The 211,979-nt window shown below is 39.7% G+C and overlaps 2 long non-coding RNA genes across 6 annotated transcripts; one reads left to right on the top strand and one right to left on the bottom strand.

The window, feature by feature from the left end:
- Positions 1 to 12,427: 12,427 nt before the first annotated feature.
- On the top strand, positions 12,428 to 211,151 carry LOC148641748 (uncharacterized). Of its 5 annotated transcripts, none has more exons than XR_015929825.1 (8): positions 12,428 to 12,627; positions 13,155 to 13,210; positions 142,426 to 142,571; positions 142,793 to 142,864; positions 142,964 to 143,015; positions 177,941 to 178,041; positions 209,066 to 210,421; positions 211,096 to 211,151. It is a non-coding gene; the product is annotated as an uncharacterized LOC148641748 (long non-coding RNA). The 5 variants fall into 5 exon arrangements; XR_015929827.1 differs by lacking the exon at positions 12,428 to 12,627 and adding an exon at positions 12,830 to 13,016; XR_015929826.1 differs by lacking the exons at positions 142,426 to 142,571; positions 142,793 to 142,864; positions 142,964 to 143,015 and having other exon boundaries at positions 12,429 to 12,627; positions 209,066 to 209,141; positions 210,273 to 210,421.
- On the bottom strand, positions 178,837 to 180,451 carry LOC148641749 (uncharacterized). The gene is made up of 2 exons (XR_015929806.1): positions 179,736 to 180,451; positions 178,837 to 179,179 (listed from the first exon to the last, which is right to left on the bottom strand). It is a non-coding gene; the product is annotated as an uncharacterized LOC148641749 (long non-coding RNA).
- Positions 211,152 to 211,979: the final 828 nt, after the last annotated feature.

Here is a 211,979-nt window from a genome sequence, read left to right as displayed (position 1 = left end):
TTACCTAGTTTTTTACATCTACACATTTTCCCAAACTTTTGTTTTCTTTTTGTTTGCTTCCAGACATGGTCTGGATGGGGACTTAGAAAAATTTACACAGACATCCAGACTCCTTTAACCCCCCTTCCGGACCCTTCTGTGTGAAACTATATGTGTAGTGTGTTTGTGTACTTCCTGTATAGATAACTGCAAGTACACAAACTGGTAACTTACTTCAAATGTGTCCAAAGTGTGGAATCACTGAAAGCTGACTTAAAAACAGGAAAGAGAGAGTCAGGAAACTGGTTATGGTAAATCTTTTTTACTTACCATTACAGTGGCTCAAGCACATGTGTTGCCTGCTCTTGTTGCACCTCATTTAGTGAACACATTTTTTAACTCTGAACCTGACAACCAAATTCTCCAAATGTTCACTCCTCCTGGTGTTCATTCATAGAAACTGAACGTTTCTCTCCTGTGATGCTACAATGACCCTTATTTAAGGGCAGCTATTGTACTGTGTACTTAAGAAGCAGAATGCAGTATACTATTATATATTATTGCTATATCTGTGCAAGCTCAAAAATTGAGTTACAGCGTGAAACATCCAGCATCTGGTGTAATCTTATTTTCAAGACTTTATAATCTCTTGATTTAAAATTGCAATGGGACTTTCATGTATATCCCTGGTCTATATTTGTCATTCTAATACAGGGATATTAGGGATTAGGGATACCAAATTTGTCAGACATCAAATTCAGAGACAGCACATAAAGAAAAAGAGGAACCCCCTAAGAAATATTCAATAGTGAATTTAAGAAAAAATATATTCATGTCTTGTAGCAGGCAATAAATTCTGCACTCTATTATTTGTGTAAACTTAGCATTATCTCCATTATTCCAGCTCTGTGGGGGTGTTTCCTGTGTTAAAAAACTACTATCACAACAAGTGGTCCTGTTTATAAAAATAAACAATGTTATTATAAGGCATTTTATTACAAATACCTGTATTTTGAACAAAAAAGTATCAGCCATCAGTGATTCTCCCCAGGTGATTCCGTCGGGTTTTAAATATAAATAAACAGAAATTATTACATGAGAGTATTTTGATCTTTTTTTGGGAAAACAGTTAACATGAAAGGTAAAGTAAAATATCAGAGAAACTATAGCTTGATGTTATCAACATCTCAAAAAGTGCTGCACATACTGATGAAATGACTGCTTTCCAAAAAACATTTAATTACATTCTTCCTGAAATATTCCTGCAGTATTGTGTGTCTTTGTTGGCTGAAATGTATTTCCACTCTTAGGGCAAACAGTGTGTTGCTGCCTTCTCAGACCTGCTAGCTGTGAAGCAATAGTCATATTGTTAACACAGATTATGTTGACCCAGTGACATTGACAAGACATTGTCACATTACCTTGGTAGAATGTCAAATGTGTAAGAGTACATGCCTAGGGACGCTTGTCACCACGGCTGCATTTAATAGGTTTACACCATGAATTATTTTTAGATATACACGTGCATGGCTTGTCTCCATGTTGGGGAGTATTATTGGCCCCACTGCAACCAAGAAGCAGCCAAACTCACTGATCACCAAAACGTCTCTGGCTGTTTCTGTTCTGTTCATCTGAAAACCTTGCAAAAATAGTCAGTGTTTTGTGTTCAAGCCTTGTGCAAAAATAAATTATACTGAGACCTATCCAAAGTCAGAAGTAGTCTGGCTTGAATATGGGCTTTTTCTGAAGCCTTAGCTGGAAATTCAACTAGAATTAAACATGAATGTGCTTCCAGGTCCTGGTCTCTCAGTCACCCCAAGAGGAAGGACTGCTTTTAGGCTAAGAGGTTGTCACTGTGCTCGCTGTCTTGGTCTTCCCCCAGGGCCCAAGCAAGCGAAAGGAAAGTCAGCTCATGAAGAATTTGAAAAGGCTGCATTATTGTTGAGGCTAGCTACATATCTCTAAACCTTTTAATGTAGACTCTCCCCAAAGCCACGGACAGTGACAAGAGTGGTAACAGCAATAACATGTGCAGATTGTACTCTCGACATAAAAGAGGCAAACTGTCCGATTTGTAACTAGCTGTCAAGTTGGAAAATATAGGGAAAAGAGGACAATTCTGGGCAGCCTAGTGGCGCAGTGGTTAGCATTGCTGCCTTGCAGTGCTGGGGCCCTGAGTTTAATTCCAGACCTGGATGAATGCTGTCTTTATGGAGTTTGTATGATCTACCTTTGTTCACTCGGGCTTCCCTCTGGGTTCTCTGGTTTCTGCTGCCCTGTAATGGACTGGTGTTCCATCCAGGGTGTGATCTGCCTTGTATTCATTGCTGGCTAAGATAGGCTTTGTCTCCCACATGACCCTGCATTTGAAGACAAGGTTAGAAAATGGACAGATGAAAGAAAACTTGGAGTGCCTTGTAGTTCCCAAAATACGTATATTTGCAGAGAAGAAGCTGAAGCATTGAATCAATGGGAGAAATGATGACAACTTAGTTTAATTAACTTCAAGCTACAGATAATTTCTCTTAATTTTGCAGTTAATGTTATATATTGTAACAATCCAATTAGAAATGGCCCCTATTACCCACTCACTGCTCATGCCCTTAATCTTTTTGACATGCTACAGGCCCTGCAGCAACACACAGAAGAGTCAGTGCTGGTTAGAGGAGAGGTGTGGCCCTCTCTGATGTCACCACAGGAAGTCACAGTGGTTGCTGTTTTGCTGGAAGCCAAGAGAGGCCTGATTGGCTAATCCTAATCCAGCTCCCCATGGTGCCATGCCCAGTGTACACCACTGTGTCCCAGTCACAGTTGGCTAGTATGCATCCCTCATCTTCTCAGCAATTTCAGAACTGGCATCAAAGTCTTCCTAAGTGAGCCATAATTTATTGTACTGTGCTTGTATCAAAGCATATAATGAACATTCATGTTAACACAAGTTAATTGATTCTAGCAAGTGGTAGTTAATATTTTAAGTGCATTGTGAAATACATAAAATATGAATGCTTACTTTTGGAGCACTATAGAAATCTATGCTATGTACCAAAACAGTACGCTTTCTGGAAGAAGTTTGATACATACCATAAATTAACAAATTACATGACTTTATACAGGTGCTAAAACTGCTCTCTAACAAAACTCTAAAACCATGTGATATTGATCTTCTTTTCTGTACCTTATCTGGGCCCATGATGTTGCAGGCTTTAAAAGGTCAGAAAAACACAAGATTAAGAAAAAAAAAATGTGTTTGAGACCACGAGCAATTGCAATTTTTATCCCAAATGTAAAATAATTTATTTAGTAGTGATTGCGGCTATTAAGAGAGAAATAACATATAAGAAAGGTGAGACAAAAAAACTAAAATTGAAGGGTGACTGCCAGTTATTTGAACTGGCTATGGAAATGAGCAGCCCAAGTATTTCCTCGGGCAATGGATGGCCTCTCCTAAACAGTCAGTAACCTCGGCCTGTTCTCAACCTTCCTTCTCCTGCTTGTCCCAGGGGTGCCTTCACAGACGGAAATGTGGTCTTCCTTGCCTTTATTTGACAGCCACGTTTTCAGCGGCCTTTCATGTTATGACAGCTATTGGAGTGCTACACCCTATCGCCACTTGCCGGGCATCTGGGGGAAAAAAAAAACACTTTCCTTGCTTTTGAACTTTCCGCCTGTTTGAGAAACATAACTTTGGATAGCTTCACAGAAAGCGAACACAAGAAAACCACCTAGTTTCTTTTGGCCATCTTTGTTATCTGACCTATGGCTAATCTAATGCTAGATTAGATTATTAGGGATTATCACTCATCTGCTGCTCAAGTGGCATTTTAAACTTTTGATGCTTTGATATGTTTATTTTCAAGTCACTGCGTTTCTGTGAAGGTTACTCAAAGATGGGAAATTCTCTGTGTATGATTTTCTTTTAATTGTTAATAAAACAATTTCTGATACAATACATATGATAGACATGGAGACATACGTGTTTGTCCAGCAGTTGGACTGGGAAAGAGCCGTGTCATGGTAAGCAGTCTGAAGCAAACCTGTGCAGCTCAGAGCCGTGGGAACGCGGAGGGTGAAGATGTGTGAGAGCTGGAAGGGCCCGCGGATCAGGAGAGCAGTCGGTGAGAAGAGTGTGGGTGATGTGCAGGAGCACTGAGCAGATCTCTTCGTTCACACTTGTGATTCAAGGCCTCTCTCTGATGCACACTCCCCCTCCTCCCCATCCACCCCTTCTCTCCTGTAACCCCCTTTGTGAAGGTTAGACTTAAAAGCCCTGCTCTCTCGTGTAGTACATTTGTAAAAAGGTCTGGGTTATGGCAACAGTACAAAGAGCTGCAGATGCCTTTTTGCTCTGGGTCAGCACACAGATTTACACAAGGGGCAGAGGTGTTAATGCTACAAGCGGTAAAGCCGTACAAGATGTTTTGAACTTAACATGCGTTCTCCACCCCCCCCCCCGCCACTGCCTCCCCCATCACTGAAGTACAAGCTGGAACCACTCTTGGGATCCACCAAGCTCTTTGAAAATGTCTTGGGGGTGGCCACTCTGATTCAGGCCATCTGCTTCCCTGTTAGATGCATGTAGTATTCCTTCACACTGACCCCTGCTGGTGGATGTGTGACATGCACCGTCCTCAGATCTCTCCTGAATTGCACTTTGCATCGCCAGCATTACTACAGATGGGTTCTATCGTCTCCAACACATCTTCTCATAGTTCACTAATAGATCACGCTGTGAATGTTCTGTCTCTAATTTAGTAATAACATTTGATGTTTTCCCTCTCCCTCATGGAACCTGCCATCTACAGGCTGATAGACATTGCACTTCTTTTGCCTCTGTGGCTGTAGATGGGATATCCAGAAAATCCGTCAGTATTTCGAGATCATGCCTTAGTCCAATTTTTATTAAGATTTGGTATTTGTTTCCTGGTACAACATTTATTGCACTTGGTGTATTAAAATGCTATTGTAAATGGATATTTATTTTATTATTTGAAGTTTGTAAGCTTAAAGGAAACAAGACAATATAATGAATGCAACAAAATGACATTTTTAAAACAAATAATTAAACAAATTTGTATAGCTATATTTAAACTAACAATTTGTCTAAATGCTGAAGCTGGGCATTAGAAATTACATTTGAAGTAAATTTATCACTCAGAAACTGTCTTTTCAATATTAAACAGTTCCCTTATTCTGTGTAATACCTCTTGTAGGTAACACAGATATAGCAGATATAGTGGATAGTCCTGAATTTAACGTCATCAGTTGTTCAACCTACTATTGTTGAAATGGGATTTTGTGGGTTTTTAAAAAGCAACAAATATCCAAATGTCAGTCATTTTTTATATATTTTAATCTATGTAGTGTCTATAGTTTTCAATGAGATTTTGTTTATCTAAATGGATGAGCAAACTCATCTAGTTCTGATAATAATAATCCCATTTTAACTTGGAAACAAAAACTTACACATGATCTATAGCAGCAAGTCTTGTTTGTGTATTAAAAGTAAGCATTTTCACATGCTCCACATGCCCGCACTACATAGCATGGCTCTCCCTGTGAAGGTTTTGTCCACAACTGGGTTTCATGAAGAGTTCAAACGGTCAGGCCACTTGCCGTTTACAAAGGCCAGTGTCTTCTGTGAGACCTCTGCCAGAACAGCCATGTCCTTCGAAATGCCTGCATGCTGTTACTGTGGGAAGTTTGGAAGGACATTTATGCTCCCTCACTGCTGTACTGTTCCATGACTGCAGAGGGAGAAGTGCCACTGGTTAGGCACTTTTGTGAAGGCGAGAATCCCACTTCAAGCTGTCATCCCATGAACCCGAATCCACCAACATAAGCGCCACACAATGAAATGAGCGCCAACACAGTCTTCCATAGAGGGGAAATAATGAAAACAAATGTTGGTTCAATCCCCAGTGGGGCAGGGGAGGAACTTAGTCATCAAGCTAATTTTATTCTTGTCTGGCCGAAAGGCTCCATTTCCTCTGGGTGTTTTTATAGACGGGGGGGTGCTTGGAGTTGCAGAATGATGGATCTAACTGTCTGATGGCCGGATGGCAGATGCTGGCCTGTAACTGAAGCTCAACGCCACCCCCACTCCACTCCCACTTGTGGCCTTGCTCAGTCCAGCTTGTTGTCAGAGAGAGCAAGGTGACAGGCCTTGGGCTGCTCTTCCTGTAATGCCCGGATTTCATAACTATGAACAGACGTGATTTCTTTTGGATTTGGGCAAGAGGGACGAGTGTGTTCAACATCTGTCAACAGCCCACACCCCGCTGTTTAACATTTAACTCAGGGCTGCACAATTCCAGTCAGGGTCACACTCCTTAAAAGTTTCTTAGTTGTAAGTCACCAGCACCTAAACGATTCATGGAAGGTGTTAATTTGGGCCAGTGAAGCCAGTAACTAGGCAGGCTATAAGAGATCAAGCTGAATAAAATCTGTGGAACCTGCAGAACTGAACTTGGGCACCCCTGGTTTAATTGTTTATTTAATTGTCGTGAATGAATGCAGGCATCAGTGACACACAAGAGAGACAGGCCTGTACTGGCCCACAGTCTAATGACTGAAATCGGGTAAACACCGAAATAGTTACACACCGGGTTGAAAGTAAAAACGACAGTAAACGAAGATTACATTAAATAACATGACTAAATAGCTTATTAGAATATAAGAAAGGTTACAAAACAAAAGTATGTCATCTAATTAATTTGGCTGCTAATCAGTAATTAATCCAAGAAGCTAGTCGAGCCATTTCATTTTTTTTTTTAATGAGTCAGTTTTTGATAGATTTCGGCAATGATTCCCAACAGGCTAAGGGGCATATTCTGAGAACTTCCTGTTACCCTACGGTGAGTGGGAGAACGGTGAAACATTTTGCCCACTCTTTCCCCCAGTCCTCAAGAAATGAAAGCACTAAAGAAAGAAATGAGAGGTAAAAGAGCTGTTTTCCTAAAATTTAGTCAACAGTAGCCAGGCTTCTCAAAAAGAACAAAGAGCAGAGTGCTGTTTTTGGTGTAGATAACCTTGACAGAAGTGTCTGAATCGGCTGCTGGAGCAGCTGTGAGTGAATGTGGTTTTTTTCCCTCTCTTCTATTTCTTTGTGCGTGAAATCCATCAAAATCACCGCGAATGGGGCCGGGGGGGCGTGGGAGGGGGGTTAAAGTGAGAGCCAAGGGATGTGAGGATGTCCTTTTATTTCAAGTTTCTTTGACAAATGCTTTATTAAACATGTTTAGGCTTCGGTTTGTACCCTTTTCCCTTCTAATACGGCCCTCAACCCGCTGGAAATTACTAAGGCTCATGCATTCATTGATTTGTTTGTTCACAACGGCAAGCAGAAAAAGAAACATTAAAAGGCAATTAATATCTTAAAATGGCAAAAAATGGGATCTTTTTAAACCTCCAAGGGAAATGCTGCTATCCACAAAGGAGCAAACAGTTGCTGCAAACATGAAAATGGGCACTTTTAGAGAGACACCGACTTTCCCCAGCAGACAACTGAAGGGCAGATGCTGTTTCAGAAACAAAGGCCATTTGACAACAGCATAATTAATGTGACATCACCACACGCATTCCATGCAGAGGAAAGGCTTGCTTAAGAAATTCTTGGGAGAGAACACATTCTTCTACAACTGGTATTTTGAGACACTTCTGAGTGCCTTTCTCATGCACTTATCTTGTGAGAGGCACATAGCATGATCACAACATGTTTATTATATTTAATTCTCCTAAGCAAATAAGGAGATGTTCTATATGCTGCATTGGAGGTTTTTATTTTTTCCCTAAAAGTGTATTTCCTACAATGGTAAGAATGGAGAACAGTTTGTCTTTTGCTGAACTTTTGTAGCATAGACAGTTGACAAATGGGAAAATGAACAGCTTGAGGATGACTTTCTCTTAGCAGAACTGTTCCTCCTTTACATCTGAAGTCATAATGTCATGAAACAGGAAATAATGCACGACAACAAACAATAGGCAACAGTCATATTGCCAGCATGGCCCACAGATGATGAGAGAGAATTGATTACCACAGGAAATAGGCTGTTGGTCAGCTTAACCCAAACTGAAAGCAATTTACCAAGGCTATTTTCCATCATCCCATGGCACTCCAGTGTGAAAAAGAGAAAGGTAATATGACCTTCCTTTTATTCTCCTGTCTGTTTTATCTAGACTTACAACTGGGTAACAATAGATATTGGGAACACAAGGCATCACTTTTTAAAAGGTTTGTTCTTTAATGTTTGTTCCAACTGTTGATGAAAAAAATCAATTTTTGTGTGCTGCTTTTATAATCTTCAGGTCCTGACATGCGACCAAGGTACAACTTCAGCTCCTCCTTTATTAGAAGTAATAATAAAAACACAAGAAAAAAGAAGAAAACGATACACTTCTCCATGAAAAACGTGAGTACAGCAACACCAAGGTTTGCAGTTATTAACCTTGGTTTAAAAACCACGGCAAGAAAATATTTGTAAAGCCTTTTTGTTTTCTGTAGGCATTGTGACACATTGTTTGAAAATGGCAGGGATGTGACAAACATTTGAATTACTTTGCAATATGAGATTTGACGCTCTGTTCAAAGTGTAAAATGAATCATTTTCATACTTTTCTTAAAGACTGAGAATTTATCTTGTGCGGTAGGTATATTAATTTTGTTGGACAGGCACATACAAATCAGAATCTTATTTTTGCTAAATAAGATAATGATAAAGAATCTTCCAGTCCTGATGTGTTCTACCAATTGGACTTAGGTAAACAAGATATTATTCCTGGATTCTTCCAACAAGCACTCTAGTGGGGGAGAATACCCAGTGACTGAACAATTGCTGATCTATTGCCCATCCCTAAAATGGGTGACAAAACATAAAGCGTAATTATAGATTAATGAGTCTTAATGTTTACATTTAAAGTTAGGGAAGCAATGATTAAAACTGAACAAGGTCATTTATATGACAATAGGATTATAGGGAACAGTCAGCACTAATTTAGAAAAGCTAGATATTGCTTAACATGTTAGAGGACTATGAACCAACATGTTCAGTAAAAAAATACAGGACAAAGATATTATATGGTCTTTCAATTTAAAAGAATGAAAAATCTTTTTTTAGATTGAGAACTGGTTGCTTAATTACAGTATTTGCATTTATGTAGGAATGGATTCCAAAATGATTGGTGTAGCATCCACCTGGGTGACACATGGCGTCCCATTGTATACCAGCATCCCAAATACACAGCCAAAATGGTAGTAAAGTGAATACTTACTTCACTAGGAAAATAGAACATCACTTCTTTAGGCAACAGAAGTGCAGGAACAGCGAGAGGAGACCGTAGGCAGAAGAGGATTTGACTTGAAATCAGACAGGCCAGGCCAGCACAAACCCTTCTTCACTGGGGCCTGGTCCGATACCATCTTTAAAAATGTGTTAAGGTGCTTTAAATGGTGCTACAGATCAAGTGTGAAACTTCAGAAAGGCTGAACTTATTGCCTTAGTATAGACTTTGAAGCTCATGGGACTAAAATCACACGCATGTACTGTAGGTGTGAGCTGAACACCGGTCAGATTTTACCAAACCAATTTCATGAAGCCCAGCCACTTACACAGAACGTGATCTAGTATGTGTTGCATAGGTTGAGTCATATTTGACCTCACACTTCAGTTAATGGTGTGATTCCCAGTATTTGCGGTCTGAGTCGAAACAGAATGTTATCATAAGGAAAAGTAGGCTGGAATTCATACTTTGAGCCTTAAAAGGCAGCAAAGAAGGAGCACACTGAAGGCCTTGTTTTCAATGAGTAAGAAGATGATTTTGAAATACACCTGATTGATTTAGCAGTAGAACATTCATCTTTTGTGTAGCAGAAGGGGCCAGAAGTGTTTCTTAACACAGTGTGACAACCTTTGGTTTGCTAATCTGGGTTTTACACAGCATCACCTGTGCCATCATGCTATTCTGAATGAGAAGTCAAACACTCAGTGTCCTATTTTGAATTATTTTATTCAGCTTCATAATATGCTGTAATCAACTTTTAATTTTTAATCATTTAGACAATGTGTTAAAAGTGCAGCATTACCCATTTCTAGACTAGTAATTTGTATAAAATAATTAAGCATGTGGTTTGATTTATATTTTAAAAGCTCAGGTAGAAAAAAAAAACATAAAGCCCTGTGATTCTACAGTGCAAAGGTGTGAGTATCTCTCCACCAAAAACACAAAAGTCAAATTGGTTACACATAGAATTCATACACACCTGCAGTCATTCACTGACCTCAGACTTGGCCTTAAGCTGTACAAAACTGCATAAGCACCTCTCTGTGAGCATAGGAACCCAATTCACAACGATTCATCTTTGGAGTTCCTTTAATTCCATCTTTGTAACCTTTTAAGAACCCAGGTTTATCAACTAATGTTTGCAAAGCTACATTCACATAATGAATCACTCGAGAGCACAGACATGAGAATGAATTGAGTCTGGATTGGAACGTGTTTCAGGACTTGCTTTGTCAAAATCAAAAGGGGTGAAATCAGAAAAAAGACTGATAAAGTGGTGCCTCACAGAATAACATCATCTAATATTACAGTCATTGGTCATGCATGATATATCCACAACATGTCTCTATGCTGCTGCTGATGTGCTGGCTTGTTTTCTTGCCTGCATTGACAAAATCCAAGTAAAGGAAATGTCTCCTTTTTGGTTTCTAAATCAGATGCCCATCTTAGTTAAAATCCAATATAGCACCTTCCAAAAATCCAATTCTGCTCACTGTGGAATTCCCCATTTCTAACTTTGTGTGCAGTTTTTTTCTTCAATTTCCTCATTTCATATGATTTCCTATTTCTTGATGATTTCTAATAAGATTGAAATATGCAGAATAAACATGCTTAATTAGAGAATAAAGATAATCCAACTGGGTTGATCAACAGCTGGTATATGGTTCCACTGCTTAAGCTTGTTTGTGAAAAGCACGAGAGAAACATATTTGTAATTCAAATGGAATATTAAATGGAAATGAGTTTGGTTTTATACTGTACCAGTATCATGAGATCCTGTACAATGTTACAGATGTGTTTACTTATTTTTTGGCCTGTTAGTATATGCGCATGTTTATGTATGGCTTGTACAAGTGGTACCAAACATTTCACATTATTGTCTGCTCCCAGAAATATACTATTTCAGTATGAAGTATTAAGGACTGCAAGTTACATCTACATCACATCTGCACTGTTTCCAGGCTAGATGTGATTTTAAAAATATTGTGTGAACATTGCAAGGGACACATTTAAAAAAAAAAGACTTCTATACACAATTAATCTGCAGATTCCTACCAAAAGATGCGCAGATTTAAGATAAAAAAGGAAATCAACAGCAAAAAAAAAATTACATGTAATATATAGACAACAGCACACCCCATTACTGCAAACATTTCTCATTTCTCTGCAGCTGCCAGTGATAATTATTTGGCACTTTTTCTGGGTGTTGTTCTGCTTTGCATCGTGGCCACGTGGAGCCCACGGCGTCATATTAAAGGTGAACAGAAGGACAGTGCCACCTATTGCACTTCCCTTACAAGCAGGGTAATAAGCTAAACAGCCAAGGCTGCCTGAAAAGTGAAAGCGGCCTGCTGACAGACAGCCAGTGCTGAAGAGAATGAAATCAATTAAGGCTCATCGAATCAAGAATTCATGCACGCTAAACAGTGAAAAATATTGGCTGGGACTGTCAAAGCTGTTGGGCTGAAACCATGCCCATGGTTCATGGCCTGCTTTTTTCCCCAGTGAGTGCATAGCCTCTATGCCATTAGGCAGCATGCAAAGAGACCGGGCAAGGACTTCAGAGGGTAACTTGAGGGAGCTACCACAAAGACACAGGCTCGCTTTCTTTAGATTGAGGTCCTGAGCTCCATTCCTGGAGACACTGCCTTTCTCATTAGTCTTTGCTTCTATCCTGACATGCAAAAGTGGGTTACAGATTCTTCACCTTTAATCAAGTCCATCACAGGTACACTACCTTGAAACAGGATCTTAAATATTTTCAGTTTGGAGTATCATAGATTTCCAACTTGGAAAAATTATGAGATGAATTTCACTATTTTATTTCAATTGCCAGAAGTTCCCTAATGCAATAAATATCCATATGCGTGTGCAAGCAGACATGGATGTACAAAGATGACCATTTCCATCACACAGGCTCTGAACCCCCACACCAGCACATTCTTTAACATGAATTTGTCAAAGACTAAGGTTCTACAGTACGTTTTACCACAAAAAATGGTCAACTGTCTCAGTAAAAAAACATCTAGCATTCTGTTGAATTAAACGGATGTAAACTGATCTCTGGAACTATTATGTAGTGTCGGTGTCTTGTAGAATTTATTGTTGTTTACATAAAGTTTTGACTAAAAGCGTCCCCAACAATAAATTCACATACAACTTAGATGTGAGAAAATATGACGATCTAAAGGTTATCACTACTTTGAATTTGCTGATACTGTCAGTTTTATTTCACTGTCAGCAGCTATTTTAGGCTTTAAACAGGTCGTCGCTTCTTCTTCAAAACCTTCCATTTTTAGTTTCCCACGTTCAATTTGCTGTCAGTGCGCATGCGAAGTCTCTTCACCTGTTTCAGCAAATTTTAATTCGAAGGTAGGTTACACCTGGAACGAAGGAAATTTGTGTTTTAGAATAATAAGGTGCTTTAGTTTGAAAAATAAAACAATACAACAATAACGCCACACGCCCCGCACATGGATTGTGCTATTTGTTAGTTTAAAAGTAACTTTTAAACAATTAAAAAAGTTTAATAACTAAACAGCGTCTACCAAAATTGTTTACAGTAAACGCCGTTTGTCAATATTGTAGCATGCGACAGAAAATAATTGAATCCTATTAAGCACGAAATGCCGAAAATGTATATTCTAAATAAACCGGATATAGCTGAATTGTTGGACTCTGATCCACGCATGACTTAAAATGTATTTTTGCCATTAAAATTACGCCAAACTGCAAAAGTGGCCTCTGCGTAGTTAAAATTAGTACGTTTTTTTCTTTTTCAAGTTTATGTCAAAATAGAGTTAAATAATATCGCTTGTGATACAATTTGTCAGAACATTACTGAATTTTGAAGACAGCGTACACTTAATTTAAATCGACTTTTTATGTCTTTTATCTAGGTTTGTGTTTTGCTGTTTGTTGGACCTCTTGGTGAAATGACCGATTTTGCAAAACGGTAAGTCCTTCTCGAGTTTATCATGACTTCCATGTAGCTTAACTTGAATGTTTTATGTACTCTTCTTACGACAGGAACTTTTGGGCACCCAACAGTTGTCAGATAATTCCATCGAAACAGGCAATTGTACCAATTAAAATGATTTACATGTAAATGTGAACGTATTTACTTCACTGCTGTGCTTCGGTGCAATGTAATTTAGGATTTTGTTCTGTGGTTTCGGAACAATGTGAAGGAAACTTCACTATAATCTTGTATAAATTACTCAGTTGTTTGTGTTGTATTAATATAAAAACATGGATGTGATGCCTAAATAACATAGATTCAAAATTAGAACCAATATTTCTTTTGTAATTAGAGTATACCTAGAATTGCATTAAGTTGATTGTAATACAAATATCTCATCCAATAAATTCCATGAGATTAGTCTGTTTTACTGGTGTCTACACTAAAGATAATTAACTCAAATAGTTTTTTTTTTCAAATTAATGCTTAATTCACAGTTTATGTTCTGTTTAACTGCTCAAAGTTTTAAAATCATAACCAATCTCGCATTTATAAATCCAGTTCTTTACTGCATCCAGGTCTTCCTTTGCTGTCCTTTACTAATTGTATACTGCTGATTGAACTCAGTTCTGCTGTAGAAACAACAATAAGTTTAAATAAAGTTCATTATTAACCTTCAGGTTAAACAAATATCCCTGTCATTGTTACATTGTCATTTACTATTGCTAGCCTAGTACCAAAATATTTGAATGGAAGTCTATGGTCTTCTGTCAGGAAACTTACAAGCTTTTAGCTTGAATTAGACTTGAAATGCACAGTAGCATTGTGTACCTGTGTATCTGCCCTGCAATGTTCTGGGAACATTCCTATCCTGAATGTAGGCCCACCTTGTGACCTGTGTTTCTGACTTTCTGGGTTGCCGTGACACTAAGTTTTTCTGATAATGGATGGATGGCTGCGAATGCACGTTTTGTGAAAGGTGAGAGATAGTGGGACGTGTTACAGAGTGGCCCCATGCCAGAAGATGACATAAATTTCCTCTTCTAACTCTGCAAGCTCACTTTGCTCTTAATGTTGACACCCCCTTTCCTTTAGTGCTGGGCTTCTACCCAAGAATAACTGTAACATATGCTGACTGTTGTGATATCTGTTTGAGGGAGACCTATCTCTCTTAGGTTTTGGGTTTGAAATCTCTTTTCCGAAATAATTTACAAATTTAACCAGATCTGATTCCACTGTCCTGAGCTGCAGTCCAAGTCTGTATTACTGATACTGCTCTGTCTGATTCTGTCGGTCACATGAGGCTTTGGGTGGGGTGGGGTGATGCTGTCTTGGATTCCTGGCATAAGCATCTTTGCCCAGCTGTAATTGCCATACTCATAAACAGTCTTTATCCCTCTTAGATCTGATGCTATCAAAGTCCATCGAATGATATCCTATCTTTCAGAGGCTGCTGGAGCCAGTTACACTTCCAGATCTGCAGATGACAAGCAATTTATTTCAATTCCAGTTAACCAACAGGCTTTCCTGTTCTAATTTCACAATAGCGTGTACAGTCAGAACTGGCCACGTCTCTCTGTTTGTGGGTGTTTTTTAAAAAAAAAAGTTGTAGCAGCCTTTTGTAGAGCTGTGACTCTTGTATGAAATCTGTCTCATTTCCATTACTAGTCCAGTCACAACCAGATTGTAGCCATTTGATATGTTTGTATGGGGATTTAGGGATGAGCGTTGTCGTGTTTTCTGAGGGAACATCTGGTGAGGGTAAAAGGTTATAGTAGGGATCCCAGCCCTTTACAGCATTCCTTTCAAAGGATAAATCACCACCAAGTCACTCCAGAATCCAGGAGGGTTATTAACTCAAACCTTACAGTCATGGCTCCAAAGTCTTTTATATAGTTAACTTGGATGAATTTTAAATACTGGTAGAGCCCACTAATTACCACATGAAAGCAACTGAAATTCCCTTTCAGTGAAATGCCTGCTCTGTTTTTCAAAATAAAAAATTAGTTTGTCCTAGAATTGATTCACTTGCATTTTTAAATGGATTTTTTTTATTATATACCTAACCAATCTGTAATTGTGGATCTGAGATGATGATTCCTGTGAAAGAGAATGAGTTGCAAACATGCTCCTCTAACATCCCCACCTGCAGGGTGACTCATTACTGGATATGTTGGAAGCTCCATAGTGCCCAACAGGAGAGTCGGTGCTGAATGGAGGAATGGTGCTGCTCTCACTGATATCACTGCAACCTTATTGGTGCTCAGGAAGTTGCTGTTTGCCATAACGCCAACACAATCCTGACCAGCTAATCCTATCCCAACTTTGGCTGTGCTTTTTAGACTGTGTATAACTGTCTGAATAGTCCCTCTCTTGGTTAGCTAGTGACATGACTTGGATTCAAGCTTACCATGTGAAGTGGTAGTATTTTCAACCAGTGGTTAATTGCCTTAGGATAAAAAATATTCTTATGTGAGGAGTGTTTTCATGTTTTTTGCAACTGTTCATTTTTGTAATGTGCGGTTTCTTGCTATAAGAACATGACTGGACTGGCGAGTTCCCTGTTAGTCTGGTTTTCTGTTCCTGTGATTACTTTGAGGATTGTAAAAACTGAGCTTCTGTTATGTCAAAATGCTGACTTGTATATAAACGTACTGTTGGCACTTTGAGAAGAAAGCAAAAATCTTGTGACTTTCTACACTTGAAGACACAAGGCAATGATGAGTAAGACAAATGTCAAGGGCTGTCAGATTTGCAGTTTGTGCTGAGGTGTATTATCTCATGCAAAGTTGTCACTGCTGCCATAACACATAAAACATTTCCATTTGTTCCCAAAAGCATTATTGTCTGCTTAACTTCTCTTTGTTTGCGCCATGCCGAGACAAGAGCATCAGTTCCTAAACAGCTTTCAGTTTACAGTTGAAAAATTTACTATGTGGTCAACAAACCTGACACACAGATTGTTTGCAATGAGAGCGATGGCTGAATTGCTTTTTGGAATACCAAATCTTTTACATGCTGTCCTTGTTTGCAGCTGGAAAGTGTTATGTAACACTGAGGTTTGGCGGAAGCATAGAAAGGATTTGAGAGTTCATTTGAAGTGTTTCCTTTTAACTGCATGAAAATGGAGCTCCATTGACATGACATTATGTGTGACATGAGTTGCTTGTATATATCCAAAAGAAACCAAAAAGACAGTGGTTTTGTGCATGTATACAACCCTCCTCCACCCTGTGGTTTCAATTAATAACTGCGATTTGTGAAGAGATAGACCCTGGCAATGTGGTTGCGTGTGATGAAATCGGATGTCAGGCACGTAGTAATGCTGCTTTTGTCAGTCTGTATGTAACAAGTGTGGAAACTTAACATGAAGAACAGCTGAAATCTGCAGTTTCTGGTGATGTCATTGTGTTAAATGGGAGGCTACCGTTCTGTGAATGTCACCATACATAAAACATATTTGTAATTGAAGCACTGTGGCTGCATTATACTGTATGTATTTTAAGTCCAGCTTAACAAGACTTCTTTCAATCCTTCTTTAAAATGTGTTGCCCCCTCACATCTCCTTAAATCTTGCAAGTTTTATCTTTATATTCTGTGCATGATCTCCTGTCAGGGTACAGATAGTCAGAACCGTCGGTCTCCAGGTTTGGCAGCAGTACAATACCCAATCACCGTCGAACCACGGTGTATTGGGAAATCAGGCTTGGAAATGGCCAGAGCCCATTCTGGGGTCAGAGTGTGAGGAAGCTGCCATGAGGCCGAATGGGTGCCTTGGTGGCAGACTTCACACCCTCCACTGACCAGGAAGCACTTGACAGCTCCCAGTGCCCTGCGTGGCGCTAATTTCCCATTTCCTTCCTGCCAGGCTGCATGTAAATCACCCTTCCCCTCCTGGTGAGCTCAATCTGAACTAATTTCCCTAATGCTGTTTAGACTATAAACCCCTCTCTCTGGAGACAGAAGCCTCTGTTTGCTTGCAGCATAATCCTGGCTGACAAAGTTGAGAAACACAGGCAGTTGGCAGCCATGTGTGTTCGTAGTGCCATCAACAGGTGAGACTTTCAGGCCACGGGGGGGGGGGGTTGGTCACGTGAGGTCATGGGATGTTAAATTTCCCAGATATTTCTCAGGTCTGAGATCTTCTTGTAACATTTCAGGAATCTTTCAGGAAGGCTTTCTGCTGCCGAGCTGACTCCTGGTCAGAGTAGTGCTTGTCATCTGAGATGTGAAGTGGGTACAGTACAAGTACGGGTGTGGGGGGAGGGATAAGCAAAGATTTTTATAATATATGCAAGACTAGTGATAAGAAGTGGTGTGATGGAATTAAATGTAATACCCTTTAGGCAATGTTAATGAAATAATGTGTATATCTTATCTTGCCACTAAATGTCAAATACTACATGTGTGAAGAGAATTTCCTATTTTGAGGGGTTTCACTTCATAAGCAAGGGCTTCCATTTGTGAGTGGAGAGCATCAGTAGTGGTACAGGGCATATAAGCATTGTTGGCTATATGGACAACAATGAGAAGAAGAGATGTGATATCAGTGGACAGAGCCCAGTCTGTCTGTGCTGAGAGACAGAGTGGGGATGACAGGTGTCAGAGAGGTCACAGATGACAGACAGATAGCTCAGTGTGGCCATCATGGGAGCTGCCATCACTGTCCCGGAATGTGGAAAACAATTTAAAGAGCACTCGTCTTCCTTTTAGTGTTTGTTTACCGTATGAATCGAAACCTCTGTGATTTCAGATGAGAGTAACATTCCAGCTCTTCATATACAGGTACCAACACCATTTCACACATTTGACACAGCTGTGGACAGTGAGTCTGCTTATGAGAAAGTTTGCCTGAATAATATGTGTTTTCAGGTGAAGTTGAGTACATATACTATGTTGTTATGGCTACATTTTACTGTAAACAGTCCAAGTTGGATTAACACGGTCAACAAGAAAATGAATAGTTTATATGCATCTCTTCAGGAGTGACAGAAAGTCCGGGCCTGAATACATGGAGCGGTGGCTCTGTGGCTAAGGATCTGTGCCGGTTCAAATCCCGCGAATCCTACTCCGTTGGGCCCCTGAGCAAGGCCCTGCTCCGAAATAATGAAAGGGGGCTATCAGGGGCACTGTATAAATGGCTGCCCCCACACTTCTCTCTCCCCGCCTGTGTGTCTCATGGAGAGCAAGCTGTGGTATGTGAAAAGACAAATTCCTAGTGCAAAAAATTGTATATGGCCAATAAAGTCTTATGATAGTCAGCATTGCTGCCTCGCCAAGCTGGGACCCTGGGTTCATTTCCCAGTCCTTGGGGTGCTATCTGTGTGGAGTTTGTATGTTCTCTCCATGTTTACCACAGTTCAAAAACATAGCGGTACGTTAATTTGCTTCCGGAAAAATTGGCCCTGCTCTGAGTGTGAGTGTGTATGTCTTTGCGTGTGTCCTGCAAAGGACTGGCATCAAATCCGGGGTGTACCCTGCCTTGAGCCCATTGCTTGCCAGCGTAGGCTCTGACTGTCCTGCGACCCTGAGGTGGAACTAGCGATTAGAAAATGGATGCATGAAATATGTGATCTAAAGGATGTGTCGCATAAAAGCAGAATTTCCCAAAGGGCCACAAGAGCAGTGTGCATATCAAAGCTGTCAGAACAAGTAAAGGTGGAAAAACAAAGAGGCTGTAAAATTGGAATTTTAAAATGCAGGCTTTTTAGCCACTGAACCATGGAAAGACGTTTTATATAGGCATGTTTCTCTGTCCCTTGTTCTAAATTTGTTAATGCCTCACTATGTTGGTGCATGTGACTTTCTGCATACAGTCTTTTCTATATGCCTGTATCAACAGCTCAGAAGTGGTCTAGTGAACTGGATGGGGAGTAAGACTGGACCGCAGCTTCTGAAAACAGTAGTGGTTCTGCTCTCCGAAACCCTGGGGAATATATGTAGCATTAAGTACCTTAGACCATTATTCATAAAGGTCAAAATGCTACCTCTTAATAATGGTGGATTAATGCCATGATTAACTTTAACTACAAAAATCAAAATATTCTGGCATTTAGTGAAAAAAATATATTGAACATTTTCTAGAATTTTCACACATTAAAGTAAATACTGCATCTTTACAGTGAATAACATCGAAGTCAAATTTTGTTCACATTTTTGTATTCTTTTGTGAGGCTGCACACCTTCCTGAGGATTATTTAAGGCCTCTCTTCAGCTCCTTCTGTTATTGGTCTCTTTCCATGCCTCTTTATCATTTCCTGTTTAGTGAAGCAAGTTGCTCTTTCGTGATTCACTTCTATATGTGAAGTCAAAAGTAAGAATCTTGTGCTTACAGCAATCTAATTGAAAAATAAAATAAAGCAACACAAGCAGGCAAATGGAAATGGTAAAATCTAAAACAGTGTACAGACAGTGCAAACCAAGCAGCTACAGAGACAGCCTGTTGGCAGCAGTACAATCCATGTTAACGGAGAAGAGGAGCACCAAGGAAACCACACAGCCAGTCTGAGTCAAGGACACACTGAAGCATGCAGGTGAGAGCTGAACGACCATATGATGTCTGAGGATGTGTTTTGAACAGGAGCCAAAAGTTGGTCAGTGATGAAAAGATCGAATATCTCAAACCGTTCTTTGAACTTGTTTATTCTGTTGTACATCCTGTGAGGAATTAAAAGCCTTCAGTAATGAAGAAATACGATGTAAGCTGTAAGTGACTGCCCAGTCTACCTGGGATGTAAACATATTGCTTCCTAACTGACAGATTGTGTTTTTAACCACTTAGGACTAAGAAAAACAGAGAACAGAGAAACGGAGAAATGCAGAGAACATAAATAAAGGTTTGAACTCCTGAAAAATAATGGCTGCTGCCCCCAAGTCTTATTATGCCAGAAAATACCCTTAGATCAGTTGTTGCGTGCATCTTTTCATGTAGTATGTTATGTTATGCTATGCTGCGGTCCAGTAAATGAAATGAATTTCTGTTGCATGTTTCTCTGAGTGAAAGGGGGCTCCACCCGCTCCCATGTAAAGACTTCTCCATGCCTCTCGTATGTCGTCCAGGGCTCTGTTAATGTGATAAATGATCCTGCCTCCTTGCCTCTCAGTGGGAAGCACGTTCGCGCTGCTGGGCCACTTCCCAGCTGAGATGGATGGGCTGGCCGGTCACAGGGGCCCCTGCTGGGAGTGATTTCTGACCTGCTGGGAGGATGACGCGTAGCGCGAGTGTAGCCACTGAGAGCGCATTACTCAATCTGGTGCTAAACGCCTCCAAAGACCCCCTGTATTTACAGTGGGCTGCAGGTCCTCCCCAGAATGGGAGGTGCTGAAAAACAGCAACCAGCTAGTGGTTTTGTTTCACTCCTCCATTAATGAGGTCTAACTAAAAATTAAGATTGAACATGGAAACTTATTGGGGCTACCACATGAATCGATTTAATAACAGTTTTTTCCTTCCCTATTTTCTTTTTTATCCCCTTTTCCACAGCTGTGTCATTTAATATCTACAGTATGAATAATTTCTCAACATTTTTAATTGCCACTAGTTCTGTTTAGGGAGTGTTAATTGAAGTTGTTAATGTCAAATTTCTTGAAAGGTCTTAACGATAAAAGTAAAGTTATCTCATCCCAGATCTTTTATCCACTGTATTTTTGTGTACAGCTCTTCCACCCCTGTTTCAAATTTTGAATTACAAATCGGAGCACATAATCCCAGTCCAAGCACATGCTAATTATCTGTACTAACAAACACTTAAGTGGTATTTCATTATTTAGCAAGAGCCCTGCTGCAGGTCATGCCACTGTACGCTGCTCAGAAAGTTAAGATTGTAAAAGGGTGTGCAGCATGGGCTCGCTGCGATGTCACGGACTGATGGATGACATTCCGTGCTTTAGTCAGGAGCCTGGGCTATTCCTCCAGTGTCTGGGGTGGGTTGAACTGGCGACGCGCACAATAATCCATCTTTCCCCAGCCAGTGTCTGTTCAGACCTGCTAACAGTTGGGATGACCATTCAACAGGCAAAGAAACCCAGACATCAGGCTGCCAAGCTCTGAATTACAGATCGGGTAACTGGAGTGAGCAGGAGTGCTCTGCTCTTTTGTTATTCCTGGTAGTTTCTGTGGCACAGGAGCATGGTGGCACCCCTCTCCTCCAGCACCTGTGAAAGATAACATCTTGTGAATGACGTTAGGCAGTTTACTGTCGGCTACTACATCATCATTATGAAGTGTGGGAAACTGGGTTTATTTAGGTGCTTCTGCAAGGGTGCAAAACCTGTTTATCAATATGACATCAAATTATATTAAGTGTAACAGTTTTAATCTTTAATACTACTTTCTATCATCTTGATGGCTTCGTTTGATTATATTCTATATGGCTTACTAATACTGAGCGCTAATCTGCACCTGAACTTGCTTTTTCTCGGAGAACATAGACATGCAGTTGTGAATGCACGAACCTGCTGAATAGAATAGGTTTACTTATACTAACTGATTTGTGCCAACCTATAGGTACTTAGGATAAGAGCAGTTTAGGATGGATGATGCAATCTGTGGCTCCTTACATTATGGCTAGATCTGACTGAACAGTTTTTTATGAGCATGTGCCAGGCAGTTTAGAGGATTAAGACTCTGGAATGTTAGAGACTGTAGGTTTAAAAAGTCTAAAAAAACAACTTCCATTTCATTAGCCTTTCCTCCTAAGTGCCCAATGGAATGGGACCTTTAAAGACAATTGTCCTGTGTCAGCAGAGCTGGAGGGTCTCATATCTTCCTGGGTATTTTGCAGTTCTAGGCAATGGAAGACGGGGTCAGAACAAGAGAAAGGCTTATTAATTCTGCAAGGTGCCTTCTTGTTGTATGACAGTAGAACTGTAACTGGTAAACCATGAGGTGGTAATTGCAATTATGAAAGCTTTGTAAACTGGAAATAAAGCTTTAGTGCTTTTAGCCGATGTTTTTAGTATGTTTTAGTCTATTTCTTTTTTTAAACTGGATGATGCAAGAATCTGTGTGTACGAATCTCAGCAATTAACAAGGATTCAAAATGTGATCGAATTAAGAGCTTATATCTTCCTATTAAGTATAGCTACAGCTAAGCTTTAAATGAGATGTTTAGCTTCCAGTGTTTTTTGCACTTTGCCTTATTATACAGTGCTAAAAGCAAAGCATTATCCAGCATTCCTTTGCCATGGCATTGAAACAATTTTAATATATATTTATACTGTAAATTCAGGTTTAGTACATGTAAAATGGAAACTTAAGACAACTGCTGTTACTAATGTTCAAAATATTCACATAAAAAGCAATATGGGGGAGTGGAGGGATCTTTGAAAGTGACATACTGTAAAGGATTGAGACATGAATTGAACTTGGTGGTCATTTACTACAGTGACTGATGAGAAGTGACTTTTTGATGCAACATTAAGGAACTACGGCTTTTGCTTTTTTCTGGTGAGCTGTAACTGAAATCATTGCTGTTATTAATAAGTTATATCTGAACATAAAATATTTACAATGCTTAAGCAGTGGAGTTTCTCTGTAGAAGAACTCTCAATGAAATAGCTCCTTTTGTTAGTTTTATCCATGAACCAAGGCAGGCAAGAGAACTGAACTGCTCTATAGTGGGTGTAGGTTTATAGTTTTGTGTCTGTCTGGACGGCCTTTACATGCTTCTGCATGAGTTGTGTGGAATTATATCACTTGATATGAGATAACATGACAGTTACTGTAAGTACTACTGATAAGAAAAAGGTACTCTTAATGGTGGCATCCTTTTAATTAATTTCTCTTCATGATAAAAGAGAATGCATGGTCATTAATTTTTTTAAATCATGATTGTTGTCTCTTTTGTGGAGTTTCTAATGTAAGATTTTATCAATAGATACAAGAAATAAGGCAGTGATTGCAGCCTGGGCTTTTATAGACACGAGTCTCAAAGGGTATTAAGAGATTTCAGTAAACATTATTTGTTTCTTCATTTCTCTGCTGAAGCTATTTCTACAGCCACTTGGAAATAGCACCTGAAGTGACCTTGTCATCTTAGGAGTGTTATCTTTCTCTCTTGAGTTTAAGCCTAGTTCCTACAGTCGGAATCTGGCCCAGTTCAAATCTTCTGGATTCTATATCCGTTCTGGTCCCAAGAGAGTATTGGGAATCTCTGTGATTTAGTCCATGTATGCTCTTGTAATACCCAAGCCTGTTACAGCTGAAATACACCCAAACACAGCCATGAAATCCAGGCTTCCTCAGTGACTGTCAGACATGCAGTTGTTGTAGTTTGTATAATGTAAATCACTGACTCGAGTTTCTTTCATGTTGGTTACACCCTGCTCCCTGCTTTGTCCCATTGTTGACATGCCTTAACAAATGTGTCCTGATCTTTGAGACGGCACAATGAGTGCCAGGGTTAAGCTCCAGTATTAAATACATGGATCTTGGCCAGACATGAAAAGTGGAAACTGCTTTATAAGTTTTTCATATGCAGGAATCTTTGTTCTTCTACTTCATTTGCGTAATACTGAGTAAAATGCATTGTGCGCTTACTGTACAGTATATAATTTACATTGTTTCTGTGCTCTGTTTGTATTCACCAGCCACAAAGAGGCTTTAATTAATTAGGTTATTAATTGAACAAGAACGATCTAATAGTTTTTAATCTAATAACAATCTAATAGTTTTTTTCCCCACCAGGTATGAAGTCAGGTATTATTCTTCATACACACACAGCCTGTATACAATATTTGGTTGACATTTCTAATTGTCTGTGGTTGTGTCCAGGTCTTGCACTGATTTTAAGAAAGGTAAATTAAGGTCTTTGTATTTGAAAGTTGACTGAAGATAATAAGCACACATTTTTTTCAATTTGTTGTTAGCTTTTAATTCGTTTTTCATCACAGCAGTTGCTTTCCTGGGAAATTGATGGGATATTGGGAAGGTTAGAGTGTCGCTTAAGACTGAGTGCAGCAGGGACGTTGTGGCTCTGAGTGTTCGGTGTCATCCCATCTTCACTGGTTTACCATTTACTGTCTCACATCTGTGCCACTGTTTAGGATTGCACAAAACCTGGAAAATGAACTGCGCCTGTTTTATTTTGATATTCCACACCTCCTTCACTGTGCACTAAATCATTGTCTCTGTGGTAAATGCATAGTTGAGAAACTGTCAGGATTTGTTTTTCACAGTGGAGTCATGTCTCAGCCATGTTGTGTATTCCAATGGCATTGATTGACCTACTTCTGACTTTTCTCTGCTTCAGAGAAAATCTCATGGCACAATATACGCACATGTCTTTTAATTAAGCAGGAGGGTTTGCTTACAGTGTCTACTGGCACTGTCACTACAGAAATCTTTGTGCATGGAATGGATAAATTTACTTTGAATTATTCTTTTGTATAGTCATAGCAGATCCATTTTTACTTTATTATGATAAAATTACCTTTTATCTTTCTATGTATGTTTTCATTAAAAAAACTATCCTTTGTCTGCCATCAAGAAGTTTGACAATGTACACTGATAAGGGAGATTTGGCCTGTGACTTCTGTAAAAACCACAGAGTTCAAGTTTCTTTGTATTTCTATTTGCAGAAACCATTTGCCTTTTTTCTTGTAGATACTACGTTTAGAGTCAGTTGGTTCAAGAAGAAAATAGGAAATTATTTTTGTAGGAGTCTACCTACCCAATGAAGCGAAACAAAGGTCAGGCTTAAAATAACACTCTGAATGGAGGGGTTAAGTCATCTACTGGAAGCAGTTGTCCAATTTCTGTGTAAATGGCCAGACGGAAGACGGAATTAATGTCACAACAAATGTCGCATTCTGACACAGTGCAGTAAGGCGCCAGAAACTTGAGATCTGAGGGTCGGAGTGTCAGGCGCAGCTGGAGTTAAAAAATCGGACGAGTTAAATCAAGACATGAGGCAGTAAAGCTGGGAGGATAGGGGTGAGCAAGATGGCAGACTGCGTCAGTCACCTCGTCGGGAGGGGGTAGCCAGATAGTCAATAGAATGGTCAATCATTCTTCCAGAAGTTATAGATCTAATATGGGCTAAAAGGCCATGGTGCAGTGAGGCTCAAAGGCAAGCGCAGTCGTGGATGAGACTCCTAGTGTGGAGAGGCAAAGGAGGGGAGGGATGAAGGCAGGAAGTCGGATAGATATGGAGAGGAAAGGGAGGGGCTTACCACAGAAATTTAACTCTTAGGAAGATTCTGTATCTGCAGAGGCTCTTATTTATTTCTCAGATAAACTACAGCTCTTTCTATACCCCAGAGTTAGTCTTTGTTGACCGGGACAGCCTCTTACTTGATACAAGCAGCATTCAAATTTTTCCATGTAGAGGATTTCTCTTTGAATCACAGCATTTGCAGGAACCAGTCCTAAGAAACGTATTGGCTACACAAATATTTGCAAGAAATTATGTAGAGATCTGGAGCTGTCATGGAGTTGAATTTCTTGCTTTTCAACTGAGACTTCATTATTGGACAGTTTTCGGGGTAACAAAACCCCCGTTGCATTTATCACCAGGCAACAGATTGTGGGCTACTACCAACTAGCATGAAATTAAAACCATTCATTGAGTCAGCGTGTCCAAAATCAAAGATCCCTTCAAATGTTCATTTCTTTCAGTTTGTGCTGGAATAATAATCCGTTTTATATCCCACACAAACCATATCGCTCGCTGTACTTGAACAGGCCCGCATGTTGAGCTTGACTGTGCTTTCACCTGGACTGCACCTGCCTGGAGGACCCATCGCACAGCCCCTGTCCTTCTTGTCAGATCCTCACCCATCACCCAGCTCATCACTTCACTGGCACCGAGCTGCTCAGACACCCCAGAGGTGATGAAGCCAGCCGAGCCACCTCTGGAGGCAGCAGTGCCGGGCCTGCCTGATGGAGAGAGGTGTATGTGGGGGAATCCAGAGAGTGCTCATATATTAGCCCGTTCTGAAAGCACTTTAATTCAACACTCCTGGAAGTGAAGGTCAAACAATAGTGTTGGCAAGTGCTTGTTAAACCGAACTCGGTACACCTAACAGCAGATACAGTAACGGTGCGCTACTTTTCAGTGTTCAGTGTGGGACGTGCACTTTGAAATCTATTGAAAGCAGGTGGTTAAATTAAATAGAGCTGCCTTGTACTTAGCCTGCAATGTGACTTTTATTTTTGGTGTGAATTAATCTCATCATGGAGTCCAAAAGCATCCTGTCTCTGAATTTTTTGGCATATTTTAACTTATGTACAAAACAGAAAGTGTAACTTCATGTTCTGTAACATTTTCTGCATCTCTAGTGACTGGAATTACCGAACAGTAATTCAGCTATGCAGGGTTTCTAAGGAGTGCTATGCTAGACCAAGGATTGCTCTTCATAAACCCCATTGTACTGTATGATTGAGTGTGCACATTGTATGACTGCATATTCTTAAAGCAGCGTTAGTTGGACGATTCTATCCAGTTTATAGCTTATGGTTCATAGATGACACCTCAAAATCTACATTTACATGATGTACATAATCAGATAAAAGATGCCAAAATACTTTTTTTATATTTTTTAATCAATGCAACACCCTATTTAATAATTTAGTTTTTGCTTTACCATCTTTTCAAGAGTTTGGTTGATTACAATCAACCTGTGCTTTGTTCTCACGCTATCATTGCTCACACTATATTTTGCAGAGCGTTTTTTTTTACCATTTAGAAATTTGTGAAATCTTTTGGGATTCTGTGGGGAGAAAAAAAAACGGCACAAGATTGAAAGAAAGTTTCAAAAGTATACTAAGAGTATTTCTCCTCAGATAAAAAAACAACGAAGTCCTTCTTGGTTCGATCAAGGATGCGCCTTGTCATCATCATTCTTTTTTTCTAAACTTCATTTGAACTCTGAGGCTTTTTGAAGTGATTCAATGTGAAGTACTTTAGTGTATAAATGGGACTGCTTCTAACCACTCATTCACAATGGAGCAGATGCTGTATGAAGAAATGCTGGGTCTGTTGTCTTTTTTCTGGGCTATAAACATAAAAATACTTTTCCTATAGTTGTCTCTTTTTAACTTCAAGAGACAATGAAAGTGATCTGTTACATGTAATAATGCTAAAAGCAATACATTTTGACTGCAGTTGTTTTCCTAGAAAACATAACAGAGTTCTAGAGAGATTTCCAGACTTTAGGTGGATTTTGTCTGTTACCACATGCAGGGAATTCATGTCCAGTAATTGAATGGTAGGGAGTTGCAGACTGCCTGTCTGTGGTTCTTTGTGAGTCTCGTCACAGAGGTGCTGTAATGGCGTGCGAGATGGTTTTACAGAAATGGTTCTGAATAATTCAATTGATGTTAATGGCTGAACAGGGTGCAACCTCATCCCTGAGCCTGGAATCACTGCTGTGTCAAAGGTCACCATGCTTCTAAATGTCTTTTTCCTCTACAGACATATACACTGATGTCCAGCCTGGTGGACAGGCACTCTGATATCAGGGCACTCTGGCACTCTGCTGATGATTTTCCTAGAGGAGCTGTCATTGTTGACAAATGAGACTGATTCTAAATCTTAATTTATACCAGATTAAGTAACACTTTTTTCTGTTTGCCAATATTAATATAAAGTCCCACTGGTCTCATAGGCTTTGCCAAAAACAACTAAATATGTCTTGAAGTGAATTGTCTTCTCATTTTAGTAGTGACATTGTGACTTAATATATGAAGGAAGAAAGGTACCTATGAAATAATAGCAATGCATTCAGAGCCAAGATTTAGTGTGTTTACATTGGTAGCTCCAATTCCTTTCATCAGCTCCATTAACCTCAGGAAGCAGCTCAGGTTTACTCAGAGTAAAGTCCCCCTGAGTTTTGGAAAGAAAAACTACCGTCTGATGAGTTAAAATGTAATGCCAGGCATGGGCTTAGGCAGCCAGATGCAATGCCAAATGAGAAGACATGGCAATTTTAACCAAATTGGATAGATAATGGTGCTAAGGTTATAATTCCTTTGTACTGTGCTTGCTAAAATATTGTCATGCAATACTAGTGACAATATATTGCATGACAATACATGCAATGCTATAAGTGAATGGCATAAAAATGCAAGACTAAATGGTGGTCATTGCAAACGATTGCTTTGTGTGATTGCTTTGTTCAAGGACTTGAAGGGTTGTGTTCTTGGTAGATGTTGGATCTGTCATTGTGAGAGCTGTGACAGAATTTGAGTCATCCTATGTTGTGAGCTCTGAAAAGAAGTGGACAAGAGTGAAAGTCTCCTCAGGTGGTTTTATCTCCAAAGGTGGTTAAGCATACCAGTGGGACAGTTAATGCTATACATTATTGTGGGAAAAATCCCTCCCTTTCTATGCTGATGTGTACTTGATATAAGTTTGTTGCTAAGATTAACTTGGATTCATTGTCGTTCTTTATCTGTAGTATTCCACTGATTTAATTTAGAAATAGTTTTCTGGTGTGATTAGATTCTGCACCAGAGAACTCATACTGTGCTATTTTATAGTATACAGTATACATATATAAACTGCCTGAAGAAATAAATTCAGGTGAAAGATATTTTAGTTTTACATATCAGCTGATTTTGATAACCAGGATATAGGTTAGATCATAGGGATTTTCACCTGTGTAGCCCGTTTTACTGCATATGTTTGTTTTGATTTAAATCAAAATGAATTTAGAACACGTTCAGCAACATAAGCTTTTCTTACTTGGATCTACAGTTCTACTACTTTTTAGTTAAGATTAACTTGAAATGAAGTCATTTAGAGGTGTTTTTGATTCAGACGAAGATGCAGGCTTTTTTTATTTTATCAAAAGAGTTTTCAGTAAAGCCAGAAAGAAAATGGGTAGGAGCCCCTGGCTACAATCCAGACTATCCACATATCAGCTCGGTTTTGTTGCCACAGTGCATATGGTACAAGACAAACTGTCACCCCTTTTCTTATCTCTCTCCCTTGAAATAGATGATCGAGAAAAAGCTTGTTTGCATCCTGGCAGCAGGCTTCAGAGGGACTTAGCGCTGATCGGGGAGGAGATGGTTAGAGAGCCACACAGCCGCTCGCCTGCGCGCCTTCACTTTCTGTCGCTGCTGCGGTGTTGCTGAGGGGGACAGGGACACTGCTGTGCCCGAGCTGCAAATTGATCAAATTGCAGAGGCGAGACTTTCAGCCAATTATCTGGGTCACATCAAGATCTCCACAGCCCGTCGGCGATGTGCATGGAGGTGCAATACTCAAGGGGCGCGTGCCTGTGTGTTGGAGGAATCTGGAGAGCTCTAGGATTTCAGTAGGAATCTTTAATTACGGAGGATGAGTTTCAGGTGTGTTTGAGGATATTAATAAAACCTTCAGTGCTGTATCTCTTTTGGACACAGTGCCTAAGCTTTTGCTTGAAATTGGTCACAAATTGGTCACATATATGAACTTTAATATTTCTTATTTGGAAGTATCAAATAGATGACATTAATAGGTAGCTGTAGTTCTATAAACATTATTTTATGGGACTACGTGAAATAGTAACAGGTTTAATGCTGATGTATAGTTGCATAGGCCTCCATATAATTACTAGATCTAAGTTTTTACTATATGGTTGCCTTTTGTTATGTTTGTATAATTATTTATCTGCTTCCATCTTTAAAGAAAGCACAGCATTTTTAAAGCTAGAAGGTTACTCCTGTTTGACTTGGTAAAAATCAAATTGCAAAGATATTTTGACAGCAATTTTTTAAAGTATTGAAGCTGTGCTTTCACACGCAAGCATCCATTTTGCTGAACAGAGACACCTTGTTGTGATTCCATTCTTTATCCGATTACAGACGTGTGTGATCTTTTTACAGCTCTTTGAAAGGATGGATACAGGAGTTGTGATTGTTAGCGCACAGTGCTGTGTTAGGTATAAGAGGCAGTGTAATTGGTTTTCCTGGAGGGCCTCAGTGGGAGACACAATAAGGCCCGTCTTCGTGTCATTGTTCCTTTGCAGAAACAAACTGAAGGTCTAGCAAACCCTGAATCATACGAAAAAGACCTGTAAGAAAGTTTTTTTTTTAACACAAAGACCTGTATCATTGATTCTTTTACTAACAGCTAAACAGTGGCTACAGTAATGTTGTTTTAACAAAATATAACCACCAGATGCAGTTTTAAAAGACTGGGCAAAGGTGATAACTGTACAAGAAAGCCGTTGGCCCAGGGTGATCTATATTTTTCTTTGAAGTGTCTGATGGGATGGTAGATGTACTAGGACACATCAGTTGAGAGCAGTATCAACACATCCAAGTTCTGTATTTATGCAGCTATGTGAAATTAACTTGAAGCTGATTAAAATGTAACTCTTGAGTGTTGTGTGATTACCTGGCACCTCCAGCAGAATTCACCAAACCATCTGTTACATTACTTTAGTTAGCGGATTCCACAGAAAGAAGGCTGCTTCTGTTTCACCTTTCGTCTTATAAGGCTTTTCTTTCTTGAGCTGCTTGGGTTCCGTAAATGTCAAACCAAATAGGCTGCATCCAAACCTTGAAAGTCTGCAGAAAAGGCAAAAGTCTGCAGTTGTTGATGCATATTGAGCATTTGAGGTTGAAATTCTGGACCAGCGCAGTAGCCCGGCTTCACTGTGACATGTAACTTACACACTGGAGCACGTAGGAGAACTGGGCTTGGGGCCACTCTGATGGCCATATTGGGGTGATTTCAGATTTGTGATTCGTCTTTGCCTGGTGGAGCCATCCCTGCAACATTGATAGATGGGTCCTGCAATCTCTGAAGGCAGTTGTCACCATGGTCATGTCACTTGTCTCAGAGATCTTCAGGGCTTGTGTCATTCAACCTGTGTTTGCTGGTATCATGTGTATAGGCACTGGATTATGAGCAGTAAGACCGCATTGAGTCACAGCACAGAAGCATTGATTGGACATTTGACTGTGAAACCTCCACCATGTTTAAGCTGCTATAAGAACAGCAATTGTAAACTTTTATAAAAAATATGCTCCACTATCCTTCATGTGTTGCTCATGTCTTTACACATGAAGCACAGAGAATTTAGCAATGCACATTAAACTTGGATAGGTACTAATGACAGTTGTGGGACTTGGTATTTTATTTTAGAATCATTGATTCACAGTACTCAAGCAACAATGTCTTTTTTCCCCCAATTTTGCATAAAAATTAATCTTAGATTTTTAGAGAATGATTAACAGAATTACATTAGGTCAGTACATAGTGCACCGTATACTCATGCATCACGTTTTGTAAGTTTATGTAAGTGTGTGAAGTTAGGAAGTTATACGTGCTGTGCTACCATAAAACATGAAGCATTTATATGCTTTCTGGAAGTACTTATTGGACGGCGGAGTAAATGTGAAAGCCCAAACAATCCTGTGCTAGAAGGAGCCACCAATAATGGAAAAAACCCGCCGTTAATTTAAGGAATGTCTCTTCGGAGTCTGTGACCACAAGGCAACTAGAGAATCAGGGCACCTAAAATTAGTCTGATAAGCATCTGAAGTTAAGTTGCCTCTTGCCTGGCTGACATTTCCTATGCAAGGAGGCACTAAAACTAATTTACAGTCGGCACTAAAACAAACAGTGACTGTGGTATCTGGGTCTTGAGTGGTAAATGGTAAATCCCCTGGGATGCAGGAGTTCCCTGCATTGTGCGGTAATTGTAACATGCTCTCGGGAGCGTCTCGGAGCCGCAGGCCAGCGTTTACCGCCGCTGGCCCCCTCGGCCGGAGCTGGCAGGCTGGGAACGCTGGCAACTAATGTGCTGGGAGCACTGGGCCACCGCTCGCCTTCTAGAAAACAAAATGGAGCTTGAACACTGGACTTGGAATGGACTCTCCCAAGCATTTTTTCCCCATTTCATCTAGCTCAGTTTACATACTATATCAAACGTCTATGTGCAGAGTGGAGTACTGTGCACCGGGGCGCATAAGATTTTAAAGGTCAGGCTTTATTTAAACATGACAAAAGGTAAGTTTGACTACACTTGGCTGATGTATAGTGCCCATACACCTGGGTTGTCTGTCTTGTGTACAGTATGTGAGCATGTATTATACCCCTAGTTCCTGCCTGCTTTGTGACTCATATTTAATTCCTTATTCAACCCTTTGAATAGCCTTAAAACTCATTGTTTGATCTGTGGAGGCTTAGTGAGCACAGGAATTGGCACCTTTACTGGTACTTGGTATTAAAATGTTGAAGTGCCAATCACAGGTACAGGATCTTAGTATGCAGACAGGGCACATAGCATAGTACAACATCTCAGTTTTGACACACCTGAAGAAGGCTCCAAGGCCAAAACGTTGTGTTTCCTTTCAGCATGGAGTAAACCCGATACCTGTTCCTTTGCAGCCTACGCATGCTGAAACAGCTCCCTACTTGAACTTGTCCCAAATTACTTTAATGCCTTTTACATCATGCTCCTATAATTTCAGATGTATTTTCAAAACATTATTTTCAACTTAAAATCGTTACATGCTGGGTGCCATCCCTCTCCAAATGTTGAAAGCAGTCTCTTAAAAAATAATAGAAGTGTCATTCAGGCTCTTGTTTTGCAGCATATCTTTCCCATACTGGATCACTTATTTTGAATATTCAGTTAACTTTGTTTATTACAGTGCACACTGGTACTTACATCATCGTAGAATTCCTCATTACAATTACTCCCTTGCTGATGTTAATATTCATATACCTGGACAATGATCCACTACTTGTATGAAGAGAGCAGATTTTTCCTCACATATGAAACAGCTTGAGTGCAGCAGCCAGAAATTCCGTAGATGCAGTGCGATTTCAAACGTATGTTTTCTTTCGCTGTATTATTAATCAGGCTCCCTTTCATGTAATAAGAGAAAAAGGAAAATATAGAATTTCATGTCAGAGAGGCAAATCTGAAAAAACAGACTCTGTGACAAGAAGTCTCAGCGTGTGGAGCAGGCTGTAGGACCACATCCATTGATTTAAAATGTAAGTTTTTTTAAAAAATCTTGTGTCCTAACCTTATTAAAATGAGGATGTTATAGGTCTTCATACTGATTTGGCTGAATTTTATTTTAGTTAAAAGTATAGTGTTGCAAGTCCCCCCAGTCAAAGGAGAACTGTGCCCAAAGTATTTCAACTTTAGAAAAGTAACACATTTTACACTTGAACTTTGTTTTATCTAATTAGTCTGTGTTTGAGATGTGGAAGGGGGTGGGGACAACAGCTCTTGATGCTGTGTCCACAGTAAATGTTCCTGTACAGAATCAGAAAGGATCAGGTTTGCTGCAGGGAGGTGAGATTAAGGAGTTCGACAGCAAAGTTTCTCACATTTCAAAGTCCTGGCCTGCAGCAGTCCTGGAAATTTTCTTTAAAAAGTGTCTAAAATGCGCATTAACATGAAGAGGATACATGGAACAGCACTCCTTTTCTCTGGAGAAGGGTAAACTGAGAAGCACTGTCTCCTGGATGGCTCTGTTTATTTTCGTCTTTTGAAAATTTCCTATTTCCCCTAAACTCTCCTGACAAGCCGGACTGCTGCTGCGGATGTGGGGGACTCCGGTTTCAGAGGCTGCCGGAGTGGGTGGGATGGGGGCTGTTTATTGTAGTGGGCCTGCTCCTTCCATTCCCCAGAGGAGAGCAGGGAATGGAGCTAATCTTCAGCAGCATCGGATGTATCCCGGTAATGTAATTGCCCTGCCCTCTGGGCGCCATATTACCATAGATCTGTTTGATAATCTCACTCCAAGGAAGGGCCATTGATTTAATAAAGGTTCAGCAAATGAATTTGACTCCTCTGGCCTTTTTCACTCACTTATAAACAGCATATAGGCTGCCTGAAATTTTTCGGAACAGGATACACTGAGGCAAATTCTATGAACTATCGACACAGAAACAGTTTCAGCTCTCCACCATTTTTATTTGTCTGCGTGAGACCTTCATAAGAATACAGTGGTCATCAATCTCTCATTATATACTGTGAAGTTCTAGAAGTACTTTAAACAGCACCCATACGCTTCACACTTTGACAAAAATAAATGTTCATGACACTACACCTTGGGAATAAACCAATAATACATTCTTGCACTGATGTAAATACAGCACTTTGATATACTGTTTTGCAACCTGCTGTCTAAAAAGTCCTTTAATCCTAATAGACATTTAGGTGTGCATTAATGTGTTACTACTACTTTTTCATATTCTGTTATATGAAAAGTATCAATTCAGATAACATTATGTTGAAGATGTTTGGACTTTATGTACATTATATCTTCTCTGGTGTGGTGTGCAGAGTAATGCTCCAGCTCTGATTTGCTCAGTTCGTGCTGAAGTGGACACTTTCATTTGGTAGTTTATGAATGTAATCATTATTTCAACAGAAGACAGTTTACTTTATTTCAATGAATAAAAAATAAAAGCTAGGCTGTGGAAATGTGCAGCCTTCTGTTTTCTGTTACTGTACAGAGGATTCCTTCATTTTCTTCTCATTCGTTTTTAATTAGTAATTATTAATAAGAGAAAAGGCCACTTGACCCAAACTTAATAGCAATACCAAAAATGTGCCCCATAAATTAGAATAATACTACAGCAAATAATCCATATTCTATCATGCACAATGCAGTTTGGCTCTGGTGTGCTTTATAAGGCGTGTGGAGACAAAATTACCTCCATAGATGCCTAATTAAGTTACAGATGCTGTTTTTTTTCCTTACTACCCATAGATCCTCACCGCTCTCTGATGTGAAATATCCGTTAGAAGGAGATGGACAGGATTACCAGTCCTTGTGCATTCTGGGCACTTTTTAAGAAGAAGAAGAATGCAACCGCTTTTCTATCTGAACTATGGAGGTGGAGCATGCTCATCATTACCTGTAGTTATGAGGCTTAAGTCTGCATTTTCACGAAACATTCATTAGTCCTCTGACCAACCCACAGCTCTCCTGAACCTTTTTAAAAACGTCAGGCAGTGCAGTTATCTTTTACGATCTGCTAGAGAACTCTAACTCATGATAGAAACTGGGAGCAGGGCTTTTTCTGCTCAAACTCTTCTTTCCCCCTATTGCGCACCAACCCTAGTGTCGGGACATGTAAGCGCTATGTTCTTTGTTTTTACACAACAAATGTGGTTTGACAGTAAGTACTGGTAGATCTGAAGTAGTGAAATGGTATAATGCCTGAACAGCTCTTGGCATCGATCTAGGAAACCAAACTTAACTCTTTTTTTGGATAGTTCTCATTTAAATGCAATTACATTACAAGATTATGGCACACTCTCGTGATCCATAATGGTTTAGTGGTAAGAGTGATAACTTGAAAGAATGTCTGCCCCAAAATGAAATATGTTTTAGGACTTGCTTCAGACTTCAATCTACTGATATACTGTAGTTGACAATTTTAATCCAATAATTGTATGAATTATAGGAGCTGGAATAAATGTAGTGGGTAATGATTAGCTTTAATTTTTGTCTGCCGTGCCCCAAACACTTGCACATAATTATCAGTTTTTTAACAGCCTCAAAACATATTTTGTTTAGTTTCAGGCAACCTATAATTTATTGATGTGCAAACCAAATGAAATGAATCTGATGAGATTATGTGAAAAAAGTTGTTTAGCTGCAATTCGTTTTTTTAATATATGTATCTATAGCCTTCCACTACTATTTGCACATTAACACAAACTACTGTGTAAATTTAAATCATGCTGGAAATGTCAGAAATCAGATGTAAAACACAACAGAATTCTTTTTTCCCGTTATTTATAGCTGAGGGGTGGTCTGATCTGTAGTACTGATTGCGATGGTAACAGAATTGAAACAGTAAATCTCTTTGGAACCTTGTAGCATGTAGAAAAACCCGTGGATATATAGTAGGTGTGACCCTTAACTGTTATGTAAGGGTGGGAACAGGATGGAAGAGGAACACATCCACATATCGATTACTATCATGTCCTTTACCCCTGGTCTCCACCCACCTTGTAAAACTAAACATGACACACAGCAGACTTCACAGGAACACAAACACCTTCTTTACATTAAAAATGTAAATGTACCTTCCCTGGTGGTCAGAAAAGTTAAGCTCCCCAATAGGGGTTATACAAGAAAGGTTTTAATTGTTTTATTAATTTACTAAACTTAATTGGAACAGTAGACATATACTGTATTGTCTTTTTCTGATAGTAAGTATTTCAGGTTCCCCTTAAAACTTAATATGCAAAAAGTCCAGTGCCGAGCTACATTTGCCTTAACTTCTAGGGCAGATCAGACCTTATCAGATGTTTCAAGAATGGGTATGATGTGTAGATTCTAAGTTGCTGCATCTTTGCGATACCGTAGATTGTAAGAAAATAAAAATAAGAATGCAGAAGTCATGACTGAAAAGATCCAGGTTCCAGTGCTTTCTGGTTTAAACTGTTGAGTCTACATAATGTAGAATTATCCACCCTTCCATTTGCCTCAAACCTCCTTATACCTGGCAAGAACTGCGGTAACCCAGAACCCATCCTGGAATCACAGGCCACCAAGCAAGACTACACCCTGAATGGAATGCCAGTCCGTCATGGGGTGCACATGGAGCGTGTACAGAAACACCACTCAGACAAACCTGCATGTCTTTGTGAGGCAAAAGAAAATCGGAGCACCATGTGAAGTGCCAGTTGGAGTAGAACATGCAAATACCCAAAGAAGCTGCTTCAGTCCAGAATCAAATCCAAGACCCAAAAGTAGTTTGGCCCCAGTGCAGCAGTTGCCTCTGTGCCATCCATGTGTAATCATACTAAAAGAATTTCCAAACAGGATGGAAAATGCAGGGTTTGCCACAGAAGGGTTTGGAAGTGGATTTGGAAAGAGCATGGGATAGATTATTTCTGTACAGTTTTGTAAGCTGTTATTCTGGTAACTGTGTTCAGACACATTCCTTTCACTTATGCTTTACAGTCCCTTGCCTGTATCTGGACATCTTACCTTCATCAAAGGTCCCTTTAAATGTTCCCATTTTGAATGCCTTCGGCAGAGGTACATACAGATTTTCTCTTACCTTTTTGCTACCTGTTGTTCCATAATCATCTTAATAGTGCCTCCTACTGCTTCTCAGTTTATAGCTTTGACCGTTAGGACTTCAGAAATTCCCTGCACTCGGTCTCTTGTCCTGCATGAGGGTTGTCATCCAGAACACACCGAACACACCTGTGAAGGATGCAGTGCAGATGCCATGGTTGTGGCTCTGGAAGCTGAGTTTATCTCGGGGCAATGCCGGTAGAGAGCCTGTAGAAGCTGGTGTCTGCTTGCTCACCCCGAGCCACGTTGCGCTGTGTGTAGTGTGCCGTTAAGCTGCGTCTGAAAGCAAACCCGGAATGTCTCGGGAGCGATTCTAAACAAGCTCTGAAGACAAGAATATGGAAAGTGACAGAAATAAATGTAGGCTGGAGGAAATAACAGCACAAAGCGGTCTGAAATGTAACTGCAGCCCCCCAGTTGAAATCATTGCACTGGCATGGTGGCCAGAGGCCCTTGCAAGAGCTCTCTACCTTAGCACAGCACTTGTGCTCTAATACTACAAGTCTGACATCCAGATAGTAGATGTGAATGCCATGTGCGTTCACTTGCCATAATCGTTTATCATTCCCTTTTGGTTGGGGGGCTCCTTGTGGTGTGAGAGCAGCAGTGCTTTTATAGAACTGCAGTACCAAGGGCCTGGGCATGGAGTGCACTTATCTTGTAAGGCAACTTCATGAGCAATTCTTATACACGTTTAAACTGGTTTGTATTGATTACAGTTACCAACTCACTGTAGGTGTTGGCTTGAATCTGAAAAAGGTCAGTAAGACTTGCTGCATTTTTATCATATCTACTGTATCTCATATCCATATCTATAATGCATCTAATTTAAATACATACTGGGTTAGTCTCACAGGGCACTACAATTGTTACCAGTCCTTTGTCACGTGCAGGGTGAATACACAGGAAAATATACATTGTCCACAATAGTGTTATTGGAAAATCTATGTTTGAAGGGGTAATTTGCCTGCTTGTACCATACAGTAGCATGTGCATGTGAAGAATGTGCAGGCTGTTTGTATAAGGAAGCAGAGAATGTGTGGAGAGGGATATCTGGAACCTCAGTCAGTCTTCTCTGAACAGGGGCAGCTCGGATTAGTGGTCAGAGTGGGATGTGGACACCTGGGTGGAAGTCGATGGGTTCAAATCCTTGTTGTGGACACTGCTGTTGTAACTTTAAGAAAGGTATTTTACCTCAATTGCTTCAGTCTGTACAGCTGTGTAAATGGGTACCAGTGCCACTATACCACCATGCTGCCTGTAATGGTTCTAATACTAGTTAACCTTCTAATGAAGAGGGGAAGGATCAATCTTGTGTGACAGGGAGGTGCCAGATTCACTGAAGAAGCTGTGTACCTGTCTGAACCAGTTTTCTCTGAGCTACTTTTCCTTGCCCAGCAAGAGTCATTTAATTAAGGATTTATATGCTGTTTGAAATAATGTATCACAGATTTAACATTTTAACATTTAGATTTAATTACTGATAATTGTTCTGTGTGCAGGAAACAATCTTATTTTTAGTATTTCTGTATATTTGTATTATTGATTTCCTTTAGTTTGACGTTTCTATGATTATGCAGTATTTCATATTTGTTACTGCTGCATGATACAATTTGCTGCACGATACAAGTGTTCTACATTTTTTAGGTCCTGGAAAAGTGTTGTTACACAAGTAAAACGCATTTCCTCCTCTTTATTCTCATCTTCAAGCAGTGTCCTTCCTGAAAGACATAAAATATAAATTACACTGCAGATGTGCTATCTTTTGAGTATGAAATGCATTTTTTCTACCCTGTCAAGGTCTGTTTAGATTTTACGAGAATGAAATGGGGGAAAAAAATAAATATATTTCTCGATATTCATAAAAATACATTGCAGAACCACATCAAAATCTTTTCTTGGAGAAATAAAGCTTTTTGGAAAATTACATATACCTGCTTCTGTAAAGGCAAACCTAGTTTGTAATCTGCTATTTCATTAGCTTTTGCTATAAGCTGTCAAAATAATAATAATAGTGACCATGGATCTATTTCTCTCCAGCGTGTATGCTGTGACTTCTTCCCATTCTAAACTATTAGAATGATTTATTACTCAGAAACACTGTTAGAGAAACTATTTGCATGAGGTAGCGTTTTATGCTGCAGTGGAGGTAATGAAGTCACAAAGTGGCCTATGTCCTAGGAAAAGAAACCACATTTGAGTCCATATGTTTTTGACATGTATTGCTATGTTTTCAAGAGCTGTCCAGCCTGGTCCTGCATGACTGGTGTCTGCCGTTGGTTCCAGCTCAGATCATTATGACTGGTCCGTGGCTTAATTGCACCGGTTTAACTGCTTTAAAGAGATCTAGAACCCTGCAGTCACACTGGTCCTTCCACAACAGGATTTGGCAGCCCTGGTGTCTGCCTTTTTTTAGGTGTTTTCTGTAAAAGGGCTGAAATTTGACTAATCGTGAAAGAATAATTCATGCGAAGGATGAAATGTGTCAATAAACCACTTTTGTATTTGCCATTTGTAACATAACTAAGGGTTAGTATTCAATACTTGCCTAGATATACTTCCAGATGAAGACCTACACCCTTATTGATAATCATTTGCTGACCGGGATAGAACATTGTAATTTTAATTGTATTGGTTAATTAAAAAAGGCAGAGGCTTTTGTAGTGGTTTAGATTAAACATAACATGAACATTTTTTTCAGACTTTATCACCTGTTTATTTTATTCGGTTGCTAAAGTGTATTCATACATTTAAACAAGTAGGCCTGTTTAGAATATACATTGACCCTTCCAATTATCATACCTGACAAAGGTGTTAAGAGTTCCAGGTAAGTGTATAGGCAGTGGCAGTAAAGATTTAAGCACTGCTTTCCTTTCTCTTTCTCCCAGTGCTTTGTCTGTCCTCTCTGGGGATATTAAAACTCTCTCTCTCTTAAGTCACTTAAGGAAATGCAAATGAAATGAAGGGTGTTTGCGATGGAGGGAGTGAGGGGCCAAGAACTGAAAAGTTTTGTCTAATGCTTGCTTTCACTGTGCTTGTATCCCGCTTGCTGCTCCACTCGGAAAGCGAACACAAGTCTCCTGGTATCGTGGTAGCAGCAGGGATGCAGTAAACCGACTCTGATTTGTGCCCAAAGCCATCAGCATCACACTGGTTAGGTTGTCAGCCCGGGAAAGCATCAAAGCCATGTGGTCGGGGTCTGCTGTCACAAATAGTAATAGATCTCATTTCAAAGCAAGGACCTCTGTTGTTTTAAAGTCTACCTTTACAGTGCTCTGCACCTTTGTGAAGCCCACTGTTCTGCACACCTGCCAAGGTAACTCCTTTGATAAGGAGTTTCTCCAACCATAGAGGTGTGAGGAACGTGAAGCACAACCTGTTTGTCTCCAAAGTTTTTTATGCCCTGTCACTGCAGAAAGCAATTCACAGCTATCATGTGACAGATCATCCATGCATAACACAAAATTCAAAGTGCAGAATTCTGTTACGGAAGCAAGTATTTGGTTTTGGGCTGTAGCTGTACAGAAAGAGGGCTTGTCATGTGTTGGCACAGGAATATTGAGGAGATTCATGGTCGCTGTGGGTTTTGAATAAACCTCAGCTCTTAATGACCTAATTATTTGTTCTGTTTTTAAACTAATTAAGACAGTAGTTTTCAGCTATTGATTTCACTAAGGAAGTGGAGCTGTACAGCTTTGATCAACACGAAATTCAGGTCAAAAATGTGAATTTAATGTGAAGTACAAATTGTGCTGAAGAAACAGAAAAGAAAGTTACTGGAACTTTATGCATGTTTTTTCAGTACGGGATAAATGTATAATATCCAGTACATGGTGCTAGCTTGTAAATACATTTTAATAAAGAGAATAAACCATTCAGCTCATCTTGCTCATTTTATTGCTGGTAACTAATTGAAGGCTCTCATTCATCCATTCCTTGAAGTGCCTCCTGTTCAGTTTTATTTGCACTTCCCAATTTCCTACTTTGGTTCATGTTTCATTGATTCTGAAGAAAGCCATTAGGTTTGACTTTGTCAGACTTGGAGGATTTTGATTACTTGAAGGGGGTCACATAGTAATCTTATCAAGTCTAAGGAGGGTCATCTCCTTTATGCTGTCAAAGTAGGACATTCCTTTAAGTCTAATAATTTACAGAGGTGAACGAAATAATGGAAACACCTAACAAAAAGGACAAAAAAGTATTTTGAAGTAACTGTTTTTCTGCTGTGAAACATGTCCTCAAATCAACAGTTTAATATGTCAGTTACTTAACCAAAATAAGATATTTGTTGCTTGAATTGCAGTTAAGTCAGTCACATAATGGTCAAAATTATTTAATGTGCCATGGGGAACAGTGTCAAATCATGACCTCACATTAAACAAGGCAAAACAGCATCAAGAAAGAGGAATTGGTTACAAGTCAAAGCTCACTAATGAGGATATATGGACACTTAACAGAATTGTTGCTAAAAAGACCAAAACAACAGCATCATAAATGACCACAGAACTGACTCTACACCTCTGTGATCAAGTCTCAACAAAAGCTGTACGTTGTGAGTTTCACATCACTGGTATTTATGGTAGGGCTTCCTTCAGAAACTGCTTGTAACCAAGGCTAATGCACAACAGTGTATAACCTGGTGTAATGAACACAAAACTTATTTTGTTATTTTGTTAAACGTATTTCTCAGCAGTGGAATAAAGTAATATATACAGTATGTGCATGAAATATAAAATATGTAAGCTTGAGTCATCTTTTACTCTTTTTAGCCATTCTGAGATTTTCTGCTTTCTTCCTCTTGGGTTTCATTGGACATATGTTTTGGGTCAATGTCATAAGGCATGATGAAACACCACTCAGTGAGTTGACATTCTACATAAGCAGATACAATTTTTGTTCAGAATTCATTCTTCTGCTGCCATCATTAATTACATTATTGATAAAGATGATTGAACCTGTTACAGTAGCAATGTATGCCCAGGCCAAGACATCCACCATGCTTCAGTAGTTCAAAGATGAGCCAGAAGTGGTTGGAACAAATGTATATTGACAGACAAGACCAACACTAAGCCAATCTATGAATTGGCTTCATTACTCTGTTCTCCTCCCCACTGATGGCTGATGTGTGGGGAGCGTTCTGGCGCACTATGGCTTCTGTCGCATCATCCAGATGGGGCTGCACATTGGTGGTGGTGGAGGGGAGTCCCCATTACCTGTGAATTATTGTGAATAATTGTAAGCAATTATTATTAATACAATGGAAAGGTTAAATTGCGGAGAAAGACAGGAACTCCAGAACTCCAGGAACTGCTTCAAAGAGCACCAACTCATTTGAAAAGCATAGGCAGTATCCAAATCAAACAAATGTTTATGCATTATAATTAAAGTTGTTGCTCACCTTTATTGTGCAAGGTTCTGATAGACATTTTATGATTAAACATGAAACAAATTTTAATGAGCTGTTTAGTTCATACATTATGTGTCATTACTGTGCTTAGGAATGGGGACATCATCTCATTATAAATCATTATCACAAAGACCATATATTCTAGCTGAGAGGATATATCACAATGAAATTCCTCACGCCTACTGTACAAGCTTGTACAGTTGGGAAAATATCTAATCGCTACACGTTAAACACACCCTTTGGTACAGGAAATCTGACAGACAATATGTCAGTTTTAATTAGATATGCTGGAAATAAGGTCTTTGAGAAATGAGTTTTGGTGCCACTTTAAGTTGGATAGAGTTTCCTTTTTGCCTCTGGTTAAGATAAATGTAAGAGGTAACAGAATCGACTGAGGAGAACCTAAACATATTTTAAAGCTGAAATGAATATAGAGTTTTTAACCTGAAATGCTGCAAGATGCAGTCTTGCAGTGCGCTTGTAGAACAGCGTAACAATCTGCTCAAATTACAGAGGGATTGGTGAGTACTTTCTGTTAGAATTGCACCTGAGCCTTTTCGTTCTTCCAGGAAATGAAATAGATCGTTCCGCTCTTATAAAGTGTTGGTTTGGCAATGCGTGGATCTGTAAGATTTGTTAGGCTGCATTCGTTTCTGTTAAAGACAAGCTTGCTGGTTGTGCCTACGAGAGAGCCCGCAGCACAGTCTAAAGTGTTAATAACCAGTTATGTGATAAAGTTCAGTGGTTTTGTGGCTTTCACATCCTACCAAACCCTCCAGGAATGCAGCCCCCCACCCACATTTGAGAACCCTAAAAGCCAGTTGGTGATGTATGTGTAATTACAGTGCAATTAGCAGCGTTGCCCAGAATAAATCATCAGTCACTTCAGCTTTGCCCTGCTTGTTGCCCGTGCCACAGAGCCTCCACTCAGTGTCTCCGTTACTGTGCTTGCTGCTGTCCTGTGTCCCTCATTACTGCGATTTGTCATTAAAACATTAGCAAGGCAGCAAAAAGCGAATAAGGTGAGAAGGCATGATTCACTTACTTTTGTTGTCACTGTATCATTTGAAAGCGCTTCCTGTTGGCATGCAATTATAGATTGTGTATTTCTGCATCAGTTGTTAAATCAGCGAAACATTTTTATAGCATATTAAGCTGGGTGCTTATATCTTACATCTTGGCAAAAATGGGTTTATGTGTATACAGTAAGTAGTATCTGTGTCTCTGTACTGTAAATAAGATGTCTGGTTTTCCCTTCTAGTGCTAAATGCTATTCCACCTAAAATGACCTTATGCGCGTAAACAGCATTTCCTTTCCAGGCATCAACCTTCACAACGTGATTTTTTTTGGAAGCTAGTTTGTGTAAGTGAGAGGGAAATGGCTAGCTTTTTTAAAGATTCAAGAAAAATGCAGCTCTTCATGTGGGCTGATTGATTGTGTGTCTGGAGGTAATGGGTTTACACATGTGGCTTGTGTTAGCTGGCATTTTCACAACATTATTAACATTTATAATTTTGGATGACAAAATTTAAATTTGGAGCTTTTGTAATTAAGTATCATTGACTTATACACCTTTTTTAACTGTATGACTTTCCATAGTAACTGCAGAGCTGAAAACAATAATTTTGGCTGAAGAGGTATTAATTGGTACTGTTCCTGTTGAGTGTTTTGGGAATGGCCTTCAGTCTTACACATGAAAACAATGTTCCTGTCAAACAATGCACTTGATTTTTAAAAGACTTCCACTTAAGGAAAACTGAAAATATTTGGGATGTATGAAAAGGGATATTTAATGCATACAGACTCCACATGGGAAGACAAAGAACTAGTATTAGGAGCAAACAAAGGAAGAGACTTGCAGAACAGCGAGGCAGATAGGGAAGGACAGAAGACTAGATAGACTGACCTAGGCAGAAAGATAGACAGACGGATGAGACAAATGCTTATGACGCACTGCCAGCTCTGTTTTTACTTCTTCTTCCCCTTCCCTGCTCTCGTCAGCTAATTATCCAGAATTAGAATCTTCTTTCACACCAGTGGTGTCATACTGCCTTAGTTTTATTTGTCAGTTCTCATGATTGGGTGCTAAACTCACGACAGCTGACGAGCAAGAACCAAGTGAAGACTAATTGCAAGTGAAAAGCTGACAGGCCTGACAGTGCGAAAAAGCCCTTCTTTTGGCCTGACAGAGGACAGGGGCCTTGGCGGTGGCTAAGGATAGCTGTGGCAGGGCGGGCAACCTATTGTCCCCTGAAGCGTGGATTTGTCCTGACCCGAGGATGAGAGAGCGGAGTGATAAAGCCAGGCATCACTAAACAGGTAGGTGCGAAAAGCGGGGAAAATGAATCTATTCTCCAAGGGCACGTCGGCTGCAATCTCCTTCAAGAGCCTTCAGCATTGACACTCCTTGGCTTCCAGTGAGTCTGTCTGCATGTGTGCGTGGAGAGCTGGAGGACCTGAAGTGCAGAAATCTTTCTTTCCTGTCAGGCAGGTTAAGCGTTTGATTGCCTTTGCTAGTGTAAAATCCTCCGCATACTTAGCCAACAGAATCTGTCTTTGAACTGCAGTGAAGTAGCTAGACTTTCCTCATGAAGTGAGGAGTAAAAACCTGCAGAGAAGTATTTCATCACCAGAGGAAGCAAAGTGCAACCTGCCCTTCCAAACAAAATTCACTATTTAATAACTTCCCGACTGAGTTTCTGGTTCAGAATGTCTTTCAAATATTGGCGAGTCCAGGCAGAATTGGAGCTTTGAAGTGTATGGCCAGAGATTCAGGCTCTTGTTTCACGATGAAGTTGTCTCTTCATGATAGTGATGATTGTGCTAGTGTGCTTTTTAAGTTGGCATTTGTACCAACTCATCATGTGTTATTTACGTGTATTGAATAGAGCAGGTGTGTTACACTGGCTAAGTTTCCCCCTGGCCCTTACCAATCATGGCCTCCTAATAATTCCTGTCTATCGATCGGTTTCATCCCTCTTTTCTCATCCTCACTAATAGCTCATATGTGGTGAGTGTAGTGGTGCATTTTGGCTGCCATAGCATCATCCAGGTGGGGCTGCACATTGGTGGTGGTGGAGGGGAGTCCCCATTACCTGTAAAGAGCTTTGAGTGTCATGTCCAGAAAAGTGCTACTCAAGTGTAAGAAATTGTTATACACAATTTCATTTTGACTCGCTATGAGGTTGCTTTGTGGTAGACAAAAGCTTTATTGATGGATATGGAATTAAGAGTCATATTCCATTCAGAAGTATTTCCCACTTCTTTACCACCCCAAATTGCTTCTATGCCATCATGTAAAGGTTTCAGGTTACTTTTGAACTTTACCAGGTGTCGGTAAAGCTGTAACACAATTTTCTATTGTGCGGATTTTGTAGCTTAAGTATTTCCAATTTGCATATAAACCTGTGTCCATCTGTTTTAATTCTTAGGTTAATGAAAATGCATTTTAGAGGTAGAGCTGCATTAAAAATGTGGCTGTTGCTGCACTTTACAAGTTTTGAATTTCAGTAATACATATATATTTTAGATCAAGATCCACTAAAGAGATGTACTTAACTGCAGTTATGTGTATGAGGAAAAGAGCATGGTTAAAATTTCATTTTCTTGAGACCTGCAGGTGAAACTTTGTAACTGAGACGTGTTCATTTCAGGCCAGCAGAATAGGTTGGAGTATCCCCAGAAGTCAAAGGCACATCACTTGAATTGTTACAGATAATGAGCTCTTGGTTTACCAAAATCATCACATCAGTTTTGACAGTCTCTAAGGTGAGATTCAGCAATCAAGATAGTCTGAAAATGCTTTTAAGTGCGACTGCTGTGATAGGCAGATGTCTTGTACATTGCTTGACGTTACTAGTTATTTATACGAGTCTTTTCTCCAAAAGCTCCCTTTGGGGTGGCTGACAGATGAAAGACGCTTTTCTTCATTCTTTTGTACAAATATCAAGCAAAAGCCTGAGCCTCTCTCTCTCCCTCCCTCCCCTTCCGGCCCTCAGCCTCAACCACTTGGCTGTGGAAACAGATAAATTTTGAAATTTGCTCAAGTGGTTGTTTTATCAACAGCAGGACCATTACCTTCATCCTCCCCGATGGGGAGGGAGGAAACAAAACAATAAAAAAGCCTAAGAAAAGACAAGAAAGGGGAGCAGGGAGCAGAGAGACAGCTGTTCTGGGGGTTACCAGGAGCTTTCCAGCCATTAACTTCAGGCTAAGCCGGCTCTCCCACTTGAAGCACACAAGGACTGGAGAACACATGAAAAGAAGCAACAAGAGCTTGTGTTTAATGCATACTGTTCAGAACTGGGTCCACAATGGTATAGAAAATGCTGTGTATGTGGAGGGAGGGGGGGATTGGGAAAAAGAGAAGAAGGGGAGAGCTCTACCTCTTTCAAAGGCAGGATAAACAAGGAAATGAGTCAGTAATCATTTCCAGAAATTACCTTCCGTCCTCCTCTCTTCAGCAGACACTTAGCCCCCCATTCATTAGGGACTCTGGCCTGATTAAAGCATTTCGGCATGAGAGCTGAGCCCGCAACAGAAACTTGGGGCTCCTGGAGAGGGCATGGGCTGGGGAGCGGGAGGGGGTACAAAGGGGAGCCTCTTACCCCACCTCCCATTCCTAATCGCCAAAGCCACTACACTGCCCCACTACCATTATTCAAACTCCCTATTCAGGGGGAGAGAAACAGTGTGTCTCAAATGCTGCTGCTTAATTAGAGGGATGGTGCATCAGGGAACAAGGTAAATTACAGCACAAATGTGAAATCTCTTTAAATTTTTTGATTCCCTCTTTATTTACTTCATTTTACTTCCTCCCTTTCTATGAGAGGAAGAGCATAGGAGAGTCTTACTTACAGTTTGACCTAGTACTAGTATACCTAGTATATTACCAGGATGTTATGATATCCAAGACCCTTACAGTCATGTCTGTATTGTTTTCAGGCTCCTTGTTGTGGGTTCACATGGTCATTGCTCATTAACCCATGAAACTGTAGTGAAAGAGAGCAGAAAGACATTCATGTTTTGAAACGTCACCCTAACTTTGTGGAAAATCCACAGCATGCTTCAGTGTGGTAGAAAAGGGCCTCCTTTTTAAAATATATTTTTTATAGTGTTGTGATTTGTTAAGCTGCACGTTTTACTTGACTACAGTTGCCCCAGATATGCTTTCTGTTCCACCAGAAACAGGTGTTTTCAGCATTAGCATGACAAAATGAAACGCGTGTGCCTGGAGAATAGTAATCAGGACAAAGGTTCAATTTGTTCATCAAAAATAAAAATGGATTTAAACAAGCACGTTAAGAAAAGAAAAATCCACCCTTTCCTCTCAAGAGTCTTGAAAGCTGTGGATTATTTCACTATTTCAACAGGCTACTTATCATTGCTTATCCCTTTCCAATTACCTTTTTGACAAATTCCGTTCCTCTTAGAGAACATTTCTGTAGCGGAGACGCAAGTCGGTCTTGTTTGAACAGACTAAAATTTGGGATTTGAGTAATTGCTGTAATACCTTCTGCACTCACAAAGGAAGTGGAAGAGTGACGATCTCAAACGATTTCTATGAAAATGAGCCTTTTCAAAGGCACAGTGATTTGAAGAAAAGAAAAGGTAGGGAAATGATTAACATACTGGGTGAACGGAATAAGTTAACAAGCAGTCTCTTTTTTTTTCTTCTCTTCATGCTAATTGTCAAGGTGCTTTTAGTCTAATAGCCTCTCTGAGCTTGGACAAAATAATTTCTAATTTTTTAACTGTAATCAACCTTATACACTGTAAATCCTAGATGTGAATTACAGCTGCTTCTGTTTGGAAAGTCTCAACGCAACACAGCCTATTGCACTATCCCAGGTTACAGAGCAACACTACATGCTGGATGGGATGCCAGTCCATTACAGGGTGCACAGTCAAGCACAGGCAATTTAGAGATGCCAGTAACATAGCCTGAATGTCTTTAAAAGGTAGCAAGAGCCTGAAAAGAGGTAGTCCACATGAACATGCAAATTCTGAAAAAGATTTTTCCTAAAAGTCATTTAACCTACCTGTGTGTTTCTGGACTGTGGGAGAAAACCGGCGCACCCAGAGGAAACCAACGCAAACACATGGAGAACATGTAAAACTCTGTACAGATAATAATAATAATCATTGCTTAAACTTATATAACACTTTTTCTGGATACTCCACTCAAAGCGTTTTACAGGTAATGGGGACTCCCTTCCACCTGGAAAACCCCAAGTCCGATATTGAAATGGTAAGGTAAGAAATGACTTAGAGAAAAATGTAAAAAATAGTTCTATCTGCATTAAATAGATTTTTCCTAAGAAAAGTGTCTCAGTTATCCTTTTTGTATAAATGATGTCACAACATTTGTCTCAACTTTTGTCTGTGACTAATCAGACATACTTGTAGTCATTGACAATATCTGTAGTCTGACTGTTAATTATGTTGGAGGAATGTGGCATTTTTCCTAAAATCAGTGATCTTTTGTCTTGAAAAAACTCATCACAGTTTGAAAAAATCATTCAGAATGGGCCCATGATTATTTTATGGGTCTTTTAAAAGTTGACCAGGGCTGTGTCATCAACAAATTTAAGTTCCAATCCAAATCAGATTGAGCCCAAACAATGTATACAAATAAGCTAATTGAGAGAAAATGGCATGCACAATTGTGTTAATGTGATGGCAGCACAAGTAGTCACTCTTAATAGGAGTCTATGGCTATCAGAATTGAGCCATCTTGTTACCCTGATGGAGCTACTTGTGTTAGATTCATTAGGTTCTGTAGAGTTACATTAATCCAGTATACAACGACAATGGGCAATTGCACGCAAACAATTTACTAGGGTTTTCAACTGCAATTAATAAAAACGTGAACATAGTAGCAGCACCAGCAGAGGAGTAATTGTTCCCTGGCCATATTTTCTAAATGATCTTCTATAAGAAAAGCCACTCCCGACACACACACTGCAGTACATCTCTATACTAAAACCCAGGATGTGCTGACAAGGAGCCCCAGCATCATCCTTCGGCTGCTGTTTGTGGCTATATTGATTTCATTAACCTGAAAATCTTTGGAACTCACTTGCTTAAAGGAATGCTTATTGAGCTGTTCAATCGAAAAGGTCTACCTAATGAACTGGAAAGATGGAAAACTCTCCCCAGCCCCTGTCCAAGGATCCAAGTAGATTACCTGCTGCTTGTCATCTCCTTTTTCTTAATTTTGCCTTCAGGTTTATATTGTACCTATATTATATGTCTGTGTATATGTTGTGTATAGTACAGTACATAGAGGAAGATTACTGAGGATTTGATTTAAGAAATTCTGTTGGGTTTTCTTTTGTTTTGGTTCTAATAATTTGCAATCCAAGAACAACGCAGTTCCTGCACGTAAACTTGGCATTCGTTGATGCATGCTTAAAATGTGAACAGCAGAAGAAACACAAAAGTCTCGAGTATGAATTACACATTAAGAAATTAAGAATTTATTTAGGTCTGTCACTTCTCTTGTCATTACTTAGAATACTTGGAGAATTGTATTTTCCGTGAGATTTAGCCATTGATTACTTTGTTAAAACCAAGTGAAAAGCCCTACAGTACCTTTGCTGCTGTACAGCTGATGCCAATACACTCTGCAAGTAAGCACTTTACTAGTGCGCATTATGGAGCTATAGCTTTTAGTGGAGTCTGACCCGTTACCTACAAAACCCCTGAGGTCAATAAAAGATGTGTACTGTACAGCTACCCTTCTTAATAGAAGAGTCTTTTTCTCACTCCTTTCAAGTGCTGTGGACCTGGTAAAACTTTATGAGAGGCTGTGCATGAATGATTTCCACTATGAAATCCCTTTCAGAGTCAATCCGTTTCCTTCCTGTGATGTAATGATGGGACCTGCAGAGCAGAGAATGTCAGTCTGGTGGTTCGGATCATAAAACGTTGTCAAAAGTGGCTTGACTTCGTGTTTTCATGTTCAAGTTTCCTGTTGTTGGAATGATTCGGTTTAGGTTCTTTACCTAAACATGTAAGTAAATGTCTACATGTAAGTAAATGACTAAATTAACTGTCTTTTACATCGTTAACAGCATAGCACAGTGGCACAGTGGTTAGCGTTGCTGTCTCACAGTGCCGGGACCCTGGGTTCAGTTCTGGACCTGCAGTGCTGTCTTCACGGAGTTTCTGTGTTCCCCCCATGTTCTTGTGGGTTTCCTCCAAGTGCTCTCGTTTCTGCCACAGTGCAAAGAAATGCTTGTAGGTTAATTGTCTTCTGAGAGATCTGATCCTGCTGTGGATGTCCATGTGTGCCCTGTGATGGACTGGCATCTCGTCCAAGGTGTATCCTGCCTTTTGCCCATGGCTTGACGAGACCTGTCTCTCTGCATTGGATAAAGCAGGATGGATGGAGTATATCAATTATGCTGATTGCTATGTTCTACTTGTACACTCAACCCCTTTTATGCTTTATCCCATTGTTTTTCCAAAGCCAGTGATGTTTTAGTTTTGAAGTGATTTGGTTAATGAAAAGAGACTTATGAGCTTCTGTGGAATGAAGATTTTCTAAACAAACATGTAAACCTACCTAATATCTTCATGGCTGATGTCGTGCACAATAATCGGTGACATTAAGAAATGTCACTGAGTGAAGATAGGCTTTGCAAATGGCTAGTATTGATTGCATGTTTTGTTCATGTAATTGCAACTTTGTATTGTCTGGTTGATTTCTGTTGTAAAATATTAAATACTGAGTATACTGTACCTTTCTGATATCTTGAGACTACTTCTCGGATATTTATATATATCTGTCCCATCTGGAGCATCTGAAGTCTGAGAGAGTATGCTCTGTTAGTATTGGGTGTGAGATTCTGTTTTCTGACCTGCAGTATAGGTATACTAGGTTTATGTTATAAAGGAAGCTGATGATTAGTCAACATGAAAAATGATAGAAGGAACATGAAATCCTGAGCAGCCAGATACTAGTATATAGAAGATATACATTTCCCTTTTAGAACATTTAAAATTTGAATCTTTATATATTCCCTTCCCTGTGTATCAAAGGAATATGGGGATATTTGCAAATTAAAGTCTTAACCTTTGGAATGTAACAGTGACCTTCCATGTTTTGCTTGAGTTTTGCCAAGATGTACTGCGACCAAAAACCAGTTACACACTGCATACAAGTGGACATGTTGTGTTACAGCAGGTTTTGGGCCTGTTTTCACAAGAAAGCATTTGTGTTTTATTGGTTACATCTGACATGGCAGGATTTTTTAAGACATTGTAGAAGTAGTGGTAAAAGAGGCCCATTTTATTACATAAAGAGCCTCTTGTGATCTTGCTCGTATTTACTGGTGCTCTCTCATCACGTGACTTTGATGTCTTTACTTGCTCGGAGCCCTATGGCTGCCTTTACAAGCAGAGGAGAAAACGGGTCAGGACTCTACCATGAAGCCTCAGCTGGCAGAAAGACAGTGGCTGGTCTCACTCCGCTGGAAGGAAGAATTAAGAGTTTTCACGCTGTATTCACAAACGCACCCAAGGCACGCGGGGAAACAGATGCAACACTGAGCCAATTCTATCATGGCTGAGGCATGTCATGTATTTCACAATAGGGTCCATGTGAAGTTCTAAAAGGTGTTTTTGTGTGGTTTTCCTCTGTGGTATTTAACCTCTAAGAGTATTTAATTTGGTGAGAGATTTAAAAGTGAATGTTGTCTGTATATTCAGTTGGTGGAAGATGTAGTACATAGCACAGGAACAATTTAGGTCTAGCGATGCATGAATCACCAGTTACTGTGAAACATTACTCAATCTATTGACTGGAGATTGGCTATTAGCACTTGGGTACCAACTGTAAAGATGAACAAGCATGATAGGGGTCAGACATATGGATGAAAACATGGATGATGTTAAGAAATGTATTTCCCGAAAAACTCATAACTAGCAGAAGTGAGGATGCTGTAAACATAAAGCCAATTACTAGATCAGGGGTGACCTTTCTTATAAATGTAAAGTTACCAAACACGACTGGCACCTCTGTAAGGAAGGGGTATGTGTTCACTTGTTGCATGTCATGTCCTAGGCTTTTCATATCTCACAGTTTCTACAGATCATACACCAGTAATTGGTTGTGTTTTCAAAATGTTAACAGGTATGCATGTTTGAAGAATATATATGCAAGAGACCCAGCAATCTTCTTCTGCTTCTGTTAACCCAAACATCTGTCCAGTTCTTCCAAGAAGAAGTATTTTACTGAAGTACTATACGTTTATCTTTAATTGATGAACGTTTCCATCATTGGCTGCGTAAGCCGTGGTGTGCATGAATTTTTCTGCTTCCCTTCCGGGTAGATTATTTACCGAGATGCCTGACTCTAACATTATTAATTTCTTCTCAGGAGATTTTTCACAGCTGAAAGAGGAAAAGCTTTGTTAAGCCTCTCATGAAGCAGGAGCAACAACATGAGATTGTGCAAAACAAATATCCAAGAAATATTAATAAAAATTACTGAGACAGAGGCCTTATCAAAGTATCTTTGGAGTGGGAGAGCATGTACAACCCTGAGTCTTCTGAAACGAAGATGCATTCCAGTTTTGCTTCCTATCGGTTACTGCTTTGTGTCTTTTCATGTGGTTTAGCTGTGGTTTTAGTGGGCACTAAAAACATACCGTTAAAGCCGGTTTTAAAAGTTCCTAAGAGCATTTTTCCTCTTGGGGGATGGTACTTTTAACCACGATCAGGTTTCATATGACATGAGTTCACCTGAGTAAAAGAATTAGTGCAGAAAAACTCCCACACATTGAGCTCTCCCTGTAATAAACCATCAGATTTATTGTTTTAAATAAAAGGTGGGAGGTGGCATACTGTATCTCCGTCTCTTGGGTCCTGTCATCTTGTGATGTAGTTACATATTTAAAAGTAACACTGGCAGTATTGTCTGCCCCCCAAGAATAAAATAATCCATTTTAAAAAGAGGGGTGACTATTGTCACTTCTCTGTGTATCATTAGACATGATTGCTGCTACTAATATATATATTGTCTGCTTAGAAAGTTTGCTTTTAATTGGGGGAAAATGCACGTTACTTTGCATTATCCTTACCTTATCGTACATTGTTTTTTTTTACCTGAGAGATTTGGGGTTCCAAAGCCACTCTTTTTTAGAGTAACTTTCAACATCTGACTGAATGTTAGTCGCTCTAGTTAAGACGGCTTGTCGGTCTCCAGCGGACGTGCTTCTTCCGTCCTGGAGAGGACCGTGGAGATCTGCTTCCCTCCACTCTCCTGCTGCCCCTGCTCTGGCAAGCCTGCAAAGGTCAGGCCACAGGCCACAAGCAGCCAAAGGAGGAGCTGTGCTTTCTTCTGCCAACATCTTGTAAAATTGATTTTTATTTGCACTTTTCGTCTTTTATGGTCCCGTTTTTGCCTTTGGAAGAGCATTTGAAAGCAGCAGGGAAAACAGTAAACAGAATCCTTCAGGGGGCCAGAGGGTGGAGGGGGGTGGCGTGAGACTTGGGGGGCGGGGAGTGGGGGCACCGAAAAGGTTAAGTTGAGAAAGGAAAGGTTAGCTGTTTTAAGGAGTGTTTTTATATAGTGTTCAGGATAAAAGTAATTAGTTAAGCATGAACTGACATGAGCTTTTAAAAAGGAGAGTTCAAGTGGACGTGAGCCATGTTTCTTTGGATTCTTTGCAAGGCAACAGAGGGAGACAGTTTCACTGCAGTAAAAGTGTACTCGTATACTCGTATTGTGTCTAATTAATAGTTGGGAAAGGGTGTCCGTTAAATCACAATTGTTTTTTCAGTCCTAATGCACACTATTTTATCTGAATATATAAACTATGGTTTAGATGCACTTTCTGGATCCTTTCACTTTTTTGAGCAATTGCAATCACCACAGTCAATCAAAATTATTCCAGTGTCTTTTTTAATCAAAAATATCATATCAAGGTATTTATTTTATGTCATACTGTAAACATAGTGTATAAAATTCGCTAAAGCATACTAAACAACACATTTGGAAAGCAATTGGTTTACCCCTGTAGGCCACCATTGACATTTCTGAATTTTATTATTTGTACATTAATTCCCAGCTAATTCTGACTTTCCAGACTGAATTCCCCTTTAACAGATTTTGTCCATTAAATTCAAAGCTTCTTAAAGCAAAAACAGTTTAACGGACCTTATAAAGGTGATTTGCACAGCACTGTGTTATGTTTTCATTTAAGCTGTATTTTCTGTGCTTTTAATAAAATAAATATATATATTAAAGCATGCACAATTGGTATTATTATAGTAGATCATTTGGCATTTCAGGTAAGGATAAACACCAAGACTATCCATTTATGCAACTTGAGTACTCCTGTGTTATTTTCAGCAAAATTAGCTGAAAAATTGAATGGCAAAACTGAAAATTAAGTGCTTTTAGTTTTTTTGAGAAGGGGCATTGCTGAGACTACAGTATGTATCTTTGGAACATACAAGTCATCCTGAAATACAATATCAACCAATCTCTGTAGCAGAAACCTTTTTTAGCAGTCCAGGAACAGGCAAGTGTTTTACAAGATATATACTGTATTGTACATCAAGTGTTTTGTAAGTCATTGTAGATCACAGGGAGCCTCAGATGTGACTGGCCTACAGCTTTTAAAAGTCTGATATCAGCAGTCAAATATTTCTTATCAAATATTATATTTAATCCTGTTTTTGCATGGCTGTTATTTCACCTTGTCATGGAAGGGGGAGTATTCTGTAAATTACTGCCGAGCAGGAATCTGCGTGCATTTACTCAGCAGCTTGGCACCCCTGTCCTGATGCTGCTGGAGCGCTGGAGAGAGACGAGTCCGCAAACAGAACAAACCGAGACATGTTTGAATGGATTACGACTGCGCTTGGCTCATCAATTGAAAAGCCTCTTACCGTACAGGACTCAGATAGCTTTGTTTACAGTAAGCAAGTTATCATCTTGACAAATCCAATCAAGACTCCAGACCTTCACCCCCCCCCCACCCCCCCTCCTCACACACACACACCCCTCCCTTCCTATGGTGTATGTCTGCTGTTTCCTAGGTTGATTACTAAAGCTGCTTGATACCACTGTAATCGGGAGAAAATGAATCTGCATGATTACTTTATCAGCTGATCCAGTCCGATGGGATTCATTTGTTGAGGACATGTGGGGGGTATTTATGACACCCTGACCTTTGACCCTAAACTGCTCCTGGCTATTGCAAGCATGTGCCCCGGAGTTTCCATCATGCTGCCGAAATCATAGGTTCTCAGACCTCTCTGATCTTTCTGATTTTCTCCTGTACTCCAATCTCCAGTTATTTTTGGGAATTCCTTGTAGCTCTTTAGTGATGAGAGCCACTTCTTTCCTGCACATTCCCAGGAGAATTAAAGACGCGTGCGGTATACAGGCACTGTGTGCGCTCTGGTGGAGGGGCACACCCCGACTTTGTCTCTTTTTGTTGTGGCTGTCATTTAAATGGTTAAGGGAAAACATAAAGGACTATCCACCCTCAAAATCAAATTTATAATTTTTTAACATATGGAGTAGGTTTACTGACCTGAACATGTTCAGATTTATCTTATTTCTAACAGACGGGTCTAGTCTCGTGGATGTCTGGAGATGGTTCATACTGGAGATTTCCGGTTTCTTTTGGAGTATTTCTCCTCACCATTTCATTAAAAGGAAGCGGCACTTCTGGTTACTTTCTTCTAACTACATTCCTTCAAAGTGTCCTTCCGTTTTATCTTCAGCAGTTGAATAACTGGAGAAAAACCCCTCCTGCCAGCACAGTAGAGACAAATAATGTGAAAATTCCTCCTCCAGGACGTATTCTGTCTCACTTTCTTGATTCTCTTCCACACTGAGATGAGACTGACCCAGACCTACCCAAAGCCTGTGGGGTTAAGCCAAATATGCAGCAACAGTCACAGTCCGCTTATGTCCTAACGTAAGGGGTGTCTGCAGGATAGGGCCCTCCTTCTCTGGCCTTTCTGGGGCACAACACCTTTAGTTATTGATTTGTCATAAAAAAGGGGAGCTCATACCTGTAACCCTTTCTCCTGAATGCAGGCATGGTGGTGGAATATTTTGTCATCAGGGACGTCATACATCCATTTTCTAACCACTTCTTCCAGCTCAAGATCCTGAGGGAGCTGGGGCCTTTTTCCAGCAAGCGGTCGGTGCCAGGCTGGGTGCCCACTGAACGAGATGCCAGTCCACTGCAGGGCAGACACACACACGTTCACACCTACAGTAGGACCGATTCATCTGCCAGTGTGTCCTGGGACTGTGGGTGGAAACTGGAGCTCCTGGGTGAAATCAACTCTGACCTGGAGAGAACATGCAAGCTTCCCGCAGAGCAGCATCCCCGGTCCTGAATAAACCAGTGCCCCAGTGCTGCAGTCTCCTCTGTGCCAGCATGCCACCCAGCAGGAACATCATCGTTTTTAATTTGGTGTATTTAGTTATGGAGACTTAAAAATACTGTAACTTTACCGTGAATACACCAAAGACCAATCCCAAACGAAAACTGAAATCTTTGTCATTGTAAGTTCCATAGTAACAATCCACTGATTATTGCTGATCTCGTACCCTTCCCCTGTGTACGATAACCACAGAAAGCCAGAAACACAGCCCAGTTTTATTTATTTTTTTGTGTGTAAATCTCGTACGTAGCACCATTTCCATTTCAGGCCAATTTAATGTAAGGTGATCAAAGCATGAGAGAGACGTTTTTTTAGGCTTGCTACAACTTGCATTTTGATCAAATTTTTTTAAAAAATCACTGACAGTCCAGTTTGTGTATCTGAACCAAATGTTGCTGGGGAAAGTCTTTAACTGGATTAGTGGCCAAATGATTCAGTACACCGCGATGGCTGCCAGGCTATACTGTACATGCAAAGCTCTTGCCAAAGGGAATGCCCCATTTTGTTTTTGTTATACAATGTGTGCATTTCGGTCTGTCAGTCAGTGCTGTAAGTTGTTTTGCCATCAATTACAGACCAGCTTCACTGCCAGGGCTGAACTTTGGCCTTGTAGTTCAAAGCCTGTCAGTGAGACATGCTGTTGAAAGCTTGTTGTCTGTTGTGTTCAATTAAGCACAAAAATGTACATGCAATGTCAGAACTGCCACCAGGAGGGAAAAAAAGAGGAAAATCAACATTTGGTTGTGTTGATGTGCAAATGCCTTTCTCAGCCTTAGCAAAGGATTGCAGGAGCTAACCATTGCTAACAACTAAAGGCAGAGCTGAACAGGAGACATATGTGAAATGTTAATTTAATCAGATTTGGCTAAATCACGATAACCCAAATATTTTTCCCTATTTTAGCATCTGCAGTTTTTGTTTCACAAAATATGTAGATACGACATGCTTCTTTAATAAAGAAAAACTTTCTGCAGTTTGCCACATTTGTTTTGCATTTTTCCATTTTAAAAAATAATTTGTATTTATTGTATTTGTACAAGATTTTTTATTAAGTTGATTGTGGTTTGGGCAGCACGGTGGTATAGTGGGTAGCACTGCTGCTGTGCAAAGCTGGCCCCCGGGGTTCAGTTGCAGACAGGGGTGCAATCTGTGTGGAGTTTGTATGTTCTCCCCTTGTTCACGTGCGTTTTCTCCCACCGTTCAAAAACATAGTGGTAGGTTCATTGGCTTCTGGGAAAATGGGCCCTGGTATGCGTGTATTTTTGTCTGTCAGTGCTCTGCAGTGGACTGGCATCCCATTCATAGTGTGTCCTGTATGCGTTTCTTGCCCAGACAGGCTCAGGCTCACCCGTGACCCCGAACTGGGTGAGGCAGTCAGAAAACGAATGGAAGGATGCTTCCTATTCATGTATTTCCTCTTTTACCTGTGGGCATGTTTTTAATATAGTTTATCCTGTCTGTTTCCCGATAAAATCCTCGACTGTTGCATTAGCAGTGCAGTTTTGAACTCACCGAAAAGATGAATTATAATGATTTGTTGCGTTTGTATAGCACTTGGCATCTAAAAGGACCCTAAAGTGCTTTACATATACATATAGATACTCTTCATCCACCACTGGAAAGCAAGACCCGCCTGGGCGATACCTGGTGGACATTATTCTCCAGCAACCCCCGCTGCTCAGAAGATCATGCAGCAAAGTAGCAAACTGCTTCACCAGCTGAATTAAGGAGGTGGGGGCTTTAGACAGGTCACCTAACCTCAATGCCACTTGTTCTCCATTCCTACAGCTGTGCAGTCCATGGCACAAGCGGGCTAATGACATACAGTATGCAGACTCAGACTGGTCCACACACTCATTCTGCGCTCTGAGCAAACCTCTGTAATTGCTGAGCCATTTAGTAGTCGTTTAGAACTTATCACATCAGGCTCTCAAACTTTTGTCTGAAAATATTTTTAATTAGAGGCTACTATTTTGGCACATAATGGCAATGTTTGCACTTAATTCAAGCTATTTTATTCATCCCTAAAGGGGGCATTTTAAGCAGCAAGCAACACATTCCAAATAAAACTGGTGCAAAATATATCGCAGCATTTCCAAGAATGTGGCTTGTATTCATATTGCTCCCTTCAATGAGTGTTAAACAGACACGCCTTTCAACTGCTACCACAGATGTTACCCTTTCTGTATAATAGTGACATTTAGTAAGTGTTTGTGAGAACTGTTACCACTGATGCAGAGTGAGGAAGGAAGATTAAGCTGGGACTTTCACCCTTTCTCAAAGAAGTCTTTGACAGCACAGTGCAATAATGATCAGCATAGAGTGTGCTCATGTTTTAATTTTGTTATTGAGGAGGTGCGTGCATTCATTGAAATGTTAAAGTGGATGAATGGAGTCTCAGTGATGACTCGGATCACACAGTTCTAATTGATATGTTGAAGAATGAGTGTTCTTGACCAACTGTGTGGAAGATCGGCATTCTTGCACAGCTACGGAAGCAGGAGCACTTCACCTCCATCTCTGAAGCACTTCCAGGTCAATGCTTTCAGCATTTGTTAGAACAAACAACAGTACAGAGGGGCACAGCTGCTCAGACACAGCCCCTAATCCCCCTACCAGAAATAAACAGAACAAGAAACAATTTCACCAAGTCCGCATTCCAGTGTCAAGAGATAAACCAGAGTCATTCAACAATTGTGTGCTTTGTCTTTTCTGTTTTGCTTCCTGTAGATGGAAAGAGCCAGTATTACAAGCTACAGTCAGGCATAATGCCAGCAGGTGGCATGAGTTTCCTCTGAGATTCCTGCACACCTCTTTGTGGACCTGAGCACCCTACCTATCTAATCTGTGTTGGTTTCATAGGCTCCAGTAAGCACTTAGACTGCAAAACCTTTTTCCCTTTGCAAAACCTTGCGGCCAAAACGTTGGCCAGTTGTGGGTGTGAGTCACATAATGTCTTTTTTTCATAAAATACCTGAAAGGCATGTGATGGGGATGGACAATGCTAATTCTCAGGCAGTAGTTTGTGATCCCAGGATCAATCTGAATGATGAACAAGCCAATTTTATTATTTTTCCTAATGAGTCTCCTATTCAATTAATTTGGAAAATAAAATTGTTTTATTACATGCCAAATACTAATTACAGAAATATATTTAAAAGAAGAGTGTGTGCGTGGCATGGTGCCACAGTCATTAGCTTTACTACCTTGCAGTACTGGGGCCCTGGGTTCATTTCTGGGCCTGGCTAGCTATCTGCATGGAGTTTGTATGTTCTCCCCGTGTTCATGTGGGATTACTCCAGGTGCTCTGGTTTCCTCCCACACTCCAAGGACTGGTAGATTAATGTGCTACTGGGTAAACTGGGCCTAGGGGTGAGTGTGTACAGTACATGTCTGTGTCTGGCTGCCCATAGATGGACTGTCCAGGGTGTAATGTGCCTTGTGCCCGTGGCTTGCTGGTATAGGCTTCGACTCCTTCTGATTCAGGGTCATGGGGAAGTGGTTAGAAAATGGATGGATGGAAGAGCAGATCGTGTAAAACTGGATAAGGTCCTGTATAATCTGTTCTTACTGTTTGTTGACACTGTCCTATTATCATATTGCATCATACACTGGTATTAGATCACTATTATCACTGTTTGTTGTTCTTCATGAAAATCTTGTTCAGACATCCGGAGCTCTGACTGTATTAGACAGTGTATTTGTCATTTTAAGTGAGTACTGTAGTATATTACTTGCTGGTTAGTCAAGTAGGCTCATTGCATATATGTCTTTACGTCTGATATGCTGTGTATTACAGAATCACAACTGCTAACCCATCCAAACCCCCTCAGCTCACCTCCAGTATGTAATTCTTTTCAAATCCAAGTTTTCATTTAAGAGAAAGATTAAAGATTTGTGCGAGGATTAGGCCAGCATCATCTCCCTGACGGCCTGCAAATCTACACTTAATCTGTTGTTATACCTTTCCATGTGCTTCTTCAGTTTAATTTCAAAGAAGGCAAAAGGAGAATAATAATCGTTCAGAGTCATGTAATCTTTCAACTCCATGACAAAGATCTTCCAATGACAGACAGTAATACTTAGGATTAGAGACGGTCGCCCTGATCTTCCTCTTTTCACATTTTATTAATCTGGTAGGGTTGTTGCCATTCCTGATTTTGCAAGGACAGGCTTGGACTCCATTATAAGGACAAACTTTTTTTCAAAGCAGGGCTAGCTGGCTGTTTTAGGCAACGTAGTAAGAAAAACTTTCTTTAGAGATGCGGGTATTTACCACTCCTGTGTTTGAGTAATGTTAGGTATTTAAGTCATCGAGCCTTGGTAAAATTTTGTTTTTTGCTGTTTCTACAAACTAAGTACCATATAGGTAGAATAGAAATACTGGTCTTGCAAGTGGCTCATCCTGTGATGTTGTTGTTTGCTCAGACTTCAATCCAGATATAGTTCGTCAGAGCTGAGCAAATTCTCACTGGGATTCACAACAATTATCAAATGCAAGGGGATTTGGGAGGATCCTGGATTCATGCACAACAGTGGCAGCTGTGTCTTATTGAGCTTACAATGTGGTCAGCTACAGTAGAACCGCTGCATCCTCTACTAAAGAAGAACACTGATCCTAATTAATAATTTATTTAACTATTGCTATTACAAAACTTGCATTTGCACCTATTTACAAGTGGGGCAGTCTGAGGTGTAGCAGCAGTGCTAAAACCTGTTGTCTGAACCCGCAGCCTTCGAGTTTTGACTTCAAAGCCCTAAGCAATGTTCCACACTGCTGCCTCACAGGAAATGTGCTCTCATCACTGATAGAAGTTCAGGTAAAAACTTGAGATGATAAAGTTGAGATGTGAAGTTTTTACTTGCTGGAAGGCTCTTATGCTTCATGCTTATGCTCCATATGATGGATGTACATACTGTAGTCTTTCTTGTGCTGGTAGAGGGCTTGAGCAGAGGTGCTCAGCAACACCAGGCTAGGAGAATTACAGAGAAAAAAAAAACAATTCACATTCTAATGACAATTGCAGTATGTTTTTGGTGTACTTAAAAGACCCAGTTTAATTAGTTTCAAAGTCAACATTTAGGCTTCAGAGAAAGGGCAGAATAGACTGTCCACTGTCAATTCCAAACTGGGGGTAGAAATTTAATTGGTGAGTCCAAATTTGGAAACCAATAATTGAAAGAAAGCACCATCTTAAATGTTGCAAATCTGTGCAATATGCTTTTTTTAAACTGTGGCGGTCCTTCAATATTTACACTTAAACACCAAAGTTCTACCCCTGTTTGTTACAGAATATGCTCCTCACTGAGGAGTGAGGTTGTCATGGAAGGTGTAGTTTTAAGCACCTGGAACATCGCAAGCTCGGTCTGTGGACATAGCTGATAGTACAGTACTGTGATAATCAGTGGAGAATTCAGACTTCTGACTCCCACTTGATCATATGGAATAATACACTAAAAGGTTTGACATGGCAGTCTGTGTGAATGCATCTTTTCTGGAAGTGGCTACAACAGCAGTTCTCCTTGGTAATTTGAAGTATGGCTTGTTGAATTAAGAAGAGAAGAGAGGCATTCATTTCCAAAGCATAGCTGCTTAGGGGAACTAAGACTGCCCTCTCAAGCAATTACAGAAATCTCTATTTCTTTAATCATCTAAAATACCTTAAAGAGTAGTCAGCTAAATGTGACCTTCCCACATGTAATCATTTGCACCTCAGGAGTTTTAAAATTATTGCTCCATTACTTTAAATACAGTATATTTTTTTAGTAACAGACTATCAAGGGCAATGTTTTCAGCAGAATATTAGACACTTTCATTCCCTAGTGTCAGGCACTGAATGCAGGGAGAGCTGATGCAGTTGATAACATAAGCCTGTAATCACCAGAAAGGCCTGCTTTTCTCAGTATCAGTGAAATCATAGTGTCATTTGATTCCATGGAAAAGCTCTTCAATAAACCTATAATTTTATCTAAAGAATCCATCAATGCTTAAGTTTATTAATGGACTGCTTTCCTGAACTTGAGTTATCACATCAAGATACTACTATCTAAAATGAAAATGAAATGCATTAAACAGGCGAAGCGTGCATCAAATTCTGAACAGCCCTTTACCTTTAAGATTTCTAGTTCTTTTTTCTCATTGTGAAGATGTATTATTTTTTCATATCAGGGCCTATTTTTTAGAATCCAAGGCTCAGCGTTAGTTTGAGGTCAACAGTATGGCTTTAATGGTAAGAGCTCTGGACTTGTATCTGGAGGTCTGTTGACTGAAATCCTGTGAAGGGCACTGCTAAGAACAGAAAGGTTATAAACGAGAGGAGGGCATTCTGACCACCTGGTAGGAAGTTAACTGATCCAAGAATTTCATTCATCCATTTCTAGAAGGAAGTCAGGGCTTAGGCTTTGACAACTTGGATGGGTAGCGTGTTTCTTCCATCCACTATCCTTTGGGTAAAAAATGCCTCCTGTTCTCCATTTTAAATGCACTTCCTCCTAGTTTTTACATATGAAACAACTTTTAACTTCAGCTGATTTATTTTTAAACATCAGGTAGTTATGCACAAAGCTCCTTCATGAAACTAAAAATCCATTGATGTCTGCAGAGAGGAAGGAACATCAGATATAGTGTACAGTACTGTAAGTCAGAGGGATGGTCCCATTGCTGCCTTGCCCAGCAAAGCAAGGTTTGCTCAGATTACTGAGTTAAAATGTAAGTCAGTTTGGATAAAAGTTTCAGCTAAGTAAAGTTAATATGATCAAAAAAAGTTTAAAATTGGAATTTAGAAAGCTTTACACTGCATAAGTTTCATAAGTTCTGGAAAGATTCCAGGAATAGTGCAACTGCTGTGTTACATACTAAAAGTATTTATCCTTGGTATCTAATAACTCTCGTGGGTTAAGCCATACTTACAGTGATTGCTTCTCTCACAGAATACCTCCTCACATTGAGAGGTGCAGTGAAGCTGATGTGTTGCCTGAGGTATAAGCTTGTCGCTTAGACTCCACACTGCTCTGGAGGATGTTGGCTTGTTCTAACACACCTTTACATGGCATCCAGCAACAGCTGGCAGGATTCACCTGACAAAACCTCACCGCCCACTCTAGGCAGGGACTTTTACTGGCTCAGATGCTGGGGGGGGGTTGAATTTCCCAGTAGCACCAGCATGTCTTCCTCCAGTTATGAAGCTTCAGCTTCAGTCACAAGATGGAGCACCTAGGGATTGTTCCGAGGAAGGTTGAGGAGAGAGTGATGGCTGCTTAGATGAGTTAATATGCCAAGTTTCTGACGGAAATTCATTGGGATCTATTGACCTTCAGGTCAGAAGCATCCAATCTAAGTCTTGCACTGACCTGGATTTCAATTACTTAAATTCAGGTCGGTATGTGCTTATTGAGGCATATTCTTTTTTGTGGTACTGAATAACTAAAGATTTAAAAGCTCTTTAAAAAAAAAGAAATTGACAGCCCTTGTCTGTTTGAACATCTTGTTAATAGGAGGCTGACAAACGTTGCTTTGCCAGATAGCCATGTCTCGTGTGTAATGTACTTGTTTCCTTGTGACTTGTCAGGGGAAAGCTAATAATAGATGGACAAACTGTCACCTAAAATAAAGGAGCAGCCCCATTTTAATAATGGAGAAATGGCTGTTCCAGGCAGCACAGAGGCAAGAAAGTGAGCCAAAAATGTAATTATATGAAAGTCTTTTTGCTTGCGGATACTAGCTCAAAGGGCTTCGTTCCCAAGCCACTGGCCCAGGTACGAACAATAGGCAAGGTCAGTGTTTCAGCTTTCAGCTGTTAGCTGTGCTCTTGGTAGTTGATACAAGCACCTGCCTTGTGTAACAGTCATTACCTAATTGGAGTTCCCCCAGGGATCAAATCTATACGTACTTGCTGAAATGATGTTGGCATATGTTGCTCTTGGTCTTGAATAAAACACAAGGGAGCTGATTTGAAAAGAAAAACAGAGTGCTGGCTGAAAAAAAGAGCTTTGCGAAGCTTGCTTTTGAGTTTTTGTGAATGTGAAGCAAACAAATGAAACTTTGTGGTTAAGAAAGCAAACCTAACCCTTCAAAAAGAACCTGCATTAGAACGCAGAGGTACATGTACTCAATTTGTGCTTTTATTTATCTGTAATTTAAAGGGACGTAGTAAATCTTTAGGGTCGGGGAACTTTCTTCTGGCAAATGGAGGTGGCTTTAAATATCTGAAGCTTTTTTTTCCCCCTGAGCTACCTGCTCTTTCAGAATGCAGGCATATTCGGTTTCAGTGAATGACATAGGGTTGGGCAGCCCTTGTCTTCCTCGTCTACCACACCGAAGAAGCACTGTGTGGAAAAATACTTTTGCCAAGGGAGAGGAAAATAACACATTTCCTTGATGGAACACAGCATAAGACCACGTACTGTACTTCAGACACGAGTGACTATCGTTTTAGATTGCATGGTTTGTCAAAAGCAATCAATGGATCTTTTCAAACTGCAAACGTGGTCTGTAGGCAACAACAATCGGACCAATTCTGCAATGACAGGCAGTCTGGGAGCAATGCGATGGTGCTCTTGCTGCCTAGCCACAGTACTGCAGGGATACTTAAGCTAATCACTAACAGCTAAGCAGTGATTAAGCTGCTTGCTTTACTACTTAAGGGAGAAAAATGATGAGCTTCTTTGAAAAGCCTGCCCAGTCCATTCCAATGCAGAGCCCATAGATCTTCATCTAAATCCTGGACTGTAGTGAATGAGAGAGAGTTCAGCAAATCATTTCTAACCCCTCTCCTCCCCACACACACACCTCCTTGCCTCCAACCCCCCAAAAACCTACACACATTAAATATTTTATTACACAGCCAAATCAATTGAGGCTTATCAATAACAACTAGGGTGTAAATCACTGGGTTGAGCAGAAAAGGGGGATGAGGTGGGAGGGGGGTGCAGGTCCCTAGAAATCAATTTTCACACATTAGAACTATTAGCTTATTGAGAGGTGGGTGACAGATTGGCCCTGGAAGCAAAGGGGAGCAGTACCTGTGAAATATAAGTCTTTCCAACTGTGTATTGATGAGATGGGCTCAGAGTGGGGAGGGGAGGTAGGAGGGGGGGAGGAGGGACTGTCTTGATTAATGGAATGTGTACAAAAATATAAGTCACTGAGACGCAGAGGGGAAAGACAGGGCTTAGCACAGCGAATCAGCAGACTTAGTAGGGCGGGCAGTGCCTCCCTCCCCCAGCACAAACTTAATTTAAAGTGCTTGCGGAGTTCTAACTGCTAATAAACTTAATGCAGTAATTTAAGGGAAAGCTATAAATGAGAGCGCTTTCCATCTGATAATTCAGCCACCCCGACGCAAGGGAAAGCATCTCCCTGCCTGTGGCTTCATCTATCACAGGGGACAATAACCTAATTAAGGGGGTAAGTTTGATTTTTGTTTTTTTTTTCCTTTGCTTGGAGATGAAAGAGCAATGTGGCTGAATTACAAGCCAGGATTAGTCTAAGGTACATTATTATTTTGGAACTGCTTCAGCCTCAGTGTTAAAAAAGCAGAATAAAGCCATGTGATGTCATCTCGCTATAGTCTCCACTAATTCATCCCCTAGATACCTATAACACTGGTCAAGTGGTGTAATCTGTATGTACTTGTGAAAAGTGGCCTCTGCAGTGTTTCTGGCTGCACTGCTAGTGTGTTTCCAGGACTGACAGTGTGCCCCTTGTTGGCCCATTACACCACATGTGGGATAATAATCAAGCAGAATTCCACTCTAGCAATCATTTGTACAGTATTCATCTCTTGATTTTAAATCACTTGGAGCAAAAAATCAAGCTTTTTCATTCCCAGGAGCCATTTCCCTAGACCTAGTGCCCACACATATACAAATCGTCCAATCAGTTTTGTTCTCTATATAGTGCTTTCAATCCCAAGCATCCTCAAGGCACTTCGCCTTATTTATATTTATATGATAAAAACACACTGCAGTTTACAGAATATACCAAACAAAAACATAACTGAGGAATTAAAAGAGAGAGACTAAGGTTTAAGGGTCACCTCAAACATACATTAAGAAGAGATTTAAAAACATTGATAAAAGCTGTGTTTCTAATATGGTCTGGAAGATTGATTCAAAGACGAGGGGCTGCCACTGAACAGGCTCAGTCCCCTAATGTACAATATGAAATCCATGGAACATGAAGGAGCCTCAGATGACAAATCCAAGCACTAAGACCAGAGCTGCCAGCGAACTTGCCCCATTTCTCTAAAGAGCTCATGACTTAGTAATGAAACCTGGCGTGACTTCGAATCCGCATGGTGTTGAGCTATGAGATCTCTTCTTTTACACCAGCAACCTGGATGAGGGGCAGCATCATCTTTTGCTTATTCTTTTAAAGTGCCATTTTCTCAGGGACTGTGAGTTGTATATAAATAGTCGGACGTTCTGTACATACTGTATATAAAGTTAGGTTGAAATATGTTCCTATAATCATCTTAACCTAATCTAACGAATTGTCAAATAAGTCTCAAGGTGTAATGCTTTTTTTTAAGGAGCACTAAATCCATCCATCTTCTAACTGTGTCACCTAATTCAGGATTGTGGGGGAACTGGAGCCTGTCCCAGCAAGCAATGGGACAATTAATAAATCCAAAGACCATTAATATTGCACACAAGAGGAGGTCATTCAGCTCTTCTTGCCCATTGCTTGGCCTCAGTGTTCATGACACTGATCCACAAGCTTAGCGATATCTATCAGCTACTTCCTTGAGGGAGCCTGACCTGTCAGCTACAGCAGCATGAAGGACCAAGAGCTGTGTAGGAACATATGTTTTATATACAGTAGGTTTGTTATTTCTGAAGACCTCAGGTGGAGAGCCACTGGTCTCACCCTGAAGTGACAATTGGAGGGTTGTGTTTGTCAATTCAGCTCTGTTTGTAAGGAAAGGGCGAAGGATTGGTTGAAAAGCACAAATGGCATGCAACTGAAAGAATAATAAAACATTTGGAAATTTCCTGTTATTTAATGACATACAGGAGGTTTTTATTTTCTATTGTCAGACTGATAGAGTTTGACAGTTGAAAGATATCTAATTTGAAGAGAAAACTTCTCCTGTTGCAGCTGATTAAGTAATTTTTTCCATAGAGCTCTGGTTGGCGTTGTCTTGCTCTTCCCACCTTTCAATGACAAGTACTAGTTAAAACAAAGTCTGATTTGCTTTTAAAGTCCAAAGAAAGGAGTAAAAGAATGCAGAGGCAGTATAATACTGTTGTGACGCTATCATTTAGTGTTCTTCATCCTTAATAAAGAGAAACAGGCCTTTGTGCATGTTAAGTTAACAGAATAATAGAAGGCATGGCTTCACAAGAGACAAGCCCCGAGTGATCTAGATCCTCAATTTGCATTTTCAGCTGGTACTTCTTAAAATCGCCCAATTTTAATGAAGGAATGTTCTTGGACTAAGTACGAGAAAAACAGAGGGCCCAGAAATGAATTTGAATGCATCTCGTGATTGACGACTAAACCTGATGTTTGGATGCAATTAATCCACTCATATTAATTATGATATTAAATTAAGGTGTAAACAAGTTGTATATATTTAGATTTGTTGTGTTTTCTCTCTTCTCTTTTCAGCATGGAATAAACCTATTACTTTTTCCTTTGCAGAATATGCATGCTGATGCAGCTACCCATCTGAACTAATTTTAGATCCTGATGCATCCTACTTTTAAAATACTCTTGGGATACTCTTTGTTTTTTTGGCCACTTGTTTCTTTTATGCTGCAGACTTGTTTTATTATGCATTGATTTGCTTACAATATATATTCACTGCATACCTGATGCCAAATATGTATAAAAAAAATAAAACCCATTCTTTTAATATGGATATTTAAATCTGTTAACTGCCCACAAACATAAGCACTTAAGTTAAAATGTTATTCATTGTTGAAAAATAATAGCACAGCCACAACAGTTAATTTAGCAAATTACTTTCAGAATCCCTCTCATTTTTAACCATGTCAAAAGGCTACAAAAAATTAATCTCTTTAGGAATGGAACTAAAGGACGTAAATTGAGGCAGATTTTATTAGGTTTAAAATTTGCATTAAATCCTCGTCTGTTAGTCCGGCTGACAGAGTGACTGCAAGTTATAGGTGTCAAAGGTAGTTTAACAAGCTCATTGACTTTGAAAGCTGAATGTTTTATTCACCTGTTTTCTGCCCCGCAAAAATATAAATGTTCAGATTGGTCAATCCTATTTATGTACAGTATATGCTGTTGTGTTAGACAACTAGAAACTAAACCTTGGGGTTATCAGTTTTTATTATCTTATTTTTATAAGTAACTGGTCTGATTCAGCTGTCCATCTCTAATGATCTTCAGTCAGGGTGTTATTACACCTGCAACGACAGTTCAGAACAAACAGCGATATTTCCTTTCAGAAAAAAATGCCAGCCAACATCCAGAGGTCACCCCCTTTAATTTTCCCTAGCGGTTTCTAGCAGTTTCCCAGTGGATAGCAGAGTTTACACGTCACCACTGAACATTTATTTCCGATGGAAGGGTTTACAAAGACTGAATACATTTTTCATGGAGGGGGAGTTATTGAAATCGTGCAGTATTTACGAGTGACTCTTGTGTATTCACAGGCAGTAGTTGACTTTATTGTACGGGTCATGAGAAGAGGTTCTGAATTTAGTCAACACTGATGTAGCGATTGAGCTTTTTCCACAGGCAGTTCCGAACATATTTGGACATTTTCACTGAGTGGTGTGTTTTGCAACACACTGTTCATAAATGCCTTTGTTGGAATTGTTCCATGGAAGATTGTGCTCGTAAATTGTACGGATTTATTCTGACATGTCATCAGCAGTGGAACAGCTCGTGTGTTCCATGCCAGAGGGGAGTATCTGTATACTTTTGGTGCTTCACTTTGGTTTTCTTTATTGAAAACAAAACCAAACAGATAAAACGTTGCTGGTGTTTTTATTTAATTCAAAAAGGACTTAATGTTAAAACTAGGCTCATCCTTTTTTATCGTCTGGCTTTACCTTCTAGTCTGCAAAGAAAGCAGAAATGAATTAGGGATTAAAGATTATTTGTTTTTTGTGTAAAAATACTGTAAGTTTCTTGTGTATTTATGTATATTTATGTATTGTGTGTGTATATATAACTGGAAGATTCTATAGGTATTAATATAGTTCACTTTATATATGATGCCAAAATAGAGTTAGCAAATTTACAAACACGGAAGAAACACCAATTGAATTGAATGAAATGAATGTATAAACTTCAGGAGTGGGTAAACACCTGCCTAATGCAGACAAGCTTTGTGGTCCACATGTTGCCAGTTTCAGCCTGGGTTTTGTTGCCTTCTGACTGTGGCACCGATTCCTTCCGTGTTGGCACAGAACTGAAAGAACACTGTTGAGGTGAAATGCCATAGTAATTATCACCAGGGTTGGCTAGGGGCTCCTTTGGTGTTTGTAAAAGTGTGACCCCTGTGCGTTGTTAGCTGACAGGAGTCTTGCAATGGTGTCAATAAGAGATGATCTGTTCCCCAAACTGGTGCTGCAGAGCCTGAGGAATCAAATAACTGTGGCAGGTGGGTGTGTCAGACATGTGGTTGTAGGTCTTTGTTCTACCTGTGCTGAGTTGTAGTTTTGAAAGTCACCTGTTAAGCAATTGGCAGTCATAGATTGGGTAGATGTGTAGCATTAATTAGTGAGAACAAAAATAGGCTAAAATAAAAAAAAACTTAAGCATTTTCATTGAATGCTTTCTAGCAGTCCCATGTGGTGGCCAAATATCACAGCTACTTGCTCATATGCATATCAACTGCAAATTGAATAAAGAAATCAGTTGAAAAGCATGCATCTTTTCACTCCCCACCCCTAGTACAAACGTTGTGTATTAGCACAACATTCAGTGGCTTGCAAGTTAAAACCCAATCAAAAAACATGCTCCACATCAGCTGTTTGTTGAATATCAGGAGTTGTGTAAAAAATAAATAGAAACAATGACGCCTTTTTGTATCTGATTGTAAGGAGTAGAGCACACAAAGCAAGTTGAAGGCCTCTTTAATCACATTTCTCAGTCTGGCAGGCCTTTCTAATATACAAGAGTAGTTTTTCACTGTTGGAAATGCCAATATCGTCTTTATGACTTGAAAGTGAATTGGATGAGTGGAGTTACTTTGGAAAATATCATCTATCCCTGGAGCCGAGCCCTTCGAGAGCCCCAACCTGTTTTTTCAGTTTTTAATAACCGCTGTAGGAGAGTTGGAAAAAGCACTGATCTGCACAGAGCGCAGTTGAAGCAAAGATCAAATGAATGCAGTCAATCATTGATCAAAGATCAATGCAAAGATCTGCATTGTAGATACATTTTTGAGACAGCATGTGGATGTAAATGTGAAATCTAAATCTCTTGACTAGTATTGTGTTTTCCCTTTGCAAAATGTAATTCCTATTTCCTATGCAAACCTGTGGAAATCATCAGCATCAGGGAAAATTAGTTTACATCAAGAGTTTTCCTGGAAAATATTATTGAATTAATTATTAATTAAATATGAATTCAAATACCAAACTGTATATGGCACATATGTGTATGTGTACATAATACTAAAGGTGAGAGTCTTGGCATTAGGTATGACAGATTTTATAAACCATTAAGTGAAGAGGAGTGTCTGTTATCTTGTCTAAACCTGCCTGTGCGTGTGAGTTGCTTCTCACAATTCTTTTATTGTATTTTCTGTTTAGTTAGTGCATAGAACAAAAAACCTCAAAACAAATTTTGAGCCTGAACTCCTCTAATTTAGTTCGGTGATCCTTTTAAAAGATGTCTAAATTAATTTGCTGAAAGCCCTCAACCTTTTAAATGATGCACACAAGCAGAGAATACCAGGGCTTAAACAGTGACTTATATTAAATACCTAAATCCACTTGAACTGTTGACCTGGGCAAGGAAATTATGAAATACACAGATGAACAACTCCGCAGGGAAGATTACATGTATTTATATATCATGATATTGAACAAATGGATTTAGAGTGCGCTGTTCCACCCCAGCATTATGAATCTGGTTAGGTGGAGTCAAGGAGGATGTATACTCTGTTGGCACATTTGTGGCTGTGTCTGCTCTGATGTTTCCTAAAAGAAAAACCATGAGAGAATGAATGTTTCATCAATATACAAATAAGCCATTACCATTCATATCTCTCTTTGTTTTCAAGATGATTCCTCTTTGACAGAAAGCTAGCTGAACATTTTCCAAGAATCTGAACTACAAGACTCGAGAAGGTACTGTAGCTGCGTCAGCATGCTTAGACTGCAAAGGAACAGTGTAGCAAGGTTTATTCCAGCTGTTTTCCCCCTTCCCCATATCTGAGGAAGGCTCTACAGCTGAAATGTTGTCTCTTTTCTTTTCCTTTCAGGGCAGAATAAACCTTTACCTGTTCCTTTACAAGCTGCAAAATATTATTTAACTAGTGCGAAGGACAGATAATTAAAAGCCAGTGCTGCTACTTTTAAGAGGTGGGTCTCAGTAAAACAAGCATGTACACAAGCCATAAGGTAAACTGATCTTTTATCTGCACAGTGGTGGAAAGACAAAAAAAGCTAGTACTGTTCAAGTTCTAACTAAATTACGATTTCTTCATAAATACTCTCTCTGTGAAATAAAAACAAAAATATCAAAAAGTAGCCCAGGGCACTCGTGTTCGTGGCTTCCTGGCCTTTCTTTTCTTCTCCCTCTGGTGCAGCACGTATTAGAAGAGTAGAGTATTAGAGTAGTAGAAGTGGACAACCACTTGAAACCACCACTTCCCGGTTTTCAGTTATCATTTGACCAATTGGATGCCACGAATTAGTCAGATGACTGAGGATGCAGCGTGGAGCAGTGGAAAGGGCTTTTGGAGTCCTAACCACGCGGTGGGTTCCAATTCAGATGTTGTTGGGATGCGGCTTTCTTACCTTGCTCAAGGATAATATACACACATTACTCCAGCAATTCCCAAACTGTATAAATGACTCTTCAGCTTATTACAAATGAGACTGTTTTAATTTGGCTTATATGGTTAAAGGATGGATTACATTTAAAAAATATATAAAATAGCTTGTTCTTAGGCCATTTCTCTTTTTTCATGTGCTTTAGCAGTGCCTTTTTAGGGGCTGTCAGCTGGCTTTTATATAATACTGGACTGGAGATGACACAACATTGGTTCATTTATTACCTTCTACCACGCTACGAGAGCAGAAGTTAATCTAAGTGGAGTTCTTAATTTTCTTAATGTTAACGCAATGTTAACAAGATGTCAGGTAGAGTCCTGAATTCAGCACTCATGAATTATTGGGTTTAGTTTTCTGAATGCAATATAAAAGTAATTCTAGTCCAAATACTAGATTTAATATGAATGCATGTAACTAGCTTTATGTGATTTTCCCTTTTTCTGATGTCATGTATTTTTGTCTAATATTCCTTCAGATATAAGAAAAATTTCACTTGCTATTGAATATGTATTTAAAATATTTACTCCAGAAAAAATTGGGTTTGTCTCAAGTAAATGAGATCAGCTCCAATTTCACAACTTTTTCATTTCATTCATTTGCTTCGGTGTTTTGCATCTTATTTGGTTAAATTCTAAATCAATAACTGCTTGAAAACACCCTACGGGGTGATACGGGAAGTGTTGCCCTCTATATTATATTAAATGTTTGCGGGAAACAGCTGGCTTGCGTGGTTCTGCTCAAATTAATAAAATCCTTGGAAGCATAAAAATAGTTAAAAAAAGTTTTAGCAGCTTGAGAGTCCCCAAACACTATCATACACTGTGTACTTTAATCTCCTGGCACAGAAGGAAAATTTCAAAAAAGAATTTCATACTTTTTACTTTTTATCAAAACAAAAATAGACATAGTAGGATAAACTCATTTTAAGTAGTTCTCAAGCATGTAACCCCTTATGAATGAGAGTTTAGAGGTGTGCTGTCCTTCTGTAGCTACATACCCATGAGTTATATTTCTCTTTTTGTTCTGAGAAATGTATTTTCCTTCTGTGGTTCAGCTTTTTAATTTTGCAGACTTGGCACCTGCTACTATAATACCCAACACGAATCAGTGACAGCAGCGTAGTACACTAACAGGGTTGACAGTGCTCTACTTTCAACGCTGATGATAGAAGATGTTTAGGTCTCAGATGAAAAACAGAGAACAGTGAGGTCGACAAACTAGGCAGGACTGGATGGGACTCACTTAATATGCTTTGCAGTAAAGAAATCCCCATTTCTATATCTGAGACTGAGTGGTAACAAGGCACATTGTGCACTGTTCAGTCGGCATCTTTTCTGCCTCATGTTTCCTTTGCCCAAAGTCCAGCCCTGCTTTTGAAAGTGGCTGCACTCTGTGTGTTTCTCCGCCCTCTATACCTCCCCAGCGCCAGTACCTCTGACTTGTTTGTGTAAAAGGACTATAACTCGTTGCTGGTAGTCATTTACAAGAAATGTTTAAGCATTTCATGCTGATATACGAGTATAAAAAATTCATTTGATCATTCACTCTTTTGTGTTGACTGTGCAGAACCTGTGGATGGCTGGCTTCGCCATAACCATATATCAAGGTTCCTCTTCCTGAAGACCAGTTGTATATCTTAATGTGCAGATCAAAGTACTCAATGAATCGATGCCTGATTCCTGGCTGTTTTATTGATAACCTTTACATGAGTAGTGTCTCTCCATTTACTGCATTAGAGCTCTGCCTCTTGAAAGGTTTGTAATCGTATTGACTTAATAATTGGGATTGGAACAAAGCCACAAAACAGGTACTGCAAAGTAAAAAAGACAGAAGTCTTAAAAATATCAACACCACATTGAAGAAACAAAGACCTTCCTAAAAACTAATGCTGCAGTAAAGCAGAAAATTACTGGCCCTTCCTGTCCACACTTCTTCTGGCTTTATCGCAGTTTGGGTTAAGTAAGCATGCATTACCCTCAATAATTGATACATTTTAATAATTATGCATATTCAGTTATTTTAAAAAGTTATCTAATCTTGATAAAATACAATGATCACACAGTCTCCGATGTCTTTTTAGCATCTTTGATGTCTTTTAGAGTCATTGCATGCCATTCAATTGCAAAAAGACTACACAGGTAATCCAGTATGTTTCTGATTATGCAAGAAATCCCCATCCGTTTGCCCCTTGAATTAGACACTGCTGCAGGGACTTTAACTGCTAATGTATAGACATTCAAATACTGTATATATGGTACTGTTGAATATCGGTTTCCATATTTAGCAAAATATTCAACCTGGAATCCTACCAATCCTACCAATCCACTACCTGCTAGTCACCTGTAGGAGGTAGAATGAGGAAGTGTAGGATGATTCCTCCCAGCTTCTGACCTTCGAGCCTTTTATATTTTAACACATCCCTGTACAGGAGGCTTAAAGCTGGTTGGAAGGACTGCACGTTTGCAAGATCACTTGACAACGTATTCCTGAGAAATCAGCAAGGCACTGGAGGTCCAAATGAATGGGCAAAATCAGAAGATAGGAAATCAGATATCTGAGAAAAAGGGGTAAAAGAGGCTGGCCTGTAAATCTCTGCATTTCTCCTCAATGCTCATGACATAATGTGACATGTGGAACAGAGATGTGACATGGAGACCCTCTGATTCCTTCAAAGGCACAAACCAGTAGTGCTGTGTCAGTGCACATTGGCCCGCAAGGTACTTTAGCTGATGAATGGCACGTGAAATCCTGAACCGATCAGTGGCCCCTATTGTAAATCAGGTGCCACCAATCTTCCCGCAATGCGAATTTGAAAAGAATGGAGCTGCGACACTGAGCAACGTAGAGGTCGCGGTATCATGTTAATAGCACACCCTGCCAGTGCTTAAACCTCCTGTGATTAATGTTAATGCTCCTGCTAGAGGAACAGGGAACCAGGGTCACAAGGGATCGATACTGTCACAATCAAAGTGCTCCACGAGGGCATGCATGCCACTGACAGGTCAAGAAAGGTCCCCGTGGCCTGACATATACAAAGTCATTATCTGAAAATTCTTCACTCTGCCTTGGTGGTGGATGAAATGGGTCTCCTCCTAAATGTTAAGAATACTTGAAGATGAAGAGTCCTATACATCTACTGTACATGGCTTTGCCTGGACAATACTAACATTGATTGAATGAGAACACAAAATGAATATTGGCTTGAACTCAATGCTATTTTTGGACTTAAAAACACATAGTAAAGAATCATTTTGAAACTGAAATTAATAGTTTTTGGATAGAACATTTCTATAATACCTATAGTATGATGTGGTCATGTCCTTTCAAAAATTGCTCAGAGGCTGCAGAAGTAGAGGATTTTTTACACCAAATATCAGCATTAAAGAATTCCATATAGAAGTCCACTTCAGGTAATGGTCAAAATATAGGAAACACTTGAGAAATGAGCGTACAAAGTTTATTGAATGCAGTTGCTCCGACACAGTTGTGCTTCCTGAGTTAATAAAGCAGTTAATATCCCATCATGCTCAGGGTCATGTATAAAAATGCTGGACCAGCTTCCCATTATCTTGGCCACCATGGCTAGTATAAGAGATTTCAGAGACGTTCAGAGAGTGGTGAATGTTGGGGCACGTTTGCCAGGAGCTTCAGTGATGTAAAATAGCTCTCTTGGCAGATGTTTCACAAGGAACAATGGCTAAGATCATGTTGGCATGGAAGTCTGAGAAACAGACATCATAAGCTATGTGGCAACTGTGGAGGAAAAAGCATGCTCCTTGCCTGTGATGTCCGTGCATTGGTTCGAGAGGCAAAACAAACAAGCAACTCTGAATCAGTTAACTGCAAATATCAACCTCAGGCATGAGCAGGCAGTTTCATCAAGTACAGTCCATAGAGAACTTCACAGAGAGGGATACTATGGTCGGGTTGAAGTGCATAAACCCCTTATTAAACCTGAAAATACAGTACACTTTTGAGAATCGAGTGGTGCAAAGAACACAGGCACAGGCTTGCTTGCTGGTCTCTGGGGGGGGAATACAGTGGAAATACTGTCATCTATAATCTACCTCTCAACAGCCACACGGTGATGTTTCTCATCTTTTCTAAACACGATCTTTTCAAGCTGACCTAAGTCTTGAGACACTCGCTGTACTAAAGCTAATGTACTAGTTCTGTTATAAATATGGTGACTCACTGATTTCAGGCTACCGCTGCAGCTCCATCCAGAGATGGCAGGACCTTAGCCCATGAGATCACATGATAATATTCTTTCTTAGAGAACATCTGTCACGTTCATTAGGTTACCCATGAAATATAACACTTTTCAGGGCAGCTTTTAAGAGCACCATGCAGTTCTGTGTAAGATAAGCCCATTAACCAAAAAGTATAACAAAAGGCTTAGTCACCTTCCAATTTTGTGGCTTTTTATTTTTCAGGAATTATGAACTTTTCAAGACTTCCTTTTATACCTACCCAACTGAAAAGTGTCAGTTATTGTTTAAGCTTGCAAGTCTCATGCCAGCATAGGAGTGATGAAGACCACTTTTGCTGTCCTTCAGTTCCTGCAACATCAAGATATTATTTTCCTCGCTCATGTGAAGAGACCAGCAGTCTCCACGTCAGCTTGTACTGTAGCTTTATTCTGATGTGTTGCAGCGTATGATTTTCACTGACAGTATAGCAAACTCACAGGCACCCAGCTAAATCACAAAGAGTTTGTCTTAAGCAAAAACCCAGAAATACCCTGGCCTACTCAAACAACATGAATAGTGCTCGGGCACATTGTAGAATGGGATCTGACATTTTTACGAGGAAATACTGCAAGTGAAACTAGAAATCAGTCACCTGATAACACCCAAGAAACATTTGTTGCTACCAGTAAAGCATTTGCTCTCTCTGATTGTGTTTACATTTTCACTTCAGACTGTTTTTCACAATATGGAGACAACAAATATTGAATGTTTGCCGTGATTACTGGGTTCTGCTTGCCGTCTGCTTAGCAGAGTCAGAGTCTGTCACAATCTGCAGGCCTTGTGAATTTTCACTCCACGGTTTGCCTCTAATTTATCCCCTCCAGCAGCTTTCCTCTTGCATCACTCTTTCTCTTTAAAGTGCTCAGATCAGAGCCAGAGCAGTTAGGACTCCTCAGGAAGCAAGGGTAACAATCATTCATAAAACTCAGAAGTGAAAGATTAGATTCTGCAAAGTTTGCTTGTTTATGCATGCTATTGATTGTGGAAACTATAAAAATTGACAGCTAAATAAAATGTGAGTGGCAGCTGCCCTTCCATAGCCCAGCTGATCAATGAGATTCGACTAACTGTACTGCACCACCCTGGAGCTGTGTCAGTAGTTTTCTCTTTATTAGGGCAGGGAGAACTATATGTGATGAGTGAAACTGCAACACAAACTGGTGTGCCATTTGCAAATTACACTTGTGCATGTAGAAAAAAATAGACTTTATGTAAAATTATCCCCACCCCTCTGCAATATGGCCTTTTTGACTCAATGAAAGATATTTTCTGTGTGTAGCTACTTCAGATTGCAGTTCAACATACAAATATATGGTGTTGAGAAAACTGAATGCTTAGCATTTTAAAATTTATAATTAATGTGATGTTAGACAACAGAATGAACATGGTTCAAATTGCCTTTTTGTATCTGTTATATATTGCATTCCTCTGATGTCCTTATTACAGTATATGCCCTTATTACAAATGAGGCTGTATTAGTATGGATTTTGTCATCTGTAAGTGCACTGGTTACTATGCAGTATGAAAGTAGTAGATTTAAGTAACAATAATGCAGCTCTCCTGTGTGTATTAGCAGTAAAGGATTATAGTCTTACTTGTATTTGCAATCACATTATCTTAGCAAGCTACAGTACATTGTTGTCAAATTTGATGAAAGTATCCTCTCATCTTTGAATTATGAAGTATTATATTTTAATCCTATCAAAGTGACACTCTTTAAAAGGTACTGCACATCCGGTATGTGGGGAAGATGGCTTTCTTATCTTGTTACAGTTAATATTTGGAAGGGATTCTGAGATTAACATGAAAAGATTAAATTTTATGTCCAACAGAGACTCGAGTACTTGTATTTACCCCTTGTGTACCATAGATACAGTACATACATCTGTTTCATTTAAACACAGGAGGCCCACACTGCCTCTCAAACGCTGCGGCCCTGCAGCTCCTATACACCTTTTTAAACCATCAGCAACATCAGGTCTTGTAAGAGTGTTGCATTGTTCCATGCAAATAATTCTGTTCTGTTAAATAAATAAAATAAGTCCTGTTAAAACAGATAGAGGGTCCCCATGTCCCTCAAGGGCTAGAGAGTTCTAAATTATTTTCTGAATTATTATAAAATTATTTTGTTTTTTAAATTATAAGAATGGAGCAAATTGTTCTCTGTTCTATCATATCTTTTTCCAAAAATGGCTTGATGTGTGGGTGTCATGGAGGCACAGGTGTTAGCATTGCTGCCTTGTGGTCCTGGGTTCAATTCTGGACCTGGGGTGCAACTATATCTGCATGGAGTTTGTACAGTATGTTCTCCACATTCTCTTCCTCTATGTTTTTCATCTATACAATAAATAGAGCTAACTCTATAAATCCCTAATTGGGTTTGACAATATCTCACAAGTGCATCATAAATGCAGTACAGTCTTCTGACTGGTCAACGATTTGCCGGTTTGTGAGGTCCAGATGTTCCAGGTCCTGAGTTCTAAAAACTCTTATTTTCTAGCCAAAGAAAGATAATACCTCTGATGAGGCAGACTACATTTAGGACAGCTTTTCAAGATCTTAACAAGGACTCAGCTGAAGTTACATCTGCTGACATAGACTTCTGCCTCAACCCAAGAGCTTGGCAACCCATATATAACAGCTGCCTCCATGCTAGATCACAACTAGAATCTTCTCAACATCACTGCTCCTGTCACCATTAGCCAGTTGCCAAAAGACTTGAAAATGTGCTGGTGATGGAAGATGCCTGTGTATGACAAAGTTTACTATGGAGAAACTGTTGCACTCCAGTTTTCACACACATCTGGACCGAGTGTGATATTGGTTCGATGACACAGAGACCAAGACAAGTGGAGGCCTTCATCTTCCAGAACAGCCGTAAAGATATTTCAGGTGGAAGAGGATCTACCTCTTTTTCAGCTGTAAGGACAGGGTTCCTAGAGGACTTTGTCATTGGAATTTGGGTATGTTTGGAATTGGATTTACTCGATTTTTTTAGAGTAATGGAATGATATACTGGTATGATAAAAGAAAAAAAAGTCCTGGAGAAGATGTAATAAGATGTTTGATACACCCCAAAGATGAAGACTGGGTGCAGAAACAATAAAAACAATTTCCTCTGTAGATAATAAGGTATCCTTTTCTGGATATGCTGTTTTAACTGCCTTGACCTCCACACTGGGCTAGACAAGTTGAGATGGACAAGTTACATCAATGAAATTAAAAATCCAAGTTAAAACCCCTTGCACTGTTTCCAGTCTCTGGGCTTCTACATCCATAATGGAGACGGATGCCATTAGAAAGACAGTTTTGCCTTCTTAAGATGTTTTTTTTACACCCTTCTAGTTAGTCAGCAGAACAGCTAAGAGAAAAGAGGCACATTAAAAGCACTCATAAACAAGAGGCCAGTGATTTGTCATCCCAGCTTCTACTATTTTTTTTTGCTGATTGTGTTCACTCAGGGCCCTTGATGTTAACAGTGTGAATATTTATGTCCAAAGGTGTTTTCCTGTTCTTAATGGGTGCTGTCTCCACTGAGATAAACAAGATGGTTATGGCTGCATTAAGAGGCTATGGATTAAAAGGGGCTTGCAGTGCCAGAAGTGGCATTAAGGGCTCTTTATTATCAAATCATCTTCAGGTACACAATGGATGTGGAGGAGTCCTGTTAAAATGCTTAGAGAGTGTGAGAGGGAGCCAGAATTTAACCCTGTTTTAAAAAACCCTTGCCCCCTGACCAATTGGATCATTAGCATGCTTGCAAATGAGTTACTTCTCCACTTGATGGAATTGTACTGTTTAATTGCACATAGCATAAGCACAAAGAATAGATCATTCTTAAATGGGGACAATCTGAAATGCAAACAATGCAGTGATCAGTGATGTGGGCTCAACAGAAGTTTGGGTAATCTGTGTTAAATAAATTCCGACTCCATTCTGCAGCTCCTGGATTGTATTTTTATTTTCTACTTAATCATTTTATTTTCCTTAAGTCAACTCCTCAGAACAATAACACAAGTTCTTATATCTCAAGCACAATGTGTATCTCAAAACTACACTTTAATTGTGAAAATTGTTGCAGTATTCCGCTACTTGATCTGTTTAATGTCGGTGAAAGGCCAAACAGCAATTATGGCTTTAATTGCTATGAAAACTGAGATTGCTGTGCTCGATAATCATGTGTTGAGTTTTGTGTTTATGGACGGGATGTTGACTGTACCATGCGCCATGTCACTCAATAAGGGAAGGAAGTCTGAAAGCTGAGAGTTGTCTCCATTAACTGTAAGAGTCCTTTCCTATTAGGGGACACTATTTGACAGGAATGTTTGAAGATATTTCAACCGTCAAGTAGGGAGTGGGGGGTGTTTTCTAAAGAGCACTGGCACCACATGAAGAGAAGATAATTGTTCAGTTTTATAATTTTCTCTTGTAGGTAGTGCTGATGAAAAGTTGATGTTATCTGCTGCACTTTAGTTTGAATGTGTAACACAAGATAGCATAGCTACATCCAGAGATTTGAGAGAACACTACAACTCAGACACAATTCTGCTTCTACTTATTACATTTACAATTTATGAGTTAAAAGAGTCTTTTAAAACATCTTTCTGTCCATGAATGTTTCTGCTTGCTATTAATTTAATGACATGAAGCAAAAATACAAGGCAACAAAACCCGCTGTATAAAGATGTTGGGAATGTGTGCTTAGATTCTGAATATATTAAAGTTTAACAATCATTAATAAAGAAATTATAAGATGCCACTTGGTTTTTGTAAGATGAAGTCATTCTGAAGAACATTTACAGGATTTTTTTAAAGTGCTGTTTTCTTGTGGTTATAGAAACACCCTTTTAATATGACCCCCTCCCAATTTGAAATGGAAATGTAATAACTGTATGGCTTGTGTTATGATTAGTACTTAAGGGCAATAGATCCCAATAGTTGGTCCAAGGCATACCCATTAATGAGCGCAACAGTGATTGAGTTAGTGTTGATTTGACACTGCTTCTCTTGGGGGGAGAAGTGTCTTTGGGACACCCAGATTCTCTTTCTCTTCACTTATGTGCAGATAAGAGTGGCACCCTCTCGCAAGTCTTTCTTCATGTTAGCATCAAAATTGGATGCCATTGACAGAAGGAGATAGGAAGATTTAGTTTTATCTTGCCTTTTCAACAGCTTTCCTGTTCTTTGTGACGGTGTCAGCAAGATCAAATTTATAGCACTCGCGACATGACAGGTTTAATCGTTCACCTTCCTGTTGTTCTTTTGAAAAAGGAGAACACAAATTGCATATCCAGACTTCATAAATAAAACTGCCCTCTCACATGTAGTTGATTAGGTAAAGAATATGCACAGTATTGTTAGCTCTTAAGTGATGAAGAAATTGTGCGCTTGAGACAGAGCAACTGTGGGGATTATTTTTGTTTTAGAAATCAATTCCTGACCCTTTTTGGTCAAAAGTAATTGAACGCATGACCTGAGGTGCTTGGCAAAATTTTTGCTTCTTTTCTTGGTTGTTGTTTCTGGTTAATGGAGAACACCGATTCTCCTAGTAAAAGGCAAATCAATATTAATTTTACTGTTCCCACAGGTGTCAAAGGGGAAAGGCGAAATAAAACTGAGGAAGTCCATTAGGTGTAATCCGCGGCTGCCCTTAAATTATTCATATCCTCTAGCCATAGAGCACATTTTCTCTTTTAACCATTTAAGGCTATGCCTTGCATTCCCTGATCCATTTGTCAGTGAGATCTGGGCACTGCAGTGAACATCGTATTTGCATTTTAGGATAGGTCAATGGCTCCTGACTTGTACTTTTCCAGCTCTTCCCCTCTTTGCCTTTCCATAGCAAGCACCATTTCAAATCAGTGGGATACAGTGAAACTATAATGTAGGAATAAGAATCGACAGATTACAGGAATTTACGAGCAACTCGCAAATCATCAACACAGTTTGGTGCATTTTCGATTTCACGCTGTAACATGATGTTCATACTGTTGAAAGCACCTCCGTTTGTTTGAAGGTGTGTTCCAGACCCAACACTGCAGACACCAAAAAGCATTGTCCAAAATAATTTCTCTGGGCCTGCCTGTTTATCCTGGGCTCATCTATTATTGAGCAGGCTGTGGTGCTTACTGCTAATCGCTCAAAAACTGTGGGACTGGGGCTCCTTAACAACTTTAATATTTCCTAAAGAGCCTATGGTCAGGAGGTTACCTGTTCTTTTAATTTTGCCACTTCTTTGTGACTGTTATTTTGTGGGAAGCAATCCTTTTCTGTCATGGCAACAAATTAGAGGGACTGTCACTTTGTCATTTTCTTTGTAGGAGCTGAAAAATATCACTTAAATGAACTGTTATTTAGAAAAGGTTCATTGGGGTGTAATAATGTACTTAGTCTGTGAAGGCTGGCATCTGTACATAACAAGCAGATTATCAAACTCATAGTTGTCTTGAATATATTCAATTATGGTTGACACTGTGGTGCAGTGGTAAGCATTGCTACCTCGCAGCACTGGAGCCTTGGTTCAATTCCTGGGGTGCTGTCTGTGTGGAGTTTGTATGTTCTCCCCATGTTCATGTAGGTTTCTTCTGGGTGCTCTGGTTTCAGAGTCAAAAGACAAACGGGTAGATTACGTAAATTGGCTTCTGGGAACGTTGTGTGTGTGTGTTTGTGTCTGTGTGTGCCCTGCGATGGACTGGCGTCCTGTCCAGTGTGTGTGTGTTTGTGTCTGTGTGTGCCCTGCGATGGACTGGCGTCCTGTCCAGTGTGTGTGTGTTTGTGTCTGTGTGTGCCCTGCGATGGACTGGCGTCCTGTCCAGTGTGTGTGTGTTTGTGTCTATGTGTGCCCTGCGATGGACTGGCGTCCTGTCCAGTGTGTATGTGTTTGTGTCTGTGTGTGCCCTGCGATGGACTGGCGTCCTGTCCAGTGTGTGTGTGTTTGTGTCTGTGTGTGCCCTGCGATGGACTGGCGTCCTGTCCAGTGTGTGTGTGTTTGTGTCTGTGTGTGCCCTGTGATGGACTGGCGTCCTGTCCAGTGTGTGTGTGTTTGTGTCTGTGTGTGCCCTGCGATGGACTGGCGTCCTGTCCAGGGTGTGTCCTGCCTCGTACCCCTTGCTTGCCAGCACAGGCTCTGGCTCTTCCGTCACCCTGTATTAGATAAACCGGTTAGAAAATGGGTGGGTGGATATTCAATTATGTAATTCAACAAAAGAAGGAAAAAAGTATAAACTACAAAAAACTGTATGTTCTGTAGGGATGTAGTGGTCTGTGACGGTTCTAATCCACGGCAAACTCTCAAAATGTCTGGGATTAAGCACGTTGTTTAGTTAGTAAAAGTCTCTCCCTTAACTGTTCTTGTTCACACGCAATTTGTAAACCTGAAATTGCAAACATTTTCCACGTGAAACAGGCTGATTCATGCAGCTGTGTTTTTACTTGATTTGCCTTGATTTCACTCTGCTTTTTACATGAAAGGCCTTTGCTGTCTTAAAGGTCAAAACTGTTTCATTCTCTTTCAGGCTGCAGGTTTCTAGAGCTGCCCCTCTTTCTGGAATGTGCAGTATGTGTCAGCCGGGGTCTTTGTACAGCCACTGAGATTCGTCTGTTGTGCATTCTGTTGCTAGACAATTGTACACATCTCTCAGAGCAGATCCATTGGGTCTGGTGAATCATACGTTGGGCAAGATGAGTGCTGACTTGAGTATTTCTTTATTTCCTTATTTTTTCTGGGTTTTTGTAGGTTTGTGATTGTGCTTTGGAGCTAAATCTCACAGTGTGGAAATACTTGACGATGAGGAAATGTGAATGAGAGCAGTTTTAGGTTTTGCTGCTTCCACTTTATGCACATTGTGTGATGGAGGGCTGTCCTCCTCAGAGTTCTTGTCTTTAAGAGGCTGAGATCTGAGTCAATATGACAGAAGCGGTGCTGTCATATTTATTATGCTTTTGCGCACCAGACGAGCTGCCAGCACATCTCCCTGCTCTGCTGTAATTAGAGCCAGTTCAGAGAGTTTAAAGGATGACTATGATGTGTGAAAAGCTGACAGCGGCATGCAAAAAATGAAAATGGTGTTGCACGGCTCCATACTTGAATAGGCTAGGATCTGAACAAAATGGACACTAGTGTGAGGCACGAGTCTGTAAATGGAATACTAGTGCGAGGCATGAGTCTGTAAATGGAATACTAGTGCGAGGCATGAGTCTGTAAAAGGGACACTGGTGTGAGGCATGAGTCTGTAAAAGGGACACTGGTGCGAGGCATGAATCTGTAAAATGGACACTAGTGCGAGGCATTAATCTGTAAAGGAACGCTAGCACAAGGCATGAATTTGAAATGTAAGGTATTATTGACTGACATGTTTGACATTTCTTTTGTTTCATGCATCTCCATCTTTCTGCAGAATGCTGTACAAAATGCTTGAATATTGTTATGAAAAATAAAAGTCTTGCCCTGTCTGTAAGATGGAACAATATCGTTAGAGACTGTTGAATCTGTTGTGGGATTCCAGTGGTTTTAGTTCTCTGTACCTGGAAGTGTTTCCTTTGGAAGTGGTGTTCAGTTCCTGGCAAGTGCTTTGTATGGAGATATTTGCAAATCAGAGTCAGGGGCACTGTCAGTTAGAGACCTTCCAATTCTGCGTTCATCACAGCACATTAGCCATCTGCCCATGCCAATAAACACTGTGGAGATATCGGATATTTTCCAGGACATCTTAGTCTCAACATGAGGATATAAAAGTGCAGTACATCTGAGTGTTGGGAGTACCTTGTGGGCATGGACACAGTAATGATTTACTACTAAATGTCTCATGAACAGCAGCGAGCAGTAGACAGGATTGCATGCTGCCTTGCAGCTATTGTTAATTTCATGCCCTGATTGCAGCTGGGGGGAGCAACTGGGTGCTCTGTCTTTTGTTTTAGATTCAATCTTGGATTGGGATTCGCCAGAGAAACTGTGGAAGTATTCACAGTTTGTCCTCAGTGTCTCCTGGTCATTGTGTTGAGAAGATTGACTAATGCTATAAGGGACATTACTCTGATTAAAAATAATGTTATTTCATAATGTTATTTTTAGAACGACAAAAACATATACAAACGGGTAAATTTAATTAAGATTTCATCATAAAATCCTTGGGTGTGATTGCCAGGTACTATGTGATGAAGACTGCCGATACAAACGTGCACTTTAAACTGTTCCAGACTGAACAGTTTGCGACATGGATTTTCCCACAATGACTCTGGGTCCTGAGACCTGTGAGAAGTAAACTTGTCCTGTAAGCCCTACAGTTCCGTGCCTATTAAATTGTTTTGCAATGCGTGTGGATGGTTTGTTTAGTCTGTACCGTAGGGGCGTGTTTTGTGACTGATGGCTAAAGAATGGACACAGTGTGGTGAGATGGGGAATGTGTGGGAAGACGTGATGCTGGACAGTGTATATTTTGGGACGATTCACAAGAATGCGCTCGCCTAAAAGTGTGCGAATGGAAGGCTTTTATAGGAGTCGCTGCTGTTAATTGGGCTGCAGGCAGCTCACTAAAGCAGAAGGAAATCAGAGACGAGAAAAGAACAGCCACTAACTAGATGGTTGTGGTTTCAGGCGAGGTGGACCAACCTCCATGCCCCATGGGAGCATTGAGAACGCAAGTTTTCAAAGGCAGTTTGAGTGACAGGAGACCTCCATCATTGCCTCCCCGCCACGCCTGCAGGGAAGCTGATTTGTCACTGACAGCACGGGGCAGATGAAGCTATTGTCTTGTTTGTCTCTGAGTGTACGTCTGGGTGAGGTGCTCCTGGATGAGGGGTTGAGGGGAGGTGAGCTGTTGGGGGACATGTAATGTGTGTGAAACCCAGAGCCCTCCTGAGAGAGGTCAGCTCGAAGCCACCAGCTGCCATGATTCACAGCTCAGGAATGTGTTTCCTAGACCTGCTGGGGGATGTGAAACTGCTCAACCACCTCTGGCGTAGAAGTCTAGCAGCCTGTCCTCGTGAGAAGGAGGGCCCGTCGTCCCGTTTCACGCCTCACGCCTCACCACCTCTCTGGTTTCGAGCAAATGCAGATGATCATTCGCTGGCCATATTTGCATCCGGTAAACGAGCCTGACACCCAGCCTCGCAGGGCAATTGCATCAGTTCTAAAAAGTTGTGATAACCAGCTGATTTGTACTGTATCTGCCCTTTCATTGGCAAAGCCACCTCAACCCCATGTGAAATCTCTGCTAGCAAACCTTGGGGTAGGGAAAGGTAATTTCCATATCTGAGCCTGAACATCTCATTGGGTCAGAGATAATTATCCTGGTTTCCATGGAATTAAGAAAAAACAATATGAGACCCCCCCCTCTACCCATCTACCACCCCTCCTGACAGGACAAAGTCCATCAGCAACGCTTGTCCCAAGCTTAAGCAGCTAATACAGCTGGGAGGACTGGAGCAACTGGGGTAAAGTACCTCACTCACCAGCAGTGTCCAGAGTAAGGACTTGAACCCACAACCCAGCAGCTTTAGGTCCAGGGATTTACCTACTACGCTATGCTGTGGGGAGTGCAAACTGTTTCACAACAACAGCACGTTCTCACGGAGCATGTGTGTTTTTTATTTTTCGGTAACATTCCAAAAGCAGTTAATAAAAACAACTTGGATCAGTGTTAATCAGATTATATCAAGTTATTTGGTCTTTTTTGTTGCTTTATAATGTGCAGACTTTTACTACATTCAGAATTTAAATTATGTTTTCCTTTCTTTCAGTGATCACTAAATTACTCGAAAGGACATCTTTTCCTTTAATAGCTTTTTGCATTTTGAGAGATGATGTAATGGGTAAATTTTGTTATGTGCCACTGGACATTTTGGTTGATTAAAAGCAGGGATGATAGTCTGGTGACGTGGCCACTTTTACAGTGAACATTAGTCTGCTTGCAACAAAAACTACAGAAGTGAGCAATATTATGTTCCACATTAAAATAAACTGATTGGCATTTATTTTGATTTTTCGACCTTGCAGTTTTTTCATAATCCTCTACTGTTAATCAACTCTGCTCAGCTACAGTTTTAACCTTTTCTTGTGTGAGAGCCAAGGAAGCACAGAAGTAAAAAAAAAAACATTTCACTTACTGTATGTATTTACAAAGGTTCTGTCAGGAAAATCCCTTTTTGTACCAGGTGCAACAAAAGTGGAATTTGATTGAACGTACATTATATAGATTTCACATGATTTCTTTCTGATAGGATTTGTCATCAAAGGGATTTTTTTATAAATGGCAGGAATAGGCAGTTCCTATTGATGTGTGCCCATCACTGGAAGCAATAAAAGCTGTAACGCATGCTTTGCACCAAAATGCAAAATGTCTCTTAGAAACTGGATGTGCATGTGTCTGTTCACACGTCTTTAAGTCCTTTGTGCCACCCACTATTCAAGCTCACTGGGGATCTGGATATCAGGATAACTATCACATTCCCATCGCGCAAGAAAGCCGGAGCTACTGTACACAAGCAGCAAAACAACGTTTGTGGTCCCGCTGGAACGTGGGCAGGAAAGTCCCAAGATCATTGCAGCACTGCACTGTCAGGTTACCATAACTGGAGGGATGAAGTGAAGTGCTGTAGCAACAAAACAGCCCTGACCAGACCATCACATTTGGATCCCAGCATTTTTTTTGTTAGCGTCTCACTGTGCAACACACTCCCTGATACCAGTCAGACATCACAAAACCTTAATTCATTGCTGAAGAGGATACTGTTGGTGACTCTTCCTGTGGTGTTGCTCCTAACAACAAATGCTATTGCATTAGTGAAAACTGGGGCCCCTCTGTGGTCCCTGGCCTACCACTTCATGGTAAAACTGGGCAGGATGTTTCACCTGGCCTTTCAAATGCAGTGAAACTGGTAGTATGAACACTATTATGAAGAAGGAACATCATGATGTATTAACCTTGGCAATCTGTTGTAACTTGTGACTTATTATTGAAGAAATACAGCTTTAACATCTGGCCAGATTAGAGTTTTTTGACTGTGAACATACCTTACAGTGAGTGACAGGGTGCTGAATTAATAATGTCACGGACATGTTGTTCTCTTGATAAGTGGACAGTACTGGTTGCCGTCTGTGTTTTTTCTTCCCAATTTTCTCTAGGATTGACATTCAACAGGCAAACTCACCGTACCACCTGTCACTAATGAGGAGATTAGGCCTGGTGTATATACAACAGACTGTATCACTTCAGTAGATTATTGGTGACGTATTAATGATCAATTAGTCAAAATGACGCAAAAACACATAATCACTATTCAAATGCTGAGAACCGTTGTGAATAGCTAAATCCACCTCTATACCATTGTCTAATTTACTTCAGTACAGTATATACTGCAGTATGTATGGTTAAAAGATATAACTCTCTGAGTTATATCCCTCTACTGTGTCCAGTGGATGCCTGTACCTTCTCTTTGAATGAGAAGGGCAAAAGCACTGTCAGTGAGCCTTTAAATTCAGCTCTAGCCTCCAGCTGGTCAATACCCATGCCGCCCACAGAGAAACTGGGACCCATTTGTTACAATATAAAAACAAGAATTAAATGCGTTGTTGTTGAAATGCGAATGCTGGCTAGTGGGTTCTTGGGCAGGGGGCCGTGAGAGGGCTTGAGCGCCTAGTTTGAAACTTGTACTTACTGTAGCAACCTTTGGCTTGGTTTCATCACGCTCAACTCTTTTTCCATCCAAGACCCCATCAACCAGATTTGAATTGTGGATAATCGAATTTGCGACTGTTAAGTTCAAAGATGTTTTGACCCTTCTGTGTACGTTAGGATTGTAAAAACATTATGCATATATAGTGATACGTTTCCTTTGACACTCGTTTTACATCACATGAAAGTGCTTTGGCTGAACACTGTGATCATTATTATATTCTTACGTTCAGATTTTATTCTTCTTTCTAAGCACTGCTCTCTCCCTGTGCCTGAGATGCTATGTAGCTATGTATGTAGTTATTAAAAAAAGAATATGAAGAATAGCCCATGAACGTCTTTAATAAACTTTTCTACCCTTGTACGAGCGGTGAGATTGCTCTGGTGCTGTCTCCAGGGTGGACATCAGACCTGACATGGACTGATGAAGTTTGATTAGATGCCATGTCTGCTCCTGGTGAGTTGCAAACGAGGGGTCTACAGGGATCGGGGAACGACAGCGCGGAGAATTAGGCGATCTCTCAGAAATAATTCAGTTTCCCGCTGCCTGAACACCTTTCTGCGCCTCACTTCACGAGAAGCTGCTTCACTTTTCCCCTTACACTCCCAGCTTTCCCAGCTTTATTATTCATTAATTTATTTATCCTATGTTCAGTTATTTTTATTTATGCCATACTGCATAAAGCTGTTTTCAGTCCTCAAACCTTCTGATGAGTCAGAACAGATTATGATTTTTTTCCAGGATAAACTACTCAATCAGGGTTAGCATTTTTTAATGCTTGGTGTTCTCTGTACACCAGGCATTAAAAAAATCTTCTGTTGTTATCACCACCTTTCTAAAGGAAGCTGCGTTATTACCTGTGTTTGTTCCCTAATAAGGGTCTAGCTGGTGCTCAGCTCGGGCATTTCATGAGTCTGAAAACATGAGCCATTCAATACATGGAAACTGTGATTTGGATGGTATTAAAAATCTTTTTCATAATCATTGTACAACAAACAAATAACTGGCTTGAATAGTATAACACCTCACGTTCTCTTGAGTCTGTGTTGTACATTTTTATCTTATCCTCTATCATTTTCATATGTGGACATGAGCCAGAAAAACACCATTGTTACAGAACAATAAAGGATCTGTTAATTGGGTAAGGTTAGGATTGCAGCAACTATAAATGTGTGTCTTTACTCATAAAACCTCAGAAGCCCTAAAGCAACTTATTAGGGGACGTTGAGTAACTTGTGATAGGAGAAAAAGCAAAAAGGTATTTGTATCATTTGCTCCAACAGCAGCAAAGAAGTATTATAGCACAGCTGGCTCACAGATGCTATTAAAAGATGTAGAAATTCGTCATACAACCTTGTTTTGTAAAATTAAAAGAATGTACAAAAGTTGTTGAATATTTTTGGACCAAGGTAAAGTGAGCGTGTTGCCGATTCTGTAGGACGTCTGTTAGTCAATGCCTTGTTTTGTGTTGTTGTGTGCCCTTATCTTTAAACTAACACAATACACAGCTGGTGTATTTCAAAAGTGACGATCTTCTGTTTATGTACTGTATCTCCTATATACTGTATTCCTTCTGTCCCTTTCTATTGCTTTTCTGTAGTCTGAATGTAGTGACTATTATATCATTTTAGATGGTGTTAAAGCTGTGTTAAGTAAAAAGATTACAAGTCAATAAACTAAGCCCAGGTTTTCATTCCAGTACCTTTGGACCCCAATTTAATAGAACCCCAGTTCACTTGAAAGTTGTTTTCAGTTCAGTCACTGGAATAGCTCAAAATCCTTTGAGTCTTCATGTTAACAGAAATTAATGTAAAGGTATATGCGGAATATGTGTTTGATAAGAGCACGCTATGCATCCAGAAGTACGGCTTGACTAAAAATCTGCACACTGGGAATTAGCCAGAATCAGGAATGCCTGCAATAAGAATTCATAGTGTCTTATTTTCAAAGCATAGTGCTTAAACACCAAGACAGAACACTGATTTCTAGATATTATTAAACATGACTCAAATTTTGTATACACTTGAATCCCTTGTACTATAAACTCTTGCTTGTGGTTGATGCTGAGAAACACATGTGGGTTGCTCATTCTAATAACGTAAGGCAACAGAGAAGGCAGGATAAGGTTACAAATAAAATGTCCAACAACAAAGGTGGCTCAAGCAGGCTTTTGGATTATTTCCCTCCGAGCTTCCGATCAGCACTGCCTTCTACCCAAGCTTGCTGCTGCTAATGAGGAGGCCTGCTGCCGTCATCCATGATACACAATTGCCTATCAAATATGGACAGCCCTCAGAACAGTTTAGCTTTGCTTCCTGCGCCAGCTTTTCCTATGTGGGATGACGGCTTATTAGAAATGTCGTCAGGCCACCCAAAGTGCAAGTCGGGTGGGTAATGTACCAGCAAATTCCATTAGCACTCCAAAGACGGAAAATCAGCCCTAGCTACTAAGCCTTTAAAGGATGTGTATCTGTTATGGCGACATCTATTTATTTATTTAGTAATGTGCATGTCACATGTATACGCATAAAGAACTTGCTGAAAACCCTTTTTACCACACTAGATGAACACACTTGTGCAAACTCTCCTACACAGACGCAGGATCATCTTCTTTGGAAGGCATGTTAGTTGCAGTCTTGAAAGTTCTTGGTGTGCAGATATAATTTGTGACATACTAGTTTGTAGTATTTTCTAGAGTTTGTACCGGGTCATGTACAGTGTGCTTTTAGTAACAGTAATACCTTTAGTAATATACAGAGATTCTCTGTTATCTATTTTAGGTTTGCTGTCGCCTCATAGACTAACTGCTTTGCATTTTGTTTGGGACAGATTGGGAATGTGGCCTTCCAGGCATACTGTATACTGAAGCTGAAAAACAATAGCTGATGTTGCAGAATGCTACTTGATGAACTTTTCACCTTATTTCACTGGTGATGTTACCCATCTTTTTACTTGTCATCTCTTCAGCCATAGGCACATTTTAAATCAAGCCTTTTCAATTGACGGACCTTAGATTACTATGAGGAATGTACAGTAAGAAACCAGTAGAAGTCTACCAACTGTAGATGGTTCCATATTTCAGCATTCTGTAATGATTGTTAGCTAATTAATATTCATTCTCAGAATTCATAGTATTTTGTATATACTGTACATCTGCATATATATCTTTCTTTTTTTATGAGACACAGTATTGGTTAGATATGTGAAATCCTTAAACCATGTCTTGAAAAGGTTCAAGGCTCGAATTGGGGAGGGCTTTTTTTAGTTTTAAAATGTATTTGCATGTATCACATTCAAATTTCGTACTGGTAAAGTAGTACTACTGATAGTCATGCTTTTCTCTTTCATGTGTCCATGGGCGAAGGCAGACAATGAAACTTGTCCGAGCTGCTGTGGAGCCTTGAAGTCCCACAGTGTGAGATTACGAGAAGCCCCAGACTGTGGTAACGCTGTGCGTTGTAGAAACAGCAGGCCAAAGGAACCCTGATTGTCAGCACATCGAACACGAAAACCTCAGCACTTTCTCTTCGGCAGGCTTGCATTTTCTGGGCAGATCTGGGCCGTCGCCCCTTTAAGATGCTGTCACCCCTCGGCCCGGGGGGCCAGCCACGATTGGGCTGTATCTTGGACTTGACGGCTGGCGTTCGAGCCACCAGACAGCGCAACCCGTGCCCCCCCCCCCCCCTTCTCCTTCAAGGAGCCTGCAGGGTTCATCAGGCCTTGTTTCTTCTGCGGCAGGCCTGCGCGGAAATGCCAGCCAGAGCCTGTGCCCCGTTGTCATGACAACTGGACCAGTTCCACCAGAGCCACGTTCCGTCTAATCCTCCTTGATGGGTAGGGAGAACAGTCAGGGGGAGAGGAGTGTGTGTATTGGGGGGGGTGGGGGTGGGGGGGTCATGATGACTTCCTTAAAGAACAACAGCAGGCATGCTGGGTGGCATATGCTTTCTGTCTCAAAGTTCCCAGTGCGGCAGTGATATGTGTAGAAAAAGCAGGGTTTCAGCCCTGCAGTCCTCTCCACCGTACACATCATGAGACTCAAACCCCCCTCCCTTCTCTCTCCTTACTGCCCAGCAGAAGACAGATTAAGACATGCTTTAAACATGACCCCTACAGACATTTACAAACAAGGGCACTCCTGTAGTTGCATTAAGACGTCTCCTCTACCCAGTGGCAGCTGAGCAAAGAATTACCTTCAGACTCTGAAAGCACCAACGTGGCCTTTTCTTTAAAGTGATAAAAGACTCTTTAACGTGATTACACTAAAAGCATCTTATCTGCGTCATAATAATCATTGAAGAGTGATTGTACATTTCACTAACCTGCGAGCTGTTTCAGAAAGTGCTGTGTTACTGAAACTGGCCAATTCTTTGGTGTTTTCAAGACATCTCCTATAACACATTTTCCTATTAAGAAATCGCAGTCCAGAAGAAAGAGCACCACCTACTGGTCCACTTACAGCAGCCAGCTGGTTTTCTTTGGAGGTCTCTAATCCCAGTAATTACCAGGCTCAGCCTTATTTAGCTCTGAGATCTGAATGTGATCACATTAGCAGTCGGGTACAGCTGTATCATCATGCCTCTTGGAATGCTGTTATGGAAAATTGAACATTCGGCAAAATATCTAAAGAATCGCTCACACTTCTCATTTCAAGCAGGGTTAATCAATTCACTGGCTACATGCAAACGTTACTGTATCTGTCCATTAATCATCTCGGTTTCAGTCTGTATCAAACTCAAATGGCTTTTCAACCTGTGCACCCCTGGTATCCTTCCTTTTTTCACTCTTGTTTTATTAAATCGGTGTAGTTATTTTGTACTTCCAGTAAAAACAAAACAAAATCAGTATGCCAATAACATTTAAAAAATGCAAAAGAATCTAGATCCTTGAGTTTCTATAGTTTAAGAAATTACCTGTCTGAAAACCATGTTTCCATTTTGTCCAATTAAAAGCTCTCCAGCAGTATCCATGGGACAGAGAACAACCATGTATCTCTCCCGGTATGCCTGGCTGCTCAGGTGCCCTGTGTTTGAATCTAGCTTGGTACTACAATAAGGTGTTAATTGTAGACATGAAGGCTAAGTAATTTTGCTGCTGTAGAGATACAGCACAACAAGTACTTAGAGAGAGAGAGATGTCCCAAGCCAGTTTAAGTCCATTTATTACTTGGATAAGAATTTGTTTGCCAATTGGCAGTTGTTGTACAGTAGCTAGTAATCAGAATTAGGTAGTTGTAGGTTTGATGCCACACATAAAATGCACTCTACGGATGTCATCGTATATTGTTGTAAGCAAGCTCTTTTGGGCAAAGACCTTTTTGATCTAATATAACTTTGTTGTTAATTTGTTGTAAAGTTGTAACTCTTCTTTTTATATTATTAAACTTTTACAAGTGTTTTCCACTGAAATCGTGGGGAGAGAATGTGACTATCTTGGGTACCAGACAGAAGAATTTCCTGTTTGAAGAACACTTGCAGAGCATACTTCAGTCTTTGATTTCCAGGTGCCAGTGAATGGATTTGTAGGGCTTGAAATGAAAGTAGAAAATGCCACTGCTGTGGACAAAGCGAAAATGTTACATTTTGCACTGTGACAGGGAGATGCATTTCATATGGGGAGTGGGGACGGGACACCGTATGCTCGTGAGGACAAAAACAAAAGCAATGACACATTAGCCTTTTCGTATAAATGACCTTTCCTCAGCTCTTTGCTAAGTATGCCTTGCGTTGCGCTCTTGTCTGCCAGCATGCCTCGGGCTCGGCTCAACCCAAGCGCTAGAATCTCTCCTCGTCTCCCCAAATCTCCCTTGACTAAATGTCAGAATTACACATCTCCCTGCTTGCAATGAAGGCTTTAATTAGCGCTTGTGTGTGTGTGTTTACCCTTTTCCTTCTGAGAATTCTGCAACTCCTGAGCCTTTTTCACTGCAGGCTAGGGAAAAAAAAGAAGCGAGCGAGACCTCTTTATCATGGCCTGAGACTGTGAGGTTTGCTTCTGAACACAGCTAATGTGCTGGCTAAACTGAGGGCTCACATTGAAACCACCTTGACTGCTTCAACAGCACAGGAAAATGAAACGAAAGCAATCTATGTGGGTTAGACCAACTCTTAATGAAGGAATGCACAAGGCTTTTGTGTTCTTAGTGGTCCTGGGATCTTTTTTTGTATTTGATACCAGTCTCCAGTGTGACAGGAAGCATTTTAGTGGAATTGCTGTTATAGATTTTACAGATCTTGATATGCATCTAATATCTGTACATTAGCATTAGCAGAACTTAAAGCATTAAGAGCCACAAATTGAGCAGCAAAGTAGCCTTACCATTAGCACTGCTCTTGGGCTGTGTGTTGGCTTCTGGCCTGGAGCATGATCTGTGTGGAGTTTGCATGTTCTCTACATAGCTGTGTGAGTTTTCACTGGGTGCTCTGGTTTTCTCCCCTAGTCCAAAGACATGCTGTCAAGGTTAATTGGTATCTCTAAAGTTTATGCCATGTGTTTACTGTACTGTATGTGTGTAGCTTGCGATGGATAGACATCCTGTCCAGGGTACTGTCTGTCCTGCCCTGTGACTGTTGCCACCCAGGTCATGCTTTGGCTTACTTTGGCCCTGCAGTGGAATCAGAGGCATTGGGCAGAGGAAAACAAAGAACTGGAAACAAAGCTGGACCGTGAGTGAAATAAAATGCCCCATGTTGTTGCCCTTTTCTGATATCTGCAGCAACAGAGGTGTCAACACAGACATTCTTGTGAGTTCTCAACCAGTAGAAAACTGAATATAAATACTGACAACTTAAAAAGGTTGTCATCTTTTATCAACATTATAAAATGTTATAGGTGTATTATATACTAAATTTATATTAAGTGGGTCTTTAAAATGTGTTAAACTCAGGTTTTCAAGGAATACTAGTGGTTGATGCTGAGACATCAATGTCTTGTAGCTTGTCCAGTCTTAGGTGTGGACGCCAGCTGAAGGGACAGGACATTGCCTGCTGTCCCCTTCCTTTCACAGCATTGCTCTTTCTCGAGGTCAGCGCAGCCGGAACAGCTAAATGAGCATTAAGAGCTGACATCAAATTTAACAATGGCTACAGTGAAATAGGTCTGGGGGTGCAGTAGCCCGGGGACGCAGCAGTGTGATGTTAATGTTGAGTAATAAACACATCCTCCCAGCACAGCTCTGGCAGGCAGTGCCACATCGGCAGGGGCAGCTGGAGCGAGTGTGGGGGGATTCGCCACCGCAGTGACAGGGCCCACTGTAATCCAGTGGCCCGGGGAGGAAAGAGAGAGCAGAAGTAATGTGGAAAAGACGCATTTCTGAGTGCGATCAGGTAAAGGCACAGTGAAATCGATGCATGGGAATCAGAGGATGGCTTGTGTGCGTGGTCTGGCTGCAGAGCAGCAGAAAGCATATTGTATGAGATTGGGTTGGATTCCCAGCGTGGGTGGAGAAATGCACGATGGGTGATGATGGCAGTTCATGTTAAGGTTCCTCTCGGGGTTGCACTACCATGCTGTTGTGCGCGGTGGGCAGGTGACATAAACTACTGTAGCATCCCTTGTGTGCAAACACAGGGTGTGATCTCTTTCATTGCTAATTCCTCCCGGATCTCTTGTTCTCTTTCTGAATCACTAGTATTCCCTTTCCTGAAATACTTTTTTATGAAATGTCTGCAGTTTATATTGTAAGTTATGCCTATTCCTCAGCTATATCTATATCTATGGGTTTTCTAACATTTGAGCTTTTTCGTCTCTAATCTTCATGGTGCACTGATTGTATATAAAGCCCAGTACATCCTGCTGAACAAAATAGAGTCTGCTCCCCGTGAAGCGAAACAAGCTTGGAATCAGTTGTCCTGTTTCACAAGGGGAGTTTCTTGGTTTTAGATTATAGCCAGCCAGTGTCCTGCATGCACATGACGAGCGGGAGAGCTGCGGCTGACAGTGTGCAGACGACTGGAGTCCCCCTTGATCTTCACAGAACAGTCCCAGATAGATCACAGAATTGCAGCCACGTGTGGCGGGCTCATAAAAGCACCGAACACAGACCTTCATATTACATGAGCCCAGAGTGGATGTGGATATGGTGCATTCAAATTAAATTGCTGATACATTTCTTTAAAAAAACATATTCTAAACCTATACTGATCTGATTAAGGACTGAGATGTGCTGGCACTTACTGTATTACTTCACAGTGTCTCCCATCACTAATGTCACTGTCTTCTAGTACATGCGCAGAAGTACAGATTTTGCAGTTATTAGAGCCAGTTAATAAAAAATGTCAGACCCTTTTTTGCTTCTTTTCAGTTGTACTTAAGTTTATTTTCCCATCTGAATCCATTGTGTAAAAAGGAAAGACCGCTGTCATTAAAGAAGCTTTACAACTGGATGGCCTGTGTGATAATGATCTGTGCTACTGCAATTGTATTGTACAGTATGGCACACATGTGCTGTTCTAAATTAATGGAAAAAGAAGCTCTTTCATTAGAAAATGTTTATTTTTGTATCTTTCTGTAACATGCAGTAATTAAATTTGCTCCCTTCTCTTTTGGTTGCTAACAGCTACTTGATCCAAGGGTGTCATCTTTCCATTTAATTAAAAAAGGCAGGTTTTAGCTAATGACGTAGCATTTGAGTTAATGACGTAGCTTTTTACAGACTTCCACAGCCTTTGTGTGGAAAAAGTGCCGACTGTTCTCACTTATTAGAGCATTACCCCATCGTTTCCACTTGTGTCCTGTGGTTTAGGCCTCCCTGTGGACCGAATTAGACCACAATCCAAACTCCTTTTTTCATTTTGTTTTCAAAAGTGTTAAGTGTACATTCCCACAAATTTAAAGTAGTCTAGTTCATTTTTTTCCCAGGTTGTAAAAAGCCAGCAGTGAGCACCAAGACAATGCGTCTTACATGTCTGTTTGAGCATATCAGGGACCCCCTGTTGGGTTGTCACTCGACTCCAAGGATACAACAGCTCTGGCAGTCACCCAGTCCAGCGTGACTAGTGGACTGGTTTTGTACTGGTTTCTTCACTCCAGGGTAGCTTCTAATGAAACCCCACGTCCATTCTAATTAAACTGAATGCTGGGGAAGGGGCATAACGAACTAGAGAATAATTAGCATTTCTGGAAATTGTGCAGCCAGGGTGGCAAATATGGAAGGACAAGTGCTGAAAACAAGGCGAGCAGCATTAAGTCCACAGTCACTCAAATCTGTGAACTTGGCCAGCGGCATTAACACTAGGCCTGTGTGAAAACAAATCTGCACTGGTGGCTTGCAAGGCCTTAGCCATCCCTGCTGGGTAAATTAAAGAAATAATGAAACGGCAGTGATAAATGAATCCATAAATTGTCAACAATGAATCCTAATTCCTTCATTTCTTTCACTGTTATGCACAGCATGAGTAGGCTAGGTCACTCTGTGACGTGATAAGAGATGCATGCTTTCAGGCAAAATGTCATGGGTCTGCAGTGTTCGCCTCCCTGCATCTGTGATAGTGGGATAGAACTACGATCACCTTGGCTTTCTGAATGAGAATCACACACCTTTGTCTGACACCTTTTGAAGAGACTGAAAGTTTTTTTATAAGTACTCAAAAGTAGAGGTAAAGAAAGTGAGGGTACATAACTGCCACTTGTCTTCGAGTCTGATGGGGTTATCCATCCAAAAATGCATGGGTTTTAAAGCATAAAAAGACCATACGTTTTCAGCGATTAAGGTCAGTTGTTTGGCAGAAATATTTTAATTCTGCTATATCCTGTTGGAATTAAAATAGTAAAGTTTTGGATTCAAAGTAAGTGGGCCACTTGTTTCCATTTTTTCCAGTCTTTGATATTGTCAAATTAATATTACGTTACCAAACCGGTAATCATTTGCACAATACTGGATGTTACAGAGTCATTAATTTGCAAACAAATATGTGCACAAAAAGGCATTTGTCCCTTGGGTGACCCTCGTGGCTTTTGACTGTTTTCCATAAACCCAGTGGACACATGGGTGTGAAGACCAGTCTGGGACCCCAGACACGGCTTGACAGTTTGAGCAGGTGTCTCAGGAGATATCTCATTTTTTAGTGCAGAATTTTGAAATGACAATCTTCTGGATCTCAACATGCTCGATTCCTTCCCAGATGTTCTTCCTCCATCAGAGTCACTCAATTGACATAATCTTCCAGGCGCTGAGATCATTGTTGCATTTCTTCACGTTTGGCTTTACAGCCTTTTCGGTGGCCTCTCCTGGTGTGAATACCTTGGCTTAGATGAGAGAAGAGAACCTTCGTTGAGTGTCTAGCGTCTGACATCAAGACAAAATAATATACCCAACGGATCTGATTACAAAAGATCATAGGTTTAATTCCTGTGGTGCCTGCGTGGGACAGAACACTAATGTTGTTACAACTCTACTTCTATTTCATGCATGTCTATAAATACTGTATAAGCCAAACAGCCCTAGCCCTTCGAAGGTTTTCTGTCTGTTGTCTGTGTTTCAGTCCCATCTGGTAAAGCTGGATGATGGTTGCGCAGTAGACCATCAGTTTGGTTTCAGGAGGGCAGACACATACACAAGCACAAAGGGACCATTTAACCTGACTAACCTCCCTTAGGGAGGTGGAGAAAACCCATGTGAACAAAAGTAAAGAATGTATACCTCACACAGATGCCACTGCTATTTTTTTTCTCTAAGATGTATGTTATTTAACTTGTTGTTGTTGCTGCCGCTGTTCTGTGTTTTTGTTTTTGGCGTTTCCTCAATGTCTTTGTATAGGAGCATACATGCAAATAAGCATTTCATTGCACTTGTGCACATGACAATAAACTCCACTACTACTACAATGTGAAATCAGGCCAGTGTCCCAAGAGCTGTGAGGCAGTATTACATGTCTTCATTTACATAAAACAAACACTTTTCAGCTAAAGAAAGCCACTGTTTTCAAAATGCAGAATGTTTTTGTTTGGAAAAGGGGCATTAGAAATATTGGATGTTCCTGCAGAATTTAAGCTTGGGTGCCTACTGGTAAAATGACAGCTTAGCATTGTGCACGGTCTCGTTCTCACTCTTGAAAAAACAAATATAGCTGGAGAAGGCTGTCAGCTCTTTTCATTGGACCAGATGGGTTGTGAAAGCTGTGCCAACCCAGCGAAGGTTCCTGTTGTGTTAAACAAGAAGGCAACTTGTTTCCTTTATGGTTATGTGACACTGTGGCTGTACTGTAATATCTTGTCTTGCTTGTCATCAGAATAACATACAGTACCAGCAGCACTGATTTGTGAAGTAGGTTGTGCACACTGCATTTCGAAGCATCTAGTCATGCTGGATGCTAAAGTTGAGTTATGTGAGGCAGACCGCCATTTCACAGTGGTTGTGTCATATCAGAGTGTTTAACAGTTGAGGCTGGCTTTTGCAGAAGGGGTAAGTTAGTTTTCTCCTTTGGAACTAATCTTCATTACATGAACTTGTATCTAGCACCCTTATAGAACACAGACACAGCCTACAGCCTGGAGATGATAGGACCCACTTCTGACCAGCAGCACATGGACTGAATGTGTATGCTGTAGCTGGTGGGGTGCTTCAGGGATGGCATACAGCAGAGACCCCTAAGGGTCTAACTGCGTTTGACACACTGGGAGCTGCAGTATTTCTTTATGCCAGCTGAGACAGAAGCTCTGCTCCTCCACTTCAGAGGAGATTTGTTGTTAGCTCTTGTTCCTGTAAATCACAATTAGCAGTTCAAAAACCGCATTATGAATTCCACCAGTCGTGTTTAAGACTAGGAAAAGACAAGAGGTAATGAAATAGGGGTAGCCCGTGCAGTTTTCTTGTTCATGGGTGCAAGATGAAGCTACAGTAAGTTTAAAAGTACATTTTGATGTACGTGGCTTGATGCTGATTTTGACTAAAAAGTTGGATTGAATTCCGTAATAGGTTGATTTTGAGAAAACTAAAATCAATGTGTTACACAGGTGATCTTTTTTTAGAAGGAACTTTTGTAGTGAGCTTTCCATATACTATGTGGTCAGCAATGGAAATAGCCCCTATTACTTTAGACTCAAAAGTTTTGAAAAATAATAAGTATCTGTTATTTAGCGATATGAAATGGAGTGCGATAATAGATTAAAATCTAAATTCACTGGAATTGTAGTGGAATGATTTATATGCAGACACTTTGAAAAGCTACATTAATAATGTAAATAAATGCTTCTACTTTGTTTTTTTTATTCTGCTTTGTATTGGTAATGTAAATAAATAAACGTTTACATAAAATTTAAGGACTCCGTGATTTGTAAATTTGGTTAATATTCAAGCAGATCTTTTCACAATACTGGCAAAGAATGAAGAATCAAAACTCTACATGCATTTGTTTAATTAAATCACTTGTGTTCACATCTCTACAACCTACATTTGCTGTGGTTTTTGAGTCTCTTCCTGAGCTGTCTCTTGTCTTTCTTTGATGTAATCTTTAGCTGTATTTGCAATACACTTCAAACCCAATTTTGTGACAATTACTATATTGTCAAACCTTTTTATTTACTTTACCTATTTGTTTTTGTAGTGTGCCATGGGGGAATATTTTTCAGTGTCAAAGAAGAAGCCAGATAGACCATAAATGGTTTCATTCATGTATGTTATTTAGTGGTGCATTTCAGGTTCAGGCAGTGTGTCCTCCTGTGGAACTGGAGTGGCATTTAGCATGTCCTTGCCACATAGCTCACCCGTGCCAGTGCACAGTTCTAGAGCTTTTTCTGCCAGCTAGTTCTCTTGTAATGTGTTCCAGAAAGAAGAGGAAACATACTGTAAGTGTTGAAATCTTCAATGAAAGTACAATGCCTGCATGTGCCTGAACATCACAATGTTAGAATACTTCACAACTGACTGAGACAAAGCAAAATAAAACTACAGTACTTAGAATGTACTTACGATTTGCTTGATGAATCAAATGTTTTCATTTCACATTTTTCTACAGTTTTATACAACATCATACTGTAACAGATAATATTACTTTCAGATTAAACTGTATGTGTCCTTATGTTGTAATTGAATACTTGGACAATATAAGGTGTGCATTAGTATATATTTTTCTGTCACATTGATCGAAAGGCACGTATTTGGTATGATGTTTTTAAATCCCGTCTCTCTCTATGAATTCTCTTGTTTCTGTTTACCACCCATTGCCCTCAATTTCCCAGGCAGTTTATAAATGCTCATCCACATAAGGATGTTCTATTTATTTCCGATTATATTGCCGTTAGTTAAAACACAGCCAATTGCAAAGAGCAAAACCGACATTAAAAATAATAAGCGGAATTGTGCGACTCGAAGCAGAAAAACTGGACCAAAACAAAGTCACAAAAGGGCACAGGACTTTCCCTTCCGAAGTTTGTTCTCATTACGACTTTGAATAGAGCTCTCATCATCTCGATCAGCATCAGCATCAATTTCATTACATGGCATAATCTAAGAAATCATAACGAAGACTCATTAATGTACCTATTATAACATTAAGAAAGTGCTCCTATTAGAAAAATGCCTCTAAGCAGCTCAGTTTGTATAAGATAGCAAGGGGAGGCAGCACTCATGTTTTATTCCATGTGGCGTGTAATACAATTAACCATGCGAATGTTTCAAAGTACCCCAGACACTCCTTCTCTGCCTACCTCCATACATTAATGTTGCCGTGTCACGTTGCATGTGTAACAAGAGGGAGAACACGTTGGTTTTTCTTTTCAATGCAGGCTAAGGGTAAAAAGTTAAGCCTTGGGCTAACAAAGAAACACACAATAGTGGCACTAATGTTGATGAGTCCTGATCACAGACTCTGGTCATTAAACTAATAAGGCTGTATTCAAATTAAGCAAGCCTTATCCTTTCTTCAGCAACGTATAAAAAAAGGGGCGCAGATTTCGGTCAAAAGTCTTTTTCGTTACTTGGCTTGCAATGTACATAATTAGAAGAGGCGCTCCCATCTAATGAATAATTATTTATTGTCTTTCATGCGTAACAATCTCTTATTTTCATCTTTTCTTTCCCCTGCATGTTAACCTTTTCTCCCATATTGTTATTAGTTTTGCTGATGATCCTTATCTTCAGGAAGGCTGATTGGATGTTATTTTGCGTGCCAGAGCATCGCTGCAAATTCTAATTGCTTAAAGGCCTGTACTGCATTTAGAAAAAAAATGGTTCTTGAAACAAAAATGATTGCCCTATTACAGTGATGAAGCATTCATAAATGCTTTATTTTTTACTTTTTGTCATTTACAGTGCTGTAGTAAATGAAATGTACTCAATGCATACCTCTCTTCCTCTCGGTTTTTGCTCTCTGGACTGTTTACATTGGTGTGTGCACTCCTGCCCACTCTTCACAGGGACTTTTTTACTACATCTGGTAAGTTTGCACAAAGATATTGTCATGGAAGTACTTGAATTTTAAATGTATTTTCTTAAGTTATTTGTGTAGCCACACAATTGTTAAGCTGTTGAGATTGAGCTCTCATTTACAAGGGGTTATTTGCAAAAACACCACAAAAACATTGACAATGAAGGCATAGTATGAGCTTAAAGTCCTGCATGTCTTCAAAGACCACAAATAAACTGGACAAAAAACAACAAAGGTAAAATGCAAAAGCACTTGTAGAACATGCAGTGAAAGGTATTTTTCTGCCCCCAGTAAAAGCAAAAATTGTATATAAATTGACTGTTTTTTCCATCTCTCTGGTTAATGCTGTCACCATTTTTGTATCTGCATTTTACACTGTCATCACTCTCTTGATTTGCTTCCTCTCCTTGAAACTGAGCCTGAATGTCTACTTTTTACCAATCTGTAAAATACTGAATCATCTGGAAATTGTTACTGCCACTCCATTTTAATCTGGGATGATCTCTAATTTCACAGGCTGTGAAACGAAACAGTGTCTTATGGATGCTTTAAGTTACCAAAAAGTGAACAAGTAATAGTATAACTTTTATGAAAGGACATACTTGTACAATGACTTTTAGCAATGAAAAATATATGAGTAAGCAAATTGATTTATTTTTCAACCTTTAATTTCAAAACCTAAATGGAATGCCAATATTTTGCTGATTTCTTGTAAGAACCAGGGCATAAACAGGGCATTCCAGTTTTTACCCACTTGAGTGCCACTACTTCTGTGTTCAGTTCTTTTACTGGGCACTTCTCTGAGCTCCTCGATCATGCTTCTGCTTGGGATGTAGCATGAAGTTGAATGGCAGTGTAACACTGAGGCCCAATTAGATGGCAGACATTAGACCAATAGGAACATCTATACTGTCTGTATTAGCAACTACACAAAGTAGTAGCCTCACAAAAATGGTTTTGCAGAACTTGCAAATGATCAGGAATGCTTTCTTCTGAATTTGCTTTACTTAATGATAATAGTACGACCTCCAGTTAATGTCAGATCAACACCTCCCTTTCATTTCACTTCCAAGTAGCAGGAAGGCTTAATTTTGGTTCAGCTTGAATGGGGATGTATAAAATAGTTTGGAAAAAGTCTCTAGGTTAACATTTTGTCTGTACAGCTTCTTTTCGTTTCCTTACTTTAACATGTGCCTACAAAGAGATGTTGTTAGAATAAATATTACAAAGAGAGCAGCAAAAGGCTGATAAAAGTCCTTCTCTGGCATTCCAGTTTTTTGGCTAGAGTTTTTTTTTTTTTAAAAGACAGTAGTGCAAACTAAGACTTACAGGTTGCGACAGTTCCCGAGGCCATGGTGTGATGGCGGAGGCTGACAGAGTGCGCCTCTCTGGGCTTCTGGACGGACGTGCCCTGCTGGGGTGTTCCGACAGTAGCTGCTCTCTCCTGACCTTGTTATGCTCCGTGGCCCCCGGAGACAGAGCGGTGGGCGGACTGTGAGGTTTGGGGTTCGGAGCTCAGAACCCCCACGGTATGCATTGTCCACAGACACTAACGCTCTCCGACGAGGAGCTATTGTGAACATATTCTCCAGGCCTGCGCCGCTAACCGCTCACTGAGAAAACCTGATCAAGTCAGGCAGGGTGAGCTGACCTTTTACTGTGGTAAAACTGTTCCAGAGCTCCCATCTTCTCTAATCTGGGATCACGATGTCCTAACTGAGAGACAACCCTCAGGGAGGTCACGTAAAATCAAACAAGAGACCCGCTGTCACAGAAGAGGACTGACAGGCTTTTCACTAGCAATAAATGCAGAATGATCTGTATTTTCAAATGTTTCAATTTTTATTTTTCAATTTGTTTCAAAAGAAAAGCTCTCCCGACACTTTTTTTCATTATTTGCAGCTTTTGGAAGCTTAACCTGTACTGTTAAAATATGTTTTATGAAGAGAGTTTTAAAATTTTCTTTCTTCAATTCAAAGAGATCAGAAGGTCTGGGGGGGGAGATGTTAGGAATGTAGGAATATGAACTGCCCCATAAATACCAAATCCCCCCAAAATGCCAATTTGCTATCCTCATCTCTGTTCCCTAACTCTTGTGCTGTGAGATATGCAGATTTTCTTTTGGCTAGAATTTTGTTTCCCTCAGAAATCAAATGAGAAGACTTCCAATTAAGCTTTGAACACAGTACTGTAAAACATAGCTTCAGAGCTCACACAGAAGTGTCCCATCTGCTTACAGTAAATCAGGGATGTGTGTACCTTAACCTCATAACAATGTCTGATTTATGAAGATTTAGCTCACATTACAAGACACCAAAACCAAGATGCGACTCCCCTTTAATCTTCTATTAAAAGAATAATGTCAAGTTTTTTTCTTTAAAGAGCTATCACACTTAGAAATGAAGTTTTGTTTGTATTCAGAGGTGATAAAATTAGTTCCATATTTCCTAGATGGTTTTTAAAGTTTTGTTTTTATTGAGTGAACATCCAACATGCTTTTTAATGTTGTTTCTGACATAAACAAAAATCAAGATGAGCCCTGAATTAACTCACACAATGTGTTGGATATGAAATATTTTTAAAATTTGTTAAAAATTGACTTTTTAATTCATAATACACTGGGCTGAGCAAAAAAAATACTATTTGTAATGCATGTTATGTTCAGTGTGTGTTTTTGACTTTTGATCCTGACTTTAGTCAGTTCAATTTCTAAAATATACTTTAGCTTTGTCTTGATGGCCTCAAGAAGTATTTCAAGTTCTTAAGACTAGATTTAGATCAGCTAAAAAAGGAACAATGGTTTGCACCTTGAAGGTGTTTAAAATGCTGTCATTAAAATTGCATCACCATTTACTACCGGTACAGGATCTCCCTCAGTCGCCCATCCAGGCACTCTATAACTGACAGCTATTAATCTGATTGGCACAGATCCTCACCACAAATGAGGGCAGGCTGGGTGTCTGAGGAATCCAAACCAAATGACGCATCGAATAGTGCTTGGAGTTTTACAATAGAGTTCAGCAGTGAACACTCCTTGCTCACTTTGAAATATGTATTTTAAATCTTGCATTCTTGTGTTACAGTATTTGTCGGTGGCAGACAGAGAGAAAAAAATACAAAAACATTCCATTAGTTAAAAAAAGTTTGTTGTCTGTTTTTGCAGAAGATTGGGCAGTGGAACAAGGCATGTTTAACCAAACTGGTAATGACCTTCTGTGGGCATTAAGTGCATAGCTGTGACATGCGAAGTACCATTTTTAAGCAGACTGTAGTTTGATGAAACCTGAATCTTCTCTAGTCAATCATTGCATTGAAAAATGCCAGAAAAATGTTCTTGTTTAACAAGGAACTCTGTTTTGACACTATAGTGAGACCTACTGAGTTCAAAATTAGTTGACTAGTGTTTAAGGTATAGGATGCAGAAACCTGATTCTGATGTGCTGTAATTCCATTGTTACTACAATGATATCTACCACGTTTTGCATCAGTTGATCAAATGTTTTCTTAGGCAGAATCCTGATTACATTGGTGTGTATTTCACAAAACAAGTGGTAGCCCCATGTGGGCATTAGAAATGACCGGGGCCTGTACAGTTCTGAAGCTTAAGGTATGGTAAAACATGTCACATTTGAAGCCAGTCAGTGCTGAGGTTTTTTAAAGACAATAACATATAGCGAGGAGAGAGGTTGGGTAGACAGGTGCTGTTCTCACACAACAATTTACATGGACTCAATTGATAGGTTTATAAGTAGCAGAATTAAAAATAGATACATGGTTGAGAATGAGATGTAATTGTTGCAGCTTAATGAAAACCCTGAGGTCATTACACAATTCAACTGACAGATGGCTCTGGATTCCAATGCTTACTTTATCATCATCTTACCTCACTGTCAAATTGTTGTTTATTACGTCCAGATACGAATTACTATAAAACACATTCAGTGCTTTCAGTGTATTAGTACTTTAAAATAAATATCCAAATCTACAGTTAATGTAGATTAAACATTTGCTCACCAATAAGTGCCCATTACAATATAATATGGTACATAAAACTTACACATGTATATCTTTACATCATCATTCATTTCTCTTGAAAACCCAGTTTGAGAAAACCCAGTTAGAGACCAAATGTCCATTTTTGGTTTGGTGAACTTGCCTGCTTAGTTATTGCTGTTTAAAAGTGGTAACTCAAGGAAACTCCCCTAAAGGCAGGGAAGGTCTGTGCCTTTTCATAATCTTTTCCCCAAATATTTTTTCACGGGTACACATGATAATATTGCAAAGGAACAAGTAATTGGTTTATTCCATTCTGAAAAAAAGAAGGAAGAAAACACAACATTTCGGCCGTGGAGCCTTCTTCAGGTGTGAGAGAGACAAGGCAGTAGGCAAAGGTAATGTAGCGGGAGAACAAAAGTTGGGAGAGAGGAGGAGCGAGAGGCGGGAGCAGGGGACAGAAGGAGAGGCCAATCAAGAGGTGTGAAGTCAGAATAGGTGTAGAGAGGTGTGAAATTAAACCTCCAATGAATATTGTAACGCATACGGCCGCCATTGCAGGTTGTGCGAGCCGGCTTACCAGCGTGGTGACGTCGCCGCCCTTCCCTGTGGATGTCAGGGACCACAGCCATCGGGCTGAGGGGAGATTTCCCTTTAGCTCAACTGGCTGGGTCCCTATTGAGTGACGCCGGAGACCTGGGTTCGAGTCCCCAGCGGTGAGGAGGCGGACCTGAGGCGGCAGTGGCGAGGGCGCATACTCACGTGAACCCGAGAGCGCTACAATATTATCTGTACAATGAAATGAGTATTTTGGCTCATGGACAAGTTCAATGGTAGGGGAAGGCAGAGCACATGGCTGCCTCTTGTATTTTCGTTGCGTTTATATTGATTTTTTTATAATAATAACCAAATATTCATACCATGCAAAAAATGCATTTTGACAAGAAAGGCAGATACATAAGTGTATAATATTGGAACATTTTTTCTATATTTTCACAACTTAGGCAGAGACTACCTTGCCTACCATAACCTTCCTGAACATCTCTGAAGACAAAGAAATGTTGAATTTTGAGAGCAAAATGGCAGCCAGGCAGCTGCTGTGGTCTTTGGAGTGTCTTGTCGCTAGAATGATAGAATGAAACCTGCCAAGTTTGGAACTAATTTGTCAAACTGGCCTTGGTCAGGAGCAGTTTGAGTGAGAGGCGTAAGTGGAAATATTACCACAGCAAGTTGTGAGGGGTGAAGCAGAAAAAGCTTGTGTTATTACTGAAATCTGTCAATTTTCCATTCCGTTTGTGTTGGTTGCCTGTGTTGGTAGTGGTTCCAAAGATGAGGGCAGCTTGAGAGCAAAATGGCAAATGATCTGTGTCTGATCTTAATGGTATGCTTAGTAGAATGATGCTTACCTTGCGTTGGGGTTAATTAGTGTTATAGTTTTAAATAGTTATAGAAAGATTAAAAGTTTTAACAGCTGGGCTTAGTTTTACAGATCACGTAACAGACATTATATCAACAATGAAGAAAAATTACGGTTAGATGGCATTTACTGTACGTAGTAACCTCATTTTCATGCGCATTCCTTCTAGTGGTTAAATTTGGAGTAAATTTACCAAATACTGTTTGAGCAGAAGCAGTTTGCCAGATGGGCTGCATTTCTCCTAATGGTGTATAGCTATAGGTGTAAGGTTTTTACTTCCTAAGTAAACAGTTAACTTTACTTGCTACAGTAAGTACAAATCTTTGCACTTTTTAATGAGCAGATTTTCTTCTTTTAAAAAGATTTATTATTAAGGTTGAATTACGTGGCATAAAAGAACAGTACAGTGGTATCCTGTTTTTGCTCTTTAAAAAAAAAAAACATCACTTTCTTCAGTGTACCCAATTCACAGTTCACCTGGCAGAGCTCTTTGAAATGTCTTATTTTTTTTCCATCTGGGATATCAAGGGATGTGAGGCACAATATGGAGTCGAAACTTCAATCTTGAATTTGGAGCACGGCTGGGGCGAAACATTTAATTCCACTGGAGGCGTGGGCTGAGGTCACTTGAACTCTTACACGTGCCCTGGTTTCCTTGTTCCCAGAGGTAAGTAGGCGAGTTCCTGTGATTGCACTGCGTTTTGCTCAATGCTAAACGCCTCCTTCCTTGTGCCCAAGTCAAAGAGAAGCAGACATCGGGATCTGACAGCAGGTCAGAGCGCACACGGCTCGGCACCCTCTCTGTGCAAGCCACTCAGTGTAACATTTGCTTTGTGACCCCTATCATCTGACATCTGGAGAGGAGGGGGGGGTGTGGGCTCTCTTCTTTTGGGGCTTCAGGTTGGGCTGAAATGGTGTTCAGATGACACGAAGTGCACCCAAAGGTCATCGGCAGCCCCTCACCCCCCGTCCCATCGACACACACACACCCCCTTCCAAAATAACACCGAGCAAAGCAGTTCTCTCAACTGCTTACAGATGGATCCCAGTAGATATTTCACTTGCAAGCTGCAGGAACCTGCTGCTTTTAATAAAGCAAAAGGTCATTTCCAATCTGCCTTGCTCCCTTAAAAGGTTTTCTCTGGCGGGGAGTTCCATAAAAATTCCTCAAAATCCAGCATAAAATCCTACAAAATTCCAGAAAAAAGGATTATCCACTTTGGGGGGGGTTGAAAGATATGTTGTGCCACCAGTTGATACAGTAAGCCCTAAAAGAATTAGCAGAAAAAACTGTCGGAAGTTTAAGCTTGCTTCCGGTTGTTTAGTAGAGCAGCAAGGTCTTCTGGACTACAACTGGTAAATTCAAAAGAGAGTCTGCTAGAAATTAAAAGTGCTGAACTCACTTTACATTCAAAATAATGATAACTCTATGGCTGTCAGTCAGAGTGAGAAATAATTTGGAATCTGTGCAGAGCTGCTCGCGGTTGTCAGTTCCTGAGTTTGATTTTTTTAAAGAATTTATAGCTCTGGCAAAAATGCAAACTCTGGATCTCGTCAAAATGTTCTGCACAAGCCAGCTGTGATATAAAAATAATGCATAGCCTGCCACTGAACTTCAGGTTCTCTTGTGCACACATAAAAGATTGTCATTAGTCTATATTTGTATTGTCTTGAAGAAATCCAAATATCTTATCAAGAGCCAAACTATTATTAATATTTGCAACTTGATTAAATCCACTTGTATACTCTTGGGCTGCACGTCTTTTATTACTTGTGGAATATGGGTTGCATGTGATTTGGATACTAAGCCCTATTGCCACAGTAAAAAAGTATGTCTTTTCTAGAGGAAATCCTTGAAGCCCATTCATGGTAGATAGGTTCCTTTATTCTTTGATTAGGAATCACTGCTGACCTAAATGCAGCTGATGAAAATTAATTAAAGAGGAAGAAACGTGAACCTCTTGCTCAGTTCCAGACCTGACAGATTTTCATCAGCCGTTAAGAAGCTTCACTCTTGGCTGTCCGGAACTGGCACCCGAAAGCCTCATCAAAACGCTTCAAGTCCTCAGAAGTGGGGAAGTGCAAGACAGAATGAGCCAAACTTGACAAAAAGATGAAGTCTTCGGTCATCTAATGACGCCTTCTCGACAGTAAGACACAATGGAGCTGAGACAGAGTATTTTCATGGGCTGAGGAAGCTTCTCATGAGGAATGAAAAGGGAGGGTGGTGGTTGGGGGGGGCGGGGGGATCTTTGTGAAGATGAAGTCTTGGCCATCAATAAGATGTGAAAATCTGTCACTTTATTTCACTGTTCTTGCTTAGCTTTTCCCGGTTGTGTGTGCCTATTGATTGACAACTGGCTCCAGACCACTCAGGCCTCTTAAAATACCGACCCAGGCTTTGTGTTTCACCCGCTGAGAGGCCTTGAGCCCCCCTCTTGTCTGTCTCTCCGCGCCTGGCTCCAGCAGGCCCGCCCTGCTTTCCTATTCACTTTCACCTCCCTTTGTCTCCTCTGCCCAGGCAGTCTCTCCCACTCTTCCCCCGTGACTGACAGGCCTCAACGAGGTGGAGCTGACAGGTTGTCACACTAACAACACTGATGCAGAGAAATAGGCCGGGCTCGGCCGGTTTCATTTCTTAGCAGTTTTGTAGCTGTGAAATAAAAACAGTTGCCTCTGTTTTTATTCTTCATTTTGAAAACATATGCTTTTCATTTTTTTTCCAGTTGTAAGATATCTGGTAGATAATCAAAGGCAGGTTAAAAATGCACATGACCTTTAAAGTAAATTCAGTTGTGCCCCCAGTTTGGGGGACAACTGTGAAATTCTTTTGACAAAATGAGGGAACAAATCTGTCACTGACTTCCTAGTAGGAGAATCAGTTTTTGTGTACCTGTTAATGTGCTAAAAGAAAGCAAACATTTTTAACTTTGTAGTCTGATATAATTTGAACTCAAGGTTTGGCTTAAGACGTTTTTTATTTTAATGTGGACCTGACCGTGAGTTTCAAATTCAAAAGCAGAAAACAAATCACAAGGTTGATGACCACCAACATAGCCTCTATAAAACCCTACTGTGGAAGTCAAGTAAAGTTAAAAGTTTTCTGTCACTTAAGGTGCTAGAGTAGAGAATTTCATAAATACCTCTATCCTACATTTTCATGAGATAACAGATAATCCTTGAAGTGCCAGCACGGGTCCTTCAAGCCTTAAATGGCTTGATTTCAGTTTGACTTTTTAGGAAAGCATTCTTAGCTATGGGCCCAAGATCCTGACTTACCGATACTGACAATGGATGTATGACTTTCCAAAATATTGGGAAAGTTCAAAATTTTCTGTGGATAACACAAATTATGTTACACTTCATTTTGTGGATGAAACAGGATTTCAAGCCATTGTTAAATGATGCTTTTAAGCTCTTGAAATACTTTGAGACTGATACTGAGTAATTATCCAGGCATGCAAAGTGAACAGCACTTATTTGATTATGCGCTAAATGCTGTGGAATCAAAGGTACTGTGTATCAGTTTTAAGATTTTACCTACTCACATTCTTATTCAGCAGTTGTTGTTCTTTGTTGCCTTTTCTGCTTATATTGTGATATTGTTTTTAAGATATTCAGAATCGATTTCTTTAGATATCTAAAAATCTGTTTGTGACTGGAAATGCATGAGGTCTACTCTCAAGGGATGAGATGATAAATCATAGCATTCCTCCAGACTGCTGCCCCGAAAATAAATATCTCTAATTTAATCACTGTCGGCTGGCCAAGAGGGTGAGAGGTTAAGTTGTGAGTAAGTCCAGTCTCTGTGACCCTCCCTGACCAGGAGTGAAAGGAAAAATTTTGCATGTGTCTCAATAGCTAAAAGGTTAAGAGGTCAATTTGAGAGAGGATTCCTTGTTCACCCTTCTGTGGAAGAAATTTTATTTGCCAAGGACCTAACTAATAAAACTAAGTGTTTTTTTAGTGTCTCAGTGGAAGAAGGGGCATCGTTCCAGTCGTGTGTGTTGGTAACTGGAAGAAAGGATGTCCAGCCTGTCTTTCACTTGCTACAGGGGTCAAATGTCTGGCTGAGTGTCCAGATGCAGAGACATAGAAATAGGACTCGTTTATTGCTCTGTTTGATAAACATTTATACAATCATTTACATGATTTAATGTATATATTATGTGAATCAGGGATAAAATCCAAATGAAACATTAATTAAAATCAGTAAATTCAAATAATGAATGCAAGTTAACTTACAGATAAATTGCATGTGTATTGTCATCCAGGAAACAACTGAGAGAATGATGCAGTTGGCAAAAATATTTACAGTATGACTTTCAAGTGCCACTGAATTATTGTTTTAGGGAGTTTGCTTCCTATTGGCAAATAGAGGAAGTTAAGGGAATAAAACTCCATACTGAACTGGCAATAAAATTTAAAGAGATCTGCACAGCAGAGCAGGAAGCAAATGTTTTAAGAGGCACTCTAGTCTTGTCTGCTGCTGCCCCAGTATGAGAGAGGCAGAGGTTGGGTGGAGCTGGTCAGAGAAAAGAGGAAGGCCTAGCACTGTGTGGGCGTTTGGGAGCCTTCGGACATTTATAATCCTTACCTCAGGCTTGGGAAAAGGTTACTTCTTTGTGAAAACTGCCACCAAGAGATGCCCCGCTTCAGTCTGGGTTCCTAGTAGGCGTGACTGTGTGGATAGGGTGCCGTAAATCACTGAGAGAAGTCAAAATCAGGGACAGACAGCCTCAACATCTAAGCAAAATTTAATGACACCCATAAATGTTTATGAGCTTTTCCTGCCTCTGAACTGGGGACTTCGGCAGTGATCTCTACCAGGGGTTCTATTAAAGTGAAAATGACCTTCATTTCATTTTTTTTTTCCACTTATACTTCACTATGGCTATGGTTATTGCTGTTCTGAAACATCTTACTGTATTGTAGGCTTGGCACACCGCAAGACCTGCTGCTGGGCACAGCCACAGATAAAGCAGTGTTTGTATGCTTTCATGCTCTGGCTATCCATCCACACAGCGAAGACTGTAACATGCTTGTTTCACAGCATTCCATGAAGCAGAATGACGGTATTGTGAGGTTACAGGTCTGTTGTACACAAAGCTAAGTAAACGAGTATTAACAGTTTCTTCTCTATGCATAAGATATTCACAGAAGGTAAACAAGCATTAGTTTGTAATATTAGTCTGCAGATGGGCCACATATCAAGGCAACAGACATCTGCAACAGCAGCTTTCCTAAGAATGGTGTCTATATACAACTTTATTGGTAATAAAATGAAAGGTGATTTGGGAACAAAGAAACAAATCCCTGTAGGTCACAAGAGCACCTAAAGTATAGCTCTACCTTGTAAGAGGAAAAGCCCCCAAATAAGCAGCTAATTAAATTTATTAAAATCAGTTCAAGCAAGAACAAAAATATTTTTGTTTGGATGGTTTCACCTCCCTGCCCTTTAGAGTGAGATACTAGCCAAGCAAGGTAATCCAGGTTAGGAAGTTGGCATTAAGGGCGAGACCTTCCCTCCCAGCTGGGGTGGGAGGAATCAGTCATCTGTGGGTCAAGGCTAGCTATTCACAAACTGCTCTGGGGTGACCACACCTAAAGATGTCAGGAAGCTGTTGTGCAGAAACCTGGTGGCTTATTTTGGCCAGGGGCTGAAGGTACCAAACCTTTTCTTCTTTATTTTTTTGGAGGGTGAGCCCTTGCCCATTGAGGATGCTGAACCTCAACCTCTCAAAGTACGTAGTGTCTTTGGTCCTTAGAGCACGGGCAGACACCTGCGACTGCCCTGTGGGGGCTAGTCTGACTTCCTCAGAGGATCTGGGTCATCTGCTGGCATGTGCCATCCTCTCAAAGCATCAGAGATGTTCTCTAGGCCCACCTTGGGGCCTTTCCACCCAACCTGTGCAGATTCTGCTCACACTTCTGATACACTTGTTGTGTACTCTAAGTACCTTTCCATGGCTGGCGACAAGCCACCAGTTGTGAAAGCAGCAAACTGCACTCTGGAATAATTTTTCCAAAACTGGTGCCAGTCCATTTCTTTAATGTCCAGGGGCAATGTGGGAACAGAAACAAAACGCTGCCACAAGAGCATATTCAAACCTGCTTCACAAGAGGAGAAGGCCAAGAATGCAAAATACAACAAACTTAAACAACAAACTAAACAGTTACAGGTACTATAAACAAAAACGGAATCATGACCTATACAGTAGGTCAACTGTACGATGTAGTGGTCTCATGGATCTAGACTAATACAATAAATGTACTGTCAGCTACTGGAGTTTCTTCTCTTCCTGGGTTTCCTGATGTACGAGGATTATGAGCCCTCAGATGACTGGGAAGAGAGAGGGAGAGAGTTAAATAGGCGGAGACACAGCTGTAGTGAGCTAAGCAGAGCTGACAAGTGACTCCCACTGCAGCTGTGACTGATCAACACCCCAGAGAGGCACTGTCATGTCACACAGTCCTTTGAAATGGCCCAACAATTCTTTCTCCTCTTCTGTTTTTCACATTATTTTCATATACTGCTGCACAGAACTTCAACTTATTGTACAACAAACCTCACATGGTCATGCCCACAGTCCGTTCTGTAAAGTATAGGCAGAAGCCAATCTCCCAGGTTATCACCATTTAAGGTATGGATCTCAATTGTGTTGGTATAAGACAGCGTATAATTAAATTACTGTTGCATCCGTTTTATTTGTATCTGAACATATTAGCACTGTTCTCCTTCACCACATTATCACTTAGAACCATGAAACCAGTGAAGTTGCTAGCATATGGTGTGAATATTTTTTCATTCAAAAGGGGGAATCTGCATATTGTTATCCTTAGTTGACTTCAGTATGTTTTGAAGTATAGTGAAATAGAGCCAATTTTAAGTAAACAGAATTGTCTAATGCAAACCACATGGTAAACATGGTGTGCAATTATTGCCTGACTTCATTGGAAGGATTTCCATTCTGATATATCACACTTAGGTAGGTGTCAGAAATGCTGTAGAAGCCAACGCTGTTAGTGCCAGCTAGAAGTTCAGCTGCAATATAATCTTTGCTGTTTGCACTTTAAAGCCCAGGTATTCATTACTACATTCCCGTGCAATGGTAATTATCCGATAGCTATCTAGAAGAAGTGATGCAGGACAGGGGAAGCCTAGGTCTGCAGGCAGAAACAAACCATAGAAGAGAGCTCATGGATGAACGGGGACTCGCAAAGGGCAGGTGGGATGTTGGTGAATGGTGGATCTTTCATACATGCTTAGGATACCCAAAGCCAGGCCTGTTATTACTCTCTTGCCTCGCAAATGATATCTGCCTACAAATAACTAATTTTCTGTTTGAGCATTGGAGTTTGCAGTAAAAAATGCTGAATGCCGTGTGATGTATGCTGTAAGAAGCACTTGTATTGCAGCAATATTTAACAGCTTTTAAAGGGTGTGAATACTTTTGCAAAGCACTGTATGTTCAAAAGAGCTGAGCTGTGTGCACACTGAGCCCTTACAGTCAACTGCAGGAAATTATGGAAGATTTCTATTTTTCAAGAGAACCTTCAGTGGTTGACGCCTGTATTTTTCAAGCAGTGTGGCCCTAGTACAGACTTCAGCATCCTGTCAGTGAGACCTCCAGAGGAGCCATTAGTTGTGAACTATTAAAAAATATATAGTAAGTTGTTAATTCTTAAAACATATTAGTCCTTGATTTAAGGCATTTCCTGTTAATCATTTTCTTTTCCCTGTGTTTATAATCGAGCAGTGCAGGCAGTAGGGCACAGTTCACCTGTTCTTCCAGGTTGTCCGTCTGTCTGATTTCTCTTCAGCTGTGTGTGGCACCAGCTTGTCTGAGTCTTCCACTTTGGCTCCAGGATACAACCAGATGACTGGCCTTAACCCACACAAACACCCCACCCCAAACAGCCTTTGCCCAGGGCTATTACTCCTGTTTGCAAACACTTTACTCAGATTAAAGTGATGTGTTGTAAAGCCTGTTTCACAGATAATGCTTTTGCTTCTCTCCAGTAGCCCACACCAGTTTGAATTAATGTGAGCTGTTAAGTGAGCCTCTGACACGCAAGTCAGTCTCTTAGACTAAATACAATGTGGGTGTTAAAGCCAAGCTTTTTAAACTGCTTAGAAATCCCTCTTTATAAATTAATTTATTAGTTCCTGTCTTTTTCTGTGTAATAGTTTGTGAGTGGTATTGCAAAGCAAAATGTTCAATAGTTAAAAAAGCAAAATTCATATTGTGATAGGTAACTATCATGATAGAATTCTTCTTAGCATTCATTTTTCCACTCAAGTCAGGTTGATCAAAAAGGGTTGTCTTTGGTTTTATAAATGAGACAGCACAGCACTTCAGTTTTCTGTGTCAGTTTTTCCCAGTTGAATTGTGGGAGGCAATATCGTTACACAAGAAGCAGTAGACAATATAACCGCAATACTGTTAACAGGGAGTTAAAACCAGAAAGCTGCCCTGGTGGAGGTAAATACTAGCACATCAGAAGGTAATGGGTTTACATTTATAAAATCTGCTGCAACCATGGAGTCACAGAGGAAGTTAAACATCGGGAGGCAGGATCTGAGCTCTGTCACTCCGGAATCTGGCTGAGGTGGGGAGATTACTGATTAGATGTCCCGGTAGCTTCATTTGCCAGAGACATCTAACTAGGAGATCTGAGGTTTACAATGGCTTCCGTTGACAGGACAGGAGCTGATTATGCAATCAGTGCTGCCCTGTCCAGCACACAGTGATAAGCAGCAGACAGGCAGCAGCAATAGGTGGGTGCAATGAAGGAGCTGGTGTGCTTTTGACAAACTTATCCTGTACATCAAAAATGACTGCTGACTGCAGTGACAGCAAACAGCGCAAAGACCACAAAACTTCACCTGACCGAATTGCAATTCTAAAACAAGCCAGAACAAAGTGTGCAAAAACCTCCTGAAATCAGCAAAACTCTGCAGCAGGACCTTGTGAAGAGTGATAATCGTTTCCATCACTTTCAAATGGGCCGTGCGGTTCTTCACACAGCACAATTTTGGCCTTTTTTGTAATTTGCTTCCGTGAATTTATTATTTTTAGCTTTTTAATTTTTTCTATACTTATACTGTACTTTCTATATATACTTATTATACTTATTAGGTCTCTCACACCCTTCGTGTCCGGTAAGATGGTCGGCATCATTCCATAGCAGTTCCTATTGTCACAGTTGCTCTAACCTTTCTTTGAGTACCGTGATGCAAGTTGGAGAACAAGAATGAATTCCTTTCAAGCCAGAACAAAAATATTTTGTCAGGATTTGCTGAACCTGTAAAATTTCAAAGGTGCCTGGCTAGCAAAAAAAATAATGTGGTCATGGAAACAAAATAATTTGGAGAGTTCTGGTTCTTTATGTAATTGGAAAATGTACAGCACAACAAGTTTTGCGCTTTTGCAAAAATCCATGTAATGTGTTTTATTTGGAAGCACTCAAAAATGTTTCACTTTTTTGTCTATAATATAAATTGCAAGATTGTGCGATAGTAGAGCTCTCATGTTCTCACATTTTCAGAGTGCAGAGTGACAGCCTGTGGAAAAATATGCTTTTCTTATTAGCTTCCCACACTGGATGTTTTGATTAGTTCTTTGAGCAATACAGCACCGGTGTTCATTTCTGGGATTAGAATTAATGACCGTGTAAAGATCCAGAATTAGAAATTAAGGGGAAGTATAATTTGAGAAATCAACTTAAAAATAAATACAGATTTAAAATCAAATGGTCAAATGCTACACAATTATAACATGGTTTTCTTTTTAAAAAATAATACTTTGAATTTTGATCTTTGTTTTATATCTTGGCAGAAACAGAAACTAAGGGTCTCCCAAGATCCTGAGAAAGATTTAGGAAGCTTTTGCTATAATGTAAAGTTTCTGCAAAGACCTCCTTAGGGATCCTGATATACACTGAAAATTATATGCAGTCTGTTTTTTTTAATTTGATCTTTTTGCTTTCCTAATACAACAGTGTTAACTCCACAATTAGAAGCATGCCCTAGGTCGTGCAGATTTGATAGTATGTTATAGCAATATTTGTAGTTATAGCAGTAAACACTGGAGGGCTGAAGCACTTTGTCGTTTCCATTGCAGTGTGCTCTGGGAGAGAGGGCAAGAGATGAGGGAGGAAGAGGGAACTTGTTACATCGTGTTCTTTTTTATCTAATTCATATGTAGGGGGAGGCGCATAATTGGTAAACTGATGATGATATATGTATGTTTGTGTACAGCAAGTTTATGGATATATTTGGCCTTGGAGTGAGATGTTTAGAAAAATCTATAAACCTCTCGGCGAGACTATATTTCAGCGAGAGCGAGCTGCCTTTTTTCCTCTCCGCTGTCTCAATGTGAATGAGGCAGTGGCTCCTGACTGTCTGCTGCGCCCTCAGCTCACAGCACACACATTATTTTTAACCCGCTGCTTCCGAAAGGAAACTGGGACGCTCGCTCTGTAGTTTCTCACAATGGCTCTCACCCCTCTCCTCTCCCATCTTTATAGGCTTGTGTCACGTTACAGGGTTAATGCAGGGCAATGCTGTCAATGGAGTCGTTAATGAAACGCGATGTCCTCATGAAGAGTGCACGAAGATGTCGTGACTTCAGTGTAAAAAGGTAGAGAGGGGAAGCTGGAGCTCGGCAGGAATCCAAGTCGTAATAAAGATTTTAAATTTCAGTTTTATTGATCACTGCACAGGCATCTGTTGTGGAAATGATGTACTCACACTGAAGGGCTCAGTTTTTTATTATAATATTCTGATTTGCTGTTTAAGAACATGAGAATGGTTACAAACATGAGGAAGCCATTCAGCCCATGTACTGTAGCTCATTTGGTACCTTAATTGATCTAAGGTTCCCATCAAGACTTTTCTTGAGGAAAAGCAGTGGTATTGCCTTGTTCTAGACTCCCACAAGTTTTCGTGCCAAGATGTTCCTTCCATTTTCAGTGTTAAGTACCTATAGTTTCCATTCATGCCCTCAGTTTCTTATTTCTGTGTTTTATTGCACTTGCCATTGTTAAAGAATGCTTATCCATTGTCACTTATTTTAAGACACATTTGTATTCAAGTCATGTAGATGAGATATTGAAATGTCTATTCACAATCTCAGTTGTGAATTCTGAACTTTAATCAAATCCCTGCCGAAAAGGATAACATGTTAGGGAAACAGGTAAAGCACCAAAGGATTGTAGACCATAATAATTCTTTTTATATTTCATGTTAGATTCGCTTTATGGTTTTTACTAGGATGTGACTTAAAATTCTTCTCAAATTAATAATAATAATAATAACATCACTTTATTAACCCTTTACAATTTCTTGCATTAGGAATTAACTTTCGCATATCCCAGCTTGCTCTCCATGAGACACACAGATAGGGAGAGAACGTGGGGTCAGACCTCAGGGTCAGCCATTGTACAGCGCCTGTGGAGCAGTTGGGGTTAAGGGCCTTGCTCAGGAGCCCAACGGAGTAGGATTCCTCTGCCGGCTGTGGGATTTGAACCGGCAACCTCCCAGCCACAGGCGCAGATCCTTAGCCTCAGAGCCACCGCTTTGTGGTGTTTGAGAGTGTGTTGGTCTGGTTTTAAACTGGACAGAGAGAAGTGTGTGGTGGAATGGTGTATTGAAGAAATTGCAATTGTGCTGTAGGATATGTAACTGCCTGTACAGCAAACAACTGTTGTTATTCAAAAGGAGAGAATGAAGCAAGTGAAAAATTGAGTTTACTGTATATAAGCGTATACCTTGCCAGTTCAGGACATGGGATGAAATGTGATGTCATCTCCTGCAAAGGCTGATAATACATTTTTTTTTTACCATTGTTTTCGACAGTGTTCTCTGGTTATGCTATGTTTTTGTACAGAAGAACAAAAAATATCTTGGTTTTTAAAGCATGACTGTCCCTCATATTGAGGGGGTTGTTCCCAATTATCTGAAACATTGTGTTATTGACTAGGTCGGCTTTATTGCTTATAGAGAGGAGCTGTGCGCTAAATTTGTTCATGCATTACTGTCTGAAAGTGAAGCCTCCTGGGTATTTAGGAGAACCTTTGCAATGCAAGATGAGTGATTACTCACTGAGAGCAGAAAATCAAATTGACTTAAAGACGCCGCTAATGAAATCAGATTATGGCTTGAAAAGCCTTGCTTTTCAATGCCACAACTACCAGGAATCGTTTGGCTTTGAAAATGTATACCCTCTCTTGTAAAAGAAGGAGATTTAACTCTGATATTTAGCAATGAAGGTTGAGAGAAAATTGAACGTAATTAATTCCAGCCATGGCTAGGTTAATGATGAAAGGACTCAAAGACATACCATAGTTGCAACGTGTACAAATGTTTCTGTTTGTGTTTTAAAGAGTTAAAACAACAAGATTGCTTTGAGGTATGAAGATCTTTGAATTAGCATTTGGGTTTTGGATGTTGGTAGGTAATATTAAAAGATATAGGTTATATTTTGACACTTATTGATTATTTTATTTATTAATCTTGAGCATTATGATGACCTGTTGCAATAAAAAAATCACTTTGCAAAGTAAAAGCTATAGCAAATTGCTTCTGACTTGTTTTATGACACTCATTCTGAAATGTAATTCTATAATTAACTAATTAATTTGTTTTGTCTTTTGATCCCAAAGTTGGCACTGAGTTTTGAAGGATTGAAGTCACATACTGTATGTCGGGAAACCTTTTTTGTCTTTGAAATTGACATTTTGTACTTTTTCTGCACTGTACTAAAGAGATCAAAGCCATGCCTGTGTATATAAACCATTTATGTTACTAAGTTTATTTTTCCAGCTATGTTAATCATCATTTGGAAAAAGATGAATTTCCCAACTTAGAAGCTGATGCAAACAGTCAGAAATATTGGCTGTGAGGTACAAAAGCAGGGAGGATTCATATTTTTCACACGCTGGGTAAAACGAGACAATATTTTTTTAGCCCTGGCTGAGTTGTCAGTTCCGTCAATTCTTGAAGGAAATCACCTTCTTTGGGCCGTGCATTGTATTTTTAGAGAAAAAAAAAAAGTGGAAAGTAATTTAAGAAGGACTTTCTCACTGCGGGCTAATTTTAGGGCTGTAAGTGAAAGCCAGTCCTGTCTTACTCTGGTCTTCGAATCAGGTGATTCTAAATCCGTCTCCTCCAGCTGCATGCTCAGGGCATGGGCTGGCCCGTGGCGCGCCAAGGAACAATGCCGAGGCTCTTTGGTGTGCGTGGCCTGCTGCTATTTTTAGTGACCTTGTCTTGACATCCCTCAGCACGCCTCGCTTATTTGGTTCAAAGAGCTGATAATTCCTGGAAGCAGCCAAAAAGGAGAGACTTTCCTTCTTGGAGACAGTGCTCAGAGCCAAGATGGAGGTGGTCTTGGAAACCTGGCTGATGTAGCAGACTTTGTTGCGGGGGAGAGAAAGCAGGGGATAGAGTGTGCGTGTGCAGAAGATCTCGGAGTGTCCCGGTGAGGGGCAGCAGAAGGTCAAACTGGCTTTGTGATGAGGGATTGGAGGAGCTAGGATAAGGGTGGAAATGATTTTAGGATCACACTACAAAGGGGAATATACATATAAGGGACTTTTTGCATGGTTTCATACAGCGGTGTCTATCCTCGAAGTCAATGCGGTTCTTTGGACCCGTAACCTAGAGTGAGCATACTAGAAGACAGTTATTACAGTTTTTAGAAAACCAAGGGTAAAATGTTCAAGCTGTCAAAAGCATTGTGGTCAGGTGGTTAAACTAAAGATGTTTTACATTTTCATCTCCTGTGGGCCACTTACTGAACTTCCTGACTATAAAAATGTTTACAGCCTTCCCTGCATGATAATTACTTTTTTGTGCACTTGAATGCTGTGACCTCTGACATTTTCACCTAAATTTCTTGTATATGCAGTTAGAAGATATTTCCCAAGTGCTGCATCAGTGTGCGGTGGTTGCAAATAAAGGTTAATTCCTTGCGAGAATTTGAAATAAGACACACACCTTTTTGGCTGTTGAGGCCACTTGTATTTCTTCTTTTACTTTTCAGCATGTACTGTAAGTAATATTTACTTGTTCCTTTTAGAAGGTATGGTAATGACTATAGTTCTGTAATTTTGCTGGTAATGCTGAAGCGCCATGTTCTATGAGGATAATGAGATTGTAGCAGAGATTTCAGCTTCATGATTAGTGAGCTGCTGTTCCGGGGGTCTTAAAAGTGTATTTTAAATAAGTTTAAACTGTGCTAATCTATGCAAGAGGAAGGCTAGACCAAAACTGAAGATTCTTGAGATCCAAGTCAAGATAACTTGAGTGTGTGTGATTAATCCTGCTGGTCTCGACTCTTTCTGCTGTTGTCCTCCTTCCTGCTGGGTGTTTATATCTACCATGAAGAGAGACAGACTGCCTGACAGAGATCAGCTCTGTGCCGTATAGTGTCCTGCTAGCGTATAAATGAAGCCAATTGTTAGATTGGGACAGAAAGGGGAAACAGCTCCACTTCCACTGAGGTCCCTGAGGGGAAAGAGCTTTATAAACATATGACTCTGACCTGTGCTGCCTCTATCTTAGCCTCTTCTGTCACGAACTTCGTAGTGCTGGTGGCGTCACTGGGTCTCCCAGAGATCAGGGACTCAATTAACACTGAGCTCATTCCAGAATCACCACCCCCCTCCTCCTCCAGCTCTGTGCCACTAATTCTCTGCCCCTAATACAATCCCAGGCTTAACCCACAAACTGTGTAGAAAGACAAAAAATCAGTCGAATTTTAGAATGTGCAATTGCACCAAAATCATAACGATCCAGCAAATGTATTTTTTTTACATTTCCGTCTGCTGAACTAACTGTTAATCTGTCCATATCCTTTTTTTAAGTTTCATATGGAAACACAGTGATACCCATAATAACTGCAGCATAACCTGATTTTTCCTTCCTATCAAAACATGCCAGACTGGTATTTGGCTTTAAAAGGCTTTAACATGACTCAAATGGTAAGCAATTCCTCAGACTTTGTTTGTTCATCACTTAATGACCCTGATGGTAGAGTAATAGCAGAAGACATTCCAAGACCATTGTGTTTCCTTTACACGACAACTAAAAACGTCATTTTAGTTTAATTTTGAGGTTAATACTCGGATGGGTACTGCATGCACTTTTGGACCAGCGACAATGCAGTTGTTTGCAAAGGAAATCCAGTTTCAATCTAACAAAAGTATGTGGAGGAGTTGATTGAATTGGCATTACTGGTTCTTGAAGCTGTTTCTTTCTGTGTGTAGTTGGCAGCTGGCCACACTTGGAGACTTTAAGCACCATGCAGCCTCAAGTCTCCAGCAAGTTAGGAACATAGGTTTTCTAGGACATCAGAACTACACACCGGAAGGGGGACATGTGTCTGTTACTAGCCTCCTTTCAATTTGATATCTTAATTAGTTTTTGGAAATGTCCAGACTCTCAATTTAAAGTGAAAGAAATATTTTAAGCAGAGCAACGTCTTTAAAGAGAAAATAATCAACTTCCACTCCAAACCTCTAAGAACGATCGTGTTTCATTTCCTGTGCCTTAGTCCCCTTTAATGGCATTACCTGTTGAACCCTATTAAATTAGAAACTGCTTGATTAAAAGGAGCTGGCTGATGAAGGCCAGGTCATAAACGCCGCTTAGTTTAATTTAATTTATTATTAACAGTAATATTTTTTCATTAAAACCAAATTATTTCATCTGGGAAAAGTATAAGTTTTGCCTTTCTTTTCCAGAAGCTAAATGCATGTGTGTGTTGGGGGGGGTTGAACATTAATGACGTTCATTTTGCATTAGACAAAATATATGGAAGCGATAAATATCATTCTAAAGATCTTGTCGAGTCCGAATAAGAAAGACGTTTACAATGAGTTTTATTAAATACCTCTCATGTACTGTACTGCAGACAATCCACCAATTTTTCTGGGGGGGTGGATTCAGACATCAAAAGGGAAGGAATAAAAAGTTGAATAAGTGAAAACAGAAAAATGTCTTCCCAGAGGAAACACTCAAAAAGAAAAGTTTATATACTGTAATGCAAAGCTTGGAATCCTAGTGTAGACTGAAGACCAAGAATGACACCAAGTGTGCATAGCGCCTCATTCAGGGACAGTGGATTCAAGGCTCAAGAATGAATGACCGGGATAGTCAAAAAGAAGATCGAATACCATTTCCAAGTGCTGTCCCAATTTGCTGTTTGTGCATGAAAACTGGATCATTGAAAACTGCCTTTCAGGACTTAAGTATTGACACAAAAACTATTGACTGTCCATGTTCAAGTGTGGGAAGAATCTACCATGGACAGAAGAAACTAGAGGAGCCTAATGTACTGTATAACAACATCTCTGCTCTACAAGAGTACATCAAGATAACACTCCACCAGTGGTACCTGCAGCAATATTTATCACGGGACTTCTGGAGCCCAAAAATGGTCCCATTGGCAGTATGCAAGCTCAAGGGAGAAAGAATATGAGCATGTAAAGAGTAATTATTCATGAAAGGACAGAGGACAAGTGTCTGTATGTGACCTTCATTGTCCCTTTTCAGATGAAGAACTCTCCATAGAAACAGTGATTGATACCTGGTGTGGATTGATAATTGGTGTAACTTTATCTTGGCTTTTGTCAAGGGCTGTTATGGTCTTAACATTTGTGGTTTTGCTCTTTGTATGGACGTCCACAACATGTATCAGCAAATGTATGCTGCTTCCTAAAGAAGAGGGTTAAGGGTTCTGCTAGAAGTGACCAGTCTGTTGCAGGTGGTGAACATGAGATTTTTTGCAAGACAAAAAAAAGGTTAGATGCAATACTTAAGTGCAAACACAAGGAATGTATTTGATCATTTTAATTTTAAAAGATTTGCTTAATTTCTCATAAATTTTGTTTTCATAATTATCTACATACATTGATAGAAACTGCGATTCTATAGCTCATATTTTCATATTTTTAAAGGCCCAGCACCTTAAGAAGAAATGGCAGTATACAGAATATACTTCCAAGTACTAGGCCGGCAACATGATGTTTTATTTTTTTTGCAAGATATCACAAACTTGCCAGTTCATTGAATTAGTCATATAAAAGACATCGTAAAACCATATCTTATACAATAGCTCCTATTTGGCCATACTGTATATGCCCTAAGAAGACATGCATGAGGGGCATTATAAAGTAAGAAATTTGAAAGAGAAGATCTTCCTTTACACAAATGGGATCAGAAGGGTATAAATAGGAGAGATAAAATAGATCTTGTTTTTCAGAAAACATAGGCAAAAGCACACAATGACACTCATCGGTAGCCTCATAATACTAATATCTTATGATAGACTGGAGGTCCCTGTGACTGAAATCAAAATATTGGAGTAGATCATAGGGTCTTTTCTCTCTAAATTGCTGCTGGGATTAACATTTGTCCCATTTAAAAAAAAAACGTAGCCCCTTCCAGTACCCAGAATGCTGGGTATAAAAGCACATGAAAGCAATTGCATTGAAATCCCCAGTTATGTATTTTACAGTTACTGAAACAGGGCGGTTGCTGAGAGGTTAGAAATACTGTAATGGTGCTAATGATACTCTATTTTCTAATTTCCTCCTAAATGGTTTGGAAATCATGGAATGGAACATTAATGTGCTCTATATGGCTCATGGGGACATGGAAATTTGTCAGATCGCCACAGACACTTGTTGTGTTAACTGAATTTTTTTTGTTGTTTTCAAGCCATTTTCCATAATGGCTGAACACAGGTTATACTTATACAGCTCCTCTAACTAACCCATGAGACTTGTACAGTTCGATAGCTGGGAGGCAATCTGAGATCAGGCTCTCAAAATGGGTCTCCAGGGAGATGAACCACAGCTGTAATCTACCCTGGTGATTCGAGAATGCTTACTGTCACAGAGTCCCCATCGCTAGTTCTAGGTCAGGCTCATACACCCTTGGCTGTCAGGGGTCAGGCTAAGGGTTCAAGACTAATGTTTCTCTAATTGCAACTTTGGAGCTGAACAGGGCACTGTTGTTTAACTGCTTCTGTTTCTCTGTAGGCTCTGTTTAATGCTGTCCTCCAAGACACCAGAGGCGTGATCGGTAGGACATTTTGTAGTCCGGAAAAATGTAAATGTGTATGAAATGTAGCTGCATTAAGGCAGTTATCTGGCTTATCGGATATTGTTCTTTATGACTTTGCTATCTGTTCATCTGAGATGCTTTGTGAAAGTGGTGTGAATGTTATTTGCTAATGGGTAGCCACTGATTGTTATCACTTTAAAAGCCCAGCTTGCTGAAATTATCATTTCATCTCATCAAAGTCATTTTGTTGCTTTGCGTTGCTATTGTCAGTCTAGTCATCTTCAAAACAGAAATCCAGGCTCCAGATGCAATCGTATCAAAGGTACGGTATATTTCATTTTTAGTACAAAAGGTTTATACTATTCCTATTTCTTGTGATGGCAGAGGCGCAACACAGTTAACCTCCCGCACGCAATTACTCGCTTTTAACATTTTCTCCCCACTGACTGGTTGGCATCCATTCTCAGTCTGCTTGCCCTGCTGAAGGTCATGGCTTCAGTTCATTCTTTTATGTAAAATGATTTCTGTATGCAAATGAGGACATGTAGTTTTGTTTCAGTGCCTATGTACTGTATAGGTAAAGTCTGTTTACACCTTTGGAGAAACTGAACTGAAGGTCCGATCAGGATTTTGAATCTCAAAAACACACTGAAGTGAATATTATTTTTTTCCATGGAAATGATTTGCGTATCAGCAGTAGAGGAAACCAAGCTAAGTTCCGTTATCCAGTCAGGCATCGGTACAGTAGTTCAGGCCTGGGTCACATCACTTAGCTGGCTGTGACTGAGATTTCCCAGTTTGGCTTTTGTTGAGTAGATCTCTCTCAGTATTCGTCACAAGGTGACTTACTGTGTGTGGGCAGTGGCAATAATAAGAAAGGTGCCAGTCCTCAGCGCTACCTCACCTGTAAGGTGCCTGCAGTGTGAACTGATGACTGAGGACATGTCAGGAAAGTGTGCCCACATCATGTGATTGCTGGAGAGCCAAGTGTGAAATGGTTAGGAATTCCAAATATAAGAGCAGGTACATGATTTAAAAAAGAAATAAAAAGTCCCTCTGAGCTGTTTCTCTCCCCCTTTTCCCATGGCATATTGGTGTAATAGATAAAAAGACTTGGAATGTAATCCAAAACCTAATCCAGTAATGGTCTACAACTGACCACTTCCACTCAGAAACAGCAAAAAGATTTTTTATTTTTATATCTGACTATGTTGTACTCCTTTTTGCAACTCTGCTAGGTTTGCTAACACAACATAGATATATGTATAATGCATTATAGACTCCCCTATTTGGGTATTTCTCTGGATATTTGGAGCTGCACATGCGTGACTCTTGGAAAAACACTAAAGAAAAGACTCCGCATGGTTTCCATACAAACACACCATCCTTTTGAGCATTCTGACTCTTGGGGTCACTGCCCAGGAGCAGCGTCTGGAATCTGGAGCGGATTAAGAGACGGGATGGGAAAGGTGTATCACTGGTAATTACTCTATGACCTTTTGCTCCTTGGAATTTTTGCTTGGTGAATAGCTCAGGAAGACCTGATGTCTTAATAAAGGAAAGACAGAGGCCACAGATTGCGGGCATCCTTTCTCTGCAGCAGGCCAGCACAATGGATCCTCTTAGTACCTACGCTAATAGCTTTTGGAACCCAGCGACTGCAAGCCCAGGGATCAAGGAGTCGGTACACTGGGCCTCATTGTCAAAGAGCTTCTTTATCCTCCTCCGTCTGCACCCCCTCTCTCCCCAGCCTTCAGCACACTGGTCTCCCCCTTTTCCTTCCAGCCTGTCCTCTTCCCCCGATCAGGTGACACGATTAAGAGTCATTATCTGAGATTGTCTGCCCCTCTCAACCCCGGAAGCCCAGAAACCAGAGGATGCATCTGACAGGACATGTGACAAATTGAACACGAAGTGGCACAAGGGATGATGATAAAGGCAGAAGACAAGGGCGCGATTCCTCGGCCCTCTGTCAGTAAATGAGGTGCCATATTCTAGAAATGTGCTGTCCGTTTGAAGTAAAAACATTTTAGTTTCCATAAATCCACAGCAAAAACAATCGACAATTTTGTAAGTAATAGTACAGAATTTAAAAATAATCTGAGAGCAAATACTGTAACTGTGTGGGACACGTGGAGTTCGGCTGTCATTGCTTTTGCTGCATGGTCTAAAAAGATTGGTAGTTTTGTTGAATTTATTTTTTAATTTAAGATTTAATCTACAATGTGTTTTTTGCACAGTACAGTATACTATTTTTGTATCACTTTGTATTATTCACGATGGACCCTAAAGACAATCACCATTCTAATGTGAGAAGACAGGCAATTATTGATACAGTACAGTATTTGAAATACCTATGATTAACTTTTGGTTAATTACTTGCACTCATATAATTTTAATAGAAAAAATCAGATTCCAATTTTTAAATGCCAAAAATGTTTTTAATAAGAAGGTGTAGACTGATCTCCAGTGTTTGATAAGCACCTTTGAAGAGCAATATTTGGAAAGGTGATTTCATCTATCAGAATGTTCTTTGTACAGGTACAGTAATAAATCTGTTTAAATGTGGAAGGATAATAAAAAAATTAGGACACACACCATGCTCATACTATACCTCCCTGATGTTTAAATAAATATATAAATGTTTGCCTTCGGAGAATGAATATTTGATGAGCGCTGCTATTCAGACAGAGGATGCTTCTTGTGTTCCAGTGATTTGTTTTAACTGGATACAGTGCTGTGGCTTTTGTGCAATGGATTGATTTGGTGCTCCTGGAGACTAGTTTAGAATCAAGTTCAAGGTGAATGCCTTTTACCTTCAAGACCTGAGAAACTGATATCTCTAAGGTAGTCCCAGTCACATCCTTGAACGAATACTGAAGAGCTCTCAGTAACCACTTTGCTTGTCCGACATTAACCACAACAACAAGTACTTCAGTTTTCTCTAACTGTTCTTCGCATGTGCTTCCTATAGAGTCTAATACTGAAAGAGAGCTGCTACAGAAAACACTGCAGTTGCCCCTATCAGAAAAGCGATATTATAGTGAATACTATATTTTTAACTCCAATTTAAGCAAAGTATTTAAGTATTTAAGCAAAGCCTTCTTTTGAAGATGCAGTATAAGACTTTAAATTTTCAATTTTATTTTCAAGATTGTAGTTAAATCTAGAAAACTTTGCCTATTTGAGCGGTTTTCTCAAAATCATCATCTTTAAGGTTAATTTTTCAGGCTTTAACTCATTCTGGTTGTTTTGTCTTAGAGATATAATAATTTTATGATGATATATTTGCAAATGTTATTAATTACAATGTAGGCTTTAAAGTTGTGCTTGTCAGTAAGATTGGTAAATTTATGTGGAGGTATTTCAAGTTAAAATGGAAGAATCCAGTTTAACAGTATAGTATATATTTCTCGCCTGAGGTCAAGAGTTGTCAGTCATGTTCACAGCACACCTTATGTCCACAGTTGTTTTGACTTGTTTTGCAAGTTGACACACAATCTGACAGAAATCAGTCACTTCAAAGGCATGGGAAACTCATCCCATAGGACTAGGGCATACAGTACTGTCAGTACTAGCCTTCCAGCATTAACATCCAAAGTCCTGCTGCCTCATTCTGCACAATGATTTTCTGTGAAATCCAACTGAGGTGGCGAATTTCATATCCAATGGAAATTAAGTCATTCTCACTGAAAATCCTGGACAATTGTGCAAATAGGAAAATTGTGAAGTTTGTCTAAATTGATTAACAGCTTCAGCTTGTTCTTTCTGCAGTTTCAATTTATAAGACAAAAGGAAGAACTAGATGGTATTGGTAAAGCACAAAGGAGATTTTTGTGCTTGACACTTCACAGTTTAGATGGAATCATGGCTCTTCTTAAGAAACAGCATTGTTTTCATGCAATGTTCCACAGTGTACATTAGAATGTGTACAGGCCAGGATCTTATTTTCCAAGAAAACACCACACATATGATGTCTTTTCTTCCAGATTTCCAACTCAAACTATTTAAGGTAATATGATGCAAAAACAAATAGCATCCATGTGTTTATAGCTCCGTAAATGACAAATTGCAAAAAGACTCCAATGCTTACTGTCTACAGATGGGACATGGGTATTGAAAGTGCCTGACCTTTATGTGTACTGTAGCTGGAATAATGCAGCTGTCCTCAGCCCTCTGCAGGGAAGAAGGGAGACACCTGCTGCTGGAGATGTGCGTGTCCCAGCACTGCACTCACTGACTAGCACAAGCTCTTAGATCTTTAGCACAAGCAGTCCTACCCCCCTTGCCATTTTGTTTCATTTCCCTTCATATCTGATTTCCACAAAAGCTGTTAATGAGGCTTTGGCAAAGACATGAATCTGATAAGGAAATGAAGCAGCACTCCCCCCCCCCACAGATAAAAATAAGACGCACAGGAGAGAATCCGGCAGAGGGGTAATTATGTTCAAGCACTTCTCAGAAACCAGTGTCAAAATCCTGGAAAAAGACATTTTTTTATAGTGCTTCACGGCATCTCTGCAGCACATGCAGTAAGACTGGTACAACACTTTCATTCTGTAAAGAGCTCTATCTTGATATGCAGGGCTGTGTCTGAAAATAATGGAATGAAAGGGAATGTCTTATTCACTGGAGTCTATGACTAATATATGAGAATTTGAAGATCGCACAGTAAACAGCATTTTGAAAAAAAGTTCAGCTTTGCATTAGTCATTGGATGGCAAAATCCAAGAGACGAGAACCTTTAATGAAGTGCCTGTGGTTTGTCCCTTTCATGTAGGGCACGGAAGAAGTGCTTATGCAGAGGTTAACATTCTTACTTCTATGGGGACAGATTTGTGGACGGTTCCACAGTTCTGTTTTAATAAGGCATTAGTTTCTAGTTGAGCAAAATAAAACACCAAAGCAGGCAATCCTTCTGGTGCTACTTCTACTGCAGGTCCCTGTCCTCTGCTCTGGGATTGAAGCAAGGCCAGAATTCGGGAATGTGGCACCTTAAGTCTTCAAGAATCCACTTCTCTTCCTGGTTAAATAGCCTGTATCTGTTTCTCACTGTGATTATGAATGTTCTGCCTTTTAGAAAAGCTCTAACGTAGTGTATTTCTAACAATTAATGAAAAAGGCCACAGCATTGGACTGGTTTATGGGAGGTTTATAAATGACTGTATTGGATTTTCCATGTACTGCTTTTTGCTCTGATACAAGACTGAAGTGAGGAGCACATTAGGTCTTTATCTCAGCAAGCTAAACTACTTGCTTGCTCCTGTAGCCTGGCAGTGGGACAATCCCCTGTGAATAAAGGTTTGATAGCAAACAGAGTGGAAAGTGACACAGGAAGGGAGGGCGAGAGGACGTGGGCTGTATTGAAGGAGTTAAGGGTTGTGGTTGTGATGCTGGCCAGGGCACACTTGCTGCTTACAACATGCGAAGTGTGGACAGGCACTGTTCTTTGAGATCCAGGATCCTGAGCAAACTATTTTCAAAAAACTGGAAAGCATGGACAATGTGATGGCAATTATAAATGGCTAACAACTTTGATGAAAGCTGGCAAGGCCTCTTAACAACTTCACTTGATGCCTGTCTGGGCTAGTAGTGACTTGTCTGCCCTGCATGTCTGCATATCCACATGCTGATATATACAGTACTGTTACCTCAGCAATGCTGGCTACAGTATATGGCATCAATGTACCGAGAAAATATCTTTAAAAAATACTGTGATTTGTCCCTTTCATTTTTTGATAAATATTTGTCAATCAGCACATTTTTTATATCATGATAAAACAGATAAAGATGACTTTTTCTGAAACATTGTGCAATACTGTTGCACAATGGGAAACATTATGGAATTGAAATACATTAAGTGTATTCAGACTCAGTTGCATTTAGTAAAGGTAAGTGGAACCATACAGGGTTTAAAATACAGTTGTGTCTAAATTGTTCCATGATGGTAGTGTAGCTTGCCAGTGTTTCAATAGGAAATAAGCAGGGAGCTCTAGAGAAATAAAGCTTCAATGAAAACTACTATACCTGATCAATATGTCTTACAGGATTGTGCAGTTTAAGAAACCTTTTCTAGGAATTTGGTTTAAAAAAGCAGACAAGTTTGTTTTATAGACGTTAGTCTTCTCTAGATTTTCATGTTATTCATCATAATTAGGCCTTTTTACAGATTGATGACTATATAGTGGTCCATCTCAGTTAATAATTCATATGATTCCTTTTAATCTTTCTGGTTCTTAGTACGCCTGGATTTTCCATTCTCTGAAAGTCTTGAAATTGAACGTTTGGTTTTGGAATTTCTTCAGATTAGCTGGATTTCTTCTGTTTTCCTGCTTTGGCACTGCTCCAGGAAAAAAACCCTGCAAGAGCAGCAGGTGACTTCTGTATGTTTCTGTGTTCTTACACAGTTTGCTGCAGTTTCGCACAAGAATGATGGAGGTTTGGCTGTCCTGTGATGTCAGTCAGCATATCTCAGGCAGCAAAGCTTGTGATGTTTTTTATTTTTTTTTAGCTGTTATTTTACAGCTCAGCAGTTTTACTGAATAAGCACCATATTACTGAGAATAAATTATTTTTTAACCTGATAATTGTAAAGTTTTTCCTCCATAAAAATCACATAAAACATACAAAACTCTTCTGTGCTACAGTATCACTTGTGCATCCTTAAAAATACACTTCAGTTCTCTTTAAAAAAATGTATGAGTCCATCTTTAAGAAGATATAAAATTCTTCGTAAAATGTTTTAAAGGTTTGGGCTGCTCAGAATAAGTTTTATATACTGTACTGTATGTGCACCTGTCTCTGTCCACATAAAACATCAAGTTCACATAGTAACCTAAATATAAGGTAAATTTAATCCTTTTTTTAGATTAAAAATCATAACAGTATTTTGTAAAGTGCATTTTTTGTAAAGTTAGATACAACTTGAGTAGTGTGATGGTGCAGTGGTTTGCATTGCTATCTTGCAGTGTGTGGGCCCTGGGGTCAGTTCCAGACCTGGGGCACTTTCTGCGTGGATTTAATGTGCTCTCCCCATGTTCATATGGATTTCCTTTCACAGACCAGAAACATACTGCTAGGTTATTTTGCTTCTAGGAAAATTGGCCCTACAGCTCAAAATTGGTGTGAGTGTGTGTATGATAGTGTTATTTCTGTACCCCGTGATGCACTAGGGTGTACCCTCCCTTGCACAACTCTGAAATGGAAGTGGGTAAAAAAGTGATGGATGGAGAGATACAGCATACGGTAATCTCATTTACAGTCAAGTACATTAGTCGTGTATGTTACATGAACTGTAGGCTTATAGTACTTACTGTATGTATCCAGATCACACTGATGTAAATGCAAGGTATACCTACCTGTATACAGTACCCACTCCATGTCCTGTAACATTTAGGCGTTTACCACAAAATCAAGTTACTGATGGTGTTGAATTTGCTGGTAGGGCAGTGACATGGACTAAAATGATGTTGTTTCATTTAGAAAGTGAAGATGCACGCTTGCTTTCAGAAGTCTGCACTATACAGTTCATTTCAGATCTCACGGCAACGCAGAGTGTGGTCTTTGGCTTCTGCGTGTGGAGCCTCAGGTCAGATCTGATGAATGGCATTTCATGTGCCATCTGATCCATGTCAATGTGCTTTCCATGAGGATGTGTGCATTACTGAGGTAAATGTCAAGCTTTAAAGTCATCAGATCATTCTTGCCACGCAGTTCCACTGGACTGTATGGTACAGGGGTTCACGTCCTCCTGCTGGGGGCATTCAGGAAAATCATGTCTGAAACTCCAGCAAAGAAAAATTTGCTCTTGCCGCCATGCATGCTAAGAATCCAAGCTGCATATACTGTACAGGTACAGTATCTCTACAGTCCTTAAGAATAACTGGCATGCTGCTGCAAAAATCCCTGCATTTACAGATTGCGTAAAAAACTACAGGGAGAAGGTGCTTTAAAACCTGAATTAGAGCATCTTTGTCCAGTGCCCAATGACGGTTATAACCAAAGGTGTGATTTTTGCATTAGAATACATCTTTCGTCCAAAGCCAGACTACACTCAAGTCTCTATATAAGAATGACATTCTAAACTGCTGCTATTTGCCAATCAAATTCCCCTGTTAGCACCAGGTGGTTCTAATTAATTGACTGAAAAGTAAAAAAGGGGAATCAACAGGAAAGTTCCACCTGCTTTGTGCAGTATGTATAACAATAAAATACTGTCTCTATTAATGTTTGAATAGAGATGCCTGTGTCCCTTGATGTAGTTTGAGCAATACTTTGCAGAATGTGGGGGTTGCAAAGGTTTTTTTGTCTTCTAAAACAATGAAGCCTGTACTATGATTTTACTAAATACATAACACATAAGTTTTGCCTTTCATTTCTTAGTTTCGGCTTTGCATTCTTGCATTCTTGCGTAAATAAGAATCATAGCTGCATCTGTTTTCCTCATTCCTTGCATTGTGCAAAGGCTGTATGTACAGTATATTTTTGCGAATCCATGACCTGAATCTACAGTATTAGGCTGTTTCGTATAGAAAATTAAAAACACCGTTCTTTGAAGGACAGATTGTCCCATTTGGGGTTAATATCAGTGCTCTGTCGTGGACATTTGAGATGTTTTTTCTGACTGCATTAATATGCTGAAGATAAAATTCAAAATTCTAATTGAATATCTGCGTGTGGTGTAAGGTTTTTTGGCATTTAATTTAATTTAATAAGTTTGCTTTTCTTAATATCTATTACATTATGCATTTCTTTAAAGTTTCTAAAAATGTACATCTAATGTTTGTTTTTCTTTACTGTGAACAATATCTGTACTGTACCCATTCTTTCACCAGATTTAGTACGACTTTATTTCTGCATGAATTGCTGGGTAAACGATGTGAATCCAGTATAATTTCACGAAGAATGTTGCACTGCTCCATAGTCTAGCTACATACTGTACAGTAGCTGTTGTTTTTTCTTGGCAGAAGGAAGTGTCAGTTAGATAATTAAATTACTGCCCCCCCTGAGATCAATAGGCATTGATCAGAAAGCATATTTTTGAGTCCATTAAAAGTGGGGTATTTAGCGGTAAGCAGCTGAAGTCCTTGAGGGCCAGAATCCAGTAGGTTTTCATGATTTGTTAAAATTATTGACAGTTTAAGACTGGCAGAAAAAATACATCTGATTGAATCTTAATTAGACAAATATAACCCTTCTCCACCAGTTTTCCACTTTTGATTTTTCGAAGAGATGTAGCCACCCAGCTAGATTCAGGACTATTGCCCCTGTTTTACTGTGAAGAGACTGCATGTAATTAACTAGAAAGAATTGTAAATATTATCAGCTATGTTTTCTGTGATGCATTATGCCCCGACAAGGTGCACATTACCCACAGGAAATGAAATCTTTTCATTTCTTCCTGAACATCACCAGAGTTAATAGCAGGTCACTGGCCGCATACACTGCACGTTTGTCAGTCCAGTGGTGCAAAGAGCAGTGGAGCAAAGTGACACAGCCAGATGAATCATCCTTTACCATGTTCTCAACACAAATGGACAAGTGCATGTTTGGTACCAACCTAAAGCACTCTACAGCCCTGAGTGCTTGGTTATAACAGTGACATTTAGTACACTAGTTTTCTTAGAGGACAAAGTCAGTGATGTTCTAGAATGACACCTGAGACAGTTCTGTGCACCTGCATCAACCAGGTATGAGCTGATTGCCGTTCTCATGGAAGAATGGTGCTGCATCCCTCCTGTTGAATTCCTGATGCTGGTAGATTCTATTCCATGGTGCATACAGTACAGGCCATGCTGGTCACATGAGGAGTTCCAACACACTATTGAATGACTTTGCGTTGGGTTTTCAATTTGTTTTGTCCACCGCCTGTATTTTTGGAGGGCAGTACAACAAAGATGCTTTGCTCCCTGAAATTTCGACATAAAATGTAAGTGGTAAACTAGATACTAATATAAACCTGTATCTTAGACCCACACACGCTGCACGCAGACAAACTAAAGGATTTTGTTTATATTGTGCTTTATGAACATGCTACTTTGCTCTCTGTAAAAAACACACATTCAAACAATCTTTCCAGATTTTGTAGGATGACATACAGAGCACAGTTGTGTGATTATCCTGCAATATCTTCTAAGAGTCTTCTCACAGTGTGAGACCGGCGTAAATCTGGAGAGGGCACGTCCGGGGGCAGTACATTAATTTCCCAAGCTTCAGTAAGTACCTGTTTTTGTCACTCTTTCCCTCACTCTCCTGTCTCTCAAAGGCTAGATTAATCTTAATCTATAGCATCAAAAATGCAGAATCCCTTTTCCAATACCAGATCTTAACACCGGATAAAAGCATCTTACTGTTACAATTAAGGTCACTGATGGCTGTGCCTGGGAGACGCAAGACGTCAAGGAGAGCATCAGTTGTGTACTTTATTTGGGTTTAGCTGTAATGCTGCTTTGTTGTGGTGATGTGTATTTGGCTGTTACTTACACCCCAAATCAGTCCTTTGCACCAAGGAAAACTACCTGCCTACCTACCTGATACTAGCAACAAGTTATTCTGTAGTCAGCCTCAATCCATCTTTGAGCTATTTGATCAAAAACAACTTTATAGTTGTGTATATACAGTAAAAAATAGAATAGAACTGGCAGCTTTCCAGTAGGACAATGCCATTGTTTCAGTTAGGTTGAAAGTAGTGTCGGTGTCCCAGTAATATCACAAAGAAAATGTTCTTTGCAAACTAGGCCTGCTTGTGAGTGCCCTCAGGTTTCAGTACCTAAAGTAATAATGTACAGTATATAAAAAAACAATATAAGCAGCCCAGTATATGGTAAATATGTTCTGTATGGCATATTCAAAAGGTGGAATAATCCCCAATTTTCAGGGATTATTTTTTTGGGATTAATATAATCAGTGGCACACTAGCTCTTTGAAAATGAGGCTTTCCTCTTAAAACATTTCACACTAATTAATTGAATCTAAAATTGAATTGAATCTTCCATTCACCATGCCAACTAAATTCAAACATTGCAGATGAATTTTAGAAGAAAACACTGAGGTGTGCATCTTTCTTCTCAGTGCTGTGTTTCTTTTGTGTTTTTATGTCCACATTCAGTTCTTATCCAGTACCTTACTTCAGATTCACCAGGTTCCCTTGTTACATTTCAAAATTTCTGTACAGTTTATGCACACAAAAAAAAACAACCAGGGCAGAGTTCAAGATGGCCGCTGTGATCCAGTTTCCAGATCAAACCAGGGTCCCGAACAAACAGTGCACAACTGGGTTTGTACCTAAGAGAAGGGTTGGTAGATTTGGTATTCACTAGCTACAGCTCTCTTTGCTTTCCAGCAAACAGTCTGAAAATAATAATCTTGGTGTTTTACTACTGCCTGGATGATTTCAATGTGCAACATTTGAAAACAAAGGTGACCTAATATTAAAAAATTGAGAAGTAAAGATATAATGCTGGTGTGCGTTAGCTCCCAGTAGCAATGATGCAGGTATGTAGTTCTCTTTAGCGAATGCTATACAGTATCTGGATGATAAAACCACACCTTTATGCAAAACCTGAAGTTATTCTCCTTTGCTGACCTGATTTAACAGGTGCAGCTCAGCAGAATAAAGATCAGTGTCAATTGAGGATTAACAACATGTTTTAAGGATTGTAAACCAAGATCAGAAACAGCAAGATATCTAGAAGATTATGAGAATGGATTAACAGCAGGTATTAGACACGGACAGTGCTAAACTCTGTTTAGCCAGTAATTCTGTCATCTGCTGCAGCACAAATATTTTGGCTACATGAGTCTGGTAAAAAACTGTGGAATAGTTTATATATAATAAAATTTAAATTGGATGTGGTATATCAAAGATGGAACTCCTTTCCAGTCTGAAGTTTATCATCTTCTGTTCAGATTTAGAATTCTGTTTGTTGTAATGTAAATGATAAATGATATTGCATAAAAGAACATGAATAGAGTAGGTTAAATCATCGTGAGAAACATCATCTGAACTGTCTGATTACAGGGAACAGCAGTCTATTATACCTGATGTAAAAAAAATATGACACTCTATATCCACTTAAGCCTTATAAAATCAAATCCCTCGAACCCTGCATAGGACTGTAGGTATATAGAAAGAATTCTAGATTAAGTTCCGAAGCCCCTTTTTCTATTGTAGGCTAAAATCCACAGCAGAGAGAGACATTGAAAATAGGCCCTGCAAGAATTATGGCCCAAGATGTCTATCGAACTTTCTGCCTCTGTTTTTTCCTCTCCCTGTTTAAAACCCCGAGCTCTCCTGGGAACCAGCTATAAGTTCTCCACCAAGCAAGCTGCATTAGTGTAATTCCTCCCGAGGAAATTAGCAAAAGCCGAGCGGCGCCAATTAGCAGTCAATAGCTGGCTTCATTAATCGCACTAGCCTTCACACTCGATTAGATTAAGCGGAGGTGGGTGGAGGAAGGAGGGGCTGGGGGGGCACACTGACTCACTGGAGCTGTCTCTGTGCTCCTGTCGGCAGTTCACTCAGAGCTCACTAATATGTTTATATTGACCTCCTCAATTGGAAATAGTTTAAGATGGAGAGACAGATAAGGGATGGAAGGAGAGAGGCTGGCTCTGTCGACAGTAAGTTTAGTCACATGACAGTTCAATTGTGTTCCTTTTTAAAGCTGAATATTTTAAATTAAACAGAAACCAAGATCATGCTGTAGGAGTTCTGATGGAGAATTAAAGCAGAGGAAATCTGCCTTGCTGTAGAAACATCAAGGATCTATTTTTGTAAAAGAAACTTTTACATGATTTTGCATGAGAATACTGGTTAACCCTAAATAAATAAATCCCAATGAGATTTTGGCAGATTTCTAACTGAGGCCGTGCTTTTCTGTATAAAGTGGAAGAGTGATGTTAATGATCAGAGATGTGTAAAGGAAACATTTAAATATAATAGTCTTATTAAAAATAGCCATATCAAGTCATCATTCTACATCTCTTGTAAAATATTTTACACAGTCTTGTTTCTCTCTCAGAAAGAGATCATTTCTCTTAGTAAATCTTTTGTAAATGTCGTAATTAAGTTATTACTGGGTGGGGGAAAAAGCCAATGTTTTTTTTTTATTATTTTCAAACATCTAGCATTCATGGTAAGTTTTCAAATATACTAAATGTACTACAAATTTACAACATTTCAAAATTACAAATTTTGTAAAACCCTTGCAAGTTTCCTATAATTTTTTAATGGTAGTGGGACTTCATTTTAGAATAGCTTAACTATTAAGTGTAATAATCATCAACATTTCATTATATACAGTAGCTACAGTATTTGATGTGTTTTTCTATTGTGCATAAACGCATAACAATAGACTTAAAACATAAAAACAGAGCAAGATGTGGGGCCTAAAGCTGTTCCATACATACAGATGCATATAAAAAACATGCCAGAATAGCAGCTAGTGTAGATCAGCCTCAGGCCAACTCATCCTAGACTCCGGCGGCTGTATGCTTTTCTGTTCGAGCCACAAGCTCACTGGATCAGAGTCTTTTGGCCAGTCTGGCAGTTCTTCCACAAAACCATCAACTATGTTTTCATGCATTTTGTAAAACAAACACAGCCGTTTTCTGTTTTCTTCGGTGTTCATTGAGTCACAGCAATGCAAAGACAGACATGAATTCACTGCTGCTGCTCGCGATTCATGCGTGTTCTGTACACAAGTTTAGATATTTGCTGATTGGGGCTGAAGAGAGGTGAACTTCATCATTAGCTTTACATCTGTTTAAGACCAGACATAATAGCTTTAAAAAAAGAAAAATGACAACACCACATTGTTACAATTTGTTCTTTACTGCATTTCAGTTATCACCCGAATAAAAACATGAAAACGTTGTGAACTACAGTTATGTATAGACATATTTTAAATAGAGCAAAATGATGTTCTCATATTCTTCATTTTCTGTTTTTTTTCCTTAATACAAACTGCCCTAACCTCAATGTAATTTTACACAGACAGAGAGAGCAAGAGAATCATTGGCCTCTCTGTACAGGAAGCCATGAAACACCTCTAATACTTCAGTAGGCTCTTAGGAAAATTAAGGACAAAAGGAGCTATTTGCGGCTTAGTTGGGGTATTTTTTTCATCTTCTGCTTTTTAAGGTTGAGGTCACTGAATGCAGCTAAAAGAAAGAAAAACATATGTTTGCAATTGTGTTTCCACCACAACAAGGTCAGCCAGGCTTGTCACGCCACAAGAGGCATCCAGCAGTGGCATTTTCAGTGGACCCGAAGAAAAGTCTTTCCCAACAGGAAAGAGGAATAAAACTCTCCACCTTTGACGATTAAAAAACTGTGTGTGAGAGAGAGAGAGAAGAAGAGGGAAGTCAGAGCTCTGGTGTAATAATTCTCAGAGAAATCTGTCTGTGAGCTTGGCATAACGGTTCTTTAACACTCTGCAGCCGCCAGGGCCTACAGTTTAGGCCCCAGTCGGGACCAGCAGCCTATATTAGCAGCCAGTGGCCCAGAAAGGAGAGCTCCCTCTAGGCCATGTCTGGTGGCAGGCAGCTAAGCAGCTGTGACAGCTACATGGTTTAGCAGTGGCATTTTCTTTCCTCAGCTCTCTGCGGATGTGACTGACTCTAGTGGGACAGGAGCCTAAGGTCGCCTTGCTTGGTATTTCCGAGATGGCAGTGCACAGTGGTAGCTGGTGGGCTAACGTGTCTTCTGCTATACATTTCAAAAGGATTCATTCTCTCATTAATGGTAAGGCTTGTTCTGAATAATTTAGGGGCAGGCAGAGCAAGAGAGAAGGTGGGATAGAGACGGAGGGGTGGGTGTTGTATAATGTGCTCTGGGAGATGCCCTCTTACCTGCAGAGTTTAAATTTTAAATAGATATGCCATATACTAATCAAATATCTCTAATAGAGGAATAAATTAAAATGTGGTGCTAATTTTTCCATTTTTTTTTTCTTGTATTTTAAGATTCCCTGTGGATTGAGGCTGGAGCTATAATGTTCATTAGTTTGATTTTGAAGCCACTCCAGTTTTTAAGAGGTAGAACTTTTATCCTTGGACTACAAAATGTCAAATCACATTCTTTTTCACTGAAAAGTACATAGACTGTATTTATGGAAATACTGTTTTTTTTTGTAGGTTTCACATTAGGTAAAAGAAACTTGGTGTGCTGTGTGTGCCAGAGAGAGAGGTGAGCTGACTGAATTAAATCTAAACACAGTCTCATAATTGCTTCAAAAGAACACAGAACACTCAGATTAAGTGATTTATTTTTCTGGAACATTATACAGGGGATGATCCCGCCTCAAAAGATGTTGTTTTTTTCCCCACTAGGGTTATGTGGCAAAATAGAATTATTAGACATATAGCATATATCAAAATTCAGATTTGTGTCTAACACACACAGTAGTTGATTCTTTGCCGAGGTCACTGGAATGTTTGCTAGCCCTCCGTACGACTTATATGTTCCCTGTTCAATACCTCCATCTGTTTCCTTGTGTGAAATAGTATAGTGATGCATGTTACACGTTGTGGGCTAAAGTAACCAATGTGATGGCTCAGGCTGGGAGGTCCGATTGACCCATTAGATTCAATAAAAAATAAAGACTTCAGAGCTCAAATACAGAATGCATTCAAGTTCGGTTTTAGATTTGCAAGGGAAATTTGATCATTGTAGAACCCCTGTGTGAGCGGCCATTATATCCATTGATTGTCAAGGAAACTGGTTAGGTTTTACAGTACATTAAAATAAGGGGCATCTGATCTGACCTCTTCCCCCGACCTTCCAGATGCATTTTGATTTTGTCAGATTGGACAGTAGTAGTTACACTCCCCCACTAACCATACCACAGCCAGTAAGTCATGTCAGGGGTTTGTACGGTACAGTATATAAACGCATCAGTTTGATGAACATATGCTTTATACTTTAAACTCAACATCAAAACAAGAGCACAGGGACACAGTTGAAATCAGCAGGAAAGTGTCCATCGGACTGAGAATAGGAGAGTTGTGTTTTTACACAACGAGAGTCTGGAACCAGCTGCGAAGCTTGTTCATGCTACTGTAATCCTCTGGAAAAAATGGCTAGCAGGGTTGCTTAAATTAATAAGCTACCAGCATCCAAACAAGCACGGTGGATCAAATCGCATTTCTGATTTGTATAATTCTTGTGGTCTTAAAGTATTTATATTCATATTGTATATGTCATCATTAGGTTTATGTATGTGTACTTCATTAAACTAATCCACACATTTGTGTGACTGAAGTGCATGAAGCAGTGTTAGCATTTTGGTAATATGATGTACCATATGCCTATGGTACTATAGGCATTTGAATCAGTGTGCAAAAAGAAGGCATTGTTCCACCCATACTCTAGGTGATTAGACAAATTCAGAGAAGCAGGAACATCACACCTACTCCCAGAGTCAGACAAGGAGCAGAGCATTTCCACAAAGAGGAAACATCCAATCAGTTGATCAGAACAAAAACTATGAAAGCTAAGCTCCAAAGACAGGAAGTATTCCTCCAGTAGCTCCCTGTAGAATTGTTAGCGAAGGCAGAGCCACAGGAAAAACGTCTCAGTCAGTTTTCCTACTGTGCTGGACCATGTCAGTCGATCTTAGTAGAAAGCAGCCATAAAGGCAGAAATCCAGCAATCTACAGTATATCACTTCCAACTAGGCTTTCTGCAAAACACTGTCTTAGCCTGCACTTGCAGCACGTAACACTGCTTTGCCTAGCCTCAAACCCATTATATGAAGCATGCTAAATCACAAAACACTGGAAGATGTTGCAGTGTCGCAGAGCTTTAAAAGTAAGTCAACCGATTTTAGCACATCTGTCCAAGTGAGAGGTTGGAGATGAAACATTCTTGTACAAAATCTTCATTTCCTTTACATCTTCAGTACTTCAACAGCTAAATCATTTTATAAAAGACCTTGGTGAGGTAAACCACTCCTCAGTGCAGTTCACCTCCACTCCTGCAATCTCTGCACATTTTCATTCCAGCTCGGCTCTTAATAACCGCAGTCGAGATGGTTGGTTTAATTAGGCTAATTTACTGTCTTCACCCAGCTCTTTGTGGCCTAGAAAAGCGAGGACACTTCAGGCTTTCCAGAGGAGAACTGGAAAACTCTGCAGTAAAGCAAAATAGCACAACTCCTGTGCTCGAGGACCAGGTCACTCTAAATCAACAGCTGAACTTTAACAAAATGCTGAGTTGGTCCAGTTAAGCTTATCCATCCATCTTGTACCTGCTTTGTCCAATACAGGGTCATGGGGGAGCTAGAGCCTATCTCAGCGAGCAACAGGTGCAAGGCAGGATACACCCTAGATGGGAAGCCAGTCCATCACAGGGCACACACACACACATTCAAACCAGGGCCACCAGTACTCAATGTCTTTGAACTTTGAGAGGAAACCGGAGCACCTTGAGGAAATCTACACGAACACAGAGAGGACATAAAATTCCATGCAGATAGCTCCCCAGGAATTGAAAGCAGAGCCACAGCCCTGAGAGACATCAAGGCTTACCACTGGGCCATCGTGCTCACCCAGTAAATCTAATGACTAGCTTGATTTAACGACATAGATGTAATTAAGAGTGGAGGTGGAATCAGACCTGCAGCCTCTTCAGGACTGGAATTCTGCACTGCTGCAGTACAGCCATAACCCCAGACCTTGCCATTTTCTCATTGCTGTTGCTGTCTCAACAATGCTGACCATTCAGTTTGCCTTGTCATGTGAGAAAGATGTGTTTTTGGAAAGAGATAACACGAGGCTGCTGCCAACTTTTAACCTCATAATGGTGACCGGAGTTCGCTGTGAGGAGTATAAAAAATATTTATGTCTTGAGCAATTGGAGATCTATTGTAATCCTGTAGCTTTATGGAAATGTGTATCTGTTTATGCTGTGCATAATTAATCGATTGATCAACTGTGATGAAGGGGAAGGGGTTTCATGGGAAACAAAATTTGAGCATGAGAAATGAAGAACATCTGATACATAAGAAATATTCTGTGACCCCCCACCACCATGTTTGTAATAAATAAAAACCGCATACATTGCATATCAAAAGCTTTCTTTTATTTAAAAAGTAACAGGAGGGTTCTTATGAAGAACAGGTGTGTTCAAAATGTCTTTGTTGTTTTGGAGACTCAGGAAGTTTGGATTTTGTTTGGGTGGTTCTTTGATCCAGTCAATCCCTTTGGAGTTTGGATAGAGGCAGCAAAATTTAGATTTTTTTTAACTTAAAATCGGAAGTCTGAATGGAAGTGATATGTTCTCATTTTTACTGTTCTAATGACAAACGAAAGAGGATAGACTCCAACGAATAACATATTAATGAATATGTTGTGTCTTGGTTACTTTGCAAATGCATTAACCATCAATGGTGGTTTACTATTTTTGGTGATCACAGTGGTTCAATAATATATTGCTGACCCTTTGTTCCCTCTTGTTGCACTTTTAGGAGCTGTATACATACAATAGATCAACAATAGATCATGAGAAAGTCTCTTGTTTACAAACTACAGCCCATTTCTTTGCTGTTAGCTCACAATCAACCTGCTTCATAGTTAGAGCTGTCAACTAGTTGACTGGCAGTCACAGTCTAGGCATAAATTACGACATAAAATAAGAAATGTCAAATGTGACAAGATAGACAAAACAAAATAAAATTTTGGTGGAAAGTCCTCTAACATGTATACAGGCCCCAGTAGGGGCCAGTAGATACTGTATATCACCCTGCAATTCACAACTGGTACTCTGCTTTGATCAAATATCCACAACTGGAATCAGTTAAGCATTTTTTCTATGCTGGGCAACAGTATTGAACTTGATGTTTACTCAGTTTTAGTGAGCGGTTCACAGTTCAGCTCATTATCATAAAGGAGCAAATGGGCAAAGATGCCTATCAAGCTGATCAGCCGATTTTGGAACACTGAACATTGCAGAAGAAAATTGCATCTAGTGTTTTGCAGATGCAAATCAGTGTAAATCACCTGTTCATGACCCACAGACCAATAGTGGTTGCTTACATGTATATAGCAACTTACATGCCCAAGGATTTCAAAGAGCTTCATATACCATCCATGTAGTTTTATACTGTATACTGTATCAGATCAGACCTACCTTATCAGGTAGGTCTTAAGCAGCCTTCCCCTTGGTAAGATTTAGCAGCCATAAAGTACCAGCTGCTTAACTTCACAAAAGGTCAGGTAAACTCATGTGTGACAGCTTCATCAGTTGAATTAAGGAGAATGAGGAAACCTTTAGGGGTGTCGGATTTTGTGACTCCAAAGTAACATGTAGCAAGAACAAAAGGGCTAACAATCCACCCATCCACCCTCCAATTCAGGGTCACAGGGGAGCTGGAGACTATCCAGGCAAACAACAGGCACAAGACAGGATACACCCGCAGGCTTACACCAGTCCATCACAGAGCATACGGACACACACACACACACACACACACACACACACACACACACACACACACACACACACACACACACACACACACACACCCACACCATCAGGGCCAGTCTTCCCAGAATCCAGTTATCCGAACGGTACGTTTTTGGACTGTGGGAGGAAAATGGAGCACCTGGAGAAAACACACAAACACACAGGAGAATATACACTCCATGCAGACAGCACCCCAAGTCCACAATTGAACCTAGAGCCCTGCAAACCACTGTTGCACCGGTTAACAATCCTTCTCTTAATATAACATGGTGTGGGAACATGTTACAATATGGATGGGGACAGTATTAAAGTTTTTATGCCTGTCAGCAAGGAACTCTGTCCAACAATGTCTCATTCTCCCTGCCCCCCTTTTGGAGTCAAGTGTTAGGCCTCCAGTATTACGAGATGGCTACTAAATAGAGTGGTGGTTTAAAATTGTTCATGCTAATTAGGAGGTTGTTTTTCAATGCTGGAGAGAACAGCGTTTCATTTGTTACAGGACAGTCGCATTTATTAAAAACCCATGCGCTTATTCTGCTCAGTGCAAATGTGTTTCTTATAAGACGTTCTCATGAGAACAGCAGGAGGAGCAGGGAGGATTGCGAAACGAGTCCTTGTTCTGTGTCTTTACTTTCAAAGGAAAGCATTCAAGCCTTTTGTTGAGGTGCCCCGAGCAAATTGGCTTACCCAAAGCTATCATAATTCAGACTGGATTTCATTTTCACTTGTGATGGCCTCACTTGTATTCTCTTGTTATTGTTTGTTTTAAGTGTAAATTGGTGGGTAATGTGCTGAGCTAGGGAGATATTCTTCTCTTAAGGGTCATGACTGCTATGTTTGGGGCAATTCCTCTAAAATTGGCCCTGCCCAGGACAGACTCCTTCTGCTTAGCACTTAAACAGCAGGGGTACTAGCACACTTTTGTTTCTTGGTGTGTGGGCTCCTGTGGGACTCTGTGATTATACTATGAGTCAGGATTTACAGTGGTGATAGTTGCACAGAGTTAAGATGTTGGCTTGAAATTTAGGCAGATAAGGGGATTTGGGGACATGGTTCGAGGAATAGAAAGACGGGAAAATACACCACAGAGAAGCTGTGTGTGTGGGATTCCTGATGAACTGGGCAGCAAGAAATCTAGCAAAAAATAAGGTTCTCCCTTTGTTAACATCTCCAGGCAGTCTATTACAGCATCTATATAGCAATCTCTAGATGCTCACTTCAATGGTAAGCAAATCCTGCTTTTTAAAGACCTAAAAGTGACACTATAAATGATACTGTAACACGTAAACACGTTTGAAGCCATGAACGACTGCCTTCTAGGAGCTGAAAAACCTTGCTGCCATAACGTGTTTTTGGATCATGACATATTTGACATGTATAATAGCACTAATAGATGTTGGCAAGCTTACCTTGAGAATGGGCATGATTTTCTCTTCTCAGTAAGCTTGGTAGACTTGGTTAATGATAAGTTAGTGTCTTTCTCTTGTACTTGTTTATCTTCAAAGTAAATCTTGTTTTTAAATTAGCCCATTTCTGTAATAGTGATTTACTCAATGGGTTTTGCTGTGAAAGCATTGATAATTGTAATCACCTTTAATTGAGCTGTATATCAAGGGATACGTTTAACCATTTTAAAGCTTTTTACACACGGAGTATTTTTTCTGTGCTTGCCTTTCTTCCTGCGCTGCACATAATATGGTTAAGAGCCAAAGATGCTTCACATTTACTGGGTGCAGTAAGGTCATCTGATGGATATAGTCTTCGTGCTTCCTACGTTATGCAATCCAACCAAGAGAGTACACAAAGAACAGTACTGGGACAACTGCTGGAGACCATCCAATTTCAGCAAGGCTGACTCTCCCAGCCCCTCACCAAATACCCACCCGCTTGTAACTATTTATCTTAGTCATCATCCCTGTTTTAATTGAGGTCTTTGTTGGTGACTGAAAAGTTTAATGATAGCCAGAGGGCTGATTGCATTCGTATCTGTCATTTGGAGACATTCCTTGGAAGCTGGGCGGCTTCTGCAGCTCCACTCTTGTGAGAGGGTTGAAGTTGCGGTCAGGCCCTGAACAGAACCATCATTATGTAGCCCCTTAGATGCATCACTCTGTCAGAGTCCTCTGTTGGTACTGGAGCTTATTACTGCTCTAGGTGTTACCTGGGCTCAGGTCCTGGACTTTAACCACACACCTTTCTCCTTGCCATCACACACAGGCATCTGCACAACTCTTCATTAATAGCTGTGTTTTTTATACTTGAGAGAAGCATCTTTGTACGCTCAGCTAAAAGAATTGCTGTGCAGTGGTTGACTTGTCAACTTATTGATATGCTGACCCGCAGTAGCATATCTCATCTACATCTCATAAACTGATTTTTTTAGCTTTTGTCTCTTTCTTTTCTCCTTTTTGGAATACAACAGTAGCTGAATATTCAGGCATTAATACTGTGTGAACTATTCTCTCGCTTGCAGTGCCTTACACCATATAAACATCAACATTGGTTGTTAATGTGTAGACAGGACCAGCCAGGGTGAGTGAAATAACAGCCCCCTCCAGCGTAGTGCAGAGGTACAGTACCTGTCTTAGTACTAAGAAGTATGGAGGTATGATTTGCCCCAGGCCAGACTACCAGACTGTGTGATATGACAGGTGTCTGGAGAGATACAGACTCCAGACCTCCAGAACAGATTGCATTTGTGATCAAAGCCAGATTCAGAATCCAGAAGCACCACCTTTCTAACCTCTTCTCTATGAGAGTATTTGAAATCAGGTCACCATGATCTACAGTCAGTGAATATGCAGGCTGCTGCTTGATGTAGGATGCCTTCGCTGCCGCTTTCTTCAGTGTTTTCCGAAATCCCTCAGAAGAGTTCAAATAAGACAATCTTGACTTGCATAGCAGTAAATAAACTATATTTCAACGACCTCTTTACAAAAGGTAAGCTTAACTGAAGCATCTACATATGTAAATTGAATTTTTACAGGTACTTTCCCAAAATTGCATCTTTACCCGCCAAAGGGTAGCCCTTTGTTCCTTCTTGAAGTTTTATTTCTTTTTTTTTTGTTCAATTGAAACAGTGCCATTGATTTAGCAATGCCTTGCTTTAAAAAGACTGAGGAAGGCGTTCCCCTTTGATTTAGCTGGGTCCAGTGACAATGTGAGCAAACAGAATGACAGGGCTTGGGTTGAGTGAGTGCAAGGAAGAAGAATTGTAACAAAGCAATGAAGAATAAATGTCCACACTTGCTCTTTTGACAGCAAAGAGACTTTGTTTTTCCAGCAGGTAACACAGATCACAGGCAGACAATTTTATGAGCGTCCTCCTACACAAATAAAGACAAACCACACACATGCACCCACTCACAAATAACACCCAGACAAAGGTAAAGGTTGACATTATCTGTTCATCTGGGTTGCAGGAACCAAAGCTTTCACTCCCACAGTAACAAGCTCTTTATAGATCTTACCCATGAAGTGAAATGCCTCACTAAACTAAAAGTTGGCTTGCGTGACAATTTAAACGTTCCCTTCCTAATTTAGTAGTAAAATAAGAACATTTCCTTTGGATGATTCAGAAAATAAATAGCATGCTCTTGTCTAGTTTTCATCTTGATATAAAAATGAACATTACAAATGGGTAAAAAGGCTTTTCTTTTTCTGATCACTCAAAGGTATTTGGACAAATTTGTAATGTTTACTAAAATGGCTTCAGCACAACTGAACTCAGATATACTGTATATTGTCAAGCAAAATTCGAATATTTTTTAAATATGCTAAAATTGTATTTTTAAAATTGTTTATACATTTCTGCTTCGTGATTTGTCAGTGTGGTGATACAGTGAAGCATTGCTGCCTCTTAAGTATTTTTTTTCCTATCCAAGAGTATTTATATCTTAATAAATGCAGGAATTACCCCCACAGTAATCTATAATAAATTACATAAATGTTCAGGTAACAATATGTGTATTGCCTTTCATTGAGAGCAAACCAAATTTTAAACATTTGCTTTCTGGGGAGTAGAAGTGCAAACTTCTCTAATTTCTTCAGTACTTAGGCACACTGCAAACTGCTTATTCAGTGCCTTTGAAGTGCAGATCTTTAAGCAAATGCAATAAAGAAGAACAGTTTAATGGTATCAGCTGTTACAAGTAATGCAATATTATAATCAAATCTAATTAGGAAAGATCAGAAGTTCACATATCCTGTCTTTAGATATTCTATCATCTACTGGTACATCATCAAATCAAGTCCTTTAAAATTGTGCAAACAAGCGTAGTCAAAACAACGTCACAATTATATAGATAGACCCACTGATTTGTCTTTTTTTTTTGTTATTAACCGCAGTTTCCAGGCTCTGTAGAATGTTCCTACATCCAGATTAATGCTAGTTAAATATGGTATGTTGGATCCGTCCATTTTCTAACATCTTCATCCAATTCAAGTGCGTGAGGGGCCGGATCTATTCCAACAAGCAGCGGGCACAAGGTGGGGTACACCCGGGATGGGACAGCAGCCCATTGCTTGGCAGATACACAGACATGCCAGGGACAGTTTTCCAAGAAGCCAATTGACCTACCAGGATGTTTTAGGACTGTGGGAGGGACCCAGGTTACCCGGAAGGAAATCTGCATGAAAGAGACAGAACATACAGTATGAACTCCACATGGATAGTACACCAGGTCTGAAACTGAACTCGGGGCCCCAGCACTGGGATCCTGTCGAGGGTGTATCCCAGCTTGTCAGGATAGGCCCTGGCTCCCTTGTGACTCTGTATTGGAAAAAGCAGGTAGAAAATGAATGGAATGCTCAAAGGTGTGATCGGACTGCAGCCACCACAGGAGGGCTAGGACTGGTTTAAGTTGTTCTAAAGAAGGAGAGCTATAGTATGTCTGGACACCAGTCACCCATGGCAGAAATTTACCTTTAAAGAGTAACAAAGGTCATAAGAAAAGATTAAACAAGCTATAAAGCTGTGGTGATGCAACAGTGAGATACTGTAAGGGAATGTAGCCATTGCAGATCTCAGCTCATTAAGGAGAGCTGTGGGGAGAGCAATAAAAAAGGGAGAGGAAACCTGAACCAGTGTGAATGGACTCATTGTTTCTTCTGCTTAATTAAGCGTGACAGCTCAGGCGCGAACAGATTCCCATCATTACAACCTAAAAAGCCCATTAGAATCAATTCCACACTCTGGTCAGACTCGCAGTCTGAGAGGGCCAGGGCTGGCTGCCACTGTCTACGGTTACAGCGGTTCTCGGGATCAGGGGAACTTAATCGCAGCGCTAACACCCTGGGTAATGGAATTGACGCCACGTTGTAGGGGGGAGGCTGGCGGAGATCGCGCTGGGGCCTGCGGCAGTAAACTGCTGGAATTAATGAACACTCGGGGAGTGCAAAGTGGCTTCATCAATAAAAGGATGAGCTGCCCAATTGCCCCCATTGATCTGTTGTCTCCGTAGCAGTGTGGGTGTCAGTGAGCTGGTTCTTTTCTCCAGCTTAAGTGTTGTGTGGAGCCTGTGAGGACTGTGGAGGGAGCAACTTGAGTGCTAATGGCAACGCCATCAATTGACCGGTCTCTCAGTGGAGGGGGCCATGCGCTCCCGGCCTGAACGCACGGTCTGGTTTTACAGCTCTTTTCCTGTAGCTGTCCTCATCTTTTGCCGCCCGCACAGTAACAACTGGTACGCGGAGCACGTTTACAAAAGCCTCTTCTCACATGTCGACACACTCTCTCTCACTCTAATGCTCACCTATTCAGACGAACAATCACCCCGAGGGCAGTTCTGTTTCAAGGAACACATTAAATAAAGCCTCGTGCTGTAAGAAACATCGCTTCGGGTGCTGTGTGATTGTGAGGGACTTGTGTAGCCTTGCATTGTTCACTTTCACATGTGATTCCAGAAGTATTTATCACTCCACTTGGGAAAGAGCTCTAATAATTCTTTCTTGTTCATCTGTGATGTCATAGAAGTGTATGGGAATTTAAGAATGTTTCAAATGTTTTTCTTCAAATCGATGCGGCTTGTCTTTCTTGCTTTGAGAGTATCATGGAAACTTTGTACACAGTGTGTCCTACAGTTGTAGTGAATTGGTTTAATGACTGTGATTGAATGCATTCATTTTTTTACAGTTTACAAGTGGAAACAAGAACAAAAAGATTTGCCTTTAATAGGAACGATTCAAATTAAACCAGGGTGGAAGCTCAAAATCGAGTTACAGCATGTTTAAAAGAAAACTAAATACAGTATCTATTGTCCTTGTCGATTTCTGTTTAGGAACAAAGTTTTGAAATCAATCTCTCGGTACGATACTGCAATTTATTTTTATATCCTCTTAAGTAAAACTTAAATTTCACGTTTCCATTATAATTAATTCTAATGCAAACTGCAGTATAGTGTCAGACTGACTTGCCTTATTGATAATATTATATCTTTCTGCTCTCAGTCCTTACAAAAAAAGCCAGTGCTTCAGAAGCTTTCACTTTCTTGTGTTTATGTGTAGGGCTTAAGGATGATTCATTAACAAAACAGAGAGGACCAATTGGAGGTTGATCATTGAAGATCAGTATTTATCCTTCCATACCTGATCACACCTTCTCTTTGTTCTGTCCTCGTTTTAGTTCTTAGTTTGCTCCCTTCCTTTATCTCCCTTCAAACCTGCAGAGGCTCCACAGCCCAAATCCTGCATTCTTTCCTTTTCTTTCCACTTTTCAAGGTGGAATTAACCTGCACACTTCCGACTTAAATACATGCAGTTTGCACAAAGCATTTGGTTACTCATTCATGCGATTTCTTCACCGAGACAGTTAACTATTATAGTTTTATTCATGCATGTACTGTAACTCACTGGCAGTTCTACAGATGTAATTTTGAGCAATATATATGTAATTATGATTTGATGCTTGTGAATTGTGATTGATTCTAAACACAATTGGCATTGTGCCATTAAAAATAAAAATAGCGATGTGACTGATGTGCAAAACTGTGAAAAAAGTATGTAAAAGTGTTTGATCCCTTCCTTTCGGAAATGCTTTATTATAAACATAAGTGACCCAGTTTACCTGGAGCCTACATTATACAGAACAGACTGATCATTCCTGCCTTTGCCTTAGCAATCTCTGTCATTATGAGATATGAACTGCACACCTTTTTTTTTTGCACGGAATGAGGCAACCCCATAATCCATCAAGTGTTTAAGCCCTGTTAGGAATACCTGTCATTTTAAAAGTATTAAGATGCAAATTTCAAAGGAAGAGGTGACTCGAAAATGTAGTGCTCATTCCTCGCCAGAGGGTGGAATGGGTTAACAGGAGCGCATTTCCTTTATCTGATGACCCTGGACGTTTTGCTTTGTTCCTGCTGATGATCTGTGACAGTATCTGCTGAGCAGCGACATCTTGTCTCCGTTGCCCCCTCTGCCCGGACTGAGGCTGAGCTCTGAGCCGAGCGGTAGCTGTCTGCCTTTGTACTGACAGTTGGGTTCCCCTCACAAGGTGATGTGGGTAATGTGACGTCCCATCAACCCCGAAGAGAAGCAGCAAAACCAGCTTGGCGCCATTGCTCCAGCAAGGCCCCTGGATTAGCAGATAAAGGGCTGTTGAATATTTCATGGGCTGACTGACAGATCCCGAGGGTCTCCGGAGAGGTATGGCGCCCAGTTTACAACCAGAAGGAAAAGCACTGAGACAGGCAGATCGCGTCCCCCCTGATGGGCTTTCTAAACTGTCAGTTAAGGGATGCCAGCCTCAGGAAAGAGGTGGCGGTCTGTATTCTTTTACAGTGGCTGAAAACTTTCACTGTAATCAGGAGTCCAGAGGAGAGGTACAATATCAAAAACCCCCATATTAACATCTAACTGTCCTCCAAGTTAGATATACTGTACATCTTTGCTTCCTTACTGTTTTTATTAACAAAATATCCAGATCTGCTACTGTACTTTCAACCAAAGTGAAACTACTGCTAGGAAAATAAAGGTGGTGGTAACTGACAGGTATTGCATTGAGTTGTTAGATTTTTTTAAACTAAGTTGACATTTCTTCCATTTGGATCTGAAAGCTTAGATCCAAATGGCTGTTTTATGTTTGATTTCAACTGGAAACCAATACAGAAATCTGAACACTTTGGAAAACAAAATCAGAGGGTCAGCTCAGTGTATTGTAAAATTAATAAGAGACATTTGGAAATTGACTTTTTTGTATTAAATTGTATTAAATTGAATTTTCTTAGGAAGGGTTTTCAGTGTAAACAAAGGAAGGAAGGGATCTATTCAATATTAGTGTTTGAATAATTATGTTCTTCTGTGATTATATGTATGTATCTCATGTCATTATATCTCTTATCATGGGTTTAATAATCAGAATAATCCGATTTGTGGTATTTACCAACTAGGCCAAGAGTTGAGTACATGTAATATCAAACGGATCCAGCCTGTTTTGCTGTACTTCTGTTGTTGCCATTTAATGCAATGAAATAAGAATCCAATCTAAGCCAGTAGAATAAAAACATTGCTGATTTTTAATTTTAAATATTTTTAATCTCATCTAACCATGTCTTTGTTGCTAATCCAACCCAAATGAGAGCAAAGGGGAAGGAGGCACATGGAGAACATTGGGTGTAGAATTTGCTTTATACAAATATGAACATTATAATGTAACATTACAATTTCAGCAACATGTTGTTCTTCATATTGGTAGACATACAGAACATGAAGAATGAAACGGAAAAAAGACTTTAAGGAAATAGGCAGAGCAAAGAAGATACGAATGTGAGAACTACAATACAAAGAGTTGAAGGCTTTTAATAACAGTTTACCACAGTGCTTTATGAGAAGGGCCGAGATCCATCTTTGCCCTTTTGGCTGTGAAACAACACTCTGCTGACAGCTGCAACGATGCATTATCTGTCCCATGACAGGAAGTCTTCTGAAGACTTTTGCTTGCCCAGACTCTGATCCTCCAGTCAGGACCTAATAGACATGCCTAGAAGGGAGGGACATCTGGCCAGAGCAGGAAGTCCATTCCACCCACACAGATAGCACTTCCTCAAGAGCGATGAGTGCTACGTTTGTATCCATAGCGACCTTTCACCTGAGAAAGGCCAGCAGGCTAAATAGCTGAGCTAATCTAATATTCTGTATGACTGCAGGCCTAACAATACAGTCTGGGAATGGTTTCATTTTGGTTTCCAGAAGCCATTTTTTTAAACTGAAAAAAAAACCAGCGGTCTAATATTTATTTGGAGGAGTCAATCACCCACTCGGTGGCACCTGTGTTGAAGTGTGAAACGTTTAGCAATCAGGTCCTTTTCTCCACAATCGCCTTTCCAGTGTTTCTCCTTTCCGGTGTCAGCATCTGGGAGAGAGTGTACACGTGTTAAAATGTTCTTTTTTATCCTTTTCTTTTGTTTTGTTTTTTACTTGGCAGACACTGCTTGTCACACCTTTCATTGAAGGAGTGTCTGAATGGAGATACAGTAGCTGTCTTATTGCAGGTAGCAGTTCAGCAGCACAAAATTCCAGTGTAAAGCAGGCAGTGTCCTCTTTATGTTGATATGTTACAGACACCAGAGGGACTGAGACATGGGCTAACTGAGAATCCATCTTTGATACAGTAGTATTTTACATTGGTAAAGTATGGAATTGAGCCAGAGTTTCTCAGATCTTGTATGCTTTGCTTACATCACGTTGAGATGGTTAGTTCCAGCAGTGCCTATCCACTACAGATTTACTCAGAGTAGACATAAAAGTGTTGTTTTTTGTTTGAGACTCTCTGTTACTCTGTTTTACTCTGTCAGTTTTTTTACCGCTGTCTACTGCTGCATGGTTGTAAATCATGTTACATCAGAGTGACAATCCACTGAAATAGAGAGTTCATTCAGAAAACAATGCAAAACATTTTGGTAGAAACTTTCACACTTGTGCTTGTGCTTCTGCTTGTGTAAAACTTTAAAAAGAGTTTATGTGCAGTTTTTGTAATCACATTAAAAGCAAAATAGAATCATTTCCAAAACATTGTACTTAAATGTTTATAGCTTAGCTGGTGTCTAGCCTCCTATTTAATGTTAAGTAAATTTCACAATTTTAAAAACTAATATCCTATTGTACAAAACTTCTTCTGAGCGATTGAAGGTGTGACCACATGCACCACATGTAAAATAAGTTGGTAATATAGTCAGAATGTGGCATGTGACATCCGACATTGCTCCTTCATAGAAGCTACAGTACACACTGTGTGCTGCTATAACAACATGCATAATCTGTAGTCATACTAGATAAAGAAAAGTCAAAATAGATATTCAAATATTTGTGCTATACAGGTATGTCAAGGTACAAATTATAGTATATCTTAGGAGAAAAGTTAGGAGTAGAGTTTAGACTTGTATGAAAACTTACATTCCTATTATGTCTTTTAAAAGAATTATCATAAAGGATAATACATAATGTTGGAACACCTAATGTAGCTTCAAAGATATTACAACATTAAATACATTTTACCAAAAAGTACATTATACATTTTAAAGTTGTTTTCAGTATTTTTAGGTACAATCATCCCCCCAAAAAGAATGCTTCTACTGCCAGTGCTGTGGTTATTAAAGTCTTAGAACAGGAGTCTTGTGTCCAAGTTGTTCCTGAGAGCTTATTTCTCCTGAGATTGCAGGTTTCCATTTTGCGGTTTATACTCTCACAACGTTCCTGACCCAGGTTTTGCAGAGAGACTTTGTAAGAGGCCTCGGAGGCTCTGTAATCATTCATGACACTTCCTGGGTAGCAAATGCTAATTCCAGCTAGATTTAGAGTCGCAGAAATGACATCAAACCAGCTAAGAAGCTGGGATCCCAATCAATGGAGAGGGAAATTGCTTCCAGAACGCTGTTAGATGCATCCATCACATCTTGAGAACATCCAGAGGTCAGACCAAATTGCTGACTCGGGCACTGCCTTTCACTTTCCTCGCTTCAAGAAGGGAACGTTAAGCTCCTCCTAAAGAAACACAGGCTCCTGACACGAGTGTGCCTACAGAGACATCACTGATCGGCCATCCACGCACGTGGCAGCTCAGGATCAATTACTCTTGATTAAGTATTTAAGTGGAATGAATAGTGCTTCGATAGGAAATCTAAGGGAAGTGATTCCAGACAAATGTCTCGCTTGAGGAAATCTAAAGCAGTTCGTCGGCCTTGTTTTTTCACGGTACCACTGCGATCTGGACAACCTTTAAACGCTGCTTTCCAACCATCAGAAATGGCAAATAGTCCAAGTGGTGCTGTGTTCCCAAATGGTGTGTGTGGGGGGTTGTTTTTTTTTTAATTTTCATGATAAGCAGGCTTGGTATTGCCTGGCAATTTTCAATTATTTTTTATTTTGAAATTTTAAGCTTTCCTGTGAAGTTGCTCATCACCGACGCCACTCATACAAGGTATAAATTCTGCAGTTGTATAAATTGAATGTAGTCCCTGAAAACACGGGGGCATAATGCAGCGCTAACAGTGAGACCGTGCATGTAGTACAAAACCCATATCTGTGTTATATTTTAGTCAAAAATAAGTTTGAATTAAAAATGAAGTAATTCTTTTATATAGTTTCTCTATGCAGAAACCCCTTTTTATGTTACTGCTGCTTCCTTTCATCTTCCACTCCCTCTTGTCGCTGTGTCTGGCAGTACTTCCTGTGATAGACAGAGGGGAGACAGCCTGTGCAGATGATCTAAACACTGCTGATGAAACTGAATCAAGGTCAGCATCTTGTCATCCACTATTGACTTTAATCTGATCGAAACCGCAATCCAGCTAACATTTTGATCACTGTGTTCAATGGCATTTTCTAATCTGGGGGATATTAAATGTAGAGACTAATAAAACAAACTAAAACTTTAATTCTGTCTGTCATCTGTTTGCCTTTGCTTTCCCATAAAGTTGTTTTGTAGGTTGGTACAAAGTGAATACATCACATCTGGGTATTGTAATGCATTCAGCAGTTACTGTCTGAGGGAGGGTCTGTAATTTTACACCAGGTTTTTGAGAAGAGAAAGTACCCATTTTAAGTATTGCTGAAAAGTTCTCATGGCATTACTTTCTAACCTTTCTTTATTCTTCTTTCCCTAGTTTACAATTTGGTTTATTATTCATGTTTGGGTTTTTTGTATGACCTTATTCAATTGTGGATTGGTGAAAGCTGATCATGACAACAATGAAGAAATAAATCATGTAAATGTATACATACTGTATATTCATCTGTGCTTAGTGTCCCATTTCTAGTTTAAAATAGTGACACAGAACCAGTTTATTAGGTTAAGTTGTAAATACAGATACCCCCTGTGATCTACTGTATGCTAATGTTTTTTACACTGCAGTTTTAGGTACCAGCAGGAGGACAAACAGACAGAGAGATCGCCCACTGTTGAATGTCCCTGTTACCTAGTTCAGTTCATCTAGTGGAAAACACCATCTGTGGGTTCTGTTACTTTAGTGCTATCATTAGGGAGCCCTGAACAAGAGACTTCTCTTGCCATCAGTGAAGAAAGCTCATTACTCGTGAAATGATTACTAAATGATTACTAAATCATATGATTACTAAATGAAACTAACTAAAACATTTGCTGTAGGCGTCAAGGCTCAAGACTCAAAGTCATTTTAAAAACTACACTTAAACATTATTTTTTAGTTTCCATTCAAGCTGTTGAATGAAAATGTAACTGGAACCGACACTTAATGGAACTGGTATGCCAAAAATGTTGTAATGAAACTGTTGATGAGCGCTGCTTTGAGATCAGTTTTAAATTTAGCTGTAGGTATCATCCAGGCGTGTAATATCCAAAAGAAGCAGTATTGGTCTCTGAGATGTATAAAGACCACTTTGACTTAGATGCTGGAGATGTATTGAAGTTAGCTTTCGGTATGGTGTTGTATTCAGGATAGAAACACAATAGATGTACAGTATTCGCAGTTTCAGAATTCATTGCATCAGTAAGGTGGCAGAAACGAAAAATAAACATGAGCTTCAGTCTCTGAGAACTATGGTATTTTAGTCAGTATGGTAGGACGACAGTTGGAGAATTGTGCCTCTTTCATACTCAAACAGCTGACATGTAACCTTCCAACCTCCCTCTTGAATCCTGAACATCTGTCCATTTGTGCATCTTTGTTCTGCTTTCACTCTCTGGGTATAATAAAAAGAAACATTTGCTTTTATTTAGCTTATCTATAAAGTACCACATTAAAGGAATTGTTGGTTCTTTTATGCAGCTCAAATGTATCTTAGACTAGACTATACTGTATAATCTACTGAGCCGGGAATGCTGGTAGCATTATTATAGTCCTTTTAACTGTCTGGATAGTGTTATCCATAAAGATAGCATAACTTAAAATAACTGCATTCTAACAATTCATGTGATACAATTAAAAGTCAACTATTTGGGTTAAATGTGAGGTTTTCATTTAGGATGCATAGCAATGTTGAGTCACGGGACAGTTTGAGTAAAAATGCTGTAAAAGTACAACATACTGAACTTTGAATTCCTTCCAGAATTACAGAGGATGGGGCAGCACCTCGACTGTGCTCTGCAGCTTATTTTAATGGTAGCATCTAAACTTGCACGTCTCAATTACTAACAGCGCTGTTCAGATCAGACTCCAGTTCTTGCATTTTTTGGGGGGAAAATGCCTTAACCATCTTACCACTCCCTGTGTATAACCAACTGTGACATCCTATAAATTATGCTATACAGTCTTCTGCTGGAGCTGTGCATATTTGTTTGCACAAATGCCTGCTCTCCCCTCCCCCCTACTATGCACACAAACACACACTTTGTTTTGCAGATGTTGCACACAATTTGGCCAAACCCATTAAACCCAGTCAAAGGGCACACATGGTGTTGTCTGCTGGGCCTCAGGTGACTTTCAGACCACTGCTCCCTTCCTCATCCATGTGATTGCAAGCTCATGTGATCTGCTGAACCCCTTGGTGGCTTGCAGAGGGGTTCTTGTAATTTCCCTTGGGGGCAACAGCCCAGATCCCATCTCTGGACATTCTCCTGGCTCACTGGCAAGAGCTAACTGTGCTCTTGAGTTCATTGTACAGTGTGACTCTTGATAAAAAAGAAGCGTTATCAATATGGTTTCATTTTATCACAAACCTGAAAGTAACTTTACTGCTTGGATTGCTGTCTGAGATTTAATTCTGACCAGGCTTGGTTTTGTAGGTTTCAACACATGGTCAGAGACAGAACTGTCTGCGGATTACTAAGTGGTGTAAATAACAAACACTGTGATATGTAAATAAATTGAGATTAAGAGATTTTGAAGAAAACAGAGGGGAATCTGTTCTATGCAGAAAAGATAACCTTGTTGTCTGTTCCTTCATATTAGCAAGAAGATGCTATCAGCCTGATAAGCCTCATGATTTAGCTCTTTTCCGTTTTGTGTTCCTTTATGCTTTTACCCATAATAGTTATAGAATCAGCACAGTACTTTCCTCGAGTTTTCTTTTGAGTATGTCAATCCTGTTATTATTAAGAACAGACTGAACATAACTATTGTAGACAAGACGTTCCATTGCAGCTCAATATGCTGTATCACAATAAACACATCAATCTATAACAAGCAAACATTTTAGGCATATACCTCAGGTCTACAGATACTACAAATCTCAGTGAGAAATGATAATGCATAGTGGGCATACTAGGTCTCTTTGTACTAGCATCTGTGAGCCTTTTAAGTCAAGGGTAGGGCCAAATAGCTAACTCCATACTAGTCATGATTGACTCCATGTCCTCTATGACATTTATTCTTAATCACTCTGCCTGTATAAATGGAAATCAAAGTTCGAACAGATTCAGTGCTGATAGTAGGCAGAGCATCTTTACACAACAAGTTGTGGGTGTGTGGACTGATGAAGATATAATTCCCATGTGTTACTGTACTTTTCATATGTTTACAGTATATGTGTTAGACTTGAGGTAATACACATAGTACAATAGTTTTGCTGTATATAACTCAGATGTTACAGTACATTTATGAGCTTGTACTATTTTTAAATAGGTAATCAACTAGTTATGAGAAAGCCATGTTATCATCAAATATTAATTTGGAGACTGGAGAAGAAGTGTGAAAGATTATTAATCTAGATCTCGTTCTGTTTGTCTGTGTTAGGAAACACATTATTGACAGACTACAAATTAGCAGCAAATACATACGCAATTCATTTAAACCCTTAAGGCATTCTCAAAACCCTAAGGAACTCTCTGACAAAGAAGTTTTCTTTAATAAAAAAAGCTTTCTTTCTTTTAACCAGACTTTAACCTCATCCCAGAGTAACAGTGAACCTGTTAATAGTGCTAGGGTCTTATGCAGTCTCTGTGTGTTATCTTTAACCTACAGTAGTTCACCTGAGGTTTTGTTGTAGGGGAATTATGTAGTTTCTGAATGACTAGTAGGAATGATCTCACAGCCATGCTGCTCTGAAGTTCTGTATCCCAGCGTCGCATCTTTCCAGCTGCACATGTATAGCGTGAGTCTGTATATCAGAGTAAGTTTAGATGAAGTGAATCAGCGATGCAAGGAAGAAGAAAAAAAGAACATTTGGATCCTAGTCAATCTGCCAGCAATATAATGTATGTCTTCAAGTGCATCCATTTGACATGAGAAGATTGTGAAGAAGTGAGCAAGCACAGGAACCTTTGAGCGCAGGCCTAGTGTTGATATTTCCCCCTGAAGTGTGGCCCTCATGTCAGGCAAGCCTGAGTGCTGCTTTCCTTTGATCCCCGCCCCAGGTCATGCTTCAAGCCTCTTAGAAATACAGTTTTCCCCTGCCGTCTGACTGCTACTCCAGAGCGCGGCTGCCGGAGAATGTTTAGATCTTGGAGGGATCCCAATTTCCTCTTTTAATCATGACATCATCCTGGCTGAACAAGTTAAAGATGTTGCCAGGTTGTTCTGTGATTCCTTGCTTCTTGAGCTCCAAAATTAGGCAGATTCTGGCCTTCCTTTCCTATTAACCCTAGTCTCAACCCCGGAGTTTATTGAGTTTGTTCATTTCCTCATCCCAAAAGTGGAGATTTTTTTAATAAGCTTCCTTGGCTGTTTTCTGAGTGCAGAAGGACTTCTGAAAGACTTTTTTCCTTCATTTTGACTTCAGCTGGGTTTTTTTTTTGCTCTCTCAAGTTCTGTTTTGTTCATTTATGTTAGTCATTTAAAAAAATATGAGGTACAGTATGTGTGTTGACATATTTACAGTGCAGCAGTATAAATGCTGACAGGATGTTTTTTTTAAATATATTATTAAATCCGCTATGCATTGTTTGATCATGTAGATTTCAAAAAGCTTACATGGGGGAGCTAAGGGAAATTAATGAAGTTGTGTTTATGATTATGTCTACATTGTTTGGAAATTCGGAGTTTTGGTGAATCTGTGTATTTAGACCAGAGTTTTAGATTCCAGTCCTAGAGGGTCTAACTGATCAAATTACTGGCTTAACATTACCAATTTAACGCCTTTCCCCTGTTCTATAGGAACTGACCCATCAGATGTGCTTTTTTAAACCATAGGTAGTGAAGGTAAATGTAGACAGTTACTCGTTGGCTGGGTTTATCATGAAGTACCATAATAGTTAAACGTAGCTGTAATTGCAACCTGTTTCTTTTACGTGATTAAAGCCAAGTTGTGCTTTAGAAAGTTGAGAGGAGGGCCTCTCCTCTTGTCAATTTCATTTAGCTTCACACTGAACCTCACTGAGCGCAGACTGGAGATTGGGTGTTTTCTGTGACATGTCTCATTCTCCCCCTTCTGCCACATGGCGCGGATGAACCCCAGCAAATCATGGCCAGCCTCACCCCCTCAAAAACATGCTCATCCTCTCTATTAAACTAATGGAGTCACCTAGAATAAAAAAAATAAGTTTGAAAGCACAGAACTGTTCATTAATATCGAAGTAGGCTTTTTTGTTTGTTCATAAATAGTTCTTCGTCAGATGCCTTCTATATATATTTAAATTTAAGCACACATTACTTATCTGATTCCGCCAGTAATGTGTTTCAAAAATAGCCCCCTTTTAGTATAAGTATTTATTCTCGCTCTCTCTTTGGGTATTTTTGTGTAAATTGATGCACTGTGAAGTTGAGTCATTGTGCATCTTTTGTTGTTTACGTATGGTGTCATCTTTTATCTACAAAGAGTCGATTGGGTTTACTGTTTCTTAACTATTTTAAGTGAATACATTAACAAAATATTGTATTATTGATTTGTTAGCAGTATTCATGGATCTTTTTTGTGGTGATTTGTTGGTAAAACAAGTCAGTCCACAATTAAACTATTTATTTAGAATGTTTGTTTATCATGATCTGTTTTTACATTTTCTTCAGTGGTTTCATTTTCATGACAGCTCTCATCTGTTTTGCTCTCGGTGGGTTCTTAGCATCTTTTCCCTTGGAGAGACAGGAAGGAGCATCACATCTTTTAGGGAAGACGGATGTCACCTCTTTCTTCTCCTTGTTGTTTTTTCAAGATCTTTTTTTCAAGAATTCTGAGATGTTGTAAAGTTCGTTATTAAATTGTATTCCGGCAAGCACCTGTTCACAATTGAGTCATTCTCCCAATTTAAGAAACATTTCCCAAATGCTTTCACTAAGCAATGAAGGAGTCTGAGATTAATATTGCATGCACGCTGTCAATAGAGCCTGCATCTATGATTTGCTTTGTGTTTTCATTGAAAGGAAAGTCAGAACTATAACCTGGAGTACATGGAGTGCCTCTGAGATGCACATGGTGCTTTTCTGACTTCCCGGTGTCATAAAAATGAATAGTTCCCCATTTCTACCTCTCACTGTAATAAAATGCCTTTTATGGAACCTGAAGAACACTTGGAGGAAGAAAATCAACAGAAGTTGCCTTTGTCTGCCTTTTCACTAGTGAGTCCCTTGGCTTGGCAGGTTCCCTCTCCCAGACAGACTTGCATAATGTAAACCCTTCGGCTTGTGCTTCTTCATCCTTTGTCGCGTCTCTCAGCGTGAGTTGGATTTACACCCCTATTGTATATGTTGTGTCCGGGGAGCTCAGAGGCATGGTGTCCATAAAACAGGACTTATTTGACAATCTGATATTCAACTAAAACACATGTGTTTTCCATGAAACAATCTTTTACAGGTTTTATGACAGGGATGTTTCAAGAGACCTTTATACAGAATGTGTAAATGTAATCCCTCTGTGTATATGTAATCCTAAAACCAGGCTGTATGCAAAAGTAAAGTATGGAAACGCAGTTAAGTGAAACGTTCAATACTGGTAAAACTGTAGTTTATTGCTGGTCATACAGGAAAGAAGTATAAGATGGGATTTATTAACTCCTCAGTTTTACAATGTCCCCTTTGTTTTCCATAGATACAGTATAATGTTTTCTCTCACACTTTAGTGCTGTGGGAAGGTGCTGGAAGGATGTTTCAATACCACACTCAGATGCATTAAACTTTTTTCTTCCTGTTATCGTATAGTATGATTTGCAATGATCATGAAGGCTGTGATGTGTAATGCGGAACAGAAATAACTCAAAGTTACATTGTATGGTGACCCGTTTCTTTAAAATGACACGTGTGGTTCATCAGAAAGCAAGCTACAGTACTGGCACCAGGAACTAAATACAATTAATTGGCATTTATTACTTGACACACTGCTTTGGGGTTATAGATAAGACCTCCCTCAGACATACACACAAATTCAGCCGCTAAGAAGCAGAGGTTAATTCCACTCTGAGAAGCATGAAATTAACCTTTGCTAGTTCCTTTGCAGCTCATACACTTATGTACAGTAGCTCCCTCCTGTACATATTTTATACATTGCATATACAAAACCTGTTTTCCTTGTCTTGAATTGAGAACCCCCTTATTGATTTCAATGACTGCACAATGCATTCAAGCGTATGTTTGAAAACACCCCTCTCCATTATAGCTTCTGACATTAGCCCTTCAGAAGGACTGTCTTATTTATTATACAAGTGTACAAGGTTCTGCAAGGTTGTCCCTCCTTCTAGTGCTTGTTAATGTCAATGAATCCTGTGCTACATAATTCTTGCAGTAAAACATTCCTTTTGCATGTTTTGTAGTTTAACGTCTATCTGTATTACTGTATATATGTATATTTGTATAAAACACATATAAAAACTAGAAATTATCATTTTAATTTAATTACATAGTAATTCACACACAATCTGTTTTTTTGTTGTTGTTGTTGGAAGCCACTAAGCCCATTGTCTCCAGTCCACTCATTTTACATTTTTTCCTACTTATTTTAGCACCCAATTTCTACTGTAGTACAGTACGCATTTGTTATATTAATTGTATTGATGTGTCGGGTTTTGATGATGACTTGATTGAACCTCTGCTTGAATGAATTAACTGCAGAAAGGAAACACATAGCTGCAAATGCAAGACCTTTGGTCTGGGGCCCTGTCACCATCTTGAGATAGGATCCTAAATCAGCACCAAGTCTTTCCATCTGAAAAGAAGTTCATACATCAAAAGAAGGATGACTCGATGAGCACTAGGCTGTGTTTTTTATATCTGAATGAATGTAACCTATAACAAGTTTGCTAAAGTAAATGCCTATAATATATGTTTTGTGTCCAAAATAATGTTCTAATAAATGTATGCTCTGCTCTGTGTAGATGCTGTGTCTATAGTACATACGGTATACTGGAATTTAAAAAAAAATCCTGAATCTTTCTGACCTGACCTTAACAGTCCTTCTAAGCAAAAACTCTCAGCCGTGCCATAATGGTGAAACAAAATGTCATTGTTCCCTTCTGTTTTTTTTTTTAGGGAGGTGGAACTGAAAGCTTTTGTTTGTTAAGAGGTGCACTAACATTTGTTACTTTGTATGGGTGTGTTTGTGTGTGTCTGTGTGCGTGTGCGTGCATTTGGGAAAGACGTTGAAAAAAATACTCACAAGGAATTTAATTCTTTATAGCCTGCTGTTCACAGCCCCTATCCAGTAGACAGCTGGGCGCCCCTGTACAGTTAAGATCAGAGGCCTTGATAACCTGGTCCTTGATTTATGGACAGTGTGGGCTTTTGTGATCACCTAATGAGGGAAACTAGAGTGTCAACATGTTTATTAAATACCCAGAACCATCTGTGGCTTTCAGTCGGACAACATTAATCATAATATTTCTATTTCCATTAAGGGCTAATTTAACTCCTTAACGACCTATTTTCTGAATCAAATTTCCTAGCCCAGCCCACGTTCTCATTTTTTAGCATTAAAAATCCCACGACTGATTCTCTGTCATTTCATTTGTTGAATTCGAGGTTCCCTCTCTCTCAAAAGGCCCCTGATTTTTCCTTCTTGCCTGCCTAAATCCGATATTGATTTGCTGTCTGATTTCCAGGCCCGATGTCTCCTTAAGGATTTAAAGGTGGGATTTGCGAGTGTGGAGTGTTTTAAATACCTACCCGCTGTGGAAGAAGTGCCGTTAATTATATGTCAAAATCAGAGGTGGCCTCACACTAATTAAAAAACAAAAAACAGGTTCTCTATGTGCAGTAAATTCACTGAAACTTCATTCCTGGTCGTAAACCTATGTACGCCCCAAGTACATGATCTGGCTGTGATTAAATCAGATTTAGCCATAACACTAACAAACTGCAGACTGATCTTAAGAAATAACACTAACAGACTGCAGACTGATCTTAAGAAATAAAAGCCCAGTTCAGAGATTTATTGCTGACAGTGATAGGTGAACCAATGGAGTTATGATAATCAGTGGGTATACTATAATGCATTTGCACAACATGGGCATGTCGTCTTCAGCAGTTCCACAGTTCTTCCTGGTGGTCCATAATCACAGACAGCATAATCCTTCTTTCATTTCTGAACCCATGCAAGAGCATGACTGTGGGATCGGATCAGACCCCTGCTTGAACATCCCTCTGAGGAGATGTCCACATTCTAGAGGAGAATACTAGCAAGGTGGCTTGTGAAGCTTTTTTCCCCCCTCAAGTGCAGAATTTATGCAGGATGCAACTGTACAAGTAAAATAGGTTTTAGCATGGAGCAGCATATTTAGACATCACTCAATTCCTGTGTGTCAAATACAATGCAGTTGATTTTAAAAGGTGCAGAAACACAATCTTGATCAGTTCCTAACTGCTTGCTGTTGAGTAGTTATTTATATTAAAACTACAAAGTACACCTTTGAGCACTAAATAATGTATATTTAAATACTATATATAATATGCAATGTACTGTATATAATTCACAATATATTTACAATAATTCCATCATAGTGCTGTTGAGAGTTAAAAGGAATGGAAGCTTGTTGTAGTTGCTTTGTAAGGAATGTAAGGATTCTGGCACCCAATAAGCCTTTTTGAACCCTATAGTTTGGAATGGCTTTTGTGAGAAAGAAAAAAAAGTTGACTGTTCTCTTAGATTTAACAGAGCATTAACAGGCAAAGCAGTACACTGTAATCCCAGCTAATTCATCACAGAAACAGTTATGGGCCTGAAGCCAGTTGTCTTTTTTTAGAAATCAGGCAAAAGTAGTATAATTCTGCTGAGACACACCAAATTCAGTTCTTGCTTTGATACTCCTAGACAATGCAAACTGCTTGTCTTCTTCAACAGTGTCTTCGTCAACTTTGTTCTCTTCTCCATCATTGTCTTTTCATTCTATGAAGTGTACATCGCTTTGGCACAAGCTGTTTATGCTACAGTATAACGTGATCTACACCCAGTGAGCAAGGTCAGGCAAATGGTTAGTGATCTTTCTTGTGCTACAGCTTTGAAAGAAAAATGAGATTCTGACTTCAACACTGTACAGTCTTGGACTCGGGTCCTTTGAAGGAAAAAGCATTGGAAGGAACTTCCACCTTTTCCTTCTTTCCCTGCCTGGTATACATATTTTACGATCTTCAGCAGCCCTGTTGTGTGTTTTTTTCCCCAAACAAAATACTTTGCAGTTTCTATTACAGGAGGTCATGCAAAGTTTTCTCAGTGGGGGCCTGTCTACCCTGGGGCCTTTCTCCGCCATGGAAGCCTGGAACTCGCATGATCCTCACAGCCAGCCCTTGGCTTCAGTTACCAGGTCTTAAATATTTAACAGCCCTCAGCTGACCGGCATATGCATGCTAGTTGCAAGCTTTTTTTTTCTTTGCTGTGACAAGGCACTTTCAGAAAGAGTTCACTGTGGAATTCACATCCCTTAATCCCCCGCTATTCCTGCTGTCTGGAAGGTACTGAAAAATAGGATTCGAATAATACCCCAATCGCTATTGAAGCATCAGAAAGAATTTTGTAATATGCTTGTTCACAATTCACTGAGGCTACTTTCCTCAGCTGGTAGAGCAGCAAATTCCTATTCACTTTCCTCCCCACCTGAGTGCCTGTGATACTTCACCACCTGGGAAAGATTCTCCACAATCCAGGAAGCTAATGCACAACAGAAACCCTTTATTTCTTTTTGGCCTTATAAAGCCATATCACAGCACATTTTTTTTTTCAAGGGCCATCAGGGCTGTATAAATGTCAGTAGTCTTTAAAAAAGCAAAACGTTTCAGTATTGCCATAAAGACTGGCAGAACATGGTTTTCAAGAGGCCAGAATTCCACTCCAACTGCTTTTATGAATATATAGAGTAATATTGATGAACTGTGGAATATTTATGTGCTCTATATACTGTGAAGTATTAGCGTACTTTCATTGCTTTTACACTGTACTACTGCACAGGGTAGTACAGTGTTAAAGTGTAGGTAGTACTGCACCTCCCTGTCCCTTTCTAATAATACCATCTACACAGTGTCGTATGTGCTTTTTAAGAGATGTGCTGACAGACCAATGATGTAATTTTGCGCAGAGACACTGAAACAGAAACTGACACTCAATCCAGAGTGACTGGAGATTCAGAGAGTCTGCCTAACTGGTCAACATTTGGTGGTGGTCCTGCCAGTCTTCAGCTTCTACACCTGCGCTTTGCCTAGAGTGTTTGTTTTTGGGTGGGTATCTCTTCACTATACCCAAGGTATTTCTGAAGTACAGGAAAATGGACCAAGCATGAAAATGGAACAGACAAAAACACAACCAGATCCCCAAATCATGGCCCTGTCTGTTCAGTAGGCCCTAATGGTCATGTAAGAGGTCCATATTTGCATCATGGGCCTGGACATACAGTACTGTAGGACAATGACGCATTCCACTGATTTTGTTTTTAAAATGTACAGTACAGTATATTTATTTCTAGGCAGAAAGAATCTGAAAAGAGAATTACAAAGAATACTCTAGAGAACTTGCAAGCTCGACACACACAAAGTCATACCAGTCAAGAATCGAACACAGGATCTAAAGGCTATGAAACAAAAGAGTTAACCACCACACCTCTGGGGGCCACCCTATATTGTCTTTAGTTTAACTGGCCTTTTCACAAGCAATTTTATAATTGCTTTCAGCCTGTTCTGGGTGATTTCTTCTTTAGAATAAAAGGCTTTGAAACTTCCCTCTAGATGTACAGTATACAATATACTGTAGTAAAAAATGCATGCAAACAGATTGCCAAAATTGTAAAAAATTATATTAAAAGAAACCTTTTAATGTGTTTGTTTTACAAAATGCAATTCAGATTACGTACACGGGAAGAGAAATAACTAGCATTCTGTTAAAATTTTCCGAAATGGTTTCACTTACAGTATCTACACTGTATAAACAATTAGATAGAGAGCTTGACAGATAGGTATGGATACATACTGTACAGTTATTAGACCACTGACAGGACTGGCAGTGCCAGACACAGAGCTCCTTTATAAATCTGCCCAGACCCCCGTGGGCGGTAGGCACCACTAGAGCAAACAAGCACGCCCTTATTAAGCACCAAAAACAAACGATGTCCTTGGGATAACACTAGCCTAGAAATCCGTCTTGACCGCCCCTCTTTGAAACAAAGTGATGTGCAATGAAAAACATAGCCGTCGCTGCTGAGAAGTCTCAAAGCAGCTCCTACAGCAAATCACTCATTTTCATACAATTCACTTCCTCTCCCTTCCTGCGCATGGCTCGATGTTAAAGCCTCCTGCCTGCCCGCCATTGTCTGCTAATTTTAGTTCCATTATTTGAAGTAACAAATGTGCGTTGGGCAGAGTCACTTTCACATTAAATACATCTCACTAAAGGAAGTCTTCCCTTGAGGCCAGGATCAAAGGTCCTCTCTATTGTAACTCACTTCCTGTTTCCCTTTTTAGCTTTTAAAGATTTTCGCTTGTTCCTTGTTTTTAGTGTTGCTCCCCTCTGCTCAGCGAATTTCGCCCCCTGCTGACTAGACAACAGCACAAGAGACCGTGAGAAATTAACCTTTCAACTCAACCCAAAGTGCAGGCAGTTTGTGGGTGCTGTCATATTTCTAGGCTTTCATGGCCTATGGAGCAGGATCCATAAATATCTCCATTCAAGATCTACATTGTCAATTTGTGTCCAGTGTGGAGCTTATTGCCATTGATATGTCAGTTTTGAATTTTATACAATGTGTCTTTTACTGCTTTAATGTCATCTTTCTACTAATTGCTTCTTGATAAACAGAAGCCAAGTTACACCTTGTTGCTGGAGTGTCATTAAAGATGGCTGCCTGTGTTTCCATCAGGCATTTCAGTCTCAGCTGACCTCTGACATAGTGGCTAATATTACTTCACCTCAAATTTGAAAAGAACACCACATGTAAATAATTTATTAATGCTTTAGAATTGCTGTTATATATAGCGATTGTAAACAAGGGGTGTCCAATATTTACCTTTTCTTACACTCAAGATTAGTTATTAGTTTGTTACACTCAAGATTAGTTAAACTCTTCTAGTTTTTCCAAAGCTCACTGTAAGTTAGGTAAAAACTGTAGAGCAAACCTGTTTCACCATAAACTTTTCCCATTGGTAATTTACAAGAGGCATGACCATAGATATGAACTAATTTTAAATCTGGAAAGGTTAGTGAAATCCATGGAGAAGTAGAGGTTTAAATTAACTTTAAATTCTTCTTTAATGAAAAACCGTACAATTTGTCCACAAATATTTGGAGTCAGCGTGGGGTCTTATTTAAAATATTTTTTCAGTTTTTGTTTTATGCGTTTGACAGAGGGTGTCTACACAGATAATAAAAGTACTGTTTAGGTAAGCATGTTAAATTAGTTTTACCATTTTAAAAAGTGATCAAGTGACAAAATGAATATAAGGCATTTTCAGTAGGGGTTGTGGAAATCTTTTTGAAGTGGTGCTTATTATTTTTCCTTTCTTCATTACATACTTCAGCAAGAGGAAAGATAACTTTCTGAGATCTAATCAAGCTTTGCACTATTCAAATGGTGTATGAGATAAATTATTTATCAATGATATAAAGTGTATTTAAGTCAGTCTGCAACTATCAGTTCTATTGTCGTGCATGTTTTTCTAGTGGTGCTTTCTTATGCTGGTTTTGTATTTGAACAACAAATTAGCTTAATGTCACACACACAGGAGACATGTATGAAGAATTTAAGACTTTACAAGTAATATTGTATATAATGCATATACACACTGTAATAAATATGAATATGGATTCAGACTAGTAACTGGCACTATTAAAGTGTTTCTATTCCTGTGGTATTGTAAATTATGCATGGTTCCTGTTTAAACATATATGACATGAAATTTGAACACTCATATTTCTTGGCAGCTCTTATATGTGCTACAGTATAATTGGAGAATGTAAATCTTTTGAGTAAGAAAATATTGTTTGCTACAGGGAGTAGCCTAGTGGAGACATCTGGTCAAATCCATTAGCTCGGGCTGGTCCTCAGACTCTGAACTGGTGAGTTTCCACCGAGAGTGACAAAGCTCGCAGCCATGATGCCACCATATTTGTACTCTTGTTTGCAAACCCAGCTCTCACTGGCTCTGGCGGCTGGCCTGTCTGGTGCTTTGAAGAGCTTGCTTTATCTGTGGAGTCAGCCGGGAAGCTGACAAGTTGAGCTGTTTGAAGCTACACCCTGGGGTGTCCGATTGCTCCAGCCATCTGACCTCCACTTCCTGATACACAGCAAGCCATAACTATGTCAAACTGTGTACTGTGCCCGATGTTTGTAACGCAGAGGCCAAATAGTGAGGGTTAAGGACATGGAAAATGCTTAAACGGGACAGAAGAGGATTCTCACAGTTGGAAGACATTTAGGATACGTGTCCAACAGTGTCTAAAAGACATCCATTCTTTTTCACTTTATTCTGGGGTGGCATTGGCTTCACCCCTGCAGGATATCTCTGGCAAAACAAAAAGAAGGGGGACAGTGGTGAAGAGGGCCGTGACCCCCAGGTTAGGAAATCTGAGCGGTTGTATCATAACCACGCTGGCTGTCTTGTAAGCGAAGGGACAATCGAATTGGAGCTGTAATTGGCTGTGTAATGTGCATTATTGAAAGGACTACAGGGAACATGCTACCAATTTCCATTTAAGGGTTTATTTTTTATTTTTGTTTTCTTGTTCCTGTGGAAGATAGTGCACATATTACTTCTCAAACCTTCAGCTATCTAAAGTTTAATAAGGGTAAATTAGGTTCTTATGCTTTAAATTTATTGGTCTAACAAGCAAGGAAGCTTAATAGCCGGACAAACATGATGATCTGTTTAGAGCAGCCCTTTCAAGTGGTTGCTTTCTCTCTCATTTAAGCTTTTGTTCTCTGACCACAGCTTACAAATATGGGAACATAAAGCTGGGAATGAGCGATGTCACGACAGCACTGCAACGGTTGTTTTGCCAGGCAGAAAAAAAGCCTATCTGGCTGGGAGGTGAATGAAACGGGAATTAAAAAAAACACATGAGTAATGGATTCGGTCGGAAATAAAAACGGAAGAGAAGCATATCTGCAGGCTCTGATTTAATAACGAGGGCACAACGGGAGTGAGCAGGGTCCTTCTTCCCAACTTCTAATTAAGGCTGCGGACAGCACTTGGTAAGTGCATTAGTGCCCTAATAGCCATATGTCATTTCACTTGAGGGTGAGTCTGAAGCCGATGTGTAATGACTCCGGCTGGCCTTCCAGTGTCCTAGACCAACCAACATGGGCATCATGGCTTGGTAAGGACCACGTGTTGGTAAAAAGGGCTTCAGGTCTAAGAGGCATCTACGGAAAATGTCCTCTCATTGTTTCTTCTCTTGGAGAAGGCCTGGATAGACCACTTAAAAAGTGATGAACAGCTTCCCAAATTTATCTCCATTGTCTTGTCCTGTACTGTAAAGTAGCAGATGACTTCTGAAACTTCTACCGTGCGTCTACTCGTAGAGAGAAGCTTTATCTATTGAGGTGGCAGATATGAAAAAGGTCCAGATGTTGGCTGGTTTGACTAAATGAGTGGCTGATAACATTTTTAGTCTCTGAGGAGAATGGCTTTACATATAAGAATAACAGAACGCTGAACAAACATTTTGGGAGGTTGTATCAAGATCTTCAGTGGGCCATTTCTGACAGGATGCCTATTAGTTGCTTTATCTGCTCTTAACTGTGGAAACTGTTCAGGAATTTATGGATCTTTTACAAACATGAGTTAGTGGATAACATAGTGTGAAATACAAGACATATGATATTTAAGTTAAATTTAAAATGTTTTGATCTATATTTATAGTGGAAGGTATAATAAATAAGACACTTATTCACATCTGTCTGAAGCTACTGTATCTCTGTGCTCCTTGTTAGACTCATTTGTCATTTTTTGATAGTTTGCACTTTCCTGCTGTTTTTCTTCCTCGAGGTAGCCCATCCTGATGTGTGACCTGTAGTTGTCTTGCTTAATTTCACAACAATAGAAGTGAGCTGTTATCTCATCTTGTATTTCACATGTCCTCAACAGGACGTCTAATCCTAACTCTAGCACTAATCTAAATCCGAACTGATGTCCTTACCGCTAACTCAAACCTGTCCCATGAACTGGTGTAGACTATAGCTGCTAATGATTGCTGGTGCTACAGATTTTTTGGCACTCCTATTATTACAGAGAGATGACAGGGAGCCTATACTTACCATATTGCTCTGTCTTTACAAAATTTTGGCAAGAGTGAGAGAGAGGAAGCAAACAAGGGAAGTGTATCATCATTACCAGGAAAAGATCTGAATCCTTCCCTGATGAACATACCAGCTGGACTAGAAACAAAAATTGGCTTTCCGTGTATATACTGCATTATTATTTTCATCATCATTATTATTGAGCTCCAGCATAGACTTCATTGTTATTGATTCCTCCTCCTTTTAGTGAACCACATTCTTAAATGACTTAATTGCTTACTGTACTTTTGTCCTATGAATGGATTATGCAGACCAGTGTGATACAGTCGTGTTAAATTTAAAAAAGGTTAATCTGGATCGTTCTCTAGTTATTAATTGTTTCATTTGAGCCAAAATAGGCCAAATTCATTTATTTAAAAATAAAGGAAATGTCCCTACCAGAACTCCTGAACATCTATAGCACGGTTTTCTTGAGTAATGAAAAGTGACACAGGCAATACTGTGTGAGAATCGCCTTTTGTGTTTTTTTTTAAATAATTCACTCTGTCTGGCATGCCTTCTTTTTGGAAAAGATTTCTCTCACGCATGTATTGCATTTCTTCCTAGAGTCTTTTTCCATTCACCATTTAATACAGTTATGTGAAAATATGTCTAGTTGGTGCAACTGGAATAAATTAATCGACTCTAATTGTTGTAAGGGAGATGTTTCAGCAGATGCTGCTCTTCCTAGTCTCTGCCAGTAGCGCTCATTAGTCCTCGAGGAAGCTCGATTTATTCATGTCTTTATGCAGCTTCAGAATCCAAAACATTTTTTTGCAAATCTGTCTTTTGTGAGCTAAAGCATAGAAAAGCCATCAGATCAGAATGATGTTTAATTGTGACAGAATAACCTTAGTTAAGTAGGGGGGCACTGAAAAATAGAGTTATAAGAAGCCTATCTGACGGGCTGTACTACCGAAATTCAGTTTCAGTCCCCTAAGCCAGTTTGTGTCCGTCCTTGTTAAACAATGGACGCAACACAAGTGTGCGTGTGGATTTATGGGAGAAAACAGGATTTTATCTCTTTATTTTATAAAGTTCAGAAGGATGACATGGGCTGGGGGGGGGAGGCATGGTGTTGGGGGGAGGTTAGCAGAGAGCTGACTTAGAGTCATCCTGCCCTAGAGCCCAGGCAGTCAGCAGGGCCACAGAGGGCTGCCCTGGGAGCAGGGGCTGTGGAGTTAATTGCTAGTTTGCAGGATGACGGTGAGCGAAGGTGACAGTCTGTGTGGCCGGAGCCAGTGAGCTCCTGCTGCATATTTACTCTGTCCAAGTGTATCTCAGCAGCTGTCAGCTCGTGGGGGTATTACACAGCATGCGCAGAGATGGTGGGGGTCAGGGTGGGGCCGCGGTGAAACCAACAGGCACCTCCAGCCAGGGTCCAGGGGTGACCCCATCCCTCCATCCGGGGCTAAGAAAAAAGTTGCGCTCCGGAAATGTTACACGTGACTTCGTCCATCCCGTGATGCATGTAGAGTAACATCTGTGATCAGTGTGTCACGCCAGGCGGGGCTCCCCTTTTTAAATATTTTCTTTTAATTATCTTTTCACATCTCTATGCTGCCTAACAAAAAAAAAGGCAGAAGGGTCTTTCTTCTGGAGCTGCTGACATTTCCTGCAGAACAGGTCTCTCTCATAAAAAGCAATCTTTTGGCATCACGCACTATTTCTGTGGTTTTCTCTTTTATTGTGTTCGAGGGAAACCTGTAGAATGGAGTTAATTATCTTTTTTCTCTCATTAATTCCAGTGGGTTGCCACTGTTCCATGTGACATGTTTAGCTCCAATATGTGTCAAAAGGAGCTGGGGACTTACAGTAGCTTCACTGGATAAACTGGGAGAACCTGCTATAAGTGATTTCTCAAAGCACAAGGCTCTTGGTAATAATAGTTGGACTGGTGCGAGCACTCATGAAGACACTGACCTAGGTCAACCTGGAGTCCTGAAAGCTGGTAGAAAATGCTCCATAGAGAGTGGTTAAGCACAAAAGCATACTGTGTCTCACCTCCCAACACTTTTCAGTTCAGAAAGAGAGGGTAATACTGTCAAGTGCACTTAGATTAAAAATTGTACACAAGAAAACTGAAGTTTAAGTAAAAAGTGAAAGAAGGGGTTAGCTTTTAAAACATTCTTGAGTGTCTTATGGACCACCTCGTTAATTGATGATTGTGTCTAATCCTCTGATTCTATTCTGTCTTAGTTTGTTTGTAGTTGTGGTTACTTCTTATTATCATAACGGATAGACAGGAGAAATAAGAACTCCAGATAGTTTTTGAGCATGCCTGTTAGATTTATACTGGTTGCTCAATATCAAGTTGTGCAGTCTTAATCCTTTTAGTTTGCACAGTTGTTGAGAAAGACTGAAACAGGGATTATGCCCAGTACACCACATTCTCATTGAATGTCATCAGCTGTAAAAAAGCACAGGGAAAATTCACAAACTGTACCATCATGTCACAGTGCTCCATAGTAAAAGGTTTCAGCTGTGCTTAAATTCTGTCTACAAGCCTAGTGGACTTTACAATTTTCTTATAGCCTACAAGGAGAAACCAAGAAAGGAAAAATAAAACTAAGATAGTACTTTTTTTTAAATCTCCTCGCGTGTTTTTCTCTTCTTTTTGCAGCCTCCGCAGTGTGTAAGACCCATGAAGGCCTGATGTGAAGTGACTCAGCCCTGCTCTGATGCTAATTATGGCCCACGGACATTTAAATACTCCAAATCCAGGTCAGTCCAGACTGAGCAAGGTCAGGATGTCCCTCTTAAACCTGTTGTTACCCTGTACTTCATAAAAATAGCACTCCATAAATATTTCTCACTGGGGGCTAAGTTTGGAATGGCCAGGTTTTGGGTCTGTTTTTTATACTATAGGCTCACCAAAAGGCCTACAACTGGAAAACAGCTTTCTGAATGAGAAGTGAACCCAAGCAAGACTCTGCAGATCCCTGACAGAGTTACCGAGTTCTCATTTTCATTGCTTGGTGCTGTGACTTACTTACTCTCGAAAATAAAAGCTGCAAACTCCTTATGTAATGAGTGCACCTTTCCCTGCCTGGCTGTGAGCATGCACAGCGCCTCTCTCTAGACAGCAGACAGCTTCACCATGCCAAGAAAAAACAGATCCTATTCTGCGCCAGAGGTTCACACTAAGTTTCAGAGTGACATCATTTCTGTAAGCCACTCAGCACACTGATCCCTATTACTTACGAACAATGGGGGAAAAAAATCCCCCTGTGGCATTTTACTACTGCAAATGTCTGGTGAAACACTAACAAGAATATAGGATCAGGTATGAAAGAGAGGCCCATTTGGCTACATGCTTTTTTTGCAATAAAATGCAAAATTCAAAAGAAAACAAAAAAGTGCACAATTTTGTCCCATTTTACCAAAGGGAAAATATTCCCCCAAACATTTTGCCTAGAGGTCATTGCTTTCATCTAAGCATCTGCTGTATGTGTTGTTACTGAGCACACTGGAGGCACTGAGAGGCAACATTGAAAGGAGACGATCAGAAATATGGAGAAGTGGAAATAATCTGTCTTTATATTTTCATGATGCAGAAAGCATAGTAATGGCAGCTAACAACATCTCTTGATTTGCCAAAAACTGTATTCTTTATGTTTACGTTATAATGTACGGCATGCAACTATGGATTATTAGGCAACAGATGAAAACTGTTTTCATAATTGAGCTTATTATGAAAACCACTGTCGCATAGGACTATAGGACCACTGTCGCATCAGATCTTATCCCTTTGAGCCTTCCAGTTTCATCGCTGCCCATTTACGACGCAGGGAAAGGTGCTCATAAACAAACAGGGAGGAGTGGGGAACGATGGAGCCGCTATTAATCCCAAAACAAGGATCTGAAAAGGGAGAGAAGAGAAAGAAGCGGGAATGAATTTTCAAACATGATATTATCAGGGGCTGCCATCACGCCGGTGGACAGTCTAACGCTGTGCGGAAGGAGCACTTTAGCAATTATCCACTCCCCAGCTGCAGCCCATCCACCCAGCTCTGCTCGCATAAGAGGTTTACATATAGATTACAGAAATTACACTAAAAAGCATATTAGGCCACCCAGACAGAGCTATCTGTCATGGTGATAGGAAATTTCATTTGGGGGCCCAAGGAGGAGACGCGTTCAGAGGAGCTTGTAGACTGCTGCTGCATGTGGGGGGCTAGAGGGCTGTGCGTGTGGTGAGCAGGGAGGAGGATGAGCGGATATGAGGCACAGCTGATCCCGTTTCTGAGGTCCGGGCAGCAGATAAATATTTACCTGGCAGGAACGAGGAAGACCCCAAGGGATGGAGATGGAGCAGCAACAAGTGGTGATAAGCAACTGATGAGAATCAGCTTTTCCCAATTACGTTTGCTTACACTTAAAAGCAACACTCTTTATCAAGTCTCAGTTTGGCTTACCGTGGTAAAAGGAAAGTGCATTGGCTGAATCACGGTAAAAGCGGGGTTATGCATCAGAGACGTTCTTATGTACAGTAGGTGCTGCAGGCTGGTGGAAACTGCACTGCTTGAAACAGTGTGAAGACAAAAAGTGATTTTAGCATAGGATAGCTTTTTGAAACAACTGCCAAGGCAACAGACAGGCTTAAATCAACAAAAAGAAGCAGAAAATAAAATTAAATATGGCTTGAAATTATGGGCAGTAGTGCAGAATAGAGCCCTCAAGCCCTCAAGTGAGTTTTCCTTTTGTTTGATCACATTTACAAATGTTTGCATGAGGATAATACAAATGTATAGCAGAAAACATAAAAAAGAAAGATGTTGGACAGGAAACACTGGGAAGACTAAAATGTGTAAAAGCATTGCCAGGTGTTTGCCTATGTTTGCTTTTTAAATAGAGGGTCATACGGATTGGATTCCTTGCGAGTGATGTGATGTTGGTTATACAGTGTTTTATAATAGCAGTTTTCATTTCAGAATCTTAATGGACTCTTGGCATCTTGACTCTTGCAAAGCACTTTGTACAACACATTTATCAGGAGAAATGCAGAAGCCCTTCTGTGTTCCCTTTAGCCTTGTTTTTTTATATATTTCACCACAACAGTCAGGAAAATGTTTCACATGACACTTTTCAGGTGAAATGTTCCACTACTGACAAACTGCCCTGTCAAATTCACTTGTGGAATTTTCTCCTTGTGCAAAATACAGATCACTGCATTAAGTGGAAACTGACCTTTCTTTCCAACATTTTCTTTGTTGCTCTTGTCTTGGGACAACAAATAGGCCTGGGATATATTTGGCACTAACAGTATCTTCACAGCCACGACTAAAGACACTGATTAGTACCAATAGGTGATGTGCTGAAGGAATTTCAGAAATACAAAGGCAGTTGACCTGTAATGTTAATGACTATTGGTGATGTGCAAAAGAAAATTTAGAATTGAGAGGAGTGTCGTGGATTACATAAATACAATATGTTCCATGCAGACACATGCAGAATTCCGACAGATGCACACCATTTTTAGAATTTTTCATAGTGAGAAATGGCAGATATGCATTTGGGCTTGTCCAACTCATGAACAGAGAGTACATGAGTACAGATAACCAGCTGCAGACTGACCTGCTGTAGATCCATGTGCATCTGTATGACACAGGGAGTTGAATGTCACCATACAGTATGAGATTTCTTTCCATTTTGATCGTCTGTAGATAGGCTGTATTGCCCTTTTTAAAAAGAAAGCAATGAGATCTTTGCTTCTGTAGAAGAGACATGTTTTCTTCTGTATTTATCTACCAGTTCACACTACTGTCATGACGTTGTGCCTTTTGAAAAACATCTTTGCCTTTAGTCGATAAACGAAACTAAAATGTTGGGCTAAAATGTGACAGGCTTGGCCTGTCTGCTTCATAAGCCTAGCATAGGCGTATACATACATAAACATGACACCCGAAGAAGGCTCCAGAGCCGAAACGTTGCATTTCTCTTCTTCTCTTTTCAGCAGGGAATCAACCTTTACTTGTTCCTTTGCGTACATGAACATTACATGTTTGTAAAATCTGTGTCGTGAGGATACTGAGAACTAACCCAGAGGGAGGCACCAAAACAGTTAATATTGTTTGGGAGATTGTATTTGTTCAGCTGCAGGAAGCTCATTATGAAAGCTCAGGCTTTTTTCCCTGCATTTTCTGTTTCTTTCTGCAGTACATGGGAACAATAGGTGCACAATTAATGTTGCATTCGCTGGCCTCACAGGCTGGGAGCGTTTGATCTGGCTCTGGAGTGGGTTTAACTCTGGGAGGGGAGGGGGGTGGGAGGGTTCGAGCATTACCGGTTGAGAAGCATTATTAGGTCCCCACACACAAAAGCCAGGCCATAAATAAGCTGCTCACGAGCACAATGCTCCAAAAATAATGTTTATCTTTCCCCCAAAGCGCAGGCCTCATTAGCTCAAGGAGGGCCTAGCGAGCAAAAAAGCAATTCACCTCCTTTGCCGCTCTGCCTCCTTCCCTCTGGTCTCTGGTTTTTCCCCCAAGAAACCTTTCATTTTGTTCTCTTTTTTTATTAAATTAATTTGCCCGTTCCCCTTTCTTGCATTCATCTCCACATATTCACCACCTCCAGTGACCTAAATGGTTGTTTGTAAAATCCTCGTCTTCTCAAATAGGTGCTGCAGTTCCCGGTGTCTTGGGCTCCTTTACCATTAAGACGTATCTTCAAGTGATTTGGGCAATGAGTATGGTGTGGTATACTGTAATCATGGGAAATATTCTGTATCCTTTAAAATTCATGATGGTGGGAATATGACCAAAGTGCATTTTTATTCCTTTGTTTTAGCTAATTACTGTAACACAGAATAGTTTTGCTAGCCCTAGCCCAGTGCACTATGGGATTCTGTTATTTCTTATAGAGCATATCTTTTATAGAGTATATCTAGGCAATAGATATTACAGTGGTATGCAACTCTGGTAATTATAGCATTACATAACACAGAGTTGCACCTTGGTTTACTTTACCAAAATCCCATAATTAGTTCAACATTCCTAACATGTTTTTATCTTGTTAATAGGAATGGAAGGAATGTAATTATATACACCTGAATCATGTTGTTTGTACTTATGGACTGCTTAATTGGCAGTTTCTTACAAAATTGTGTAGATGTGAAGATTTCCTTACTGTGCAGTACTCCCACATTTTACATGGAAATTTGCACACTGGGGACATCGAATGCAAATTCCGTAGCTTTGTAATAGTTGTGCTGCTGTTGTTTTCATTTATTACTACGTAAGATGTTTTTGTTAATGGTTATGGCGGAATCAATTCATAAATGTGGATTGCCCAATTGTGCTGAATTAAATTCTATGGCTCTTGAAAAAGCCTGATCCCCTAAAATATTTCAAATGGATATAAGCCTGCCATTCAAGATGAAAATTCAGCCAGTTCAGAGCACAGTAGGGAAGGAGTAGTTTTTTTATATAAAACCTTAGAAAAGCAGGAAGAATCAATTTAGAATAAGTATAGTAGCTATTTCAGATGGCAAGCATAGTTGCCTATTCATATATGAAAAGGTTACAAGGCAAATGGAAATTTAATTGCATGCATTTTTCAGACAACACAATAGCCTTCTGTAACATTTTAAGAGATGCTGAACTGATGGCCAACAACACTTTCTGTGCAGTTTATGAATTACCTAGAAACAGGCACTTTTCCTGAAAACACTGTGTTTACCTTAGCAACAGCCTATCTGGCAAGAAAACAGATTACATTTACATTTTAACGGTTGCCAAGTTCATGTTATTTGTAGAATGATGGCAACCACAGTTTGGTTACTGTGTGAATGAACAACTCCTGAAAGATTAATAAAGGTACCATGGTGTGATAGACCTGACATACTGTACACTGTAAAAATAAATACCGTGCCCTCAGAATGCTACCCAATGAATAATGTTAATGTACAGCTTTAAAAAAATCCCAAGGGATATATCCTGTACTGATATAGAATACTATGGAAAGGTATTCAGACCTTTGCACAGTTTTCATATTTTGTTCCTTCAAGACTTGCGGTTATGACACTTTGAAGGAGAAATTAATTTTTGTCATATTCACAACCTACACAACACATTGAAAGCAAAAAAAATAAAAAATAAATAAATAATATGAAACAAATGAGAGAAAGAATGGCAAGCTCATAATTGGATAGATATTCAGATCCTTGGCTTGTGGCAAACTTTAATTCATTTAGTTCAAGTAGGGAGCTGTGTCAGCATGTGTACAGTAAGCAGCAAAGGAACAGGTAAGGGTTTATTCCATGCTGAAAAGAGAAGAAAGGAAACACAACGTTTCGGCTGTGGAGCCTTCTTCAGGTGTCACAAAGCCAAAAACGTTGTTTCCTTTCTTTTCAGTGTGGAATAAACCTGTTACCTGTTTAATTCATTTAGGTGGACAAAAGTAGCTTAAGGAGTCACACAATTAGCATCTGTTTTAATGAAGTAATCTTTGTTATTATTAAGGTCCCTCAGTCAGGTAGTGAATCTTATGCATGAATTACAACATGAAGACAATGGAGCTTTTTAATCCACTCAGAGATAAAGTTGTAGAAAAGCACAGATCAGAAGAAAGGTATAGAAAATTCCAAAATATTGAATATCCCTTTGGAGACACAGTAGTACAGTGGTCGGCATTGCTGCCTCCCAGTGCTGGAGCCCTGGGTTCAGTTCCAGACCAGGGATTGCTGTCTGGGTGGAGTTAGTGTGTTCTCCCTGTATTTGCAAGGATTTCCTCCCACAGTCCAAAAACACGCTGTCAGGTTAATTGGCCCCAGGGTGAGTGTGTGCACATCTGTATGTCCCCCCTGCGATGGGCTGCTGTCCCGTCTTTAGTTGTTGCTTGCATTTACTGTAACTTATTTTACCCCTCGACGTCTTCAGTCTGAGCATTCATGTTTTGAATAAAATATCAAGATTTTAAAAAGCCTTGAAAGCAAAGCTATCAGGGTCTGAATACTTTTGCAAGGCATTTTATATTCCAAAGGGAAAAATAAGAGGCATGTGATTGTACTGTATATATATTAATAGTGTGTATATATACACAGTATGTGTTTGTGACTGTGCAACTGAGCATAAAATAAGGCTTATTTAAGGAAGGTCCTTGATGTATATACTGTATGAAGTTAATTGATTACGATGGTTAAAAGAACTTAAAAATTGTACATGACCCTAAAATAATTCTGTGTAATATATAGTCATATAGAGAGGCTCAATTAACCAATTCTATAAATAAACCTTCTATTACAGTTACTGGATATTTGTAGACAAATAAGAGACAGTCACATGAGTTCTATTTGTGTCAGGCAGCTACAGTACTTGACCTTTCAGCTCCAAGTCCCTCTTCCAGGACAGCCTTCACTTTGTAATTTCTATATTACTACTACTGTAGTGGTTACAAACATAGTAAGGATGAGAACACTGAACCAAGTCATTATAGACCAATAGGTCTGACATCTATCACCTAATGGAACCAGTTAGAAGAACTTAGAGGATCAGCTACTGTATATGGGATATAACTTTGTAGGAAATAGTGTGGATTTAGAAAGGGTAGATCTTTCAGAAGGCTTTTGATAAAGGTTTCCACAAGACATTGCAAGCAGTAGTTTTTGGATTGAGAATTTGTTATTGAATATAAAACAGAGGATATAGATAAGGGGTGAATACTTGGGGAAAAATTGGGGAAAATTATTTTTTTCACAGAAAAACAGAAATTCAGAAGTTTGTGCTTGCCAGATTCCCGTTTCTGATATGCCCTGCTACTGTATGAGACTATGACTAACTTTTCTGGGATTATTTACTTGTTTAAAGTACTTTATGCTCATGTGTAGAAAGAAAATGTGATTTCTATTTTTAACACTGATAATATTATTGACGTTAATTTAAACTAGGTATCCTTTTCTGCGCTTTTGACAAACAGGAGATAAGGCGCCATAGAAACGCAGCAGAATTGATTAATTAATGGCTTTATCCTTCGCCAGATTCTGTTACCTTGTGATTCGGCCTACCCCTAACCGCGAGCTCCTTGTTACCGCCTGTTAAAAGAAAAGACAAGAACGAGCTTTCCTCTCTTTCATTGTAAACATACAGAAGTGTGGAGCCAGCTTCCTTGGAGTAGTAGGTCTTACCCACTGAAAATAAAAGCCAGCGGTACAGAAACAAGGGTTTAGTGGTGTCACAGTGTTTGTTATAAATTTCCCTGGATCTCTCGTTTATCTTTGATCTCCAGGACTGCTGAAGTGAAAGGGGGTGGAGGAGTGTTTGATTTCTTAAAGGACGGAGTGGGAGATATAAATTATGATACATAAAAGGTTATTTCTTTGAGGGGGGGGGGGCTGGAAAGCGGGTGGGGGTGATTGCGGATATCTCTTGCTGAGAGGTGACCTTATTAAGGAAGAATTACAGATCTGCTGAGTTGCTGTACAAGGCTTCCCTTTCTTTCAGCCAAGTAGAGACAAGCATACCGCGCTGTTGTGGTCAAAAGTTTAAACACTCTCCTGTCTCTTCAGTGCCAAGTGCTTTAATTCACACTGATAAAAATGTAGCTCAGGAAATGAGGAAATATATTTACTAAATATGAGAACTCTTCTCGGGTGCCTCTTGCTTTCTCTTGACCGTTGAGTGAAATATCTGGGTTTGAAGTTACGAAAAAATTCCTCCTAGTTGCCTTGCAGTTGTTTTATATAAATCATTATTTTATATTTCTGAAACATGTACTGTAGTTCTGCGGGAAAAATAACAATTTTGCAGGTCTTGAAATGATCTTTTCGGTACCATTCATAGGTCACTGAAAATTCATGCAGCTAAAAACGAGCGCTGAACGTATTTCTCATTTGTAGTGCATGTTGTACAATATTCACATTTCCTAAGACGTGATATTAGTTGCATGAAATTTAAGGAATTTACATTAAAGTGTTTATAGCCTTGCCCACAATAATTTATCATAAGGTTTCGTAATCATCACTAAAAGAAATCTCTTTCTGGTAGAATCATTGGCATAAGACTTGTAGTGAGCAGCCTCTTTTAATTTGTTATTTGTTAAGTTTTGCCCACAAAGGAATTATTTATTTGCTGCTAGAGGCAGGTTTTTAATACACGCTATTTGACATGGATTAGTCAGAATATGAAGAATGTGAAATACAATATGTATATTAGAATGTGAAATTCTACCAACTTATATGTTTTTGATGGATTGCATTGACTGAAATTGTGTGGGACTGTATATAGGCTGAACTATGATAATGTTTATTCTGATTTTGACAAAGACCCTCTACTGTTAACATGTATTTCAATTCTTTCCCATTAAAATTAATTCTGAAGGACACATTCATACTTTTAGCTAGTTTTATTATTTTTGGAACAAAAATACAATCTTAAGACAGATCTGATAAAACTTTAATTTACACCATAAAGTGTTCTAGTATAATGGTGTGTGAAGATAATACAAAGGTTACTCATCCTTACACTTCTATTGTTGTCAGCTTACAAAAGTAATGAGTAATATATTATGTGAGGGTTCTTAATTTGGTGTTACCCAACACAATGTTTGTAACACTTTGCTCATAATTACTTTTTGCAAATTTACTCCAAAACCAGAAACTAAAGAAATATAAGACAATATTTATCATCCTTTGTTGTTTGTGTAGTTGGTATTTTTAAAAAAGATCTGCACCACACCCTTAACAAGAAAGTTATGAAATAAAACCAAAAAAATAACATTGTTTTGGAATAAAGAATGATTTTAAAATTGTCACTGGGTCATGGATACATTTTTTCTATCAAAGTGGTGTTTTAAAATTTCATTATAATTGAATGTATTGTTACAATGTTCTGTTAATTTAATTAGGGCAATGCAAATAGGATTGTAGGTCACTAATTCACTCTTCCTGTTTAAGTGACTCAGGCAGTTTACTGAAATTGTTCTTCCTGACGAACTTAATCAAAGGCAATTTACCTAAATAATTTTAAGAGAAGAATTTGAACTATTACTGTGACTTAAAGGCATAAATTAAAGAATTTTTACTAACCCATACACCTCAGGAAGGTGAAATATAAAAAATATTAAATTATTTTAAGAATTTAGAAAAAAATATGTGAGTGGTTGTAGCTATACCTACTGCCATTGCTCAAACTGGACCACAGTGTCCAAGGGTGGTTATACTCAAAAGTATGAAGAGCCAAACTTGCTTTCCTGGTGCTCGCATGTTTGGTCTGGCAAAGTGTTGACCATATTCATGTCATAAATCAGAGTCCCTGAAATGAAGGAAACCCTTTAAAGAAGATTGATTTGTGGTCTTAACAAAATATGAAATTGAAAAACTATGATGTACTTTGCATAATAAAGATCATGTTGTAATGAAACAAACAGCTATTTGTAATATCGGTGCCAGTTGTGAGCTGTACAGAGGTTATAAATCAGAGGAGAAATGTCAATATGCCTTTAGCAAAATCTTTCAACTTGATGAAGCAGACAAATAATTATTTTTTTGTAGGAAGTCTTTAACTTTCAGTTCATGGTAAAGTCTTCAGTGATAAAAAATAGCCGTTTGCATTTCTCAATAACCAACCTAATAAATATGGTTATATTTCACTAATTGCTGCAGTTGTAAGAGTAGATCGACAATAACGTGCCTCGTTTCAAGGCTCCAGCAGCTTTTTACAAAATCACTTATTAATTATAAAATGTTGAGGAAAGTTTCTTTTAAACGTTATCTGTTGTACGGTACTTACCAGGCACTTACTGTACTGTATGTGAGGGAGAACGTTTTAAAACCAACACTAAGTTTGGTGAAAATAATTTTTGAAAAGTCGTCAGTGATCTACTGTCATGGACTGGCATGATAGATCTTTCTATCTATCGTAGATCACTGATGTACCCTGCACTGTGCCTATTACTTGCGTTGATTTTATTTAAAGATCAAAATGCCTTGTACTGTATTTTTTTTAAGCACAAAGCTTTGAAATTTGTTCTGTTGATCTTATTAATCTAATCAACCCTTGTTTCACACATGAATTTATTCCAGTTTCGTACTTCAGAGTGTTCAGGCGCCTGTGCAGAAACCCATCCTGTCCTGTCTCAGGTGGATTTAAACTTACTATGATCGATAATTTGTATTCTCTTGAATTAAACACTTGAGTCAGTTCTCCTGCAACTTTTGAATCTTGGAAGTATTTTCTGCAGCGACTGGCTTGTGCAAGTAAAGCAGTGGAATGCAACATTTGCATCCTACCTCAGTCTTGTCAGCTGCAATTCCTGGAAAGGATCAGCTCAGAACAGAGGGAGGGTGTCTGCAATGGACTGCTGTTCAAGTCTCTTAGATGGACGGTTGCACTAAATTAGAGTGCAGCCTAGTTGACAGTGTTCCAGTCAAGGTTGACGAAATTGATCTTGTGAGACTGTTGCGTTTCCTCTCAGGACACAAACGCACTGCAGCCCGAAGGAGAGCATTTTTGGATGGAACCTGGCCTTCTTTTCCCTTTCCTATGAATGACAGCATTTCATTGCATCAGTACCAGGTGTCAGCTCCACTATCAACCCAGACAGAAGATCAATAATCTAAATTGCTTTAGAAACAGTTTTCGCTTGGTGGCACCCCTCCTAGGAAGAAACGGCCTTCTGTTACTGTCTCTGTGAATCGATGGCGAACGCAGATCACATGTTCTTCTCTTCCTGGAGGAATGAAGCCTTTAACTTTGATGTGAATGCTCATACGGTGTGCAGAATATACTATCTTTCCACACAAAATGCTTAATTTTGATCTGATATCGTTACCTCTCAGGCAGATTGCTCTCAGCAATTCTTGTCAGAACCTGAGATTTGTATCATAAACCCTTTGAAGTGCTTGATTTTGCAACCAAGAAGAAGAATTTCAAGATATAAAAATCACGTTTCCATTTCGTATTTTATTTGGGGTTGGAATGGTTCTAGACTGTTAAAAGTTTGTTAGAAGAAAAAAATGCAAAGCCACTAACCGCAGTGGCAAGCATTCTTGCCTTGCGGCACTGGGGCTCTGGGTTCAGTTCCACACCTGCTTACTGTTTGTTCTCACTGAATTCACTTGGGTTGTCGTAGGATTCTCCAGTTTCCTCCCACAGTCCAAGCAATTCTGTTGAGAATACTCAGTCCCCTGGTGTGAGTGTGTCCCCTGCAGTGGACAGGCATATTGTCCAGGGTGTACCCTGCTTTGTACCCGTTGCTTGCCAGGATAGGCTCTGGCTCACCCACGATCCTGAATGAAATGGTTAGAAAATAATAGTAGATGCATGAATTATACACAGAGGCTGGGTAATGAAACCCAAAGAACACACAGGAAAATACAATTATGTCAACAATATATGATGTGGTTGTGTAAAATTTCTAAAACATAAAAATACATTTTACTGTCTCGTTTAAATAAGGCTTTTAAATGGTTTATAAAACACTAAATTAGTAATAAAAGGAAATGTCCTGAAAGCTGTTTTCTGAAGTTGTTGAGAGGAAGAAAATAAGTTTCTTCTTTGTGACTTTAGCTTTTGATTGCACAATTGCACATTTCAGTTATTTTCTCATGTTGCCCTGAGCATTATTTGAAAGTTGAAGCTGGTGAAAGCTTTTTCAGATATAGTGTACAAGCGCATATGCATCAAGATCAAATCTGAATTTTAAAAGAGGCAATATCGAAGAGAAAGCATTTTGCATTTTACATAGGAGGGTGTAAAGATGTTTGTCTTTGACTGCAGTTGCAAATGTTCTGGGTATAATGTAAACTTATTCTAAGTATGGTCATTTCCATTCTCTGATAAAAATACTGCATGAATGAAATTTAGACGCCTCATGAATTTTACAGTATTGTTCAGAGTGCCCATAGGCAGCTCTTTCTGTGCCTTATAGTGTAGAATCAAGGAAATTGTCTAGTGGAGTTCCAATAAAACCCCTTTAGACTTCCCATAGTTATTTAGTCCTCTAGGAATAAAGTTTTCCACCAGCAAAATAAGCAAATATTTCATAACAAAATTCCTGACAGCCATTTTCCAAACTATGGCCCTTCATCATGGATCTTTGTCTCTGTCGAGAGTAAAAGTGAACAAGTGAATACAGGTGGACATAGGAAGGCCTGGTAGTGTGCTAATTAATGACCTTCTCAGCGCTTTCACTGTTGGTGATCTTGGTTAAGACCCAAATAAAATGTATAGCATACAATGTAAATGTAAAAGTATAATGGCTGGCTGAAACCAGCCCGCTCTCCCATATCAAACCCAGTTCTATGTGCTTGCTAATAGTCAGGTCTGTGAAGGGAGTGCATGAGGGGTCCTTCCACCCCTAGGCTGAGGCCTGCTGGCTGGGGCTGGGTGTGAAGAGTCACTGTCATGGCGGTTCTTGCGTCTTTGCCAAGAATGTAGATCTTCAAAGAAGCAGAAAAAAAAAGAGGAGGGGAAAGGATACCTGAGGAAAAGAACTGATTACTTGAGGAAAGAAGAAAAAAGCAGCTGCAGTAATAATTGGAAAAGATTTTCCTAAACACTGGAAAGTAAAATAACCGAGCAAGGGCCTAACGTTTTGGTTTCTCTTGTTTCCTTCTGTCTTTGTTGTTGTTATGGACAACCGCTCTGTAGCCAGGCAGCTTTAAGCTGTACTCCCATACAAGCGCGGGAGTGCATTTGTGGAGTGCGTTGTAAAGGGAGACTCAATTGATCCATCCCTACTAGCTTAGAGAGAGAGCAAATCTTCATCCCCTCTCAGACTCTGGGCTCCAGACTGCTGTAACCTGAGCAACATCAGTGATGTTTATCATTAATAAACCCTTTGGAAAGATGACTTTACACACTATTAATTTCACCTCCTCAATCACAACAGTGTTGGGCGTTTAAGACTGCATTAGGAAGATTGTGTGTGCGAGGGGATCATGCGGGGGGGATGGGCAGGGAGGCGTCACTTACAGAAATATAAAAATCGCACACTGAAATTGATGTGCTCTGTGTTGTGTCAATATTCTGAGGTTGGGGGGGTGGGTTAGTGGGTTAGAACACTTTTATTCAGTCCCCCCACCCCATTGACTTTCCTTTTAAATATCAATCTCCATCGAAGGGGTCTGCTGCAATGAGCTCTTTAATTCTATAATTGACCATGGCAACAATCAATTAAATCTCTATGTTACCCCTTATTAAAAAATAAATACAAGCCCGCGCACTGCAGTGAATTCAACAGATTCATTTCCCCAGGACTGAATGGTATCTGTATAGTGTTTATGCTCCTGTTGTTCGACTCGTACATAAAAGCAGAAAAGCACCCCAACAGACAAATTACAGTGTGTCTTAGCATTGAAGTGGCTTTATTTTGTACTGTGTATGTTGGAGCTGCATTTGTTAGCTCTTACTGCCCTTAAGCAGCTCTGTGCCCCCCTGAGCACAACTGAATTACGCGAACCCTGTCTTATTTTACAAGCGTAGTGGACAAGTCTCAGGTGTGAGGACAACAACATGGGAAGCCATGCTGCCCATTTCATTCCTGGCCAAGATGAGCTGTCTATGTCTCTGCGCCGATAAGACAGAAAACAACTGAATGGGATTAACTAGCTTCATTACAGCATAGCAGCTCCTGGAGTGTGCATTGACTGCGTTTGGATGGGTAGATGGGAGAATAGACAGACAGCATTGTACCTTTAAAAGGGCCTAATAGCTCCAGTCTGAATAGCTGTTCCAGGCCTTTGCTTCTCTAACCAGAGCACTGTTGATGCAGTGCTATGTCGAACATTGTTGATGCTGTGCCGAAGTATTGAAATGCAAAGACAGCAGAGTATAGCTGTTTATGTAGCTGAATCTTTTATCCAAAGTAACTTACAATTACACTAGCAGACCTTCTAGATATAGTACATTATTATTATTATTATTATTATTATTATTATTATTATTATTATTTTATTATTATTATTATTATTATTGGTGATGATGGTGGTTGTAGTATTGAAATAAACACTGAAAATCGGCAAACTTTCATGACGGTTGATTAAAATGTGGTTTCCTATGTGGTTTTTAATATTCAACACTTACGTAAACCAATAAAAAGGAACTTTACAGATGCGCATGAAATTATCTAAATCTGTGTATTATAATGCTTTGTAAAGAAGAAATCCATTTCTTGGTTAATGATATTAAGTTTAACAAAAGCCTTACCTAAACACATTTTATAAATGTGTGTATATTTTTTAAATAATTATTAAGGTTTTGAGATTGATACATGGTGTACCCAATAATTTCTGACTATCTTTTGTCTGCTTAAAATTGCAAACGTATTGTCAGCCTTGAAGAGAAAGCCCTGTAAAGGAGAAAAAAAATGTCACGTTTTATATCACGTTTCTCTCAAAGAATCGTATTATAAATAATCTAATTTAACCATCGAAAAATAGCTTTAACGCATTTAAAATTTTACTAAACATGCAATAAACGGGATTTCTGTGTATGTATGGATTTCCACAGCGTTCATGTCAATTTCCAATAGCCCTGTCAACAGACTTTAAACACACAATCTCCGGGCGCACCGCTTTTCACAGCCGACCGAAGAACTGCGGATGTTGATTTTCAAATGATCTTAAATCAAATTAATGTTACGATTCCTCCTAAAATTCTATTACAAAATCGCGATACCGTTTGCTCGATTATCTTTGTTGTAAGTCACCCTTTACATTTCACTTGCAGTACATACGGACTTTTTGTTTCAAAAGAAGTTTCATTTACTAAGAGTGCAGAGCAGTTGTCCTCACTATTTTATCTTTTGGAAGGGGATACAATTCTTGCATCTCGTCCTGATCACTGTCCTGTATTTACATGGCAAGCTATGAGGTACTCCCTTAAGACGAAAACGGAAATCTCGAGACGTGTGAAGTTTCTGTAGTATAAGGATTATTGGAGAATATCCTTGTGTTCAGAAATCGACTGGTGAGAAATGTAATACAAATAAACAGGGGGATTTGCGTCAGCCAGTTCTTCAGTACATGACAGATATACCTGATGGTGTTTTATACATTTGATGTTCATATTTTGCCTTGAATGTTCTAGTGATGTCTATGGAACTAGAACACAATTTCTATCGATAGATCATAATTGCGACCATTCTAAGCATTATGAGCAAAGTGGTGGTCTTCACGATATACAGTATTTGGCTAAATAACATTAAGATTTAAACAGCAGGAGCTAAACGTGAAAGGCTGCAATTTTTACAGCTGTTTTCTATGCTTTTTTCCCGAACATTTCCATTGTGCTTAAGCAACGTTTTGATGTAATACTTCTCTATTGTTCTGTAAAAGGAATTCACATTAGTGAGATTCGTGAAGACATATCACGCTTTTTAACTGCAATGATAGCCTGTACAGAATTCACAATGTTTGTAGTAATAATAATAATAATAATAATAATAATAATAATAATAATAATAATAATAATAATAATAATATCCCGCACTGTGACAAGTACAGTATGTACAGAATGAGCTGAGATGGTTCTCTCTCTGAAAATGAAGATATCATGTATTGTTGCGACGGGTTTGCAGTGTTTAAGCGCCTCTCTGTGGAAGGGTTATTTTAAGTCTTGCAGCTCAGAAAAAAATAAATCATTATTTTTAAACTTCAGATTTGGACAAAAAGAGGCATGTATAGAAATCCAGAAACATGTTCTGTTACTATATCTATAAATGTCCAAATTGAAAAGTAAGAAGATATTTTGCGGAGTTACACGCATTTTACAAAAAGAATAACCCAAGTATGAGATCAGGTATTTTATCTTGACTGAGCCTTTAAGAAAATAATTTTGATATGAACACGTCTTGCATTGGAGCTGTGTTAAACGATTGTTATTGTTTTTATATTGGCAACACATACCAAGCATTAAACCATTCATTTGTACAGTTCATTTTTGGTTAGGGCTAAAAAATGCTTTAAAAAGTTAACTCTTGTAAGCACTATGTAGTCTACAAGAATAAAAATTCAGACATTTAATAATAATAATAATAACAACAACAACAACAACAACTTTAGATAATTCTTTATTTAAAAGTAAAAGTAATTGACCCCCCCCTTAAAGAGGAATTCGACGTTGAAACAATTCCAAGCCAAAAACCTTGAAGAAATTTGCAGTCTGGGAAGGAAAATTGCTAGAATAACTTCCTTTCACCTCGCCCATTGCAAAGCAAACTGACAGACCCGCAACTCCCGGAGTCTGACCCTGTCCGTTTTCAATCGCCCCGGCCTACGGCACGAGCAATTTGCTGGGAAAAGGAGGAAATGTTAAACGGGACCATTTGTGAAGAGAAAGTTTGATTCTCAAATGGTTTCAGTAAGTTCAGAGGCTTCACTTTGGAAGTTTGTTTGAAAAACTGTCTTTTCCAATTAAAGATGGTAGAAGTCTAGGCAAAGGGACAGGTTTAACATTTCCTCTTGAGTCGTATTTATAAAAGGAAGATTTAGGCAATCCCTCCTAAGCTTTGTTTCCTTTATCCTTTTATCTGTAGCGAACTAAAATGTTTTAGTTTAACAACAGCCTTAATCCGTATTCTTCTTTTTCGTGGCGTTGTCAGAGTTGCTGCGATGCGATCGTATTTCAATATTATTTTTTATATTAGCGTATCAGTAATTCCCGATTATCAATATACTAGAGTGAATTACATTTATATATTTTTAACAAACATAGTCTGTCGAAATTTAAAGTTCAATCCATAAAAAAAACATTAAACACAAAAATAAACGCAAAGACAGATGACAATACTTTTCATTGCAAGAATGTTTTAATCACATGTGATCTCATCAAATATAATAAAAAATGTTTTGTAGTAGTCTTGTGTTCTGATAAGCACGTTACTATACTGTATGTACAGTATATTAAATTAATGATAACTAGGTTCTAATGCATAAAATAGTTTAACATGGATGACGTTCGCCAGAAAGTATATTTTTCCGAGTTTCATCTTATCCCAAAATAAATAAGTCGGTCTACGCCACAGAAAATATGTGCTGATAACAACAGCGAAAGCAAATAGACGATTGTGCTACGTAGACTCTTAAAATTGATTAATATTAGAAAACAGTGCGTGTAATCCTTCAGCGTTTATAAGGAAAACTGTGGCGTAAATGATTAAAATTTAATCATATTGGGAATTTAATAGACGCTGTGATTTGTGAGTGAAATTTGTCTTTAATTTAACAGAATTGGTTCTGGAGACAAGACAATAGCAGCAGCAATGTGAAATTGGTTCTTGTTCTCCAAGTGATGCGAGTATCTTGCCCTTACTCGAAGACGCAGTTGCACAATACAATTGGTCAGTTGAGAAGAGGTTTTAAATTTTCTTACCTTTGTGCACTTAATTTCCACGTTTGCTCTGCTGGTACATTTCGAGTGAGTAAATCAATAGCCAGGCTGACCAGGGTTTTCCTACTAGAATAGAAATGTGTTCTGTAAAGCACTGTCTTAGGGAACTGAGAGCAATCGCTGGTGAAAAAGAACAGTAAATTACTTTTCTAAAGAGCACTCCATGATGTGCAACAGAATAGAATAATAACTTTTAAAACCAATTCTCTAGCTGATGTCTTTCTAATCCTCATGGAAAACTCCCCTCACAACAGAGAATTTGCTAAATGCTACTCCAGATATTTTGGCAGAACATGAGGTTTTTGTTCATTGGGGAACAATGGGTTTTAGAAGGATTAAAAAAAAACGTCTTCACAGCAATGGCTAACTGGTTTGTTTTATTTTATTTCCTGTAAAAGGTCAGGGAAAAAATAAATTAAAAACATTGAAGGTCTTGCTGCACAAAGCAGAACCTGCTTAATGGCAATATAAAAAGTTGCATAAAATGTAGACCTGATACAAATTAGAAGACTTCACAAAGTTGCTTACTAATACACTTTGAAACTACATCTTAAAAATTAGCCTTCCATTCGTAGATTTAAGTGCATTCCAGTCTTTATAAACACTAAATCCTGCTTACAGCTGATAAAATGTTAATAGTGAACGCTCTACTGAGAACGGAGTACTAATCATATGTGTTTGAAAGAATGAAAGATTTGCATTTTCAATTAAGAGCTATTAACCTGCCATTATAAAAAATAGTTCCACTCAATGGAGTTTCTGGAAGAAATAGTTTTCATCTTATTAATGTTTTCAGACATTATCAGGCCCCATGGTCTCATATGATAAAATGCTTAAAATGGATAAAAAGTTTATATCTTTTTATATCTTAAAATAGGTGTGGAGTTAGATGATTTAAAAAAAAATCTCTAGGATCATTTCTGAAATTATTCACCTATAAAAAAACGTAGGGAAAGGAAATGAGACTTTGCGTGTGCATCTGTTTAAAAAACGGAGTCCTCCATCTTCCATTGTTAGTGGGCCTGCTGACAGAGGGAAACATCTGTTGCATAAAAATAGTGACTGATGACATAAATACAGGAGACTGCTTTTAAAATTAATATAAAGTGAAGGTAAGAGGTTCAACAACATTTTGATTCTTATTGAATATACCATAACCAGTATTTCCTGGTTTCAGAAGCCACTCGATTAGGGTCAGACATTATTTAGTTATGCTTTGTACAGAACAGGGTCCTGAGCTTTCATGTTTCGGTTGCTGCCCACAAATCATGACCTTTACCAGTTTTTATTTTATTTTAATTACAGAAAAAGCGCACACATTTGCAGGGCAAAGTTGTTTAGCTATAGAGGGAAGATTGTGTTAATTTCCAAATATTAATTATTATTATGCTTCTTAATTCTAATTCTGTCTAGTAGTGAATAATGCAGACAAGGTTTTAATCTACATTTTACATTTTTGTTTTTATATGTTTCGTTGTTGGTCAGTTATGATGAAAGCATCAAAATAAAACGGTGACGAACTCACCTGCTGTTGGCAGGTAACGTCTGCTTCTCATAATTGGCGTTTGTTCTCTAATGGGTCGTAATGTTGTGTTTAAAAAGATAAGTATATTTTCTGTGTTTTTGCAACAAATCCAGCATTTCGCTTGGTTAAAAAAAACCAAGAGGTGGCTTGTAAACGTTTTTTTATGTTTTGCTTCAAAGCATTTTGAAATTCACCTGGAGGGAATCGCACAGAATGAACTTCAGGGTATGACTTGAATTAGCTGGATACTGTATATTGGGAAACAAGCAGATCACAACCTCCAAAAATATGAATTACAGAGATCACAGATTTCATGATGAAATTATTTAGGGGGACATTAGGTGCAAACCCATCCATACCTATACTTTTAATGGATTTGTGGGACGCCCAACATTTGATTTATTACTAAATGTCAGATAAAATTGACTTGAAACACGCTTTATATAGATGACATAAAAGCAAGCAGCTGGAGCTTAGTGAAGTGTTGTAGCTCACGAATGTTCCTCTCTGTGCATCAGCATTTGTGTGGTTTAGGCTTTAGAAAATGTCTCTCCAAAACCTACAGTATATACCGTGGTAAAGGACGATGTTGTAACCATAGACTTAATGGCTCTTGACAAACCAGGCAAAAAGTTCACAAAGTATATACTGTAAAAATGTTTCTTATCTGTCTGGTCATTTCCACTGGGATATGAAAGCAGCTCTGAGGACTAAAATACACTTGTTACCAAATTCTTATACTGTAGTGTTGCTGCTGAATTTCTCCATTGCAATACAAAAGAATGAGCCTGTGGCTGCAGTCTTGTACAGCACTGTACTGTGATGTGGCTGTCAGTCCGGTTACCTTGGGCAACAGCACCGCCTACTGGAGCACTGAGAGCCTTACAGTTAGTTTCAGACATGCCAATTCTGTACATTGAACCATCTTTGTGTTTGTTTGTTTTTTCTCTTTAGTTAAAGGTGAGGACGGTAGATAAAATATACTTTGCTAGATCGATTAAGACCAATTTTAGTGATGGTCACTTCCCTGTGATGCATGTCAGCCCTAGCAATCCTGTTTACTGTTCCAGTAAGACATACTGTAGCTGATTTGGTCTTGCAACGAAATAATTTTGCATATGAAACCACAAACTAAATGAAGCCCTGGGCATGATTTTTCAAACTGGCAATGCCATTTACATACATCTGGGTAACAGGAACCATATTTCAATGTTTTTTAAATAGTCTAATCTTACAACATCTAAGTGGTGGATTAATTTTATTCTAATTTATTTGTGTTATGGATTTATGTCAGTTTGTCTCATGTTTCCTTGTTTTTGGAATGTTCCAAGTGGAAAACACAAATCCTCAGAATGGTATTTCCTTCCTACTTTCCAGTCCTTTGTTTCTTAATTTCTTAAAAGTTGCTCAAATTCTTGCTGCTGAAAGATTAGAAATTTACAGAGCAAAACAATTTGACTTAAGTGCAATGAGCAGCCAGCTGGAATGTACATTCTTAATAATGTTAGTATATGTTTTTTATTTCTTTTTCATGTGAGCCACAGAAGATTTCATATTATTACAATGGTTTTTAGCCTTGTTGCTGTGAACACACTGGAAAAAGATAGCTCCAACCTGCCATTGTTCTGTAAGATGTCAGTCTGGCACTCCTACGCAGTAATGGAACTGGAATAACAGTCACTGAGTGAAGAGTATGCTGAGCAAGACTGGACCAGCCAGATCTCTGGGCTGTCAACACTGGCAAACAATTTGCCCTCCAGCATCCCCCTGCCTTGTGCTTTAATAAAGTTTAAGGAGCAGTCTCTTTGTTTTAATGACGCCTGCTTCTTTCACTGCTGAAGTGAGCACACAGCTTTTGGAAATTCAAATAATAAACGCTGAGCACTAATCCAAAGTAGGCCAAATGAGGAGTCAAAAAAAACATTTTATCTAGATGTGCTTTATAGTGAATGGCTATTGGAATGCTTTGCAGGCATGTGTTCTGCTGTGTTATTTTCCAATAGCTGTAATTTTGCTAGTATATTGGCTGTAAGAAACTGCTTTGGCAGAAAACGATTGCTTTTAGTGAGGTGTGATGGTGACTGCAGGGAGAAGCAAATTTTGAGCCAGTATCTCATGCAGCAGCACGGCCATCTGTAGAATCAGCACACAGTGTCTTTATGAGTGTAGTGCTGACTACAGACATCAGTCATTATATGGTGCTTTGTCCCCTACTGTGCTCTGCTGTGCTCTGATCCATCTGCAGTAGCACTACTCCCAGTCACTGATAGGGATTCTTATGTACGGGTTTGGCTCCTTCATTAGTAACCCTGCAGGATCTCTTTTGCTCTGAAGGAGAAGAATGGAATGAAAGCACTGGCTCTTGGTAGCCTCATGCAGAGAGAGATCCAGAGGCAGCTAATAAATGATTCTATTAAAAACTTGCATTCAATGCAGAACTGCACAATTTTCTCATCACGGATTCTTGCTGCCTGAGTATTTCTGTCGACAGCTGCAGCTGAATAACTGGCCGGTTTACGCTGTGGCATACCTCCCCCAGTCTAGAGCCTTAATGGCCTTTGTAATTATGCGTTATCACATTTGAATCTATTCGTGTACTGTAGTCTTTATTTTCTCTGACTGTGCACTCCTTTCTGTACAGCAATCTCGAGAACATCCTGTGGTAATATCATGTCATTGTTCGTTTCCTGTTTAATACTCTACTTTCTCAAAAAGACTTTTGATTTGATTGTTTGTTCCCTCCAGCATATAAATATAAGACTCACTTGTGAGTATAGTAAGCATTCGATCATACTAATTGCGCAAAAGAATACTTTTTTGTATACCGTGTTAATGTTTTGCAGTAAGTAACAATCTCCTTTTATGAATATATTTTCTTAAATGGCATGAGTTTTTGGAGGATTTCACAATAGAGCGGGCACCTCAGTTTTACCTGATGTGGTTATTTGTGTTTTCAATTCAGCCTAAAAGGCAAACTTGCCTCAACAGCTTGTGGTTTAAATGATGAGAAGGTGGAATGGAGAGAAACACTTGTGCAGATGAGAGACAGAAACATTCCCACAGAAAATAAAGATTTTAAATAGCCTACAAATTGACTGGCATGCAGCCATTGTTTTAACTTTGAAATTGCAACAAGGCTTTGAACTGGAACTGTCGAAAAGAGCGCTTTTGTCACAGCTGCTTTTTAGTGCCTCTGACTACAGCTTTTGTCCTCTGCTACCCCAAACAATATGTAGATATAATGCCTAGAATACAACATTTAAGGCCGTTGGGTAGTACTCAGAGCTGAAGGTCTGTACTTGATTTGCTAGTCGATAGTGTTGTTTTAGGTCAGCTACTGTATGAAACTGACAAGACATATTTTTACGGAACACCTTTTTCTGTGAATGACAGCCTGCAGGTGGAATACCTCAGTGCTTGTCAGTTGTACATAACTCCTTTAATATTCAAAGTAGCCCTCTGTCACAACTTGTGTTCTAAAATGCAGAAGTATGATCTTTATTATCATGAACGGGAAAAAAGCAAGAATCATCAAAAAACTGACAGAAGGCAGTTTGTCAGGTTTTTGTCTAAACTCTGCCTTATGACTCAGTGAAAGTGCCCATATTGTATTTAAAAGAGCAGAAAATGGCCAAACCCAGCTTCAGGGCAGTGTGGCCTTATACTGTATAAGAATGCTTGTGAAGATGTAAGGTTGCTGTACTTAGCTGAGCCCATGTCTGCGCCTGTCAGCCTGGAATGTCAAGGGCTGGAGTTTCTGGTGAGACTACCTGGAGTTTGATTGTGTCGTGTCCAGAGTGAATAGCTAGGTTCCGCCTCCTCTGATGTTGTACCACAGAGATTGTAATCTCAGACACAAGGTTTACATTGTAAATGTGGGCAGGAGCAGGCTGATGTGGCACAACATCCCCATTAATAATAGAAGAGGCAGACAGAAACCGTCTCACAACTCTCCTCCCCTCATCCCCTCAGGAAAGCCCTTGGGCATTGCACTCTATGGCAGTGCTGACTAATGGCAGGGCACAAAACCAGCACGTTTGAAATACCTTTGTTTCAGCTTTCATCCAGACCAGATCGCACCCGAAGGCAATCATTTAGAAAATCAAATGAGCATAGAGTGTGCATTTTTATCACCAGTAAGCACAACAGAGCTGTTCAGGTTTAATGAGCCTAATGTGGTGACATCACTATCCTTCAGTTCACTACAGACTACGTCATGAATTTACTGCTGTATCCTTCAGGTACAGACTATGTGTCACGAAAAATGTTTCGGAGCAGGAAAAGTCTTCCCAAGCAATTAGAAAGGCTTGTTGGTCCTTGTTTTGTAATCCTCACTGTGACTGATTAAAAAGAGTCCACTTTCACCACATAGAGACCATCATGATAGGCCTCAAAAGACTATACTGTAATTAAATGACAGTCCTAATTGTGCTGTGTGACATCATGTTTAAACGCTGAAGCACTTTTGTCAGTTTGGATAAAGATAATTAGTAATTAGCACCGATAATTAGGAAAATCATAAGCTACATTAAGTAAACTTGTAAAACGAACAGAAACAAAGTGCAGCACATGTCAAATGTCTGTAGGCCACAAATAATTGTACAGAACAGAAACTGAGGTACAGTATGTAATAGATATTTCTTATTGTTCTTCACCCTAATTTATTTCATACTTGAAACTTTTCTTCCTATTCTCCAGAATATGCACCTCTGAAGAAATACATGTGGAAATTGGCTGATGTGCTCAACATCACCTCTAGAAGTCATACCCACTGGCAGTGCAGGGGTGTTATTAGACAGATATTTAGTCTCATTTCACTGTTTCTGTTCACCTGCTAAGTGCTAAGTAATGGGCTAAGCTCATGGCCTGAGTGAGAGACTCGAGGTGTCTCTTCAAATGAACCCAGAACACACCTCAGGGAGATGAGAGAACACTGGGAATGAAAGCCGTTTTACATCTTACATTCAAGCTGCAGGCTTTGCTTTGGTGAGAAGGCATAGATGAATCCGGGGCTTTGCCTATCACCTCATAAAACCTGTCTCATTGTAATCTCATTGGGGTTCAATGCCAGTTTAGTTCTCTGACTGTCTGTGGAGTAGCCCAGTTCCCACCCCACCTTACTCTCCCAGACCCTGACCCTGCATTGACCCCCAGGGTGTCTGCCGTTTTTACGAGACCCACCACATTGCAGCAGCATCAAAGAGCCGAAGTGCTGCAGAGGGACGACCAGGGCCTGAGCAGCACACGGCACCAGAACGCAGAGTTACGGCCAGGTTCACGGCACGTTCAGTTCAAGTAGCCTTGCCCTTCTGTTTTATCCAGTGTGTGGCCACTCCTGGCCTCCCGTCGCTGCTTGCCTCTGTAACCGAAGACCTGGATGGAAACACCACAGCAGCAAGCCCCAGCCGGTGACTGGTCCCAGCCTTTTGACTTTTCAGATCTAAAACGTGTCAAAATAGCAATCTATTTTCAAAACAATTTTAACCATTACTGTAGAGGCTTAAATTGCCACTTCACCAAAGATTTAAAGCCCTGTGGTTTTAATGAAGTTATCTCAGTTTCTGCTTAATCAGAGCATTTTCCCTTTTCTGTCCTTGATATGATTTTTACATGATATTGTTCTATTGTTACCTTGGTAGCAGACATGGAATGAATAGAATAAAGCACTTACTAATAGCACTACACTAAGACAACACTTTGCAAGAAATGCACTTGAGATTAATTGAAGCAGAGCTTCTTTTTCAGATATTTCAGAAGAAATCTTTGAATAAACTTTCCAAAAATGTGCTTCTGACAGATGAAGGCATGATGGTTAGAAATTGGAAAGTGGGAACACGCTGTGTCGCTGTAATACCTGTTCCCTGATTCCTGGAGCCAGTGTTGGGGCTCTCTATCGCATGTAGCCGAACCGGGGCTCCAGACCTTGGGAGACTGTGCTTTCTGTTCTGTTGCTCCAAAACTATGATGTGATCTCTCAGCCTATATCAGATATTGCACATTAGTCAGCAATGCCTAACCCAGTCTAACATATGACTTTGTGAACTAAAAGCTAGAGTACAAAAATAAAAATCTTCTCTATATGAAGATTATTAATAATAATATACTACTTATATGCCTCTTATATTTTATTGCTTCTTGTACACTATGTTAAAATGGTGTCTTGGGAAAAGCATGCCATAAAATAAGGATTCTTCTTATTAATAATATTAATTGCAGTGCTCTGCTATCGCAAAAGACTAGGAAAAGCACAGAAAACGGGGCCTGTTTGCCTGGCTGTTTTTCAAAGGGAAACGCAACACACATTCTGTAAAGAAAACAAACTAAAAGTAGTGAAGGTGCTTCACTTTTGTCTGCTGATTAGATTGGAAAGGGGATCTGTGTGGACACCCATTGATTCCATGTTATGCGGCTACTGGATAAGGCCTCCTAATACTTATCATCGTCAAATTGGATTAAACTGCTTTAAGAGGTCTTAACCCAGTGCAGATGATTTGCTGTTGAGCGCCACTATTAGTCACGTCCGTTGTAAGAGGATCCAGCTCCTCGTCCTCAAACTAATCGCCCCAAGAGCTAAGGAAAGGCAAACAGCCACCCCCAGTACCCCCCTCCTGGTAGCCATGGCAACTGGCTCTCCTGCCACACATAGTCTCAACATCCAGTCAACCGTCACATTATTTATCAGATAACCTTAAAGGCTGGTGGGTTTAGGGGGGATAAAATGTGTTGCAGATAATGACCAGGTCCATTACTTACTAGGTAGGTAGGGTGGGTCCCCTTTTCAGGCCATAAAGGCCAAGGGGGAATGGGGGGCAAGGGCCACCATTTTTCTCAACCATCCAACACTGGAGGTGGAGGTGATGTGGTCAGCATCACGCTCCGGCCAGCCTATTACCCCCAGAAGGATTAACCCCCGGTACTCATTCGGAAAGCAGGCTGAGTGCACCTGGGTGCTGTCTGGAAGGAATTAGAGCAAGCTCCATCGTTTGCCCCTCCCTGGGATTGAACCCGGGACCTTCCAGTCAGGAGCTAGACGCCCTTGCCGTCTGACCTACCACAGCTCCACGTTACTTACTGCCATGTTCATCCATGCTAACAGACGCCTGTCTGCATTCAAACATCCATTCATGCTTTTCCTAACTGCTTTATTCAGTTCGGAGTCACAGGGGAGTCGGAGCCTGTCCTGGCAAGCAGGGGGTGCAAGGCAGGGTACACCCTGGACAGGACGCCAGTCCACTGCATGACAGGCACACACACACACAGACACACACTCACACCGGGGCCAATTTTCCCAGAAACCTGAGCACCTGCAGGAAAACTATGGTAACACAGGGAGAACATGTAAACTCCACGCAGATAGCACCCCAGGCCCGAAAATCAGCCCACGGCCCCAGCACTGTGAGGCAGAAACACTAAACACCACGTCACCATGCTGCCCACATTAAAAGATGACTTTTTTTAATACTACAGTATATGTGTTGCGCAGTTCATTTTGTTCATCATTTGTTTGGCAAAGGGAAACAACATGGACAGTATGTGGCTAGAGATAGCATGCGTATATCTGTCTGGTCAACTTTTTATTATTAATAAAATTATTAATTTATATTTTATTGATTAGCATTGGTTATTGCTATGATTTTTCAAGTTATGCTGCACTTTTGGTGATCACCAGTAACAGCATTATGTAAACATTGTGTTAAATAGAAGATAAAATTCACTTTATATACAGTATAGACTTGTTCTGGGTCCGTTCATCATTTTACTCAGCTTTACTGTATGGGTTTGTAATTACTGGAGCATTCAGTATCTTATATATTCTACCATATGTCTTTCCCCTTTTTAAACAACCCATTTGGAATATCGGCTTGTTACTCATTCAAGTCTACCAGTGGAACCTTGTAATGGCCTTAGGCAATACAGAACATACATGTTCTCTCTGTACGTCTGATCATGCTCATTGCCAAGGGCACTTCTTTTTACAGTGTGATGCCACAACACAATCAGCACAGAAGTTCTGTTGGGTAGAGAGCAACAGTCATCTCCTCAGGCATTTTTCCAGCTGGTGCACGATAGGCCAGCTAACAGCTGACTCCACCCAGCCCAAAACTGGCGGTGCTCAGGTCTTGCAATTGTGTTTTTCTCAGGGGATGTTTTTACAATACAGTTGACAGGTACCACAGCCTGGAACTGAACCAGCAAGCCCCTAGATTAAAGGACATTGCTTTCCTGAGAAATTGTTACATTTATGCATTTGGGCACACAAAACAGGAATGGACATCTTGCATCAGTCAGTTTAGCAGGTTTGAAATAGAGCACAATATGTCACACAAATTTTTATTTGCATTTATCTCAGTAGAAACTGCTTGCATTCATTTCTAGTGATGTGGAGTAACTGACTGTCTGTTAAAACAAATGGACTCTGACAACCACATAAAACATTAAAACGTGCAGCTTCAAAAGAGCCACAATTTTAAGAATATGTGATCCGGTTCAGGAAGCCCTAGGTGTTGCCATTGAAAGTATCTTTGCAGTCTGGGATTCTTTTGTTGTTCTCCACTTTCAAACATAGTTTTCTTTAATTTTGTTTCCATCTAAACCAGAGAGAAGCTTTCACCCCCAAAAAATATGGGTTGATTGCTCCAGTTTCAAACCAGGTTTTTAAAAACATCAGCTTTTAGTGCAACCATTAAACATTACTTTTGGTACAAGTGTCAGTAGGTGTTCTGCATCCAGGTTATTGATTCTTAATGTCTAGTGCATGTGTGTACGGTGTTACTTCCTGAGAGGAACAGTATGAAGGTTTATGTCCTTCACTGGCTCTGAAATATGTCAGAAAGCTGAGATATTTGCTGAATTCCTTTGTTAGATGAGTAAAAGTACCAGAGAATCAATGAGCTGTCTCGTCAGTCCCTGCACCAGACTAAGGGTGAAGTATTGCACAGGTATCTTCCTCCAGTCATGGCCTCGAACTTGTCCATGACATTTTGTTGAATGTATTATACTCTATGTAGAAATATCTGTCATGCATGTTCAGCCAGTATGTTTTAAGCATGCTCAGTTCAATAACTTACTTTTCAATACTAGAACAAATAGCAGAGACAAAACTGAGTATGTCTATGTAATTAATTGATTAAATTCTGGGTTGAGTTTGAGGTGATGGTGTAATTTAATACACTCACATCTCAGAGTGCATGGTCAGAAGCAAAAGGCAGAAACGCAGCAGGAGCCTGCATCTGTGAAAGAAAGTGTTGCCACTGGAGGGGGGTACTGTAGCTCTCTAAAGAAACAAGAGCCATGATGTATTTTCATGTTGTCAGATGCAGGCCATGGTAAAAATACATTTTCTGTCATAAGCACACAAAATGCTGGGTCTCTCTACCTAATCTCCATTACCTAAAAAGGGAATATTTCACAGGGGAAAAATGCAGCATATACCAATGTAATTGTCAGCAATGCAGTAACCTTACTCACAGCAGACTGTGAACCATTGTCCAGTCCACCTCATAAAAGGTGAATGCCATCACCCTAATAGCCTGCCTGTGTCTGCAAAAGAACTCAATTAGACTCGAGACCTTCTCATCACAAAGGCCATTACAAAAGAAACATTAGCAGCCCCACATTTTAGGGATCAACACTTAAAAACTCCAGAACTCATTTTAACGCCATATTTTTCCCTTTCTTTTCTATTCTTCCCCTTTTGTTTCACTTGACCCTGATCTGCAAATGGACTCTCTCCTGTGCCTCTGTTTGGTTTGGTAAGTGTCATTTAAAAATATACTTAGGCCAAGGTTGTGCACATCATTGTCTGTGTTCTGTTCTGGCAACTGCAATAAAATATTTATTCAGAGCCCCAGTTTGTATGAACGTATAGCTTTAGCATTTTAATTCAAGGGACAATATCAATATCGCACCTGTACAGTTGTCTTGTTTAGGAGCTATCAAGCCAAATTGAATATGGCTACAGTTTAATATGAGCTCATACTGTAGTATCACAGAAATATTACAGCAAATGGGTTATCATGTACAGTATGTTGCATGATATATCATAACCCTTTCTACTTTTATTTGGAATGTTACATGTACAGTATATAAAGAATGCTGAATGCAACTATTGAAAAGTTGCATATGTAGCAACAAAACATCTATACATGCAGGTCAAATATAATATGATTTATTTTCACATCTGGAAAAACATCTTGTTTCAGTGATGATCTCTTTACAGAAATTTGAAAAAACTATCATGCAACTTAGTAACAAAGTATTTTGAGTATAATAGAACTTGTGGGGAAAAAATAACAAAGATACATTTACAAAGATGATTAAATTAATGATGTTCCTATTAGCCTGTTTAAAAAAACATTGCAGTTTCTTATGTATTACTTCAAGTGCACGAATAACATTATTTTCTAAATAATCTATAGTCAATTCTGCCTATTATATTTTCATTTTCAATTTTAATTGTTGAATTTTTAAGTAATCAATTGATTTATGAGGAAGCACAAAAGCCTTTCTGAAACAATGGTGATAGAAGTGTCATAAATAATTTAGTAAGTGGTCTGGATTTGAAATAAAATCTTATTACCAAACTGCTTTTCTTACTATTACTGTAACTACTCCATTTATAAATGAGCTTTTATTGTTATTTTTGGATTCTTACATGTATTTTTGGAAGAATTACATACTGTAGGTTTATATTTTGTTTCTTAGATGGGGGTATTATGGGGGTATGCTTTAATATCAACTATGAATCCTCTGTAGAAGGGATTTCCTGAGACACTGTGCTTCATCAAATCAATAAAACAATTGCTTATTTCTGTTAGAAAACTATGATGATATAAAAAAATGAAGGAAACAGATACATGACCTTTTTAAGTTTACTTGATTTGGCAGGAGGTTGTAGTACCTGCTATCAGATCACAACTAAAAGCTGGTGAAAGTAAACTGGAATTACAGAAACACTTGCAAAGTGGAACATCAAAATATTTCAGATAGCAGCTCTCTCTGAAAGAAAGAAAGAAAGAAAATAAAGTGCCTGCTTTTAAAAACTGGTGAATTGTTCACATCACACAGTAGTACTCTGCTGTTGTAGTGTTTACTCAGTGATTATGTAGGTTTATGTTCTAAGAATAAAAAAAATAGATTTATAATTCTCCCATCAATAGTAAAGGAAATACTTTTTCTGAGAAATAATTGCATTTTGTGATTTTGCACAGCAGATGAATTACTTTTTCCTCTGCTCCTTAAACAGGAACACACAACACAAACAAGGTGTGATTTAATGTTTATTTTGCATCTTATATTGGAAATGGACTAAGCATAAATCTTAACGTAAGACAAGCTTTCTTGTTGTTTGCAGTAAACGTTGGTAATTTGCAAAACGACACACCCCACTGCAGTAATGACTGTTACTCTGAGCGTTCCTTTGTGTGTTATAGCTTCTGGATATGATTGACACAAACTCACTGACGGTTCGCCTGTAGTGAGCTTTATTTTTACAAGTTCCTACACAATAACAGTATTTCATGATTGAATTTTGCCTTGGGCGTTTTAAAAGTCCTTAAGAAATTCTCTTGCAAGTTCAAGAGTTAAAAACCACACTGGCACAAAATAGTATTAATCTCTTTGAAGAATCCTTTCATGTATTTGATTAATGTATTTTTTGGCTTAAGATCAACACATTTATTGAGAATGAGCTTTTCTGAAATAGATGATAAAAACGTCATGATTGGAAATATTAAAACATGACCACTAATATTTCAGAATTGACACATCAGTCAGTTAGCTTCCTTGACTCTAAGAGAAGTTCAGTTCAGACACTGTTTTGTTTCCCTTTGTGCCAGTCTATAAGGATTATCATTTTTCTCTTTCAGTTTGAAAAATACATCCTCTGATACAGCTGGACACATCACCAGTGATGTTACCTGGGGTCACTGGGTGTTTCAGGTGTTTCAACATCAGACGCCCTTGCTCAGGTGACTCGGCCAAGGTTGATCAAGCCCCAGCTTGTACCCAGAAGACACTGTTACCCACAGATCACTCCTCTTGATCCACAGCCATCTTGAGGCTGTTTCTGCAGCCTCTCTAGTTGTTTTGGATGGCCTTCCTCTTGCCCAGCCCTGTTACACCCGCAAGATTGTAGGCTCTATAGGAGGATTGGCCTGCAAATCCTCTACAACCCATCACAATGGGCTCACAGCATGCTCTCCACCTGTCCGAACAGCACTGGTAAACCAGGTCTTCAGATCTGAAGATCAGATCTTTCAAAATCGGTAATCTGTAATGGGTTATTGCAGCGCAGGAAAAAGCCTCAGATGCAGGGAACACTTGGGAAACATGTTATGCCACTCTAAATAAAGGCTCCAAGGTAAAGGGTAAGATGATCAACACATGCCGTCGAACATGGATAAATGAGTGAAATCTCTCACACTGTGCAAGGTTCATTAAAAATTTCCCAGCTCTGTCTGCCTTGCATGTGCTGAATAAGTCACAATATACTTGGAATAGACTTGTAAATATGGCAGGCAGATGTACAGTATAGGAATCAATCCTGCAGTATGTCAAGCTGCATTCTCCAGCCTGTGGGATGAAGGACAAGTGCGAACAGAGCAAACTTAAGCCACCCACCCTTCCCCAGCCCTGGAACACAGACGTAAATGAGATGCTGTACCATTGTTCCTCAAGTACGACAGAGAAAAACACAGGAAGAACAGGGACATCCATCACTCCTAATGAGCACGGGCCTGACAGCAGTCTCCGCTACTTCCCAAATCCAGGCTTCCCTGACAAAAGAGGGTTCTGTATACAAAAGGGTTACTTTTTGATGAGCGGGAGATTATAGCCAGGGCAAGAAAGTTTTTACTGCATTCCTGGTAGTAATACATGGTGAAAGGGCTCCCTCTGCTGGTGTATTCTGATAAAATAAGAGGTAGCCTTATTATGATGAAGTCGTTCAAGTTTTGGTGGTCTCTGTAGACAATAAAAAGGGTGCAATTTTGTTTTCAGACACCTTTGTGCTGTGTTTTTATGGTGTGAAAATCCACCTCAGCAACTTCATCATAATTGATAAATGAGCAGCTCCCTACTCAAATGTCTTTAATTTTTAGGCCTTACGGGAAACATCAGAAGAATCGTCACCTACAGTAATCCTCCAGTCCTTTATTCAGTCATCAGTAAAATGCTTGACCCAGTTAAGAAGTCTGCTTTTCCAATCATAACCGTTTGCTGACATCATCATTCTGCATTCATGGCACAGGTAAGGCACTCCTGCAGGTTTGCATTTCACTCATTTGTTGATGCTACTTAGTGAGTTTGTACCAGAAGTAGGACCTGATATCTCTGTTTTGAATCCTGTTCCTACTGTATGTCCCTGTCAAATTCGGTTCCTCTGGTCTTTCTGTCATGTGATACAAACCCTTGTCAATGAGTCCTTGTGATCTGCTTTTGCACTTATAGGAGTAATATCTGCTGTATCACACCTGTTAAAAAAACCCTGACCTGGAGTGCTGAGTAGTTGAGCTACCATTCTATTTCCAATTTGTCTTTTTCTCACAAAATTACAGTGGCAGCTCAATCCCATCTTGCATCTAATGAGCTCTTTAAGTCTTTCTTTAGACTTAATGCAACAAAGTTAATGCTTTATACTTGTCCTACTTCTTGCTTCTTCATCCTTCTAAAGTGCACTGAAACTCATCTAGGCCTCCACGGGATCTCTGGTATTTCCCAGAGTTTGGCCCCTATTAGACTTAACAGGTCTCAGTTGTAAAATCTGTGCTTGTTTAATCTTATGCCAATTACTTACAGTAGGTGTTCAGCAGGGTTCTGTGTTGAGACCATTACTTTTTTTAGTGTTTACTATTTAGTGTTTCCATGTTGTGTCCTGGACTTGGACTTCTTCGCTATGCTGCTGATACTCTCACTTACTTGCAGACCAAATCCGACATCCAGGCTGTGGGTAGTGCGCTTCACAGGACATGGAAGCATCACTGTTATTCTTGATGGAATCCAAACATTTCCTCACTTTTGACCCTATGTTGTCAATCAAAAATGTTGTGAACTTCACAAGGGAATCTTTTTCCAGCAGCATAGTTTAGCCAAAATCTTTATTATATGCCTTTATTCTATCATGATGAGGTCAGGTCAGTTAGCGAATCCTTTTTCATTCTGTTACGTGTACTGTATGTGTGCTATTGAATAATGATTTTAGTTTTAATTAAAAGGCATTTATAAATAAAACTCTACCATTATTCTCTAAATCAGAAATTTCAAAGTGATACCATGAACCAGTATGTTGACAGGGGATACTGGGTTTCTGGAGTTGCTATTCTGACTAATCATACTTGTTGAAGATGTAATGGTAACATTTGTACGAGTCGGGGTGCTAGTCCTGGTATCCAGGCTAATACTGCTTCAGGGGTGCTCAATCTAGCCTACGTAAATTTCTCCCTCAACTTAAACAGAAACTGCAATGCTATTTACTTAGGACTTAGAAAGAATCACCATTGATGAGTGCATTTCAAACCACACTAAAAGTCAAATGTACAGTATACGGTAACTTGTATAATTTCCTATTTGCAACACAAAATAGACTAAATTTCCAGGTATGCGCAGCGCCACACAAAACAAAACTTCTGGTGATGTGAAGTTGCCCTGTTACACTGTAAACAAGTACTGTATGGTTGTCAATACATTTATTTTAAATCCAGTATTGCTCTTGTTTTTTAAAATAATTTTGCTGACGAATGGAACTTGTTAACGTTGCATGTTGGCAACTTTCTGTGGTGAAATATCTGCTGCACTTGTACTTACTCACT

The sequence above is a fragment of the Lepisosteus platostomus genome, chromosome 24, assembly GCF_059453375.1.
Source record: "Lepisosteus platostomus isolate fLepPlt1 chromosome 24, fLepPlt1.hap1, whole genome shotgun sequence".
Classification (NCBI taxonomy): Eukaryota; Metazoa; Chordata; class Actinopteri; order Semionotiformes; family Lepisosteidae; genus Lepisosteus; species Lepisosteus platostomus.
This window is presented reverse-complemented; position numbering and strand designations above follow the sequence as displayed.